At 37.7% G+C, this 288,358-nt stretch overlaps 1 protein-coding gene, 1 long non-coding RNA gene and 1 pseudogene across 5 annotated transcripts; 1 reads left to right on the forward strand and 2 right to left on the reverse strand.

Annotated features, from left to right (window-relative positions):
• The first annotated feature begins 67,083 nt into the window (after positions 1-67,083).
• On the forward strand, positions 67,084-102,520 carry LOC143650195 (uncharacterized). The gene is made up of 3 exons (XR_013159434.1): positions 67,084-68,651; positions 99,885-99,960; positions 101,895-102,520. It is a non-coding gene; the product is annotated as an uncharacterized LOC143650195 (long non-coding RNA).
• On the reverse strand, positions 85,423-92,687 carry LOC143650955 (small kinetochore-associated protein pseudogene; annotated as a pseudogene).
• Positions 97,569-226,199, reverse strand: LEPR (leptin receptor). Of its 4 annotated transcripts, none has more exons than XM_077120699.1 (19): positions 226,014-226,199; positions 183,455-183,530; positions 179,822-180,151; positions 174,967-175,087; positions 145,148-145,356; positions 141,114-141,259; positions 138,672-138,816; positions 133,260-133,550; positions 132,985-133,102; positions 130,581-130,780; positions 127,200-127,348; positions 125,081-125,240; positions 124,880-124,962; positions 118,091-118,307; positions 116,121-116,303; positions 114,719-114,814; positions 113,204-113,309; positions 112,326-112,401; positions 97,569-102,142 (listed from the first exon to the last, which is right to left on the reverse strand). In XM_077120699.1, exons 2-19 carry the CDS (start codon positions 183,492-183,494, stop codon positions 101,315-101,317), a joined length of 3,498 nt encoding a protein of 1,165 aa, XP_076976814.1. In that variant the 5' UTR covers positions 183,495-183,530; positions 226,014-226,199; the 3' UTR covers positions 97,569-101,314. The 4 variants fall into 4 exon arrangements, with proteins under 4 accessions (XP_076976814.1, XP_076976813.1, XP_076976811.1 ...); XM_077120698.1 differs by lacking the exon at positions 97,569-102,142 and adding an exon at positions 102,297-105,152 and having other exon boundaries at positions 226,014-226,189; XM_077120696.1 differs by lacking the exon at positions 97,569-102,142 and adding an exon at positions 106,501-107,717 and having other exon boundaries at positions 226,014-226,191.
• Positions 226,200-288,358: the final 62,159 nt, after the last annotated feature.

Here is a 288,358-nt window from a genome sequence, read left to right on the forward strand (position 1 = left end):
TATTCAAAGAAATGTACAACTGAAACCACTTGTACAAAAAAATAAAGATATTGGCATAGGCATCAGAGGCACAGACTGATATCCAGGCGTGGATTCCAAGAAAACATGACAAACGAGGAGATTCTATTTTATTACAACTAAGTAGGTGTCTGTGAATTTGTTTTTATCCCTGGATCTTCAGCTTTCAAAGGACTTCTTCAGTCTTTGCAAATATACAGGAATAGGAACCAGGAGTGACTGGCATCACAGACCTCATTATACCCTAAGGCCTTGTCTGTCCTGAGTCCTTGAGGTAAAAGATGACATGACTATAAGTTTTACTTCCTGCTTATACAAAAGGGCTTGTCGAGACTGAGTGTGATTGACAATCCCTTCAATTCACATTGAACAGATCTGGGGACATTGTCAAGCGACATAGCACTTTCCAGATTGAGTGCTGCTATGCATGTAGCAGGGTACGTGCCTGGTATACAAAACAGTGATGTCTTTGAGAAACAAACAAAGACATCATGTTTTTTCTTTGATCAAAAATACAAACTTCTACATAATAATGCCCCAAATCCCACTTCCTATAATGCATTTCTTTGCAGTAAATATAGTCCATTAATAGTCTGGCACCTAATCATATGTTGCAATGGACCCCACCACCATCTTCAGAAGACTTCTTGACATGTGCATGTTGAATGTTAAGTTTTTGGCCCTTTTTTCTCAGGTACTTTTGATGGTTCCTTACATTTTATGAAATTCTTCCAAGTAAGCGAGAGTGGAAATTGGCGTATCTGTGCATCTTATAATGAAGTACAGCAGGGTTGCTCCTAGAGACTGAAATTTAAGAATAAGTGACATTGATCTATCCCAAGGAGTGCAATCCGGTTTTTATTTTTTAATGTAAGTCAGTCAAATATAATGCCTTTCTTAGATACATAATTAAAATAAGAAGAAAAGTGAATTTTTGGTGTATAAATAACTTAGAGTTTCTCAGACTCAATAATCTGAAAATTTGCATCAAGATATAAAAATCTTATCACAAAGTTGAAATGTAAGTACTTGGAGTTGATAAATCATAAATCCCTGAAGTTTTCACGTGGATTATTATGGTAGACCTCTATTGTTCTTGATGCTGAGCACCTATGCTTTCTTCTCCTGGTAACGTATATTGATTTTCCAATCCCTCTCATCCTCTCCTCTCAGGCTCCAGAGCACGTGGTTCAATACTATACCAATCCGCATAAAATATTTGGCCACAGTGCTTGGCTCATGAAGACCTTGTGTCCAGTCAGAGCCAATGAGGTCCATTAAGATCTAGAAATTACTCTGATGCCCATCCTACCCACCTCTTGAATGAAGCTGAGAGGGTATGAGGTCTGAAATCTCTTGGCATCCTGTAGCCACGAGGGAAGAATTTGTCTGAAGTTGAATTCAACTCAGAAGAGTGGAACAGTATACAGGAAAAGAAAAACTGAACCCTTGTTACATTATCTCGCCACCCCTTTAGCCAAAGCTACTCTTGATTTTTCCAGTAAATTCTGGAATTTTCTTGCTTTTTTTTTTTTTTTGCTCTTCTTGCTCCACCCAATTTGATTGGGTCTTCTGAGACTTACTCAGAAAAGACTCTTAACTAATGCAATGAATGTGGATGTTCCTTTTCCTTTCAGTTGGACTCAGAAAATATTTATTAGGTTTTAAAAACATTTAGCACCTAATATTTTCTGAAATTATCTTAAGTTTGTACAGTATATAAAGATGCTCAAAATGTGACTCCTGTCTTCTAGGATTTCCTAAAGTAGTAAGGAAGATAGAGGTGAAAACAAATAACATATAATATGTAAAATTATAAATATCATAGTAGAGCTCAAAACAAGTGTTCTGGAAGCACAAAAAATTGAGAAATGACTTAGTTTGGAGATAGATTAGGAGAAAGCTCCTTAACATAATGCATTTTTGGTTGGAATTTTTTAAAGATAAAATTTTAATAGAGATATGAAGGATATCATTTTGGTTGAGGAGGCTGGATGAAAGCTGCTTTAAAATACAAAAACTGTAGCTGCATGTTATATTATTTTTATTACGAATAATAGATAAGTCAGATTTCTGGGGCTATGTTTAAATTACTTGAGAACTGTTCAAATTTCTGAAGTATGCATATATGAATAGCTAATTTGGTATTTATGAAATATTCTTATAATAATTAACACATAACCATGGACCACTATACATACATTGCAACATAATGGAATTATATGTACTACGTTTCACCATTGGTGTTTTACTTGATTATTCAATATAAAGTTAGGTTTTTTACATTAAATCTTTTCTTATTTCAATGTCAGATACCTTGAATACATTTTCCTAAATGTTATTCCCAAAGAAATAAAAGTTTCTTTTTCAACTGACTGAATTTGATAAATTAGTTTGATATTAACTTGGGAGATAAAACAAAAATATAATAAAAATACAGGGAAAAGACTTCTGAACATTTTGGGATGCAGTGTTTTCTTTGCATTATAATGTAAGTAAATAATGATGATTCCCTAAGATTCTGAGCAAGAGATCTCTTTTTTCTTTTTTTTTTTTTTTTGCTTCATGGCTTTGGAAAGTATGAAATATTACTTATATAATTTACAGAAATGTTATCCCTTTGACCCCCTTTCCAACCAGTAACTACAACTTATAATCTGCATTTTTCAAGGCATTTTTTGATGTGAAGGAAATATTTTTTACTATTAAACATACTTCAATTTGTTTCCATTTATAGGAATCTATCTAGGAATGTGAAACTATCCTGTTTACTATCTGTTTCTTAGGAACTCTAAGACTCCCCGCTCAATTTTTATTTCAGCAACACAGAGGTACTCAAGACCAGGTTTGATTGAGGAGGGCCTTCATAGCATGCGTCTTTTTCTTTTTCATGCATATGGCCCCGAAGAAGCAAAAATACGTGTGATGCTGAGAGCCATGTCTAATAAAAGAACAATGGAATCTCCTGCTTCTCCTCATTTAAATATAGCCATTACTGCAAGTAGGTAATTGAGAGGCTGAAATTGATGCACTCATGATGCTGAGATATTCAGAGGTGGTTGGGTCTTGAGGGCTGGAGATGAACCCCCAATGCAGGTCTCAAAGAAACAAGATATGTATACTTGTAACTGACTTGCAATACTCCCTTCCTGAAATTCAGGAATGTGGGGATAAGAGGTTCTATGTGAAACTGTCTTCTAGGAAGAGACCACTTCAGGAATGCAAATTATTTTATACCAAGTATTTTAACCATAGATAACAGAAAGTAATTTTCTCAATACTACTATACAGGACTTAAAAATGAATACATGAAAACTTAAAATGATGGGCACACTTTTATCTCCTTTTTGAAAAAAAAAATAGTTCAAACCATTGTTTGCTATTCTAAAAATTGCCACAGATTGTGATGTAAGCTCCAAGTTAAAGTAAGCCTGATCCTCTCACTGGAGTGGACTAGATCCAGAATCATTGCAGTGCATAAGTCTAAACAATCTAATATGAGTTTGGCATTAGAAAGACCAGTTGCCCTTGATTATTTGCCTGTTGATACTCTTAATATTGAACGGTGACAAACTAACCCAACTAAATTATCAATACATCTAGTATTCCATTCTCTAAGGAATCTTTTTTCTGTAAATATCTTGGGGGAAATTGGAAGCTGGAGAAATATTGGGCCATTTAAGAGGTATGATGGAGTTACTTCAGAAGCACCCCATATTCCTATGTATTTTTATAAACTTCCCTTATTGAAGGAAAGAACATTCTTCTTCCTTGCAACCATAAAGAGCCTACTCCACTACATAGTTTAGATTTTTTATTAATTCAAATTGATTTGGCATTTATTAGCCAGCTATTGCCACATGTTGTGAAACAAACCACCCGATAGCTCAGTGCCTTATTAGAAAAAGCACTTATTCTTGTGCTTAAGGGTTTTCAGATCAACTGCAATTTGAGTGATCTAAGTTGGATTCACTAGAGAGGACTTCCTTAGCCTCAAGTTGGTTGGACTTAGCTTTGAGCCATGGGTGGAGTTCAGTTTCAACTCCATATGTATTTTTCTGGGGTCCAGTCAGTGAGGTATTGGAGCTGGCTTGCACCAGCTCTTGAGAGCCAATTGCACACCTCTTCAACTCAATATTTAGCTATTTCATGTTGATAGCTTGAAATTGGTCATGGTTGTAAATTTACAGCATAGAAACTGGGAAGCTCTATATACCGGGACCTCCTCTCACCTTACCCACCTACCAAGAAATCATTCATTAATATTTGCACCAGTGGGTCCAGTTGAAAGGACAGCAGCAACCCTGAATATTCTCTTCTCATGGAAGGTGACTGGAGTGCAAGAGTAAAAAAACAGATTGTGCAAGCATTTTAAAGAGGCTTTGCATGCATCATGTCCACTAACACACCACTGGCCAAAGTAAATTACATGAGCCCAAAAACAATGGAGTAGGGAAATATACTTTGCCCCAACGGGGAGGGAATGAATATTTGCTGAACGATCACCTAACCTATCACAGACCTTGATGACAGACATTGGAAATGAGATAAAAGAAATTATTGAGACCTACAAGTATGAGCAGATCAGAGAGTCATGATTGTCATGGAAAGACCTGTGTGTTGGTTTGAAACTGTTATGTACCCCAGAAAAGCCATGTTCTTTTCATCTTAATTCAATCTTGTGGGGTAGACTTATTGTGTAGGGTGGGATCTTTTAATTTGCTTGTTTCCATGGAGATATGACACACCCAATTGTGGTGTGACCTTTTGATTAGGTGGAGGTGTGACCCTACTCATTTAAGTTGTGTCTTATTTAGTTTACTGAAGTCCTTAAAAGAGCCAAGACAGGGCAAGATTTTGGGAGAAAGCCCAGACACAGAGGCTTGAAGATGCTAGGAGAGCTGACATAGAAACCACTGGAATCAGAAGCTGTAAGTAATGCAATCTGGGAGCAAAAGAGCAGGAGATGCCAGCCACATGTCTTCCCATATGATGAACATTGGCCTTTCTTCAGAGTCGAGCTGTCTTTTCTGAATGCCTTAATTTGGATATATTTGTGGTCTTAGATCTGTAAACTTGTAACTTAATAAATCCCTTTTATAAAAGTCAATCCATTTCTGGGGTATTGCATTCCAGCAGCATTAGCAAACTGAAACAGCCTGTATCTTCTGTGCTGCTGCATTGTTCAATGTGGCTACTGTATTAGTTAGGGTTCTCTAGAGAAACAGAATCAACAGGAAACACTTACAAATATAAAATTTATAAAGGTGTCTCATGTGACCACGGGAATGCAGAGTCCAAAATCTGCAGGGCAGGTTGTGAAGCCAATGATTCCGATGGAGGGTCTGAACTAACTCCACAGGAGAGGCTCACCAGCCAAAACAGGAAGAGCCTGTCTCTTCTAAATCCTTCTTAAAAGGCTTCCAGTGATCAGATTAAGCATTACTCATTGCAGAAGACATTCCCCTTTGGCTGATTACAAATGGAATCAGCTGTGGATGTAGCTGTCGCGATCATGATTTAATTCTATGAAATATCCTCATTGCACAAGACAGGCCAGCACTTGCCCAACCAGACAAACAGGTACCACCACTTGGCCAAGTTGACACATGAACCTGACCATGACAGCTACTGTCCATGTAGTCAAGGTGGTCAGTAAGTCCAAAAGGATGGAACAAATGAAATCTCTGACTTGAGGTCTATATGGAGTTTTATAGTCCAATACATCCCAATCTTTTTATATCAAGACACACATATTATCATAATGTATCAATTGGCCAGATTTCTCCAGAAGAAACAGAAATCCATATCCTAATGATATACATCTATACAAATACAGATATATGTGCATATATATACACACACACACATACACACACACATATATATTTATGCACACACGCACACACACAAACATGCACAGATATTTAGTTTTTAGAAATTGGGAGGCTAGCAGTCTGGAAGAGTCCAGGCAAGAGTTGATGTTGCAGTCTTGAGGCAGAATTTCTTCTCCAGGAAACGTGTTTTTCTTCTTGAGGCCTTCAATGATTGAATGAAGCCCATCCACATTTTCAAGGATGGTCTCCTTTACTTAAAGTGAGCTGATTGTAAATGTTAACCACATCTACAAAATACCTTCACAGCAACACTTAGATTAGTGTTTCATTACATAATAGAGTACTTTAGCCTAGCCATGATGACACATAAGGCTAACCATCACACCTATGTTCAGATTTACTTTTATACAACTCCCACCTGTAACCCATTTCCAACACACCAGTGTTACCTAGCACTCTGGTTGAGAAATTCTGTATAGAACCCTTGGATTGTGATCCTGTAAATTCACTGTTATGTGTTCATCTGTGGCGTTGCATTGATTCTTCTTAAGTCATGTTCCCAAAGTTCCTCTTTAAAGGATTCCATTCAGATATGAAAAAGTACTCACTGTTTGTCAGAATTACTTGAATTTAGTTGAGCTGTACCAACATTTGGGTGTGTGGTTGCCCATCAAAGGAAGTATTGGATTGACTATTTCAGCACACCAGATATGCATGTATCTATTTCAAAATTGGTGTCCAAAGAGGAGCTGTGCCTGATTGGATTTGTCCCCACTAGCTGATACTCCTTCTGTGAGAAGGCTGGAGAAAAGGCCAACACAGCCAAAGCTGTTACAGGGAATGTCTCATAGGAAACCACAGAAGCTAGAATTTAGAGAATTGTTTTGCATGGAAAGTTGAGACTGGGACCATGCCAATGTTCAGAGTCTAAAGAATTCACAAAACATGGAATTCAACCAAGCATCACCAACTGGAATATGTATCTGAGAATCAGAAAGCCAAAAAATGAATTTCAGCAGAGACCAGAAAGAAAATTGTTGTCTACGATTAGCTGTTTCCTGCTTTATGCAGCATTAGGCTTAGGCAAGTCAGCTCCATTGAAATTCAAACTGCAGATACCCACATATCATACAATGATGCCTACATCACAAAATATCCATAAAGTTGAAATATACAATCACGAATCATAGTATATCTGATCATAATGCCCTCAGGTACTATAAATTTAAGCTTTATCTGCAACATGACAGGAGTTACAGAAGATAAAGGTATGAAGATTGAAAGGATTCCTGGAATGCATCTGTATGGTATCATTTCTAGACAGGATTCCAGGGAATCACAGTTCTGGTTTATGTTTCAGTGTCTTAGACATTCTGGGAAAAGTTTGGGAGGACTTAAAATGCTCTTCATTGTAATATCAAGACACTGTCTCTTGAACAGACCACACTCAGCTTCCCACCAGGCCAGAAGCAAAGCAGAGTAGCACTGAACCTCTCTTACTAGAGAATATAGAAAAGGCTACAGCTACAGAATCTTAGCTCTTCTGAATTTCCTCATCATTAAGATGCAATTTTAATGATCAGCGGCATAAAGGATGTCAGTTATTTAAGAGTCACTCCTCCTCTTCAGAACCCAGCTGCCAGGGACTGTAATTCCCAGCAGCATTTAACAGGTATCCCAGCAACAGTACCTTCCACTGACTAATTGCAGGCCAACAGGTCTTATCATTTCTTTCCTTTATCATCTTTCTTTTCACATCTGTCACTTTATTCCTTTGTCTCTTCAGAAACTCCTCCGATTGGGCCCCTATCTGTCTCTAAAACCTGAATTCTCTGTGTCCTGCCTCTTTTTCAGAGACCTTTTTCATGAAAACCTTAACCAGTTTTCACATCTTTGGTGCAAGTACTTTTGATGTGTCCATTGTTGTACAATGGATTCCCTTCTGTTTTGTCTTTTGATATTGTCCTTCTGTCATCCTTTTCTAACATCTTCTTTTCCCCTAGTATTTGGGCATTCCCTCATACCTCATCTTATTCTAATTTTAACAGGGTAATCTTGCTCAGAAGTTTCATTTCCTGGAAAATGGCTGATTACGTAATAGAGAGGTTGCAGCAGACACCATTTTTTACCTCCTGTGCTGATTTGAAACTGTTGTGTACCCCAGAAAACCCATGTTCTTTAATCCTGTGGGTTCTTTGTGATTGGATTATTTCCATGGAGATGTGTCGCACCCAGCTGTGGGTGGAACTTTTGATTGGAAAGTTACTTCTATGGAGATGTGATGTGCCCAATTATGGCACCTTTTGTGATTAGATGGAAATGTGACTCTGCCCATTCAAGATGGGTCTTGATTACTTTACTGAAGTGCTTTAAAAGGGGAAACATTTTGTATCTGACTCTAGTGCTCCCTTTAGTATTTCTTGCAGAGCTGGTCTCTTGGTCACAAATTCTCTCAGTGACTTTTTGTCTGAGAATGTTTTAATTTCTCCCTCATTTTTGAAGGATAATTTTGCTGGATATAGGAGTCTTGGTTGGCAGTTTTTCTCTTTTAGTAATTTAAATATATCATCCCACTGTATTCTAGCTTCCATGGTTTCTGCTGAGAAATCTACACATAGTCTTATTGGGTTTCCCTTGTATGTGATGGATTGTTTTTCTCTTGCTGTTTTCAAGATCCTCTCTTTCTCTTTGACCTTTGACATTCTAACTAGTAAGTGTCTTGGAGAACGCCTATTTGGGTCTAATCTCTTTGGGGTGCGCTGCACTTCTTGGATCTGTAATTTTAGGTCTTTCATAAGAGTTGGGAAATTTTCAGTGATAATTTCTTTCATTAGTTTTTCTCCTCCTTCTGGGACACCCATAACACGTATATTTGTGCGGTTCATATTGTCCTTGAGTTCCCTGATACCCTGTTCAAATTTTTCCATTCTTTTCCCGATAGATTCTGTTTCTTTTTGGAATTCAGATGTTCCATCCTCCAAATCACTAATTCTATCTTCTGTCTCTTTAAATCTATCATTGTAGGTATCCATTGTTTTTTCCATCTTTTCTACTTTATCCTTCACTTCCATAAGTTCTGTGATTTGTTTTTTCAGTTTTTCTATTTCTTCTTTATGTTCAGCCCATGTCCTCTTCATGTCCTCTCTCAATTTATCGATTTCACTTTTGAAGAGGTTTTCCATTTCTGTTCGTATATTCAGCATTAGTTGTCTCAGCTCTTGTATCTCATTTGAACTATTGGTTTGTTCCTTTGACTGGGCCATATTCTCAATCTTCTGAGCGTGGACAGTTATCTTCTGCTGCTGGCATCTGGGCATTTAGTCAGATTTCCCTGGGTGTCGGACCCAACAAGGTTGTAAGATTTTTCTGTGAAATCTCTGGGTTCTGTTTTTCTTATCCTGCCCAGTAGGTGGCGCTCGTGGCACATGTTTGTCTCAAGTGTTTGGAATGACTCCCCCCGGTCACCGATCTCCGCGGCCTGGGCATTTCCAATCCAATTCTCTCTGTTGGTTCAGGGGCCGCGCGTGGTGGGGGCGTCAGCTGCCGCGGCTTGAGGGGACCCTGTGGCTGGTCGCCGGCCACAGCGGGCCCGGGGAATTCGCCACTGGACCAGGAAGTCGCCCGCGGGGGAGGGGCGTCGGTCACCGGCCGCCGCGGCCTGGGGAATTCCCCACCGGACCAGGAAGCCGCCCGCGGGGGGGGGGGGGGCACCGCGGCTTGGATAGCCCTCTGATCCGAGACTCGTAGCCGCGGACTCAAAGCCGAGACTCGAAGCCACCCGCAAAAGAGGGGCGCCGGCCGCCTCGGCTTCAAAAGGGGAAACATTTTGGAGGAAGCTTAGACAGATGCTTGGAAGAGACCTTTGGAGATGTAAAGAAAACACCTCCAGGGAAACTGCTTGAAGAAGCAGGAGAGAGAGCTAGCAGACCCCACCATGTGCCTTCTCAGCTGAGAGAGAAACTCCGAACATCATCAGCCCTTTCTTGAGGCAGGGTATCTTTCCCTGGATGCTTTTAGTTTGAACATTAGAGGCCTTAGAACTGTAAACTAGTAACATAAAAAATTTCCTTTTTAAAAGCCATTCCATCTCTGGTATATTGTATTCTGGCAGTATTAAACAAACCAAAACACCTACCCATCCTCTGCTGTTCTCACCAACACAACCATCACAGATCAAGTAACCACAACTTCTCCACATAGCCATGTGCTTCAGGGGAAGCTGATTCTACTCCTAGCCCCAATGGGTGAATCCAAGTTAGTGTAAGCCAACCTCACGTGTCTCATTTCCTTTTCTCAGGATGGTAATGTGACCTTGATCAACCACTTTGAAGAGAACTAAACTGTAGCTCCACCCTAATATGACTTAGATAGTCAATTAGTTACTCTTATGCTTCATTGTCTTCATTAATATAACTAAAAGGTCTGAGTAAATTCAAATGAAGACATATCAATAAGTGTATCTTGAGGATTCTGACACACTCTTTTTTTTTTTATAATAAGTTGCCCAGCTCTGATCCTCAGTTTTCTAGACAGCCCTACAATAGGTTATACATATTCTTGAGTCAACCATAGTTTAGAACCCAGCTTCAGACCAACAGTTTCTTGTAGTTGTCTGTCCAAGTATCTTCACTTTATTTCTGCTGTTCAGGTATTAGTGGAACAAGATGTCTACAATAACTGGATACTAGTGGACCCAAAATACCACCCTGGCAACTTTACCAGGGTCTCTGTTGTCATTTCTGTCAAATAAGAAACAGAATGCTCCTTGTGTGCTTAGTTGTGGAGACCCCCACAAAGTTATTTGAGTCCCTAAAGGACTGTCTATTCTGATCATCTCACAGTAAAACTACTTAAGCACCAAGGTTTCATGCATCTAGAGACATAAATGTCAATGCACACATTTAGCCTTTAGCAGATGTTCCAGATTGTTTCACTGCACACTAGAGGCTAGAAAATGAAAAACACCATTTTTCAGACCCTTTCCAACTCAAATGCGTATATTATCTAGGTTTTTCCAATTGAATACACACGCATGAGATTTAGAAGAAAGGAGCAAGGTAGAGGTTACATTTCTGCAGCTTTTGTCATTTTGTACTTGAAGGCATGGATGACGAGGCATTAGAATTTCCTTCAGTGGTAATACAATGTTAGGTCCCTGGCATTATGATGTAAAGGATCAGGGAATGGGGCATGCATTTTTCTATATCATGGCTGAAGTGAAGCACAGCTGGAGCCAATAATGCTGGTGGCATCTTCTAGCATCTAAGCTTGTAGATGAGGTGGGGATACTCTACTTCCAAAGATTTACCGATCTTGGTGTAACAATGATACCCATGTCTGGGCAGTTCTATGGTGTTATTCAGGATGTCATTCCTGAAACCTCAGCCTAATACTGGGTCCTCTGGCCTTTCCAACACTTTCGTAAGCATTTTTCCTAAATAACTTTCTGCTAAAAGTAGTGTTTCAGTTTGCTAAAGCTACTGGAATGCAACCTACCAGAAATGGGTTGGCTTTTAAAATGGGTATTTATTAATTTACAAATTTACAGTTCTAAGGCCATGAAGATGTCTAAATTTAGGCATCAAGAGGAAAGTGCCATCTCTGGGGAAAGGCTGCTGGAGTCCAGGGATCCTCTGTCACATGGGGAGTGTAGCAGTTAGGTTCAGGTGTCAACATGGCCAGGTGATGGTGCCCAGTTGCTCTGTTGCTGTGAACTAAAATCATTAGGATGTGAATTTCATCTAAGGCTGATTACACCTGTGGTCAGCTAAGGGGTGTGCCTTCCACAATCAGACGTTTAAATTTAATTAGCTGGATTTAATTTAATTAGCTGGAGGCTTAAAAGGGAAGTCAGAAGAGTAAGAAGGATCTCAGCACAGCCCAGCACAGCTCAGCTTAGAGCTCAAGCCTACACAGACCCAGATATTTGGAGATGCAGAAAGGAAATGCCCCGGGGAAAGCCATTTGAACTCATAAGCTGGGAGAGAAGGCCAGCAGACCACACCACGTGCCTTCCCATATAACAGAGAAAGCCAGCTGCCTTTCCTGCAAGGTCTTGTACATTTCTAACTAATAAATCCCCTTTATAAAAGCCAATCTCTCTCTTGCTGGTGTACTACATTCTGGCAGCCTTGGCAAACTAAAACAGGGAGGCACATAGTGACATCTGCTGGTACTTCTCTCCTGAGTTCAGGTTTCAATGGCTCTGTTGGCTCCTCCAGGGACTTTTCTCTCTCAGTCCTCTCTCAGTATTTCTCTTTGAACTCTCTCTGAGTGTTTCTGTCTTTTATACTCATAAAGGACTCTAGTAAAGGTTTAGACCCACCTTGAATTGGATGGGTGACATCTTAACTGAGACAACCTAATCAAAAGGTCCCCCCACAATAGGCCTGCGCCCACAGGAGTGGATTGAAAGACCATGGTCTTTTCTGGGCACATGACAGGTTCACACCAGCACAGATAGTTTCTATGATCTACAACTGAAACCCTGACAAACAAACCAATAGAGTAGCTGAGTGAAAGCAAATCCCATTGCCAGGTACCACAATGATACCCAGAAGAACCCAACAATCCCCTCTGAAGCAAAGGCCATGTTGCTCTGTATAGCTTTTAATGGTGGACTCCTTCTTTTCTTCAGCAATTTTACTTTCAAAGGCTCCCATTTGCCTCTTAAATGCTGGCATCTGTCAGGGTTACTTGAACCTGTCAAGCATATCCATGTACACTAGAAATCCAGTAACCGACAGATTGAAGCCTTTTTCCCAGAATACTTCTCAACTCCTGTGCAGATCTTTGGACGTTAACGGACACAATGGGGTGTGGGTAGGGGTTCTGTATGCCTTGATCCTACTTGGACATGATAGGACTCCTCCCATTCTACTTCCTAGGAGTGTCTTTTCAGCCAAGATACCCTGTTGCACCTATAAACAAAAATGATTTCATTGTTATGAGGACCCAGTAAGATGACACATGTCATTATACTGAGCACAGTGCCTAGCCCATAAAAACTGGCAATAAACATTTTCTTTTTCTTATTAGTTTAGTTTTGGACAAAAAAGTAATGTGAGCAAATTTTGTAATATACTTTGTTATTTTCAGTATTGTCATGGAAGTGTTTATCGGGCCTGATTTAATTTTTAATTTTCTTGTTCATGTATTTTCAAATTCAAATGCTAGAAAAATCACTTCTTGCCATCCAAAATATTCTTGTCTCATAATCATACTTCACAGGATTTTCTAAATGAAGCTCATTGTTTATCAACTCATTCAATAAATATGTATTTAGTGCTTTGTGACAAGCCCTGTATTAGATATTGGAAATACAATTGCTTCACTCTGGTAAAAGTTTCATCTCTGAGGGAAGTTATAGACAATCATCAAGTAAGGATACAAGTAAAATGTTACTAAAAATCAAGCTATGGCCAAAATCGATTGATCTCTCTCTCTCTCTCTCTCTCTCTCTCTCTCTCTCTCTCTCTCTCTCTCTCTCTCCCCCCTCCCTCTTTCATCCAGCCGCAGTATTCCTCCTTCCTTCCCTCCATTACCCTCTTCCTTTCTTCCTTCCTTCCTTCTTTCCTTACTCCCCTCTTTCCAATAAATGATACCCAATAACAGCTTATTGCTAGATGCCACTCTTAGAAAGACATACAGCAGAAAACAAGGACAAGCATTCTGCAGTCTTAGAGCTTAGAATCTAATAAAAGTAGATAGACAATAAATAAACTAAAAGTAAATAAATAAGAAAATTAGCAGTTAGTGCAATGAAAGAAACTAGTTTATTTGTTAGAAAATAGAAGAGAGAAGGAAGTAACTTCAGATAGAGTGGTCTGGGGAACTGAGATCTGAAGGGTGAGAAAGGGCCAACCAGAAGAGCTATGAGAGAAAGTAATAAGTGCAAATACCAGGAGGCAAGAACAAGTTTGGCTCCTGAAGAAAGAAGAGCAGTGTGGCTGGAGTTCAGTGAGCAAAGGAAGAGTGGAAAGAGATGAGATCACAGGATGGGTAGGGGAAGCCATGTGGGAACCCCTAAAGCAAGGTCATAAATTTGGATTTTATTATAAGTGTATTAGAAGACATCAAAAGGAACTTGCTCTCATATACCTGTCTTCTCCATCTTCAGATCCCATGTGGTTCCCAGATGTTGAGATGCCATACTATTAAATATGTAGATAGGGCCAGGATATGTCGGAAGGCCCACATAAAATAGCTGACATTTTTGTCTAAGAAGAGCATTAAACAAACCTATTAACATCTACTGTCATTATTATTTCCATTAAAAAAAAACAATATATTAATGCCAACAAGTCCAAGAGGTAGGAAAGATAAAATCTCAGAATTTACCTATCATATTTTAAAAATTAACAAATTGAAAAAAACCACTGCTTTTTCTGACGCTTGTCCTTGAGCCACAGTTTTGTAAACACTTACCTATTTTCTTCAATTTCCTCCATTCCTTGCAATTGTTTACCAATTCTCAACTCTGTATCATCATTTTAAAACATCCATTCTTTCATTCTCTCAAAGTTTAAGACAATTATTTTTTAAGATGAAGAAACTATACTCCCAGTAATTAATCACTTCTAATTTCTAATTTGGACAGCCATTTCTTTGGTAATGGACTTATATATATTATATACATATAATATATGTGTGTGTGTACTATTTATTATACCTTCTTAAAACATACATGCTGTAGTATGAACAGCACTCCTTACTTTGCTGTTATGACATCACTACTCACTTTACGGGTAGGAGTCAAATCTTGATTTCTTTTTCAGTGAATTGGTAACTATTCAGTTATTCTCTCCCCCAGGAAAGATGTTCCATGCGATGTGGAATATGTATATTGGAGGCTCTCCAATTCATTAAATTCCAGAAAACTCTTTTTAAAACATTTATTTTATGAAGTGGATTGAGTTGGTAAAATGTTTTCATACTTAGCATGCAGATTTTTATTCTCAAAATTTTCTGTGATTATCTCCTCAAAAGACAACTGAGTCCATAATCATGAATAGAAAATAATTTCATCATTTGTAATGGGAGAAAAACCCCTAAAATAAGAGCATCTAAAGAAAGAATAGTTCAGAAAATAATATATTTCCTTTAATGTCTAATTAATTGAAAATATTCATATTTAGTTAAGTGTCATAAACTTCATTTTACTTCATTAATGCTTCAGATCCCAGACTAAAATATGGAATATTTTATATGAAAAGAAAAACTAGAGCCATTGAAATTGATGTGGCATCATTATTGATTGCAAGTCATTATACACACTTTACCATACTGTATAATTTTTTTATTTTAAAGCCACACAGCAATATAATTTTTGGCTTGATGATTCAAAGAAAACATGGGCAGTAATAAACCAAATCTATACATTCCTTTAAAAAACACTCAAGAATACTGTTTTACTTTGCTAGCTGCTGGAATGCAACACACCAGAGACAGATTGGCTTTTAATAAAAGAGGATTTATTTTGTTGGTTCTTCAGAGGAAAGGCAGCTAACTTTCCACTGAGATTCTTTCTTACATGGAAAGGCACAGGATGGTCTCTGCTGGCCTTCTCTCCAGGCCCCTGGGTTCCAACAACTTTCCCCGGGGTGACTTCTTTCTGCATCTCCAAAGGTCTGGGCTGAGCTGCGAGTGCTGAGATGAGGAATGCCGAGCTGCTTGGCTGTGCTACGTTGTGCTCTCTCATTTAAGCACCAGCCAATTAAGTCAAACGTCCTTCATTGCAGCAGGCATGCCTCCTAGCCGACTGCAGATGTAAATCAGTAACAGATGAGGTTCACGTACCATAGGTTCATGTCTGTAGCAACAAAACTAGGTACACTCACCTGGCCAAGTTGACAACTGAATCTAACTACCACAAATACTATATAAGAAAGTTTTTAAAAATGCATCTTTGAAAAAAATGTAGTCATTTGTAATGCTCTCCAACTTTATACAGTGTAGACAAAATCTGTTATCTAGTACACAGTCTTTAGATACAGAAGATTGGGTTTGTGTCCCAACTCTGCCACATCATATTTGTGTGGTCTTAGACAAGTCACTTAAACTGAGTCTTAGTTTCTTCTTCTTAAAGGAAAGATAATTTCTCAGCTTCTTCATAGCATTGTTTTAAGAACCCCACGATATGATTTATAAGAATGTGCTTTGTAACCTGTAAAGAAAAGTTAAAATATATCTATAGATTGTTCTAATTAGTTTATGAATAACAAGTTTTTATCTTCTTTATTGGCCTATAATATTAATTTTCCTTCCTTTCTGCTCCTCCTCATGAGATTCCCTGTTGGACAAAGTTATTCTATTCTCTTAAGCTAGTCTTCAAACTGGGTTGTGCATTTTCCTGAAAGTACATGTATATTCCACCTGATATGTAGTTATTGATAGCTGCCAAGGAATCAATTTCCAGGTCCTCTAGGTCTGCATGTTCTCTTTCTTTGTATCATGAAGGATCTTTTTTTCACAATAGCTTTTCTCTTATTTCCAAAAAAAAAAAAAAAAAAAATTAAAGGACGCTTCCTTCAATCATCAAGAATTTTTCTGATATATTGTCCCAGAGTTTAAAAGCTCCTGGGAACTAAATAAAGGATTATTTCAAAGTGCTATTTTGGGGGTGGACTTCTTTAATGTTTAATCAAGGAAACAGGTTTATAAGAAGAGGTGACATATGAAAAATGCCTGACAGGAATTTGGCCCTTAGTTGGCTATTTAATTGGCTATTTAATGGACATTATTTCTATTTTCTTAATTTAAACTTCAAAATCCTCTTCATTCAATGAAAACTTTTTAAATAAATGCTTTAGAGAAGTGAGGATTCAATATGTGACCAGATTTAACAACGCTTTGAAAATGTATGCTTTATATATTATTTAAAATAAAAGTTAGGTTTGTTGAGAACATAGTTTGTCTCAGCTCAGTGATTTATAAATGATCTCTAATCCTCCACAATTCTCTGAAGTACTTATTATAATCCCATAAGAATTAGAAGATATAAAGTCACACAGACAGCAAGTAACAAAAAAGAAAACCAGGATATTAACCCAGTTCTTTTTGACATTTGGTACATTTGTTTTCTTTCATTAGAAAATTTTTCTTCTTTAAATTTAAATTTTTTTAAATATGAACATAATTATTAATAACTGGTAGTCAACAGAAAGAATAATTTAAAAATATAATCCCAAATTAGGATCATTAATTTTCTACATCTACTATTGAATTACATTTTAATAGCATAAAAGGAACAATGTTTCTTATAACCCAAAAAGTAACTACTAACTATATTTTGGGTATGTGTTCTACCAGTAATTTTTTTTATTCAAGTCTATAAGATTTATAAATGCATTACAAAATTGGTATCATATTGCATATAATATTCTGTAGCTCATTAAATTTAGCAAGAGATGGTGAAAATTTTCCAATGCCAAAAATACTCCTCCGCAACACCATTTTAATAACCTTGTATGATATGCAAATATATCATATTTCCCTTAATTATCCTAGGCAATTGGACATTTGTTTACTTTTCAACATCTTGCTATCATAAATAATGCTATGATGAACATTCTTATACACATCTTTTTGCTCATTTCGCTGATTGGTTTTGTATCATGAATTCCTAGAATCAGAGGTGCCCAGCAGAGAGCACCTTTGTAATATATAGTGAAATTGCCCTCCAAAAAAGAGAGTATCATTCCATAGCCATTTGTATCATATGTGAGTTCTCCTCTTCCTTACACCTTTGCTCTTGGGACTTTTAAGAGAAAGAAGCAGATGAAGAACAATTGTTTACCCTTAAAAAATACTTGCTACCATGATAGAAAAAAAAAGTCACATTTTAATGCATTCTCTTGGTTAACTAGGAAGCTGAACTATTTTATTCTTTTTGTGAGCTGTGATCATGAATTTGACTATATTTATAATGGAGAGTCGTCTTTTGGTGCTGTTGATTTGTAATACTTAATACTGAAGGAAAATAATAAGGTGCTATTACAAAAAAATTCCAGTTTGCTATTTGCTTCTTTCATTTTAATAAAAACACCTTTTTTATTTAAAAACAATACACACCATTTTTAAAATCAGAAAATAAATAAAAAGTATATGAGTGTTGTATGATTTATGTCAAATATATATTCTTTTAATCAATGAATAAAGTATTAAAAAGTGAAAAAAGTTTATGAAAAATGGAAAATCATTAGTAATATCCCAATATGGAAATAACATCTGTAAAATGTTGTTGTATATCCATCCAGATTTGATTGATGGATAAGTAGATAGATGATTGGATGGAAATGCACATATAGAAACTATCACACATATTTTTTAAAGGTTTGATAACATTTGCTGTTTTGTTGTCCTCCACATTTGTATTTCTTTCCTTACACACTCATCTTTATGCATATGTCTAGTCATTTCCTTAGGACATATTGCTAGAATTTTTTTACATTTTTGCTGTAAAGAAACAAAATCATATTTACTATAGCTGAACAGTGTGTGCTTCTTACAATACACATAATTTCACTAAGGTGACAAAGATGAGTGATATTTTCTAGAGAAAGTTAATTTGCACAAGTAGAGGAAGTGATAACTGTGGCACAACTTATTCTGTCTTATGGGTGATCATTTTTTGACATCCATTGTCACATGCACATTTCTATCAAGACCTTAAAAATGTGAGGAGGCCACCCCAATTAAGATGGTAGAGTAAGAAGCTTCAGTAAGAAGCATCCTCCACAGATTCTTTGAACAAATAGCAAGAATTGGCAGAAACATCTTTCTCAAAGCCCCAGAAAATGGCCAAAGGATTGCAGTAGCAGGTCGAGTACTGAATCAAGAAAAGTCAACTTAAAAGCAGCCAGATCTGATGGCACCCTGTCTGGAGCATGCTGCATCCTCTTACTGGCTAGGCACACACTCCCAATGTGGCCACTGGTCCTCATCATGAAGACGCGAAGTAAGCCTCATGCACATACCAGAGCATGTGGGTCTGGTCCAGTCTGTCTGGTGGCAGACAGACTGAATGAGAACACTTGTCACAATCACACCCATCCTAGAACATGACCCGCAGGTAGAAAGTAGCTCACAGAGCTCTACTATGGAACATTGTGGAAGAGAATTGAGGCTGCCTGGAGTAAGGGGTTGTTGGCTGTAGGACATACAGTGAGTGCAGTGCCTGAGATTATGAGGAAATTGTTTCCTAAGGAAGAGGGGACATTCATATCTGTGTAAATGGGGGAATTCATAGTGTTACTGGAGTTCGGCTGCATCTGGATGGAGCTCCAATCCAGCCTTGGATTCTTGTTTCTTGAAAGAACTCAAAGACCAGCAAAGCAGATAGCAACCAAAGGCAGAGTTTATTCAGTGGACAGTGCAAGGTGGACATAGATCACCACAGGCATTTTCAAGGTAGAGACACACCCAAGTTGGGGTTTCATATGCTGGCTTGTTGCTATGCTGTTAAGCCAAAGCTAGGTGTGGAAAATTTCAAATCCCCCCTTCATGTTCAACCCCTCTTTTTTTCCTCTTTCTGTTTGGTTTGATTGTTTCTGAGAACTACAGCAAAAATCCCCCATACCTGGTGCATTTTCCTTGCAGTTAAGCAGTTTCCTACCATGTCTTACTTTTCTTCAGGCTGCAGTCTTAGATCTGATTTAATCCTTTTGCTCACTTCTAGGACCAACTGGTGGCCCTGGCCTGGAGTGACTTACTCTACCTGCCTCAACTCCCCCTGAAAGAACATAATACCCTTATCTTTAAGGGGAGGCTGAGGGTGAAGGTCTGGCTTCTGGAGCTGCTTCCAACTGATCCTGGGCATAGTCCCTGCCTGCCAAGATGTAAAACTATTTCTCTATTCCACCAGAAGCCGAAAGGGGTCCATCCAGGTCTGGCATAGCAATGTATCCATGGGTGACCAACAGTTTAGTTTGAAAAGTTTGCAGTCTGTTGAACACAAGTTTAACGAGAAGGTTAAACAAGCATTGGCCAAACATTTAGATAGCAATTTTGTAATGTTCTAAGGAATGGAAGGATTCAAGAGGTGAAGCTCGGGAGGGACAGATTAGGCACCAATGTGATCCAGCATTTTCCCAGGTGTTTTGAAACAGATTGCTAAATTTGCAAATGCTTTCTTGTATTTTTCCAGACTGGTTCACATAGAAGCGCATTCTTCTTGCAGGAAGAGGTATATTCCTCCTCGGGCTGCAGTGAGCACAACTAGAGCTCACCTATTTTGGAGGACTCCTGCAGCCAGGGATTCGACTTAATCATGTAAATAGTCTATGGCCCCAGCAGTGTGGTTGATGCTGCAAGTCAACTGAAGTGAGAGGTTATGGTGGAGGTGATTACTTGCTTTTATTCTGGCCACTACCAATGAGAGACAAGGTAAGGTGTGTTAGGATGCATATAGGTATTTTAGCGTGAAAGTGGAAGCCTCATGGATTTTTATAGGTGTTGAGCCATTTAGGAAAAAGAGTGAGGGAGAAACATAATCCAGGGTAACAAAGACCATTGCATGAAGGGGGAAGCGATAGATAGGAATTATTCCTACAGAGGAAGAAAATACCACCTTTAGGGTTAAGAAATATGTTGAAGGTCATGAGCCCCAAGGATCCATTTTCCCAGGATTTTTCTCCTACGAGTATGAAGCTGTCTAGAACAATGTTTATTTTCGGGGGTCAGTAGCTTTAAGAGTTATTGTGGAAAAAGACAGAAGGACAGTTGAGAGACTAGAGTGGCACGGTGCTGCGACAGAAGGCTGTTCATGGTAGAGGTATCTTACAGGATTCCAGGTCAGATGGATGGGGAAGGTCAGGGTTTTGTTTAATCTGAAGCATGTTTAGTCTAAATAGATTGCCATAGGAAGACTACAGTTTTTGGGTCATCCCGTGCAGAAGGGAGACCAGTGAACACAGTTTACTGTTACTTTAGCCTGGATGGAGATGGTTCCTTTGCTCAGCAGGACCTCTAGGTAGTAATTTTTTCATAGGAGGGTTTATTTTTTGCTGCTGCTATTCCCAGGGTATTTGGCATCCCCCTTGACTTTGGAAGAAGGAGGCCAGGGCAACATTGCTTTTTGGAAGAATGGTTTAAGGTCAGTGGCCTATCCTTCTTCTTGGGGTAAAGATATGATGGTGAGTTGACACTGAGATGGGGAATCTACCTACTAATTTCCTTATCCCTTCCACCCAGAGACAGATGTGAAAATTGGGATTTTCAGCCACTATTATCTTGGAGCAATTGAGCCCATAGATGGGAGTCACTAGCTTTTTAGTGGTTTGAGAAAAAGCAGTGGAGAAGGCAGGCATGATGTAGGAGGAAAATTCAGTAAGTACCTGTTCCTTGGGAATCCTGTGGTGTTGAGGTATAAATACATTGAGTGTTCCCTAGTTCTCCAGTAGGTCTTATGGGCTGGCCATGCTGGAGGAGAAGACAGCAGTCACAGGCATACCCAGTAGTTAGATGGGTTCAATTGCTGGGAGATAGACCTGACTAGATTTAGCATAGGGTGGATAGGAATGGCAGGACTAGAATGGAAGAGATAACTGCAGTACTCACACTTATCTTTACTTTTGAAACAAGAATTTCAGCCTTTCCAGAGGTTGGCACTCATAGGACTCTTCTTGCTTGAGAGGTTCACCTGATTTCTGGTAAGGGAGTTTGACTCTGGACAGGTGAATCCAACTAGAAATACTGCTGATACTGATTGCTGCAGGAGTAGCAAGAATTATAGAGTAGGGTTCCTTCTACTTCAGCTTCAGCTGGGACCTAGGCCTGCTTTTTTTGCCAAGTTTTGATAAAGACTGAGTCCCCGGGTTCAACCTTAAGAGGAGGTAAATCTGACTCTGGAGAAGGAAGAAATTGGATCCCTAAGTTTTGTATAAGTTTTTGTGTGAATCCCAGGGATGTGAAGTATCCATTGTTTTGTTTTGTCTTTAGCTAAAGTTAAGGAAAAGACTTAACTCCTTTAAAAGGGAAAAGACTTGATATTTTTCAATAGCCAAGAAGAAGATAAAGCCAGCATAAAGTACAAGAAGCTATTCTGAGAGACCACAGATTTCCTGCCTTTTATACTGACTAATTCAGAAAAAACTCTATAATCTCTTACAAAAAAACAGGTTAATAATCCAAGGAAACTTTGTTCCTTTAATAGGGAGAAAACTAAATGTAATTTGCATTAATATATATTATTTGATACTATGGCTTTAAATATTTTATAGATAGATTCATCAAATCCTACTCCACTTTGACTACAATAAATAAATTTCCTTTTCTGCAAACATTTTGCAACTTCCTCTATCTAGTTAGGTTCTTGTTTTACAATTTTCTTCTCTCTTATTCTTTACAACCAGTCATATAATACATGATTACTCTCTTTTTCCTTTTTAATAAAACACATTCTTTATATCTTTCATATTCAAGTTACCAAAATACTTTTGGAAGCTGTCTTCAAGCAAATATCTTACAACATACAATTACCATCCAAATTAAACTTGTCAGAATAATGTTAAATTCTTGGAATGCTTTAGTCAATGCATTTTGAAACAAAAGCATATAATCTTTAAGAAGAAGTAATGTAGGTATTAAACTGTCCCCTAAAGAAAAACAAAAACAAACAAACAAAAAAACAATGATTTCATCCATGAAGGTATTTTGTTTTTAGGGTTTTATTGAAACTTTTTCAGGGGTACATATGTCCCCCTGAAAAATATGTCCACTATTATAAGATGTCCACTATTATAAGATATAGAATGAGGGTGAAGCCAGGAACAAGCTTCATAGTCATGTATGATAGTTATTAAATCAAAGTATTCGAGAGGGATTCCTACGCTTTGCCATTTGCCACTTCACGGCTGCCCTCCCCCACCACCCATGCCCACTCCTCTTTTATGCCCTGGTCTGGGCTTACATCTCAGGGGGTGACCCTGAGAGTACGGATTGGATGCTTTCTGGTGATAAGAAGCACTCCCTGGGGGGCGAGAACAAATCCAAGGTAAAGGACTGCTTGTAAGGCAAAACTCAGAGCCCCTGTTCAGTTAAGAAGTTATGACAAGCAATGGAGTTCGTGGGGGAAGTTTCCCTAGCAGGGCTGCAAACTAACAAATCATCCACATGTTGAGGAAAGGACCTAGTTCTAAATGTGGGAGGTGAGGTCCTGTGCTAGTGCATTTCCCAAGAGATGAGGGCTGTTTCTAAACCCTGGGACAGGACTATCCAGGAGCTTTGTTGAAATAGTGTTGCCCAACCCCAACCACTCACAGGTAAATAGAAACTGAGAAGCTGAGTGCAAAGGTATCTATATTTCTCCTAGAAGCAGGATGGGGCACTTTGATTTTATTAAAGATGATGACTCAGAAGAATACTGCCAATTCAGCAGGGGAAAGGTAGAGTAAAGACTGGAGCCCGAGACTCCCCATCTACCCCTATCATGGGACGTGTTTTTGAGGAGAGAAAGCTGGACTAAAAGGTATATGTGGCTCCTACATCAATTTTATAAAGCAACGGTCTTACCTGCCACTTCAAGAGTCACCAGGGACCTGTGAGATTGATGTTCTTTGGCAATGTCCAGAGAGCCACTGGCCCGGACTTCTTTGGTTGGGGGCAGTCACAGGACCTTAGGAGAGGCCTTGCTCCCCCTTGGGAGCTTAGTGTACTCTCAGGCCCGATGTCCAGCCTTCCTGCATCTAAGGCAGGGCTTCTTTCATCCTTTCACCTCCAGTGCCCCGACTCTCCACACCAGTGCGAGGTTCCAAGCAGCTTCTGCCCAGGGTGGCTCTGAGGTGGCTGCTTACCATTCACATTTAGAACCATGAGCCCTGCCTTATTCTGGTCTCTCATTGCCCTCTCCTCCTCTGTTGTCCCATCCTGATTCTTGAAGAACAGTGGTATACCTTTTCATGGCTTCCACTAATATGTCCTGAAACAAAGCAGAATTCTCCTTATCTTCTTGTGTTCAGCTCTGCAGCATATTATATACCCACCTCATGGCCATGTTCTGATATAGAGCCATGAAAAGTTGGCCATATAGAATTTCAGACTGCTTCCCTTCTCTTTGCCAAAAGGTATTTACTTGGGGACTGTTAAAATCAAGAGTGCCATTTAGGCCATTGCTTCCCATACTCTAGCCTATATTGGGTCTAATCAACATTACAATAAGAATTTGATGTGTCCTTTTTAATTTGGTGGTTGGTAGGTCATTCAGTATGGGGTGCGGGGATGCCCCACCCATACTTCCGAAATGAGAGTGAAAAGCATATTCACACAATGTGGCCTGGTGTCCAGCATGTCCATCAGCTGAGGAGATCTCTATAAATACCTTCTCATCCCCAGGTGTCCCCATTGTGGAGAAAACCTGAGGCTTGGGAGACTAGTGGCCTGGGTGCACCCCAATAACTACTGAGCTGGACTCAGAGGGCTGGTCAGACTTCACACCCTGAGGACTCTGAACCAACCCTTTGCTCCTTTCCAACTCTCAAGATAAGGCATTTTTAGGAAACGCTTCACTAATAACTTGATCTAAGACCCACCATAAACAAAGAATTTGGAGGGACGGGGTCCATTGTTACTTAAGCCTTCCTTGGACTTGTGGAGAAGTAATTGGATGGTCAGCAGGCTGGCAGGTTTGCCTAATGCACCCTTCTCCTCTTCCTCCTCCTTTCCAACCTCCTCCTCCTCCTCCTTTTGTTAGCTCCTAGCACTCAAGGAAAGCTCTATCATAAACTAGCTGGATACAAGCTTAAGAAACAGATGCCTCAGAATATAAATTCCAGCAATAATATATTAAAATATGGAGATGTCCAGGTTATAAAACACAATTATGAAACTTACAAAGAAACAGGAAACCATGGCCCAGGCAAAGGATAAGATGAAAGCATTAGAAATTAGCAAAGAGAAGGACCAGACCAGGCACATACCAGACAAAGACTTTTTTAGAAATGGTACTAAATATTCTCAAAGAGCTAAAGGACAAAGAACTAAGGAAATCAGGAAAACAGATGAACACAAAGGGAATATCAATAGAAAGATGGAAATTATGAAAAGGAACCAAACAGAACTGAACTCCACAATAACAAGAATTTTAAAAGTTCCCAGAAGGATTTAATCTGCAGATTGGGGCTGGCAGAAAAGAAAACAATTGAAATCATCCAGTCTGAAAAGCAGAAAGAAAAAAAGAAAGAAGAAAAGTGAACAAAGCCTGAAAAATACATGGGACACCATCAAGAGTACCAATATGGGCATTGTGGAAGTCCCAGAAGAAGAAAGAGAGAAAGGAACAGAAGGATTATTAAAGAAATAATGGCTGAAAACTTCCAGAAATTAACAAAAGAAATGAATATGTACATCCAAGATGCTCAATGAACTCTAAACAGAATAAATCCAATTTGACCCTCACTGTGACATACAATCAAACTAACAAACGCCAAAGATAAAGAGAATTCTGAAAACTACAAAAGGGAACAAAGTGTCATATACAAGTGCCCCTCAATAAGATTAACTTCAGATTTCTCATCAGAAACCATGAAAGTAAGAAGGCAATGGGATGGCACATTTAAAAATACGTTCAAAAATGCCAAAAAGAAGTCTACATCTGTCAAGCCTGTTTTTCAAAAAGGAGGGAGAGAGATTAAGATATTCCAATATAAGCAAAAGCTGAAGGAGTTAATCAGCACTAAACTGGCCCTACAAGAGATAACACAGAGTATAATTCAGACTGAAAGGTAAGGACGATAAACAATAGATTGAAGCACATGAAAAAATAAAAATCTTCAGTAAAGGTAATGACATGGATAAACATAAATGCCCATAGTGTGGTTTGGTTTGTAACTCCACTTTTTATATCCTATGGGGGAGGGGCAAGATGGTGGCTTAGCAATGTGTGCATTTTAGTTCATCCTCCAGAACAACTACTAAATAACCAGAAACAGTACAGAACAGCTCCCGGAGCCACGACAGTGACCAAACACACGGCGTACTCCAGTCTGGACCAGCTGGACCGGCTGCGAGTCTCCAGAACCGTGAGTTCCCCAACCCGCGGTGGCCTGCGGCTGGCACCCCTCTCCCACAGGCGGCTTCCCAGAGGGAAGGGAAAGAGACTCTAACAGTAGCAGGGACTGAGTCCAACCAAACACCAATTGTGGCATTAATAAACAAATTCTGACTACTAAAAATAGGCCCCCAGCTCAGGCGAAACTGGTCAAGGTGGAGGTCGCCTATTGGGCTGGCCGAAGGGGAGGAAAGGGGACGAAACAGAGGCTTTTGTGGCTGTTTCTGCGGAGGCTTGACTGCCTCTGGATTCAGCGGTGGGACGGCTCGGGCTGCAACTGCCTCAGGAATAGGCAGGAACGGACTGCTTTCAGGGCTGTCTCCTGCCTGAGCCTTCCCCAGGGGAGGGGTGAAACGCAACTCAGGTGGAATCCCTCTCTCAAGGAATTCAGACCCCAGGGCTTCGTAATTTGAAGCCATTAAAACCAGCCTACAACCTCTCCTCTGTCTCCACCACGCCCCCAGCAGGGAGAGCCTTCCAAAGTTAAAGGAGCCAAAACATCTTTTGCTAGTAGGACCCGCAGACAGACAAGTGCCACATACTGGGCAGGATAAGAAAAACAGAGCCCAGAGACTTCACAGGAAAGTCTTTCAACCTGCTGGGTCGCACCCTCAGGGAAAACTGACGCAGGTGACTCCTTCCCCCGATAGGAGGCCAGTTTAGTCCGGGAAAACCTGGCTGGAGTCTGTAATACCTATGTAGAACCTCCTAAGGGTGGGGAGGGAAAAGGCACCTTACAAGCAGGACAAGAAACAAGAAAACAAGAACTGAAAAATTACCCTCTGTTAAACAAAACTTAAGCTAGAGGCCCAGAAAAAGCTGAACTGAAGGTCAAAGAACAGATAGACAACAAACTCATCTAGCAAGAAAACCCTAGGTAAGATAAGTGAAAGCAATCTCCAGAATAAACTAATTAAGGTAATTAAGTGTCTAGACGCCAGCAAAAAATAACAAATCACACCAGGAAAAGTGAAGATATGGCACAGTCAAAGGAACAAACCAATAGTTCAAATGAGATACAGGAGCTGAAACAACTAATTCAGAATATACGAACAGAAATGGAAAACCTCATCAAAAACCAAATCAATGAATTGAGGGAGGACTTGAAGAAGGCAAGGAATGAACAAAAAGAAGAAATAGAAAGTCTGAAAAAACAAATCACAGAACCTATGGGAATGAAAGATACAGTAGAAGAGATGAAAAAAACAATGGAAACCTACAATGGTAGATTTCAAGAGACAGAGGTTAGAATTAGTGAACTGGAGAATGGAACATCTGAAATCCAAAAAGAAACAGAAACTATAGGGAAAAGAATGGAAAAATATGAGTAGGGACTCAGGGAATTGAATGATAATATGAAGCACACAAATATACATGTTATGTGTGTCCCGAAAGGAGAAGAGAAGGGAAAAGGAGGAGAAAAACTAATGGAAGAAATTATCACTGAAAATTTCCCAACTCTTATGAAAGACCTAAAATTACAGATCCAAGAAGTGCAGTGCACCCCAAAGAGAATAGATCCAAATAGACGTTCTCCAAGACACTTACTAGTCAGAATGTCAGAGGTCAAAGAGAAAGAGAGGATCTTGAAAGCAGCAAGAGAAAAACAATCCATCACATACAAGGGAAACCCAATAAGACTATGTGTAGATTTCTCAGCAGAAACCATGGAGGTGAGAAGACAGTGGGATGATATATTTAAATTACTAAAAGAGAAAAACTGCCAACCAAGAATTCTATACCCAGCAAAATTGTCCTTCAAAAATGAGGGAGAAATTAAAACATTTTCAGACAGAAAGTCACTGAGAGAATTTGTGACCAAGAGACCAGCTCTGCAAGAAATACTAAAGGGAGCACTAGAGACAGATACGAAAAGACAGAAGAGAGAGGTGTGGAGAAGCGTGTAGAAAGAATGAAAATTAGATATGACATATAAAATACAAAAGGCAAAATGGTAGAGGAAAATACTACCCAAACAGTAATAACACTAAATGTTAATGGACTGAACTCCCCAATCAAAAGACACAGACTGGCAGAATGGATTAAAAAACAGGATCCTTCTATATGCTGTCTACAGGAAACACATCTTAGACCCAAAGATAAATATAGGTTGAAAGTGAAAGGTTGGGAAAAGATATTTCAGGCAAATAACAACCAGAAAAGAGCAGGAGTAGCTACACTAATATCCAACAAATTAGACTTCAATTGTAAAACAGTTAAAAGAGACAAGAAGGATACTATCTACTAATAAAAGGAACAATTCAACAAGATGACATAACAATCATAAATATTTATGCACCGAACCAGAATGCCCCAAAATATGTGAGGCATACACTGCAAATACTGAAAAGGGAAATAGACACATCTACCATAATAGTTGGAGACTTCAATTCCCCACTCTCATCAATGGACAGAACATCTAGAGGATCAATAAAGAAACATAGAATTTGAATATTACAATAAATGAGCTAGACTTAACAGACATTTATAGGACATTACACCCCACTACAGCAGGATACACCTTTTTCTCAAGTGCTCATGGATCATTCTCAAAGATAGACCATATGCTGGGTCACAAAGCAAGTCTCAACAAATTTAAAAAGATTGAAATCATACACAACACTTTCTCAGATCATAAAGGTATGAAGTTGGAAATCAATAATAGGCAGAGTGCCAGAAAATTCACAAATACGTGGAGGCTCAACAACACACTCTTAAACAACCACTGGGTCAAGGAAGAAATTACAAGAGAAATCAGTAAATATCTTGAGGAAAATGAAAATGAAAACACAACATATCAAAACTTATGGGATGCAGCAAAGGCAGTGCTAAGAGGGAAATTTATTGCCCTAAATGCCTATATCAAAAAAGAAGAAAGGGCAAAAATTCAGGAATTAACTGTTCACTTGGAAGAACTGGAGAAAGAACAGCAAACTAACCCCAAAGTAAGCAAAAGGACAGAAATAACAAAGATTAGAGCAGAAATAAATGAAATTGAGAACATAAAAACAATAGAGAAAATCAATAAGACCAGAAGTTGGTTCTATGAGAAAATCAATAAGATTGATGGGCCCTTAGCAAGACTGACAAAAAGAAGAAGAGAGAGGACGCAAATAAATAAGATCAGAAATGGAAGAGGAGACATAACCACTGACCTCACAGAAATAAAGGAGGTAATAACAGGATACTATGAACAACTTTATGCTAATAAATATATCCTATGGGACCTAAAAGGCAAATATATAAGATGTAATGGTAAATTAGTGGTTTTGGACTCATAATGTATAAACATGTAATTTGTGACAAGAACTACTTAAAGGTGGGGGGACAGAGAGTTACAGAAACATAGTTTGTTTATCTTATTGAAGTTAAGCTGTATCAAAGCATATGAGATTGTTAGAGATTTCAGATGTTAAATTTAAGCCCCACAGTACCTACAAAGATGGTATATAAGAATATACAAGCTCACAGAGGCAGAAATTAGGGTGCAGGTTTCCCAGAGAGGGAGTTAGGGAGAATGAGGAGTTAATGCATAATGGGTATAGGGCTTCTATTTGGGGAGATGGAAAAGTTTTAGTGATGTAAGGTGGTCAAGGTACCACAACATTGTAAATGTGATTAATCCCTCTGAATAATATTCTGGGCAGTGGTTAAGAAGGGAAAGTTTATGTTGTATATATGTTTCTACAATCAAAAAAAAGAAAGAGCAACTAAAGGGGCAACTAACGGGATCTAATAAATGAGGAGAAAAGGGCTCAAAAGGACATTATTGGGACCTATGAAAATTTGGAGAACAGGCTGTTAACTTCACATCTGTATTAAATTTCTTGAACTTGATAACTGCATTTAAGGTGATTACATAAGTGTATATCCTTGCTCTTTGGAAATGTAAATGGCACTATTATGTGTTCAAGGAGCATGGAATACACAGCCTACACTCAAGTGTTCAGAAAATGTATTAATAGATAAATAGCTGGACAGAGAGATGGATTGATACAGCTAGTTAGATGTAAGGACATGACAAACTTGGCAAAACGTTAAAATTGGTGGATTTGGGTTTCTGAGGAGGTAGGGGTATATTTGAGTGCACTGTATGAAGTTTGTATTATTTTTGTAACTGTTGCATAAGTATGAAAGTACTCCTAAATAAAAAGTTGAAAATGCAATTCAATTAAAAGCAACAGCAAAAAAGGCAAGAAAATATGTGTTTCTTGGAAACAAGGAACATTGGACATTGCAGCTATATTTTGTGAATTAAAATGTAGAAGCCCGTGACCCATTTCATTATTTTTCATTTCAATGGATGCTTTTCTCTTCTTGCTGGCCGACTTCTTCTGAAAAGCAAGAAACAGTATTTTAGACTTTACAGACCATAACGTTTCTGTCACAACGACTCAACTCTGCCATTGTAGATCAAAAGCAGCCACAGACAGTATATAAACAAATGGACACGGCTGTGTTCCAATAAAACTCTATTTATAAAAAAAAACAGGCAGCAGGCCAGATTTAACTCTCTGGGCCTCAGTTTGCAGACCCAAACAATCAAATCACTTGTTTGTTGGAATTTTTATTAAATTGCATCAAGTATTAAATTAATCTAGTGTTGAGATTTTTCACAATAACATAACTTCTCACCTAGGAGCAAGATACATCACTGAATGGATTTAAATTTCTTTTGTGTCCTTTAGCAAAATTTTGTATATTTTTTCAACTGGCCTATACTGCTTCTCAATGCCTTGCTTTTACACGACACATACCGTGTAAAATGGATCGATCTCTCCATTCTTCTGTTCTGCTCTCAGGATACACCACATTGTATAGAGCCCATTAGAAAGGGAAGTTTCTTTCCTCTTCCTACTTTACTTTTGTTGCAGGTGTGCAGGTGGCTAAAGGTGAGGTTAAGCTATTTCATAAGCGGAATTTCGGTATCCTTCACTGCTCTCTCTTACAGTGGGCTGGAGCGACAGAGCAGCTGGAGGATAAGGAAGCAGTTAAGGAGGTGGAAGGAGGAGGGTGATAAACTTGATAACCACGTTTTGAGAAGGCCGGTCTTAATGCATTGACTCTTGCCTTTCTCCTCCTAGCAGAAACTCACCAATTAGTTTCCATGTATTCCCACAAGCATTTTCTCCTGTTCAGACTTTTTTATAGCATACAGATAATGTGGGTGAGCACATTTCTCTCTTTAGCAAGCAAAACAGAGCTAAGGAGGCTCTTTTTATTATCAATCTCCATCCTGATCAGGGGCAGCCAAAGCTTATTTCTCTGTACCCTGGATGATTACGTTCGTTACTAATGGATAAGTAAATTCCTCCTTTGGATATCAGATGGTATATTTGGAGCTCTTCAACTTCCATAAACACTTGCAGAGACACTTGCACTTCAGATTAAAAAGTTCGTTATAAGCATCATTCTGGAAGGCCTAGCTGAGCTCAAATGAAATAAAACTACCATGTGCCACTTATTGATTATTCGCAACCCGTATCTCGTATTGGAGGAGGGAGATACACAAAAATAAAGGACCAATTTCCCTCAATTAAGAAAGAAATTAATAATATATAATTCACTATTGACATTAGTAAATGGTTTAAGGGCAGACATTAATTCCAAATCTAGGAAATTTTAAATTTCGTACAAAATATATAGTTTATTGTGCCCTTATCAAAACACAAAAAGGATCTACGTTTACCTAGCCCTCTTGACTTCGGTATCTTAGAGATTCTCTCCTTCAATTAACAAGTGATCAGTAAACATTTATTGAAAACAGGATCCTGGTTTGGGTATTCTGTTTTATTCCCCCCCCCCCCCCATTAACACGAAGCTATATTTTTTTCTACATACCCAATTGCAATTTTTCTTTTCTTGACATATGCCACACCCCCGCTTTACATAAAATTGATTCTAAAAGCATTCTTCTTTTTAAATGCAGTTAATTCATGTCTGTTTTTAAAAATCAGAAGATATAGGTAGGAAAAAGCAGATGAATCTTCAAAATTCCACTACTCCTTGCTAACCACTGTTAAAATGTTGAGTCTTCCTGACCTGTATTTTTTGTACATGAATAAATAAATGTTAAAACAAACATTGGATTCATTTCTACACATTATTCTGCACCTGCTTTATTTGAACATTTTCCATATTAATAAATATACTCATATCCTAATTTTAAAAGACTCCATAATTTCTCACCATACACATACATACACAATAATTAATTTAGTAAAACCTTTATTGTTGAGTTTTTAGATTGCTTCATGGAGAAAAACATCTCTGAAAAAATATCACTACATCTTTTTTTCCATTCCCTCAGGATAGATTCCCAGGAGAAAATTGCTGGATTTCAATGTTCAATATAAATGTTCAAATAAAGCAGGTGCAGAATAATGTGTAGAAATGAATCCAATGTTTGTTTTAACATTTATTTATTCATGTACAAAAAATACAGGTCAGGAAGACAACATTTTAACAGTGGTTAGCAAGGAGTAGTGGAATTTTGAATCCATCAGCCTTCTTGAATGAAGGAATCTTTCTCTGGATGCCTGAGATTGGACATTTCCATACACTTGTTTTAATAGGGATGTTGTCTCAGCCTTAGAACTGTAAACTAGCAACTTATTAAATTCCCCTTTTTAAAAGCCATTCTGTTTCTGGTAGATTGCATTCCAGCACCTAGCAAACTAGAACCCAGAGTGACTCAGTCTTCAGGGAGAAAGCATCACCTTGCAGGTGCCTCAATACTGGATTTTCCTAGCCTCAAAAACTGTGAGCCAATAAATCCCATTCTTTAAGCCAACCCCTTGTATGGTATTTGTTTCAGCAGCTATGAAACTAAAATACTGGGTTGCAGAGCATGTCATTTTTAAGATGGTCGATACATATTGCCAAATTATTCTTCAAATAGAATTGTAACAATTATACCTCCACCTGGGTCATACGGCAGCATCAGGTTATGCAAAGCCATCTCTTTTCCAATACCTCATCAATACCAAACGTTTACACACATATGCTGATTTCCTTCTCAGGGACAACTTTCTGTTTTCGGGTTCTTTCTATGGATTAAAGAAGGATAAAGGAAGGAAGGCTATCCATATTAGTGAATCCCTGAAGGATTATTGATTGTTCACTGAACCAGCATGGAGCAGCTCCTCAGACCTCTAACTCCTATTAATACAAATCTATATTCCTAATTATTCTGGTTGTTAAATTAAATGAATTAAGAATTGCTTGTTTTCAGTGAAAACCACTTTAAACCTCAGTGTTATTCATTACAAGATCCTGCGGCTATCAATCTAAAAAAAAAAAGCTTTTAACCAAGTTCCTGAGGCGGAATATTGGCTTCCTTCCCAGAGCTTTAATGAAATCAACACTGAAGAAAACAGGCTTAAAGGGAGCGGCCGGTTTAAGGCTTGGAACTTCTGCCATCTCCTAACTGAGATTTGATCCAGCTATATATATATTTTTTATTGCTAATTGCTTCATCTCCCAAATTCTTCAAAGTGGAGAGAAATTTTTTTTCAGCTGAATCCCCAGTTCCTCAATACTGTAAAAGAAACAGAGAAAGAAAATTCTATGGGCTTTCCTGTTTGCAGTCGTAATTTTCAGAAACATAACAGGTTGTTAAAATAAGTGTTTTTCTATCTTAATTTTGACTAGAGTCCTTGTCAATGTGATACATATCAGATATTAAATTACAGGTGTAGCCCTATGAAAGAGAGCGACTATGGAGACAGAAGGCTATTTAAAGAGATGTTTTCTGGAAAGGTCACGGTTTGCTCTGAGACCCTGTTCTAGTTTGCTAGCTGCCAGAATGCAATATACCTGAAATGGAATGGCTTTTAACCAGGGGAATTTAATGAGTTGTTAGTTTACAGTTCTAAGGCTGAAAAAATGTCCCAATTAAAACAAGTCTACAGAAGTGTCCAATCAAAGGCATCCATCCGGGGAAAGATACCTTGGTTCAAGAAGGCCGATGAGGTTCAGGGTTTCTCTCTCAGCTGAGAAGGCACATGGTGAACACAGTCAGGGCTTCTCTCTCAGCTGGAAGGGCACATGGCAAACACGGCATCATTTGCTAGCTTTCTCTCCTGGCTTCCAGTTTCACGAAGCTCCCCAGGAGGCGTTTTCCTTCCTCATCTCCAAAGGTCACTGGCTGGTGAACTCTGATTCTCGTGGCTATGTCGTTCTTCTCTGCTCTCTCTGAATCAGGTATTCTCCAAAATGTTTCCTCTTTTATAGGACTCCAATAAACCAATCAAGACCCATCCAAATGGGTGGAGACATGTCGTCACCTAATCCAGCTTGACAACCACTCTTGACTAAATCACATCATCCAGGGAGATTTTCTGATTACAGTCTCAAACATACAGTATTGAATAGGGATTATTCTACCTTTATGAAATGGGAGTTTGATTAAAACATGGCTTTTCTAGGGGGTATACTTCCTTTCAAACCAGCACAAACCCCTTCCTGTCCACCCAAATGAGAGGAAGGTTCATCTCTGTCATTTTAACCTACCGAGGTGGCACCCACTGGCCTCTCCCTGAGGTTTAAATTTGTTCCCTGAATTTAGAAAATGCTAAGGAATGCTGCCCTGACTGACCCCAAGGAAAGAAAGAGAATGTGCCCTGAGGCCACAGGATAAAAGTCCGTCAAGGTGAGCCCACACTCTCAGGGTTTGGAAAGGAAAGGAATGAGGACCTGGTCCCTGTGGTCCCAAATGAAACTGCACAGGAGATAAGGCAAGCCTGGAGCCAAGTCCAGCCAAGAGGAGTGTCTGGAGGTGGGAAGGGGTGTGTGTAAAGAGGATCTGGTGGGGAGAGGGCAGGAAAATAGGGCTGGGGGTGGCAAGCACAGGGGAGGGCAAACCAAGGATAAAGCAATACCTGCATCAAGGGGGCTGCCCAACAGGCCCCAAAAGCAGCTCTAAGAGTGAGTCCACTTGAAATACCAAAATCACCAAGCGCTGGTAGCAATAAGATATAGCAGCCATCCATTGGGGAGAAGGAGGGTAGGGCGCAGAAGTTCCCTTCCATCCCTGTAAGCTGCCAAGAAGCAACTAGGGAAGATATGCCCTACCTTGGAATAGATGATATTTAAGAGAAAATTGGTATCTTAGATTGGACATTTTTAACTTATGAATCTAGACTGATATGAAAATTAAAAAGATAGAGCTATCTATTCGGGCTTGGCAAAATTCATATACAGGAAAAGGACACATTTTTCCTTCTTGAAAAAACAGCATTTAAGACAATAAAGGCAGAGTTAATGAGAGCTAAAACATATATAAATTCCCTATGTGCAGCCACTATTCCAAATGCTTTAGCAATTGTAAATCTTAAACCTCATCACAATCTCACTACAATCCTAGGAGGCAGTCAATATATTTTTATTACAGAAGTTACAGGTTTACAGTAAACTCATACAGAAAATAAAGAATTCTCATATACTGCCCCCAACGCAGTTTTCCCTATTGTTAACAATTTGCATTAGTGTAATACCTTTATTACAGCTGATGAAACAATATTATAATTATAATTATACCATTAATTATAGTTCATAGTTTACACTAGAGTTCACTGTTTGTGTTGTACAGTCCTATGTCTTATGTTTGTTTCTTAATTTTTATTCTAATAACATACGTACACCCTAAGATTTCCCCTCTAACCATATCAAATACATAATTCAATAGTGTTAATTACATTCACAATGTTATGCTAACATCACCGCCATCCATTCCCAAAACATTTTCATCACACCATAAAGAAAATCAATACCAATCAAGAATTAACTCCCCATTCCCTAGCCGCCTACCCCCTTGGCCCCTGGAAACCTGTATTCCAGTTTCTGACTCTATAAATTTAGTTTAATTCTAATTATTCCATATAAATTATATCATGCAATAGTTGTCCTTTTATTCTGGTTTATTCATTCAACATGAAGTCTTCAAGGTTCATCCATGTTGTCACATGTACCAGAACTTAATTCCTTTTTATTGCTGAATAATATTCCATTACATATATATATATCACATTTTGTTTATCCATTCTTCTGTTGATGGACACTTGGGTTGCTTCCATCTTTTGAAAATTATGAATAATGTTGCTATGGATAACAGTGTACAACTATCTGTTCACGTCCCTGCTTTCAATTCTTTTCATTTCTACCTAGAAATTCGATTGCCAAGTCATATGGTAATGCTACATTTCACTGTCTGTGAACCACAAAACATTTTCCACAGCATCTGTAGCATTTTACATTCCCACTGAAACACTGCTGCATACCAGGGATTATACAAATTTGGTCATGGTGCATAATTCTAATTTGCTGTTGGATTTGGTTTTCTAATATTTTATTGAGGATTTTTGTATCTATACTCCATAAGGATATTTGTCTTTAATTTTTCTTTTCTTGTGTCTTTATCTGGCTTTGGTATTACAGTGGTATTGGCCTCATTGAATGAATTAGGAAAGGTTTCCTCCTTTTCAATTTTTTTGGAAGAGTTTGAGCAGGTTTGGTGTTAGTTCTGTTAATTTGGGGAATATTTGGTAAAGTTCACCATTTAAGTCATCTGGTCCTGTATTTTTCTTTGTTGGGAGATTTTTATTACTGCTTTAATTTCTTTACTTGTTATTCATCTGTTGAGATCTTCTATTTCTACTTAAGTTGTCTGTTTCTAGGATTTCATCTAGGATATTGTTTGTTGGCAAACAGTTGTTCATAGCATCCTTTAATAATCCTTTGATTTCTGTGGAGTCAGTTGTACTGTTCCACCTTTCATTTCTGATTTAGTTTTTTGTTTCCTTACTTTTTTCCTTGTCAGTCTACTTAAAGATTTGTCAATTTTATTGATCATTTTAAAGAAAGAACTTTTGGTTCTGTTGTTACTCTCTATTTCATTTATCGCTGCTTAAATCTTTGTCATTTCCTTCCTTCTGTGCACTTTGGGTTTAGACTGCTCTTCGTTTCTAGATCCTCCAGATATGAGGTTAGGTCTCTGATTCAAGATACTTGTTCGTTTTTTTTTTCTTTCTTTCTTTCTTTTTTTTTGACATGGGCAGGCTCCGGGAATCGAACCCAGGTCCAGTTTGACAGGAGACGTTAGATTATCTGTGGTTACCCACTGGTCAACCAATGCTTAAACAAAACCTCTGCCAGCTGGTTAAAGAGGGACATACTCCCAGACCCATGAATGTATGGGTGGGATGAGCCTCGTGAGGTCTAGGCACAGAGGCATCTTATTCTACAGGGCTCTGCAGTTCAAGCACTGCAGATGCTGAGATTAGAGCAACAAGATTTATTCCAGTATCCACCCACTGGTGAGGGTGTGAAACGTGGCCGAGTCTCCTAACACGAGCTCAGAGGCACAGGAGGTGCTGCATCTAACCAGGGACAGAGAACAAGGACTTTCCTGAATGCCCTACAAAATGTGGGTGCTCAAGAGGATAATGTTGATGATGATGATGATGATGATGATGTTGAATGAATCACTTTGCTACTCATTCTATCAAACATTTTATTGAGAGTTTACTATGACCTAGGCACTGTGCTACTCAACAGGAATTCTGGAGAGAACAGGACAAGCGTGGTATAGCATGTCCAGACTTAATTCTATGCTATGTTTCTAATATATCATCCTTGGAAACTAGTATTGAAAATGTAGAAAGTTAAATATTCTTTACTTTGCTAGGAATCTGCTGGCTTCTGTGGTTGGTGTCTTAGAAATCAGATGAGAAATATTTAAATTTTTAATTTCACAATCTGACCTCAAAGCTCCCTACTACAGGCAGCAGCTAACACTTGAAAATGTCTAAGTTCAAATCATGAGGACAACCTTTAAAAAATTATTTCTCCTTGAGAGTGCTAGTCCAGTAGGGTAGATGCAATGGGCAAAGTTTGAATAGAAATTTCTGTCTTGTCACATTTCATTTTTTTCCCCTTAGAAAGATAACTGCATTCTGAATATTTTCTTTTCTCTACAGTGAATATTGAAAGTTCTTAGAAAATAAACATGCTCTGTCCCAGTGGAGAAAAGCTTTGTTCTTCTCTTTGGATTCTCTTTGCCCATTTTTGGAGAGAAATCATATTTTATAATAATGTGATCTAGGAGGAAGACTATACTCCCTCTCTCTAAGTTCTAGCTTTTACAAAGGGAATCAGAGGAGTCAGGGACAAAGCAGACTAGGAGCTCCAGGGGTTCAGGCCAGAGGTAACTTGAGAGTCAGCAGGACATCGCTATTTCAATTTTATGAAATTGAATTTGCCCGCGGTGATAGAAGCTTTGGAAATAGAGGAGTTCAGATCTACACTGTTACACACACACACACATACACTTTTGTGCTTTTGTTCTTAACCCTTCCACTGGTCAGAGGTTAAAAGATATATGTTGAATTGAAAAAAATGTTCTTTTTCTTCCTCTGGGCTCCTAATGAGCTCATCACCATTTCTACTTAAAGAAGTAAATGCCATCACTCTTGCAGCATCAGGTAGAAAATGCTTCCCAGCAGGTGCGTTGTAGCTCAGCTTGAAACACAGCTGGCATTAGATTCAGAAAGATGAAACTGAGAAAATTTCCAAGTTTTATCTTCCGCCTTTAATCGGTGGCTCTCTGCAGCACCCAGGTCAGCAGACAGCCTGCTCTCTCTCTGCTTTTTCTCCCACTTGAGAGCAAACAGAAGGTGCTAATGAGAAAAGAGAGAAGGCAGCTGTCAGGTGGTCAGTGATTCAGCCATTCTAAGTCTTTTCCCTTTTATTATGCGCTCAGTACACTTGTGCTTGCTTCTTCTGATCCTACCTCTATAAGCTGCCCTAGAGTTGGGCCCTGGCAACAGATAGGCTAACAATTTAAAAATCTATTTTAAAAGCACAGTGCCCTGGGGAAAACCATTGCTCCTGAAATGTTAGATAATGATCATAAGGATGGAGCATAGGAACATGAGAAAACCCAGGCTCATAATATCCTAACCCTGTTTATACATTCAAATATTTAAATGTGTGAAATATATAAATATTTAAATATCTGCTATGGAGCAGACACTGTGATAATGCTGGGTATAAAAAAAGGTGAGGGAAAATAATCATAGCCCCCTGCCTCATGGGCCTCACATTTGAATGGGGGAGACAGAAAATAAATTAAATAATGCCAAAAATCAATGTGATATTACAACGACAAACCAGGAGAAGTTTAAAATAGCATAAAAGATCATTTTAGAAGAATTTGTTCTAGACTGAGAAGTCTAGAGGCATTTTCTGAGTAAGGACATGTTCTAGTTTGCTAGCTGCTGGAATGCAATATACCAGAAACAGAATGGCTTTTAACAAGGGGAATTTAATGAGTTGCTAGTTTACAGTTCTAAGGCTGAGAAAATGTCCAATTAAACAAGTCTATAGAAATGTCCAGTCAAAAGCATCCATCCAGGGAAAGATACCTTGGTTCTAGAAGGCCAATGAAGTTCAGGGTTTCTCTCTCAAGTGGAAGGGCACATGGCGAATACAGCATCATCTTCTAGCTTTCTCTCCTGGCTTCCGGTTTCATGAAGCCCCCAGGGAGATGTCTTCCTTCTTCATCTCCAAAGGCTGCTGGCTCGTCGACTCTCTGCTTCGTGGTGCTGCAGCATTCTCTGAATCTCTTATTCTCCAAAACGTTTCCTCTTTTATAGGACTCCAATAAACCAACCAAGACCCACCCAAATGGGTGGAGACATGTCATCCCTTAATCCAGTTTAACAACCACTCTTGACTAAATCACATCATCCAGGGAGATGATCTGATTACTGTTTCAAACAACAGTATTGAATAGAGATTATTCTACCTTTATGAAATGGGATTTATATTAAAACATGGCTTTTCTTAGGGGGCATGCTTCCTTTCAAACTAGCACAGGACAATTGACCTGAGATCTAAAGGATACAAGGGGGCCATGTATTGGATGAGGCTCAAAGGGCTTTGCCCTTCCACTTGAGAGAGAAACCCTGAACTTCATTGGCCTTCTAGAACCAAGGTATCTTTCCCTGGATGGATGCTTTGCAAACCATGCAAAGGATTTGGGATTCAATCCTAGATGCGATGAGGAAACATTGAAGAGGGTTTTATAAGGCTGAAGGAGAAGGTTTTGCATGTCAGAGAGCTCTTCCTAGTTGCTGCCATGAAAATAGTTTGGAGGGGGCCAAGAATACAGAGAATAGTTAAGAGGTTATTGCAGATCTCCAAAGTAAATGGATGGTGGTTTGGGCTAAAGCTAACATTATATGAGGAAAAGCCTAGATGTACTTAAGTTATAGTTGGTGTATTATTTTGGTATTCACTGTTCCTATCAGATTATCATTTTTCACTCATTCATTAAACATTTTTTAAAAATAGTTGCTATGTGTTAGATTGTGGAAGACTAATGATAATGTTACACATACAATTCCAACTGAAAACATCGCAGAGGTCCATTTAATAGAGCAGTCAACAACATGAGCTCTTGGATCAGATGGAGAAGCTGTAATTCCAGCCATGCCTTTTGAATCTGGCTCAGTGCCATCATTAAGCTTGCCAGATTGCTATGGCAAATACCCAACAATGGTATTTAAACAATGAGAATTTATTGGTTCTTGGTTTTTCAAGGCCAGAAGTCCCAAATCAAGGCATCAGCAAGGCTATGTTTTCTCCCAGGGTCAGAGGCATCTGGTGACGGAGTTCCTCCATCACATGATGATATCCTTGATCTCTTCCTATGGCTTTTCTCTGAAAAATACAATGTTCAGCATTCCTCTCTTAAAAAGGGCTAAGTATTACAGATCAAGGCCATGCTGATTGGGTTAGGCCAAAATTAACAGGATCTTAGAAGATACTATTCGCAAATGAGTCCATACCTTAATTGATCATGCAGGTAGAAGGCTGGAAAATTCACAAATACATGGAGGCTAAACAACATCCTCTTAAACAACTAGTGGGTCAAGAGAAAAATTACAGGAGAAATAAGTAGTTATCTCAAGGCAAATGAAAATGAGCACACAGCATAACAAAACTTATGGGGTGCAGCAAAGACAATACTGAGAGGGAAATTTATTGCCCTAAATGCCTATGCTTAAAAAGAAGAAAGAGCAAAAATTGAGAACTTAACTGCAGACTGCAGAAACTAAAGAAAGAGTAGCAAACTAACCCTAAATCAAACAGAAGGAAAGAAGTAAAAAAGATTGGAGCAGAAATAAATGAAATTGAGAACATGAAAACCATAGAGAAAATCAACAAAACCAGAAGCTGGTTCTTTGAGAAAATAAATAAGTTTGATGAACCCTCAGCTAAGCTGAGAAAGGAAAAAAGAGAGAGAATGAAAATAAAATAAAATTAGAAATGGGAGGGTAGACAAAACAACTGACCCTGAAGAAATAAAGGTGAAAATGAGACAATACCATGAACAACTATAAGTTAACAAACTAAACAACCCAGATGAAATGACAACTTCCTACAAAACCATAAACAACCAACACTGATTTGAGAAGAAATAGAACAAAAAAATCACAAGAGATTGAATCAGCCATCAACAACCTCCCAAAAAAAGAACAGTCTAGGACTAGATGACATCACATGTGAATGCTACCAAGCATTCAAGAAAGAATTAGTATCAATCCTGCTAAAACTCTTCAAAAAAAAATTGAAGAGTAGGGAAAGCTACCTAACTCATTCTATGAAACTAACATCACCCTAATACCAAAGCCAGACCAAGATATTATAAGAAAAGAAACTTACAGACCAACCTTTTTAATGAATATAGATGCAAACATCCTCAACAAAATACTTACAAGTTGAATCCAGCAACACATTAAAAGAATTATACATCATGACCAAGTTGGTTCTATTTTTGGTATACAAGGGTGGTTCAACACAAGAAAACCAATTCGTGTGGTAAACCACATCAATAAATTAAAGAGGAAAAACTGCATGATCATCTCAATCATTGCAGAAAAGTCATTTGACAAAATTCAGCATCTATTCTTGATAAAAACACATCAAAGGATAAGGACAGAAGGGAATATATGAAAAGCCAAAAACTAGCATCATACTCAATGGGGAAAGACTGAAAGCTTTTCCTCTAGGATCAGGAATAAGACATGAATGCTCAGTGTCATCATTGTTATTCAACATTGGCTGGAAGTCCTAGCTAGAGAAATTAGGCAAGAAAAAAAAAAGAAAAAAAAATCTGAGAAGGAAATCAAGGGAAAATCCATTTACAATAACAATCAAAAAGAAAGAATTTAACCAAGGACACAAAAGACCTATGCCCATAAAACTACAAAACATTGCTAAAAGAAATCAAGGAAGATCTAAATAAATGGACGGACATACCATGTTTATGAATAGAAGACTAAATATGGTTAAGACATCAACTCCACCCAAATTGATTTATAGATTAAATGCAATACCAATTAAAATTGCAACAATTTACTTTACAGAAATAGAAAAACCAATAATCAAATTTATTTGGAAGGTCAGTGTGTCCCAAATATCTTTAGAAAGAAAAATGAAATGGGAGGTCTCACATAACCTGACTTTACACGTTATTACGAAGCTACCGTGGTCAAAACAGCATGGTACTGGCATAAAGGTAGATCTTCTGACCAGTGGAATTGAATCCAGTGTTCAGAAGTGGACCTTCTCCTCTACAGACAATGTTCGATAAGGCAGTCAAGTCGACCCAACTGAGAAAGAACACACCCTTCCACAAATGGTGCTTGGAGAACTGGATATCCATATCCAAAAGAGTGAAAGAGGACCCCTGTCTCACTCCTTATACAAAAATTAACTCAAAATGGATCAGAGACTTAAACATTAGAGCTAAGACCATAAAACTTTTAGAATAAATGTTGGCCAATATCCTAAAGATCTTGTGATAGGCAGTATTTTCCTAGATGACCCAAATCATGAGCAATGAAAGAAGAAATAGATAAATGGGATCTCCCAAAATTGAATACTTTTCTGAGTTAAAGGACTCTGTCAGGAAAGTCAAAAGGCAGTCTGCACAATAGGAGACAATATTTGGAAACACATATCAGATAAGGGTTTAATTTCCAGAATATATAAAAAGATACTACAACTCAGAAAAAAAAAAAGAAAAAAAAAGAAAACCCACGTAAAAAGTGGGCAAAAGACATGAACAGACACTTTTCAGAACAGGAAATACAAATGGCCAAAAGACACATGAAAAGATGCTCAACTTCACTGGCTATTAGGGAAATGCAAATCAAAACCACAATGAGATATCATCTCACACCTCCAGAATGGCCATTATCAGAAAAACAGAAAACAATAAGTCCTGGAGAGGATGTGGAGAAAGAAGCACATGAATTCACTGCTAGTGGGAATGTAAAATGGTACAACTGCTCTGGAAGGCAGTTACACAACTGTAAGACTAAATAAGGTCATGACACATGTAACAATGTAGATGAGCCTGGAGGCCAGTGTGCTGAGCAAAGTAAGCCAGAAACAAAAGGACAAATACCGTATGGTCCCACTAATGCAAACTAACTGTAATGAGCAAACTGAAAGTTAAAGTTGAAAACACAGGTTATGAGGAGGTAGAAAGAGGGTAGAGATTGGGCAGTTGATGGTGAAGGAATATAGAACGTTCAACAAGATTGAGTGTAAAGAGCCAGAAATGGATAGCACAATACTATATAGTACAATATTGTAAATATAATGTACAAAGTTGAGTGTGAGTATGGTTGAAAGAATAAGGCTAAGGGCATGTATGCACCAGAAAAAAATGTAGAGGATAAAACTGGGACTATATAATGTAACAAAACTTGGAGTGGACAATGATGGTGAATAAATGTACAAATATAAGAAAGTTTTTACTTGAGGGGGAACAATTGAATATCACCATCACAGGGTGTTTAAAAAGGGATAGTATATGGAAAAACTACAATCAATGTGAACTAGGGTCTATGGTTAACAGTAACATTGTAGTGTTCTTTCATTAATTGTAACAAAGGCAATATGCCAAAGCTAAATGTCAATAAAAGGGGAACATAAGGGAGGGATATGGTACTCTTGTTGTTGTTGTTATTTCTCTTTTTTTCCTTTTCTTTTCTCTTCTTTCTTTGCAGCAGAAATAGAAATGTTCTCATATAGATAGTAGTGGTGAATGCACAACTATGATATTGTACTGGGGACCATAGGTTGTACACTTATGATGGATTTGGTGTGTGAATCAAACTGTTTAAAAAATAAACTGAAGGAAGCAAGTGCTGGCGAAGATGTGGAGAGAGAGGTATATCTATTCACTGTAGGTAGGGAAGTAGAATGATACAGCCCCTATAGAGGGCACTGTGGTGATTCCCCAGGAGGCGAAGTATAAGGTTCCACATGATCCTGCAACCCATTTATTAGACAAAGACTTGGAAGAACTGAAATCAGGGACATGAATAGGCATTTGCACAGTGGTGCTCATGGCAGCATTATTCATGATTTGCAATGGATGGAAGAGGCATAAGGGTACGATGATTGATGTACAGAAGGGCAAACCATGGTGTATATATATGACAGAATATTGAGTGGTTGCAGGAAGGAATGAAGTCATGTGGCATGCAACTAGGTGAATGAACCTTAAGGACTTTATGTTGAGTGAAATAAGCCAGAAACAAAAGGACAAATAATGTATTGTCTCATTAATGTAAACTATAATGAGAAAATTCTGAGAGTTGAATTTGAAAGCATAAGCTATTGGAGGATAGGAAGTGGGCAGAGACTGGACAATCAATGATTAAGCAATACAGAATGTTCCATAAAGCTCATTGTAAAGATTGCTGGATTGTAAGCTCTTACAGCAGTCACATCTATTCCTGAGTTTTAACTGTTATTTCTAAAGTCTTCAAGGCTGTGCTCTTTGTGTATTACCTGGTAGAGTCATGCGGCATCTAAGACAAAAGATTAGAGTTCTGCAACTCTGAAAGTCACCATTACTCCATACAGCAATGGTTAAAGAAGCTGAAAAAAGAAATCAGACTTCAATCAGAGTATGAATGAAATGGACCTGGTTAGGAGTAAGGTAAACCAGAATGCATGGTAAAGGATGATGTTGTCTGTATTTTAAAACTTCAACTTCAGTGTGAGATCAAAGGAAGAGATGTTTACTTTGTCCAAAATACAAATTTTCCATAGCACACTATCTTATTTAATATGTCTGGTCAGTTTATTTAAACAGCTTAATTACATGGAATATGAAATAGAGAATGAGACTTTATTAGTCTGTACAGGTTAATGTAATATCCAGATATATTCCAGAGTATTGCTGGCAGAAATTTTTTTTAATATCTGCAAAGTCCCCTTGAGGGATTGGCAGAAAATGTGAAACTATTAAACTTCCCTATCTAGGGAATTACTGATATTCTCTCAAGCATTAGAGACTACCAATTTAATAAGCCAAGCCCTCAATCTTGAGGCTTGCCCTTATGAAACCTGTTTCTGCAATTCTATACTCTTATTTAACCTACCTCTATTGTAAGTTTGAAAATTGGGTAGAGTACAATACTAGTGGTCAATAAGATGGGGGAGCGTAAGATATGTGGGATGTTTGGGGTTTTCTTTTTCCTTTTCCTTTCTATTTCTTATATAATGTAGTGCAAATGTTCTAAAAATGATCCTGATGATGAATACACACAACTAAGTGATGATACTCTGAAGCACTGATTGTATACTTTGAATGGATTGTACAGTGTGTGAAAATAACTCAATAAAATTACATTTATTTATGACGTTGCTTTATTTACAAATGCAATGGTTCATTCAAAGGATACATGTTTAGAAAGAGGGTGCTTTTTAGCTGGGTGACATGAACATACTGCAAACTAGGAGTTGTGAGATATATCACACATCCTCTGTTCCAGATGTGGAAATTGATAAAGAAAACATTTACAACACAATCTGTGTTACATAAATATCTTTCCACTTCCTCTGTAAATGCCATTCTCATAAGCACAGCCTCGCAGAATGCCATATGGCTGCAAATGTTATTACGTGGGTCACACAAGGTTGCAATGGACTAATATCTAGGTTAAAGTTAATGGAAGAAATTTGGCCTGAAAATCTTTGTTATTGCAATCCTATGTATCATAAATAAAACCCCATGGCAAAGATCATCACTTGTGTGTATGACTGCCTAATAACTGACCAACTCTATCACAGATGCTAATGCAGCAATAAGTAGATTAGCATCTATGCCTAGCTGCTGGGGTCAAATTCACTTAGATCACGGCTATGTTTGAGCTGAAGAAGATGTAGTCAACTTGGAAACTCTCCCTCCACCAATTCTTAACCCATTCAAAAGTTTTCACAGAAATTCATGTGTATGTAAGTGATCATAGAAAATTTCAAAGTAAATGACTCTAATTTTGAAAGCAGATTGAAAATCCTTAGAGCAATGATGACTGCTTATTCTTGCAGAAGGAATATTTATAAAGAAAAGAAGGCATCTATAATTCAAAAGTAAATAAACTCTTTAACCAGCAGAACCAGTTTGGAAAAATCTTCCAAAAGGAATTTTCTTTATGTAAATTTCATAGTAACTGTTTCATTTTCTTTCATGTCATTTTAGAAATTGATTTGGGGGTTGTATGGTTTGAAGTAGGATCTCAGGGACAGATCACAAATTTCAACAATGATCCTACAGGAGATAAAGAGTTCTACTTACGAAGATGTACTTGTGGCCTTCATCCAAAAGCAAACTAAGTCAGTGGATTTCAAACTGTTACAGAATCCTAAGAATTCTTCAAAAATGTCTCAAGGCTATACAGAGCAGTTACTGGCCTGTGAATAGTAAAAAAAAAATTCTGATCCCTCACCAGCTTAAACTGTTCTATATGTGGCCTTAGCATAAAAGCTCACTTGATGAAAATAAGTCTGCTACTCTAAAATAAAAGTTGAGTATCACTGAATTAGGACTTATGCAACACAGAGAGGTTCAGGAGCCAATTGAATGTTCTGAGAGCCTCATACCCTGTTTTTTATCCCCTGTTCTTCCTATTATTTTTCTTCATCATCTCATCCTCTTCTCTTTCTTCTTTCTCCTCCTTCCTTTCTACTTTCCTCTTCTCCATAATTAATGAAACATTCATTCAGTACTTAGTAGCACTAATAAGTATCACTGAAGATTTTATTTATTCAACAAACATATATCTCTGTAGATACTTGGTGCTAGGGATTTAGTCTCTGCACTCAAAAACTTCAAGGTGCAGGAGGGGTGAAGTGCATAGAAGCAATTACAGTATGCTGTGATAAGTCTACGTGACACATGAAAGTAGAGAGCAGGTTAGCAGTGGAGTTGAAAGCAGGCATTCTGGAATCAGAACGCCTGGGTTCATAAAATCCTCCCCCAGCCATTTGTTAGCTGTGTGTTAACCTGGGCAAGGTGCTTGATCTCTTAGCCTCAGTTACATAATCTGTAACACAGAGATGATATTATTCTCTGCTTCATTTGATTGCTGTGAAAAGTAAATGAATTAATCCATGCAAAAAGCTTAGAATAGTTCCAAAGACTGTAGTGAGTGTTCAATAAGTGTGTGTTTGTGTGTTTGTCTTAAACATGTTTGGTGCCCATGTTTTAACTGCAGGAAATCCTGGGCATAGTAAAGAATTCTGAGAAACAGTGATATCGAAGCTGAGATTTGAAACATGAACAAACAAGTGCCTTCAACAAAGAGGGGTAAGTGATCTTCCAGGGAGAGGGAGCAGAATTCCAAAGACTCCAGAGGGAAAGAAAGCATCAGTTAATGGGTGCTAATAAAAACAAGAATAACGATGTGCTCATTAGAAAACTTAAAAACCATAGAAAAACATAGAGATAAAACTAAAAATTTCATTTTGCTTCCTCATCCAGAGATAATCACTAAATAATTTGTCTTTTTTCTTCTAGGTTCTTTGAAAAGCCTAGATTTTAAAGCAATGGGTTCATTAAAAAAAAAAAACACAGTGTTTTATAGCTTACTTGCTCCTCTAGTTATAAATTATGAACATTCCTCCATGTCCTTCTCAACCACACAATTTTAATAGCTCCATAACATTCCATAATCTCCTTAGAACTTAAGGGTATTTCTAATTATAAATAACATGGTTGTCCATACATCTATGAGCATACTTTAATTATTTCCTTTGAATAATTTCCCAGAATTGGAATTGCTAAGATAAGGAATGTGCCCATTTCAGGGCTTTTGGCATGTATGGACAGGGAAGTCAGCCTTCAGAAAGACCACATTTTAATAGGGAACTCACTGATTGTCCTTTCTGGTATGATAACATGGGCACGTACCAGAAGATATGCAGCTGAGCAGGACTTCGGAAATTGTGTAGGTATGGTCTGAGAGCATACATAAATGGGATACCACAATTAATTCCACATCCAAAAGAAAAAATAAAATAATCACATCTGTAATCAGTTCAGGAAGTTTAAGATTATCATGGGGTTTTGTTTGGCACTCAGCATGGAGTCTAGGAGAATGAAACAGCTCTGTCCCCAGACACTTACTTGGTTTTGCTGCATTCCTAATAACATTTATTTCATAAGAAGGTGCTCCCTATGTGATAAATTAATTTACATCATACCCAATTCATTCCCATTAGTGACTATAGTACTATAACTGGAGATCTGCTGACACTAGAGCTGAGCTCCGCTCCAGGTTTGGAGTCTTGCTGTGAGAAAGAATTCAAGGACTAGAAAGCAAGTAGAATAAGCAGTGAGGTTAATTGAAAGGTTAGTAGATGCTAGAGAAATTGGCACTGGCACGCTCAGGAGAACGATGCTCCCAGAGTGGAGAGTAGTTGTTTTATAGGGAGGTTTTGTTAGCAGTGATTTTTCCATTTAGATCTTTGAAAGGCATCTTCTTTGTTTCAGGAAGAGATAACTATTGGTGCGTGTGGTTCCTTGTCATGGTCTAGAAGTTTGTTTGGGGGCACATAGTTTAACAATCCTTATGACCCCAGGCTTTCTTTTATTAACTAAGAGTTCTTTTCGGGTCCATGCTTTCTGGTTTTGGGGGTTTTCGGGCTTTATGGGAAATTCTTATTCTAGGGAGTTTGCTGTTGTACATTAACTCCCTCAGAGCTCTATAGGAAACCAGGAACCACAGCTTTGATGCCATATCCTATCCCACCTCAACTTCCCCTTGAGTTAGACACTGTTAATCTTAAGGGGAGGCTGGGGGGAAAAGGTCAGGCTTCCGGAAATTCTTTCTGCTGTTTTATGGGTGGTAGGCTCTGCCTGCCAAGGTGTAAAACTATTTCTCTGTTCTAGCAAGTGTTGGAGTAAACTTTTCCTGCTGCAGAAATAGCTTGATATACATGGGCGATCATAAGCTTAGTGTGGAATCCTTGCAGTCTGTTGGAAACAAGTTTAACAAGCAGATTAAATATACATGGGCCAAACATAAGAATGAGAAGAAAAGGAATTAAAGGGCCTAGAAAAGAGAAGATCCTAGTATTTACATTAGGTAGATGTGGAAAAGGATTCCAGCCGGTTCCAGCATTGTTTCGTTTTGTTTTGTTTTTTTGCATGGGCAGGCACCAGGAATTGAACCCGGGTCTCTGGCATGGCAGGCTAGAACTCTGCCTGCTGAGCCACCGTGGCCCGCCCCCAGCATTGTTTTTAATTCACTAGGATTGTTCCCAAAGGTCCCTATGTTTTCTTGAATTTCACCTCACCGGTTGACATAAAAGCAGCACTCTTCTTTTACAAAGAAGCAAGTTCCCACTTGGGCTGCAGAGAAGGCGTCCAAGGCTCACCTTTTTTGGAGTACCACCATTGCTAGGGATGTTATTTGGGTCTGGTGGAGGCCTAGAGTTCATGTGGAGGATTCTCCACTATGTGTGAACTCTAAGGAGAGACTGTGGTAGGACTGTGACAAGTCCTCTCACACTGGGTCCGCTGGCTATGAGCATGGTGCCCAGTAAAGGAGGGATTAGGAGAGGAAATGCATGCTGTGGTCAGGAGCAGCCTATAAAGGAGGAAAGAGGGACCGAGTTAGAATCTGATAAATAGGATACTTCTGGACTAGAAAAGGCTAAAGAGCAAGAGCCAGTCCAATTGCTGGGTAAAGTTAGGTAGGTATTATTTCCACAGAGGAAGAATAATTCTTCCTCAGCTTTGAGGGTGTCATAAAAGTATAGAGTAGCAAGATGCCAGAAGATTGAGGTAATACAGCCAGCTGGTCACCCATCTGGTCCTGAGGTGCCTTTACAGATGTCTTTTCCCTTGTCTGCCTCCAGGGTGTGAAGGCACATTTTGGAAAGACTTATTCGAATGGCAGTTATGGATGAAAGAGGGGGTTATGGTGCCTTAGGGTGCTCATAGGAAAGAATGCCAGGAGGCTTTTTATTTTGCCAGGTCATATCAACAAAGGAGATGTCACTCTTGGGTCTACCTCACAGAACTCTTCCTGCTAAGCAGTAGCATTTAGGATTTGGACTGTTTTATAGAATTGGGTATTGTTCTGACAATTAATTAAGGATCGGTATAAGCAAATAGCTGCTATTTCATCTACCTTGGCAGTGAGGAAATAGTTGTGATTGTTACAGAAAGTGGGGCCTCCTGCTCAGGGGTTTTCTTATATTCAGTTTCTGGGGCATGTAGCCACTACTTTGAGGTCCCAAGTTCATTCATTTGGGTGAACACGAACTACGGATTTGCACAAATTAGGTGGCATTTCTCCTAAGTAAAGGTCCTTAGTGGAGTTTGCATTAATGCAGACTCCATCAAGTGTTGGAGGCTATTGTTACTTTGGAGCATATAGCACCTGTAATAGGAGGTGTTTTAGGTTGATAAGGCTTTAAATTGGTTTAAAAGGTAGGACAGTGGCCTGAGGGAAGAGTCCAGAAGTCCCATGTATAATAAGACCAACATTCTGTGTGCTACAGAGTTGTAAAGCTGGAAAGGCTTGCAGTTCCCCAAAATGTATTGTTGGCTGGCCAAGCTACAGTGGCTCTAGAATCCTTAGGACACAGCCAACAATGGGACAGATTGAGGCAGTGGGCAGTACAGCTTAAGAGGCCTTTTAAGGGATGTTCAAATAAGATGTGCAGTGCAAAGAATAGTATAACACAAAAGAGAGAGCTAGAGCTCATTATATTTAGCTCTGCTTTTTTAGGAGGAGTTTTAATCCATCTAGTGGTTGACAGCTGTAAGATTCTTTCTGGTCAGGAGGGTCTGAACAGGAGAATTCAACTAGAGAGTCCGCTGACTTTAACTACTGGGGGAGTAACAAGACTTATAGAGTAAGGTCCCTTCAATTTGGGCTCTAACTGGGGGCAGGACCAGTTTTCTTGCCAGTAAACTAATCAGGGCTCTGCTCAGGTTTTGATGAAGACTGGGTCCCCAGGGTTTACCCTAGGAAGATATGCTGGTTTGAAACTGTTATAAACCCCAGAAAAGCAATGCTCTTCTAGCCTAATCTTGTGGGGGCAGACCTATTATTGGGTGGGACCTTTTGATTGGGTTCTTTCTATGGAGATGTGACCCACCCAATTGTGGAGGGGACATTTAAATAGGAGATGTGATCTCATCCATTCAAGGTGGGTCTTAATCCTTTTACTGGAGCTCTATGTGAAGACAATAAAAGGCAGAAAACAGAGGGAGCTATGATGAAGGGCAGAGAGATGAAATCAAGAGAGCTGAGAGGTAATACAAAGACACAAATGTCTGGAGATGCAAAAAGAGCTGAGAGAACCATTTGAACCCACGAGCCAAAAGAGAAGGATGGCACACATTACTATTTGCCTTCCCATGAGACAGGGAAACCCCACACCTGATCAGCCTTTCTTGAGAGAAGGTATCTTCTTTTTGGTGCCTTAATTTGAATACATTTCCGTCCTTAGAACTATAACTTGTACCTTAATAAATCACCTTAATAAAAGCTAATCCATTTCTGGTATAGTACATTCCAGCAACTTTAGCAAACTGAAACAGAGGGGGTGAATTTGGTTCTGAGGTAGGAAGAAATTGGGCCCCTAGGTCTGTTATAAGTTTTTGTGTGAAAGGAGATAAATTACTTGGTTAGATTATGGATTTCTGGATCCAACACTAAGTCCTGGGTTAAAAATGGTCTCCCATATATCATTTCAAAGGGCCTTAGCTGGAGGGGTTCTTTTGGTGCTAAGTGCATTCTGAGGAGTGCCAAGGGAAGATTTGGCACTCACAGCATATGGGCTTCTTGACATAACTTTGCTAACGGTTGTTTTAAGGTTTGCGTGCCAGTTTGAAAGTATTATGCACCTCAGAAGAGCCATGTTTTAATCCTGATACAATAAGGTATGTTGGAAAATTTTGATTAAATTATCTCATTGGAGATGAGGCATGCTCAATTGTGGGTATGACCTTGGATTAGATGGAGATGTGACTCCACCCAGTCCAGGTGAGCCCTGATTAGTTTACTGGAATCCTTTAAAAGAGGAAACATTTTAGAGTCAGAAACTACAGAACCGACAGAGAGAGCACTGACAAACTTCAAAGCAAAGCAGGCACAGATGCTGACACTTGGAGAACAGAGACTCAGATATTTTGGAGATGCATGGAGCCCAGCAGATATCACCATGAGATGTTACGCAAACCAGAACCTGCAGAGAGCCAAGGGAAGCAAGAGATGCAAGCCAGCCCTGGAGAAGCAAAGTGAGAAACCCCCACAGGAACAGAGGCTGAAAGCAACAAAACCCAGGAGCAAGGGACCAGCAGATGCCAACCATGTGACTACCCAGCTGACAGAAGTGCTCCTGACCCATCAACCTTCCTTGAATTAAGGACAATTTTATAGACTTAAAACTGTAAACTTGCAATTTATTAAATTCCTGTTTTTAAAGGCTGTTTCAGTTCTGCTATATTGCATGCTGGCAGCTTGCGAACTGAAACAGTTTGGATGTTGCTTCTACCTTCCTGGAGGGTTGTGGTCTCCAGGCACAATGGAGGTAATGTTTTATACTAAGAGCCATTGCTATCCCTTGAGTTGCGTGGTTAATGAAGGCCACCTCATTGTCACTTTGGATGGAAAAGGCAACCCAAATCTAAGGATAATTTCTTTAAGGCACAGTTTAAAGACTGTATCAGCTGTTTCTGTTCGAGTCAGAAAGGCTCCTATCCATCCTGTAAGGTATCTACAAGACTAGTCTGTATTTGAATCCTTGGCAGGGTGACATATGAGTGAAGTTGACCTGCTGGTCTCCTCCTGGGTATGTTCCTCACCACTGAGCTGGGCTGTTAGGGCTGACGTCTGGGTAAGGTTGCTAGAATTTAGGTCGTTAATGGTGTATGAAGCACAACTTCAAGCAACTTTTTTAATGGTTTTGGCCAAATTTTTCCCTTCAAGTACCTTTCGTGTTAAGGTGGTGAGAGCATCTGTGCCTAGATAGGTAGCTTGGTGGAGGCCTTGGAGGACTTTCCACCAAGCTTCACTAGGCAGGAAAATTTTTCCTTCTTTAATAAACCATCCATTTGCTTCACATGTATACCTTGATCCCTTTGCTAATTTTTCCAATTCCCAGGTATAAACAGGAGCAATAGGGGGAGAGAGATTTCAGGGACTAACCCTAGCACAGAGCTGGTCCTGGATGGCTGCCTTAGTGGCTCTGTCTGCTTTGTCATTTCCTTTGGCCACCACAGTTGGATTTTTGGTGCATATCCCCCACAACAAGATCAGCCAATCATTTTAAGGCTTTTAAGGAAGAAGAGAGACTCTCACTGCTTCTTTAGCCAGCGAGCCTTTCAAACTGGCACACCTTCCAAACAATAGGCTCCTGAAATATCAGGCCCAGCTCTTAAATACACCAAAGGTTCAAATCCAAGTCTGTATCACCCTAAACCCAGTTACCCTGTTGTCTGTAAGCCCAGATCAGGAAAATGCACCCCTCAAGCACTCTTGCACAGACGGTAGTTCACAATTATTCTAGCAGGCCAGACCTACAAGATGGGCCCTTAGATTACCCAGAGTTAGAATGGTTTATGGATGGAAGCAGTTTTGTGAAAGGAGTTAGGAAGGCAATATGCTATTGTTTCCTTGCAGGAAATTATATAAACAAAGCCTCTATCCCCTGGGACCTCAGCCCAAAGAGCTGAACTGGTGTCTCTCACTAGGGGGTTAACATTAGCAGCTGGGAAGCAAGTTAGTCTCTATGCTGACCCCATGTGTGCCTCTCTTGTGTTGCATGCTCATTCAGCAGTCTGGTGGGGAAGAGGGCTGCCCACTAATTATAAATTCCCTGTCAAGCACAGACAGGAAATTCTCAACCTGTTGGAAGCTTTATTGCTTCCCCAGGAGGTTGCAGTAATTCAATCGGCCACAGATGCAATCAACTGATTGATGATTTAATCAACCAAACATGAAATATCCTTGCAGGAATGGTCATGCCAGTGCTTGCCTAACCAGACAACTGGGCATCATCATTTAGCCAAGTTGACACCAGAATCCAACCATCACAGATGGCTCAGGGCTGTTTCCAGACTGTTGCTTTACTCTTTCCTTTTTCCATGATGCTACCAGCTTGCCACTCATTAGGATGACTAAAGAAACCAGAATATCCCAAGGGAACTGGGTTTCAGGTCCTGGCTTTCAGGTTTCTGGCTAGATCTCTATGTAGAATTTCAAAAATCTTGGCCAAGACAATTTGTTTCTTCTGGAAACCAGAACTAAGTGGATTTTGTATGTGGCTATGAGTGTGTGTACTGGTACGTGTGTGTGGACTGTAGGTTGGGGCTAGGATTAGGAAGTAACGGAGGTGCAATATATTTGAGTTGAATGCACATAAACGTGAACCCTCTCAGGGTCAACTTCAGGGCCCTCTCTACTTCCAACTAGGATTAGGTAGGTGGTGGGATGTGAGTGGGGGTAGGTGGGTGGACACTGCACTCCTACGGTCAAGGAGGCTGTAGTTGAATCTGAGGCTCAAAGCAGGATGAGGTTGAAGTTTCAACCTGGAGAAGCCTGGGCTTCTATTCAGTGTCCCCCTGTCCCATTCAGCAGGTAGTCCCTCTAAAGAATATTCAGGGATACTAAACTCCTTAGTCCAACTCCCAATCCCTAATTAGTTACCTTTTTCACTGTCTTCTCTGGCTTTGTACAAAGATTATGATTGAAATTTCCAAAGACAAACTTTCAACATCACTTGTACTTGAAAGAGCTATGCGCCTGGAATCAAAGGCAGGTCATCCATTATCTTCAACATGGGTGTTAAAAACTTAGGAGACAATAAAATTCACCAAAGGATGGATAAAGGGTGCTACAGATGGAGACTTTCCCTAATCTAAAAATGGCATATTACAACAGGAGACAGAATTTTAGAGTGCATGCAGGGAAGGGCAGTGGCAGATATTTCCCATGTATCAAACAAAGGGTTTATAGATTGCAAGCTCAAATGCCTTTAGGGACCAGGTCCTTAAGGCTAATGCACGAAGTGGCCAGTTGCAAATACTTGGAAGCATGCAGTGAACGTGTGAACTCCAGAGTCCATGTGCCTCAGGTCATGCAAATAAAAATATTTTTTCTAAATATCTTACTGTCCAAACAAAACAGCTCATTATGACACTTACTAGAGGCTTTTCTTCAGTTTTCTTGGATGGTTAAATGTTGGAAACCAGAAATGGATCAGAAAATCTGTGAAATTACTGACTATAATGTTCAAATGGAAAAAGAAAAAGAGGCCACAATTTTATTCCCTGAACTTCTCTCTGAGAGAAACAGAGGGGGAGTTCCTCCCTTATGGACATTCAGCAAACATACTTTAGCTCAGTAAAAAGAACAAAGAATTCTTAGAAGAAAACTGCAGTGAGTAGAACAAATATTTACCCAAAGTTTTAGATTTAGAAACGTGACTACATCAAGGGAAACTGAGAAAGTTGTGTCATTATAGAATTCAGCATCCCACTTTTTTCCATTTAGGTGAGTACACCTAAATAATAAATGAGCACTAGAAACTTTGGTATGACAGCACCTTCAACAGTGTCATTCAATGAAATTTATTTTTTAAACTCTTCATTATGGAATTTTATAAGCATTCATAAAAAGAGCGAGAATACTATAATGAACCAAGTTTAAACTAAAACCAACACTTTGCCGTTATTGTTTCATCAACACCCCCCCCACACACACACACACGTAGACACACACAAATTATTTTTTCCATTGCTGGATATTGCAAAACACATCCGTGGCTGGGCCACGTGGCTCAGCAGGCAGAGTTCTCGTCTGTCATGCTGAAGACCCGGGTTCGATTCCCGGTGCCTATCCATGCGAAAAAAAAAAAAGAAAAAAAAAAACATATCCCAAATATTGTATTATTTCACTACAAGTACCTCATTACTTTGTTACTGACAGTTGAGGCCTTTTAACCTAGTCATAATGCTATTACCACATTCAGCAGTTTTTAAAATTCCTTAACATCATGTAATTACCCACCCCATGTTTGATTTTCTCTGATAATCTAAAATACCTTTTACAATTAAAGGTACACATGTCTTATTTTATTAATATGCTTCCTAGGTCTCTTTTATTATATAGGAGTTTCTCCTCTTTTTTTTTTTATCATGCCACTTATGTCTTGACGAAAACAAGGCATTTATTCCATAGAGTTTCCCGCATTCTGGATTTAGTGATGGCATCCTCATGGTGACTTAAACATCTTCCGCTATCCTCTATAGTTCTTGCTTACTTGAAGTTAAATACAAAATGAAGGTCAGCAAACTGTGACTCTCTGGCAATCCAACCTGTTCTTATAACATTTTTTGACATAGCCATGCCCGTTTCCTTACGTATTGTCTACGACTATTTGCACACTACAACAGCAGGGTTGAGTAGTTGTGACTGAGACTGTATCACTCATAAAACCAAGCATATGTACTATCTGGTCCTTGAAGAAAAAGTTTCCTATCTCCTGATCTAGAGACTTGAATAAATTCAGTGAATTCCCTGTGCTCCTGACATATTCCCCCATGACCGCACCCCACTGTGTAGCAGCAATCCTAGCACTCCTGGTAATCAAGGTCAGTTAAGGCTACCAGTATAGCAACTCCATTCTTTGCTTGGTGGGTTATAGGCATAAGGATCTCAAAGTGGACAGGTGGCAGTCATAGCTTCCTGTTCAGAAAACTGTGTCCACTGGCAGAGGCACTCTCACCCTTATGGAACTAAAGATCTCTAACCCAGCAGAACATAAGGGTGAGGACAAAAAGCATAAATTTCTCAACTGTCTCATTAGGCGTTGTTCCAACCCAACTCTTGAGGAGCCTGGGTCAGTGCAACCCCAAGACCAAAGAACATATCTGGCACAAGGTTAGACATGACTTTCATTAGGACTTATGCACAGGAGAAGATCTTTCTGAGTGGCAGCCATCCAGTACATATGAAAGCAGCACTCCACAAAGGTGGGTGTGGTGGTGCAAGGGACAGCTTCTAAGAGTTTAAGACAAGGGTATTCCATAGGGTATAAAATCAAAGTTTCAGCAGGGTCTCATGACACAGGGGGTTGGAGATTTGTTATCAATTTATCAGAGGAGATTGAGTTTTAATGCCTTGCAAGATAAGTGGTTTACAATACCATCTGTACATTCTTTTCCTCCCTGATGAGGTCTATTGACCTTTAACTTCTATCCAGTTCACATAGATGGCTACGTGCAGTAACTTATTCTCAACATGGAGGGGGTGCCCAGGCCCTGGGTCTCCACAATCCACTCTCATGCATATAATTAAATCTTGCCTATGATTTAAGACTTGTGAAGCATTGCGTATGATTTAAAACTCATGAAACATTGTGTGAATGATCAGGAATATATACACAGCATTACACATTAATTAATGTTCAGTGCCACCTTCTGCTGCAGTGGAGATATCTAAGTCCACTCTATTTTGTAAAACTACTTTTCTAAGCTGTGTGGTCTCTTCTTTTAGCAAGGATATAGCTATTTTGGAATCATTAAGTGCTTTATCACTGTAATTGGCTAAAACTGCCATATGTTTTTCAGTAACTATTGCAGCTCTACTTGGTACAAAAATGGTTAAAGGATAATACCACCAGGGACTGCATTTTATTCTATATCTAGCTTTAACCATTTCCCAATTACTAGAAGTACAGGGTAAAGAGTCATATACAGTAGCAGGGACATAGAGCTGTCCCCACATAAAACAACCTGTTCAGTTATAGGGTAAATAGATCCAACCATGTTGCCCAAAGGTCCATAGCCATTCCTCAGGAGAAGGAGATGCCCCATGTTGGCTGGAGATATTTTGCCAGTGGAAAAGACTATTATTGTGTAGCTTAACAGTAAAATTACACAATTCTGGAGGTAGCCATCCATATCTTGAATTCCATCAAGTCATTTCATACAGACACGGGCAACATGGTCTACTGTTACAGCTTCTGCCATCAGCCACCCTAAATCATTATCTACAGCATAACCCAATCCAGGTTTGGATTCATGCAAAGTTCTGGTTTCATTATAGGATGGTAGGTGGATATCAATCTTAAACAAGAAGATTCTTTTCCAGGTTTTCTGAATCACTGAAGTCTGCCAGGCCAGCAGGGTATTCCATAGAGTCCAATTTGCAAGATTCACAGTTTAAGGAAGGCTGGTAGTGCCTGAAGATGGAAAGCCCATGCAAACCCAACATTGGGTTCAGTTGTGAGCATGAGTTACCACTGAAACCCACTGCAGGAAGGTATTGCTAGGGTGTTATGGACAAAAGGAAAGTTGTTTATGGGGAACAATAAAGGGTAACAATAAGGAATAATTCCTGCTGATCTAATAATGTACATGCTGGAGTTCCATTGGGTTGCAGTTTGCTAAAGCAGCTGGAATGCAATATACCAGAAATGGGTTGGCGTTTTCTATGGGGATTTATTAGGTCACAAATATACAGTCTTAAAGCCATGAAAATGTCTAAATGAAGGCATCAAGAGCAAGATAGCTTGTTGGAGAAAAGGCTGTTGGCATCCAAGGTTCCTCTGTCACATGGGAAGTCATGAGGTGTTGCCTGTTGGCCCTTCTCTCCTGGTTCTGGTTGCAATGGCTATCTCCAAATATCTCTGGGAATTTTCTTTCTCTCTTAGCCTCTCTTGTCTCTGAGCTCTCTCCAAAAAATGTCTCTCCCTTAAAGGACTCTAGCAAGCAGATTAAGACCCACCATAAATGAGCAGGGTCACATCTCCATGGAAACAACCTAATCAGAAGGTCCAACTCAGAATAGATCTACATCCACAGGATTGGATTAAAAGAACATGGCTTTTCTGGGGTACATAGTTTCAAATCAGCACAGTGTCCAATGTAATCACTCCACCAAGTTGCTGGCTGCTCAGGGTTGACCTCACAAGCATGTGACCTGTATAGTCACATAGAAGGACATGCTCAAATGAGCCCTGTACTTGGTTTAATGTTCTGATGTCGCCATCTTGAAATTCTTAATAATTTTTTACAGAAAGCCTGTATTTTTATTTAATTATACTAGGCCAGTTCTGTACAATTTCTCAGAGAAATGGAACATATCTAGGGGTCAATATCATTTACTGCTGATGGTACATTGGGCTTTCAGCAGTAGAAAGAGTTAGAACAGTCTTGGAGAGAGAAAGTCCAGGCTACTTGTCATGGTCAGGTACACGTGTCAACTTGGCCAAGTGGTGGTACCTGTTTATCTGGTTGGGCAAGTGCTGGCCTGTCTGTTGCAATGAGGACATTTTATAGAATTAAATCATGATCATGTCAGCTGCATCCACAGCTGATTCCATTTGTACTCAGCCAAAGGGGAGGGTCTTCTGCAATGAGTGATGCTTAATCTAATCACTGGAAGTCTTTTAAGGAGGATTCAGAAGAGACAGGCCCTTCCTGCTTTGGCTGGCGAGCTTCTCCTGTGGAGTTCATCCAGACCCTCCATCGGAATCGTCGGCTTCACAGCCTGCCCTGAGGATTTTAGACTCTGCGTTCCTGTGATCACATGAGACACGTTTATAAACTTATATTTGCAAGTGTTCCCTATTGATTCTGTTTCTCTAGAGAACCCTAACTAATGCACTACTGAACCCAAAGAATAGCATCCTTTCCTGCCAAAATGATCCTAATGCCCTTGATCCCACTGCACAAACACTGACATGCCTAAGATAGAGCTGGCTGACATCCACACGACAGGTCATTCCATCCACCTAATAGTTCAGGGCTTCCTGCGGTAGTTACTGGATTGGAGCCAGTTATGCCCCCAGGCTAGTAGAGGTTTTCCAGCACTTTGTCTTACCTTTCTCCTATGGTGATCTTTGTTGCCAGGAGAGATCAGCTGCGACTATATAAATTCACCAAAGGATTTATAACTTCAAAGACTCAAAAGGGAAAATGTCAATGTGTTCCCTTTCTTCCCAGGAAACACTATTGACCTCATCCCTGGAAACTAGTCATGTCTCTTCCCAGAGGTAGTCACTGTTAAGTTTCAAAAAGTCTTACTGTGCTTTCCCTCAAAGCAACAGGTATAGCCTTGCGTATTTTTCCGCAAATAAGAGGCACCACTTAAGTGTCTCTTCCTAAAGCAATATCTGCTTATCCCTAGACATATGAGAATTGAATGCCTTTAAATGGCAATTTTTCTTGCTTAAATAAAATAGCCCTCACCTGGAGGCATCCATCTAGAGATCATCAAGGGTATTAAAAGCCATGATGGGGAGTTTATACTTTATTCTAAAGATAGAATAAGAATGGAAGGATTTTATTTAGAGGAGAGACTGTAATTAGATTTCATTTGGAGAAAAAGTTACTCTAGAGGGATTGTGGGAAGGGAGCTACAGAACTCAGTACTTCTCCAGAACAACTATTAAACAGGCAGGAACTGTCTGAAAGAACTATTTTGAAGCTTCAGATGCCAGATGAACACTGTACAGCACTGAGGGAAGAGCTGTAAGAAGAGGCTGAAAAATTATGTTAAAGAACAGTAAATTGCTCTCCACAGTAGCTACCTGCACCCATGATACAATTTTACTACAGTCTCATCTGGGGCCCCTGGCTAGCTTGCAGGTAACAGAAAAGGACACAAAATCCTCTTCCCCAAGACTAGTGGTAGGCATGGTTGATCCCTGATCATGGTTTTTTTTTTTCTTTTTATCCTGGCTTTTGATTAGAGATTTTGGATCACAGAGGGCCTGGCTCTGAGTGCAGCCATTGTTTCAATCTGCTTCACACAAAGGCCGTGGCAGAGGAGACTTACAGACTTCCTCAGGGATACTGGGGACCGTTAGTTGAAAGGCTGCATTTGCTGGGCAGGCCAAGAAAGTTCAGCTTTGGTGAACCATGTCAGAAGCTTTTAGAGGCCTTCCCAATCCCCTCCCCAGGAGACTTTGGAGCCAGTCTCTTCTCCTTCATAGGTCCCTGGCTCTCATTCTGCGGGGAAAGGCTGAAGTAGATAGCCCTCTCTGGTGTGCCCCTCCTCCTAGAGGTTTCCCTCTAGTCAAAAGCAGTTTGAGACAATGAAAGGCATGTGTTTTCATTTGAAAAAGCTACCAGAGTACAATTTACCAGAAACGGAATGGCCTTTCAAAAAGGGAATTTATTAAGTTGCAAGTTTGCTGTTCTATGACCGTGAAAATGTCCAAATTAAGGCAAGGCTATAAAAATGTCTAAACTAAGGCATCCAGGGAAAGATACCTTGGTTCAAGAAGGCTGATGACTTTCAGGGCATCTCACTTGGCTGGAAAGGCACATGGTGAGGTCTACTAACACTCTCCAGGCTTCTTCAACTGCTCTCCCGGGGGCATTTTCTTTATGCATCTCCAAAGGTCTCTGGCTGTCTGGACTCTGTTAGTTCTGTTGGCACTTTCCAAAATGGTTCCCTCTTAAAGGGCTCCAGTAAGCAACCCCATCTTGAATGGGTGGAGACACATCTCCATGGAAACCATCTAATCAAAAGTTACCACCCATAATTGGGTGGGTCATATCTCCATGGAAACAATATAAAAGCTCCCACCCAACATTACTGGATGAGGATTAAAGGGCATGGCTTTTCTGGGGTACACAACGTATTCAAACCGGGACAATGTGTAAGAAAGTTGAGGCAGAAAGTCTGAGGTAAGGCTTACCTACTTCAAATGCCTGGGAGAAGGGGTCTATTTCCCGGGAAACAGAAGGGACAAAAAAAATTCCTGTAAACAGGGGAATTCCAAAACAATTGACAAGCAAAAGCCCAGGAAAAGACCTAGGCACAGAAATACAGAGGGCACACTGCCCTCACCTTGGCCAGATCTTCCTGATAGGGGGGCCAAAAATCACAGTCTGTCTTATCACCAGCTGGTTATAAAATCAAGAAACAGACCTATCTGAGTATAAATATCAGAGTTAACATTCTCAAATATTAAAATGTGTCATGTGCAACAAAAGAATACAAGACAAAAAAAGCAAGGATTGATGGCCTACCCAAAGGGCCAGAAAACACCAAAGAGGAAGACAAGACTGTGGACATACTGAGCACAGCTTTTAAAAAGTGATCTTAAAAGTGCTTAAGGAGATTGGTTTGGAGGCTTTATAGACCCCAGAAAAGTAGCTCTTTTACAGTTAACCCATTCCTGTAGATCGGACCTATTATAAGTGAGACCTTGGCGTGAGTAGGACTTAAAGTTAATATGTGGCCCACCTCATTCAGGGTCGGCCTTAATCCTTTTACTGAAGACTTTCAGAAGAGAATAAAATTCAAGTATAGTGAAAGCTACAGAAGCTGAGAGAAAAAGCCACAGAACCATGAAGCTAAAAGCAAAGAAACTTGGAAGAGAAAGCAGAGAGCGGCGGACACTGCCATGTGCCTTGCCGGGTGACAGGATCACTGGCAGCCAGCCTTCAGGAAGAAGGTGTAGTCTTATTTGGACATTCTTATGGCCTCAGAACTGTAAGCTTGTAAACTAATAAATTCGAAGAGTTAAAAGCCAGCCCATTTCTAGTATATTGCATTTCAGCAGCCTAGCAGACTAAAATAGAGATGAAGGGAAATACAGAGAAAAAACTAAAGGACATCAGGAAAACAATGAAGGAGTAATAGTATCATCTTAGTAAAGAGATAGAAAGGAACCAAGCAGAACTACAAGAGCTGAAGACCACAATAACCGAAATGAAAAATTTCCAGAAGGGTTTCAAGTGCTGATTGGATCTGGCAGAAAAAGCAATCAGTGAACTTAAAGACAAGATGCTTGAAGTGAGTCAGGCTGAGGAGCAGAAAGAGAAAAGAATTATTAAAAGTGAAAATAACCTAAGACATCTTTGGGACAATATCAAGCTGTACCAAGGTGTGCATTATGGGAATCACAGAAGGAGGAGAAAGTGAAAAAGAAGTAGAAGGAATAGTTAAATAAATAATGACAGAGAACTTACCAAACTCAGCAAAAGATGTGAATATGGATAGAGGTCAAATATGAAGAAAAATACAGCCCATCAAATATTGATCAAATTATTGAATGCAAAGAACAGAGTAGAGTTCTGAAAGTTACAAGAGAAAAACATGTTATATCCCAGGGAGCTCCAATTAGACTGAATGCCATTATTTAAAATATTAAGGTGATGAAAGAAGACAATAGCCAACTCTAGAGAATCTGCAGAGGTCAGGAAGAGGAAAACAGGTAGGAAGTCCATTTTTCCCCTCTTTCACCTTCCAGTCTATTTCCAGTGCCTCCCATGAGCAAAATCCAACAGGAAAGCAGCTGGCAAAGAAGTCTGGAAATACAATTTACAAAGTCCTAGGCCTAGCAATACAGATCTCAGGAATGGGCTTGGGGCTGAGAGATAACAGATATAGCAGATTTTTTAAAACCAGCACACATGGCATGTAAAGCCTTTAATAATCTTCCCCCAAAATATGGCATAGCTTGAGCTGTGAAATCCAGCTTTAGCTTATATCCTCTATATGAACATAAACAAACTACGTGCATCTAAGCTTCTATTCCTCTTCCATAAAATGAGCATTATAATAGCACACTTCTCCTATTACATGACACAAGCAATCCTGAAAAATCTTACATTCTACAAAAGCACACACGCACAATAAAATAACTAACGGAAAAAAATAGAGTTTGGCAGATCTCTCCAAAGCCGTGAAGCTTTCCAACCAGAACATTAACAAAAGCGAGAGTTAGAACGTTAGGAGATAACTTGGACAGCCCAGGCAGGCCATCCACGTTGGTTAAAGATTGCTCCAGGGGCTATTTTAAAAGTACAAAACTATGAAGTAGAGATGTTAGCACGTGGGAGTTAAGGAAATGCAGATAAAAGAGGATCTCTGAGCCAGGGGGCCTGAGTCAGTGTAGGCTGAGAAGGCCTTGCACCTGCCGTGAGCTAGGAGCCTGCGCAAGGACGGGGAGGGTCGCCCTGGACAGGGAGCCCTGGGCAAGTGCTCATACCTAATTTTCTTACAAGAGAGCAGTAGGGGATACTCCTAGGCCACAGTTGAGGTGAGGGCCTTCTCATTTCCTCCTAGAAGCCCTAATTTTACTCCTGCTGTTCTAATTCTCCTTGCCTAGGAAAAAGATGGTGTTTGAACTTAAACCATTTCCCGACCTTCCAATCATGTTTGAGCTAACTGGTATTATAAGAACACAAATTGTAGCAGGACAGACTATACTAATATGGCAGTGTTTTTGGTTTTGTTTTGTTTTGTTTTGTTTTTTGAGAAGTAAAAGGGAAAATCCATAAAAAGTAGAATCCAGGGCCCTAATGAAGCTACTAATAATGGTGCCATTGACCTCATGCCACCAGCTTCATCTTCAGCTTTCTCACGTGCAACCCTGGCTCTGGCCATTTTAAACCACTGGTGGTAGCCGTTGTCTACCAACCCCAGCCCTTGTTCCGACACCAAGTCTGCTGGCTAATCCCTATTCATTATCTGTCCTTAACCTCGGCAAGCCTTCTCTGATACTCCGACCTAGACCCCTAAAGTGCCTTGGGTGTCCCCTTAGAGCACTTCCTATACTGTTGTCTTATCTCCAACAAGACTGGGAGCTAGTGGAAAGCAGGGACTGTGCATCATTCATGTCTTCATGTGCCAGTTGTAGTACCTGGAATCTAACAGTCAAGATTGACTGCCAGCCAGGTTACAAGTTGGGGAGCAGTAGACAATAAACCTGAGATTATATAGTGGAAGGGTTTATAAGACCAGCTTGGGAATTTGTATTTTACTTGGTCAATAATGAGAAACTTGTGAATGCTTTGGCCAAGATAGCCAAAATGGGTGAAAGCTGCACTTCTGGGTTGAATGGACCAAACAGGGGCAGACTTGGAGCATGGAAAACTCTTAGGAAGCTGGTGCTATGTGGCAGAGTAGAGGTCATGAGAACTATTAGGGATTCAACTGTGTCCCCGTAAAAGACCTGTTCAGGTCCTAGGCCCTGGTCCTGAGATTGTGAACTCATCTCTAAATAGTATCTCTGAAGACATTAGTTAAGATGAGGCTAAATTGGATTAGGGTGGACTGTAATCCGATGAGATAGAGTCCTTAAAAGGAGAGGGGATTTGGGCAGAGATACAGATAGAATTGATTGAGAGAGAGAGACACGGCCGTGTGATGGAGGCAGAGTTTGAGGTGTGGGTTGCGAGTAAGCCACCACCAGAACCCTGCAGATGTCAGAGGAAGCCTGGCCCTGCCCAAACCCTGATTTCTGACTTGTAGCTTCCAGAGCCATGAGCCAATAAACTGCTGGGGTTCACGTCAACTAGACTGCTACGGCAGGACTAGAAAATTAAGACAAGGACAAAGCAGGAAAGTATGGTGGGAAGGAAAGAAGACAGAAGGGAGGGATCCGGGAAACAATCTTTGAAAAGATTGTTGGGAAGATGGGGAGAAAAGTTCAACCCCCACAGCTGATGCTCAGGTGTCTGGAATCATATAGCTCTGCTTTTCAGAAAGGAAAAAAGGGCGGGGGAAAATAATTTATTGGGTGTGGGGAGAAGTTGAGCTTTATTTCAAACACATGGTATTTCATTTGCTAATGGGAAGGACATAATTTTTTAGCTCCTATCATCCCTAGCTAAGCTTGAGGGTAATAAGGTTCAACTTTGAGGTCCACAAGCCTCTCCAGTGGCAAAAATAAGAGTTCTTGTGGCCCCTTCTTCTCTCCTTTTGAGTTAACAATGAACAAATAATGTCCCTCTGTAGCCACTTGCTCGTGATCATTTCACGTGGCAAAGAAGGGGGAAGTTGGGGTGGGGAAGAGACAATTATCATGAAGGTGAGAGGTAGGGACAGAACTAGTGGCAGGAGAGCATGAGTGAAAAACAGGAATAAGACCAGACAGGGACAAGAGGCCAGTGCCAGGTCTCTGGGCTCCAAATGCCAGCAGCATGCCATTCAACCAAGCTAGCAAAGACATCAGAGAAACCGAACACCTCTGCCCACTGTCTGCACCAAGAAAATTCTAATACAGACACATGCTTTCCTCTCCTGCCCTGGAGACCCTAACGCATCCCACTCACAGCACAACATCCCAGGTACACACAACCAGAGTTTCTGATTTAGAGACACTCCCACTTTTTGTAAAATTTAAAAAGATATATATATATATATATACACACACACACACACTATACCAGTAATATGTGTTCACTGTAGAAAAACTAGAAAATGCAGACAAAGGAAAACGAAACAGTAACCCTATCATCCTCAGAGAAATCTCCTTGATATTTGGTCTTTTATTAGAAATTTGTTATTCTATATATTATGTGAATATGTGTATATACTTTCATTATTTCTTAGTGTTTTTCCCAAATTTCGGGTGAAAAAAAAGGTCCTTCTAAAGTCATTAATGGACGGCTTCCAGGCTCATTGCACAATTGGGTGTGTGATTCTGCTTCTGGCCTCTGCAACCCACTTAGCTGCAACCCCGTCTGATGGGTCCCGCGCCTCCCCGGGCTTTGCTTGCAGACTCCGCAGTCGCGGGCACACTCCCAGCGAGCATGACCTTCTCTTCATTAGGTTCCTTGGCAGATTTTTTTTTAAGCCACGGGAGTTCTAAAATGCAAGTACGAAAGCCTCAAATCCTTGGGATTATTTTAGGCTCCAAAAGGGAGGACTCCAGGAGCCAGGTAGGGAGAAGGAGTAACTCTCGGCTGGAACCCCCCACCGTGAGCAGTCGGGCGCTGCAGGGACCTCCACAGGGATCAAAGCCACTTCTGACCAAAGCTCGGAGAACGCAGGGCACAGGCCCTGCAAACTCCTGCAGGGAGCTTAAAGGCTGGAACTTCAGACTCCGGACCAGAGATCGTTTCCCTCACAACTCTGCACAGGCCCTTAATGTAATATGGACAAGCCAGGGCACTCGAAACAAGCTCACCAAGAATAACTGCTTGTGACGCAGGAGTCCAGAACCACGGAGCCCCTGCGGGAGGTGGGAAGCTACCTCTTGCCTTACCCCGAGTGACCAGCAGGGGGCGGCAGAGTACAAGGCAAATCACAGGGACCGCGGGAAGGCGCTCGGGGAAAGACACGTTGAAACTACCGTAACCATTTTTAATACTTTTTTTTTTAATTTCATGGATAACTTAGTCCTACACTAACTGGACAGTCCATGATTCTGTCCTAACTCTGAGGTCTGTAGCCTAAGGGTCCCGTGTCCTAACCGTGCATGTCCATTCCAGCGTTTACAGCACACAGTCCCCAGCACAGCTGCGAAGAGGAGGAGCCCCATTTGACAAGCTGGTTTGATGCGTAAAGGCTGTAAGGCCTGGACCCCCTACCCTGACTGTGCCACTTCCGAGTTCTGAGTTTTTAGAAAAGTAACTGAGCCCTATTTTCTCACTTGGGCCTCAACCGCCGTGAGAATTGAAATGAGAAAATCGAGTTAAAGGGCCAGCACAACCCTAAACCCGCTGGCAGCCCTCAGTAAATGCCTGTCACCTTGCCCTGCCCAAAGCAACATAAAAGTGTGGTGACGAAGAAGAAGGCAGGGGTGTTTTTGCTTTGTTTTGTCTTTGGGTTTTCTTTTTGTTTTTGTTTTTTGGCACGGGCAAGCTCGGGGAATCGAACCCGGGTTCCTGGAATGGCGGTTGAGAACTCCGCCCATGAGGCACCGTTGCCCGCCCTGAAGGCGTCATTTTAAATAGTTTAAACCAGGAAGTTAAAATGAGTCTCAAACCAGGACTTTCCCTGTTAACTTACATTTAACAATTGAGTGGTACACAAGCAATACCAACAACTTCTTTGCCCTCAACATTTCACTCAAATGCATTTTGCTCTATTCCATTCAATAAAAATTTACCAAAGACCTACCACGTACCAGATATCCATAGACACTGGAGGCATAAATATAAGGAAGACAATACATGGTGCCAGCTCTACTGCAAAAAGGACAGCATAGCAGGAAAGCAACAGAAGAAATTTTTTTTTAATTGATCTGCTGAGAAAGCTCCACTCCCAACACCCAGGCGTGTAGCATCCCTCTAAGACTGAGGCTAAACTGGGACAAGTGAGAATATCCAGAGAATACCCTCTGCTAGACTCCAGGAACAAGCAAAAGCAATCTGTCACTGCGATTCCAGAGGAGAATTTTTGATTCTACATTGCGGCACAGGCCTGCAGGACTGGCTGACAGCTGAGGGTGGAGCACAAACACAGAAAAATCCTTTGGCACCTCAGTCCCCACCCTAAGTACAAGGAACAACAGCCGCTGGAGGACTTTGAAGGCTTTGGAGCACTGACAGTATTATAGCAACAATAAAACCAAACCCAGCGTTGCTCCTATTTATTGTGACACAAACTCTCCCATAGAGGGAGACACATGACATGAGAGAAGAAGAGATGTAGCCATTTCCGAATGTAAGTACCATATACCTCAATCTCTGTTGTTCTGAGTACATCTGTCATTTCCTTAAAAATTATGTGACATGAAGAAATGGAAAAATTTTCAAGGGATAAAGTAATCAACCCAACCAGACCCAGAGATGTCACAAATGTTGCAACCATCAAAAAAAGAGGTTTAAAATAACTGTGATCCATATATTAAAGGATCTAGTGAAGAAAATGGACCACTATTTACTTTATTTCAATCATAGTGACCCTACTGATGGAAAATTTCTAAATCTCAGCGTCCCTCTCATTTCTGAATTTTTGCACAAGCAATTCTCTCTACCTAGATGTTTTTCTCACCAATCTCCCCACTCTGTCACCACCAAACTTTACAATTCTCACTTCAGAATATAATTCAGATATTGTTTCCTTGGTGAGGTCCTCCCTGATGATGATCAAGAGTTGCTTTTTCCCAAATTAGTGGACCTTGGTTGTTTTTCTTGTAATGGGTCAGTCTTTGTGTGCATATATGATGTGAGCTTGTTTTCCATATGGATGCCCACTCCTTCGGGGAAGCTTTCCTTGTCCCATATACATGAGGCCAGTGTCCTCTTGATAAACTCTCCTCCTCCATGGGATTTAGTATCATTGTAATTCAATACTTAATTCAGTAAAATGTGGTCTGGTGTCTTTCTCCTCCACTAAAAGTTAATCATGAGGACAGGAACCTATCTGTCTTGTTTACCAGCTTTTTTATTGCATAGGATAATATTTATTTAATAAACTATCAATAAATATTGAATGAATAAACAACTTTTTCATAATTTACTTTAATAATGGCAGAAAATGCAATCCCAAAAGTAGTAATTGGTGCAGAAATCAACCTCACAAACATAATAATAATTACACCAAGAAGACTCAACCAGTAATAATTATTTCAAGAAGATCCAACCACTCCCCAACTCTTCTATATATGCTGGATAAAAATGGAACAGGAAGTCAAAGATGTAAGAACTGAGTCATGTTCTGGCACTACTCTGGGCAGACTCAGTAATAGACGAATTCTCACTCTTGTTAGCCTTGGAGAGGAACTACCTGAAAGAGGGTGGAGTGAATGCAAATTCCTGGACCTACTCCATAAGACCCATTACTGAACCTGCTCTATGGTTATTATTATAACCTCCTGATTTTACAGATAATATAAAAAGGTTTTTAAAAGTTTAAGAAACTTGTTCAGGGTCGCGTAGTAAATCACAGGACCTATGTACAAATGCGGGTCTATTTGAATCCAGATCTAGAGCTGTTATCTGCGGATTTTTACAGCCAAAAGAGTTTGGAGACATTCTTCCCTCAGATATTTCTGGAATCACTTTGAGTCAGAACATAGTTAAGTAGGACACACATAGAAGCCAACACCACTGACTTAAAACAAATGGACATTTGTAGCTTGGGTTTTATGAACAGGAAATTTAGAGATAACGTCATCAGGGACTCAGGATTTTCTAATACTGGCTTTCATCCTTAATCTTACTGTCTCATAGTCACAAAATGGCTGCCTCACCTCTAAGTAGCATGTCATCACAAAACGGTATCTCAAGCAGGAAAAAAGGAGACAGAAGACTCTTCGAGAGTTTTCTTTTTAAAAAGGAAATTGTACTTCAGAAGCCTCCTACAGCCTCTCCCTTTTATCTCATTGGCAATAACTGAATCTTACGCCCAATTTCCAGACTGATCACTTACCAAAGAGATACAGGGCTACCCATGATTGACTTAAACTGTTGAGAACATTGCCCTCTGAAGACAATAGGGGTTCAGTCATGACTGAAGAAAGGGGCTTCAGAAATTTTCCTGTTTGGCTAACCAAAATTTTATCCGGGTTCCTCTAGGTACTTAAAGAGGACTAATCTTTCTGAGAACAGCCAAGGGCCTTATACCTGGAGTTCTGGAACTGTTGATTTAGAGAGTGTGCACCCAATATGGTACCTCTGGGGCAGTCCAAAAAGTTTTCTTATCTCAGCTATATATACCTTCAGAATATTTTTTGACTTTAAGTTTTTGATAATTTTTTTCACAAGGCTCTTTTTTCTTAATTGGGAAATATAACATATGCAAAAAGTAATTGACTTCAAAGAACATTTTAACAAGTAGTTATAGGACAGATTTCAAAGTTTGGTGTGGGTTACAGTTCCACAGTTTCAAGTTTTTCCTTCTAGCTGCTCCAAGACACTTGAGACTAAAAGAAGGTATCAATATAATGATTCAGTAGTATATTCATTTGGTGAATCCTAACTTCTCTGTTATAACTCCTCCTTCAATGCATCTCCCAATCTTTCGGGATATTTGGTTATGCCTATTCTAACTTTTCTCATGTTGAAAAGGGGTCTCCACAATATGGGACAGGGGGATGGAACTGGTTGATGTTCATGGAGAAGCTGGCCCCTCTGGGTTTCAGGACTTATCTGGTCTAGGAACCATCTGAAGGTTCTAGGTTCTGAAAAGTAAATTTAGGGTGTGCAACTTCTGTAGGATTATTTTGAGATAATTTTATACTTTACAGAAGTATATTTATAAAAATAATACCAAGAGTTCCAGTATATCATTCACACATCTTATGTAATTAAAGAAAATTATTCAAACTGAGAAATTAACATCTGTATAATACTATTAGTTATAGGACTGAACTTATTCAAGTTTTACCAGTTTTTCTACTGATGTCCCTTACTGTTCCAGGATCCAATCTAGAGTTCCAATGTGCATTTAGTTGTTGAGTATCCTTTAGTCTCCTTCATTATGTGACAGTTGTACTGTTTTCCTTTGCCTTTCCTGGTCTTGACAGTTTTGAAGAGTTCTAGTCAGTTATCTTTCAGAATATCTCTCATCTGGATCCACCCTATGTTTTCTTGTGATTAGACTGAGGTTATGCATTCTTGAGAAGACTATTACAGAGTGATGAGTCTCTTTCAGTGCCTCGTATCACTGGATATATGATGTCAATATGTCAATATACAATACAGGTGATATTAATCTTGACCATTTGGCTAAAGCAGAGTTTGCCAGGATTCTCCAGTGAAAAGCCACAACTTTTCCTTTTGTAATTACTAAATATTTGGTGGGAGATATGTTGAGACTATGCGAATATCATGTTTCTGCTTAAACAGTCATCCACTAATTTTAGCATCCATTGGTGGAACTTGTCTATGACAATTATAACTGTGATAGTGGATGGTGATTTTTAATTTCTCACGTTCCTTCAACAATTATAAGGTAGAATTATTCTGTAAGGAAGACTGTCACTTCTTTCCCATTTATTTATTTATTCAGGTATTTGCTTTATCAGTATAGACCCATGGATATTTGTTTTATACTTCAGTATATAATCCAATATTATCATTATTTTATTTAGGTTCTTAAAATGGGGGAATTGGGAACTCTTTCAATTTGATTCCTGTGCCCTGCTGGTAAAGACCTTATGTATACACATATATATTTTTCACTGTTCAAATCACTCTGGGATTTATTGGGGCATCACTCTGGACAAACCTTAAAAATCTCATGCCCTACTCAAGGTTCCATGTCCTTATGGTGTTCACTTAAACTGTCCCCATAAGTTATATTAGGAAATGCACTAGTCAAATTATAAATTTTGTACAAAATAAACATTTTTTGCTTTAGTCTTACACATAAGTTAGAGTTTTAAAATATGAATTACCATCTGTTTTCAACACCCTGCAATATTGACATTCCTTTGTTCTTCCTCATGCAAAAACATTTTTTAATTTGTACATCTAGTCACTATCATTGTACAAGGGTGTGGGATAATGGTGGAAGGAACATAATGTTGGATCAAGCTGAATTTATTTATATGGGTCCACTAAGCAGAGATTCTGTGTTCAAAGATGTAGCTTGAAGGGTTAGAAAGGGCATTAACAGCTTGTTTGGGTGGTTGGCTGAAACATGGATCAAAGGGGGCCAAAATTACCTGAAGTCAAAATGTCAGAACTGTTCTGGTATAGTGTAGAAGAGAGGATCCAAAGGATTGAAATGTTAGAGTGGATTTGTCATAGAAGACCTGCTCACACACTCCAGGAATGTCCAGAGGACATACCTCTTACCAGAATGTTGAGGAATAAATTTGTAAAACTAGCTCCAGCATCCCTGAAGAGCTCTGTAGTAACCCTTCTCTACAGGTCAGATATTCCTGTGGGAACGGCAGGAACTGACCTGAATTCCTTAAACACAATGGTAATGATCAGATACTGAGTTGGCAGAAACCAAGACAACAGTTAATCACCACAGGCACAATAGGCATGGCCACCATAATGGACAGCAGTCAAAATAATCTGACTCACAGAGACTTATGGTATTGGCTAGTAGAGGATGGGGTACCTAGAAGTAAAATATATGGGCAATCTACTAAATCCTGCTTGAGCTGTATAAGCAGAAGAATTCTAGGTCAAGTGAACAGAAGACTAACTTGAATTATAAAAACAGTCATAGCCATTTAATCAATCCCCAGACTTGAGACCAATTACAGAGCCCCTTGAATGAGGGAAGGGCCTGGGTACCCTTGGGGAAGGACCCTGTTACACTGCCCAAAATGTACACTGTTCACCTTCTTCCCAGACTTCCCCAAGGAGACTTATGGCCTTTTACCAGGGTGGCTGCACATTAAGGAATAGAAAATGATCAGATATATCTGGAATTATTAGACACTGGGTCAGAAGTGACACTAATTCCAGGAGACCCAAATGTCACTATGGTCCAACAGTTAGAGTAGGGGCTTATGGAGGTCAGGTACTCAATGGAATTGTAGCTCAGCTCCATCTTACAGTGGGCCCAGTGGGTCCCCATACCCATCCTGTGGTTATTTCCCCTGTTCCAGAAAGCATACTTGGAATAGACATATTCAGCAACTGGCAGAATCCCCACATTGGTTTCCTGACTGGTGGTGTGAGAGGTATTATGGTAGGAAAGGCCAAGTGGAAGCCATTAGAACTGCTCCTACTTAGAAAAATAGTAAATCAGAAGCAATACTGCACTCCTGGAGAGATAGCAGAGATTAGTGCCACTCTTAAAGACCTGAAGGATGCAGGGATGTTGATTCCCACCACAACCCCATTCAACTCAACTCTCCTATTTGGGCTATGCAGAAAATAGATGGGTCTTAGAGGATGGCAGTGGATTATCATAAATTTAAGCAGGTAGTGTCTTCAACTATAGCTGCTCTTGCAGATGTGGTATCATTGCTTCAGCAAATCAACACATCTCCTGGTACCTGGTATGCATGTATTGATCTGGAAAATGCTTTTTCTCAATAGCTGTCAGTAAGGACCACCAGAAACAGTTTGCATTCAGCTGCCAAGACCAGCGGTATACCTTCACTGTCCTACTTCAAGGGTATATCAACTCTCCAGACCTATGTTAGCTTAGTTAGATTAGTTCAGTCATAATCTTGTCTGCAGAGATCTTCATTGTTTCTCCCTCCCCCAAGACTTCACACTGGTTATTATATTGATTATAGCATGTTTGATTGAACCTATTGAGCAAAAAGTAGCAACTACTCTAGACTTATTCATAAGACATTTGTGTGTCACGGGATGGGAGAAATATCCAACAAAAATACAAGGACCCTCCACCTCAGTGAAATTTCTAAGTGTCCAGTGGCATGGGGCATGTTGAGATATCACTTCTAAAGCGAAGGATAGGCTATTGCATCTGGGTTCTCCTAAGAATAAAAAGGAGGCACAATACCTAGTTGGCCTCTTTAGATTTTGAAGAGAGCATATTCCTCACTTGGGTGTGCTCCTCGAGCAGGTCCTGAAGGCACAGGTTACATGAGGAAGTGGCCCAAATGCCCATGGCCCCCACTCCTATCACATTACCTTCTCTTTCCTGGATCAGAGCTATGGCCTCTTGGCTCCTTACAGTGAGTTGACTGAGGAAGAGAAAACTCAGACTTGGTTTACAGATGGTTCTGCATGATATGCAGGCACCACCGAAAGTGGACAAGTGCAGCACTACAGCACCTTTCTGGATGTCCTTGAAGGACAGTGGTGAAGAGAGATTCTCCGAGTGGGCATAACTTCAAGCAGTGCGCCTGGTTGTTCATTTTGCTTGGAAGGAAAACTGGCCAGAGGTTCATTTGTATACTGATCCACAGGCTGTTGTTAATGGTTTGGTTGTATGGTGAGGGACTTGGAAGGAGCGCGATTGGAAAATTGGTGACACAGAGGTCTGGGGAAGAGGATAGACCTTTCTGAGTTGACAAAAAAAATGAAGATATTTGTGTCCCATGTGAATGCTCACCAGAGGTGACTTCAGCAGAGGAAGGTTTTAATAATCAAATGGATGAGATGACCCATGCTGTGGATATAAGTCATCCTCATTCCCCAGCCACTCCTGCCATTGCCCAATGGGCTCATGAACAAAGTGGTCAAGTGGTAGGGATGGAGGTTATGTATGGGTTTACCAACATGGACTTCCACTCACCAACGCCGACCTGGCTATTGCTGAGTGCCCAATCTCCAGCAGCAGAGACCCACACTCAGTCCCCGATATGGCACCATTCCTTGAGGTAATCAGCCTGCCACCCTGTGGCAGGTGGATTACTTTGGTCCACATCTATCATGGCAGGGACAGCAATTTGTTCTAACTGGGATAGATACATACTTAGGATAGGGGGTTGCTTTCCCTGTATGCAAAAACCACCATCCATGGACTTATGGAATGCCTTATCCACCATCATGGTATTCCACACATCATTGCTTCTATCAAGAAACCCACTTCACAACAAATGAAGTGTGGGAATGGGCATATGCTCATGGAATTCTCTAGTCTTACCATGTTCCCCATCATCCAGAGGCAGCTGAGTTAATAAAAAAGGAATGGCCTTTTGAAGACTCAATTATGGTGCCCACTAGGTGGAATGCCTTGCAGGGCTGTGGCAGTGTCTCCAGGAGGCTGTGTGTGCTCTGAATCAGCATTATGGTGCTATTTCTCCCATAGCTAGGACTCACGGTCCAGGAATCAAAGGGGGGAATGAGAGAGGCACCACTCATTGTTACCTCAAGTGATCCACTAGAAAAATTTGTGCTCCCTGTCCCTGGAACTTTAAGTTCTACTGGTTTACAGGTCTTAGTTCCAAAGAGAAGAGTGCTTGTGTCAAGAGGCACAACAACGATTCCACTGAACTGGAAGTTAAGACTGCCACCTGGCCACTGTGGGCTTCTCATGCCTTTGAATCAACAGGTAAGGAAGAGGATTACTGTACCAGCTTGGGTAGCTGATCCTGACTATCAAGGGGAAATAGGCCTGCAATTACACAGTTGAGGTAAAGAAAAGTTTTCCTGGAATACAGGAGATCCCCTAGGACATCTCTAAGTACTACCATATCCTGTGATTTTAAAAAATCAATGGAAAACTGGAAAAAAAAATCTAGGAAGGACTACCAATGGCCAAAAAACTTCAGGAATGAAAGTTTGGGTCACCCCACAAGGCAAAGAACCACGGCTAGCTAAAGTGCTTGCTGAGGTATAAAGGGAGCATGGAATGGGTAGAGTAAATAGGTAGTGATAAAAAGGGACTATAATCATGTGAACAGTAACAGAAATGAGGACTGTGATGGTATAAATATTTCCCCCTTGTTTTGTTATGAGTACGTTTGTATTTTGTACATAAAGCAAATATCATTTTCTTCTTATCTTATGACATAAGTTGTATTGTTCATGCTATAGTATTTAAGTTACAGGATATCAAATTTAAGAGTGAATCTTACTTAAGAGTTTGCACACTATTCTGGAGATATTTAGGGCATTTTCCATTGTACCAGGACAGTTGAGTATTGTTAGGTGAAACATATGTCTGTTATCATGTTCTATTTAGAAATGAAGCATGTTTCAAGGTGACGTATATAGCTGCCAAGCTGACAAGGGTTGGAAAGTAATGGTTAGGTTCTGATGTCAACATGGCAGGTGATGATGCCCATTTGTCTGGTCAGGCAAGTACTGGCCTAAACATTACTGCAAAGAGGTTTCATGGCTGGTTGGCAAACCAAACGCTGGATTATTAAATCATCAATCAGTTGACTGCAGCTGTAGCTGATGACATCTATGATCAATAAGGGCACATCTCCTGCAATAAGATAACCCAATCGGTTTGATTTGATGCAATCAGTTTAAGATTTTTAAGGGACAAGAGAAAACATTTACTACTTCTTCAGCCAGTGAGCTTCTCCTGTACAGTTCATTGAGACCCTTCAGAGTTGTCAACATTGCAGCCTCCCTATGGATTTGGGACTCTTGCATTCCCACAGTTGCATGAGAAACTTTTACAAATCTTACATTTGCAGATATCTCCTTTGGTGCTGTTTCTCTAGAGAACCCTAATGGAAACGCTAATCATTCTTCTTAAGCATTATTAACAGTCCATGGTGTAGAAGTGTCACCATTCATTCTATCATTCCTCTATTTATAGGCAAACTAGATTACAGTTTGACAAAGTTTGACAAAGATTATAGTTGACAAAGATTTGCAGCAAGACAGTTAAGGTGCAATTCTATCTCTGCCAGAAGAAATAAAAATGCTTCTTGTTTCCTTGTAAATCAGTATAAAGAAAAAAAACACTTTCTAAATTAATAATGGTGCTCTCTTTGCCAAGGACTATGAGGATTTGCTCCAGTATAATTACCACATTTGGAACAGAAATTGCAATTATAGTCATTTCTTTAAGTTTATAACAATTCATAGACATTCTCTAAAATTCAAGTATATCACCATACAAGCAATAGGTAAATTAAAGAGAATGTGACAGATAGCATCATATGCATCTTTCAAAAGGAAGCACTAATCTCTTTTACTCTTCTGGTACAGAGGGGAAGTTTCAGGAGTTTGCACTTGACCCTGGCTCCTATGCTTCAGGGAGCTAATGTAAGAATTCTGCCATTTGTCACTTATTCCACTTATTCATATTCCAAATATACCTTCAGACTTGAGGAAATAATAAGAAACTAGGTTTGTGGACCTACTAACTCCACTGTGATACAGACGCAAGCCAAAACTATATTAATCATCTGACCTCCACAAGGGTCCAGCTTCATCTACCAAGCCACAGTGGTTTTGAGTTCTCAAAGATAAGGACCAGTGCAAAGTTTATACCTTGTAATCCCTGAAGGCATGGGATTTTCATTTCTTCAGTGCCCAATTGCCTAGTAAATGGCTGTGGATACCTTTATATAAGGCTTGGGAGAAAGATTTAAGTCTAAAGATCATCCATACTTCTACTCTCTTTATGAACAATACATGGGCCTTAGAACACTTTAACTTAGATTATTATTGTTCCGTATCTAGTTTCACTTTATTTATATGCCCCCTAATTAGTCAGCATTTTATTATTGTTTAATAGTTAGTTTACCCACATGCTTATTTATTTGCTTAGGACTATATCATGTATCTCACTCCATCTTTATGGGTTCCATTTCTTTCTTCTTTAATGACATTACTTGACAAGTCTTCAGCAAACTTTATCATTGAAAGATTCTATGTGCACTGTTATTTTCTCTCATTATTTTACAGTTATTATGCCTACTCTCTTCTCCTTTCTATTGCTGCTTTTGAAAAGTCTATTTAGAGTCTAATTGTTCTCCCTTGGTAGCTTATTTGCCTTTTTCTCCAGTTGATTTTAAGTATTTTTTCCTCTTTAGAGTTTAGGAATTTTATTATGTGTCCAGGTATGGATTTATTTTTATTTACAAACAGGAGTCAAGATATCTGGGTCTTAAGATTAATGTCATTCATCATTTTGATAGTTCCTTTCTCCCATCTACTCTACTATATCATTCTAGAATTTCTATTAGACACACATTTACATTCTCTTTCTACTTCTATGTCTTTTAACCTCTCATATATTTGTTTTCTTTATCTCTATGATCAGTGTTCTGAGTAAATTCTTCTGGTTCACTAACTTTGTCTTAGCTTTGTTTATACTTCTGTTCAAACCTCCCATTAATTGTTTTTAATTGTAATGACTATTTACTTTCTAGAAGTTAAATTTTGTCCTTTTAAAACTGTCTAGTATTAAATTAATGTTTTTCCAAATCACTTTCAAAATATATACCTTTTCTGGTATCAACTTTTTGAACTTTGTTTCTCTTTCAACATTTTATTCTGAATACTTTCAAATACACAGAAGGCTTTAAAAATGACACAATGAACACCTACAAATTTACTACCTAGACTCAATAACTTATCACCTACAATTGGCCATATTTTAAATGATGTATATATTTAGGAATACATATGTATGCATAAGGTGAACTGTTTAAAAATAAGTTACATAGATTTAACACTTCATTTCTAAAATTTCAAGTACAGCACCTAAGAATGGGAACATTTTCGTATATAACCCTGGTATAATCACACTTAACAATGTTAACAATAGTTCCAAGTATCATCTAATTCCAAGACTTTCTGCAAATTTCCAGAAGTGTTTTTTATAGCTTCCTCCACCTTAACAGAGTTTTACATAAAGACAACACACTATTACTACTGGGTATCTTAGATATAGCCAAAGCTTTGGACGGAGGGGAAGGCTAGTTCATCATTTGACCATAAAAAGCCCATGAAACAGAAACATGTAACCTAAATAGATCTGCTGTGTTGTATTTTCCAATATTCTGGGAATATCGGAGTGGCAAAAGAGTCATTTAATCAACCATAATTGTTCAGACCTAATGTAAATCTCCCAAAATTCAGTAACTTTGTATCTGTTAGTTTCATTCCTGCATACTCCTTTAGTTGGTTATAACTGAGTGTCAATTATTTAATCGTTGAAGAACTGCTATTTTTACACAAGAGGAAGAGTTTATACTTTTCACTTAGGCTTTCAAAAACTACTTTCTGTAGTCACTTTCAGACTTGGAGTCTGGGCTTTAAGTCTTCCCCTCTTCATTTCCCAATGATGATACATGAACACCCACCTCTTTAGCCAACTCCCCAGGCAGCTCCACTCTGGTACAAGTGAGCTGGTCTATAAAGCTGATGGATACTCTAGTGATAAGTGAAACAAACATCACCAACACCACCTTGCCCTGGATGGCCCTGTCCTTCCTGATTTAAGTCATTCCATTCAAAGCTAAAAGTAGCTTCAGTAAATCTTTGGTCAATACTACAAAGCCAAGGCTACATTCTTCATTTTGTACATTCCATGGCGAAAGTCTCCCAATTGTTAAGATACTTCGCCTTCACTGGACAGGATTTTTCAAAAGTGATGATCGTGATTTACTAGCTATTTTAAACTGAATGAACATTACATGTCTCTAAGGGATTTTGATTTTAGAAAACTAATTTCCCCATTTTAATGTTTTAAAACCATATTTTTTCCTGCTTTAAGTGAATATATTTCTGGTGAAGTTAAGGGTGATAATGACTGACCTGCATCTCTTTTTACCTCTAGGTACTACTCAGCATGAATCTCTTCCTTATAGAGCTGATTATTTTTCTGATATTCTTCTACTCCACCTTCCCTTTCTCAGCTTTTTACGATGTCTTTATATTACAGTATCTCTCATCTTAAAATAACAAATTAAATCCTGTATGTTCCTCCAGCTCCTGTCCTTTCACAGCCAAACTTCTTGAAAGCATTATCTTGATTTGCTGTTTGTACTTTTCCATCTCCCATTTACGTCCCAACCTACACAATCTGTTTCCACCTCTTTCATTTCACTGAAACTTGCTCTTGCTTCTGTGTCTTTTCCATTATGATTTTTCCCTCAAGCAGTTTCCTCATTTTGCACCTGACCCTTTCAGTGTCCACACTGCCTGAAAATCCCCACAGGTCTTAAATCGTCCTGATGAATTAGATTAGCACGGAGACAATCATTGATTTGGCTGGCTTTGGGTCAGTTTCTATCCCTAGTCCAGTCAGCAATGCTAGGTATGGGATGTGGCCACAGTCCTACTCCTTCTAGGACCTGCAGGATGGTGCATTCTTTAAAAAGGATGACGGGCAGGGAAGACATTGAAAATTAAAATTTCTAATAGAGGATCTTTATTAGTTCACTAAAGCTATTAAAATGCCAGATATCAGAAATGGGCTAGCTTTTAACAATGGGGATTTATGTTTGCAAGCATACAGTTCTGAGACTGTAAAAATGCCCAAATCAAGGCATCAACAGATGATGCAGCAATGCTGGGCTCCTCTGTCATATGGCAAAGCACTTGGCAGCATCTCTCCTGGGTTTTGCTGCTTTCAGCTTCTGGCTGCTCCATCTGTGGCTTTCTTTCTGAGCTTCTGTGCATCCTTCTCTCTCAGCTTCGGTGTCTTTATCTCTGTAGTTCTTCCTCTTCTAAAGGATTCCAGTAAGAGGTTAAGATCCCCCTGAATGAGATGGGTCATGTCTCAACTTAAGTTATGATCCTACTTACCAAAAAAATCCTACTTACAATAGATCCACACCCACGGGAATGGATTAGCTTTAAGAGAACATTCTTTTCTGGGGTATATCCAGCTTCAAATGATCACAGGATCTTTGCCTTCATTTAAGTTAAATAGAAGCTAAAAGTTCTTCTTCATACATAGGAAATCCTAGAATCTGGTAGAAGAAAAATAAATTATTCTCTGACTAGGGCCCCTTATTCTAAGAAGTAGTTTCCTCACATTGAATGCTATAACATATATTTATTGAGTAAGCACAGGGTAGATGACCATGGTTCTAAAAATACTTTCCAATAAACAATATTGTTCCTTGGAAAAACTGTAATCTTACAGGCCTGATTCTGTTTTATGAAATGCTTCTCTTCTACCAGGCTACTATGTTCCCCACAGCCACGACAACATCTCTGTTCATTTCCTTATTCTCCAGTGCTCTTGGCCTGTTCATCCATCTGAGCTATTGAAAGCAGCTGTAAATTTCAACTGAGAGCAGTTTCTCTGTGTCTGCATAACCAGAGTGCGCATGGCAGACAGCGTTCTAGCAGACAATGCTGGGCACATATTTGCTGAAGTTGCTGAAAAGAGAATTTGGGGAATTCTATGCAGTTCGTTTGCCACAAGGAATCCAATGGGTCAGTTGCCCTGAAGAACGTATTTTTCCCCTTAGGTACTCTCTACAACAGGTTGAATCGACCTTCCAGCTCAGGAAAAATAACCACCTCTCCCGCACTTCTTACCCACTTTACCAAGATTTCATTTCCTTATAGCATTCTCCTATCACAATAACTTCATTTGTTCAATATGAGTCATCCCTCTCTCTGATGTTCTGACAGCGATTTTGTGAAGTGTATGGTATGCAATCCTGCTCTGTGTAGGTGACATGGGAGCCTCAGTGAAGCCCTTAAGAATTTGAGCATACACCTTTCAAGGTGCCCTTTCATCTTGACCCCAAGCCCCAGGGAAAAGGCCACAGGCACAGACAATTCCTTCCACACAGATACCGAGTTATTGTATCAGTGGTGGGCATTTTACCAAAGGTAACATGAGGCCAACCATAAAGGACTCCCCATGAGAAGAGTTCTAGGAATGAGAGAAACCAATCAAATTACCTCCCTCTGTTATTTGGACTATGGAATGCAGAAAAGATATTGAATCTACATGTGTTGGAGAGTAGAGATGGCATGACAGTGTGTTTAGGGCCTGGATCAGAAATAGTGAAATAAGCTCCCCCTTTCTTCCTCATTCTTAGGTTATGGCTATTGAAATTTTAGAGATGAAGTGTCAAAATGCATACGACTTTCTTTCAAATGTTTCAGTCTTTGTATGTACACCCTAATGGGTATATACATCATTAAAAAATATATGGCATAAGCCTCCGTCTGTGATGAAGTTTCATTTCTAGTTTCAATGTAAGTTGGAAGCAGTTGGTCAGATAGATGGGTGCTCATGGATCATCATTGGGAAATGAAGAGAAGGAGCACAGGGCCTCAGTACTAAACTGACGACAGAAGAAACTGTGAAAGTCTAAATGGAAAGTGTGACTATTCGTTTTTTGTAATAACATCCATTCTGCAATGATTGAAGAATTTACATTTGATTGGAACAAATGTAAGTGTAAAATTTAATCAAAGATTAAAGAATTTACATTTGATTCGAACAAACTAAAGTAGGAAGGATAGAGCCTAGCATGTAAAACTTTCTTGAGTTGGGACATTTATGTTATACCTGAAAAGTTCAGCTTGATAAAATTACTCTTCTGCAGCTTAATAATTGCAGAATATTAGGAAACATATTAAAAGAAAACCTACCTAGGTTATTTCCTTAAAATAAATAAAATTTCCTTAAATTGGCATAAATGATCCTTAAAATCAGAAGACCTTACTGTATTCAGTATACACACATCTTAAAATGATAGAAGGGAGTCCAAACCTGAATAAAGTATTAACTGAAGGTATCTGTATACTTCAAGCATAATGTGAGGATTCTGCATTAGCAGTAGGATGGGCTAGAATTTCTCAAACAAATAAATACCCCACTGTAAAACACCTACTGCTAGATAAATTACAATAAATAACGGCAAAAAGTTAATGAAATCCTCAAGGTCAAAAAAACTTGAGCAGGAATTAATTCACTAGTGAAGCCAGTTGGACCTGGAGATTTCTTTTGTATTCAGGTTTTAAACTACAAGTTAAATTTCTGTTAATAGATTAGGGATATTAGGTTATCTATTTCTACTTTAGTGAAATTTCATAGTTTGGGTCTTTCAAGAAATTTGTCCATATCATTTAAGTTTAGCATTTATTGGCATAAAATTGCTTATATAATTGTTTAAATTGTCCCTTATTTTCCATTTGATGTGTTTTGATTTGCTAAAGCTGCCGGAATGCAATATACCAGAAATGGGTTGGCTTTTTCTATGGGGATTTATTAAATTATATGTTACAATTCTAAGGCCATGAAAATGTCCAAATTAAGGCACCAACATGAGGATACCTTCTTGGAGGAAAGGCTGCTGACATCCGGGGCTCCTCTGTCACGTGGGAGGGCACATGGTGATGTCTTCTGCTCCTTCTCTCCAAAAAGTCTCTGTGGGCATTTTCTTTCCCACTAAGCTTTTATTGAATCTCTCCAAAATGTCTCTCCTTTAAAGGGCTCTAGCAAGCAGATTAAGACCCACTTTGAATGGGCAGGTAACATCTTCATGGAAACAACCTAATCAAAAGTTCCCAATGGTAGGTCTGCCCCAACAAGATGGGAATAAAAGAATATAGACTTTTCTGGGGTACATAACAGATTCAAACCAGCACATGGTGTCTGTTGAAAATGTTGTGAAATCACCTCTACAGTTTGTATTGATCTTCGCAAAGAACCAGCTTTGAGAAATTAAATTATTGATTTTTCTCTCTTGATTTTAGGTTTTCAATGTCATGGTTTTCACCTAGATCTTTACTAATTCTTATCCTCAACATACTTTAGATAGCATTTGCTCTTTTTTTCTGGTTTCTAATAGTCAAAGATGCCCGCTTTTTTCTTTTTTAATTAGACATTCAGCACTGTAAATTTCCTACTAAGTAATACTTTACATCTCACAGAATTTGACATGTTTTCATTTTAATTCAGTTAAAATACTTTCTATTGTCTCTTTTGTGTGCTATATTGTTTCTATATATTTGGGAAATTTCCAGATTGTTTGGTGGTTAGATTTTAGCTTAATTCCTTTGTAAAAAGAGTACATACTTTATACAATTTTCATCCTCTTAATTTATAGAGATTTCTTTTGTGATCTAGAATATGGTCTGCATTGGCGAATGTTTCATGTGCACTTGAAAGGAATGCTTGGACTCCTCTGCTGGGTAGCATGTTCTCTAAATATTCATTAGGAAAAGTTGTTTGATAGTGATATTCAAGTAATTTACTTATTTTCTGTATATGTTGTTCCATCAATTATTAAGAGTTTGATGTCTAAATTTCAACTATAATTATGGAGTTGTCTATTTTTCCTTGAAATTCTATCAGACTTTTCTTTCTGTGTGTTGAAGCTCTGTTTTTCAGGCACATGCACATTTAGGATTGTTATATCTTCTTGAAGGATTGATGCTTTTAAAACTATGAAAATTTTCTCTTTATTCCTGGTAATATTCTTCACCCTAAAATCTATTTTGTCTGATATTCTTATAGACACTTCAGCCTTCTTTTAATGAGCATTACCATATATAAGGTTTTCCTATTCTTTTATTTTTTATTTACAGAAATATTTATTTTAAAGCATCACTTTTAAAACCCAGAAGTGATTTAGATTAAAAGCTCCAGGGTGTATTGTAGGTGTTATTATCACTCATACCATCAATCCATTTATTAAGCCAAACCATTTCAAGCAGCTCCAAGTTTATTAGTTTACAATGAGGTATAGAAGCCCAGCAGGATGGGAGAGAATATGTTCCAAGTTAGAAGGGGACAGCATGGCTCCTCAGTGGTGTCTCCTGCGAACACCTGTGCTCTACTGTACAATTAAGGTTTTCTTCCAACAAATCTGCATGTGATCTTTTAGAGCCTCTGGCTGTGGATGGTTTAGCTCCTGACTGTAATTGTGTGCTGCTTTGATTTTTAGGAGGTTGATCCCAGCCTCCAGGTCCTTCTTTGCTAAGCTTCCATTATTTGTGAGCCTCAGGAGAGCTGACCAATCTGAAGATTGGGGACATTGCTGAAAGGAGGAGCCTCTATTTCATCACAAAGCTGTCCTTAATCTTATTGCAGAAGTTGTTTGCATAAGGAGATGGTGAGTCCTAGAAAATCACAGCCAAGAAAGAGATGTCTTAAGGGGCTTCCTCTGAGAATTTATCCCCAAGAGGGGACTATCTGGCCACTTCCTTTTCAATTACATTTCTACTAGCTGCTCCATTTCCTCAAGGGCTGTTATACAATCAGTTACTCGACTGCTACACATGGTCTGCTGTTCTAGGACCCAAATCCTTTCTTCATTTTTCATCTTATTTTTAAGGCCTGTAACTACTCCATTGCTTTTTTGGCTGTTGCATTAAAAAGTTTCAGCTCATCTTGCAAAGCTTCCAATAGCAACATAGAGTCCATGTGATCCGTAGTGGATTCTTGCTGTGATGCCAGGGTTTCGCTGCCTAAAACTGGGTTGGAGCCCTTGCTCTCCAAAACGGCCAACGCCGGCCTGAAACTTCTCCAGAAGTTCCACCTCCTGGGTCAGATCCTTCAGCTCTTCCTGACTTTCAAAGTCAATTTAAGGTGCAATTGTTTGTTGACCGCCTCTAAGAGCTGGTTCTAATCCTTGCATTCTTCCTCCTATTTCTGCTTATTCAATGGTTTGTAGCTTTTTCTAACATTCTTCCTGATGGCAGTGCCTGCAGCTTAGTCTGCCCATTCTCTCATCTGGGGTTGATGATTTTTGTAACATCATTCTCTGAACTTCCTGACTGAAGAAGTTTGGAAACATCTACTTCTTTGGACTTAGGTAAAAGACTCTTAGACATGGCTTGAGTTTGGGCGTTTGCAGGTAAGACGCCGCTCAGCACAGAGGGGTCTGCAGAGTGTAGCTTCATTATGCACAGGCGGCAGGCTGGACCCTGGAGGGGGCGAGGTTAACAGGCGCTGCGCCTTGCCAGCAGGCAGAGAACCCATGAAAGCAGAACCCGACATACTCCAGCTCTGGGGAGGGGTAGGGAAAGAGAAAATTTTCAATTTCCAGCCCACCCGGCCCACCTTCCACATCCAGTCTGGTCCCTGGCCTGGCCCCAAATTTAATGAAATTTACCAGTATGGTTGTATTTATATCTACTCTCTTGTTATTTGTTTTCTATTGGTCCCATCTCTTCTCCATTCCATTTTACCTCTTGCTCTGCCTTCTTTTGGATTGAGTTTTTTTTATATAATTATTACTATTCTAGTTTATTTCATTTGTTGGCTTACTAGCTATAACCCTTTTTCTAGTGGTTGCCTTTGGGTCATTAGTAGACGTTTTCAACTTACCATACTGTACCTTCAAGTGATACTGCTTCATGTAAATTATAACAACCTCGCAATAATGCATTTGCATTTCTCTCCTACTGGGAGTATATGGTTTTGTTTTCATAAAATTTTATTGTAAGTATGTTGTAACACCTATAGTACATTATTATTTTTAAAGTCAAGTATCTTTTAAAGAAATATAAGTCATAAGAAAATATTTTTTATTTACCCACATAATTACCGTTTCTAGTGCTTTGCATTTCCAATGTAGTTCCAGGTTTCTACCCGATATCACGTTCCTTCTGTCTGAGATATTTCCTGAAACACTTCTTATAGTCCAGGTCTGCTAATGATGAATTCTTACAGTTTTTGTATGTCTGAAAAAGCTTTTATTTGGCCTTTGTTAATGAATGCTATTTTTTGTTGTACACACACGTCTACACTGAAGTTTTTTTCCAACACTTCCAAGGCTTTGCTCCATGTCTTCTCACTTGCATTGCTTTTGACAGGAAAATAATTGGATGCTGTCACTCATATTTTTACTCCTATGCTCGTATCATTGTCTTCTCTCACTAGCTGCCTTTAGGATTTGCTTTGTCTCCTTTTGAGCAGTTTGACTATAACGTGCCTTGGTGTGTCTGTCTTCATGTTTCTTGTGTTTTGGATTTGTTGAGCTATTTGGAACTATGGTTTTTTACTTCCTCAAGTTTGGAAATTTTCAACCATTATTTCTTCTAATATTTTCTCATTTCCTTTCTTTTCCTTCTCCTTGGGGACTTCACTTAACAGATACTGTTTTTAGATAGTTAGAAACTATCCCACACCTCATAGATTTTCTATTCTTTTTCTTCAAGCATTTTTTTCTATATATTTCATTTTGGATAGTTTCTATTGCTATGTATTCATGTCACTAATAATGTCTTCTGCAATGTCTAAAATGCTCTTATTCCTATTTGGTATGCTTTTCATCTCAGGCATTGTGGTTTTAATTATTAGAAGTTCAATTGGGGTCTCCTTTATATCTTCCATGTCCCTACTTAATGTATTCTATTTTCTAACTTTTTTGAAGATAGGAGATGCAGTTATAATAACTGTTTTAATGTCTAATGACTCTATTTTGGATGGGTTAAGAAACCACCAAAGGGCTTTAAAGAGAAGCATAGCAGAAGCATAATTACATTTTAAAGTGTCAGATCAGTACCTATTTTGAGAATAAACTTCAGGAGGGTTTTGGTAAGGGCAGAAGGAGGAAATCAAGTCAGAGTTTATTGCAATAACACAGGCAAGACAGATTGGAGATTGGGCCAGAATGGAGATGGTGAGAAATGATGCTGGCAATATTTTTAAGTTGTAAAAGAATATTTGATAGCACATTGGAAATGTGTCTTAGAAAAATAAAATAGTCAAGGATGAATCCAGGATATTTGGCTCAAGGAATAGTCATGATGAAGATGACACTTACTGTGATATGAAAGACTGAGAGAAACAGAGCTGGGATGGGTGAGGAGAACTGGGGAGGGAAGGTGATCAAGTGTTTGGTTTTGGACCTGTTAAGTTTGAGATTCATTTTAGACACCCAAGTGAGGATGGTGCATATGCATTTATATCTACAAGTTTGCCCTATAAGAAAAACCAGAGGAATTACATCAGAGTGAAAGGAAATAATTTCAGATGAAATTACAGATTTGCAATAAGCAATGATGGTCACCAAAGAGTGTAAATAAATAAGTAAATATTAGAAATAATTGATTATTTAAAGCAACGACAACAATGGGATTCCTAACAACTGTAAAAATAGAATATATGACAAAAAGATCTTCAGAGATGCATAAAAAGCACTTGATAAAATATATCATAATTTTTTAAAAATCATGTAAACTAGAAAGAAGGGGACTTTGTTATCCTATACGAGAAACTTAAAAAATAATTTAAAAAACATATGTCAAACATCATAATTAATTATTAAGTTTTGAAATCTTTTCCCTGAGGTTGGGAATAAAATAAAGACACCTGCTCTCATTACTGCTATTCAACGTTATAATGGTGGACTAGCAAGTGCATTAAGAGAAAAAAAAGGCATTAAGAATTGTATCGGAGAAAATAAAATTGTCATTATTCACAAATGACATTATTGTATATGTAGAAAATCCAGAATTAGAATTAATTAGAATTAATTACTGAATTTAAAAAATGATACAGGTCAATATACAAAACAAATTGTACTTCAATACACCAATAATAAACTTATAGAAAATAATTTTAATTATATCATTTATAATAGCATCAAAGCCCTCAAATGCCTAGGAATGAATCTAATAAAATTTAAAAATTATAAATCAACCTCTATGCTAAAAATCCTAAAATTTTATTGTGCAATATTAAAGGAAATCTATAAATAAAGAGTATGCTTAAAAAAAAAAAAAAAGAGAATGCTTTGCGCATGGATTGGCTGTCCTGATATTGGCAAGAGGTAAATTCTCCCCAAATTGATCAAGGAAATTCCAAGCAAAATTCTGACAGGTTGATTTTGGAAAGTAGTGAATTAATTCATTCATAATTACATTATTAATTAATGGAAAGGGCCAAGAATAGTCAATGCAATACCAAAGCAGAATAAGCTGAGGGGCTTGCACTATCAGATATCAAGACTTACCCAGTAAAGCAACAGCCATTAACCAGCACGGTTTAGCGCACGAGCAGATGTTAGGGATTGAATCGTGAATCCTACAAAGGACATGTATAAATCTTAATCCACTTTTTTGAGAGTGTGACCCATTTGTTAATAGGACCTTTGGAAGATGTTATTAGTTAAGGTGAGTGGCTACCCTGAATCACGGTGGCCCTTAACCTATATGACAGAAGGACTTATAAGACGTGAAATTAGATGCAGTTGGTAGAAGCCAGAAACCAGAGGAAGCCAGAAGTCAGAGAAAGCCACAGAAGGGGACCCAGATTTTGCCATGTGATGGAAGCAGAGATGAAGTTAAAGAGCCCCAAGGATTGCAGCCAGTCAGCACCAGAACCCTACAAACTTCAGGAGAGGGCTTGACCTTGCTAACATCTTGCTTTTGGACTTCTAGCCTTCCAAACTGTGAGCCAATGAAAATGTTGTTGAAGCCAACCCATTGCACAACATTTGTTGTATCTGATCTGGTGAGCTAAGACAGCAGATAGAGACCACTGGACTAGAACAGAGTACAGATACATATGCACATTTGGTTATGACAATGTGACACTACACCTCAATCAGAAAATGATTGTCTCTTCAACAAATGGCTCTGGGTCAATTATATATATATGTATGGTAAGCAAAATGCTGAGGTGGTACCCCATGATTCCCATCCCTTGGTATTCATGCCTAAATTCCCCTCCCCTTCAAAGTGGGTGTGATATGTAACTTGCTTTTAACCTAGAAAATGTGGCAAAAGCGAAGGGATTTTGCAGATGTAATTGAGGTCTTGAATCAGTTGTTTTAAATGAACAGATATGAGATTATCCTGGGTGGGCCTCATCTAACCAAGAGCAAATTTACAATAGGATTTAGAGGTGAGAGACTCAAAGCAGAAGTATATTCCTTTCTCACTTGATGGCTTTGCAGAAACAAGCTGCCGTGAAATCTACAACTACAAAGAAATAAATTCTGCTGAAAGTCACAAGAGCTAGAAGAGGCGCCCAACCCTCAGATGAGACCCTAGCCCCAGCTAGCCCCTTAACTGTAGCCTTGTGAGCTCCTGAGTGGAGGACCCGCTAACCCACACCCAGAATCCCAACGAATGTAAACTATGAAACAGTAAATGTGTTGTTTTAAGCAGCTAAGTTCGTTGTGATTTGTTATATAACAAAAACAAAAAACTACTACAAATATCCTTAACTCATATCACACCAAAACAAACCCCACATAATTCCAGATGTACTGTTAAAAAATAGAATATATTTATAACCCTAAGGTAAGTTAAGATTTCTTAAACAGGACACAAAAAAATGCTAGCCATCGAGAAAAAAATTGAAAATTTTGCTATATCACAACTATACATTTTTGCTCATCAAAAGATTTCATTGATAGAGTAGAAAGGCAAACACCGAGGGTTAAATATGTTTGCAATGCATATTTATGCCAAAGAATTCACAGTCAGAACAGAAAAAGAACCTTTACAAATCAAGTGAAAACAAAAGCAAACTACCAAATGGAAATACAAATAGGCAAAAACCTAATCAGGTACATTTAAAAAGTGATATCTAAATGACCAAACATATCTGAGGAGATGCTCAATCTCATTTCTCATCAGAGAAATACAATATAATGTTAAATTGTACTCGGTATTACTATGCACTCAACCAAATTCCTTAAAAACAGATAACTGCCATTCTCTAGAGAGATATCATGGAAGCCTGGCCTAGAAGGTGATAGAGAGGATTGAAAACTGTGGGTAGGTTTAGGAGATAGAAGTACTGGTATATTGGATGTTATGAGAGATATGGTGGAATCCATTGCCCGGCCAGATGTGGCAACTTTAATACAAAGGGTTTAAAGGCCCAGCAATAGAGAGCTATGCTTCTGGCCTCCTGGAAACCCAAAAGAAGTCTGGTGCAATTTCATTAAAGAGTATCTATTGATTAAATAGTCAAAAAGTTTCTTTGACAGGCTTCCCTCAAAGTTACGATGCCTTGAAATACCAGTCTTTGAAGGTTTAATGGAATATTTACTAAAGAGATTTTTATAAAGTCAGGCCAACATCATTTTATGTAATCTTGTCTTGTTTATATGATATAATCTTATTTTCAAAATGTCTGTGCATATTTACACACACATAAGTATATATGTATGTATATATAAATATAAATAGTATTAATGTCAGCCATATCCCAGTGCATTATCAATATACTCCACGTGAAACTGAAAGCAATTTCACTTGTCAATAGCTTTCCCTCCACCTACATCAAACTGTTGACATTTTCCATCAGTTTTGTTCACATGAACTCCTTTCTTAATCTATTGTGGCTGCAGCACATTTGGTGCATGTATGCCTTAATTCAAATCCTGTTAAGTGCAGCTGCAGGAGAGCCCTGGAAATTAAAATCAACACAGCAGGAGAATTTCAGAGTGCTGCATCAAAAAGAAAAATACATCTGAGAGTGAAAAATGCCCCAAGGTCATCACTTATTTTGTCATTATTGTTAAAATTGGAAATCTCCATAGAGGAAGGAATGGGGTCATAGAAATTTAGAGACGAGGTAAGGCAACCTTCTCATTTAGCAATTAAGGAGACTGCAGCCCAGAAAGAAAAAAGATCTGCTAAAGTCACAAAATGAGGTAGGAGCAAAACCAGATTGTAAATCCAGAGTTGGTCTAGGACTCCTCAAAGCAGACTGTTGTGTCACTATGCTAAAGAGAAGACTTTCAGGGAAGTCTTAAAAGGTATTTCGGCAAAACAATTTCCAGTAGCATTCAACGAAACTATGCTTTTTGTAATGAGTCCTATTTTGTGAGAAGAACTGGAATCTTTCTTTCTGTAGCAAATATCCTGAATTTTCAGGGAGAATCTGAGTTTCACCAAGCTGGCTGGAACCTCTTGTATCCACTAAGTTTCCTTGATGTGTATTTTGTCTCAGGGTCAGTAACTGCTCAATGTCTTCACACTACTGCCTGAGGCATGTGTGCTGTGTTGGGAATTTCTGACTACGTAAATTGCATTCATTGCTGCTAAAAGAAAAAGAAATGTATATAGCATATAAGCTTAAGTTTTCCTGGGGTAGGGATTTGTGTTAGGCTATGAGATTCCCTCAACCTGATAATTAGTCTTTCGTTTTCAGTTTAGTAGGATGGTTTTCCAAAAACCAGAAACAGAATAGCCATCCATCCTCCTTCTGGGGATCAACCACACTGGGTTGGTATTTCGTGGCCACAGTCACATCATTCCCAAATCAGTCCCTTTTGCTCTGTATCAGCTGAGACGCTTTCAGCTATAAGTGGAAGGATACCCACTGAAAGTGGTTTAAATCACAGGAAAACAAGTGTCTCCCCTTATCGGAGTTCAGAGGCAGGCAGTTGCAGGATTGATTAAAAAGTTCACTTCCATGTGCGAGGACCGAGCCTTTCCCATTTATTCCCTCTGCCTTCCTAGCACCGGGGCTTGGTCTCTTCCGTCTTTGTGGTTCTGATACCTTCATGTTGTTCCTGCGGCCTCACTCACAGAGCCTGAGCCCTTGCATGCGAAATAGTTTTTCTGTTCTGTAGCTTTGAAGCAATGGAGACTGGGTTTAAGCTGCATTTACCTAGAGACCACTTACATTTGCCTCTGTGAGGTAGCTTAGAGGTTCAAACAATCTGAGCCCATTTAAACTAAATATTCTGCTGGTGATATTTTGGACCACATAGGTACTGTGAATTACGGCTGGAAATGCATGTGAATAAATATCTGAGGATAGAAATCTAAGTGGATGAAAATCTCAGGGTAGGTATTCTCAGGGAAGCTTTTCTTCTCCTTTTATGCTTTTCTACTTCGTCCAGATCAATGGCTATGATAGATACACAAGCCCCCCAGTCTTCGTAAGTGGCATACAAGTTTATCCTAATTTGCTTTTAAGGTCCTCAATTTATGGAAAGCCTCCCCACTCTTTGTCTCTTTTTTTCCCTTCCTTGCTGCACTCTCAAAAACTGGCTGTAAGTCACAGAGATCAGGTGGCCCAATATTTACATACTTCTCTGGAATTTCCTTACTTTCCCAATGCAGCCATACATTTTAAATGATTTTTTTAATTTAGCATTTATGTTAGGTATGCTATATTGGGAGAGAATTCACTGAACACTTATGTCACCATATTGCCAGATCCAGAAAACCTTTATATTTTTTCTTCCTCCTTCTTTCCTTCTTTTTTTAAAGAAGCTTATTCCTATATATAAATAATAACTGTCTGTTACTGAACAGTTGTTTCCAGGTGATATTATAGGACAATTAAATAAATATCTTGATGCGCTCTAGTGTACCATGATTTCCAAATGTTCTATCTTGAACAAATTTCAGAACTACTGTTGCATTGAAGTGATAGGATCAAGAATAGCAATTGTATGGCTAGTTTATTAACTTATTTTGTTGCTTAAACTGGGACACTTAGAAAAAGAGGAGAAAATCTCCAGTAATTAAAAGATTTAGTATTGGAGAAGAAATAGATCAAACAACCAATGGAAAAGAATACAGTCCAGAAGTAGATACAAATGTATCTGAGAATTAGTAAGTGGTAAATGTGACATTTTATGCCAGTAGGGAAAAGGATTATTTGCTTATTTTCCCAGAATCAAGTTGTGTGGGAGCAACTAAGTGGTAGATCATTATTCTGCTCCCTACATCAAAATAAATTCCAAATTTAAAAATGTAAGCATAAAAATTACAGGATAGAAATACCAGAAAATTATATATTAATAAAAGTATTGGAATTGAGAATATTTTCCTAAACATGATGCAAAACCCAGAAGCAACACAGAAGAATTCAATGATTTAAGAATGAAAAATGTATGAATGACAATAATACTACAAAGTCAAACTGGAAATAAAAACTGCAATAAGTGTTTAAATGGATGAAGAACATATTTTCAATATATAAAGAATTCTCAACACACTTCCAGTAATAACCATGGTAGAGTCACTTTATTGAAATTACTCTTCCATAATAAACTATAAAAGTTGAAAAAATATATATCACTAATGCTTTCTGGCATTACTCAAGAGATAGTACAGGGAGGTAAGGGAAGGAAGCACATGAAGTGAGACCCATATTTCCCATGGCTATCTCCCTGGAGTTATTCTGTTAGCACAGAAAAGTGGACCCCAAGAAGAGAGCATCTGGGCAGACAAGATAGAAGTCAGAGTTTGGGAATAGTAAGACAGTTTGGTTGGGGGGAAAGGATACCTCAGAGGAAAAGATAAAGAAAGGAATCTCCTAAAATCTATGTGGTTTCCTTTATGTCCTCGGCCACATCCTAAGTGATATATTCACTAGATGAAACTCTAAAAAAATCCTTAGTAGAAAAGAGCTGCTTGCAAGTTAAGATCTAATCAGCAGTAAGAGCACAGTGTTGAGAATTGGTTAAAGCTTGAGCCCAGTCACAATGAAAAGACCCTGGAGAACAATCCCACAACTTATGTGCAACCCTGAAAAGGTCATGTTTAAGACTAAGAACAATGCCCTATAGTAAAGACTATGCCCTAGGATGGTGCAAAAGCCACCTCAGACACGCTAAAATAAAGCCCGAGTAAGATCAAGATGATCCAAGAATAATTTAACTGCCAGGCAGAATGAAATTCAACATTCTTTGAGGGAAGATAACATAATCCAGAGTCTCTAAAATATATTAATCATAATATCCTACTTCATTGTGAAAGACTGAAAGCACCCACTCAGAGATCAGGAAGAAGACAAGAATGTCCATTGTCACCACTACACTACAATGTTATTCAACATTGTGCTGGATGTTTTTGCCAGAGCAATCTGCAAGAAAAAGAAATAAAAGGCATCCAGATTGGAAAGGAAGAAGTAAAACTTTCCCTATTTGCAGATGATATGATCCTATATTCAGAAAACCCTGAAAAATCCACAACAAAGCTCCAAGAGCTAATAAATGAATTCAGCAAAGGGCAGGGTACAAGATCAACACCCCAAAATCAGTAGTGCTTCTATACACAAGCAATGAACTATCAGAAGAAGAAATGAAGAAAATATTCCACTGACAATAGCAACTAAAAGAATCAAATATCTAGGAATAAATCTAACCAGGACTGTAAAGGACTTTGTACACAGTAAACTACAAAACATTGCTATAAGAAATTTAAGAAGAACTAAATAAATGGAGGGATATTCCATGCTAATGGACTGGACGACTAAATATCATTAAGATGTCAATACTACCTAGAGCAATTTATACATTCAATGCAATCCCAATCAAAATCCCACAACCTTCTTTGCAGAAATGGAAAAGACAATCATCAAGCATATATGGAAGAGTAAGGAACCCTGAATAGCAAAAGCCATCCTGAAAAAGAAGAACGAAGTTAGAGGACACACACTTCCTGCTCCTGAGACATATTACAAAGCCACAGAAATCAGAACAACATGGTATTGGCACAAGGACAGACAAATAGACCATTGGAACAGAAGTGAGTGCCCAGAAATCAACCCTCACATTTATGGCCAACTGATATTTCATAAGGGATCAAAGACTACCTAACAGGAAAAGAATAGTCTCTTCAACAAATGGTGCTGGGAAACCTGGATCTCCATTTGCAACAAAAAGGAAGAACCCTACCATACACCATATACAAAAATCAAATCAAAATAGACCAAAGACCTTAATATAAGGGCTAGAGCTATCAAATTCCTAGAAGAAAAATAGGGAAGAATCTTAAGGACCTCATCTTCGGTAGGTCTGTTGTCTTAGGCAATGGTTTCTTAGACTTTACACCCAATACCCAAGCAACAGAAGAAAAAATGGATAAATATAATATCACTGAAATTAAAAATGTTTGTTCCTCAAAGGACTGTATCATGAAAGTAAAATGACATCCTACAAAATGGGAGAAAGTATTTGGAAATAATATATCCAATAAAGAATTTATATCCAAAACATATAAACAAATCCTTTAACTTAATTAAAAAGACAAACAACTCAATTAAAAATGGGCACAATACTTCAACAGACATCCCTCCAAAAATACACAAATAGTCAAAAAGTACATCAAAAGATGCTCAACATCATTAGCCATCAGGGAAATGCAAATCAAAACCAAAATGAGATACATTTCACATCCACTAGATGGCTGCTATTAAAAAAAAAAGTGGAAAATAATTCTTGGAGAGGATGTGGTGTTATAGAAACACTTCCTGGTAGAAATGTAGAAATGTTAAATGGTGCAGCCCCTGCAGAAGGTAGCTCCTCAGAAAGCTAAGTTTATAACTACCATATGACCCAGCAGTTCCACTTCTAGATATATTCCCCAAGGAATCACGAGTAGGTACTCAAACAGATATTTGCACACCAACCTTCAGAGCAGAATTATTCACAGTTGTTTAAAGATGAAACAAACCAAATGTCCATCAACTGATGAATGAATAAACAGAAGCTGGTATATAAATGCAATGAAATATTATCAGCCATAAAAAGGAATGAATTCCTGATCACGTGACAACAGGGGTGACCCTTGAAGACGTCTGTTGAGTGAAATCAGCCCAACACAAACACACCATTATTGTATGACCTCACTGATCTGAAATAATTAGAATACTCGAACTCATAGTCAGAATCTCGAATATAGTTTCTAGTTGATAACGGGTGGTGGTGGTGGTGATAGTAGCACAACATTGTGAATGCAATGATCATATATCTGAATATGATTAAAAGGTAAAATGTTCTATTGTATATATGGTAACAGAACAAAGACTTAGAGAAAAGTTTATTGAACTACGCTACGTGGAAAGTGAAACCTAAGTGAAATTTAAATTTTTAAATTAAAAAGCAAGAGAGCATATCTGAATAGTATCTCAAATACTGTAAAAATTCAAATTGCTAGGAAATACCTAAGTGACAAAATGTATGTTCATAAATCACTATAAATTAAAGATTTCTTAAGGAACTAAAAAGTCAGTGTAAAGACTTTTGATGATTAAAATGAGTAATCTTTCATCACAAGTGGCTACAATGCCAGTAGGAATTTGTTGTGGGATGATTTCTTGAGAAGGGTAACAATTAAAGAAGGAATTTGAATGTAAATTCTTTTCAAACCCCTTCCAAATACAAAGTACTATGTTTGTAGGGATTTTGAAGACACAGTCAAGGGCTAACAATGGTGGAAATCTATCAACTACTTACATAAACTACAAGTATATTTCTTTATATTTTCAAATGCTTGCTGAAAGTGTTGATCGTACCATTTTAATTCTAAAATAACTTAAATTTATGATCATTCTATTTGGATTTATATTTCTCAAAATTCTGACATAGCTTATGAATAATAATGATTAAAAAGATGGAAATGTTCAGTCATAATATACACAGCTTTATCTATAACTTCGGGATATAAAGGAAAATTAGTATAATTAAATTATATAGAACAATCAGTGATACACATTTCAGCACTTATGTCTGTAACATTTATTAACAAACCCATTGTGACTAAAGAAAAAGTATTAACTGCATGCGAAAAACTTCATGACAGGTTTTAAAAGTACAATATCCACAATATAGATTTCATATTTCACTACAAAATTAAGTATCTTCCAAATTCTTTCTCAATACCAGGTATTTTGAATGAGCAGTTATTTAAAATATCCTGTCAAAGATCCACATAAATTTGAATTTGTTATATATCTTAAGTATAATTAATTTTGAAAAATAGGCATCTTCAAGCAGCTTTCTAAAATAAATATTGGTAGATCAACTTCATATAAAAATAATTCATTCAATATAAAAACTCATGGAAATCATTTCTTGAAGATCTTACAAATACATGTAACAATATGTCAATTCTAATACACACTTTTGTATTCTAAGTTGCTCTCCCCACCTTTTTGTTAGCTACAGGAGTGCTTTAACGATTTAAACCAGTCCAAGAAAGAGTAAAATTACTGAGTTTTCTGGTCTCCTTTTATAGATAGTTCTCATCATTTTTTTCTGATAGCTATGTTCAATTTTTTTCTCAAATGAAATTCATTTTAATGGCAGTTAAGTGGACAATTTTAATTTGGCATTTTGCAATTTGAGAATGTTTCCCAACAAATAATACTTTAGAAATTAAAGTAACTATCAGCATGACTCTTGGAAAATGGAACAATTATCTTTTAAAGACTTCAGGTAAGTTTATTTCAACCAAGCCTAGGTAACCCAGAATTTGTACTTGTGGCATGCCTGGATCCATTCAGCATGTTGACCAACTCCACATGTGAGTTCAGTATGCAGGACAATTCTCAACAACTCCCCCAGCCTAATCTGAATACTGTGACAACCAAAGTAGCTTCTTGGGGTTTTAAGCTAGGAAACTTAAACTCACACTAACCCTACCAAATGATTTAGCTTTAAACAGTCAGTTTAAACATAAATCCATAGTTCAAATTATTAATTACTGAGCTTCTTTTCATGAAGTTGAATTTTAAATAAACTGATTAATCACTTGCATTGTAATTTAAGTCCTTCAGATGTAAATTCAAAATGCCATTTTTATCATAAAAAAAACTTAAAGCCCATATATCAGCTCTTCCTTACTTCAAAAATTTTTACAGAAACACTGGGAAGAAACGGAGAGAATCTAACCATTTAAAATATAAAGCATTCTAAATTTTCCCTAAAATTTTATGAAAATGCCCACTATTTAATGACAAAGACGTTTCATAAGTACCTAATAACATATTAATATGTATGTGAAATGAACTTTCAAAGGTGAAAACCAGAACCCAAGCTACTGGCAATAAATATAATCAAAATCTATACATACTACAGGCCAAGTTCTGTCAACTCAGTCGCTCCATGAAAACCCCTAGAACTTTAATATGTTTGAAGTGGATTTTTTAAAAAAACTGGAGTTGTACTCGCACGATGTACTGAATTCCTCTATCCTAGACCTGCAGCACCACAGCGGTCCTGGGACTTCTCATTCACCCCAGGTGCACACACCATGGCATCTCATTGGGCTGACTGGTACACCCACTGGTTTCCATTTCCTACTGTTCTGGGTCCCGAACCATAGGAGAATGTTGGGTCTCACTGGGCATGCTCAGTGGCTAATTTCCAATTATATGCCAAGTGGGGCAAAATTTAATTTTCTATCTTGTCTTTATACTATACTCCTAATTAAACATTGATATACTATGAGCAAGTGTTACAATGGAAATGGTCAATTTTACTAAATCCATACATGTAACAATGTCTTTCATGTTACTGAACCTCTAAACCAGTCAAAATTTTCTCCATTTACCCTTGAATAGGACCAAGGGTTCCATACCACAATAATTATCAGTGAACTGGTTTAGGCTTACTACTGTTCTCTTTGAGAAATTCATCAGTTGAGTCTGAGATCCTGATACATCTCAACAATACTTAAAACATGAAACAGATTTATTGATTTCTTTGTTGCAAATGATCATAAAGTATGAAAAGATATCTATCAACTGGATCCTGAGATCCGTGCCATTGTTTACAACTATTCTATTCATATAGCTTCAAATGGAACAGAGAGGAAGTGTAAGGATTGTTTGGGGTAAGAGTTAAATCAGCAGAATCCTCTCTCAGTCTAAATATGAAACTCTGGTGATGTTTAAACCCATAGAATATTTTGAGCACTAAAGTATTTATTTTATTTATATATATTTTTTCTACATGGGCAGGCACCAGGAATTGAACCCAGGTCTCCGGCATGGCAGGTGAGAACTCCACCACTGAGCCACCGTTGCCCACCCTGAAGTATGTATTTTGATGATAGCTATGAATTTGAAATTCTTTCCTTTTGCCACAGAACATCTGTCTCTGCAAGATTCTTAATTTAGTTTCTTGCCCAAAATGCTGTTCTTGAATTTTCTTGCCACTTCAAAAGATGGGGGGAAAAAGCAAGAAGCTTTTGCATTAATTTCAAGTCTTTAAAAGCAAGGATGAGACCCAATTCTCACTTAATTTTTCATTCAGCATTATGTTTCTACTTCAAAAATTGTATTTCAATACAAAAAACATCTTTTTAAAAATTGATGCTACTGATTGCATTTCAATCTGGGTTTAAATCTGAACTCTGTTTCCCTCACCCACTAACTCTGTGACCTTGGGCAAGTTACGTAATATCCTACTCTTTAAAAAGGGGTATAGTAGTAGTATATATTTCATGCAATTCTTGCAGTGATTAAATGAGTTGACGGTTGTAAATTTTTAGCACAGGGGTTGGTGTAAATATAGAGAGAATGCTCAATAAATTAAAAAAGAGAGTCTAAGAAAGTGGGTAGGAGGAGAACAATAACTCCAGAACGATATACAGAGAAATCTGGCAATTCAAAAAGTGACCATTTGAACATCTTTCATAGACAAGCATAAGACAGTATCTTCTCAAAAGTACCTGTGTTGCCATCAAAATACTGGTTGTGGGTGCTGACATTTTAAGAGGTGGTTTAATTTTATGGTACATATCTTAGATTTGGTACATAATGATTGGTGTGTCACAGATATATCTTCCTTAGACCAGAGCTAAATCCTATATCTTCAACATTTAGTTTGAGTGCCGACCACTGAGAGTGTGCTCAAAAGTTTGCTGAATTGAAATAATTCCAAATCACACAGTCTGGTCACACAGATAAAACACATCACGTACGTTAAAAAAATGCACAAGGATATCTTTTAGTTATATAATGTTAGTGTGCACGTGTGTGTGTGTGTGTAAATTAGTGTAAAACAAAGATAACTCAAGGTAAATTCTGAAACATCAGTTACATCCCACAAGAGTTAGTTTGAAGTGTTCTGTAAGATAGAGGTGTAATTCAGATTAGCACTTTCTGCAAAACATCTAGTGTACAGAAAAGACAACTGGAGACCTTTCCAATAGTGCAAAACTCATCTCGATCATTAGAGAGTCAAACTACATTGCTAGGCTCTGAAGGTTTTCTCAGATTTTTCTCTATCCTACCAAGAGAGGACAAACATACCATTAATTTTGGAACAATCATTTTCAAATTCAACTCTGACAGTTTTCCTTCCCTCCCTTATCCACGACTATAAGGGAATATAGTACACTTCCTATGAGTCATTATACATAAAGCGGAAGGAGTGTTGAGTGAAATTAGGCAGTCAGGTCACACATCTTGTTTTCCATTATCTTCTGAGTCTGAGTGGAGCAAGTCTGAAATTGAGGCATATAGGATACAAAAGCCTTCTTAACAGAAGTTCCTAAGTTGAAGTTATTTTCTACAAAATGTGAGCAACTATCCTGCAGTATCCTGATGTCAGTGAATAAGTTGTGGGATGGGAATGGGCCTAACATGCTTGATTCTTCAGTCAAAAACACACCACTGTCTCTTTTTTTGATTGAGGTGACCCCTAAGTAATAGACAGACCTTTCATCGTTATCTTCTTCAGGGGAATTTCCCTCCAGTTTCAGATGCTCATGAAATCCCTCTGAGAACATAAGGTCTGGTGATCTTCTGCTGGGATGCTGATCGGCTAGTATAAAAAATGCCTGGGTTTCTATCTCCCAAGAGCTATTAGAGGAAGAACCTTTCGATAGAGAATTTTGGCTAGAGAAGCACTTGCTTACTGAACTATTTATAAATCCTGGCTCTTCATCAGTTTCACTTGATTTAGAGTTGCTGACAAGGGTGGCATATTTGACAGAAGGTTGTCTCTGGCTTTCATCCTCACAGGTAATCCAGGTGCTCTCAGCCTCAGAGAAGTTGCTACCGTTGGACTGGCCACTAGTACAAACAGAACCTTTCTCCAGATCTGGAATTGTCAAAAGTAGAGAGACTGAAGTTGTTGATGCCATCTCATCTTTATTTTTCCATGATGTATCAACACTGACATCTTCTGAAATGGTTTCAGGCTCCAAAAGAAGAGGACCAAATGTCACTGATTCTGTATGCTTGATAAAAAGATGCTCAAACGTTTCTGGCTAAAAGAAAAGACACATTTTAATGCTCAATTACATTAAAATTTTTGTTTTGCTATGGCCTGCTTGAAGAAATCAAAGTGTATAAAAGTTAATAAGGGAAATAAATCAACCACAAATAACTGGTTTGGGACCGAAATAGATATATCAAAAAAATCATAATAAAAAGGCAGTATGAGATCATGTTTAAAAAAGTGGAACAAGGGCTGACTTAAGTTTAAGTCCTTCAGATTTCTATGAGCATGAACAAATACATGAACCTCTCTGCCTCTCGGTTTTGCCATCTGTAAAAATGTGTTCACTGCCTAGGATTCAGTTTTACCAGTGTTTGAAAATCCTTAGTTCTCAATAAACAATAATACTGCAATTAGGAAGTGCTATCACCTGAAGAATTCCTAATATTTCATAGCAAATTAGACTTCCAGAAACTGAATCTTAAACCTCTAACTTAAAAAGTAGATTGAAACAAAATCAAATTAGTAAAACAACTTGTCAAAGATACTGAAAATAAATATTTCATTTCATAATGTGATACAAAGGTAAGATGACTGTTACTGGCTGTTAAGAACAAATCTGATTTACTTTACACTGAGAACCTGCTTGAGTCTATCTGAAAAATAGAACTAATACTTTATTGTTGAAAACACTTTTGTTGAAAGAGATGATCAAAGGCTTATAAATTACTCCCCTTCAAAATAATTTCATCAAAAACTCATATTGTGCGACATGTGGAATGAAGCAAATGAAGACAAATACACAAGACAAATGCACATTATATATATTTTTATAGTAACAGCGTTTACATTGCAACAAAAATCCTGCCAAGAAGCTACACACCAAGAATTTGTGTAGAAAGCTCAATTCATACACTATAAACACATTGAAAAGATAAATGCAAAATAAAAAACACTGTGGATACATTGCATTGAAAAATTAACACAACTAAATGAAGTGCTATAGAACATGTGCTCAATATTCATATCAATATATTTATATATAATTGAACTTTTGAATTTTACAGTTTTTGAGCTTATAGAATGAATTCAGAGTTATGGCTTGAAATAATGGTATAACCCACTATCCTTCATAACGGCAAATGTATTACATATAAGAACACAATGCATTGAGCACAGTTTTGAACTCTTAAATGAAATATGTTGGTGATTTGAACCATACAACAACAAATATAACAAACATTATAATAATGGAATCAATTTATATTGTTGTTTAAATACTGCATAATGACAAATACTGTGTTAATACAACTTTCTTGATTATTTTATGAACATAAATGGAGAGAAAACTGTCTCTTTGCCTGTTGTCTTTCTGACAGAAATCTATTTCAAAGATTTGTCCACTTATTTTGCTTCCCCTTAAGATTTCTACCGAATAGGCACTGAATTGTCTTAACATTTAAATGAACCTAGAAATTAAAATCACCAAATAAATGTATATGCTATCAACATGAAAACAAAAAGTACATACAAATAGTCCATAGCATGCAGTCAAGCGCACATATGTTCTTCAAGTGATATGTCTGACATATGTATGCACCCTAAAACTTCATAATTGGTAACTAATTGGTTGAAACCAAATATTGTACATGTCATCAAATGTACTAAGTGGACAATTTCACTAATAATTAATAATAAATCACATACCCATATTTGACAGAAATATATTTTGTCAGTGAGTCATAAATTTTTATTGAAGGTATGTTCATTTAAAAGATCATCAATTTTTTGAGGTTTTTAGAACAACCTTGGCATTCAGCCTGTAGAAATTAAAGAATATTCTTTCATGATTTCACACTTAGATTTTACATTCCAGTGACATCTGTTAATAGTCAATGAAAGGGGAAGGACATGTTCTTCAGGTTTTCTTTAGTTCTGTTTATGTTCAAATGAAACTATGAATAAGATCTAAGTGTAAGTGATCTATCTATCTATCTATCTATCTATATATTCTAAATTCAAATATAATTTGGGTTCATCAAACAGAAGCTTTGGTTTGGCTTGAATGTGAGAAATTGCATACTTGGCATACTAAATCCATAGGAAAAGTAGGTGGCCTTTTTCCAGGGAGAAAAGTTCTGTCTTCACCATGAACTATTTCTAAATGCTTCGAACAGTTTCCCCTGCTTGCATCACTGCCCACTTCTCTTACTGCCAAAAATCTTAGGTGGCTCAATGGAAATAATTTAGATCTAGGCAAGAGTTTCACAAGAAAAATGCCTTAGAGGTCGATGTTCTTTTCTATTCTGTCCAGTCTGACCTAGATATGCAGGGTCATCCTGATACAAACTAAATTCCACTGGCCTTTGACCAGCACAAACCACAACTTCTGGTTTTGAACTGAAACAGAAGTTGGCATGTTCAAGGCTATTAAAAATATAGATTTCCAGACTGATCAAAGTTAGATACAAATAGTTACAAGACAGTTCAAAGAATACACAAAAAAGTCCACTTGCAGGCTGAAGTGTCTCTAAAAGAATGTAAGATTTAAAATTTGGACATAAGCTTATAAACTGAATAGTCCCACTATAAAGTATCATCTGAAGTTTTTCTCTGGTGCAAGGCTACGTGTCAGCAGTTGCAGTTTTGGGGTTCACCTAGTAACAGTATTATCTACTACATACTTTATGATATCTAGCAACACATGATGACAGTAACAGTCATAATATTTTTCAATGTTTATGACCAAACAAATGTTAAATCCAAGCCACAAAGTTCTGAATGTTAATATTTCACTTAGGTTACCTGAAAAAGTACTTGAACATACAAACTGAATTGGACTCAAAAGTCCGTCTTGACCCCAAATTTACACAACTATTTTAAGTCTAAATCAACATGATCCCACCATATTTTAGTTCTCAATAGTTCAACCAAATGCTTTTAGATTTGCTCCCTTTCTTCAAATGTAAAAATCTTCTAACACTCTATGGATGTTGGGAAGTTGGTATATTGGATTCATCTGCAGGGATCATGATTAGACTTCAAAGAAAGTCCGTTCTCTGTTTAGATAAAATAAAGCAAAATAAGAAAGCAAAACAAAAAAATCACTCAGAAAACAAAAAAAAAATAAAAGATTTCAAAAACATTTTCTGTCAGGCATGGTTTCTGGACTATAAATCCTTGTATTATGTTACAATAATACACTGTTCTAGGCAAGGGTCAAAATTTGCAGCAGGTTGGCCACTTTCATTTTCATAATAAATACCTTCATATAACATTCTAAGAACAGTCTTAATTACCTTTATAAAAAGAAAAACTATAGAGGAATAGTAATATAAGTAAAAGGGGAGAAGAACAAAGAGCTGGAAAATTTAGGGGGGCAAGAAGTAAGAGCAATATTGGAGAGTCTGGAACAAGAAAAGTAGAAGAACAGAGAAATTGATGATGAAAATAAAAGAATAAAGAGAAAGAAGCTGAAATACTGAAGAATAAAAGCACAGAATAATTATCATGAATTTTTTAATCTTGAAAAATATCTAGGAAATCACTGGTGTTAACCTTTCACTTTTTTTGACAAAGTAGTTGAGGATGCTTAAATTACCTGCTCAAGTTTTCATAGTTACTTAGGGCAGAGTGAGGACACTAATTGGGTTTTCCTTATAGTCCAGTAATTTTTCTAATATACAATGGAAGATGAAAAGATATCCCAAACAGAACTAGGCAGAAGATTTTCTCTGTTTTATTTTCTATTTGCTGTGATAGAGTTTAGATGACAATCATACACTCTCTCCTGATTCCTTATAACCTGAAGACATATATATAAATATTAAGAATAAGAAAATAAATAAAACTGGAGGCATATTTTAAGGGAGTGAAATATATATACACTTCTGGGTCCAGTGATATGCATTTTGGGGCAGAGAAGAGATGGCTACTTCTGAATAGAGCTTCTAACTCAAAACTGGGCCAGCTCTTCCAACCCTTGTAAGGGCCACTATGGCAATTTCAAAAAGCTTGTGCCTTTCTTAGACCTGTGATGCTGCTGCTCTGGGATTGCTGTGCCTCTGATTTGGAAGCCTATAAAAGCTGGGCAGGCCACAGTGGCTCAGCAGGTAAGAATGCTTGCCTGCCAAGCCCAAGGACCCGGGTTTGATTCCCAGTGCCTGCCCATATAAAAAAGAAAAAAAAAAAAAGGCTAAGTAATCTAGGAGAGTCTTTAAATCTCAAAGGAAAATGCATTTTGTTTTGGCTTTACTATTCAAGTAATTTGCTAAGTGGAGGGCACTCGTGAAAACTGACACAAACATACATACAAAGGAACAAGTTTAGACACAAAAACATAGAAAAAAAAATCTATGTAAAATGTAAATAAAAATGAAAAGAAACAGGATGGTATGAAGGTGGATCAAGGAAACTTAAAATGTCTTTTAGGAGAAAAAAAAGTCAGATGATTTGGATGTAGATTAGTTAAACGCTATAGAAAAAGGTAGAAAATGAATTGAGAAAGGCATTTTTACACTGTGAAACTTGAATTAGAAAAAAAGGCAGGACTACTGAGTGAGTACATATATTTCCCTATAACAAATTTCAACCTCTTTTTTAGTTTCTGATTGTTTAGATATCAAGAGAAATGGTGGAGGGTTACGTTCTTGTGGTTCAAAGACGGCAGAATGAGCATGTACGTTTTTTTCTCTAGTCCCTCTAGCAACTGTTAGAATGAAAGTTGATGAATAATTTAAATACAGACCCAAAACAAAGAAGAGAATGTGAAGGGGCTAATGGGGAATGAGTAAGTTCAATTCATTTCTAAAAGACGGGAAGGCAACTGAAGAGTGCAGACCAAAGAATCTGAGCAAAGGAACCTATGGACCAGATTATACAGGGCAGGCTACCACGGGGGAAAAAGCCAATTTGCCCAGCTAAATACAGATGGTGGACGAAGAAAAGGCAGGTAAGAAACAGGAGGAAATGAAATGTGAGGCTGAAAACCGGGGCCTGCTAGAAGGTTTGCACCTGGAATGGTGCTTTTCCACTCTGCTGCACAGGAAGAGCGTTTGTATGTTCCTCCTAACCCCAGCCAAACTGAGTGTTTGTTCTCAAAAGCAACCAAAGGAACTGTCTAGAAAACAGCAGTGCAGTCGCGTGGATGTGAGTGTCACAGAGCACATCTTTCCTGTAAGACCAACCCCTGACTACTTCCCCTGAACAAGAATCCCTGCCTGTGTATATGCAATGGACTTCCATCCTTTCTACTGCCTATTCTTAAACATAAAAGGAGGACAAAGGATTACCAGATAAATGAGAAAAGCCTGAGATCAGAAGAAGAAAGGATAAGACAAACAAATGGAAAAACTGACCCCAGCAGAAACAGAGAATTCAGGGCGAGAAGAGAACTTTTTCAACAAACAAATATGTAAATGAAAATCCTCTACTTGGTATTTCTAGTAAGATTTGAGAAGACTTTGCATACAGAAAACCAGTCAGAATACTTTAGAGTTACCAAAAAGAACACTTGGAAATTTACAAATATGATAGTCAAAATAAAAGTTCAAGAGGCGGGCAACGGTGGCTCAGTGGCAGAGTTCTCACCTGCATGCTGGAGACCCAGGTTCGATTCTCAGTGCCTGCCCATATTAAAAAAAAAAAAAAAAAATTCAGTTTCAGACCCAATAAACCTTTCTTGGGTGGGCCACAGTGGCTCAGCAGACACAGTTCTCGCCTGCCATGCCAGAGATCTAGGTTCGTTTCCCAGTGCCTGCCCATGCTTAAAAAAAGAGTTCAAGAGACGCACTGAAAGAAGAGGATATAGCAAGGTCTCAGACTGTAAAACAAAAAGCAAAGAAACAGAAAATATTTTTTTAAAAAAAACAGAAGCTATAAGAAAAAAAGAACAGCTATGCAGAGTGCCCAATATACAAAAAATACAGATCTACAAAAAGAGAATTCAAGAAACAGGAGAATGGAAATTATGAAGGAAATAATGTAATATCCTAAGATTAAAAGGAGACATGAAACTGAAAATGTCTTCCAATGATGACCAGGTTAAACAAAAAAAGACCTACCCTAGACCCATCACTGAAATTTCAGAACATCAAAGATGGGGAGAAAATTTTAAAGCAAAATCAGAATGGTATCTGACTTTCAGAAGCAACACTGGATGCTAGATGATGAGGTAGGAATTGTTTCAAAGTTCAATTGGATAGGATTTTTCAACTTAGAAATCAATACGCCACCAAATTATCAATCAAGGATGACAGAATAAAAACAATTTCAGGCATACAGAGACTCAGACTTACCCCATGTACTTCTTAGGAGATTACTTAAGAATATAGTTAAAGAAGAGGAAGAAAAGGAGTCAAGGAAGCAGTATTGGTTGTAAGGCAATTAAAAGAAGGCCCAAAGGGATGGCTGGTAGCAATTCTAGGAAAGGTCCAGTACAGGTTGAAGTAGGTGGAGAGAGGGCTTCCTGGATAGAATTCAATGAAATTGGGGTCTCCAGTGAAAAGGGAATTGGATAAAATAGCTTATAGAATAGCCACACACATAAGGTAATTTTTTTTAAAAAGAAACAAATAGAAACTTTAGGAAAAGAAAAAGAATAAAAACTAAAAATGAAGCTAACTAAAATTTGGCACAGTTTTAATCAACAAGTAGAATATTCCTAACATGTTAAAAACATATTCTCCTTTGATATTGGAAATCACAGGAAAAAACGTAATCACATTATGTTACTTAGTTCTGCAAGAGACAATATCTACACAGTTGTAACAATGTAGATGCAGTATATTGGTTTTCTATTTTAAAAATGACAATTTTTAAATTGCCATGGGCAATTTATACCACAGAATATATTTCCATATATTTGAAGTGTTTTTAAAATGGGTCCATGGTTCATTTGCTTTGCAATACATTATTAATCTGGAATTGATGCCTAAAGTATCAATTTGAGTAAGACAGAAATCATGGAAGTCAGGATTTTACATGTACAAGCAAATTGACCAAGGCAAGCTACTGATCCACTCTGAGCATCTGTTTCATCATCAGAAAATATGGGGCTATAGTCCTATTTAATAAAATAATAAATTAAACCATAGGGCAGACAATAAATTTGCTTTTTCCTCTTTTTAGTAATTTAAAGTGAGTTACCTTGCATTTTCCTTCAAAAATAAATCTGACTATTTAAGATATTAAAACATAAGGCCAGATGGAGTATATATGAGACAGTGGGTTAGCACATAATTTGTAAGCATTTACTGGCTCAACCTACATTGACCGAGTGATTTCTCTGTATCACGCATTTTGCTGGAAAAGGGGAAAAATCATTTGGTGCAGGTTCAAACTACATTCTGCTCAGATGGAAGATAATTTCCCTGCCCTGGGAAAGACTTAGAAACCATTTTCATCGTGGTTTATTGGTGATATTTCAGAGCTTAACTTGCTGAAAAATTTCAGCTTCTTTTTAAGAGACAGTAAAATGGGTATTCCCTTCACTTATATGCTCCTATATAGTGAAGTTTTTAAAACTTTATTTAGATAGGTTTTTAGAATCTTTTTAACAAAAACTCTATTTAAAAAAAGAACTCCGTCTTTGTCTTCTCATCACTTTGCTTGCAGTTTCTGAATATGCTATGCTCCTCCTTACCACAAGGTTTGTATTTATAGGTCCTCCTGCCAGATATTGGCTCAACACCACTTCCTACCTTCACCCGCTCACCACTGTCCTGTGCTCTAAGCTAGGTCCCCACATTGTAAACAGGTAGTGCAATGGGGCCTTTTGTTCTTCATGACACATCGTTTACAATTGTATAGTTATTTCTGCATTACGTTTATTTATGATTATCTTCCTCACTGGACTGCACATTCCAGGAGATTCTGGTCTCATCATTATGACACACACGTCTATCAGAATGACTGATATGGAATAATTGTCATATTCTATGTTGGAGTGGCAAAAGAGACAAGACCTGTCTAGTCTACCTTCAATCCAATGACTCCTCCCTCATTCTAATGTCTTAATTCCTAGATAGTAAGAAGTAGTTTTTAAAAATCTGTTTCCCCAGAGCATAAATATTTACATAAAAGTATTTGCTATGTGCTTGTTGAACAAAATGAATGAAGCGCTAATAAAAAACTTGGCTGAAATATTATTAAAGCTGCAATGAATGTTACTTTATGCATTCATAATGGAAAGGGAAGGAAAAGAATAAACCTTTTATTCATTGAAAAAATCTGCACTGTTTTAATTAAAGGTGACTCCATAGGTGACAGTGAGCAAGGGCATAGCTGAGCAGTGCTGGGCACGTGGCTGGTTAGACTCAGGCAAAGTTACGTTTCTACTTTTTTTTTAAAAATGACTATATGAAAAACTACACCACTGTCTAGACCCAAGGCAGGGCAGTATTTTCTGCTGAAAGAACCTGAGATCACAATCGAATTAACTGAATTGCTGGTTATGTCGACAATATCTTATTTACTCATTTATTTGTTCATTGGTAAAGCAGTTGTACGGCAGTGTTTTCCTACTGCAAATCACAGGCTATTAAATGCTGAAATCAATTTAGTGAGTTGCAACCAGTATTTTTAAAAGAAGTAGAATTGTAAAAATATTAGAAGGTATTGCAAATAGCAAGACTAAATAGTAGTCTGTGCATCTTTTGTTTAGCTTTGCCTATCTGTGTCTATGTGTGTATTAGGTTGCAAGGTAATGTATTTCTTACAGTAGGTCATAGTCAAAAATCTTTGAAAACCCCTGCTGTAGAGGACAGCAAAAGTTCCAGGGTAAATGGATAAGCAAATTGTGGCTCTAACACAAGTTACCTAACCACTGAAAGCTTCCGCTTTGTCTTCTATAAATGAAGATAATAACACCAACCCCACAGGTTAACTGAAATGATAATAATAATAATAATAACTACTAATATTTATTGAGCCCTTGCTATATGATAATTACTACCTTCTTTAATACCACAATGATCCTATACAGTAAGTGTTTTCATTCTCATTTTACGGCAGAGGAAGCTGGGATACTAAAAAGTGAAGTAAAAATCATAATGAATGTAAAAGTACATTTATCAGTGATTTGCACATAAATAAATGGGCATGGTTATTATGAATAACCAGCAACTATTTAACAAGACCCTAGTTTAATACCTTAAGCAAAGCAGGACAATTTCAATAAATAGTTGTGATAGACAAAACACAGTCCCAGAACACAAGGTACTATCCTCAATAAATTCAACAATAAAATGTTCTAGGAAATAAGAGGGGAGTAATTGTTCTGAGCTTCATTGGTTAAGGAAAGGCTTTGGGAAAGATGGGCCAAAACCAGGGTCTTCATTATGAAGAAGGGTCTGTAGAGAAGGACATAGTAAAAGTCAGGGAAAGCAAAAATTAGGTAAGAAGTTTGATAACAGATTATAGAAAGAGTTTTTGAGTACTAATTTAAGAGGACCACACTTTATCTTGCTGCTAAAAGGAAACCATAGAAGACTTTTAACAAGCAACTTATGATAAATATGAAATCATTAAGGTTACATTATAATCTCTAAACGATAATAGTTTTAAAAATCACATGGATATTTTAGCATGAAAACTAAATTGGTTTTTCTAAATTTTACGGGAGCACACCTTGCTGCTAGGGAATTATACAAAACATTCATTAAACTCTGGAGCTTTTTGATAACTTCCGTTTATAGAAATAGGTACAAATTGTTTTATTATAGTTGACTAGCAGCTCATAAAGTGCTTTACTTTGAATGGAATTACTTGTACAAATGTGTTATCATGATCTGCATTTTTCAAATTGCAGTATGGAAGATTGGATTATTTATACAGTTTTAAATTGATTTAAATAATTATTAAGATAATTATAGGGTTTTAATATTGATTCCAAGCTTTTGTACAATAATAATGGATTTATAGCAAAAAAATATTGAAACATCCATTTCCCCATCATATCTGACCCCTGCTGTTCTAATATTTATTTTGTCACATGACACAGAGAAAAGATACATGCATTGTAAACTTTCATATGTAAACTAATGAGTTTCAGTAATGCTACTGAATTTTGTTTCTTGTTTTCAAACCCCAGCATCTTGCTATTCTTGAAAATCAATAATGTATCAAACAAATTCATATTAGAGTGAATTGAAATAACTTTTAAACTTTAGAAGTCATATGCCATCTAAAATGCAATCTTATGTATTTTGGGTTAAAAAATTCGAAAAAGGGACCTTCTGAAAATTAAGTCCTTGTGCCCAGGAACAATTCTTGGGGTTTGGAACATCTTCCCAAAACAGCTTCTTCATTCTACAAGGATAAACTAGGCATTAGAATTAGAGAAAAACAGTCATACAGAAAATGCTAACATTTAATGAATGTGAAAACTAGAAATTAACCTAACTAACCATTTATATCTCAGTAGGGTCTAATTTTCACAACCATACCATGAAAATTTCCATCGAAGTACTATATAGACCCAAATTAATCATCACTGTAATAATAAAAAATAGCCAACACTTATTATGTGCCAGGCACTGTGCTAAACACTTTACATAGGTTTCCTCAGAAACAAAGCAAAATATTAAAAAATGGCCATCCTGTTGGCTTCAGAAACAATTTCAACTTGATATGGCCCCATCTGCTTACTTAACTTCAAAATGAATTCAAACCCTAAAATCTCTTCTCCCTCTTTTTCACTAGAGGACAAAAGTTTCTACTGGGAGTTGGCATGCGTGAAATGACCTTGTTGATCTAAGCTCTCAGTTCAGAGGGACACGAAGCCCATAAAGCCATCCAGGAATTTCAAGTCCATTTTCCTGACAAACTGGATGGAGCCATCCAGTGCTCTCTAGAAAGCAGAATGCCTATTGATCATAAATGAACTGATGCCTCCAGCTTCACCACTAAAAGTCCCCAACCCAAATTTCAGAACTCTGAAAGACATTTTTGCCACTTCTTAGAACACACAGCCCATTATTCTCTCTGTATGTGTGTATATATATCTGTAAGAAATTAAATTATTCCATGAGGTTCTGATTTGGTTTTAAATTGAGCTTTAAATATGTTCAGGGGCTTTTGCCATAAAAACTCTTAACACCAAGTACAATACCTTTGGTGAGATATTAGCAATGTCCCAAGCAATAAGACTGAAGAAGAAATAATAACTGGCACAATTACATATAGACCTGCATCATTCCAGTGTCTTTCAATAATATCTGAAAAAGAGATACATTTCAGACAACTAAGAACTTAAGGAAATGTTGATATCTTTCTATTATAACATTATAGAAAACTCTTACATGATTTTATCATAAATCTGTAGAACCTTTAAAAATGTAAAAATAAAAAAAAGAGGACGGAAGGTCATGATCACATTAATAAAGTATTATTACTGTTCAATATTATACTTACTATAGTTTAGTAATGCATTTTTTCAAAATTATTTATTTACAATCTGATTGTTTTTAGGTTGTATGAATCAAAATGCCAATTAAAGTCATTATCACTTTATCTCAGCATATGCTTCTGGATAACCCAACCCACAACACCTGCCAATCTCTATCTTTCGCTCCAGACACACTGACCTCCTTACTGCTTCTTGAACCACCAAGTATCTTCCCTCCACAGGGCCTTTGCACATACTATCCCATTGTCTGGAATGTCCTTTCTCTTTGTAATTTCCAGGGTTCTACTCAAACATCACCTCCCCAGAGAGAGATCATTTCTGGCCATCCCTACTAAAACACCACACCTTAACTTTATCCCTTCATCTGGCTTTATTTCACTTCACAGCACTTATTTCTATCTGACATTATTGTAACATGATTTTTATTGTCTGTTGCTGATAGTAGAGCACTAGAGGTTAAGTACCGTAAGGACAAAGATTTACATGTATCGCTCCATCTCCAGTGCCTACAACAGAAATCAATAACATTTATTGAATAATGTTTTATTCCAATGTGAATGAATTTTTATGATTTTTAAAATTCTTCAGCCAGGTAAAACCTTTATCTCTCAAAACCTCATTATTGAGTTGCTTGGATTTTAAGACAATTTGAAAAGTAACAGCAATATCCAAATGTTGATTATGGGAAATGTACTCCAAGCAATGCAATATGAATCAGAAAGAAAAATTAAGAGGCCAATGAACTTATTTCTACAGCTAACTCTTCAGTTTAATTGTTGGTGGAAAAACATTTTCTCTAAAAGACTGATTAAAATTTAAAGGCTTATAAACATATGCCCCATGGGAATGAACTGTTTTAGGTTAGAGCATTTCTGTGAATTTTGCAGAAAATTAATACTTCTTCAATTGATCTTTAGGACGTTGTATTTTGCTTTATAGTTGTATTTTCCTTTGTTTCCATTCACTTTTTACCCACTTTGAGACCAGAAATTTTACTTATCAATATAAGAATTTATCACCACCATGCCCGGCCATTCTAACCATCAACATGGAACCTTGTTCTCTTACTGAAAATACCCCATGACATATCTGCTCAAGACTCTGGACTCTTCCAAGACTTGCGATTCCATCAGAAAGAGAATAATAAGATAGAAACATAACTTCCAACAAATTAGGAAATCACATCTGCTAAAAATAAACTACAAGTAAAAATGTTACCTTGGGTGAAACTATTAATGATCTTCGGTTTTCCCACTCCTTCCATAAATACTGGGTAAAGACCAAACTGATACTTCTCAATGGGGATGAAATGATCTGAGGATAAAATATATTGGATCTCATTAGTACTGAATTAAGATTAATCTATGTAAAAAATGTTTAAGTAACTCTCCCATATTTCCAAACACAGAAATTACTTGCTGTTAATGGGTTGAAACTGATGATTAAAGGGGTTTTCAAAAGCAACCAAAGCACTTTAAATTCTCCTAGTAATGAAAATAATTCTCCTAGCAGTAACAAAATTATTTCTAAATATGTTTTTAAAAATCTTTCCCAAAAATAGAAGACTGAAATTTTTCAAAGACATGATCCAGTGATGGCTAATTTGTTCAATTCAGGGTATATGAGTTATTTTCTTCCCTTACTCTCTTTCCAAGGCAATATGCTCTACTTTCTCTCCCTTATCCCTAAAGCCAAATATATTTCCTTTTCCCAGGAACTTGATTAACTTAGTTTCCCCATTCAAACTCTTATGTAATTTGTGCAAAGAAGGTGGAGGTGTGGGCCAGGAGCCCAGGAGTGTGGAATCCACAGAGGGTCCACACCTCCATAGCAAAGCTCAAAACTGATCTATCAGTGATTTTTACAAATGCTAATGATATATGAGTTTTACTCCACAAAAGATAGAGGTCTTTTAAGCCTAAATTCTATACCCCTCTGGTTTAAAACAAACCACCTGTGCAACAGTGGTAAAAAGCTGAATTCAGCTCTCCAACAATAATTTGTTTCTATTTACCCTGAGACTAAATTCTAGGTCTTCTGAAATAAAAGCATGAGTTGTTAGGATGCTACTGTATAATGAGGTCATGGCAATCCTCTCCTTCCCTCTTTAACCCTCACCCAGACTTGGACACTCCAGATTATGAGCTTATACTTTATTCTTGATTCACCCGGGGTAAAAAGTCTCCTTTGGGGGGACTATGCTAGCCTAGTGACCAAGGACTCGACCCTGAGACCTGGCTCCCCCACTCACTCCTAGTGACATTATAAGCTGATACATAGTTTGGGGGAACAATTTGGCAGGAGCTATCAAAAGCTGTAAATTTTTTTTTCAAAAGCCATAAAATTTTAAAACAAGATGCTCATTACTTATCTAAAGAATGAATCACCATAGTTGTTATGTGATATATTATTACAACTGTATAAAACATTCAAGTGAAAAAGGACTGAAAGGAAAAAGAATTAAATATTTGTGAAAAGAAGATGGGATAATCATATTAAATTGACAGTAATATCATCTACAGTTTTGAAGTTTTCATTAAATGACCACATTATTTGTCTTAAAAATCTGTAATATTACACTAGTCCATGAGAGAAGTTTACCAAAGTATAGTAAACTTACCATGGATATAATACTTCTTAACAGATGAGGGAATTCTGATCCATTTCATTTCATTGTCTTCATTAAGATTTTTCCACTCAATAATAAAATACATCAGATTGTAACCACTGGGTGATAGCATCCAGGAAAGAATCACACAACTGCTGTTTAAAGGATAAGCACTGAGTGACCTCACGATATTTACTGAGGGTGAGAAAAAGGAAATTCACTTTTAAATTCAAAATTAATGAAAATCTCCTTTTATTCTTGAGGAACTCCTAACCTACTGGAGGAGAAGGAAGGGAAAGCAGACATGGGATCAAATAAATAGAAAAATGGAAATTATTTCTGTAACACAAGAGCACAATAAGCAAAGAGATATGGGAATATATGTTATTCAGAAGACACACGATTTTAAAAGCTAAACAAGGAATTTTTAGATATGGTAGAAAAGGTGTTCTCAGGTGAAATATTGCACAAGTCTCTTAACTATCCTCCCTAATTCCCTCCAAACTCTTCTTTCCAATAGGTGGAGTGATGCTTTCAAAGCACATATCTGTCACTGAACCACCCTCTGGACAGAGTCTCATTTAAGGTTTTCAACGATTTTCCATATTCTAAGACAAAAACCAAAATCCCGTCTACATCTACAAGGCCATGGGGGCCATGACCCAGCTGACCTTTCCGTCCTTCAGGAGTCTCTGCACTGCAGCCATTGTGCTCTTCCACTTCCTCTCAAGGACACAGGACTTTCCTTCAGGCTGTTCCTCTGTTGGGGCCAATGCTCTTCCCCACCTTTTAGGGGAAGTTTAATTCCTACTCACACTTCAGATTGCAGTTCAATAACTTTTCCTCAGGGAATTTTCTCTGACCTCAAGGCAAGATCAAGGTCCTCTGTCATTTGCTCTTAGAAAACTGCATTCCTTCCTGGGGCACTTATCTCAGTTTGAAGTAGGCATTCACTTGTATGATCATTTGATTAATATTCATCTTACCTACCAGACTCTGTGAATGCTGAAGCCATTATACTTCTTCAAACAATGGAATCCCCACCACCTAGCATAGTGCAGTATTCAATAAATATTTATAATAGATATATATTTATATATATATATATCAAAAGTATCAATGTAAAATGTTGTGCTAGATGCTGTAGAGCTTATAAAGAATTTATACTTGAAATACAAAGATAATCATAAGGTAGAATATAAAATACCTTAAGAAAGGTAGAAACTACTCTGAAATTAAAAGGATAGGACATATCCAATGAAAGCAATACGGATAGATTTCATAACATAACTTTAGCACAGGCTTTGATACATTGGCATTGATACAGGAACTTGTATTTTCCATAAGAAAATTTTACTTTGAATATATATATTCAAATATATATATATATATATATATATATATATATATACCGAGATTAGAAACTCCTATTTAAAGTGGTTTCCAATTCTCTGATTAACCAAATATATGAAAATTATTTAAAGAGGGCTCACCACTTATATTAAGTGAAATCCAGGGTAATTTTCAAGTCTCAGCAACTACCTGAATTCCTATAACATTACATGGTATTAGATGTGTGTATGTTTGTTTATATGTTTATATGTATGTTCACAATTACATATTTATATATGAATGCTTTATTTTTGTATATAAGCTTTAATACCAAATTTTTTGTTTATATCTATACAAATTTTTCTCTATAACATACCCTGGTTGAAAGAGTTTCAGTACTAGATTATTAGAATATTCTCATTTATTATAATACACTTCAAGTGCCCTGTCTAGCACATGAAAACCCAAGTTATATATTACCTAATCAGGGTCCAATCTCTTTTGTTACTTTCATGACAAAGAAGGGTGAAAGAGAGGCTTTCAAATTCAGAGATTTGCAGGTTTCTTGGACGATAACTTAGAATGGAAGGAGTGTGCAAAGGTTAAACATTAAAAGGGGCACTGCCTTACTACACCGCACCTCTCCTTACCTTTGCTCATAGCCCACGAGAAGGTTAAATTAGAATTTACAGAAGAAGGACCAATTGAATTGAATGCCAGAATTGTAACAGTATGTGCTTGCTCTGTCCATAGGAAACTGAATTTAGTGTGATTTCCCACATCTTCTGACCATGTGCCATTGCGGGAAGTATGATGCTTCACCACATATCTTCTCACACTGCACAATGAGTCATGTTTCATCAGGGGCTGTAGTAAACATAAAAACTGATTAGCTTAAGAGCTACAACGCTATTTATACCAAGCAAGCTCATGGAACAGAACAACAGTGCTCACGGAACTCTTATGCATCTCCCATTTGGAGGTGAGGGTCAGAGCAGGGCAGGTACTGCCTCTTTTAAGATGGGGGTCCGGGGGTTGGAGGAAGCGCAACAGATGCTGCATCTGACCATGGTTTCCATAAAGTGTTTTAGTAGATACGGAGCATGGGAAACTTATTTCCCTCTTTGGGGGGTTTTCTTAGGTCCCAGAGAATAAATCACATGAAAATACACTCAGGATCCTTTTCTACCAAGAAGTTTCATTCTAATTCTAGGGAAAAGAAACACTGAGGAAGTCAAGAATTTCCCCATCTATAAAACAAATAAGAAATACCTTCTGATTGCATAACAACAACACAAAAGAGCTGAGGATATGTTAATCATGACTTACACTGACCCCAGTAAGATTTGTCATTCATTTTCCCTTCCCTGACAGGCTGTTACTCAAGTAAAAGAAAAATCTCTATTTAAGGACAACCCTATTTTAAACACATATAGTACTCTAGAATTTTTGTTGTATAGTTTAAAAAACAATAACACTAGGTAATCAAAGTCTCCAAAGCAAGATTTCAGCAGTCCATTGCAAATAAAAAAATGTCTCAGATGTAATACAAATTTTGCATTTTGTTCTTAAAAATCCATGTCAGTTTTAATATGGAAATAATTATTTTGGCAATCGAAAATGATTATTTCCTTATCTTCTGATACTGCAAGATGCAACAGATTCAACTTGGATATTTTGTATCTCAGCCCTCTAATCAGCCATTTCTCCAAGGAACCCTAGTTCTTCTACTGGAGAACTGTATTAGAAACAAAGATGTGCTGGTGGGTGTGCTCCTCACTACTGGGGTGCCATGGCTTCCAGACCCTCTAGACTGACAAATTAGAGACATATATACATATATATACATATACCAACCCCTGTGTCAGATATATATCATACACACTTCTAATTGTATCCATCTGTATCTATACTAATATAACATGAGTTCATCCTGACATCACCAACTCTAATCCATTACCACATGGATCATTCTAGCCTTCTCTCCTTGCTTGTCTGTTACTTCCTAGTCCAACAATGAGAAATCTGGAATCCACCATCTGCCATTCATTTTCTTAACTGTTCAATTCCAATGCCGATGTATACTGGTATTAGAAAACAACTTTAGCAATTTGAGTATGGCGCTCATACTTTTGTCTTAAGACTACTCATTTCCAAAGTTACTTAGGTCAGGACCTTTTCTTCCCAGACCCTTCAGTGAGGTTTTTTCATGCACTTATAATACAGTTAGGTTCTTTCATCATAGTCTGGGATCTCCTGACCTCCTTCGTAAAAGTTTGCATAATTAAGTTCACTCTTTGTGTAAAGTTCTATGGGTTTTGACAAATGCATATTATCATGTACCTACCATAACAGTACCCTACAGAATAGTTTCACTACTCTAAAAAAAATACTCTGTGCTTCATCTATTCAACCTCTCCCTGGTCCCTGAACTCTTAGAAACCACTGATTTTTTTTTCAATCATCTCTAGTGTTCCCTTCTCCATAACATTATATAAGTGGAATATTATAGTATGTAGCTTTCTTAGACTGGCTTTTTCACTCAGCAATATGCATTTAAGATCCATCCACACGTTTTTGTGACTTGATAGCTTATATCTTTTTAACACTGAATAATATTCCATTGTATGGGTATACCAGCATGTTTATCTGTTCATCTACTGAACAGCGTCTTGGCTGCTTCCAGAATTTGGTTATCAAGAATAAAATTGCTATGAACATGTATGTCCAAGTTTTTATATGGGCATAATTTCTCAAAACAGTTATTTAAATACCTAGGAGTACAAAGTTGGCTCAAATGGTAAGACTATGTTTAACTTGTAAGAAACTATCAAACTTTTCCAAAATGCCTGTGCCATGTTGCATTCCACTGGCATTGATGGTGAGTTCCTGTTTTTCACATACTTATCAGCAACTGGTACTGTCAAAAATTTTTTTATTTTAGCCATTAGAGAGGCGAGTAGTGGTTCTTATTATTGCTTTAATTTTCACTTTCCAAATGGCAAATGATGTGGAACACAGTTTCACTGGCTTATTTGACATCTTTATATGCCTTTGGTGAGGTACCTGTTCAGATCTTTGGCCTACTCTGTAATTGGGTTGTTTGCTTTCTCACCATTGAGTCTGTTTACTTCTTTCTGGGGGGATGCATGATCTGAGAATTGAATCCACGTGTTCCGCATGGAAGGTGAGCATTCTACCACTGAACCACCTGTGCAACCCTTATCGCTGAGTTTTAAGATGTCTTAGTACATTTTGGACACGAGTACTTAGATATGTGCTGCAAATATTTTCTCTCAGTCTATGGCTTATCTTTTCATCCTCTTGATGTATTTTGCAGAGCAGAGATTTTCAATTTAGTAAAGTCCAGCTAATCAGTGCATAAATAGAAAAACCCACAATAATCGGGCCATGTTAAAGGGACACAAGGACCAACTGATAGTTCCCAATGGCCAAAGCAAGAACAGTTTCTACAGCAAAAAATAAAATATTATTGCATTATGACCCAAAGTATAGAATAAATATCCATGAGTTCATATTGATATAAATAATGATTGAATAAATAAATGGGGGGACAGACAGAAGAATCCTATTTAACATATGTAGATCCTCCAACTTATGTTGGTTTGAAGCTATACCCCAGAAAAGAACATGTACCCCAGAAAAGCATGTTCTTAAGTCTAATCCATTCCTGTGAATGTAAACCCATTGTAAGTAGGAACTTTTGATGAGACTGCTTCAGTTAAGGTGTGTGTGGCCCAGACCAGTCAGAATGGGTCTTTGTGTTCTGTTTTGTTTTTGCTTTTTTCTTCCACGGGCAGGCACCGGGTATCGAACTCCGGTCTCAGGCATAGCAAGTGAGAACTCTGCCACGGCGCCACCACTGCCCACCCCAGAATGGGTCTTATTCCTACGACTGGAGTTCTTTCTAAAAGAATGAAATTCAAACACAGAGAAAGCCACAGAAGCAAGCAGCTGAAATCAACGAAACCCGAAAGCAAAGGTAGAGACCAGGAGAAGCTACTGTGTGCCTTGCCAAGTGACAGAGTAGCCAGGGATTGCTGGCACCCACGGAAAAAAGCAAAGCCATGATGATGTCCTAATCTGGACATTTTCCTGGCCTCAAAATCATGAGCAAATAAATTTGCATTATTTAACAATATGGTATTTGCTTTGAGCCGCCTAGGACACTACAACAGCTCTCAAGGCTGTGGAGCATAATTCCCCACTCCTTAAGCACTCTTACTGCAAAGAGTATGATACAGAAGGGCGAAAAGGAAACCAGACAGACCACCTCATCCAGGTGACCGAAGTCAACAACAACATGCTTGAGCCATGTGGACAGCACGTGCCCTTAATGTAATGGGGGAAAATGGCACTTTTCTTTCCTCTGGAGTCTTCCTCCCAGAAAGCTATAACCCAAATTTGATCATGACAGACACATCAGAAAAATATCAATTGAGGGGTATCCTATAAAATATCAGACCAGTGCTCTTCAAAGTGCAGTCAAGGTCTTCAAACACAGGGAAAGTCTGAGGAAGTATCACACCCAAGAGGAGTCTAAGGAGACGTGACTGCTAAATGTGTCATCCTAGATGGGATCCTACAACAGAAACAGGACATCAGGTAAAAACTAAGGAAATATGAGTAAGTTATGCACTTTAGTTAATAATAATGTATCAATATTAATTTTAACAAAAGTACCATACTAATGTAAGATAGAGAAAACGTGATGTGGAATACATAGGAACTCAAGATTACCTTTGCAACTTTCAGTAAATCTAAAACTATTTTAAAATAAAGTTTACTTCTTAAAATGCCAAAAAAAAAAAAGTGGTTAAAAAAGTGACATACTTATCCTGCAGCCTTGTTGTTAATCCATTACATAACTTTGGGCAACTCTTACCCAATTTGAGAAGCACAAGCTTAGGGTACCATAATCTTTGAACTATTACCTAAATTAAGGAAAGCAAAACAAAACAATACAAAGCAAAACACGAAGTTGATAAAGGTCAAAGATAGCCAATAAAAGACATTTAGATTCCTACAAAGGCAGTGGATTTGTAATGGTACTGTATCCCTTCAATTCAAACCTGAAGGGGGATGTAATAGTAGTTCGGTGGTAGAATTCCTGCCTGCCATGTAGGAGACCCAGGTTTGATTCCCAGCCCATGCACTTACCAAGAACAAACAAGCAAAACAAACCAACAAAAATTCAACAAATGGTGCTGCGATAATGGGATACTCACATGGAAAAAAATAATGAAATGTGACTCTGCCATATACCATACAGGAAAAAAAAAATGAAACCTGAAGACTCCATGGAGCTGTGCTGTCTAATAGATACCCATTAGTCACCTGAGGCCATTTAAACTTAAATCAATTAAAAATAAAATTCAAAAGTAGCTTCTTCAGTTGCCAATTTCACGTGCTCTACAATCTGGCAGCTATCATATCAGACAATGCAAACATAAAACATTTCCTTCACTGTAGAAAGTTTAACTGGACAGGCTGATGAAGAAATATGGAATTCAGGAGATAAAGAAAGCATTGGAGGGTGGGCCACAGTGGCTCAGCAGGCAGGAAGGCTTGCCTGCAATGCCAGAGGACCCGGGTTCGACTCCTGGTGCCTGCCCATGTAAAAAAAAATAAAAATAAAAATGAAAAAATTAAAAAATAAAGCATTGGAAAAGTCTAGGAAGCAAAAAAATTGTCTTGCTCTAGGGTATGTTGTGGTGGGGAAGAGAGATGGGAGAGTAGCTCCAGCCCGGCTGGGGCAGATGCCAGTTGGCTATTGCTATGAGAGGATAAATTAAAGACAAAGAAAAACTATTAAAATTCTATTCATGCCCCACCCACCACTACCTTAGTACCATCACTGCTTGCCCCTCACTGTAGAAACTCTCAGATCTCTGGAGGAGGGATCCATGAAAATCAAACAAAGGAACAGAAAACAAAAATTGTGTTGACCAAGATGGCTGGGTCTTATTCAGCAGTGCTGCCTTCCTCAGTGATCTCGACTCCCCACTCAATCTCTCAGAGTAGAGAAGGCTCCCCTGCAACCCTCAAGGCGGAGCCAGGGAGAAGTCCTTGGAATACAGTAGATGTTTAATAAATGTCTGTGTCCTTCCCTTACCATAGGCTAATTTCAGATGTTGCTTATTCGTATTTCATCTACTTTTTCTTCGGATATAAACTCTGTTTTTTTTCTTTCTCAGACAATTTATAGCTGATTTTATTTAAAATCTAACAATTAGGATTTTAAGATATAAGCTCTTAATGCTGATTTTAAATTAGAAATATTGAAATGTAAAGCAAAGTTGAGAAATTGCATTGATTATTAACCAAATGAAATTATACAGAAACTGAGCTATAACCCAAAAAGACATAAACTTTTATACACTCCAATTTTTATATAAAGATTTTCAAACAAGGGCTCATCCAATCCTGACAATCAAATTTAGATCTGACACTTAAATTTCACATTTCAAGTGATCAATATTATTTTTACTTCATGTTTTTTACTACCAAATCAATCTTAATTATGGTATCTACTGACCAAATAACCTAATGATTAAGAGAGAAATCATTTCAGTTGAACGAGAGAATGCTTTTAGAATGGCTAGGATGAAATTTCTGAATAGTGTATCCATTATTTGGATGCCATCATACACACAGAATAATCTTGTGTTCCAGGTGCCTTTGATAAACTAGGGAAGGCCATCTTTACTTTTTTCAGGAAAAAAATAAATATAAATAGAATTTTGGGAATCAAAGGCACATTATCAATCATCTGTCTAATCCTGCATTCATACATGTGGAATGTAGATGTGGAAACTAAGATCTAGAGAGTTTAAGTGATTCTGAAAATTGTACAGACACAACTAGAATAGGTTAAAGCTGAAAATAGAATTAATCTCCTATTTCCATGCCAGTGCTCCATCACTGTACAACTCATCTCTCTGCAATCACATCTCAAAAATATATGAAAATTGGGCCGTGCAACTGCTAAGTGGCAGAATTCTCGCCCACCATGCCAGAGGTCCAGGTTCCATTCCTGGAGCCTGCCCATGCCAAGAAAAATATATGAAAATATTTAGAATCACAGAGCCTTCTGGAGATTAATAGTGAAAGGATTATGGACAATGAAATAAGTCTTATCAAAATGAAAAGTAAGGGGCGGGCCGCGGTGGCTCAGCGGGCAAAGTGCTTGCCTGCTATGCCGGAGGACCTCGGTTCGATTCCCGGCCCCAGCCCATGTAACGAAAACGGAGAAACAAAATACAATAAAACAAGAAAATGTTTAAAAGATGTTTCCCTTTCTTCCTCTCTTCCTTCCTTCTATCCTTCCTTCCTTCTCTCTGTCTTTCCTTTAAAAAAAAAAAAAAAAAAAAAAAAAAAAAAAATGAAAAGTAAGAAAGCATAAAAAGCAGGAATACCTTCCAAAGTAAGGTGACATTTTTCTCTTTCTTGGGGGAATCTTCACTGATTATTCTCCAAAATTCAGGTCCCCTGATAGGAACTGCAAAACAACAAGGAGCCCAAGTTGTACATGTGCCCATGGGAGGAATATTTTTCAGTGATATCTGAAGCACACAATTAATCACTTCTCAAGACAAATTTACGAAAGCTCTGCAGACCTTTAATATCCATGACAACTGTGTGGCCAGGATGACTCCAATTACTCCAATATCCCAGCCCGTCCAGCCGCCTGCAGCGCACCTGAGCGGCATAGACCGAACACAGGTCTGACACCGCCAGACTGGAGGATTTTGATTTTGCGTCATAAATCTCATACATCTGTAAAATAAGACAAAGCATTAGCTTGATCATTACCAAATGGCAAGGATCTAAACAGCCCTGAAATGCAACTTAAGATTTCTTCCACAATTAAAAGAGAACTGACTTTGAGTTTTCCGGCTTTAGAAATATTCATACTGGGCTTGTATTGTGAGTGCTTTCAAATTAAAGATTCTCTTGGCTATCTTATGCTTCCCTGGCTGATGACAAAATTTGGGGCTTGAAAACAGTGCAAAAAAGCAGCACCTGTAACTTGATAATAATCCCCTACATCATTGAATTGTTGGTTCTATCAGTCTCACACAAAAAAATTCATTCTTCTTTATAATTTGTGCATTACCCAAGAAGTAGCATGTTGGATACCGTGAATAACATAATTAATTAGAGTAAATAAGAATTAAGTAGAGCTGAGACTACAGAGGGGAAGAGGGCACATTTAACTCAGAATTATTACAAGACTTGTGCAATGGGAATTTTGTTTTCAACTGGAATTCAAAGTAAGAACTGTATGTATGCTCAAGTGTTTACATTCTCCTTCTATCATCACATTTTGGCAAGAAAAATACAACCACCAAAGAGAAACTGAAAAGAGTAATCAGGTTTGAAGATGAACTACATAAATATTCAGTCTGCATTTCTGCTGAATATAAAGCAAGCCGCCAAAATTGGAAGGGGTTTACTGGAGGGAAGCAGAAACTTCTGAAATAAACCTATGATAAAAATGCATAACTAAAGACTTCACTCCAAGCTTAAAAGATGTACAGAAAATGCTTAAATGATTTGCTGTAACTCTCCCTATTGAGCAGTGTGAAAGACCTTCCACAAAATGACTTTCTTCAAGAGAGGTGAGAATATCTTCAGGAGAATTTAGACACTCAAATAGCCAATAAGCCTCTTGAGCCACATGCACACAATTATACCTTAAAATAATTATCTTAGAGAATTCTGGGTATATGGAGATTAATGAGCAGAAGGACATAAACAATCCAAAGACCTATCCTTCACAAGGACAATCCACCTCTTCAGAGTCCAAGATAAAAAGAAATTAGTTAGTATACCTATATAAAATATCATTAATATTTTTGTTTAATATTCTTTATGTTTTATGTTTAACAGCATTAAACATAAAATACTGCATTACTAATTGTAAACCGCTCATGGTTCATTTGCAATCTTGTTTCCCAAACACGCTCTTCCCTTACTACTAATTCTTGACCATTCATCTTCCTTCCACAAAGACTTTTAAGAATTTTAACCTAGTGGTTGAATAGGGTTGGCTATAGCGCACCTCTAATGTTCAATATATCTCAATAAGAAGGAAAACTTCCACATTCATCTCAGCCGAAACCATTATGATCTGCTGACATAATCAGTATTCCTGATTGCTAGATTTTCGCAGGATTCCCTAGAAAACTCGCGTGGAAAGCCATCATAGGCACCTTTCTATGTGTCATACACTTGCCACTATGGGTAAGACTGTGGTTATTTGATAAAAGCAGCTCCTTCCAAAATGTGTTCCAGGGAACACACTTGAACATATATATAGTGAAGAATATAATAGGTGTTAGAGGAAAAGGGTTTCCTTGTCAAAACAAGTTTAGGAAGCATGGGGTGAAATAAAGCGACACGTGTTTCTCTAATGTAGGACCTCTCCAAACCTTTAAGATGTAATATATTACAGTTCTGTGCCAGGAAGATACAGTGTTTACTCAACATATTTGTGCTTTTTTCAGGGATGATTTCATGAGTCCAATGTCCTATAAAGTACCCTTTGGGAAATGCTGAAACTCCTTAGAAGGGTTAGACTTAGATCAATCTATTTGTTTAAACAAAAATAGCCACAGAATCCAAGGAGGATATACTTTTATGCCAATAAAATAAATTTGATGTACTAAAGATCTTGTTAAACATTATAAGAAATAACATTTTGGGAGGCAAGCTAAAGAGATTTCTAGATACCTTCCACTGTACTTCCTTTCCACTTAAGCCATAACGAATCTGGAACTGAAGATTATTCTCTGGAAAGACTGGCTTTTCCCAAGATATTTTCAACAATCCGACATTTACAGTAATTTCTGCTTTCACACTGGAGGGAGGCAGTGGTTTCACTACAAATTTTTAAAACAGTATTATGTAACAGTTATTTAAACAGTAATAACGTTTTAAAATCTTATCTTTATAAAGCATCAATGTTTTTAATGCCCTATATTTAGAAATCAATACATTTTTTTTTTTCAAAACTTTCTTATTCATTATTTTATTTGATCCCCTATAACTTTATGTGATACATAAGAAAGGGAGTATCTCTAGTTTGCAAACAGAGAGATTGAAAAAAATCTGTACATTTTCCATGTCACTCTGCAATCTGTAAGATCTGATTGTGACTTCTTAAAAATAGATACACACACACATACAAATGCAAGGTATGTTCTAAGGCTTAAGGTTAAAACCACAGAAATGACACAGAGAAGTTTTTTTTTTCCCCTTATCACCTTTTTATGCTGCTGCTCTTAGAGGTCAAAGTCAAAGGTGCAGCTCATGCTTATATCAACTACATAAGTTTGCCCCAAGTTTCTATTTTTTACTTTGAGGGCCACTTTTCTTAATAATAAAAGATAATATGGAAACTCGAGTTATGTGTGAAACTGAAAGTCTCCAGGCCCAAGATCAACAGTGTGAGCAGCTGTACTCTCTGCTTCCTGACCCCAGTTTCACAGCGCAGAATTATACTCAGTCATTTTGGTTATCCTCAGGTAGAGTGGAGGATTCCAATGGAGTGGGAAGACATTCAGTTGGTACGGGCAAACCCGTTAAGATTTCTAAGTAGGTCCATACCAAATGGCAAAGAGCTGCTCTACCGAGAACACCCCTCCAGAACCCTCTCACATCAGAGCCCCCTACCTACCTGCTCATGATCCGGCAGCTACAAACTTAATGCCTGGAAGAGCAGAAGGATTCTAGGAGTGTGGCTTGAAAGGTCAGTAGTCCTGCCACCCTTACTGGTAACTATTTTAACCATCACCCCTGCCAGTGAACAACCCAAACTGAAGGATGGCCCTTGGCCAGGGGATGCAGGGAACAACTGACCCTGTAGTTTTTCCTTTTTGGAAAAGGAAAAGAAAAGCCTAAGGGCCAACTATAAGAAACAAACAATTTTAAAAAACACTAAATAATCCAAACCACAACTAACGTCAAATGTTGATGCTCAGTGTTGGGAAAATGGAGCGAGAATGGACTTTAAAGAATCAGTAGTCTGCCTCCTGGATCCATATACAATATAAATCTATTTATTTACCAAGCCTTATAAATCTTAACATTGTTATGATTCACAAGGAATAAATATTACCTTGATTGGCACAATATGGGTGTCTGTTATTATTTTCTCCCCCTACTTTCCCCTGGCCAAAACCACCACTGTGTAAATATGTGGTCTTCTCTTTGTACAGTAGTTAAAAAATTATTTTATAGTGTTGTATTATTATTGCTATGCACCCAACAATATTTTAGACTACTCATGCCAAAAAAAAAATAAGTTTTTTCATTATTATATAGTTTCTTATGATTGCTCAATTCTTCAGAGATCAAGAAGCCATCCACCGACCTACTAAGACAATACGTATTTCATCTCTTGGAAAGAGAATTCCTCTCAGGAAAGGAAGTATCAAAACTCTAGTGACCACAAGAGTTTAAATCTGTGATTATACCTGACTGAATTATATAAACATATTCAATGAACATATAGTTTCCAGAAACGATGCTCTGAAATACAACTGTCTATGTGAACCGCCAATAACCATTCTGGGATGGCAGAGGAACTATTCTCATTTTTGGGGTGATAAAACAATCTCAGAATGCTTATGTGGCCAGTGCACATTTACAACTCTGGCATTTGGATCCCAAGTTGAATTTTCACATTGCTTTCTACCACTGAATAGGCAACATAAGCCCAATTTAAACTTTTGGTTTTAGTTCTGAGCAGAGCAGCATTAAAGGTAATTCAGATGGCACACAGTACTGAATCCATGTTGCATTTGTCATATTTTTCGTGTGTGTACCTGTGTATGTTTGTGTGGGAGCATAAAAGGGTGTCTTGCTATCCTAGGACATTTAGTACAAGAAAAGTGATTTTAAATGGAAAAAAAATAAATAGTGGGGAAGTGGGGAAGTGAAATGACTGGGAATTTATACTGAAAAAGAAATCTCAATCTTTAACAAAATTTAGGATTTAATTCAGATGTGCATTAATTATCTGGGAAAAAAAACAAATTAAATATTGATTTTTGTCTCATTTTCCCCCAAAATAGTCTATAACACCAAAAGACATTCTTTCACTTCTGCTGCACGATCAAACAGGTCATTTCTCAAGGTCATTTCTTGAGAATGTGGTCATTTCTCCACAACAATACTGGAGAAGTATATCAAATTTTCCAAGTGCTCTTTTATTTCGATCGCTTTGATGTTAAAAGTTCTTATGGAAAGAATGTTTTAAATATCATGATACATCATCATCCTTGTCTATTTTCTCTTCTTCACCTCTCTTTAGTTGCTTTGAATGCCTCTGCTTTCCTATATGGCCTCATAAATTCAAAGCCTTGGGTTGTGGCTACTCAGATTACAAAGACCTCCAGGATGGAAGGGTGGATGGTAGCACAACATTGTGACTGTGATTAACAGCACCGAAACACACGCCTGAATCTGCTTAAAAGGAGAAATGTTAAGTTGTATATATGGTGACAGATGAAAATTAAAAGAAAAAAAAATCCATGGAACTGCACTACACAAACAGTGACCCCCGAGTTAAATCATGGACTACAGTTAATGGAACAAATGTGAAGACATGCTTTCATCAACTGTAACAAAAGTTCCACACCAATGTCAGGTGTTAATAATAGGGTGGTATACGGGAATCCTGAATTTCATGCATGATTGTTCTGTAAGCTCACAACTTCTCTCATAAAGATCTTAAAATCCAGGTGTTTTCATGTGTACTATGGAAGAAAGACTTACAAAGTAGTACATTAAAGAACTCGACTCAATTTCATTCACAGCAACCAACAGAATCCATCCATTATTTAGAACAACTTCACAGTGGCTGACAGAATTCATCGTATCAATAGAATACTGAAAATATTTCTATTGCTGGAAAAAAAGCGTGCTATAAGTAGTTTAAAATAAAATCAAGCTGGAAAACTTTCTGAGGCTGATTGTCATCTCAATTCCAGTGCAAACTGGAACAATACTTTTTCAAAACCCAATGTGATTAAATGGTAAAATACAACAGTAACTCTGAGTTAATATGAATCTTAATCTGCAATAAAATTGCAACAAAATTTGACATACCCACGGAATCAGGAATAACGCATGTCGGTGGAGAGTCAAGTGACCCTAAAGAGTGATTGATTCTAATCCACATTGTATAGCCGGATAAGAGAAAGATTGGCTGAAATATGCATTCATAAAAGCCATCCCTCTTCAAGTGGCAATCTTTGGGTTCAGAATTGGGATGAATAGATGGACTATCAGAACAGTAAAGGCTGCTCCTTAAAAGATATGAAAATATTCAATTAGTATACAGCATTGATAAAATAGACTTATTTGAGAATCTAGCCTTTGTCTTTAAATGAGAGAGAGGTTTTCTCCATCTAAAAATGATGTTATTGGAACAGGATTTTTTACCTCCCAACTATATAGCAGTGTTATGTCTTTCCACAAAAAGAGACAGTAAACAACCTTTATTAAATATGTCATTAGACACTAAATGGGGATGCAAATGAACAAAACATATTGCTCTAATAAGGAAATAATGATCCAGTTAGAGACAAAAACCTACAATACTTTGAAAAAGTGTTTGAAAGTATAGGTAACTTTATACCATAACTGATAGTACAGATCAAAAGTAGTAAAGGGGAATTCCCAAGATGGGGTGGGTCAATTCCTTATCCTTTAAAATAGAGGATTTTAAATTCCACCACAAATTATAATTGACAGTAAATGACAGCATAACTGATGGTAGCCTAATATTTTCTAATTCAATTAAAATAACACCAATTCTATGGTTTTGACTATATGAACCATATAGTTAAGTACATTACTCATTTTCTCCAGGAAAAAATTAAGAAAACATTTTCTACAAGTGAACCCACCAACACTGCAACCCAGAATATACAAAGCACTTCTCTTCTTTGAAATAACCGCTTCACCACTATTTACTCTTCATATGGTATTTAAATGACCAAAGCAGTCGTTACTGTTTCTATAAAGATGAGAGGGAGGAGGTCAGAAGGAAATGAAAAATCTATATTCTTCTGTCTCTCAATTTCCAGTTTTTTGTGCATGACAATTTTTTTCCTATTTCCTAAAAAATTACAGTCATCGATCTGTGTGTGTGTCTGTGTGTGTGAATGAGTGGTGGTGGGTAGAGGACAGTGATGATGAAAATAAGAAGCCAAGTACTAGTCCATTTGGAATCCAATGGTTTGCATCATCATCATCATGACAGCAACAACCATTTACTGAATATTTGCTGTGAGAAATTATATCATTAATTATAATTAAATGAATTCTGTCCCTTAATTCTCACAGAAACCCTGTAAGTCTTATAACTCTCTCCTTTTTACAAATAAGGAAACATCGGCTTAGGGTGACCAAGAAACTCACCCAACTAGTGGGTCTTCTGCAAATGTGAGCAAGATAAAGGGGGTGCAGAGCTAATGTAAGAGTCTTCCACAACACCTCTTTAGTGTCAGAAGGCCACAAAAAGAAAGTGCAGACAGATAGAAAAGTAAAATGGCACACCATGGACATTGGATCGATTTAAAAGTACTCCTGTAGGTTACGATGAAAGCAGCTATTATTGGCATTTGAGAAATGTAGAGATTGCTGCATTGTTTTCTAATACTATACAAGAGTGGACTGCTGGCTTTAGGAATAGAAGTCAGTCCACTGTGTTTGGGGGAAAGGATTTATTTTCCAACAGAAAATTTAGATTTTAAGAATAAATAAATACAAATTATACAAACTGGAAGTCTCTAACACAAACACAAATTAGGTCATAGCTTTTAAGAGCACGACACATATTTGAAAACCACTATAGGATAAATAAAAATGTTTCTCTCTTCTCCTCATCAAGAGTGATATTGCTTCAGATAAAAATATTTGTAGAGATAAGGAGGATGCTAGGAAGACAATGGCTTTGAATTATTTCCAAAACAGAGAAGCATCAACATAAACAAGCCCAAATTACTCCTTATTCACATTGGTCCTTGTTAATTATTAAGTGTTTCTTTCTTAAATTATTTCATAGAGTTCTAAAAAACACCCATAGTAGCTTTTACAGTTTTGGCATCTCTACCTCTAAGATATTAATTTTAAACCTAATGATATTATGCTTTTATATTCCTCTATGTTCTTCTCTAATCAAATCTGTAAATCAGATTAAAATATATATAAACTAACTTTTCTTGAATTTCATTCAAGAGTTAAAATCCAACTGTGGAGTATTAATTATCAGAAAAATAATCTGAGGTAAAAACAAATTACATATATACTTGTTTTTAATCTCAAGTATGAACCTTTTTCAAGAATCAACAATTCTTTCAATGCCTCAAAAATATACCAATTAAGTATGTCCTCTTGTCCTCTCAGGAAAAAAATTCTGTAACACTACTGTTACAGTAATATTTCTACCAAAACCCTTTGTCTCAATTTATTCCTAGAAAAGTAAAACAGCATAAATAATACGTACCTGTGATACCTCAGCTGCAAAGTACTTCCCACAAGTGACTGGACTGTATTGGATGACCATCTGCAAGTCATTTTAGTTAAGTACCCATCAGTTTCACATGATATATTGATATTGACATCTATTTAAAACACATTAAAATATTAATATAAAGCACAAACACCAAAAAAATTTTGAATGAAAAAAAATCTCCTTACATCTTAACTACGTCTCTGTCACAGGGACCATAAGGAAAACTTGTCTGGTGGAACAAATGAACAAAACCTCAATATTCTTACCAATGACGTACAACTCAGCGTAGCGATGGTGACACTCGAGTTGGTTGCAGCAGTACACGGCATTATACATGAACTTGCCTCGAGGTTGGGTTGCATTCACAGAGGGAAGCATAACTTTGCTAACATGGTCACCTATAACACTGTACTGGCTTTGAGGAATTTTCTCAGCTAAATTCATCCACCAAACAATCTTTTTTGAGGACACAATCTTGTTGTCATTTTTATAGATGCAGTGAAAAGAAACATTAGAACCAACGCTTGTCAGAATTTTAGGTGGAAAGTATACGACATCTGTAACGAGGAAAGAAAGGCAAGATGTCAGGTGAAGAAAGAGAACATCATGTAAGCAATTTCTACCATATAAAAAAGACTCACAACACATTCCAGGATTACTTTGCAAAAAAATAAAATGTGTGTACTAAGGGACTGAATAACTCTGTAATTGCCTGTTCATTTAGTGTCCTGGCACTCCCATTTTCGAGTGACTTGTCTCCTAAACAAAGAGGCTTATTCTTCATAAAATAAGTAACTTAAAAGAGTAACTGTCACTTGCTAACTGATACGTAAAAATTTATTTAGAAGACTATGTAGTCTGTAGGAAATGTAAAATGCATGGTACACCATTATAGGCAAAGCAGGAAAAACTGCAAAGACTGCCCCGTAATATTTTCAGTTATTCGATGTCAATATCCTGACCAATGTTTTTCTACAACATGGTGCACCTTTATGGTCCATGCCATTAGCCACTATTTATTTGGTACCCCATTGTTGCAAACTTACCTTGCCTATTATTGTCAGTAGAAAAATAAGCAGATTTTTTAGTAGGAAGAATTTATTTCTACCATGATGCATTACAAAAATGTCAGCATCTTTCAAGATTCTACAATTTAAGTTAAATAATTTCCTGCTGAGAGAGTATGAATATGTATTTACAAATATCTTCTGGATTATATCCACACACAAGCACAACTTCATTGGCCTTTATTGTTTTCAATCTCTCTACTTTGTGATGGTATGCTAAACTCCAAAGTGTTTATATTTGCAACTTTTCCAAAACCACTGTGCTTTTTATTTCTGTACTCAAACAGAAACAGGAAAAAAAAGCCTAGTAACATTAAATCACTGGACAGAAGCCAATCCATTAGACTTATGAGCATCACAGAGCATAATACTAATAGAGGATGGCACTCAAGCTTCATTTGTACATTACTTACTGCAGACAAGTACCTAGCACAGACCTGAAAGACTGTTGACCTACCTTTAATGTGTTCCGCACCTCATTATTGAACTGCCTCAAAAAGTCTCAGAATAATTCTTTTTTTTAAAAAAAGATAGTACAAATGAGTTTTCATGTATTAAGTAGAAGCTTTTGATTTTAAAGATTCAAAAAACACCAAGCATTATCACTTTGAAATCAGATGCATATAATAAGGTTAGTTGAGAAACATACTAAAGTTATGGTTTGAGGTATGACTAAATGTTAAATAATAGCTTAAAATTGCAAAAGTAAATTAATGAAAACCTGACTTTTTAAAATTTTATTTTGAACAAACTTACTGAAATTGATGATTTGAGGTAAATGTTGAATACTTAATTTGGAAACTAAGAAAAATATATATTTTATTCTCATGAGTAACTTTGCTATACATAATTTGTAAAATAAGAAAGCAATAATAATTTCCTTCTCATGACCACATAGTAATACTCTCTCATAATCGATATTAATGAACTTTATTAAAAGAAGAAATTGTATCGCTAATTAGTGATTATTCAAAAGAATATAAATCATGAATCAAAACATTTTAAAAAAAGCAATTTTAAAAGGTACAGTTTTTTCTTTATTATCACCCTATTTTCTATTTTTTATTCTTCAAGAAGATATAGCTATTTTTCTTTTCTTTTATTTGCTTTTCTTTTTTTTACTATTTTTCTTTAAGAGGAAAATAGTTTTTCTAACACATTGTAAGAACTTCCAAGTGTGAAAGCTAGAAATTGCCTAGCATTTGCTTCCCCTCTTCTTTTCACAATAAAAACACAGTTAGTAAAAGTATTACAAATATTCAGCACTAGATTTCAAAGTTATTTTCAGTATGTAGCATAAACTAATTGTAATATTCTTAGACTTCATAAGTACTGACAAAAGCCCTAGCTTTTCTCTAAAAACTCAAGACCTTCCAACAGCTATAGAGAAAGAAGGCAGACAATTCATTTTAAAGAATCCATTGATTAGGAACAGACAATGTTCCATAAACTTCATACTTGGTAGATAGAGCTTTAATGCATTAATGAGTAAAACACATCAGCTCTAAAATTCTGTTTGCTATGGCTGCAACCTACCAGGCAATATCTATTCAACAAAGTCTTTGGAAATAATAAAGCAAGATAATTCACTCTATATAAAGCAATGCCTCAATCTTACAGTGTTTCTACCTGATGATGACACTATCATGCTTGTTGGTGAACAATGAGACTAGAATTTAATAATGTAAAGTGTCTACACTTAAGAAAGAAGGACCCAAATCAGTTTGGAGGAACACAGCTTGCTGTTACACACCATTCAGAGGTCACACCTTGCGTGTAGTAAGTGCTGAGAAGTATGAAAATTGCTGCAAAGGTAATTCAGTAATCCTAAGCCTAAAAAACCTAAACGACATTAAAACCTCATTTACCCGGTATCATCCAGGAAGATAGGAGCTCCAAAAAGTGCTCTCCATAATGAATCTTACTGCTTACCTGCTTCGAGAGTCACAATTTTTAGTGCCACCACACATCTTGTATAATTATGCAATACGCACTGCTTTGCCTTGTTAGTAGTTAAAAATGTGGACTTTGGAATTAGACTGCCAGCTCCACACTACTTTCTAATTGTGTGAAGCTTTATAAGTTAGTTAACCTTTCTGTATCTTAATTTCCTTAGCTATAAAATTGGAGTAATAGCACCTATCTCATGGGTACTGAAAAGATACAGTGACAATCTATGTAAAATACTTAGTGCCTGAAACACAGGAAGTATTTTACAAATACCACATTATTATTATTATTTCACAGGGAATTTTGAATCCAATTATACTTACAGACATGATACTGTACTAGAGAAATGTGCTTAAGAACTCCGAGAGTGTGTAGGGGTTTTGTCTCTGCTCTTGGTTTCCCTACCTGTTTTCTACTTGGTCGGTTTCCGTCTCTCCCTCTAAGTCAACTGGAACACTCAGTGGCATTTAAACTATGCAAGTTTGTTAAATCAGTAACCTTAACTTCACACCCAATGTTAAGTCAACCAATTCTTTCCTTTGTGACAGCTAAGTGGCTCACTATCTAGATACGTTTTTCACTAATTTCCAGATTTTGCTGTCTGGGATGTCTCTCTTCTCTGGAGGGACATGAGTGGTGAACAAGTAAAAGGCTTGCTGTTGATGGTAATATTGTTAGATACTGTACAGGCAGATAAACTGGCAAATTTTCTTCTCTATAAAACACAGTATTACCTCTGTGTACAGAAAACATTAAATATTTGCATATTAAAGGGCATGCATATGTGTGCATGTGCTTTATAGTACATATTAATAAATTTAATTATATTATATATGAAAGCACAAAATATGATCTAATATAATAAGAAACCAAGCAAATATAATCCTACATCTGGTAAAAACTTTTATTAAGAAAGTAATAGACATATAAAAGATTTTTGTATAAAGTAAAACAGAACAAAAAATAAGCATATCTATCCAAAGTCCTGAAAGTCTAAATTGAACAATCTATAACATACTACTAGGTGAAATATAACAAAAATAACTATTACGTCATATTGGTTAACATATAACAATCCTATTGAGCACATAATATTGCAAGGATCATTATTCTAGAAAGATCTTAATATACAACTCTTAAATCCTAGCAAACGGAAAAAACATGTTGATTCTTTTAAATCTCTCTTCTTCATAAAAAGTCCATTTTCAAACCTAATTAGGAAGAAAACAGTAGAGAATGGAGTCATTTTGTTGTGGACAAGAAAGAAACATTTCACCAAAAGGTAAAAAAAGAAGGCAGGCCACGGGCCACTTAGTTGGAGTAGGGACTGTGCCTTCTACTTCCTTTGTAAAACTCCCTTCTTCCCAGGCCCAGCTTACCCTGTCTACTGATAAAATCCTTCAGACAGGCCATCCTTTGAAATTTGATGTTGTTAATTTACTCCCCATTGCATAATGCTCTGCTAGTCATTAAGACGTATTAATCAGTGATATCTAATTGAAGGGAAGATTTAACCTTCCTTAGAAAAAGAAAAATTCAAAACTAAATTTGCAGTATCATATTATACCCATTGAAGATATTCAGTAATTGCTTGAGGAATAGAGATGATAAGCTAATCATCTAAATCAGTTTACACAGAATAAATTGTTCCTGTTACTTAGCACTTTATTAAGCATTTCTCACAATTTTGCATGCGCTACGCAATGAGTTATGTATCACGTCAAGCTCTCACCCTCATTAGACTTTGATATTCTGAATATTGAGATTATGGATTCATAAACTATGATAATAGCTAATATTTACTGAGTGCTTACTAAGGGCCAGGCAATGGGGTAAGCATTTTATGTACATTATTTCATTCTGTCCTTACAAAAACATTCCCACTATACAGATGAGGAAATTGAGGCAAAAAAGGGTTAAATTTTCCAATAAGTAGTGGGAGCAGGACTATAAAATTCTGTCAGACTCCAGGTCATTTCTCTTAAACCACTAATGCTTTTTGCTTTTTGACTAACCAATGCATTTTAAGTAGTAACTGATAAATAAACTTGTTTAATTAAACGTACTGGATATTCGCTTAGTGTTTTACTATTTCATGACACTTGTGCTCTCTCTCTATTTGTACACTGTCAATACTTGATGACTCTTTGGCCAGCTGCCTGATCTGACTTCTTAATGAGGAAGGTGTGAACGAATTGTGGTAATTCTGATTTGAAAAACACCTTTAAAAATATGAAAATTGAACTTGAAAATTCTGAAATGCAAGCATCGGGAGTAAAAAGCACTTTTATTATGTAAAACATAGCATAAAAATTTAATATTTGAAAGTTATGTCAAATAAATACATTTGGTTTCCAAATGTAAAAAGTAAGGAGATATCGCTATAAATAATGTCCTGGTTGTTAAATTTTAACTTTTCACCTTTTTAATAAGAAAAAAAATAATTATACAAGATTCTCCTCTGGAAGCACGTAAACATAAGTTCTCTTACACCAGTATTTTTAACGAGTGTTCAGAATTTAAACAAATGTTAACACTGTCCCCCCTTTTGGTTTAGTGCTACAAAACGTAAGATGCTCATGAGATGCTAAAGGCAAATTCAGTTAATATCTCTCTCTCTCTCTCAACAGAAGCTACTATACTAAAAACCATAAAACCCACCTTGTGTGGTAAAGATATAAGGGGTGCTCCAGTCACTCCAGGCTCCCGAACCTCTCAGTCTCTTGCCTCGTACCTGAACCACATAGGAAGACCCGGGAAGCACACTGCCTACCAGCAGTGATGGAGAGAAGACGGTTTCAGCAACCTATTACATATTATTTTAAAACATCAGAGTATCAGATCAATGCAGTCTACAAAATTGACTAGAAGCAGGTCTCAACACATTTCAAACAATCAAAAGCTGATATTCCATTGGCCTCGCTTACTTCTTCCATTCACAACACTGAAGGTTCCCATCCTGCTCTTTGCATGAGTTAAGTGTTAAAAAAAAAAAATCAGCCCAGATCCAAAAAGACAGGTTTCCAAGTAGTGTATACTTTACCAGGAACAACTGCAAAGTATAACAGTTTTTTTCCCAATATGAAAATAAAAAAAAAACAACTTAGGTAAAAGAGTGACAGGTGGCTCAGTGGCAGAATTCTCGCCTGCCATGTCAAAGACCCAGGTTCAATTCCCAGAGTCTGCCCATGCCAAAAGCAAAAAAAAAAAATGCATTTATCTGGGCAGTGCAAAGGTGGCTCCGTGGCAAAATTCTCGCCTGCCATGCTGGAGATCCAGGTTCGTTTCCTGGAGCCCGAACGTGCCAAAAAAAAAAAAAAAAAGAGTGACATTATCCACACAACAAAACCAGAGGTATTTTTAATGAGGATTGAGAAAAACAAATGAGATCTGTGTGTTACAAGTTTTGGAGAGTATCCTTAAGTTTGCTGGGCTGAACCTTGTCCAAAGGTCTAAGGTGAACTTGAATATCAACCTAGAATAACTGTCACTCCTAAATCTTTCAACATTTTTTTCAAGAAAAGCACAAGATGCAGATAAACAGGCATGGCTATATAATTATATTTAATTGCGATTAAACACGTTTTGTGCGTGACGTAGTTAGTATCCTGCAAACTTAATCTCTTCATTTAAAGTAAAACATTTTCTGAAGCTCAACAATTTCAATCTAGCAAACTGATTATGGATAACACCGAGACTACGTCAGGAAATAAACCAATCGGTTATTTCTATAAACCACAAATACACCTAAGGATTCCAGTGGTTAAAAAAAATCAATATATATGAACGTTCCCACTGCATTTTATGCACATGATCCTAAAACTTAAATTCCTAAGAGAGCATGATCTATGTTTATCTATATTCGTTTATATTTACCTCATCTATATTCATTTATATTTACCTCTAACGCGTATAAATAATGTACAGCGCACAGTCCTTGCATGGCCCGTGAAATCCTCCTTGCCCTCCTCCTCCTCCTCCCCCACCCCTCTCTGACTTCACTACCACCTTCATCTTCAGTCACACTGGCCTCCGGCTGTCCCCAGTACAGGGCTCTGTACTGCTGTTCTCTCTGTCAGGTAGCCTCTTGCCTCAGATATCTACACCAACATCTCCATCAAATCCTTGTTCAAATGTAACAATGCCAATGCTTCCTCCATTCAATGTTACAAGCCACAGTCACCTACCAGCATTTCCCAGCTCTCTCATCCTATTCTACTACCCCATTGTAACCTGATGCAAGTGGAACAGTTCCTGGAAACTAGGTGGTGCTCGACAAATATCAAACGAGTGAAAAAAGGATTTGGCACCCTTTACAGTAAAAATGCATTCACTGCATGTGAACAAATATACTGAACAATAAAAATGAAGGGTAAAATGTAAAATCAGAAATAAGAGGACTACAGATGAAAAATTATAATTATGAAATCAAGTATTTCGTAACTAGATTCCTTGTACCCATGGAGCCATACGTGTGTGTGTCTCTGTGTGTAAAGAGATAGATTGATGGATATAGAAAGATGAGATATATAGATGATTAGATAGAAAGAAAAAAGAGAGAAAGAGAGAAAGAAGGAAAGAAAGAAAGAAAGAGAGAGAGAAAGAGAAAGAAAGAAAGAAAGAAAGAAAGAAAGAAAGAAAGAAAGAAAGAAAGAAAGAAAGAAAGAAAGAAAGAAAGAAAGAAAGAAAGAAAGAAAGAAAGAAAGAAAGAAAGAAGAAAAAGAAAGGACAGAAGGAAGGAAGGAAGAAACAGAAACAAAGGTCTAAATACATAAACATTTTTTTGGAAGAGAAACTTTTTCTGCCTAAAAGTTTCTAAAAGTTTCACTAAATTCTGGGAGGAATTTATTGTGCTCTTCAATAAACAAAATATATGGATCTCTATATAAAAGATATTCAGTAATATGAAACATTTTTCTCAAAGTGTTTCTCAAAAGATGCAAAATGTTATTCAAGAGGTCATTTCCTATGCTGAGCATCAGTGAAAGCCAGTGGCATAATATTAAATTATAACTTATTCTACTCTAGTTTATATACATTTTACATATGTCTGTTTTTTAGATACTTGTAAATTTTTCATTATACTTACTAAAATATACTCACTTCTTTTTTTTGTATTGTAGAATTCTCAGAATATTTCACTTGATATTGAAGTTGAAATGGTACCAGTGTTGGGCTGGACCAAGAAATCTTTAAATCACCATTGTCTGTGATTTCCATACGCAAACCTAATGGTGGATCAGGCTTCACTTAAGAAAAAAGAGAATACTTTAAGTCAAGCAATTTTCATGATAATCCTGTTCGAGTAAAATTATGTCAGAGTTTTCAGTATACCCTCTCCTTTCAATTACCTCAAAGGTGACCTTTATTCAAGGGCTAATTACAGAACCTAAACCAAGCCATAATACTGGATCTAACGTCCTATCATAGTGACCGATGCATCTTTATTTCATTCCTCTAAATGGTTAAAAACTATGAATCAGTAAATTAAAATGAGTTTTAATGAACGCGAATTCGTGCTATAAAAGCCTCCTTAACTTTGTTTAACCCAGCATTTCCCAAACTTATCTGAAGCCTGCCTCAGCTCCACCATACTTGTTTGGTGAGTAAGGAGAAAAGGCATTTTCCAAAACACTATTTGGAAAAAAACTAATAAAAATTCAGTAAATCTTTTAATTTTGAATTATAATAATCCAGACAGGCACACCTTCTCAACCCACAGCATGAATGTTTCCCAAACAATTATACGCACCATTAGCAGGTGATGGCTTGCCACTAGAAATGGGGATGTTGTTTCTTAGTTAAGGGGGAATTTAACTTGGTAAATGATTTCTGAGTTCATATGTGTGTGTTTACATATGTATTTGTGTATATAAGTATGTGGCTACATATGTGTATATATAGTTTTAAATATACAAGAAAATTTTTTAACTATTTATAGTCACAATTTAAATATTTACAATAAAGATTGATTTAATAAATTATGATTCATCCTTATAATGGAAATCTATATAGATTATTGAAATAATAATTTCAGAAGAATATTGAAAATTTTTAATATTAGTAAGTTTTTAAAAGTTTATTAAACAATGTCTATACTTGGATTCCAGGTTCATTAAATTAACAAATAAATAAGATAGGTTTAAATATGTATTAAAAATAAAAAGAATGCTAAAATGATAGAAAATAGATGATTCATGTTCTTCTTTGTGCCTTTCTATATCTGCAAGATTTTTTTACAATTAACAGAAGTTATTCAAGCAGGTAAAATTATTACACTGAAACATTTACAATTTGAATTTTATTTTCAAGAAATAAAATGGTACATATGTATTTTTTTTACATTCTGCATTTTCAGAAATTTAGACAGTTTTCCACCCTTTCCAATTAGTCAAAACTAGTGAGGTTTTACTTTTTGTCACAGATTACAAATATTAGTGACTTAAAAGTAGTAACACCTAAATACTAATGTCTGCAAAAAACAAGGTGAAATTTACTGTGTTCCCATGACCAAAACCAAGATGAAATGAAGACACCAAAATAAGTGAAATCAGGAAGTTACAGAATACTGTTCATTTGCTATCTGTTTAAAAATATGCCTTAATATTACTAAAAGTAATTTTCCCTGATCCCCACTGTACCTAATCCTAGGCATACCAACATATATCTGCTTCTTTTCAGAGCAACATTCCTGAGAACAGCTGGCATCACTTACTCTCTGCGTTTTGCATTCCATTCCCTACTAACTTACTCTGATCAGGTCTTCCTCATCAGTCCACTGAAACTGCTCTCATCAAGGTCACTCCCTTTTCCACACCCAATGTCAATTATTTGATTCATTTTGCTACATCTCTCAGAAACATTCCATACAGCTACATACTCCCCCTTTCAGGAAATATTTTCACTTGGCTTCTGGAACACCACAACCCTTTTAAACCTCCTTTCTCACTGAACATTCCTCATTCTTTCTATGCCTAAATGAGTGATCTCATAGGAATCCCTAAACATCTGTACACTCATGACTTTCACATATATGTCTCTCCTGAGCTCTAGATTCATATATACAACTGCATACTCTACAGCTCTTAACTTTCTAATTGGTATGTCAAACTCAATGTGTCCAAAATAGACCTCTTGATTTCTACACACACACACACACACACACACACACACACACACACACACACACACACACACAATCTTCTCTTGTTTCCCCATCTAACTAACTGGTATTAGAATTCACCCAGCTGCTCAGGTTCAAACCTAAGATTATCCTTGATTACTCTGCCTTTCCCACCCCACGTCCAACCCTTTAGAAAATCCAGTTCAACATCATCACCCAAATAGATCCCAAATCTAACCATTTCTTTACTTCTTTACTGCTACAACCCTAAGCCAACTGGACTACTCCAATAGCCTATCTGGATCCTCTGCTTCAAATCTTGCAATTGCCCTCTTCCCCTTTTCCCCATCAATTTCATTCTGCACAATACAGAGTAAATTTTAAACCACACACACACACACCTGGTCATACCACTCTCTTAGTTCAAAAGCTTCCACTGCAATTAGAATAAAATCTAGACTGTATAACCTAATCTTATACTATGATCCAGACCCTGTCTTACCCCCACCTCCTAAAGTTTTCACACTTCATTTACCCCAAGCACATGAGCCCTCACTTTGGTTCCTTAGTCTAGGAAGTTTACTCTATCTCAGAGATTTTGTGAGTAATATTCTTTTGCCTGGAGCACCTTTTGTTCTGGACTTTTACATGACTATCACTTCTTTATTCAGGTTCAATGCTATCTTCTGAAAAAGGCCTTCTTTGGCCTCCATAACCGAAGTAACAGCCCCTACCTGACAGTGTCCATCATGCCACCCTGAATTATTTCTTACGTGTCACCTACAATTTTTGCATATAATCCTATATGTCCAAATATAAGGAAAGATTTTCTCCCAAAATGATCACTCAAAAATGGCAAAATTCCTTTTCAAGTTCTTATTAAGAATATCATATATATAGCACTTTCTTTCAATTAGTTTGTGTACTGGTTCTAAATGGTTCTAACAAACACCTGATAGAACTGGTTTCAAAAAGAAAAGATACATTTAATATAGATTTTGCCTTTTTTTTCCTGTGATATAATTATGATTGAATTGCTTGGACATCCTTGTAATTACCTTGCAGATATCATAAATACAGTCCTAGAGGACAAATTATTTAAAAGTTCTAATACTAAAATGTGACGTCATATACAGATTCAAGAAATAATTGGGAATGAGGTGAAGGTAAAGCAGTATGAAAAACTGTGTCAGATACCTGAAAAAAAAATGGCTCTAGTGATGTCAAAACCAATGATGTAAAGATGCAGATAAAGAGTTTGTATATAATTGTTTCAAGAGATATAAGCAGAAAATAGTAACTGCTAAATTACACATCATATATTTACTGTAACATGTACATATAACTGAACTAATAAGTTAAATACTTTAACACTCACCAGCATTATTTACATTGTCTATAAATTTTATACACATTATAATTATATATTCAAGCTTACCAAAAGAAGTTTTGGAGATCTCTGCACTAAGAAAATGGGGCATTGCCTATTATTTGCATTTTTCCTATAATAAGGTTTTATAATAAATTACTTGCATTTGCCTCCTTATTGTTTGTCTTTGCCCACTATTGGATGCCCCTGCTCTATATGACAGGAACCTTGTCTCATTCATCCCTTTCCCAGCTCCTAGGACAGCACCTGGCATACATGAGTCTCTAAAAAATGTTTATAGAAGGAATAAAAATGAGGTAAGGAAAAAAAAACAAGCTTACAATTATGAGAAGTATTAGCTGAGATGTGAGAAAGTTATATCCAAACAATACATAGCAAATGGACAGATTCAGGATTTAAAGAAATCAAACTGTTCACAAAAAAGAATTTATGTTACAATTGCAGAATATCTACACTACTTTTAAATTATTTTAGAAGCTGCTATTAATACCCCCTCACTGTAGTTTTACCAACGTCACAGCATTGGCCAAAATGAGATTAACCAGTAAGAAAATTTGCAAGCAATTTTCAACCTGTTTGTATGGTGACTTGTAGATCTACTCTCTTTTTTTGTGTACAACTTACCCACATTTATGGGTTGAACTGACATTAGTGGTGACTTAAAAATTACTCTTCCAGATGCAATTTCCAAATACACAAGAAGAGTGTAGTTGAGTTTGGCTGTCGGCACAGGCATATGACATTCACAGCATCCATGAACAGTACAGTTGCACTCAACAATCTGAAAACTGCCTTTCTCAGGGACCAGAGGTGAGTCTTCTAAGCCTTCAGACCTGTATTTTAAAAATAAAAGCAAAATGTTAAACATGGGTGTTAAAAAAGTGGATAGGTTTAAAAGAAGGATGCTTAATCCAAATTGAGGTAAGCTATCCTGGAAACCCAGTTTAAGAGACATCCAGGGAAAAAAAAGATATATTACATAGAGGAAAATAAAGGTAAGGATTAACGTTAATTGCCAGAAATAATATAAGCAAGAAGAAAGTAAAGAAAAAACAAACACTTCAAACCTAATATCCTATACCCAGAAAAAATATCTTTCAAAGTGAAGATGAAATAAAGACTTTATTCAAATACACCGAAAAATGAAAGAATTAATAATCATCAGATCGACACTATAAAAGATATTAAAGGAAATCCTTCAGGCAAAAGCAAAATAATAGCAGATGGAAATCTGTTTCAACACAAAGAAATGAAAAGCACTAGAAATAGCAATGTGGAGGGTAAATATTTATTGACCATTTAAAATAAAAATAATAGCCATGTAATAGGGGATCTATCTATATATATATATATATATACATATATATATATATATATATACACACACACAAGTAAAATGTCTGAAGAGGAGGATTGTAAGTATACAGTTGTAATATTTTAAAATTCTACCTGAAGTGGTATAATATCACCTAGAGATAAATTATGACAGGTTAAAGATGAATACTATAAATCTTAAAGCAACTACTAAAACAGTAAAACGAGTTATGGCTAATAAGTCCACAAAAAAGATTAAATGAAGTCATAAAAATTATTCAATACAAAAAAGAGATGAAAAGAGGAAATGGGAAACAAAAAACAAATGGGATGAGGAAAGAAATGTTTTAAGTAGTAGACTTAAACCTAAATCTATTAATAATAACATTTAATACAAATGGTCTAAACACTCCATTTCAAAAGCAGCAATTATCAGATTGGACAAAAGTTAAGATCCAATTATAAACTGCCTACAATAAGCCATCATCAACTATAAAAACACAAATACACTGAAAGTAAATGAATGGAAAAAGAGATAACATTATGAGATTAGTCGAAAGACAGTTGCAATTTATCAGCTAAGTAAACCTCAGAGCAAAGAATGTTGTCAGGGACAAAGAAGATTATTTTTATTAAGACAAAGAGATGAATTCAAAAAATATAACAACTCAGAACATTTATGTGCCTGATAACAGAGCTTCAAAATACATGAAGCAAAGATTAATAGAACTGCAAGGAGAAATAGACTAACCCACAATTAAAGATGGAAATTTCAATACGTCTCTCTCAATAACAGATCTAACAAGTAGACAGAAAATCACTATGCATAAAGAAGTCTTGAACAAAATCCAAGAATACTCCAGCCAAAAATAACATAATATACATTGTCTTCAAGTGCACACTTAGCATTTACCGAGACAAATCCTATTCTGGGCCATAAAACAAGTTTCAATAAATTTAAAAGAATTAAATTCACACAAAGTATATTCTGTGACCAAAGTAGAACAGCAGAAATCAATAACAGGAAAATATCTAGAATATCTAGAAAGATATTCTCATGAAGATATGAAAACTGAATAATATAACTTCTAAGTAACCTAGATTCAAAGGAGAAATTTTTTAAAAAAGAAATTACAATGATTTTAAAATGAAAACAGTATATGGAAAATTGTGGGATGCTGCTAAAGCAATTTTTGCAGGGAAATTTTTAGCATAACACTAAATATAGGCACTAGATGCCCATGTCAGAAAAGGAGATGGTCTCAAATCAACTATCTCAGCTTCCACCATAAGAAACTAGAAAAAAAGATCAAATTAAACCTAAATAATCAAAGTATAGTAAATAATAAATAGAGTAGAAATCAATGACAGATATCAGAAAAATAAAAGACCAAAATTGATGAAGTCAAAAGCTGGTTATTTAAGATAAAAAAAATTCATGAATCTCTAGCTAGACTGATCAGGAAAAATTAGAGAAGGTAACAAATTAACAATATTAAATGAGACTGATAATATTATCATACAGTCTACAGATATTAAGAAGATAATAAATTATTATGAACAACTTTGTCAATAAATTTGATAATTTAGATGAAAAGGACACATTTCTTGAAAGACACAAACTACCAGAGCTCAATCAGTAAGAAACAGAAAGGATATCTACTAAATATGTCTATATCTACCTATTAGTATATATACCTACATCTACTAAAGATACTAATCTGTAGTTGAAAGCCTTCCCACAAAATACACTTCAGGCCTCGGTGTTCTTCCTTGGTGACATCTATGAAGCATTTAAGGAAGAAATAATTCCAAATCTACACACATTTTTCCAGAAAACTGCAGAGGAGGGAATCTTTAAAATGTATTCTTAGGAGGCAAAAAAAAAATCTCAATACCAGAACCAAAAAAAACACAAGAAAAAAAAACTATAGACAATTTTCCTCATGAACAGAAATGGAAACCATCTTTCAAAAATGTAGGAAACCATATCCAATGACATACAAAAAGGATAATAAATTACAGCCGAGTGGAATTCAGAGTTGGTTTAACATTTAAAATCCACCAATGAAACTCACCATCTAACAAACTAAAAATGAAAAATCAGATCTCTCAAAGACTAGGAAAGCAAAAACTTCCTCAACCTGATAAACCATCTTCAAAATTCAAAAGTTAACAGAATACTTAGTTGTGAAAAAGTAAATATTTTACCCCTAAGATTATCAACAAAGCAGGGGTGTCCCTTCTCATCACTCATTTACACTCAACATTACTGGGAGGTTCCAACCAGTACGAAAAGGTAATAAAAGGAATAAAAGGTATTCAGATCAGAAAAGAAATAGTAAAACTATCTTTATTTGCTGACAACATGATCATCTTTGTAGAAAATCCAACAGATCCACAAAAAAAGTTATCAGTATAAGAGAGATTAGGAAGGTTCAAGAATACAACACTGATATAAAAAATAAATTTTATTTATATAATCTAGCAAAAAAAATCCAAAATTGAAATTATTTTAAAATGTCATTTGCAATAGCATTAAGAATAGAAGTATTTCGACATATATTTGACAAAAAATGTTTAGTGTCTACACACTGCAAACTACAAAATATTGGTGATAGAAATTAGTCAGACAAAAAGAGAGGTATGCTTCCCATGAGATAGAAGATTCAATATTGTTAATATGTCAGTTTTCCTTAAATTGTTCTATAGACTCAATGAAATGTCAATCAAAGTTCCAGCAGCCTATTGTGAAGAAATTGACAGGACACATCTAAAATTCATATGGAAATACAAAGAACCTAGAATAACCAAAACACCTTTGAAAATGAAGAGCACATATTGAGGATTAATACTACCTGACTTAAGACTTATAAAGCTACAATACTCAACCCAATAAGGTACTGGTGTGAATCCAGAAAACTAGGTTAATGGAACAGAAGAGTCCAGAAATAGACCAATACTTGCATGAATGCTTAATTTCTACAAAGGCACAAAAGCCATTCTGTGGGAAAAAGACAATCTTCAATAAAATGTGCTGGAACAATAGGATATTTATATTTTAAAAAAATACATTTTGATCCATACCTCACACTAGATATAAAAATTAATTCAAATCGATTCTAGACTTAAATACAAAACCTAAAACTATAAAACTTCTAGTAGAAAACATAGCAAAAGTCTTGAAAAAAATTTCAGATACTACACCTAAAGCAGGATCCATAAAAAGAACAATTGATAAAGCGGACTTCAACAAAATAAAAAAGTCTGCTTTCCAAAGACACCATGAAGACAACAGAATGAAAAGTCATAGATTGAGAGAAATTATTTACCTATCAGATAAGTGATAAAGAAATTTAATCCAGAAGATATAAAGAACTCTCAAAACTCAATAAATAAACAACCCAATTTTTTAAATCGGCAAAAGATTTGAACATACCCTTTATTACAGAAAATATACAAATAACAAGTACATGGAAACAGTCCAACATCATTAGTCATTAAGGAAATGCAAATTAAAACCATAATGAGATAACACTATCCATGTGTTAGAATGACCAAAATTAAAAAGACTGACCATACGACGTGTGGGTGGAGGATACAGAGGAACTCGACTGTAAATCCCTGATAGTGGGAATGTAATATGGGACAACTTTGGAAAAGAGTGTGACAGTTTCTTAAATTGTTAAATGACCTACCCATGCCACTCCCAAGTATCTATCCAAAAGAAATGAAAGCATATGTCCTTACAAAGACTTCTACACAAAATTCACAGCAGCTTTATTCATAACAGCCCCAAACTGGAAATAGCCCAAACGCCCATCAAAAAGTAACAGAAAGCAGATCACTTATAGCCTGGGAGACAGCTGGGTGGGGGATGGCACAGGCGGGGAAAAGATGGGGGGATGACTTCATTTGTGAATGAAGTATAGATTTCTTTCCTTCATTGGGGTGATGGTTTCAGTGATTTCATCTTATGAACTTTGATGAAATTTTCATGTCAAATATGTACAGATCTTTATATGTTAATTATATTTCAATAAAGCTGATTTTAAAAAAAAAGAAAGAAAATCTAGAGTAATTTAGAGTAATTTTAGGAAGTAATATTTTGTCTATCACTGTAAACCTACAAAATGAATCGGCTAACCTTAAAAAAATAATTGTGGTTAGGTGGGTAGGATTACCTGACTGAAGGCATATGCACCCAAGACTCAGAGAGTGGTTTTTTACAATCTATTAGTTTTTTTTTTAATCTCCCTGGTCCCATGAAGAGCTTAAGTCTTGGTGTAAATAAGAGCGGGGGTAGTGAAGAAAGTAAGAATATCTTATATCCTCCAAGCTTGCTTGAGCTATCCCCCCCCCCAATTCTGTGCATAAAAATCTGCTGCTTTGTATCTAAAGCATTTTATACTTTTAAAAGAACCCGGGTGGGGGGGGAGTGCAAGGGTAGTTCAGTGGTAGAATTCTTACCTGCCAAGCAGGAGACCTGGGTTCGATTTCCGGCCCATGCACTCCCCAAACAAACAAACAAGCAAACAAAAACAAACAAAGTTTTCAACAAATGGTGTTGCAATAACAGGATACTCATATGGAAAAATAATGAAATGGGACCCCGCCACACAGCATACGGGAAAAAAAAAACAACTTGGGGGATAGTATGGAGTATTAATATTTAGGTACAAGCACTGTTTTCAGAATTCTTGTGGTCCTTTGAAAGGAAAAACTGTAACTGATAGAGTAATTAAAACTTCAGCGTGGAGAAAGCGTTGCTTTAGAAACTGTGTTCATCAGCATGTACATTAAAAAATCAGTAAGGCAGCAACATTTTCAGAGCTTTTAATGTGTGCAAAGCAGTCTACTGGGCACTGTATAAGGAATAACATAATTGTAAACAGCACACTAAATTAAGACAGAGACTTCAAGTCAATCCTTCTGTTTGTTAGAAGTCATAAATTCATAGACAAATAAGCAAATCTTTGTGAGCCTCAGTTTCTTTAATTGGTAAAGCCAAGAAAATCCTTGCACCCTTCATCTTGATAATATCGGTGTAAGGATCAAAGACAAATAATCATATATAAGTATTTTTGAAAACTTTAAAAGGCTTCACACATAAGATATTGTTTTGAACTGGAGGTGGAAAGATTTAGCATTTTCAGTTTTATCATTCTTAAACAAAGCCAATAAAATGAAATTTTTTAAAAATATCAAGCCAGGCCTTTCACATATTTTTTTCAAATATTAAAATTAAATGTTTTTAGTAAAAGGGTATGATTTAACTAGATAAATTGTGGTACTTTATGTCAGAAACATGTTTGCAGGGCATATGCTATGACTCAAGAACTTCCAAATTTTAAAGCAAAAATAGAAGTAAACACAATACAAGTCATACATTCCCACTAATATTTTTAAAGGATAGGAAATTTTTTAGTGTTAGTTTTCTATTTTCAATAAAAAGAAAATTTAGAATCACATTATCTTCCTTTAGATGGACTCGACAATACCATCCTTCTCTAAACACAGAGGATATTTAGGGAAGGGGCTGATTACAAATTGTATTAATTCTGTGTTTTCACTGCTACATCACTGCTGTCTCGTCTATGTAAATGATACCACTTTTATTTAATATACACAAAGAAAATGATATATTATGAATATATTATGATGGATGCAATAAAGAATACATGTTATATGTAACAAGTTTGGTGGATTCCAGGTTTCTCACAAATTTGGAAAAATTTCTGCTCTTATAAATGAAAAAAATGTAAAGTTTTCCCTCAAAGATATATAATCTTCATATATAATATATACTACTATACTATCTAGTCATTCATAAGAAGCATCTCCTTTCAGAAAGTCCCCCAACCATGTCAATAGATTGCCCATCATGAAACTCTAGGAATCATTCTAAAACTAATTTTGTAAAGTTCTAGGCCAGGAGTCAGCGAACTGTAGCTCACTGGACAGATCCATTCTGCTGAGTGTTTGTGCACAGTAGGTAAGCTAAGAAGTTTACATCTTCAAAGTTGTTTTACAAAGAGAGAGACGATTTCCTGACTCATAGAAATTATATGAATTCAAATTTCAGTATCTATAAGCACAGTCAACCTCATTTATTCACTGATAGTTATGGCTGCTTTTGCAATACAACAGCAGTGTTCAACAGTCAGATGGAGACAGTACAGCTCCATAGCCTAAAATATTTACTGTCTGTCCTTGAAGAAAAAATTTGCCAACACCTGTTCTAGGCCAAAACATTTTATACTCCCTACTGTGGGCACTCGTGAAAAAAATAAAAATAGAGATATCACAATTTAATATATCATCAGATTTCATTACATAGAATTTTATACAATTTCTGAGAAACAAGTTTAAATGTATTATCTAATCCAGTATTCAAGCCACTGCATGAGGAACTGTATAAGTCTTGTGCTTGTGTATTCAGAACTCATGTCATTACTAAAGATGCCTTATTATTACTAAATAAGTTTCACTGTTGCCATTGCCATTTGATATAGGGGATTAATAAGGACATTAGTGCCAGAGCTAAGAATAATTATAATCCAATTCATGTTTATATTTATATAAATCAGAATACTAGAGAAGAACAGAATTATTTCAACTATTTTTTCTTTGAGGGAAAACTTTACATTTTTTTCATTTATAAGAGCAGAAATTTTTCCAAATTTGTGAGAAATCTGGACTCCACCAAACTTGTTACATGCCAAATTCAGCCTGAGCTGTTTTTTCTTTCAAAGGCCTTTTAAAAAGCCTTATGTGAACATCAAACAATAATCTAAAATTTTGATATTCTTAAAGCATAAGAATTAAAATGACCATCAATTTTTTAGATAAGAGGAAAATATGCTTGGCTTAAAATAACTAAACCTTAAGAATTTTTGAAATTTTTAAAAACATTTTATGCCACAATTTATTTTATGCCTTGCCAAATACAAACACAAAACTCAGTGTGAATATTCATCTAGTCTCTCTACATGTAAATACATTTTACTTTGAAATAAAAACAGTACAAAAACAATTTTCAAATCAATTTTAAAATTTGCTTCATTGAAAATATGATTGATTTTTTTTACTCAAAAGTTAGATACGCAAGTGTTTAGTAATGAATTTCATTTTTGGTAACTACACATGGTTTTCAGAAAGTATATCAGTCCTTTGACCTTTGGTCTAATAATTTGCCCCCAAGAGATTTCTTTATGAATATACTAAAGTTTCTCTAGGCTGAATTATTATAGAAATAACCCCAAATGGATTGTTCCCAAATTCCAGATTGTAACAACGTAAACTATAAACCGACAGCAAAATATAGTGGGCAAAGCAATGAACAAGGATTTAAAAAAGCTAAATTCCCAAATAATTTCAAAGTAAATTTTAGCTGAATGTTCCAAACTAGCCTCATCATAAGAGTCACCTAGAACCTTTGTAAAAAACAGATTCCTGGGCCATCCAATATGAAATCGGCAGGTCTGAAGCCAGTGAATCTGTTTAAGGATCAGTGGTTCTGAAGGTGATGTCTCCAAACCAGCAGCATTAGAATCAGACCTTTTGAATCAAGCCTGGTGAGAACCACTTCCCTGGATGAATTTTATCAAAGAGACAAAGTTTAAGAAGTATTTTGTAAGCTCATATATTCTTCGTATATAAAACATTAACAAGCCAATAGAAAATCAAGAAGGATGAAGGGGGTGAGGAAAAAAGGAATGAAAACAGGAACACATAGACCTAAATGTGTACCAAATTAATAATATAACCGCTCTGAAGGGAATGGAGGATGAGACTATCCTAATTAATTCTAGAACATAGCATTTTGACTATGTAACTGTTAGCCTTAGTAAAGAGGAAATGAGTATAAACAAATATATTCTAATTAGTATGTTTTTCACAGCAATTACAGAACTACTTTGTTCTAGTTCGCTAGCTGCCAGAATGCAATATACCAGAAACAGAACGGCTTTTTAAGAACGGGAATTTAATCAGTTGCTAGTTTTACAGTTTCAAGGCCGAGAAAATGTCCCAGTTAAAGCAAGTCTACAGAAGTGTCCAATCTAAGGCATCCAGGGAAAGATACCTCGGTTTAGGAAGGCCGATGAAGTTTAGGGTTTCTCTCTCAAGTGAGAAGGCACATGGCAAACACAGTCATGGTTTCTCTCTCATCCGGAAGGGCACATGGTGAGCAAGGCGTCCTCTGTTAGCTTTCTCTCCTGGCTTCCTGTTTCATGAAGCTCCCCGGGAGGCATTTTCCTTCTTCAACTCCAAAGGTCACTGGCTTGTGTGCTCTCTGCTTCTCGTGGCTATGTCGTTCTGCTCTGCTCTCTCTGAAGTTCTCATTCTCCAAAATGTTTCCTCTTTTATAGGACTTCAAAAACTTATTAAGACCCCCCCCAAATGGGTGGAGACACGTCTCTACCTAATTCAGTTTAACAACCACTCTTGATTAAATCACATCGCCAGGGAGATGATCTAATTACAGTTTCAGGCATACAGTACTGAATAGGGATTAGAAGAAATGGCTGCCTTTACAAAATGGGATTAGGATTTAAACATGGCTTTTCTAGGGGACATGCATCATTTCAAACCAGCACATACTTTATATATTATTAGGACTGCGCAAGTAAGTAATATATTTTAGAAAAGGAAAATCAGGTTTCTTACTGCTGGAGAACGGAGTTACAAAATAAATATGTAAATAAATAAGAAAAAAGAGAGAAAGAGGGAGAGGCGAAGGCAGGCAGGCAGGATAGAGTGGATCCTATGGTTTTAGACTAGAACCGGCTAAATTAGAATGAAAACAGGTGCTGTTTTGTTTTATTTGTAGAATTTATTGAGATATATTCACATACCATATATTCCTTCCGAAGTACACAATGTCTCACAGTATCATCATTTAGTTGTGCAATCATCATCACACTCAATTTTAGACCATGTTCATTACTCCACGAAGAAAAATATCAGAGAGATACAAAAAAAGAAAATTCAAAACACCTCATAGCCCTATTTCCCCTTTATTGACCCCTAGTATTGGTGTGGTATACCTATTGCTGTTGATAAAAGAATATTAAAGTATTACTGTTAACTATATCCGTAGCTTGCAATAGGTAACTTTCCCCATAGAGCACTCTATTATTAACTCTTTGTTAATACGTCTTGTACCTTTGTACTAGTTCATGCAAGAATTTATTTATATTTGTAATGTTAATAGGTGACATACATAACTCTAAACAACCTCTTTCAACCAAATTCACCCCCAATACAGCACTCTTACTTACAATCCCAATAACAAGCTACCCTCATCTCTATCATTTCCACACATTTAAGCTCAACCTCATTAAATATTCTGTACATATTAGGTAACTGACCCCCTTCTCTAGCTTCTGTCTAGCTCTCGGTACCCTATATTCTAAGTTTTAAGACCCTAGGCTTATATATTCTAGTTAGTTCATATTAGTGAAATCTTAGAATATCTGTCCTTTTGTGTCTGATTTAACTCAGCATTATGTCCTCAATTCTTCCATATTAAAGTATTACTCTTAACTATAATCCATGCTGTCACAAGCTTCAGGACCTCATTCTTTCTTACTGACGCACAATATTCCATCATATATATATATATATATATGCGTGCAATATATATATATATATATATATACACACACACACCACATTTTGTTTATCCTCTCATCTGTTGATGAACCACTGGATTGTATCCACCTTTTGGCGACTGAACGATGCGTCTATGAACACTGGTGTGCAAAGCCTGTTCGTGTCCCTGCTTTTATATCTTCTGAGCATATACTGAATAGTGGAATTGTGAGGTACAGGGCAACTCTATATTTAGTTTTCTGAGAAATATTGTCTTCCACAGCAGCTGTAACATTTTATATTCCCACCAGCAGTGAGTAAGTGTTATGTTCTCTTCAACACTTGAAGCTTCCTGTTTTTAATAGCGCCCATTCTAATAGATGTGAGATATCTCATTGTGATTTCGACTTGCATTTCCCTAACAGCTAATGAAGATGAACATCTTTTCGTGTGCTTTTTATCCATTTGCATTTCCTCTTTGGAGACGTGTCTATTCATATCTTTTGTCCGCTTTATAATTAGGTTGTTTGTTCTTTTACTGTTGAGTTATAGGATTTCTTTAAATATACTGGATATCAAGTATTTATCAGATTTATGGTTACCAAATATTCCCTCCCACTGAGTTGGCTGCCTTTTCACCCTTTTGACAAAGTCTGTTGAAGCACAGAAGTGTTCAATGTTGAGGAAGTCCCATTTATCTTTTTTTTCTTTTTTTGCTTTGGGTGTAAGGTCTAAGAAGCTACCTCCTATCACTAGGTTTTGAAGATGTTTCCCTTTATTTTCTTCTAAGAGTTGTATGGTTCTGGCTCTTATATTTAGGTCTTTGATCCACTTGTATGGTTCTGGCTCTTATATTTAGGTCTTTGATCCACTTTGAGTTAATTTTGTACAGGGTGAAAGGTAGGAGTTCTCTTTCATTCCTTCGGATATGGATATCCATGAACATGTGTTTTTAATTAATGCACAAATCGACAGACATAGGAGCTTAGATGTGTGTGTGCCCTGTGTGCATAGTGTTCACTGTGTCTATAAATACGTACAAGTAGCTGTGCATGCTGAGAAGGTCTAGGAACAACAGCACCATAGTACTAACGAGCACTTAGCCCCCCGACACTGGTATCTGAATATCATTCTCAAAAGAAGGGAACTGGGACTCCTTGAAAAAATGGCTGATTCCAGCATTCCAGCTGGAAAAGTAGAGGATCAGCCTGGAACATCTTATAGTGCTAGAAATAAGGAAGTGCTAAGGAATGAATGAGCACAAAAGGACACAAGAACCAGCTTGAATAGGCTTCCACTGGCCATATCTGGGACAATTTGAGCAATAAAATAAATAATGATAGAAACTGACTATACCCTAAGAAATAAGAATCCATAAGTCCATATTGGTAGAAAGAAAAATGAAAATGAAGAAGGAAGGAAGGAAAGGAATACAATGGAAAGTTCTTTCTTACAATAGCATTCCAACTAAAAAACTAGAATAAAAATCACCATTTTATAATCATCGTAGTAGCAACTGTTTCATGCAAGAATTATTGATGAATGCTAAAATTAGTGGGCAAAAGATTTAGAGACAGAATATTAGGTAGTTTTAAGCTATAACCAAACCATGTCAAAGTTAATATGTCAGTATAAGCCCATCATGTGCCTTATGATATGATGCACTAAAAAGGACAAAACTCACTTCTTTGGTTTCCTGCCAAAATTGTATAACATTAATCTAATCAGGAAGGACCAACAGAGAACGCTGAATTGAGGAAAATTTTACAAAATAATTGATCTATATATTTTTAAAAGTTTCAAGACCTTAAAAGACAAAAAAGACTGAAGAACTGTTTCAAATTAAAATAGACTATAAAGTGATCCTGGATTGGATCCTGCACCAGAGAAAGCATATTGGGGAATAGACAGATTCTCTCCCAGAGCCTCCAGAAAGGAACGTGGACTTGCTGACAACTTGCTTTTAGGCCGCTGACCCATGTCAGACTTCTGACCTACGAAACTGAAAGAAAATAAATTTGTATTATTTTAAGCCATTAAACTTGTGGTGATTTTTTACAGTGGCAACAGAAATCTAATGTATATACACAAAGAGAAAGAAGAGGAATGATGCAGCAAGTGTAATAAAACTTAAATATTTGGGGAATCTAGGTGAAGGATTTGGGGAATGATTTGTACTATTTTTGCAACTTTTTTACCACGTAGTATAGAAGGGAGAATGATTAATGTGAAATCCATCACAGTGTAGAAGGGAGAATGAAAATAAGAGAATGTTTTTATCATCTGTGAAAGAAAACTTGACCATGCAGGAAAGAGAGGGGATAATATTCCTTGAGTAGACAACAAGGGATGGACTCTGAACACACGAAAAATGTTCTCATTGGACTAGAACACAGGGAGTTCTCAAAAAAGAAGGGAAGGAAATACACGGGCGATGACATGGGTAGACTGTTAGATTTTGGACAGCAAGACAATCATAAAAGAACCTCTGCCTGCTACTATTTTTTGGTAAAATAAAATGCAAGGGCATTCATAAAGCATAAAAAGGAGAAACTGGTGCCATGGAATTGAAGAGAGAGAGCAGTTATAAAACACCCATGAAGGAAAACAGATATACAGAGATTTGGTAGATTCCCAGGAGCAGTAATGGCCACTTGAGGTTCCAAGCCAAGAATTGAAAGTGAGACCACTCAGTGGACTATATACTTTTCCCAGGCATGTACTCACAGGTACAAAATTGGTAGAAAAGTGGACTTAATCAAGATTGAGCTTTTGCCAGGCAATCATATGAGAAATATATACAAATAATAATTTTTAAGAGTATATCATAGAACTTAAGCCAAGTAAAGAGATAAATGAGCATTTGATGATTGCAGTAGGTAGCATCTAAGATGGCTCCAAATAATCCCTGCCCTCAGGTACGGGCTAGACCTAACCTAACGAACAGAACACAAAAGTCATGGGCTGTCATTTCTGAGATTAGATTTAAAAAACTGATTTTCATTTCGCTCACCCTCTGCCTCTTTCATTGGCTTGCTCTAAAGGAAGCCAGCTGTGATGTTGCAAGCTCCCCTGTGGAGAACTCCACATGGCAAGGAGCTGAAGGAAGACGCTAGTTGATGAGGACCCAAGAAGCCCAGGGACTGAGCTTGAAAGCAAATCATCCTGGAGTTGAGCTTGAAAAGGACTGTAATTCTGCCTGACACCTTCAATACAACCTTGCGAGAGACCTTGGGACAGATGTACCAGCTAAGTGTACCTCGATTCCTGACCCACAGAAAATGTGAGAGAATAAATCACTGTGGTTTTAGGCCACTGAGTATGAAGGTTAGTCATTCAACAGAAATAGATAATGAATGCAGATATTGATATGTGGAAGAGGGGTGGTTCCAAGAAAAATCCTTTCAAAAATGTGGAAGTACTTTTGGGACCAGATGGTGAGCTGAGGATGGAATGATCTGGAGAAGAATGGTAGAGAAAGCCTAAATTGCCTTGAACAGATTAGTGGTAGAAATGTGGAATTTGAGGCTACTGCCAGTGGGGTACAAAAGGAAGTGAAGATCTGTTATTGGAAACTGGACCTTCGTTGTGCAGTGTTAAAAAACCTAGTAACACTATCATTTGCAGTTATGGGAAAAGCATAATATGTGACTACTGAACTGGGAAATACGCTTAAAGAGATTTCCAAGTAAGTGCTGAAGGTTCCTCTTGGTATCTTCTTGCTGCAAGAGAAAAAAGATACTTTGAGGAAAGGAAGAAGGGCTTGGCAGTTTTGAAATATCTAGCCTCTCCAGATGACAAATGATGCTGGAATTATGAAATAGTTCCTAAGCAAATATCAAAAAAAAGACAGAGAAGGGCTTATGCCTAAGAGATTTGTGTGGGCTTTTGCCTAATGGTGTGAACCCCATTGGGATTCATAGGTTTTGTGGGAGAATTATTATATTAGCAGAAACACTAGTAGCTTGGACTGACCAAAAGACAGAGACAGCACAAAATGAAAATAAGTCATTGATCCCCACAGTCTTCTAAAAATTATACTAGCAGGAAACAGGCTGAGAAAACTACTCAGCTGCAGACACATGCTATCTTTCAGGAAAAAGAGAGGATGACAGAGAATGAGCCAAGAACCATAAACAATTTTTCATGAAGTTGGGATAAGTGAAGGAATAAATTTAACATTGGGGGAGAGGTGACAGGAAGGTCAAAGAGTATGATCCTTGAAAAACCGGGATTACAGAAGGAGCACAGTTATTGACAGAAAGTCTAGCGTATGTCCATGGGAATGGGTGAGTTATGTGAGATGATAAAGAAAGGATATTGAAGGTAAAGCATTCAAGTTATGGAAGATCATACGCAAAGATGTTGAACTCAACATATATATATATATATATATATATATATAGGATTTCACATTCCTTATGTTTTAGTTTGCTACGTCTGCCAGAATGCAATACACTAGAAATAGACTGGCTTTTATAAAGGGGAATTATTTGATTTCAGATTAACAGCTCTTTGGAGGAAAAGCAGGTAGCTTTTATCTGAGTTCCTCAGTCACATAGGAAGGCACACAGAGACCTCTGCGTGCCTTCCTATCAGGTTTTGGGTTCAAACATCTTTCTCTGGGGTAATTCCTTCTGCATCTTCTAACACCTGGGTCTGAGATGTTCAGCACTCTTCTGATCTCTCTCTCTCTTAAGCTTCCAGCTAATTAAATTAAACCTCACTCATTGCAGAAGGCTCTCCCCTTAGCCAACAGCAGATGTAATCAGCCATAGACGAATTTCATATGCTGATGATTTAAGTCCACAGCAACAGAACAGCTGGGCACCATCACCTGGCCAAGCTGACACTTGAACCTAACTACTACAGTGTCAAATGGGAGTGGCACCACTCACTATTACCCCTAGTGAACCACTAGGGCAATTTTTGCTTCCTGTCCCTGAAACTTTGAGCTCTGCTGGTCTACAGGTCTTAGTTCCAGAAGGAGGAGCGCTTCCACCAGAAGATACAATAATGATTCCACTGAGCTGGAAGTGAAGACTGTCAGCTGGCCATTTTGGGCTTCTCATGCCTCTGAATCAACAGGCAAAGAGGGAAATTATTGTACTGGCTGTGGTTTGGAAAATAGGACTGCAACTACACAATGGAAGTAAAAACCTGGAATACAGGAGATTCCCTAGGGTATCTCTTAGTACCACCATGCCCTGTGATTAAAGTCGATGGAAAACTGCAACAATCCAATCTAGGCAGGACTACCAATAGTCCAGAAACTTCGAGAATGAAGGTTTGGATCACCCTCCAGGCAAAGAACCATGGTCAGCTGAAGTGCCTGCTGAGAGTAAAGGGAACATGGAATGGGTAGTGGAAGAAGGTAGTGATAAATATGAACTACGACCAACTGACCAGTTACAGAAACGAGGACCGTAGTGGTATGAATATTTCTTCCTTGTTTTTTTTAAGAATATGTTTGTATTTGTACATAAAGCAAATATCTTTGTTTTCCTCTCTATCTTATCCCCTTTTTTATGTGACATAAGTTGTATTGCTCAATTGTTATAATGGCCAGCTCTTCCTCTTCATTTGAAGAGGCTTATTTAAATTATTTGTAGATATGTCAGAGATATGTTGCCTGAACATACAGGCAAAAATAGAATTCAAGGTAGAAATAGCATGTTACCTTTGGTATAATGGACATATTAACCAAATAGTAAAGAGATGAGGACAATTACTGTGGCTGAAAAATGATAAGTTTTACTGCACAAATAATTTTATAAACCTGTATTCAAGATAAAAGCAGATCAAAATAATCTGCTAAAGTCATCATGTAAGAAAGTTGAAAAAATCTGCTTAATTTATCTTAATTATCTCACTTTTATGGGTCTTACAATTTAGATGAATAAGCCAAAGAATTTTCAGCTGACTAAACTGGAGTTAAAAATTTCATCTGATTCTAAAAAATAAGAAGAGTAACTGTATAAGTCCCCAAAAATAAATGGAAATGCAATGTGATGAATTTATACATGATGGGAAATATCCTTATTCAAAAAAAAAAGTTTCCGGTCCTAAATCAAAAGATTAGTACATAAATGTACAGTGCAAAGTGTTAAAATAAAAAGCTTAAAGTTATACATTTAAAATAAATTTTAAGAATCCCTGCTTTGAGTCCCCTTGGGGAAGTGGGGAGAAAGGAGGAAATATTAAACTTCCCCATCTGGGGAAATCCTGATATTTTTGCAAGCAGTGGAGACAACCCATTCAATAGGCCCCTATGAAACTTATTACTGCAAAGGAGAAGCTAGGCCTGCTTATGATTATGCCCAAGACCCACCCCCAGAGAACCTCTTTTGTTGCTCAGATGTGGCCTCTCTCTCTAAGCAACTTGGTAGGTGAACCAACTGCCCTCCGTACTACATGGAATATGACTTCCAGAGGTGTAAATCTCCCTAGCAATGTGGGACATGACCCCTGGGGATGAGCTGGGACCTGGCATCATGGGATTTAGAAAGCCTTCTTCACCAAAAGGAAGGAAGTGAGAAATGAGACCAAATGAAGTTTCAGTGGCTGAGAGACTTCAAATTGAGTCTCGAGGTTATCCTAGAGGTTATTCTTAGGCACTAGATATATATATATATCACTCTTTAGTTTATGGTGTATTGGAGTGGCTGGAGGGAAGTACCTGAAACTGCTGAACTGTATTCCAGTAGCCCTTTTTCTTGAAGATGACTTTATAAGGATAAAACGTTTACAACATGACTATGTGATTATGAAAACCTTTTGTCTGATGTCCCTTTTATCCAGGGTATGGCCAGATGAGTAAAAGAATATGGGTAAAAAAACAAATAAATAATAGGAGGGATAAGTGACTAAAAAAATTTGAGTAGATTGAAATACTAGTGGTCAGTGAGAGGGAGGGGTAAGGGGTATGGGACGTATGAGTTTTTTCTTTTTATATCTTTTTTATGGAGTGATGCAAATGTTCTAAAAATGATCATGGTGATGAGGGCACAACTGTGTGATGTTATTGTGAGGCACTAATTGTATGCTTTGAATGGACCGTATGTGTGTGAAGATATCACAGTAAAAATATTTTTAAAAATATCATCTGAAACTAAGTTAGTATTCAAAATTATAATGCTATGATGTTTATATATAATATTTTTCACAAAATGCAAACCTCAATACATAACTACAATCTTCTTATAAAAAATTTAAAGCCTTACATTTGGTCACAGAGCTTTAAAACTGAGCACATTGCCCTTGTCTGCTGACTAGATTTAAATTCTCTAAAACAGGAACCCCTGTGAGACTTTTTGATCATCAAAAAGCATTTAAGACACTGAGGGAGCACGCTAGTTTGCAAAGGAATATATGACACATTTGTGTTATATATATATTTATATATATAAACTCATTTCCTCTCAATATCCTCCTTCCCCTCATTATTTTATATAAGGATTCTTGGTGGTGTTAATGTTAGAATTTAGCTTACAGAATATTCATTCTGTAATGAATGAAACTGTGACAATGCAAATTGTTAATATTATCCAGAGACTGACACTGCAGGTGTTATCCAGAAATGGACAAAATGACAAATGGGATAAATCTTTCCATTTGGGAGAGAGGACATGAGGGTCTCCTCCCTTTCTTCAAAGTATACTTGAATCTTCTTAGATAAAAGGATAAAGTTGTATTTTGTTGTTGCAGAAAAATTCAAATATTCAAATTAAATAGCCAAAGGGGTGAATTATACTGTTTTTTATAGTCAAAGGGGTGAATTGTACTGGTTTTTAAGCTGCTGTCTCTCAGCTTCAAACTCACCCTCTATTCTGCTTTATAATTCTGAGCCTGGAACTCTGCAAACCACTTTTCTCTTTCACCACCTGCACTGCTGTTCAATTCTACCACGAGGCGGGAAGCAGAAAGGGACAGGCAGGCACAGGAGGAGGAACAAAGGACTTGGCCTCTCCTGTTTTGCCTGCCATCTTGTTGGCATCACCGCAGGAAAGATTCTTCGCCCACCCAACAGCGGTTGGTACCAGTAACCAGTTTTTTCCCCCACATTCTCAGACCCAGCCACAGAATGCTTTCTCAGAGCCCTCTCAACACCAGCCAGTTGGCATCCCCTGCTCAGCAACCTGAGTGTCAGCTCTACAAGGTCCCTTGATCAAGCATCTGAGGAACCAGAGCTGTTCTCAGAGCTCAGCTCTTCAGGGTCATTCCTCCAGGCCTCTAAACTCTAATGGTTCTAAGAACCCTAATTTTCCCTTTGTTCTGACTACCTCCCCTTCTAGTCCCCTGAAACAGCTCTGCTTGAAGTCCCATTACGTCCATGCTGGAAAATCAATGGATATTTTTCAGACCTTATCATACCTTTCTACTACATCTGACACAATTGACCACTTTCCCCACCATTAGACAATTTTATTTTCTCTTTAATAATTTTTTGGCTCATTAATATGTTTCTAGAGGGTAAAATAGCACGATTTTTTTGCTTGTTTGTTTTTTTAAATGTATTTATTAATTAAAAAAATTTAACAAACTAAAACATTAACATATATAATCAGTAATTCACAATATCATCACTTAGTTGCATATTCATCATTTCTTAGAACATTTGCATCAATTCAGAAAAAGAAATAAAAAGACAACAGAAAAAGAAATAAAACGAAAACAGAAAAAATAAAAGATTATACATACCATACACCTTACCCCCTGCTTTCATTAGCATTTCATATTAAATTTATTTTAACATTTGTTCCCCCATTATTTATTTTTATTCCATATGTTCTACTCGTCTGTTGACAAGGTAGATAAAAGGAGCATCAGACACCAGGTTTTCACAATCACACAATCACATTGTGAAAGCTGTATCATTATACAATCATCCTCAAGAAACATGGCTACAGGAATGTGTGCATTTTAGTTCATTCCCCAGAACAACTACTAAATAACCAGAAACAGTACAGAACAGCTCCTGGAGCCACATCAGTGACCAGACACACAGCGTACCCCAGTCTGGACCAGCTGGACCGGCTACAAGCCTCCCGAGAACTGCGAGTTCCCCAAGCCACCACGGCCGGCACCCCTCCCCCACAGGCTGCTTCCCAGAGGGAAGGGAAAGAGAATTTAACAGCAGCAGGGGCTGAATCCAACCAAACACCAATTGTGGCATTAATTAACAAATTCTGACTACTAAAAATAGGCCCCCAGCTCAGGTGACCCTGGTCAAAGCAGAGGTAGCTTATTGGGCCAATGGAAAAAGAAAAAAAAGGAAAGAAACAGAGGTTTTTGTGGCTGCGTTTCTACAAAGGCTTGACTGCCTCTGGATTCAGCGGCAGAACTTTTCAGGCTGCAACTGCCCCAGGCATAGGCAGAAACAAGCTGCTTTCAGGCAGGGCTTGTCTCGAGCCTGTGCCTTCCCCAGGGGAGGGGTGAAGCCCAACTCAAGTGGAATCCCTCCCTCAAGGAATTCAGACCCCAAGGCTTGGTAATTTGAAGCCATTAAAACCGCCTACAACCTCTCCTCTGACCCCACCACACCCCCAGCAGGGAGAGTCTGCCAAAGTTAAAGGTACTGCAACATCTTATGCTGGCAGGACCCGCAGGCAGACAAGCACCACATGCTGGGCAGGATAAGAAAAACAGAGTCCAGACACTTCACAGGAAAGGCTTTTAAACTGCTGGGCCTCACTCTCAGGGAAAACTGATGCAGGTGACTCCTTCCCCCTGATAGGAGGTCAGTTTAGCCTGGCAAAACCTGGCTGGAGTCTATAATACCTATGTAGACCCTTCTAAGGGGGGGGGGTCACCATGAAAGCAGGGCAGGAAACAAGAAAACAAGAACCAAAAAATTCTCCTCTGTTAAACAAAACCTAAGCTAGAGGTCCAGAAAAAGCTGAACTGAATGTCAAAGAACAGATAGACAACAAATTCATCCAGGAAGAAAACCCTAGGTAAGAGAAGGGAAAGCAATCTCCAGAAAACTAATTAAGGTAATTAAATGTCTAGACCCCAGCAAAAAACAACAAATCACACCAGGAAAACTGAAGATATGGCCCAGTCAAAGGAACAAACCAACAGTTCAAATGAGATACAAGAGCTGAAACAATTAATTCAGAATATACAAACAAACATGGAAAACCTCATCAAAAACCAAATCAATGAATTGAGGGAGGATATGAAGAAGGCAAGGAATGAACAAAAATAAGAAATGGAAAGTATGAAAAAACAAATCATAGAACTCATGGGAATGAAAGGCACAGCAGAAGATGTGAAAAAAAAAAACAATGGAAACCTACAATGGTAGATTTCGAGAGACAGAGGATAGGATTAGTGAACTGGAGGATGGAACATCTGAAATTCAACAAGAAACAGAAACTATAGGGAAAAAAATGGAAAAATATGAGCAGGGAATTGAGCGATAATATGAAGTACATGAATATATGTGTCGTGGGTGTCCCAGAAGGAGAAGAGAAGGGAAAAGGAGGAGAAAAACTGATGGAGGAAGTTATCACTGAAAATTTCCCAACTCTTATGAAAGACTCAAAATTACAGATCCAAGAAGTACAGCGTACCCCAAAGAGAATAGATCCAAATAGACGTACTCCAAGACACTTACCAATCAGAATGTCAGAGGCCAAAGAGAAAGAGAGGATCTTGAAAGCAGCAAAAGAAAAGCAATCCATCACGTACAAGGGAAACCCAATAAGACTATGCATAGCTTTCTCAGCAGAAACCATGGAGGCAAGAAGACAGCAGGATAATATATTTAAATTACTAAAAGAGAAAACCTGCCAACCAAGAATTCTATGCCCAGGAAAATTGTCCTTCAAAAATGAGGGAGAAATTAAAACATTTTCAGACAAAAAATCACTGAGAGAATTTGTGACCAAGAGACCAGCTCTGCAAGAAATACTAAAGGGAGCACTGGAGACAGATATGAAAACACAAAAGAAAGAGGTGTGGAGAAGAGTGTAGAAAGAAGGAAAATTAGATATGACATATAAATTCCAAAAGGCAAAATGGTAGAAGAAAGTACTACCCATACAGTAATAACACTAAATGTTAATGGATTGAACTCCCCAATCAAAAGACTTAGACTGGCAGAATGAATTAAAAAACAGGATCCTTCTATATGCCGTCTACAGGAAACACATCTTAGACCCAAAGATAAACATAGGTTGAAAGTGAAAGGTTGGGAAAAGATATTTAATGCAAATAACAACCAGAATAGAGCAGGAGTAGCTATACTAATATCCAACAAATTACTTCAAATGTAAAACAGTTAAAAGAGACAAAGAAGGACACTATGTACTAATAAAAGGAAAAATTCAACAAGAAGACCTAACAACCATAAATATTTATGCACCAAGCCAGAATGCTCCAAAATACATGAGGCAAACACTGAAAATACTGAAAAGAGAAATAAACACATACACCACAATAGTTGGAGACTTCAATTCCCCACTCTCATGAATGGACAGAACACCAAGACAGAGGATCAATAAAGAAACAGAGAATTTGAATATTACAATAAGTCAATTAGACTTAACAGACATTTATAGGATATTACACCCCACTACAGCAGGATACACCTTTTTCTCAAGTGCTCATGGATCATTCTCAAAGATAGACCATATGCTGGGTCACAAAGCAAGTCTCAATAAATTTAAAAAGATTGTAATCATACAAAACACTTTCTCAGATCATAAAGGTATGAAGTTGGAAATCAATAATAGGCAGAGTGCCAGAAAATTCACAAATATGTGAAGGCTCAACAACACACTCTTAAACAACCAGTGGGTCAAGGAAGAAATTACAAGAGAAATTAGTAGACATCTCGAGGCAAATGAAAATGAAACCACAACATATCAAAACTTATGGGATGCAGCAAAGGCAGTGCTAAGAGGGAAATTCATTGCCCTAAATGCCTATATTAAAAAAGAAAAAAGGGCAAAAATTCAGGAATTAACTGTCCACTTGGAAGAACTGGAGAAAGAACAGCAAACTAACCCCAAAGCAAGCAAAAGGAAAGAAATAACAAAGATTAGAGCAGAAATAAATGAAATTGAGAACATGAAAACAATTGAAAAAATCAATAAAACCAGAAGCTGGTTCTATGAGAAAATCAATAGGATTGATGGGCCCTTAGCAAGATTGACAGAAAAGATGAAGAGAGAGGATGCAAATAAATAAGATCAGAAATGGAAGAGGAGACATAACCACTGATCCCACAGAAATAAAGGAGGTAATAACAGGATACTATGAACAACTTTACGCTAATAAATACAACAATGTAGATGAAATGGACAACTTCCTAGAAAGGCAAGAACAACCAACTTTGACTCGAGAAGAAATACACGATCTCAACAAAGCAATCACTAGGAAAGAAATCGAATCAGTCATTAAAAAGCTTCCCAAAAAGAAAAGTCCAAGACCAGATGGCTTCACATGTGAATTCTATGAAACATTCCAGAAAGAATTAGTACCATTCCTGCTCAAACTCTTCAAAAAAATTGAAGAGGAGGGAAAGCTACCTAATTCATCCTATGAAGCCAACATTACCCGCATACCAAAGCCAGACAAAGATATTACAAAAAAAAGAAAACTACAGACCAATCTCTCTAATGAATATAGATGCAAAAATCCTCAACAAAATTCTAGCAAATCGAATCCAGCAATACATTAAAAGAATTATACATCATGACCAAGTAGGATTCCTCCCAGGTATGCAAGGATGCTTCAACATAAGAAAATCAATTAATGTAATACACCATATCAACAAATCAAAGCAGAAAAATCACATGATCATCTCAATTGATGCAGAGAAGGCATGTGACAAGATACAACATCCTTTCATGTTGAAAACACTTCAACAGATAGGAATACAAGGGAACTTCCTTAAAATGATAGAGGGAATATATGAAAAACCCACAGCTAATATCATTCTCAATGGGGAAAAATTGAAAACTTTCCCCCTAAGATCAGGAACAAGACAAGGATGTCCACTATCACCACTATTATTCAACATTGTGTTGGAGGTTCTAGCCAAAGCAATTAGACAAGAAAAAGAAATACAAGGCATCAAAATTGGAAGAAAGAAGTAAAACTATCACTGTTTGCAGACGATATGATACTATACGTCGAAAACCCAGAAAAATCCACAACAAAACTACTAGAGCTAATAAATGAGTACAGCAAAGTAGCAGGTTACAAGATCAACATTCAAAAATCTGTAGCATTTCTATACACTAGTAATGAACAAGCTGAGGGGAAAATCAAGAAACGAATCCCATTTACAATCGCAACTAAAAGAATAAAATACCTAGGAATAAATTTAACTAAAGAGACAAAAAACCTATATAAAGAAAACTACAAAAAACTGCTAAAAGAAATCACAGAAGACCTAAATAGATGGAAGGGCATACCGTGTTCATGGATTGGAAGACTAAATATAATTAAGATGTCAATCCTACCTAAATTGATTTACAGATTCAATGCAATACCAATCAAAATCCCAACAACTTATTTTTCAGAAATAGAAAAACCAATAAGCAAATTTATCTGGAAAGGCAGGGTGCCCCGAATTGCTAAAAACATCTTGAGGAAAAAAAAACGAAGCTGGAGGTCTCGCACTGCCGCACTTTAAGGCATATTATGAAGCCACAGTGGTCAAAACAGCATGGTATTGGCATAAAGATAGATATATCGACCAATGGAATCGAATAGAGTGCTCAGATATAGACCCTCTCATCTATGGACATTTGATCTTTGATAAGGCAGTCAAGCCAACTCATCTGGGACAGAACAGTCTCTTCAATAAATGGTGCCTAGAGAACTGGATATCCATATGCAAAAGAATGAAAGAAGACCTGTATCTCACACCTTATACAAAAGTTAACTCAAAATGGATCAAAGATCTAAACATTAGGTCTAAGACCATAAAACAGTTAGAGGAAAATGTAGGGAGATATCTTATGAAACTTACAATTGGAGGCAGTTTTATGGACCTTAAACCTAAAGCAAGAGCACTGAACAAGGAAATAAATAAATGGGAACTCCTCAAAATTAAACACTTTTGTGCATCAAAGAACTTCATCAAGAAAGTAGAAAGACAGCCTACACAATGGGAGACAATATTTGGAAATGACATATCAGATAAAGGTCTAGTATCCAGAATTTATAAAGAGATTGTTCAACTCAACAACAAAAAGACAGCCAACCCAATTACAAAATGGGAAAAAGACTTGAACAGACACCTACCAGAAGAGGAAATATGGATGGCCAAGAGGCACATGAAGAGACGCTCAATGTCCCTGGCCATTAGAGAAATGCAAATCAAAACCACAGTGAGATATCATCTCACACCCACCAGAATGGCCATTATCAACAAAACAGAAAATGACAAGTGCTGGAGAGGATGCGGAGAAAGAGGCACACTTATCCACTGTTGGTGGGAATGTCAAATGGTGCAACCACTGTGGAAGGCAGTTTGGCGGTTCCTCAAAAAGCTGAATATAGAATTGCCATACGACCCAGCAATACCATTGCTAGGTATCTACTCAAAGGACTTAAGGGCAAAGACACAAACAGACATTTGCACACCAATGTTTATAGCAGCATTATTTACAATTGCAAAGAGATGGAAACAGCCAAAATGTCCATGAACAGACGAGTGGCTAAACAAACTGTGGTATATACATACGATGGAATATTATGCAGCTTTAAGACAAGATAAACTTATGAAGAAAATCACAAGAATTGACAAAAATAAAACTAATAAGGGATTACAGCAAAGTTGCAGGATACTAGGTTATTGTTCAGAAGTCAATTGCTTTCATATACTCTAGCAGTGAAGAATGGAATTTGAAATAAAAAAAACAACAGCAATACCATTTACAATAGTACCAACAAAAATAATGTACTTAGTTATTACTCTTAAAAAAATGTGCAAGTTTTCTACAGCAGAAACTGAAAAATTACATGAAGCATGTAATAACATGGATGGACCTAGAGAACATTATGCTGAGTGAGTCCAGCCAAAAACTAAAGGACAAATACTGTATGGTCCCACTGATGTGAACCAACATTAGAGAATAAATTTGGAATATGTCATTGGTAACAGAGTCCAGCAGGAGTTAGAAACAGGGTAAGATAATGGGTAATTGGAGCTGAAGGGATACAGACTGTGCAACAGGACTAGATACAAAAACTCAAAAATGGACAGCACAATAATACCTAAGTGTAAAGTAATCATGTTAAAACACTGAATGAAGCTGCATCTGAGCTATAGGTTTTTTTTGTTTTGTTTATTTTTTGTTTGTTTTTTTACTATTATTATTACTTTTATTTCTTTTCTCTATATTAACATTCTATATCTTCTTCTGTTGTGTTGCTAGTTCCTCTAAACCGATGCAAATGTACTAAGAAACAATGATCATGCATCTATGTGATGATGTTAAGAATTACTGATTGCATATGTAGAATGGTATGATTTCTAACTGTTGGGTTAATTTCTTTTTTTTCCGTTAATTAATAAAAAAAAATTCAAATAAAGCAGGAATTTTCAGTGGGGCATAAAAAAAAAAAAAAGAAATCACAGAGGACCTAAATAGATGGAAGGGTACCTAAATAGATGGAAGGGTATACTGTGTTCATGGATTGGAAGACTAAATATAGTTAAGATGTCAATTCTACCTAAATTGATTTACAGATTCAATGCAATACCAATCAAAAATCCCAACAACATACTTTTCAGAAATAGAAAAACCAATAACCAAATTTATCTGGAAGGGCAGAGTGCCCCAAATAGCTAAAAGTATCTTGAGGAAAAAAAAAACGAAGCTGGAGGTCTCACGCTGCCTGACTTTAAGGCATATTATGAAGCTACAGTGGTCAAAATAGCATGGTACTGGCATAAAGATAGATATATTGACCAATGGAATTGAACAAAGTGTTCAGATATAGACCCTCTCATCTATGGACATCTGATCTTTGATAAGGCAGTCAAGCCAACTCACCTGGGACAGAACAGTCTCTTCAATAAATGGTGCCTAGAGAACTGGATATACATATACAAAAGGATGAAAGAGGACCCATATCTCACATCCTATACAAAAGTTAACTCAAAATGGATCAAAGATCTAAACATTAGGTCTAAGGCCATAAAACAGTTAGAAGAAAATATAGGGAAATATTTTATAAATCTTATAATTGGGGGCAGTTTTATAGACCTTACACCTAAAGCAAGAGCACTGAAGAAAGAAAGAAAGAAATGGGAACTCCTGAAAATTAAACACCTTTGTGCATCAAAGAACTTCATCAAGAAAGTAAAAAGACAGCCTACACAATGGGAGACAATATTTGGAAATGACATATCAGATAAAGGTCTAGTATCCAGAATTTATAAAGAGATTGTTCAACTCAACAACAAACAGACAGCCAATCCAATTACAAAATGGGAAAAAGACTTGAACAGACACTTCTTAGAAGGAAATACAAATGGCCAAAAGGCACATGAAGAGATGCTCAACTTTCCTCGCCATTAGAGAAATGCAAATCTAAACCACAATGAGATATCATCTCACACCCACCAGAATGGCCATTATCAACAAAACAGAAAATGACAAGGGCTGGAGAGGATGTGGAGAAAGAGGCACACTTACTCACTGTTGGTGGGAATGGTGCAACCACTGTGGAAGGCAGTTTGGCAGTTCCTCAAAAAGCTGAATATAGAATTGCCATATGACCCGGCAACACCATTGCTAGGTATCTACTCAAAGGACATAAGGGCAAAGACACAAATGGACGTTTGCACACCAATGTTTACAGCAGCATTATTTATAATTGCAAAGAGATGGAAACAGTCAAAATGTCCATTAACAGACAAGTGGCTAAACAAACTGTGGTATATACATACGATGAAATATTATGCAGCTTTTAGACAGAATAAAGTTATGAAGTATGTAACAACATGGATGGACCTTGAGAACATTATGCTGAGTGAGACTAGCCAAAAACTAAAGGACAAATATTGTATGGTCTCACTGATATGAACTGACATTAGTGAATAAATTTGGAATATTTTGTTGGTAACAGAGACCATCAGGAGATAGAAATAAGGTAAGATATTGGGTAACTGGAGCTGAAGGGATACAGACTGTGCATCAGGACTGAATACAAAAACTCAGAAATGGACAGCACGATACTACCTAACTGTAACACAATTATGTTAAAACACTGAATGAAGCTGCATGTGAGAATGATAGAGGGAGGAGGGATGGGGACATAAATGAAATCAGAAAGAAAGATAGATGTTAAAGGTCGAGATGGTATAATCTAGGAATGCCTAGAGTGTACAATAATAGTGACTAAATATACAAATTTTAAAAATGCTTTTGCATGAGGAAGAACAAAGGAATGTCATTATTGCAGGGTGCTGAAATTAGATGGTAATTAATATTTTAAAATGTCACCTTATGTGTGAGACTAAAGCAAAAATGTTTATGTGGTACAAAATTATATTTTGACTAGTGCATTTCCAAATATAACTTATGTAGATAGTTTGATTGAACACCATAAGTACTTGGAATCTCAGGTAGGACATGAGATTTTGTTGCTTTGTCCAGAGTGATGCCCTGATGAATACCAGAGTGATTCGATCAGTGAGTGGAAAAGTATTTGCAAAATCCCCTTTGGGCAATGGTGAGAACGGGGAGAAATTCAATTTCCCCAAGTTGAATTCTTGATATTCTCACAAGCAGTGTGGACAACCAAAGCTATAGGCTGAGCCCCCAGTCTTGGGGTTTGTTCATACGAAACTTAACCCCATAAAGGATAGGTCAAGTCTACTTAAAATTTAGACCTAAGAGTCACCCCCAAGAGAGCCTCTTTTGTTGCTCAGATATGGCCTCTCTCTCCAGCCAACATGACAAGCAATCTCACCACCCTCCCCCTGTCTACATGGGACCTGACTCCCAAGGTTGTGGACCTTCCTGGCAACGTGGGACTGAAATCCTAGAATGAGCTGAGACTCAGCATCAAGGGATTGAGAAAAACCCTAGAATGAGATGAGACTCAGCATCAAGGGACTAAGAAAACCTTCTTGACCAAAAGGGGGAAGAGTGAAATGAGACTAAAACCTCCTGGAAACCTCCAGGATAACCTCTTGACTCTGTTTGGAATCTCTCAGCCATTGCCACTTTGTCTCATTTCACTCTTGTGTGTTCAATCAAACTATTATATTAGGAAATGCACTAGTCAAAATTTAATTTTGTACCAAATAAACATTTTTTGCTTTAGTCTCACACATAAGGTGAGATTTTAAAATATTAATTACCATCTATTTTCAGCACCCTGCAGTAATGACATTCCTTTGTTCTTCCTCAATTAGCACGATTTTTTAGAAAGTATTTTGGCAAGATATATTCATTATGTCAAAAAATAATTTTTAAGCATTCGTGAGAAAATTATGCATGAATTAATTCCTAGAGTTAGAATGGTTGAATCAAAGGTTTGTCATACAAATGTACACCTAGCAAGTGGCACAGCCCAGATTTGAACACAGGCAGTGTGACTCAGATCATGTTAGCCTGAGACTCTCAAACTTTAGCTCCACCAAAATCACCTAAAAGGCTTTGTAAAATGTGGATGGATGAGTCCTAGGGTTGTTCTGGAGAATTCAAGTTCACAAATTATGCTATTCTACTTCTTGACATTACAGTACCCATACATTTTTCAACTCTTCACTCACAATAAGCCCCCACCACACCATGTCCTCTGACTGCACATGCTGGCCATCAGATATGTATTGGAAATCACAAAACCTGAAACTCTGTATGTATCTGTCCCAATCACAAGCCTGTGAGCAACTCAGGGGCAGAGATCACAATTACTTATGTTTATATGGGCAGTTTGTACACTGTCTCTCACTGCACAGAATTTCAATAACTGCAGAACTGAAGGAGATTGCTCTATCAGCACCAAATAAAAGGACAAATGAGAAAGAATTTTAAAAGAGTGAAAACTCCACATAGAAATCATCTGTATTATCAGAGGCATTAAAAACTGAATGATGTATTAACTGTTAGAATTACAAGTGTCCGACTGTTGGAAACCACCATCCTAGCTCTCTGTCTAGCTCAAACAGATGTTTAAGGCAGTTAAAAGATCATATATAAGGAAAAACTCTAACTGAAGAAGGAAACATAAAACAAGTTTTTGGTTTTCCTTTTCCACTCAAATATCTAGAGCCCCTGAAATGAGTTTGTAATTCTTTCAGAATGAAGGCACATCCATACCCATGCCTTGCTTTTTCAATCAACAGCAGAACAGAAGAAGGAACACTAATGGAGAAGAATGTCGACATTAAAACATACCCACAAACTTCTCCCTAGAGATGTACACAGAAATAAGCTGATATGTAGAAATGTGAAAGGTTTCATAATCCACTTCTATACATAGAAGCTCCTGCACTAAAAAAAAAAAAACTGTATAGTAGAAATACCCAAATAAATTTATTTGGTACTTACAGAATATATAAAAGATGGACCTTAAAGTCATAATTTTTTGAAGGATTCTTGAATGACTCCATGTGACAGATGAATAATTTCAAATCCCCTTTCATCCAGCACTGTATGTTCCAGTTTGCACCTAAATTAAAAACAAACTACATTTAAGCTGGAAAACATTTTGAACAACTCAGTGAAAGAGAGGAACTAAATTAAATCTACCAGTGTTCTGATACTACTTCCACTGCCCTTTTTGAGAGAAAAAGAGCAGGTTCTAACTAGTCATATGAGTTTGTCAAAGTCATTTAGTCCCTTGGCCCTCTGTTTCTTTTTTTGTAAAGCAAGGGAACTGAATTCTATTACTGGTTCTCAAACTTTATTTTTTTCTATCTTTACACAGGTAAGCAGGAACAAAAAAACTTCAAAGCTCACCTAGCCTACTTAATTCTCACTTTCTAAGACAAAAAAATAACAATAAATATTAAGGAATAAGCTAATCTGGAAGGATATTTATGCATCTGCTTTAGCTACAAAGGCATAATGATTCATATTTCAACTGTGATGCATGGCTAAAATTCTTGTTATTGTAATAATCTATACCCCAAATACAAGTATATTTCACTACATACTGAAACAGTGAACTGATAATGGCAAAGATAAACTATTGGTGATACATAACTTAAAAAACAAGAACAGCAGCAATTAAAAATCATGACTAATTTATGGCAACACAAAAAATACATACTTTCCCAAACCTGAAGGATTTTCAAGTAGCAGGGACTTTGAATATGGCTGAACCCTACGAAATGAGCAGTCTGCTTGGTGGTTTCAATGAATGGAATTTCTGTCAATAAACTGAAATCTTCAATAACCTCCACTTCACCTAGTAATTTTACCTACAAGACCTAAAACTCACTGAGAAATAACTATTTAGCAGTCTTTTGATGTAAAATTAAAATCTATAGCATCATAGTTCTTCTTGATAACTAAAGAAAAGGCTAATTTTTTAAATCATTTCAAGGTTCACTGCAAAGGACCTGATTTCTCAGGTTCACTCTTATTATATTTCTTTATTTCATAATCATTGAATTGGCTGTCTCTATACAAGTTAAAATAATATTTCAATTAAAGGGACTATGTACAGATTCAATAGGAGACACTGGGAATTGCAACTATCCACTTGCTTCAATGGTCTGATTTTATTGTAAATGTATGCTTTAGCCTTAATTCTAAACTTGCTTTCAACATACTGGAGTATCTTTTCTATCTAACCAGGGGGCTCAACCCAGGAGGACTTCACTTTCCAGGGGACGTCTGCCAATGTCTGGAGATGGTTTTTTTATTCCCCTGAGTGGGGAAAGAATGCTGCTGGCATCTAGTGGGCAGAGGCCACGGCTGCTGCTAAATATCCCACAATGCAGAGAAGAGACTCCCACCACCTAGAATTATCTACTCCAAAGTGTCAATGGTGCCAAAGTTGAGAATTCCGGATTAGTCCCATGTAGGAGTGCTATACTTATATACACCTTTATTTTCATACTGTATGTCTCTTCATATTGCTGAATCAATTAGCTTTGCCCAACTGAGCTTTCCAAAAGGCTTGAAAGTGCTTTTTGTTTAGATGTCCATATCCAGAATTATTAACTACACCAGCTACAATCAGTATATATATAACACAAAAAACCCTTGGTTTAAAATGGATATTGATTTACACAGATATTCCTCGCATGAACAGATATCATTATTCATAAATGCTTTAAATTGTAAGTAATTCAACAGTACTGTTTTCATTTGCTATTTTAACTATTTTTAAAAATAAGGTATGCTTTTCCTATTTAAAGCAAGTTTAGAGGATTACTAGGAATGTACTTAAAGGCAAAAAGAGTTCCTTTATTGCATTTTTATTTTATGAAATATAAAATAATGTTGGGCTCCTTTATCAGTTTGATCACATGAAGAACCCTAATTTCATTATTAATATAAAACGATGATACATGTTGAGAGTCACATCCATAATGCATCTATTTCATATAGGTTTTGGAGAATGAAAGCACTTTATTCAATAGAGTTAAAAATAACTAGCTCCCAACCAAGACTGTGGAGTGAGAAGTTTCAGCGCTCCATTTCCCCACTGAAGCTTTGAACAATAGCCAGAACCGGCAGGAACAGCTTTTCCAAAGCTCAAAAAAACTGTTAAAAGATTGCAATAATAGGGTGAATGCCGAATAAGAAAATGCAAGTTAAAAACTTGAAAATGGTGGGATCTTGAGGTATCCTGGCTCCCAACCCCCTGCCAGCTCTCTGCGGAGCTGGACTGTGTTCTCAATAGGGGCCCAGTTCCGAGGAACCCTCGTGCAGGTACCGGGAGTATGAACAGCTGCCCTAATCTGCCACGTGGCAGCTGGAGGGCCTCACCAGGATGTCTGCTGCAAGATCACCATCCCAGAACTCGTTTTGTGTGTAGAGACATCTAACATAGCTCTCTAACAAAATACTAGGGAGAACAGTGAAGCGGTGCTGCCTGGGACAAGGGATTGCTGGCTGCATGACATACAGTTCAGGGGCTGGGACTGTGAGGCAACTGTTCCCTAAGGGAAAGGGAACATCCGTATCTGTGTAAAGGGGGATTGCCTAGGGCCAAATGCACATGCCCAAGATGAGACACATGTGCAGAAAGGATCAGTGAGGCCCCTACACTTTGGCCTGGAGCTATTCTCTAAGCTCATGATGTAGATAAACCTAAAGGACAGCACTCCCAAGGGCACAATCTGCAAACACTGAGAAAGGTGTTCTCCTTTTTATTACACCTCAGAGTCTAAATTCCAGCAGTAACACATCAAAATACCAAAATGTCCAGGTTTCAACAAAAGGTTACACACATACAAAGAAACAGGAAGTGACTGCCTGGACAAAGGAGAAGATTAAAACATTAGAAACCATCAATGAAGACATGGAATATAAAAGACAAAGACTTTTTAAAATGGTCCTAAACATGCTCAGAAAACTAAAGGGAAACACGGACAGAGAAGTAGAGGAAATCAGGAAAATGACAGATAAACACAAAGATAAATCAATAGAGAGCTGGAAACTATGAAAAGGAGCCAAGCAGAACTGAAGACCTCAGTAACAGATATAAAAAAGTCCCTATAATAGATATAAAAATGTCCCCAGGCAGTTCAACAGCTGATTGGAGCCAGCAGAAGACAGTATCACTAATGTAAAGATAACACTATTGAAGGCATTCATTCAATCTAAGGAGCAGAAAGACAAAAGAATGAGGAAAAGTGAACAGAACTTGAGGAATTTGTGAAACATAATCAAGCATATCAATGTATACACTGTGGGAGTCCCAGAAGGAGGAGAGAGAGAAAGGGGTAGAGAATATATTTGAAGAAATAATGGCTGAAAATTCCCCAAATTTTATAAAAGACAAGAATATATCCACCCAAGAAGCTCCAAGACCTCCAAACAAAATAAATCCATGCCACAACATATTATAATCAAGCTGTCAAACGTCAACAATAAAGAGAATTCTGAAAGCCGCGAGAGTAATGTATACCATACAAGGCATCCTCAATAAGTCTAAGGGTAGATTTAATCAGAAACCATGAAAGTAAGAAGGCAGTGGAATGACATTTAGAATGCTGAAAGCAAAACAAGAAAACTGACAATCAGGAATTCTATATCCAGTAAAACTCAGGGAGAGATTAAGACATTACAATATAAACAAAAGCTAAAGGAGTTCATCGCTGTAGGTTCAGCCCCTGCAGTGCACTCTCTCACAGACTGGCCCTACAGGAGATGCTAAAGAAAGTTCTGAAGGTTGAAAGGAAAGGACAACAGACAGTAGATCAAAGTCATATGACGAAATAGAGACCTGTGGTAAGAGTAACAATATGGGTAAATATAAATGCCATTATTATTGTATTTTCAGCTTCTAACTCCATTGTTTACTTCCTACAAGATCTAAAAGGCAAATGTGTAAGATGCAAAGATAAATTAGTGGTTTGGGACTCAATGCCTAAACATGTAATTTGTGACAAGCACTACATAAGAGGTAGGGGGACAGAGAGGTACAGGAATGTAGTGTGTATATCTTACTGAAGTTAAGTCAGTATCCAAGTAAATGAGATTGCTAGAGATATAAGCGCCAAGGTAACTGCAAAGACCAAATCAGATAATATGCAAGCTAAAGAGACAGAAAGTTGCCAGAAGGAGAAAGAGAGAATGAGGAGAATGGTATGGGGTATCTGTTGGGGAGATGGGAAATGCTTAGTAATGGAAAATGGTGAGGGTCCTGCAACATTGTGAAGTGACGAACCCCTCTGAGTAGTATGTTTGTGAGTGATTGAGATGGGAAAGTTCATGTTTATATATGTTCCCACAATTAAAAAAGGAAAATAGCAACTAGAGACTATGACAATTAAATGCAATATGTGATCCTGGATGGGATTTAATAATGGAGGAGAAAAGACTCACAATGAAATTGAGATACACAAACTGTTGGAATATAAACTATAAGCTTTATCAATGCTATATTTCTTGAACTTCAAAACTGCACTTAAGGTGGTTACATAAGTGAATATCCTTGTTCTTAGGAAATTTACATGGCAGTATTAAGTGTTCAAGGAGCATGTGTGCAATGTGCTTTCAAATTTTCTCAGAAAATTAGATACATGTAATTTTTTATATTAGATAGATATAGATAGATAGGTAGATAAAGTAAATGTGACAAAAGGCTGAATGAAGCTGGTGGATCTGAGCTTTTGATCGGTATGGGGTTTATACCATTTTTGTAACCATCCTATGAGTTTAAAAGTATTTCAAAGTAAAAAGGTTATAAAAATGTCTAATGCCTTGAACATTAAATACTTACCTATTTGTTGAATAACTGAAGAATTTACTGTTGAAACAAATGTCTTCCCTTCAGCATTGTCTGCACGTATAGAACAGTTTTTATCTTGCTCGTTCCAAAAACAACAATGGCAACTTGTTTTTGATAGTAAGTTAGAAAAGTAGGTAATGCATGAATTAAATTTAGCTTCCACAACTGCCTCATAATGTCCATTCAAACTTGAACCGTTCTCTAAGATTCCAGCAGAAAAGAGAAAGTCATACGTTGTATTTGGTGGTAGGCAAGACAACTTAAATTTCCAAGGAGTAACTGGATACGCCACATTAAATGCAGTTGTCATATAAATAAACTCTGTCAAGACATTAATAAATACACATAGAAAAACAATCATTTTGATGAAGACACACAGGAAATGTATGAGATTAAACCATGCAGTTATAAGTAATTAACTTTCCAAATGCTCAATCAGCTCCTAATGCATAGCTCTGTGTTTCCATTATACAAGATGTTATACTTGACAGGGGATATTTTTTAATACAAATAACTTCACTCTGTGGCACCCCTTCTTGAAAATTCAGACTTTACTTATTCCCATCAGCCTAACATCTTACATTTATATTAAATGAAGATAAAATAGAGTTAAGTATTTCATTTTCCTTTCTTATAGAGTTATTCTAATTAACTTCCACCATAAGTGGGAAATATCTGTATGAATAATAATACAAACAAATATCAAAGTGCTGCTTTAGTATTTCTTAAAGACAGTAGCACCACAATGCAAACATTATGCTCACTGGTTGCTTTTAGGAAGGGTTTGTCTTCGATACCAGTACAACTAAAACAGCTCAACCTGTCTATGACCCCTCAGATATAAGCCACGCCCTCGAAGCACTCTCCAAAAATTGGTGTATACTGACAAATTCCTTAAAGGAAATGTCTATTGCTTACTAAAGGCAATTACCACTTTTTAAACATAAAAACTAAGAACACTTACACACTCCTGTACAGAAAAAATCATCAAATGATAAGTTTTTTTAAATGTATAAGTTATTGGAAATAAATAATTATCCATAATTCTTTTATTTTTGGAAGTGACCTAAATAATCCAATAACCAAAAAATCAGGTGACAAACACTTATAACCATCTTATAAAATGTTGAGTATTATAATTTACTATAAAATTCCTACACAGTGCTTAATTATTCCTAATGCCACCTCTTATAAACAGCTAATGCAAAACGAGAATTCTGGAGGATTGTAGTAAATGTAAGAAAATATAAATTTTAAACATCAATTCACAAATATAATTTTTAAATTACAAAAGAAATACTTGTTAAAATATCCAAACAAAACATTGGCCATGTTTCCAAACCCTTCTATAAACACAAATTAATGTAAATATAAATATCTACCAAATGCAAAAATTAAAGCAAAATGATTAACATAACTAATATTGTGTCCACACTGATGACAATTCGGTCCCATAACATCACCAAAAGCAAATCTGCATTGCAATTATGTTCCTTTGGATTTCAATCTTTCTAACATATGTTGTGAAAATCAAAATGCTCAGTGAAAGCAATAATTCACTTTTTGGTTTTGCAAAACCATGAATATGTAATGGTACTAATTAAACATTATATTTTCTAGCTGCACTTGGATGATTCAGTTGGCTGAACTGAAATTAGCCTAAACTCCTGAAAGAAGTATTTGAAATTCAAAATATAAAAATGAACTTCACAGACATAGCAACTGCTGAATCAGTTTAATTAAAAGATTATTCTATTTTGTTTACATCTTCCTTTGCAAATGATCTTTCCCTCCCAATGAATGCTAAATAGCAAGGGGTCCAGCATGTTTCTCTGAGTCATAGGTTATCATGGTAACAATATTCCAGGATCTCTTTTGATTCACAAAACTTGACCAAAACACAAACCTTTCAGAAAGTCAGTGTGAAACGATCAAGTAGTGTTTAACAAAAATTAGATGGAAAATACAAAAGAGAATGAATATACGGCTTCTCTTTTCTAGTTCCCTATAGCTTAATTTTTTGAAAATCTGCAACCATGGAACTATCCTAACCATGGAATCCTCTCCTAGGATTGTCTTTAAGTATAAAGATGGCTAAAATGAAAAAGAGTGGTAGGAAAAGCAGCGATTTGTAGGGAACTGCATTAGAGTGCTTTTACATTTGAGTAGCCATGGAGATACTGAGAACTAGCTGACACATTAGCAATGGCTTCCGGATAAACTAAGTCTTGTTCAAGAAAGCCCGATTTTAATTGTAAAAATTTGGAACCCAACTATATTGTGTGATTTGAGTTTTGGAAAAATCATAGTATCACCAAATTGCAGTAAGAAACAAGAGAGGCCAGTGTGTTCAAAAGTCATTGGCAACTTAGGACTAACTTCAAACAGAAGACAGCTATACTTTACACAGCAGCAAAACAAGCAAAACGCGATAAGTTCATCTGTAAGCTTTCTCATGAGGACCTACCTGCAGCAGGCAGGAAGAAGGACTAGCATACCTTTGATTTCTGAAAACATTCTTCTGGTGGAATTCAAGGGGGCAATTTCCAAGGGACATGCTATCCTTTGGTAATATTCCCTCCTAATATTATTCTCCACTTGAGAATGAACCCTCATGTTATAGTCATTTATCTTAAATATTGCAAGTAAACTGCTTCTTGATACAGAAAATTTAAAAGTTTTGACCATCATCTGATTTTATATATATATATATATTTGGAATTCAATAATGCTATATTTGCTAAATAAAATTAAAATATCTAAATGTCATATCTTGTTTCTAAATATGTTCAAGTTATTAGAATGTGTATATAAATTTTCCTTACTGGAAAAGAAAAAGTCAAAAACAAATGATGCTATGGGAGAAAGTATGTGAAAAACATAATAAACTGTTAGGGAAATCATCCACTATAATGTAGACATTTCTAAACATCAACAAAGACCAATAATCAAAGACCAATAAAGTACAACAATAAAATGTTCAAAGGATATAAACTAGGAATAAAAATGGTCAACAAGAAGTATTCAACTAATAAATAAATAAAATTAAAATGAGATGCCATATTTTCCTTATTTGACAGAGGAAAAACATAAAAGAATAGTATTACAGAAATATCTACCCAAATATACAAAGATATATGTAAATTGATTTTCCAATGCAGTGGTTTGTAACAGAAAAACAAACATCCATTGATGGGTAATTGGTCAAATAAATTGATAATTTAAGGTACCGTCATACAGTGTACTATCATACAACCATTAAAAACTAAGCACATCAGTAAACATTGATAATAAAAGCTGCTGTGATAAATGAAAACTGCTCAATGGAAAAAGAAACATATAGACCAATATAGAGAGACAAATGCAACTATATGTATGAATGTGTGTGTGTGACATACATCCAGGATGCACCGTATCAGGTTATTTAAGTTGTTCCCAGGACATAAGGAGGGTTTTTATTTTCACAATTATACTTTTTTTGGTTTGCACTTTTAATCATGAGTATGTATGAGAAGAACCCTTATCTGGAAGGAGGGGAAATTCTGTTAGACACTAAAGGATACTGCATGTCTCAGGGCAAAATTACAACCTTAGATATGGGCATTAAAACAGCAAATAACTTACCCAAATGTAACAAAGCCACAATGAATTTTTGATAAATCATCTTACTTCAGAGAAGCAGACCTGAAAAACAGCAAATCTAAAACAAAAACATGAAAAAAAATTCATTCCTACATAAACACAACATCACTATGGAAAACATAAAAGGAAAATGATCATAAATAATTATTCTTTGTATTTTAATCCTCTATAAAACTCTAACATCAACATCAGAGAGGTGTCTCACATTGCAGTATAACTGAGTTTCAGATTGATTCCTGTATACATGTTACCTTACACAGTTAAATATGTCACATTAAAAAAAATTCAATGTTTATGCCATAGCAAAATAGAGCAGCATCATAGGATGAGACTCAAGACTGAATTTTTAAACAAAAATGCTCACAATATTGATTAAACATGTTTAACAGCCAATCTAACATCATATAATAACAGTCTTCATATTTTTCTTGCTCAATTTAAAAATGGCTCTCATTTTCCGAAGGCGTTGTATTTACTGTGCTACCCAAAGCCAGTTATAGCACAGGTAATGACTGCATATGTATTTCCAATAATGGGATAAATTTTTCCAATCTGCTTTTGGAAGCCACTGTTCATATGCAGACGAGATAACATGCACACCGGAGAGTCATCAAGAGCAATTCAAGGAGTGTCTGATGGCTTCATACAGCCAGCGTGCCAGGGTTGGAGCTGACTTGAGACCAGCTTTCCCCTGGATTCCACCCAATTCAAAATATATCACAGGGCAGATGAACTGGTCCTACTATGCCAAGAATTAGAATGATAGTAACATTAACAATGACAGGCTTGGATTGGTAAGGAAACACTAAAGGCTTCTGATGTTCCAACTTTGTTGTGATCTCAAATCGGCAACTATGTGCTTGGGGGTTGCAGGGCTGGTCTAAACTCTTCTGCTAATCAGCTGGAAGACTCGGGGCTTCCCCAGACCCCTGAGTCCTCATCCACAAATCAAGCTGGGGGATGACTGCTATGATTCCTTTCAGAGCGGCCCACAGTTCGGAGGAACCTCATTTTAGTATAGAGCTTCACCACACAAAAAAATACATAATAAAATATTAAGTGAGAAACATGTTCCACAATTCGCATCTGAGAAGTAGTCCTAGATGATGAATAAATAGGAAAACATGCATATTCATTTTAAGCCTACATAACTCTTAGGAAGAAAATGGATGAGTAAAAATACTTCATAAGGCAGGTAAGTTTCTTTGTCAGACTTCAGTTTGTCATCAGCACTTTGGTTCTTTCTACACTAACATCACAATGTTCCTTTAAGATTTCCAGAAATTGGATCATAGTTTGAAATCTCATGATCTAACCATATTGAATGTGTCTCTGATCTAACGTTTTCTCATAAAATAAACCCAAGGGAAAATTTTCATAATCAATATGTCTTAGATACAACTATCACTAGATAATTGTTTTGAATGAATTAACTAGTGAATTAGAAACTGATTTGACTAATTTTTCCAAATTTCTATTATTTTACTTGTACACAATCCATATCCACCAAACCTATAGTCCCTATTTTCCCTTTCAATTTGACTCATTTTTAACTCAAGGATCTGCTGGGCTAAATGACCAAAATAGATCAGTTATTTTCCTTTCATAAAAGAACCATTCTTTTACATAATGTTCCATGCAAAACACAAACTATTCTAATGGTTTGAATTCTTGTAGCCACATTTTGCTCTCATATAACAGAAAAACAATCACAAGTGAGAAAAGGGTAGAGATGTAACCTTGAAGAGATTGTGAAAGGTGACACTGTACCTAGATTCAGACAAAAATATTCATATGCATTACACATTGTACTAAAAAGGAATTTAAGAGGGTTTACAAAAACACAAAAGAGAAAAAATGACGAATTTTAAAACCATGAGATAAAGATGAAACAGAGAAAATTAATGGTGGGGTAGGGTGACTAAAATAAATCTAATATATAAAACTTGCTTCCACAAGGATCACCCATTAAATTACTTTAAGATCTCTGATGGTCAGATTGTTCAACAATATATTCACAGTCTTTAAAATAAAATGAAACCGAGGTGCAAGGGTAGCTCAGTGGTAGAATTCTCGCCAGCCATGTGGGAGACCCAGGTTCGATTCCCGGCCCATGCACTTCTCACAAACAAACAAACAAAAATTCAAAAAATGGTGTTGCAAAAATGGAAAAAAGAATGAAATGTGACCCCACCATACAAGCATAGGAAAAAAAAAAAGAAAAGAAACTAACAGCTTGGGGAAAAGTATAAATAATCCTCACAATAGGTCCAAAAGAAAGTTTGACTGATTAACTTAAGACAATAGATAATATCCACTTAAAAATCCTGACAGTAAGAGTTTCAAGAGAATTTCAAAATTCAATCACTTCTTACCCCCTCCACTCCCAACAGCCCATTTCAAGCCACCATGGTCTCTTCCCGGGATTACCGGAAGAAGCTCCTAACCAGTCTCGCTCTCTACCCTTGCACCCCAATTCCATCTATTCTCAACACAGCAGCCGGAGTGATCCCATCAACCCACAGGGCAGATCACATCGCTCTTTTTCACAACACTATAGTATCTCCTCCCGTCACTCAGAGAAATCGCTAAATCCTTCACAGCACTGACTTGGTCCCCGTTGCTTCTCTGACTAGTCAGGTTACCTTCTTTGAGAAACCTTCCCTAACTATCCTATCAAAAGTTTCAAAATCTTCCCTTATCCCCAACATGTCATACCCCACCCCCCATTTACTGCTTAATTATTTCCCCTGAACACTTAACTCTAACATGAATAAGATTTATCTTTCTTGTTAACAATCTCCCCATCAGAATGTAAATTGCACTACCTTAAGGGCTTTTTTATGGTGTTTTTTTTTTTGTCATTATATCCTTTGCACATAAAAGTCTACCTCTCCCATCATAGGCATCCCATATATATTAATTGAATGAATAAATGAATGAATCACTGTTCCTTGATCCTTCAATATAGGCTTCTGTCACTATGCCAAGACAAAACTATTGAATAAAAGCAATCGTAAAAAGAAGCATTCTAATATCACCCAGATACAGCTCTCTGAGAATCTGGTTTAACACCAGGGAGAATTTCAGCATATATAGAACAGTGATTCTTAACCATTTTGGGTCACAGACTTTGATGAGAATTTGGTGAGAGCAAATAATTCCATTCAGGAGTAGGCACATATACCCCAAATCAGCACCATAATTTCAGGTTAACAAACCTCTGAAATTTATCCCAGGCTCCCAGATTAAGACTTCCTGATCTAGGTAAATAGATTGGAGTGCGCATTCCTCAGACAATCCTCCACATGTATAGTTTCATGAGCTGAGCCACTGACACACTCTGAACTATGAGAAGTTTGAGATATTTCCAGTCCTTGGAAGGCATTCACGGCTGCCACTTAAGAGGAGCAATATGTCTTAGAAGTTACTCAAACAGAAGGTGGGGTTGACATCCTCTTGGGAAAATTGAGATGTTTAATACGGAAACATGTCAAACAGAGTACCCTTCTCCACCATCACTACCATGAATTCTTAGAATTCAGGTTGGACAAAGATAGGGCTCAATTTTCATTAGAAAATAATTTTGGCTCTGATATCACAAAAAAGGCAATGAAAGTTGTCAAAGTTCTCCATTTGTCATGGCCTATATAAAGTTTAACCTGGAAACATTTTCAAGGAGAAATAAGCAAATGCCCACCACAGTCATACAAATTATTAGTAAGGCAACTATGGTTGTTTAGATTAGAGCCGTGCAGGGTCCATGTGTATTACTCCAAAGCAAACTAACTGAAAAATATACACCAAGGTAACTAAGTGAAGCATCTGAACTGGTAGATCAGATAAATAAAGGACATCTGTTAAAAAACACACTTTAATAATATTTGATCTGTTGCCCAAACTTCCAGAAGTAAAAGGAGGGCCAATCAATTGCCACTCCTAGCCTGCAATTATTCACTACAGCTCTTTCAAGTAACCATACCTATTAGTGAAATCTTTCCCTGAAAGAGATTCTTCAGGAGAACCAGCTCTTAGTGGGATCTCAAAATGACTCCTGAACATGGAGGAAAATCATAAGGAAAAAAACAACAAATGGTACAAACAATCAAAATATTCTTTACCGATTTCTCTGCAAGATTATTATTATGGGATGAAACAGAATGTTTTCCTAATATCTTTCCTGTTAATATTGTCAGTGCCTCATGTAACACCACAGTCTCTCAATGTATCAAGTAAACGTTGGGCAGGAATGTTCAAGTAACTAGTTAGACAGTAATCTGGAAGGAGCAAAATATTGTTCATTCAAAATTAAAGGAATAAATTAAGTATGGGTGAAACCCATAAAGTGAATGAGTTACCAGGGATGAGGACTCATAAAAGTCAATGAATCTACCTGAGGTGTTTTATTCAACATAAGTCTTGCCATCATCTAGACAACATATGACACACATTTCCAGAGACCCAATAAGAAAACATCCTGAGGCTTTAAAGAAATAATAGGCAATGAGGTTACAACAAGATACTAGAAAATATACAGTTGGATTGAAAAGAAAAAATTTCAGCTATTATTGCTTTTACAGTATTTTTTCTTGTTTTATGATTTTATTGATTTGACAATATAACATACCCTCTTGTTCTTTCACCTAAACTAGTTTCTTGCTTGTAACTCTTCTTCCCACTGGTCTTTCTGCCTAACTCTTTCATTTCCTTTACAATTTGGCTCACATGTAGTCTCCTCAGCGAAACCAGCCCGAGCCATCCTAAACTGTGAAGGCCCTCCCCTCCCCCCTCTCATTGCACTCTGAGTATCTCTCATTACACAGCTGTCCCACTCAACTGTGGTAATTTGCTTGCTAGTCTCCCAAGGAGACTATACTGCTTGACAGTAGGAATGATTCATTTCATCATTATTCATTTGTTTTACTTTTCAAACACTTAAAAGTATGTACTAGAAATTGTAAACTTATTAATATTGTTAAGACTCTGAAAGGCACGGATATGATTATTATTCCCACTTTACAGATGACAAAACTAAGGCACAGAGTTGCTGTACACCTTGTTCTAGCTAGTAAGTGCTAGACCTAGGATTCAAACCCAGGCAATTTGCTCCAAAGTCCAATATTTGCACACTACACTATGCTGCCTCTCATAATGTTAAAGCTAACATTTATTGGGTGCCTAATAAATGTACTTCTATTTTAACAGTGAAACCCATTTCAGACTTCTGACCTGCAGAACTGTTAAGATAATAAATGTTTGTTGTTTTAAGCCACTAAGTTTATGGATTTGTTACAGCAGTCAAATTAATAAATGACAGTAACGACATACAAAATTGTAAACTAAGCCTCACATCGCCAACTCTCAATAATTGATAATTCACTCTACCAGTCACTTCTGCTTTCCCAAAGACTGCATACTGGTTATTTTTCTACTCATTGGCATTACAGCCAGAAGTATACCAGAACCTAAGATGAATTATTTTTATTGTTAGTTAAATTTATTCCTGAATATTTTATTCTTTGGGTTGTTATTATAAGTGGAATTTCTTTCATGAATTCCTTCTCAGGTTAAGCTCACTACTAGTGTATAGAAACACTACTGATTTTGAGGTACTTACCTTGTACCCTGCCACTTTGCTGTACTCCTTTATTAGTTCTAGTAGCTTTGCTGTAGATTTTTCAGGATTTTCAACATATAGTATCATATCATCTGCAAACAGTGAGTTTTACTTCTTCCTTTTCAAGTTGGATGTCTTTTATTTCTTTTTCTTGTCTAATTGCTCCAGCTAGAACTTCCAGCACAATATTGAATAACAATGTTGACAGTGGGCATCCTTGTCTTGTTCCTGATCTTAGAGGGGAAACTTGCAGTCTTTCCCCATTGAGGAATGTTTTCTGTGGGTTTTTCATACATTCTCTTTACCATGTTGAAGGAAGTTCCTTTTATTTCTATCCTTTGAAGTGTTTTCATCAAAAAAGATGTTGAATTTCGTCAAATGCCTTTTCTGCATCAATTGAGATGATAATGTAGTTTTTCCGTTTTGATTTATTCATATGGTATATTACATTAATTGATTTTCTTGTGTTAAACCACCCTTGCATACCTGGAATAAATCCCTTTTGGTCATGTTATATTATTCTTCTAATGTGCTGCTGAATTCAATTTGCAAGTACTTTACTAAGGATTTTTTAATCTTTAGTCATTAAAGAAATTGGTCTTAATGTTCTTTTCTTGTAGCATCTTTATCTGGATTTGGTATTAGGGTGATGGCATCATAGAATGAGTAGGTAGCTTTCCCTCCTCTTCAATTTTTTTTGAAGAGTTTGAGCAGGATTGGTACTAATTCTTTCTTGAATGGTTGATATAATTCACATGTGAAGCCATCTGATCCTGGACTTTTCTTTTAGGGGGGCTTCTTGATGACTGATTCAACATCTTGTGATTGGTTTGTTCAGGTCATCTATTTCTTACTGTATCAATTTTGATTGTTCATGCCTTTATAGGAAGTTGTCCATTTCATCTACATTGTCTCATTTATTAATGTACAGTTCTTCATAATATCCTCTCATTGTCTCCTTTATTTTTGTGGGGTCAGTGGGTATGTCGACTCCTCCATTTCTGATTTTATTTATTTGCATCCTCTCTCGCTCTCTTTTTTTTGTCAGCCTAGCTAAGGGTCCATCCATTTTATTGCTTTTCTCAAAAAACCAACATTTGTTTGTTTTGTTGATTTCCCCTACTGTTTCCATATTCTCAATTTCATGTATTTCAGCTCTAATGTTCATTATTTCTCTCCTTTTGTAAACCTTGGAGTTAGTTTGCTATTCTTTCTCTAGTTCTTCCAAGTGAACAGCTAATTCCTCCATTTTTGTTCTTTCTTCTATTTTAATATAGGCATTAAGGGCAATAAATTTCCCTCTCAGCACTGCCTTTGCTGCATCCCATAAATTTTGATATGTTGGATTTTCATTTTCATTTGCCTCGAGATATTTACTGGTTTCTCATGTAATTTCCTCCTCGATTCATTTGGTTGTTTAAAAGTGTGTTGTTTAGCCTCCATATATTTGTGAATTTTCTGGCCCTCTGCCTGTTATTGACTGCCAACTTCTTTCCATTATGATCTAAGAATGTGTTTTGTATGAGTCCAATATTTTTTAATTTACTGAGACCTACTTTTTGACCCAGCATGTAGTCTATCCTTGAGAATGATCCATGAGCACCTGAGAAAATGTATATCTTGCTCTTGTGGGGTGTAATATTCTGTAAATGTTAAGTATAGTTCACTTATCATATTATTCCAAACCTCTGTTTCCATATTGATCCTCCATCTAGATGTTCTATCCATAGATGAGAGCAGGGAAGTCTCCAACTATTATGGAAGAGGTGTCTACTTCTCCTTTCAGTGTTGTCAGTGTTTGCTTCATGTATTTTGGAGCACTCTGGCTCGGTGCGTAAATATTTATTATTGTAAGGTCTTCTTGTTGAATTGTTCTTTTATTAATACATAGTGTCCTTCATCGTCTCTATGTTAGTTTATAAGATGCCAAAATGTTTCTAAGAATGGTTTTTTAAAGAGGATTTAATAAGTTGCAAGTTTACAGTTCTAGTACTGAGAAAACACCCAAGCTAACGCATCCAGGGAAAAATAGCTAATTCAAAGAAAGCTGATGGGTCAGGAACACCTCTGTCAGCTGAGAAGTTACATGGCTGGCATCTGCTGGTCCCTTGCTCCTGGGTTCCAATGCCATCAGCTTCTGATCCTGTAGGGGTTCCTCACTTTGCTTCTCTGGGGCTGGCTTTCATCTCTTGGCTTCCCTTAGCACTCTCCAGGTTCTGGCTAGCTTAACATCTCATGGTGATGTCTGTTGGGCTCCAAGCATCTCCAGATATCCGTAACTCTGTTCTCCAAGTGTCAGCATCTGTGTCATCTCTGTTCTGAAGTTTCTGCTGACTCTCCTTTTGTTGGCCTTGCTCTCTCCAAAATGTCTCCTCTTTTAAAGGACTGCAGTAAGCAAATTGAGACCCATCTGGAATGGGTGGGATCACATCTCCATGGAGATAATCTAATCAAAAGTTTCTGCCCTCCAGTATTGAATTAGGATTAAAAGAAACAGCTGCCCCCCACAAGATTGAATCAGGGTTAAAACATGGCTTTTCTAGGGTACATAATATTTTCAAACTAGCACATTCTTTTTTAATTGTTTTACATTTGAAGTCTAATTTGCCAATATTAGTATAGCCATCCCCACTTTTTCCTGGTTGTTGTTTGCATGAAATATCTTTTCCTAATCTTTTAATTTCAACTTATTTTTGTCCGTGGGTCTAAAGTGAATCTCCTGTGGATAGCATATAAATGTGTCCTCTTTTTTAATCCATTCTGCCAGTCAATGTCTTTTGATTGGGGAGTTTAATAACATTTAATGTTATTACTGTAAAGGCAGTACTTTCTTTCTACCATTTTGTCTTTTGGATTTTATATGTCCTAATTTTTTTCTCTTTTAACCTTTACTGATTGTCTTCATTTCTACACTCTTCTCCAGACCTCATTCTCTTGTCTTTTCCTATCTACCTGTAGTGCTCCTTTTAGTATTTCTTTAGAACCATTCTCACAGTCACAAATTCTCTCAGTGACTGTCTGCAAATATTTTAATCTTAATCTCCCCCTCAGTTTCTGAAGGACACTTTTGCTGGATATAGAATTCTTGGTTGGCAGTTTTTCTATTTCAAAATCTTAAATATATCATGTCACTGCCCTCTCGCATCCATGGTTTCTATTGAGAAATCCACAAATAATTTTATTGAGCTTCCCTTGTATGTGATTGGATTGCTTTTCTCTTGCTGCTTTCAAAATTCTCTCTTGTTTGACATCTGGCAATCTGATTAGTAACTGTCATAGAGTAGGTCTATTTGGATCTGTTCTGTTTGGGGTATGGCCCACTTCTTGGATCTGTAATTTTATGTGTTTATAAAAGATGGGAAGTTTTTAGTGATTATTTCTTCCATTAGTCTTTCCCTTCTCTTCTCCTTCTGAGATACCCATAACATGTATATTTGTGTGCTTCATGTTGTCATTCAATTCCCTGAGACCCTGCTCATAGTTTTCCTTCCTTTTCTCTGTATTTTCTTTTGTGTGTTGGATTTCAGATGTCCTGTTCTAGTTCACTAATCATTTCTCCTGCCTGTTCAAATCTATTCTTGTAGGTTTCCATTGGTTTTTTTTTTCCATCTCTTCTGTTGTACCTTTCATTCACGTAAGTTCTGCAATTTGTTTTCTCGAACTTTCATGTTCTTCTTTATGTTTTCCCAATGTCTTCTTTATATCCTCCATCAACTCAATTTGATTTTTGATGATATTTTGTGTGTCTGTTCAAACATCCTGATCAGTTGTTTCAACTCCTGTATCTCATTTGAAGTGTTGGTTTGTTCCTTGAGACTGAGGCATATCTTCCATTTTCCTAGAATGACTCGTTATTTCTTACTGGCATCTAGGCATTTGATTTCTTTAATTAGTTTATCCTGTAGGGTGTCTTCACTCTTTTACCTAGGGCTTTCTTGTTGGATGGTTTTGTTCTCTATCTGTCCTTTGACATTCAGTTCCACTTATTCCAGACCTCTTGCATAAGTTCTTTTTAACTGAGCAGAATTTTTCAGTTCTCATTTTTCTGTTTCTTGCCCTGCCTATATGGAGTCATTTTTTGAGAAAGGTCTCCTGAGGTATTATTGACCCCAATCAGATTTTCTCAGACCAGACAGGCCCACATCTCAGGAGGAGAGAGAAGTCAGTATCAGGTTTCCCTAGGGGTGAGACCTAGCAGGTTGTCAGACTTTCCTATGAAGCCTCTAGACTCTGTACTTTTCCTATCCTGCCCAGTAAGTGGTGTTTGTCAGCCCACAACTCCCAATCCTGCATAGAGTGATGTGGTGCCTTTAATTTCAGTAGGCTCTCCCTGCCAGCAGTGTGATTAAGATAAAGGCTGGATAGTAGGTGGGTTTTGATTGCTTATGTTTTCCAGCCCCTGGGGTCTGAAAATTCCTTGAAGGAGGGCCTCCACTTGGGCTGGGCCCCAACCGGCCTATTCTTGGAGAAGTTTTGCCCTTTAGGTAATTAACCCCTTTCACTGACTAGTTACATTGTCTCTCAGACATGCCTTAATTACACACTTGCCTGGGGCAGTGCTGGAGCCTGAGAGTGCTTGAAGTACTATCTAATGAGTTGTTAAGAAATTTTAAAAATTAAATAAAATAAAATTTCAGAGCCAGATCCTGCCCCAGGTTTGCCAATCAAGAGCTTTTCCAGTATTTTGTGATGTTCAACTCAAAAAGTCTCAGGTTTGTTTTTGTTTCTCCATCAACCCCACCCCCTGCCTGCCAGGGTAGAAACTCCTGGTTCCTTTAGTGCTTACTCCAGGTTTACTGGTGCTCAGGGTCTGTTTTCAGTAGTCAGAATTTGTTCATTAATTCTGCAATTGGAGCTGGGTCAAGCTAAGTCCTTGCTACTAGCAAAGTCTGTTTCTTTTCCCTTGGGGAAACAACATGCTGTGCCTGTGGGGGAGGGGCACCAGCCTTGGTGGTTTGGGAGACTTACAGTTCTGTGCGGGATCTCAGCTGTTCCATCCCTTCCAGACTGGTGTACACTGTGTGTCCAGCCACTGATGTCCCCCCAGTAGTTGTTCTGTACAGCTCCTGGCTACTTACTAGCTGTTCTGAAGGACGAGGTAAATTCCATGCCTCACTATGCCATCATCTTGCCCATCTCCCTATTTTTTATTCAATAAAAGGTTTTATGATAGAAATATAAAACAACTTCCACAACTCAAAAAACATTTACTTGTCACTACAGTAATAACTCTGAATGTTAATGGACTAAACTTATCAATTAAAAGATACAGATTGGCAGAGTGGATTAAGAAACATAATCCATCAATATGCTGCTTACAAGAGACTCCTTTTATGCATAAGGATGCAAATGGATTGAAAGTGGAAGGATGAGAAAAGATGTTCCATTCAAGCTAGTAACCAAAAGAAAGCGGGAGTAGCTAACTAATACCAGACAAAATAGACTTTAAATATAAAGACACCATAAGAGACAAAGAAGGACACTATATATTAGTAAAAGGGACAATTAACCAAGAAGAAATAATAATCATAAATGTCTATGTTCACAATCAAGGACCTCCAAAGTACATGAGACAGACACTGGCAAAACTGAAGGGAGAACTAACATTTCAATAATAGTAGAAGACTTCAATATACTACTCTCCTCTACAGACAGAACAACCTGACCGAAGATCAACAAAGAAATTGAGAACTTCAACAATTTGATAAATGAATTAGACCTAACAGACATATATAGGTTGCTACACCCCAAAATACCATGACACACATTCTTCTCTAGTGCTCATGGAACATTCACCAGGATAGAACATATGCTAGGGCACAAAACAGGTCTTTATAAATTTTAAAGTACTGAAGTCATTCAAAGCACTCTCTCTGATCACAATGGAGTGAAGGTGGAAATCAATAACCACCAAAGAACAACAACTCTTACAAATACACGGAGATTAAATAACACACTCTTCAACAACCAGTGGGTCAAAGAAGAAATTGCTAGAGAAATCAGTAGCTATCTGGAGATGAATGAAAATGAGAATATAACACATCAGAACTAATGAGATGCAGCAAAGGCTGTGCTGAGGGAGAAATTTATTGCCTTAAATGCCTATATTAAAAAAGAAGAAAGAGCAGAAATTGAGAACTTAACTGCCCACTTGGAAGAACTTGAGAAAGAGCAGCAAACTAATCCCAAAGCAAATAGAAGAAGAGCAGTAACAAAGATTAAATCAGTGTTAAATGAATGGGAAAACAAAAAAACAACAGAAAGAATCAATAAAACCAAAAGTTGGTTCTTCAAGAAAATAATGGGCCACTAGCAAGGCTAACAAAGAAAAAAAGAGAAAGGATGCAAATAAAAAAAAATCAGAAATGAGAGGGGGGTCGTTAGCACAGTCCCTGAAGAAATAAAAAGAAATCATAAGACAATATATGTACAACAATAAGCCAACAAACTAGACAACTTAGATGAAATGGACAAATTCTTAGAAACATACAAACAAGTACACTGACTCAAGAAGAAATAGTAGATCTCAATAAAACAATCACAAGTAAAGAGATTCAAAGTCATCAAAAATCTTTCTACGAAGAAAAGCTCAGGGCCAGATGGCTTCACAGGGGAATTTTATCAGACATTCCAAAAAGAACACCAATCCTGCTCAACCTTTTCAAAAAAATTGCAGAAAAAGGAATACTACCTAACTCATTTTTTGACACTAACTTCACTTTAATGCCAAAACTAGGTAAAGATGCTACAAGAATGAAAAACTGCAGATCCATCTCCCTAATAAACATAGATGTAAAAATTCTCAACAAAAAATACTGGCAAACTGAATCCAGCAGCACATTAAAAAGAATTATACACCATGACCAAGTGGGGGTTATACCAGGTATGTAAGGATGGTTCAACACAAGAAAATCAGTTAAGTAATACAGCACAATAACAAATCAAAAGGGAAAAATCATATAATCATCTCAATTGATGCTGAAAAAGCATTCAACAAAATTCAACATCCTTTTCTGATAAAACACTTCAAAAGGTAGGAATCAAAGGTAACTTCCTCAACATGATAAAAGGCATATAAGAAAAACTCATAACCAGCATTATACTCAATAGTGAGAGGCTGAAAGCTTTCCCCCTAAGATCAGGAACAAGATAAGGATGTCCTCTGTCACTACTGTTATTCAACATTGTACTAGAAGTTCTAGCAAGAGCAATCAGGTAGGGAAAAGAACTAAAAGGCATCCAAATTGGAAAGGAAGTAAAATTTTCATTATTTTCAGATGACATTATACTTGGAAAATCCTGAGAAATCGACAACAAACTTACTTGAGCTAATAAACAAATTCAGCAAGGTGGTAGCTTATAAAATTAATGTAATGTTTCTATACACAAGCAATGACTTAATCAAGGAGTGAATTAAGGAAAAAATTCCATTCAAAATAGCAACTAAAAGAATCAAGTATATAGGAATGAACTCAACTAGAGATGTAAAGGACTTGTACACAGAGAACTGCACAATATTGTTAACAGAAATCAAAGAAGATCTAAATAGGTGGAAAGACACTCCACACTCATGGATAGGAAGGTTAAATGTAGTTAAGATGTCAATTCTACCCAAATTGATCTATAGATTCAATACAGTACCAATAGAAATTCCATCAACCTACTTTGAAGACTTGGAAAAACTAGTTACCAAATTCATCTGGAAGGGAAAGAGAACCCAAATAGCTAAAAGTATCTGAAAAAAGAAGAATGAAGTGGGAGGATTAACACTATTTTAAAACTTGCTGTAAAGTCACAGTGCTCAAAACAGCATGGAACTGGCACAAAGACAGAAGCACTGCCCAAAGGAATCGAATCAAGAGTGCAGAAATAGACTGATCTTTGGCAAGGTCCCCAAATCCACTGATCTGGGGTAAAAGAGTCTTTTCAATAAATGGGCATAGAACTGGATATTAATAGCCAGAAGAATGACAGGGGACCCTCACCTTATACCCCATATAAAAATTAATTCAAGTTGGATCAAAGACCTAAACATAAGAACCAGTACCATAAAGCTCCTAGAAGAAAATGTAGGGAAATATCTTCAAGACCTAGTAATAGGAGGAAGCTTCCTAAACTTTACACCCAAAGTATAAGCAACAAAAGAAAAAATAAATAAACAGGAACTACTCAAAATCAAGTGCCTTTGCACCTCAAAACACTTTGTCAGCAGCCAACTCAATGAGAGAAAATATTTGGAAATCACACATTGGATAAAGATTTGATATCCTGTATACATAAAGAAATCATATAACTCAACAACAAAAGAACAAGCAACCCAATCATAAAGTGGGATGAAGATATAAATAGACATTTTTTTGAAGAGCAAATACAGATTGCTAAAAAGCACGTGAAGAGATGCTCATTCTCATTAGCTATAAGGGAAGTGTAAATCAAGACTACAATGAGATACCACCTCACACCTGTAAGAATAACTGCTACTAAACAAATAGGAAATTACAAATGTTGGAGATGATGTGGAGAAATTGGGACACTTATGCACTGCTGGTGGAAATGTATGATGGTGCAGCCACTATGGAAAACAGTCTGTTTGTTCCTCAGAAAACTAAATATCGAGCTGCTCTATGACCCGGCAATACCACTACTTGGTATATACCCAGAACAGCTGAAAGCGGTGATACAGAAGATTTGCACACGGATGTTCATAGCAGCACTATTCACAATCGCTAAAAGATGGAAACAATCTAAGTGTCCATCAACAGACGAGTGGATTAACAAAATGTGGTATATATACACGATAGAATATTATACAGCAGTAAGATGTCCTGAAGCACATGACAAGACAGACAAGCCTTGAGGATATAATGCTGAGTGAAAATAACCCAGAAACAAAAGGACAGATGCTGTATGATTCCACTTTTATGACCACGGCAAAGGTAAAATCGGAGGTGATGGAAATATTCTACAGCTTAATTGCGGTAATTCAGAATACAATGGTAAGGAAGACATTACCTGTATGTTAGAACTTCACCTACTCTTTGAGACTAAAGGAAGAAAGTTTTATTATGTCCAGAACCTAGGTTTTCTGTAGCACATAATCTAACACAACTTGTCTGGATAGATCATTTAAACAATCCAAATACAGGAGCCCAGAAAAAGAATGAAGAGCTTTTAATCCTGTAGAGCTTAATGTAACGCCTGGATACATCCCAGAGTATATTAAGGAGATAATCAAAAAGTACTGGCAGAGTCCCTTGAGGGATGGAAGAAAAATTATGGAACTATTAAACTTTACCCCCAGGGAAACCTGGGATACTGTGCCAAACATTAGGGACACCCAAATCAATAGGCCAAGCCCTTGATCTTGAGGCTTGCCCCTCTGAAGCTTATGTACGCAGCAAAAAAGCTTAGCCTACCTATGGGTATGCCTAAGAGTCATCTCCAGAGGACCTCTTTTGTTGCATAGATATGGCCTTTCTCTCTCTAAGCCCAACTGGGCAAGTGAAACCATTGTCCTTCCCTCTATATGGGACATGACAACCTGGGATAAAAGTCTCCCTGATGGCATGGGAAATGACCCCCAGGATGAGCCTGGCACTGGCACCATGGGATCAACAATGCCATCCTGACCAAAAGGGGGGAAAGAAGTGTAACAAAGAAGGTATCAAGGGCTTAGAGAGTTCAACTAGAGTCCAGAGGCTACTCTGGAGGTCACTCTTACATGAGCTTCAGTTAGACATTGCTATCATAATTTGCCAAACCCCAACCAAAACCATTCCTGCTTATCCTAAAGAATACCTAGGGCATATAAGATTCTACAAAGGTTCCATGCAGTAAGGTAACTTCAAAACCTACAATCTCCAGATGGGTCCCTGGACCAGATAAGTCCTGACGGCTAGAGGGCCCAGGCACTCCAGAACATCAGCTAGTTCCATCCTCCTATCCCATATTATCGAGAGTCCCCAATATGAAAAGTTAGAATAGGAATAACCCAAATACTACTTTCTACTGCCTAAAGAGCAGTAGAAAGATCAAAAGTGATGGTGGAGTTATACAGAGAAGATCAGGTTTAACAAATGAGTACAAATGCTGAATCACTACACTGATATTTCTTTATGCCTCCAGTACCTTAGAGCAGCTAGAAACAAAACCTAAAATTGAGAATCGTTACCCACATCAAACTATGAAATCTGTTCTACAACTAATTGTTGTAATGCACTTTAAAATGTATTGCTTTTACATATGTATGTTATTTAAAGAGCAGGAGTATAACAGAGAAAATAGGATTTAACAAATGAGTATGACTGCTAAATCATTATATTGATATTTCTCCTGGTCTCCAGTGTCTTGGAGCAGCTAGAAGAAAAAACAAAAATCATGGAACTGTACCATACCAAACTTTAAAATCGGTTCTATAACTACATTTTAATATACTTGGAAATTTATTGCTTTTTTGTATATACATATATATTTCATAATTAGAAAAAGTTAAAAAAAAATTTACTTAAGGCTCATAACCCTAAATTAGCTACTGTATTATGTCTGAGGATATAGATTAAAAAGAAACAATGCCTTAACTAGTCTACCAAAAGAAGAAAATCCCAGTACTGAAGTTAGGGAAGTAGAAGCCCAGTTGTTCTCTGTAATGATCAGACCATTTCCAGAGTACGCTGCTCCTTACTAGTTACCCTGATTTTATAGGACACCAACAACCGGAAGAGCATCCAAAAAGAGTTTGTTAAGATAAAGTGTGAGAACTCTAACAACTGGGCATATCAGTCTAGTAAAAACATGTTATCTTCAAATATTTGAAAGGCAGTCCGCAGAGGAACACTAGATTTCATTGTTTCACATATTAAGAAACTAAATTAAAATTTTAAATTAGTAGGATTCACTTTCCAAATGACATGTATGTAGCACATCAGCACATAAAACTGATAAAAGTGGTATGCTCTCAATATCAAGGGATTGAGAGAACCTTCTGGACCAAAGGGGGAAGAGTGAAATGAGACAAAGTGTCAATGGTTGAGAGATTCCAGAGTCGAGAGGTTATCCTGGAGGTTATTCTTATGCGTTCAGTAGATATCACCTTGTTGTTCAAGATGTAGTGGAGAGGCTGGAGGGAACTGCCTGAAAATGTAGAGCTGTGTTCCAGTAGCCATGTTTCTTGATGATGATTGAACAATGATAGAGCTTTCAAAATGAGACTCTGTGAATGTGAAGACCTTGTGTCTGATGCTCCTGTTAGCTACTATATCAACAGGAGAGTAGAACATATGGAATAAAAATAAATAATAGGGGGAACAAATGTTAAAATAAATTTAGTTTGAAATGCTAGTGGTAAATGAAAGTGAGGGGTAAGGGTTATGGTATGTATAATCTTTTTTTTTCTCTGTTATCATTTTATTTCTTTTTCTGTTGTCTTTTTATTTCTTTTTCTAAATCGATGCAAATGTTCTAAGAAATGATAAATATGCAACTATGTGATGATATTAAGAATTACTGATTGTATATGTAGAACGGAATGATATCTTAATGTTTTGTATGTTAACTTTTTTTTAATTAATAAAAAAAGTTAAAAAAAAAAAAAAAGTGGTATGCTCTCATTTCAGTTAAGGAGGGAACCAGAATAAGCCTACTGGCCAGATTCTCCTGGAGGCATTTCAGATAGAAACAGGTTGTGAAGCACAGTTCTAGTTGATTCTCATATGTAGATTCAAAGTTAGATTTTTAAGTTGACAAAATTATTTGTATATAACATAGCACATAAAACAATGCTGGATATATATTAGGAACTTCATTTATGACTTTTGGTCCTTTTGTGAGAATATAATGTTGCTATGTGTATTAGAATAAATTTAGCAAAAAGAATACAGAACAGAACAAAAGAAACATTCCTTTCTCATCAATACTAGACTTCTGAAGAGAGAGTAGTTTATCTGATTCTCGGAAGGTATTGCAAATACTTGTGGAATCAATTAATGTAGATAAAATTCACCCTATGCTTAAAAATATATATAGCACTGAGACTGCTGCTATTTAGGAATTTAGGAGCAGAAAAGCCTATGCTGAAAAACACAAATACTTGAAAAGCTCTTTTTACAGTATACAAAGCCTCACCAATAATCTGATCAGATATGTCATTATATTATCAAATAATATGCCCATGACACTTGGATGTGCAGACAATAATTAAACTTGCATAATACACCAAACAGGTGAGCATATTAAACAAATAAATAACTTCATTTATTGCTATAAGTAAGTAGCAACATCAAAATACATATTTTTTTATTGTACTATATTACAGGTTTTCAAATGAATATCAGACTATTTAGACTTAGAGGATTCTTGGAGTTATTTTTATCTATTAAATTCTACTTAAATATAAAATAGGACTGTCTCAATGAGTTCTTGAATGAGCAACTGTACAGAAAGGAAATTATTTACAACTTGTGCTCCAACGATCTCCAAATTTCTTTAAATTTTATGAGCAATAAAAACAATTCTGATAATTCTGTTGTGCTGAAGAATAACCTTAATGAGTTCCAAATGCCACTAATTTTTGCTTTGCCTTTCAGATAGAGATACATACATCTTTCAATTTAGTAACAACATTGAAGCATTTTGCTTAAGTATAAGTGAAAAACACTATTTCTTTAAGTGTAAAAAACTGAACAAAATAAATACAATGTGGTCTATTTCTACAAGCCTTGTCATTTTAAGTATGTTTACTTTCACTTAGAAGAGAAGTTGGTCATGTTACTCCCATTAAGTAGTTATTAAAAATGTGAATTATTCTTAGAATTCAAAGAAATATTCTTCCATCCTCTTGGCATAAAGCCACTTTGAAAACATAATTTCAAGAACCTTAACTCCTAATATGACTCTAATACTGTGGTCCAGTTGCAAACTTAATTTCTTTTTTAAAATTCAGGAGGTTAAGCTAGGATTCATAGACCTAGGAACATAAAGTCCACAGTGTTTATATTCCACAAAGTGCAAGGTACTACACAACATTCTAGGGATACAAACTTAATAAGAAATCATCACATTATTTAAATAAGAAATAAAATACTATTTTGTGATTTTTTTTCACATGTCAAAGTAATATAATACCAATATGAATAAAGTGAGATGGAACTTCAGGTTCAAGATGGTAAACTGGGAAAACAAATGGATCATCTCTTTCTTCTCAAGTGCCTTTAAAACTCTAACAAAGAATATATCTCCACAACAGAAAGAATGAGAGGGGGACAGCAGCAAAGAGCATTTAAACAGATATCTGGAAGATGGAGCAAAGACAAAGACAGTATAATGGAGGAAGTAATCATCTAGAATATTGGTGGAGAGGGATGAGCAACCTTACTTGGCAAAACCCTAAAGACGTTCTAAAAGTGAAGGGCAGGAGAGCAAAGCGGAGCTAAAAATGAGGACGTCTTGGATAACATATATATGATACCTGAATTCTTTATACCACATAAACAATTCATTGCAGCCAAACATCTAGCTCATTTCACTGTTGGAGATGTGACTGGCAAACAACTGAGACCAACTCTGGCAAGCTTAAGTAGAAAAGGAATTTTTTTGAAAGTTTTTTTTGGGAGCTCACAGAATCTGAGAGGAGCAGAAGACCAGCCTAGTCAAGCACACAACCAGGAACCAAAATCAACATCCCACAAAGACTGCTCCAAAGAAAACGGCTCTGCCATCATGCCAGGACACAGCACGCTATGACTGAAACTTCATCTCTGTTACTTACTTCTGAGTTCCTGAAGCTACTACTCTATTATGGTCTTAGCTTCTGATCTAAAATACAGTAGGAATGCCTCTAATTGGTAAAGTCTAATTCACAGGCTACATTCAGTCAGTCAGGAAGCTTGGGAAAGGAATAAATGACATTGAATTTCAGAAAACAGGGACTTACAAGGCAGGGAACTCTCCAAATATAGGCAAAGTATTCGAAGGCACCAAATGGCCAAAGAGAATTAAAAATTAAAAATTGCCCTAGATAATCCTATACATTAAAAAATACATACAAGTTATTTGAGGAGGACTTGGGCTTCTACTAAAGGCTTGGTATCAACAGAGTGAAGCCCTTACTGAATAATCAGAAGGAAAGAGCATTTGAAAATTAAATGCTTAGTTGCCAAAACACTTTAAATACAAAAGTTAGAGGATAAATTTGCATAATTAATGTTTTCTGCCCCTAAAGAATAAAAAGAGAGAACAGATGCTTTTTAAAAATGTAACCAGAAGAATAAACTGAAGAAATCCTAATCCAACATTAAAAGAGGACAGAGGGGAGGAAATGATCAAAGAAGTAATACAAGAAAATTCCTAGAGCTGAACAGAGACCCAAATCTTCAAACTGAAAAAAAAAAAGGTCTACCAAATTCCAAGGAGGATGAATGGGAAAAGATTCATACCTAGACATACCATTAATAATTTGCAGAACAGCAGAGATAAAGAGAAGATACAAAAAGTTTCCAGAGAAGAAAAATCAATGAAAGTTGGAGAAACAGCACGGAAACAAATGTTTCATCCCAAAACGCTGACTGCAATAAAACAAACCAGTAATTGCCTAATGGAAAATCATTTTCAGCTTAGAATTATGTATCCAGCCAAGCAAGTGTCACAGAAAAACAAATATGTTTTCAGTAATGCAACTTAGAAATTTCTATCCCATCAATCTTTCTTAGAAGTAATGTTATGAGGTATTCCAGAGAAATGAAGACTAAAACAAGAAAGAAGGAAACATGAATCCAAGAAAACATAACTACAACCTACTCTAACAGCTTTAAAGACTTGAGAATGACCAAACCAGATGTTAACTAGACTACAAATGGTCCCTAAAAGGAGATGGCAAAGAAAAAGACAGGGAGAGAAGGCAAATCAATAGATAATATGATTCAGAATCTGGAAAAATTTGAAAATACAGTAACACAGAATAACATGAGGAGAAAAAGGAAGTCATAGTTCAAAATCGAAGCCACTAGTCCAAACCAGAATAAGAAACAGTGGGAATCAAAAGGAAGAATGAAATGAGTTTCTAGAAAAGGTCCACATATCCTCTCCCAATAAGTAAAAAAAAAAAAAAATACTGGAAAAACCCATGCAGAAAGGCATGCTCTAACTATGAACCAACATTAAATGCAGCATAATCTAGTGCAGACTCTGTAATTCAACTTGATACCAGGAACATTCTCCTTTGAGTGGCACAGGAACCATACTGAATGAAGCATAATCCTAGCATGTTTTTTGGTTCTGCAATGAATATTTACAAAGCTACAATAACTTCAATGTTATTTATTGATTTTTCAACCTTTAGGCTCAACCAATAGATGAAAATGAAAGATTTAATTGTGAATATTAAACATAAAATATTACCAGTAACCTCAATGCATGAGTGTCAAATTTAGGTAACAGAATTATGTGAAGAGAGATGATGGGGAGGCAAGAAGTGAAATATCCCCACTCACAAAGTCAGGAGTCAAGAGAACCTGTCTGTAGTTAATGGAACAAGAAATAGGGGTGGTATTTACAAATTAATCAATTGAAGACTCAGAAAATTTGCATAATTATAGGAAGAAGAAGAAGAAAGGAAGGAAAACTAGAAAGCTAAATTTTTTTTCTACCATTTTATCTGTCAAAGTTGATAAAGGGAAAAAAAGCAATATGATCATATTATTTAGCCCTACAGAGGTAACCACCAAAAGACCAGAAACCAAAAGTGGTTCAAATTAGTTATCACTAGGGGCAGGACTGGCACAGTAAGTATAGCAGGTCAGGGGACTGCAGCTTTTATTACAACACTTTTTTTAAACCATGTGCATGGATTATTTTCATCCAACTATACAGTCCTTTAATTAAAGTGCTACAGGATTTCAGAGAAAATAACTCCTAACAAAGTCCTAGTGGCTAATGAAAGATGCACAAAAGTGAAATTGTAGTTGAACTCCAAAAAATTTAGAATACTGTCATACTATTGTCACAATATTTTCACACTGATGATATCTTACAATTACCAGTGTTATGGCAGCAGTTGTAATCTAGTTGGCACTGACTGCACACATACAAACCGAGGTATTTCCCTAATGAGAGACTGGACAATTTTAACCTACCAACGTTTTTTTCTGTTGTTTTTTTGGTTGTTTGGCATGGGCAGGCTTCAGGAATCAAACCCCGGTCTCTGGCTCGGCAGGCGAGAATTCCTGCCACTGAGCCACCATTGCACCTCCCCCTACCAACACTTTGGTCAACAAACTAAAGATCATTTGAGGAAGGAATATGAGCCTCAGTGTTATCTAAAACCTTTATGTTGAAACCTTATGGAAAGATGAATTTTAAAATTTGCAAAATGAAGCAGACAAAAATCCTGCAAACAACAGTAATGTACTTTTTACGAAATGCTATATCAAAAATATTCTTATAAGCCCAAAATATGATATTGTTTGGAAAAATATTGGCATCAACAGTTCCAAGTTGTTAGGCCAGATGACTTCACAAGTGAATTTTGTCAAACATTCCAAGAATCAACATCAATCCTGCTCAAACACTTCCAAAAAAATTTAAAGAATAGAGAAAACTCCAAATCATTCTTCTACGAAGCCAAAATCATCAGATAAAGACACCACAAAAAGAAAATTACATTCAAGAGCCCTTATGCATACAGACGCAAAAACCCTTATCCAAATAAGCAAACAGAATCCAGCAGCACAGTGAAAGAATTATACACCATGATCAAGTGGGATTTATCCCAGGCATGCATTCATAGTTCAACATAAGAAAATCAATGAACATAACACACCATATTAAGAGAATCTAGGAAAAATCCATGTAATCATCTCAATTGACACATTAAAGATATTTAACAAAATCCAGCACCCTGTATTGACAAAAACTCAGAAAACAAGGAAAAGAAGGAAATGTGTCCAACAAGATAAAGGACATATACAAAAAAAACACCACTAACATCATACTCAATGCTGAAAGACTGAAAGCTTTCCCCCTAAGATCAGGAACAAAACAAGGATGCCCACGTCACCCCTGTTTTTCAACATTGTTCCGGAAGTTCTAGCCAAGCAATTAGGCAAGAAAAATAAATAAAAGGCATTGAAATTGAAAAGGAAGAAATAAAACTTTCCCTATTTGCAGATGACATGATCCTATAAACAGAAAAACTTCAAATATCCACAACAAAGGCATTAAAACTAATAAACAAATTCGGCAAAGTGGTGGGATACAAGGTCAATGCCCCAAAATCAGTGGTGCTTCTGTACAGTAGGTAATGAACAATCTGAAGAGGAAATCAGTAAACAATTCTATTTGCAACAGTAACTAGATGAATCAAATATCTAAGAATAAATCAAGCCAAGGATGTAAAGGACTTGTACACAGAAAACAATAAAACATTGTTAAAAAGAAATCAAAGAATACTTAATAAATGGAAGAATTCAGTATTCATGGACTGGAAGACTAAATATTGTTCAGATGTGAATTCTACTGAAAGTGATATACAGATTCAATACAATCCCATCAAAATCCAACAGCTTTCTTTGCAGAAATGGAAAAGCCAATCATCAAACTGATATGGAAAGGTAACAGAACCTGAATAGCCAAAGCCACCTTAAAAAAGAAGAATGAAGCTGGAGGACTCACATTTCCCAATCTTAAAACTTATTACAAAGTCACAGTATTCAAACAGCATGGTACTGGCATAAGGACACGTGTACGATGAAATCAAACTAAGAATTCAGCAGCAAATCTTTACATATATGGCCAACTGATTTTCAACAACGGTGCAAAGTCCACTCAATTGAGAAAGAAGAGTCTCTTCAACAAATAATGTTGGGAAAATTGGATCCCCATATGCAGAAGAATGAAGGTGGACCTCTACCTCAAACCATATACAAAAAAATCAACTAAAAATGGATCAAAGGCCAAAATATAAGAAGTAGTGGTATAAAATTCCTAGGTGAAAACATGGAGAAGCATCTTCAAAATCTTATATAAAGTAATGATTTCTTAGACTTTATACCCAAAACATGAGCAACAAAAGAAAAAACAGATAAATGGGACCTCATCAAGATTAAAACTTTTGTGCATCAAAGTAATTCATCACAAAAGTAAAAAGATAACCTACAGAATGGGAGAAAATATTTGGAAACCACATATCCAATAAGGGCTGAAAATGCAGAATACATAGAGAAATTCTTCAATTCAACAATAGAAAGACAAACAACTCAATTTTTTTAAAGAGGCAAAAGACCTGAATAGATGTTTCTCTAAAGAAGATACACAAATGGTCAATAAATACATGAAAGGATGCTAAACATCATTAGCCATCAGGGAAATGCAAAGCAAAACCACAACAAGGGGCAGTGCAACAGTGGTTCAGTGGCAGAATTCTCCCCTGCCATGCCAGAGACCCGGGTTCAATTCCCAGTGCCTGCCCATGTTAAAAACACACACACACATACACAATGAGATACCATTTATCACCTATTAGAATGGCTACTATTTTAAAAATGGAAAATTACAAGTGTTGGAGGGGATGTAGAGAGAGAGGAACACTTGTTCACTGTTGGTATGAATCTAAAACTGTGCAAACACTGTGGAAGACATTTTGGTAGTCCCTCAGAAAGTTAAGTACAGAATTACCACACAACCTCATAATCCTACTCCTAGATATATACCAAAAGAATTGAGAGGAGGGATTTGAACAGATATTTTCACACCAATGTTCAGACTGATATTACTCATAACTGACAAAATATAAAAGGAACTGAAATGTCCATCAACCAATAAAGGATCAACAAAAAGGGGTATGTCTGTACATATATATATATATATAGCATGTGTGCGTATACACACACACACACACACACACACACACAGAGTGGAATATTATTCAGCTGAAAAGAGGAATGAAGTTCTGATACGTGCAACACAGGTGAACTTTGAAAACATTATGTCAAATGAAGTAAGACACACTCAGAAGACAAATATTGTATGATCCCACTTACATGAAATCATTAGAAAAAGCAAATACATGGATTCAGAAACTAGAAACTAGGTTACTAGAGGCTGGGGGGGAGTAGGGAATGGGGAGTTAATGCTTAAAATGCACTGAGCTTCTATTTGGAATGATGGGAAAGTTTTGTCAATGAATGGTGACGCTGGTACACAACATTGTGACTGTAATTAACAGCACTGAAGGACATTTTGAATGTAGTTAAAAAGGGAAAGTTTAGGTTTTATATATGTTATTAGACTAAAAATTTTTTAAACCATAGGACTGTACAACACAAATAGGGAACTCTAATGTAAACCACGGACTATAATTAATAATATAATTATATTATTTCATCAGTTGTAAGAAATACACCACACAGATTTTACTTAAAGGGGAGTAGTGCTAATGTATTGGAACTGTGCTTTCTGCATGATTTTTCTGTAAACCTACAACTTCTCTAATCAAAAAAAAAAAAAAGAATGCACATAAACACATAAATAAATGGAAAATATTCCTTTAAAAAAAAAAAAACACTTGCCAGGACAGAACTTTAAAAAAAACAGAGAGAGTTTTTCTTACATGCTGCTTGTTCTGTGACTATAACCTTTTCTTCCACCAAATCAGAACTTTGCTGCAAGCACTGCTGCAAGACAGCCAGGTCACTAAAGAAAAACCCAGCTACCTCCAGGACAGGTCCAATAATAATAAGTGTGTCATAATTTAAAAAGACTTAACATCTTAATAGGAACAGCAACCACAACTATTGGTGCTTATTATGTGTGTTCTAAGTACTGGTGTGTGCGCGCGTGTGCATGTTTGTGTATGCCTATCTATACAGAATGTGTGTTTATCTGTATGTGTATATAATTGATTTTCTCTTTCGTGTCCTAAACATTAACCAGAAATCTTCTCAGTGCATGCAGAAATCTAATTTTTTGATAATCTAATGTTTATAGCTCCTTAATTTTCAAAGGCTTAGACATCCAAATAACAGTTGCTGGTTAAAGTAAAATGAGAAAATGTAATTCTGAGGAAAACTTAGTTGTCCTTCGCCTTTGCAAATATTCCTAAACATGAGTTCACATTTTTATAGCCTATTATAATACTATTATAGAAGCTCCTGAGATCCATATTTGGCTTGAACCTTTTGTTGTTATCTAGTACAAACAAATTATATAAATATATATAATCTCTCTTTCTCTCTCTCTCTCTTCTCTCTCTCTCTCCTCTCTCTCTCTCTCTCTCTCTCTCTCTTCCTCCCTCCCTCTCTCTCTCTCTCTCTCTCTCTCTCTCTCTCTCTCTCTCTCTCTCTCTCTCTCTATATATATATATATATATATATATATATATATATCCCCACAAATTTGTAGAAATTATTGGCCCATGGGTATGGCATGCTCATTTACTCTTTCACTTGCATTGTAGCTCTCGTTATTTTGCTCATCCCCCTCCTCAAATCTCACTTGCTATTATACACATATGTATATATTTATAAGTTTATACTATCTGAATTTTTCCCAATAACTAGAAAAGACTAAAAAAAAAAAAGACTTTGCAATGTTACTTTGCCCCTTAGGAGTGTCTCCAATTTTACCATTTTTAGTTACTAGTTGCAGTACTCTAGTTTGATTCAGAAAGGCCCATAGGATATCCCCCAAAATTTTTTTGAGTAGTGCTCAAATGGACACATTATTCTCTCCTGCAGAAGCATCCACAGCCCATCAACTCTGTTCTCTCCTTGGCAAGGGTACCGGTTTGCATCTATTGTGTGCCCCAGAAAAGCCATGTCCTTTAATCCTCTTTCAATATTTCTGGGTGGGAGCTTTTTGGTTGTTTCTATGGAGATGTGACCCACCAAAATTGTGGGTGGTAACTTTTGATTAGATGGTTTCCATGGTGATGTGTCTCCACCAATTCAAGTGGGGTTGCTTACTCAAGCCCTCTAAGAGGGAACTATTTTGGAAAAAGTTTTCGAGCCACCAGAGCTGAGTCCCCACAGCCAGAAACCTTTGGAGATGCAGGAGGAAAATGCCCCCAGGGGAGCATCATGAAACAAGAAGCCGGGAGACTTCACCATGTGCTAAGAGAGAAACCCCAAACATCCTCGGCCTTTCGTAAGTGAGGGTAACCTCTTGTTGGTGCCTTAATTTGGACATTTTCACAGCCTTAGAACTGTAAACTTGCAACATAATAAATTCCCCTTTTAAAAGCCATTCCATTTCTGGTATATCACATTCGAGCAGCTTACCAACTAAAACAGCAAGCTTCCACGCTTCCACGATAAGCAAAACCACAACTTTAACCCATTTCTGGATTACCTAGAGACCTCAACGACTAAGGCAATGCCCTTCCAAACTAACAAAAGTGCACTATATTCACTTTGGAGGAGAATTTATTTGTTCTCATACAATTTTATAACCAGGAAGAGTTTGCACTCATCTAATCTAGCCTACTGATTTTATGGATAAATAAGTGACTTGCTAACTTTCCCTAAGTAAACATCAATATCAACAAGAATTTTGATAGCCTATCTTAAACAAATGGAGTATTCACAATTCTGAAAAAGATTCTGAACTTCCAAATTCATGGCACTTAAATCTCACAGGGATTTTATACTGAATATCCAGTATTTTGTGTGTCTAATATTTCTTATAAATACCAAAATTCACTTGAAAGTATTAAAATGTTTTTAATCACCTCTTTAAATTTGGCATGTCAGCAATGGAGATTCAAGGGTTACAAGAGTTTTCATGTTGGAGTTAACATAAAGTAATGAGGCTAGTCGTAAATCAGAACTATTTTTAAAAGGCTGCTAAATACCCAAATATGCATTTAAAAATAATATCCCCCAATTTCTATATGAAGAGAAATATAACTCATGAGTTTTAAGTTTTTCAATAAAAGAACAGTAGATACAACTCCAGACCAGTTGTAGCCAAATTTTTTATTACATACTCTATCAATAATAAAATATCAGGTATATATCCCAACTTATATTTAAACTATGTACATATACACATATATTCCCTACTAAAAACTAGAAATAAAAAATGAGATAAAGATAAAGTGAAAAAACACTGTTGGGTGCACGGGTAGTTCACTGGTTAGAATGCCTGCCTTCCATGCAGGAGACCCAGGTTCGATTCCCAGACCATGTACCCAAAAAAAAATGTTAAATGCTGTCAATCATTATAATTTTTCCATCGTGTTCTAGTTTGCTAGCTGCAGGAATGCCATATAACAGAAACAGAGAAGCTTTTAAAAAGGGGGAATTTATTAAATTGCAAGTTTACAGTTCTAAAGCCGTGAAAATGTCCACATTAAGACAAGGCTATGAAAATGTCCCAATTAAGGCACCAACAAGAGGCTACCTTCACTCAAGAAAGGCCAATGAAGTTCAGGGTTTCTCTCTCAGTTGGAAGGGCATGTGGTGATATCTGCTAGTTTCCCTCTCCGCTTCTTTTCAGAAATCTCCCCCAGGGGCGTTTTCCTTCTTCATCTCCAAAGGTCTCTGGCTATGTGGGCTCTCAGGGCTCTGTAGCTTTTTCCAAAATGGTTCCCTCTTAAAGAGCTCCAGTAAACAACCCCAAATGGAATGGGTGGAGACACATCTCCATGGAAACCATCTAGTCAAAAGTTACCACCCACAATTAGGTGGGTCACATCTCCATAGAAACAATCAAAAAGCTCCCACATGCAATATTAAATGAGGATTAAAGAATTTGGCTTTTCTGGGGTACACAACCAATTCAAACTGGGACACATCATTAGGAAATATAACTAAGTATTTTAGAGTCAGGTTGCTGTTAATCTTAATAACAACAGCTTTAGATCTCACTTCAAATGGTTTCCCTAATATATATATTATCTGGGAAATATATATATTATCTGTCACATCTGCTTAGAGCACAACCCTCTCTACTTTACAATGTGGTTTATTGTAGAAGTAAAAGTGACCTTCTGGCATTTTTATATACGTTCTCAATTTGCCGTTTCTCTGCAAGAATCTTTATGACACCTAATTAAAACTAGATAATAGAATCCCTAACTACAATTACAAGAGTAAATGAAAGGATACGCTCAAACTTTACAAGCAAATAGTTGTGTCACTATCAACACTTTCCTCAGGACAAGTGGTTATCTGACAAACAGACTGAATGAGGAGGCCAGCATCAATCAGAGTAAATATTAGTGGACCTTAATTTAATTCTTTTTTTTTATTAAAGAAGCCTATGGACAGCAATTTAAATAATTTATAAATATGAAAAAATGTCAGCGATGCCTTGTAAGAAACACTTTGAGCAGTAAGTGGGGTGCAGGTACACACAGCCACTCATTCTGGAAAGCTCTAGTCCAAAGCCTAATGTAAAAGCTGCCATGGCACTTAATCTTCTGGTGCCCAGCTTACTCTACTTACGATGTAAAAAACATGCTTATTTCTGTCAAGAAGCAAAGACACAACCAATCAAAGGCAATTATTATTACTATTTAGCTTTCTACTTAGCTTCATAACTAGGTTTTACTTATGCTAATACTAAGGTTAATATCAACCTCTTATGCACACAAATTTAGCACAAGATGATGACTAGAAGTGGTTTGCTCAGTATCAGAGGAAACTAAGTTTGGGATTAAAAACTGACCAAGGAAAATCTACATTTTGATAATAGAAAGTCTAGTATTGTTGCTGCTTTTTTTTCTTTAATGTTGTAGTTTCCACTTCTAGTCATGGAGGATTCGATTACCCAGATCAACCCTATTGTGGGATAGAACTAAAATTATTTAATGAAATATAATTAAATATATTTTTAAAATCCTATCTGAGGGTGGTGTGATGGTGGCTCAGTGGCAGAGTTCTCGCCTGCTATGATGGAGACCTGGGTTTGATTCCCAGTGCCTGCCCATGCCAAAAAAAAAAAAAATATCCTATTTGACACTTTATAGTCCTGAGATGACAAGACAGGAAGGATATATCAGGTCAAAATATAAGAAAAATTGAGAAGCAAAATTCTAAGCAGAGAGATGGGTTCTCCACTCTTCCAGATGTTCAGACCAAATGTCCGATCCATCTGCTTGGTTGTGTCCAGGATCTGACCACTTCTCAGGGCATCCATTGCTGCTGTCCTGGTCTGATTCACTGTCACCACCTGCCTGCATCAAAGGGTACCTCGCCATCTTAGTTCTCAGTATTTTCATTCTTGCTCTACAAACTCAGGATTTTAGTACATACAGATGACATTTTAAGATATCTCTTGATGTCCAAGCCCTCACTGGGCACGAAACCAAAATCAAGTACTAACCAAATTTGAAAAATGAGGTATCCCTCCTTATCCAAATTCATTATCCAAACTCTTCATATCTAAAATCAAAACCAAAAAGGTTCAGATAGTGAGGGATACTCATTCTACAGTAGGCTCCTAACATACTGGCTGGATCCTGCCCTTACTTTCCTATAGTTCATTTTCAATGTTACCAATGTGTTCCTTTTAAATGGAAGGAGATCATGGCACTCTTCTGCCCAAAATACTGTAATGCCTTCTTACTTCTTTCAAAGAAAAAGCAAAGTCATAACAATGTGCTACAGGCCCTTATATGATCCAGCACCCTCTGACGTCAACCACTATCAAACATCTCTCCACTCACTGACCGCCTGTGGTAGTCAGGGTTCTCTAGAGAAACAAAACCAACAGAGGAGCTCTGTAAATATGAGATTTATAAGGAGTCTCACACATCCATGAGCATGGAAGAGTTCAATATCCGTAGGATAGGCTCTAAAGCTGTCGGCTCCAATGAAGGGTCTGGACGACCGCCAGAGGAGAGACTTGCTGGCTGAAGAAGCAGTGAAAGGGTATCCTTCTTCCTTAAAAAGCCTTTAACTGATTGGATTATCTCACTGTGGGATGTGCACCTTAGTTGATCATTGATATAGTCAGCTACAGATGCAATCAACTGACCAATGATTAATACACCAGCCTTCCAGTCTATCATTCAGCCACAAAATACCCTTGCAGCAATGGTCAGGCCAGTGCTTGCTTGACTAGAAAACTGAGCATCATCATTTGGCCAAGTTGACACCAGATACCAACCATCACACCTCCTTTCTTAATTTAAACACTCCAGACCCACTACTACCCTCAGGGACTTCTCTCCAGCTGCTCACCTGCTTTACATGCTCTTCCCTCAGGTATCAACTCAGCTAACTCCCTTATGGTCTCCAAGTTCTGGTGAACTTAACTATCTCAATCCTGGCTATGCCAACCATGCACCTTAATGCAGCATCCTGCCCTCAACCCCACATAGCATTCCGAATCCATTTTCCACGTGCTATTATTTTCTTTTTTACATAACAACTTACCATCTTCTAACATATTATATCACTTACTTAATTTTATTGTTTATCTTTTCCCATCAAGTTCCACAATGGTAGGGCTGTTGAGAGTAAAAGAATAGAAAGGGTTGGTTATATGCAAACAGTAGTCAAAAACAGAGCTGAGATAACTATATTAATTTAAGACAAAATAGACTTTAAGTCAAAAACAACCACAAAAAAACCAAAAGGACACTATATATTGAAAAAATGGTCAGCCTATCAATAAACTATAAAAATTATATACACATATGAACCTAACAACAGAGCCCCAAAACAGCTGAAGAAAAACTGAAAGAACTAATGGGAGAAATGCACAGTTCTACAGTAATAATTGGAGACTTCAATATCCCATTTTCAGTAGTGCCAGAACAGCCAATAAGGAAACAGATAGCTTGAATAACACTACAAACCAACTAGACCTACCAGACATATACTGAACACTCCATTTCAAAACAGCACAGTTCTTCTCAAGCTATATGGAACATTCTTCAAGATAGACCATATGTTGGGCCACAAACAAGTCTCAGTAAATTTTGAAAAAATAAAATTATAAGTATTTTCTCTAAATGTAACAGAATGAAACTAGAAATCAAGAATAGAAAGAAAACTGGAAAATTCACAGACAGGGGAAAATTAAGCAACATATTCTTAAAAAAAAAACAGTGGGCCAAAGAAGAAGGAACAAAGGATGTTAGAAGAATACTCTGAGACAAATGCAAATGTGTATGAAATGCAGTGAAAGCAATACTAAATAGAAATTTAGAATAGTAAAACAGCTACTTTAAAAAAAAAAAGTAAATGTTTAAAATAAATAACCTAACTTTATATCTTAAGAAACAAGAAAAAGAGGAGCAGGCTAAATCAAAAGCTAGTAAGAAGGAAGTAAGTAACAGGTGGTAGTAGAGATAAACAAAATAGAGAATAGAAAAAAATCAATAAAAACAAAAGTTGGTCCTTTGAAAGGCCAACAAAATTAAAAACCGAAAGCTAGATTGACTAAGGAAAAAAGAAAGAAGACTAAAATTACTAAAATCAGAGATGAAGGAAGGAACATTACTTCTGAACCTTACAGAAATAAAAATGTAATAGGAAAATACTATGAACAATAGTATGTAAACAAATTAGAGACTCTAGATGAGATGAACAAATTCATAGAGAAATACAATTTACGAAAAATTCTCAAGAAGAAATAGAAAGTCTGAACAGACCTAAAACAAGTATCGACATTGAAACATTAATCAATAACTTCGCACAAAAAAAATCCCAGGACCAGAAGGCTTCAGTGGCACATTCTACCAATCATTTAAAGAACTACCACTAATCCTACTCAAACTCTTCCCAAAGAAAGACAAGGAGGAAACACTTCCTAATTCATTCTATGAAGTCAGCCTTACCCTGATACCACAGCCAGACAAAATTATCACAAGAAAAGAAAACTACAGACTAAGATCTCTTACAAGCGTTGAATCAAAAAAAACCTCAACAAAATACTAGGAAAACAAATCCATCAACAAATAAAAAGTATTATACACTCGTACAAATAGGATTTATCTCAGTAATGCAAGAGTAGTTCAACATATGAAAATCAATCACTGTAATTTACCACATTAATAGAAAAGGTGTAAAACATGATCATCTATCTCAATTGACGCAAAAAAAAAGTGCTTGACAAAATCCTAAACCAATTCATGATAACAGCACTTAAACTAGGAATAGAAGAAAACTTCCTCAACCTGATAAAGGCAACTTATAGAAAACCAAGAGCTAACATTATACTTAATGGTGAAAGGCTGGAATCTTTCCTCTGTAAAATCAAAAAAAAAAAAAAAAAAGATGTTTGCTTTTGCCACTTCTCTTCTTCATTGTACTGCAGTTTCTAGCCAAGGCAATTGGGCTACAAAACAAACAAAAGCATCAAGAGTAGACCAAAATAAGTAAAACTATCTCTATTCACAGATGACACAATCTTGAATGCAGAAAATCCTCAAGAATCCACAAAAACACTAATATAGCTAATAAGTGAGTTCAGCGAGAATGCAGAATACAAGATTAATATACAAAAATCAATTGACCATTCCAGCCAATCCTAAAGAACACTTAGGCAAAATATAAGATTCCACAAGGGTTCCATGCACTAAGGTAACTGTCCAGAAACCTACACCTCCAGATGAGTCCCTGGACCAGATAAATCCTGAAACTTAGAGGGCCCAGCCTCTCCAGAACATTAGACAGTTTCATCTCCCTACCCTATATTATTGGCAGACCCTTCCAACATGAAAAGTTAGAATGGCCATAGCCCAAACACCTCCAAAGAGAGGATTAGAAAGATCAAAGTTGATGGTGGAACTATTCAGAGAAGATAGGATTTAACAAATGAATACGATTGCTGAATCATTAAATTGACATCTTTAGTCCCCAGTATCTTGGAGTAGCTGGAAGTAAAATCCTATAATTGTGGAATTGTAACCCATGTCACACTCTGAAATATGTTCCACTACAAATTGTGGTGCTGTGCTTTGAAATTTATTGCTTTTTTGTATATATGTCATTTTTCACAAAAAAAAGAAAAAAAATCAATTGTGATGATAAAAAAATATTCATGCCTTCTAGCCTCCTATATTCTGGAGCAACCAAAAGGAAAAATCTGAGAGCATCGTATGGTAACCCATAACAAACTCTGGGATCTGTCCCGTAACTACGTGTTGAAGAGTGCTTTGAAAACTATTGCTTTTTTAGTTTTTTGTTTTGTGCATATGTTATATTACACAATAAGAAAGTTATTAAAAAATCAATTGAATGTCTGTACATTAGTAATTACCAATCCGAAAATAAAATTAAGAACATAATCCCTACAATAACATCAAATAGGATAAAGTTCTTAGGAGTTAATTTAGGAAAAGAGCTGCATTTTACTTTGAAGGAATCAAAAAATTCCTAAATATATGAAAAGACATCCCATGTTCATGAATTGAAAGGCTTAATATTGTTAAGATGATGATACTTCCTAAATTGATCTACAGATTCAATGCAATTCTTATCAAAATTCCAGCTGCCTTTTTTTGCAAAACTGTATAAGCTGATGCTAAAATTCATATGGATATGTAAGGGTCACAGAATAGCCAATACAGTACTGAAAACGTAAGTTGGAGGACTCACACTTTCCTAATTTCCAAATTACTTCAAAACTACAGTAACCAATCCAGTGTGGTGTTAGCAGAAGCTTACATACAGAGATTGATGGAGTCGAATTGAAAGTTGAGATATAATCCTTTGCATTTTTGATAAATTGATTCTCAATAAGGGTGTCAGGACTACTCAGTGGGGAAAAAATAGTCTCTTCAACAAATAGTGCTGGGAAAACTCGATAGAGGTACATGCGAATGAATGAATTTGGCTCCTTGCCTCACTCCAAATATTCAAAATAATCGAAGACCTAAACGGAAAAGCTAAAACTAAAAATCTTACAAGGAAACACCGGAGTAAATCTTCATAACCTTAGATTAATCAATAGATCCTTAGCTATAACCCCAAAAGCATAAGGATAAAATAAATAGATAAACTGTCCTTGGGCTTCAAAGCACACCATCAAAGAGGTGAGAAAAAAAACACAGAATGAGAGAAAATATTTGCAAATTGTATATCTGATAAAGGACTTGTAACAAAAATATGTAGAGACCATTTACAAATCAACAAAAGACAAGTAACCCAGTTTAAAAAATGGGCAACGGATTTCAACAGAAATTTTTCCAGAGATGATATACAAATGACTAATAAGCAAATGAAAAAAACGTTAAACATCATTAATCATTAGGAATATGCAAATCAAATCATAATGGTATAATGTGTCATACCCATTAAGGCGACAATAATGAAAAATAGACAAATGTTGACAAGGATGTTGAAAGTAAAACTCTCATTCATTGTTGGTAGGAATGTAAAATGGTTCATTTGCAATGGAAAACAGTTTGGAAGTTTTTCCAAATGTTAAATATAACGTTCCCATATAATCTAGCAATTCCATTCCTAGGTATATACCCAAAAGAAATGAAAACACATGTGCAAGCAATTGCTCATACACAAATGTTCATAACAGAATTGTTCATAATAGCCAAAAAAAAGTGGGAACAACTTTTTGTCCATCAATGGATAAATAAACGCAGCATATCCATACAATGGAATATTATTCAACAATAAAAAAGTACAAAGTAATGATACATGGCACAATATGGATGAACCTTCAAAACATTATGTTAAGTGAAAGAAGCAGACACAATAGGCCACATCCACATATTATATGATTCCATTTATATGAAATGTCCAGAACAGTTAAACCCATAGATTTCTAGATTAGTAGTTGCCAGGGACTTGAGGGAAGGAGAATGGGGAGGAGCTACTAATGGGTAAAGGGTTTTGTGGGGAGATGATGAAAATGTACTGAAATTAGATAGTAGGGATAGTTGCACAACTCTGTGAATATATTAAAAACACTTTGCATTGCACAGTATAAAGTGATGAATTATGTAAATTATGACTCAATAAAGCTGTCAATTAAAAACAAACTTCAAAAATCATGGATATTTCTATACATCAGCAAACAACAGAAATGAATTTTTAATAAAGATATCATTTTAAATAATTTTAAAAACCATAAAGTTCCTGAGAATAATCCTAGTAAAAATGCTCACAAACTACTAAGAAAAAAATTAGAAAACATTTTACATTAGAGAAGACGTAAATATACTGAAAGAAATACTGATGGCTCTAGGATATCATTTAACTCCTATTTAAGTTTTTGAAAGATATCAATTTCCTTTCATTGTTTTAGACTCAAATATGATTTCTATCAAATTCCTAACAAATATTTTAGAATTTGAGAACATAATAGCAGAATCAGTAGAAAAAAAAAAAGTGTTATAATCAGACAATGCAATATATTTACAATGCAATTCTAAAATGTATATGGAAAGGGAAAGAGCCAAGGAATGCTATAGAAAATACTGAAAAGGCTGTACAAAGTGGAAGGGTTTACTCTGCCAGAAAGCAAGATGAAATTAAAATCTCTAAAAATTAAGACAACGGGTTATTGGCAAAGAAGTAGAAAGAGACCAAAGTAACAAAAAGAGAATCCAGAAACAAATTTATAATAGCATCAATGTATGTATATATATATATTTCATTTATTACATACTTATAATATCAACTCTTGATATTTGAAATAGATGGCATTCTATATCACTGAAGAAAGACTAGACTTTCCGATAAAGTTGCTGAGACACTTGACTATCTGCATGGAAAAAAGAAAATGTATTTCTATCTTTTACTAGATAGAAAATTCAATTATTAACTGTGAATGGCCAAATGCTAAGGCTTCTAGAATACAGGAGAATATATTCATGACTTTAGTATAAACAAGGATTTCTTAATCAAGACAGAAAAAGCACTAATTCGTAATGGGGGAAAAAAGATAAATCTGACTACATTACAATTTAGAACTCCTTCTTACCAAAAGATATCATGAACAAAGTTTATAAAAAATCAATAATTAAGAAAATATTTATAATGCTTATAACAAAGGAGTAGTATCCAGACTATATTGAAAACACCAACTAGTAAAAAGAATTATAAATCTTTAAATGAGTCAAAGACAAGGTGCTTCACAAAGAGGAAATTAAGTGGCTAAAAACATATAAAAGGATACTTATAGAGGCAGCCTCTAAAATGGCTCCTGGTGCTCCCCACACTCTGGTATTCAAACCCTCTACTTGTGTGTAAGCTTGATGTAATGACTTGTTTCTAGGAAACCTAATACAGCAAAAGGAATAGAATGTCACTTCCTTGATTCAATAACAAAAACTGTGACTTCCACCTCATTTTCTCTCTTGTTCTCTTTTGCTGATTCCCTCCGAAGGAACCAGAGGCAATGCTATGATTCCCTACAGAAAGGCTGATGTGGTTTCTGGCCAATAAACAGCAGGAAACTGGATCATTCAGCCAACATCCCATGAGGAACTGAATCCTACAATAACCAAGTAAGACCTTGGAAGCAGACCCTCCATCAGTTGAGCCTTCAGATGAGACCACCTCCCTGACCGACATCTTGTTTTCACCCTGTGAGAGCCTTTGACACAGAGGATCAAGCTAAGCTTCCCTATGTCACAGAAACTGCAAAATAATAAATGTTTCTTGCTTTACGCCACTACATCTTAGAGTCATTTGTCACAGTAGATAACTAAATTACTCCTTTTCACCAGTATTTTCAGGTTTATTCTCCTTTTAGCATGGAGGAGGACTGAACTTTCTAAGTTAGGCGTGACCATACAACCTCTTTCACTTCTAAAATATGAGTGGAACTAACTGAGGTCACTTCCAAATGGAAGAATTTAAGGGTAGTACACGATGAACCATGCTCGCTCTTCCCTTACTACATCAGCTGAGAACGCCCTGTGCTCCAGATTTATACAAATACAGAATAATGGAGCATCACTGAATTTAGACTACTGAGTTACTAAATGGAGGACAACTGCCCTGGATAAGCCCCTGTATCCACAGGGCACTTTGCACAAATAAGAAATTGATCTTTACTACATTAAGTCAATGAGATTTAGTTACCACAGCATAATCTAACCTAGTCTTACAGATTCTGGGCTCAATCTCACCAGTAATTAGAAAAATTTATATTAATAAGATAATAGTACATATCCACCAAAATAAAACGACCTGACAATACTAAATTTTATCAGAGAAGTAGACAATGAAAGAAGGCACATAAAATGGCAGAACCATACTGGAACATGTGGCACTATCTAATATAACTGAAACCTGCAAGCTCTGTGACCCAGCAATTCCACTCCCAGGATTTTACTCTAAAGAAACTCCTGCACATGTGCTCCAGGATACTTGTAGAATAATGATCATAGCTGCTTTAATTAAAGTGGAAAAGAAAGAAAAGGAAACAAACCAAATATCCCTAAACAGGAGAATCATACAAACTGTGTTGTACTCAGACAATGCAATATATCCAATATACAATATAACCGGCAATGAAAATAAATAGCAGTGTCAACAGCTAACAACAGGGTTAAAGAACAGTATCACTGAGTACTTCTTATATGTTAGATACAATTGCAGGTAGTAGGCACACAATAGCAGGCAAAACAGGAAATAACCTGCCCTCCTGGAATTTACAATTCACTGGAGAATAGATAAGGAAAAAAAAACACAATAAATAATAAATCATACAGTATTTTAGAAGAAGAGAAGTGCTATGCAGAAAAGAAAAGCAAAGGAAGGGAGATAGAATGAGATGCGCAATTTTAAATACAATGACCAGGGAAGGCCTTAGTAAAAAAGACCTTTGAACAAAGGCTTAAAGGAAAGTGAGAGTAAGAGCAAGCTATGTGGATAACTGTGGGGAAAGCATTCCAGGCAGAGGAAGCTAAATCACAAAAGATCGTTTCTGAATTATTCAAGAATGAGCAAGTAGTCTAATGTGGGAAGAATGGAATACGAGGGAAAACAACAGGAAACGAGATCAGATAGACAAAGGAAAAAGGAGAATCAGACCTTGGAGGTCATCACAAGGACTCTGGTTTTCACTCCGGTTTTAGATAGCCATTGGAGAGTTTAGAACAGCAAAGTGACATATCTGACGCATGCCTTTAAAAGGACAGTTATCTGCTATTTTGAGAATGGGCTGTGGAGACCAAAGGATGAAATCAAAGAAAACTGTCAGAGGAGACCTTTGCAATAATCCATGCAGGAGATGATGGCAGCCTGGACAAGGTTGGAGCCATGTGTGCTGGTTTGAAAGGATGTATGTCCCCTAGAAAAGCCATGTTTTAATCTAAATCCCATTTCATAAAGGCAGAAAAATCCCTATTCAATACTGTATGTTTGAAACTGTAATCAAATCATCTCCCTGGAGATGCAGTTTAATCAAAAGTGGTTGTTAAGCTGTATTAGGTGATGATATATCTCCACCCATTTGGGTGGGTCTTGATAAGTTTCTGGAGTCCTATAAAAAAGGAAACATTTTGGAGAATGAAGGAGATTCACAGGGAGCAGGGCAGAACGACACAGCCACGAGAAGAAGTCCACTAGCCAGCGACCTTTGGAGATGAAGAAGGAAAATGCCTCCTGGGGAGCTTCATGAAACAGGAAGCCAGGAGAAGCTAGCAGATGATGCCGTGTTCACCATGTGCCCTTCCAGATGAGAGAGGAACCCTGACTGTGTTCGCCATGTGCCTTTCCAGATGAGAGAGAAACTCTGACTGTGTTCCCCATGTACCTTCTCACTTGAGAGAGAGACCCTGAACTTCATTGGCCTTCTTGAACCAAGGTATCTTTCCCTGGATGCCTTAGATTGGGCATTTCTATAGACTTAATTGGGACATTTTCTCGGCCTTGGAACTGTAAACTAGCATCTGATTAAATTCCCCTACTTAAAAATCATTCTGTTTCTGGTATATTGCATTCCAGCAGCTAGCAAACTAGAACACCATGGAAGCAATGAGAAGTAATCATTTTCTGGATTTAATTTATTTTAAAGGGATGCAAAGAAATGGCTTAATTTCATGAAGATAATGTTGAGCAAAAGAATCTCCTAAAGAATTCTTGCTTTATTCATCTAAAAAATTGTAATGGCAAGCTAAACTACACTGTTTAAGGACATAAACTGATGGCAAGACTATGAAGAAAACAAAACTGATGATCACAAAAGTCAGAAAAATAGTTACTTTAGGGCAGAAAGAAAATCTGTGATCAGGATGAAATAAGCAAAAGGTTTCTGGGTATTAGCAATGCTCTTTCACTTGGGTGGTAAGTAATGAGGCACTTCCTTTTTAATTATGTGTTATAATAATTAGTTATATAACCTATATATCTTTTTAGTTCAAAATGCTAAAAGCTTAAAGATTAATAAAATTATGTGTGTAAAAAGATGACAGATAATATCATTATTGAGTCACAAAAGTTTTAAAAAGTATTTCTTCTACCAGTGAGAAGAAATATTACAAATTCTAAGCAGATTAAATTTGACTAGAAACTCCAAAAGGTAGCATGCTCTAAGTATGGCCAGTAGGTGAACATTTGTGCTTTTCTCATTTAATTAAAAACTGAACAAAATCTTAAGAATTAGAGCAGACTATAAGCCCTTTTCTTCATTTTTAACTCCAAAGGACATGTTTTGTTTTGTTTTGTTTCAGTATTTGTATTTGGCTCTCAATATGAAAAACATAGTACAGCATCTGCCAAAAGAATTCATTTTCCTGGATATTTTTAGACCTCCCAGAGATACTGCACTTCACATAAACAAACCAATTAGTCCTATAACAGTGACCTAAGTGTGAAGAGATGACTGGGTTTTTTCTTGGTAAATTAATGGAAGAGTAAGACGGACAGAGTTTTGCCAATCATGATGACAACCCCAAGCCATGAATGCGTTGGCTGTAGATGGTGACTCTTGAATTCATCCACTATTTCATGTGTTTCCCAGCAAGCAACTAGAAGCCAAACTATTTGCGTCCTACTACTCCCTGTTCATTCAAAAAGCAGATTACTCAACTCTCTGAGCATCTGCTCCACCAACAACACAAAGGAAATGGTCCTCTGCTTCACTGCAGTCTATGAGGGAAGACAAATGACTGGACTAAACGATTACTAGCACCTCCAGGTCCAAGGTGGAAAAGCACTGAAGATGTGTTTAAACGTGTTCATAGAAGAATACTTCAAATCCATTCCACTCTCCCAAATTCCATACGAAGCACATGCTGGGAACAGATTATTGTATTATTTTAGGTCAAAGCCACCAAGAAGAACCAGAGACACTTCTAAACCTATCCTAACAACTGCTGACAAACTAGGTCTCAAATAATTTTGAAAATGTTATCGATAAAACAGTAGAAGTAGCAACAAAAGCTATTCTAACATTCTCTGTCTGTTTAAACAAACCAACTCTTTTTTAATCAAAAAGAAAATAAAGGTTTCACTGACACTTCATAGTACATATTTCTAGCATAACTTTTTTTTCGTCCAGTCCTAATTCATGGTTTATCTGTTTAGTTAACCTCTGCTATTTCCTGGGATTGGCTCCAAGATAACTAAACACATTACTAAAACTGGCATCTCTGCTCTTGAACTTTATTTCAGAAAGGCTCTAAAGAGGTCTGAAACATTTTGAAAACATTCTGCACAGAATCTTATGCTAAAAAGTAGCAAACACTGTTTCAAAGCAGAAATTGACAGAAAAGGTTAATTTTTTTTCTTCCAAAAACCGTTTTGATTTCCTTCAAAGACACAATACTGATAAGAGAATATATGCTATGCTAAGGCCATGTGCTTTTGTTGCAATGTTGCAAATATTGACTTAAAGATGAACATGATTCTTTAAGGTAGATAGGAGGTGGTCTAAACATACATATATAAACTATGTATTCCTGAACTCTTTTACAAATACTTTATTTTTCATTTTTGATAGGAAAATTCTAAAAACATAAGTCAAATGCATATAAACCCAATGCCAAAATCAAAACAGATTTTTTTCATTTTCATGAAATTATGAAACTAGCCATTTCTATCACATGTGAAAGAGAACTATAAATTTCTAAGTCGGAAACATAGCCAATATTATCAAAAGGTCCTCAGAAATCACCTTAATCAAACCCCGTGATTTGGCAGATGAGGAGGCTCACAGAGGTTAAGCAATTTATCCAGAGACACAGTTAATCCATGAAAAATCATACCAAACCCCAGTTTTCTGACTCCAAGTCCAGGGCACTGCAAATATTTGTTTCAGTATACTTCAGTCCTTACAGAAACAGTGTCACACCCTCCTGGCAACCACCTCAGCGTCAAGAGCCCTCTCGGCTCACAAGGACCCTTCTTTCTCATCTGTCTGCAAACACAAGTCCTAGAAATAACCCCGGCAATAATCTGTTACACGGCATCAGCCTGTCTGGGGTCTCCAAAATGACTCCTCACTTAGCTTTCCTTTTCTCACCTTTAGAAAGCCCTTTCCATAAGTGTTCCCAAACGCGTAGTTAAGGTTTTTGAATTTGCTTGTGGGGCAGATGCGCAGTGAGAAGGGCACAGAAGCTAAACCACCCCCCACAAGGCGACAATTTTTTTTTTTTTTTTTTTTTTTTTTTGACATCCGAATCAGCAATTCCTACCTCCAGGCCCCGGGCTTACCGGTTGGCGTCGCAGTCCCCTCAGCTTCCAAAGTAAGAAGAGGCTGGGAAGGAAGTTGGCCGGGCGACAGGTTCCCTCCGTGCGCCCGGCAGGTGCGCGCCAAGGCTCTGCGGGCTGCCCTCGCGGCCACGCGCCGGGGGCCTCCCACCCCTGCCCCAGCCCCGGGGGCGCCGAGAGCCCCGGGCAGCCCCTCCCTCCCCGCACCCGTCCCTCAGGTGGCGCCGCCGCGGGGTCGACCCGGGACTCCCGAGCCCTAAGTGGCAGGCGGGCTCCGAGCCTCCCACGCGCGTCCCCACGCCCCGCTGCTCTAGCGGCGGGAAAGGGTGGCAATGGGGAAGGAAGCCGGTCCAACCTCGATGCCGGGGTGCAGCCTCGATGCCGGGGTGCGCCCCCGACGGAGCGCAGAGATGGCGGCGGAGGCGCCGGAGCTCGGGCCCCCCGCGTGGTTGGTGCTCGTCGGGTCCGGGGCTCAGCGGAAGGGCCGCTCCAAACTCCTCGCCGAAGGGGCCGGCAAACTCCACCGAGAGCGGCGGGCTGCGGGGTGTGCGGGGAGGAGGGACTGAGGAGGAGCGAGGGTGATGGGAGGAGAAGGGAGGGCGGCGCCGGGTGGCCGCCCGTGCGTCCCCCGCGCCCTCGGCGTGGCCAGGGAGGGCGCGCAGATGACCCCGGGCGGGCGGCGGCCAATGCTGCGGCGCGCGGCGGCGGGCCTGGGGGAGCGCAGGGGAGTTTGGCTGGGAGGGGCCCTGCCCGCTGGGAGGCGGCCGGAGGAGGTACACCCGGCAGGACCGCGACGCTGGTCACTCACCCGGCAGCTGGTTCCCGCGCTCCCGCCCCAGGCCTGCGGTCCTCTGACTCTCTGCTAGGCGCTGGGTTTCTCTCTGTCCCTCTGCCCACCTCACTTCCAGGCCCCTACTGCATCAGGTGTGGAAAATGCTAGAATAAAGATTGCAGTAACGAGGACGAGTGGGAAAGGAAAGTGAAATGAAAAGACCAGGAGTAGTGAGGTGGTTTGAGTTTCCCGTCACCAAGGATATTTCAGGTAGTGTCTGGGTCTCCCATATCAGGAAGGCTGAAGAGAGCAGCGGTGCATCTAGCGGGGAAGTTGGGCTAAATGAACACCTATTTCTCTTTCAATCCTAAAATGCAGTGATATATAATGTAACGAATAAAAAAAATCTGTCCTTGAACAGTTCCGGTTCCAACTCCAAGAGAAATAGACAGTTGCCTGCTGTTCGCTCAAAATGCTCATTCCTTCATTTCTTTATTTAATGCGTTTTGGTTGAAGACCTATTGTGTGCCAGACGTATGCTACATGTGGAGAATATATTAGTGAATGAAACAGTTGGGAGGGGAGGGCAGATAGACCACAATCACATGTGTTTACCAATTGTGATGGGTGAAGGAAACCAACACAGGAAGGAAGAGAGAATAAAGGGAAGTGGATATACTTTAGGTTGAGTGGATGGCTAATTTTAAAAGGCCTCTAGAAATTTAACATGCCTAACACTTTCACAGGAAGAGGCATCAGGGCCACAGACAGTGACTCCCTAGAAGCTGCCCACCACACAGGGTGGGCAGCAAGCTCTCTTGGCTTCCCAGTCCAGCAGGCTCTGCTTTACTTGCCAGCCTGTGGCAAGCTTTCTCAATGGATCTTTTTCCCCATGGGAATAAATTTACAGAGACTGTAACATTTTGAAGAGCATTTGGATCTCCAACCACAGTTTGAGGCCGCTTTATTCTTTAGGCCACTTGCTGAGACCACTTTATTCAGCAAATTTTATATTGGTGAACTGAATGGACTTTCTAGTATAGATGTGATAAGCTAAAATGGTCCAGAAACTCTAACCTTTCACTTTTCAACAAACCTTAAAACCAGACAAATGCTGTGGGCCTCTGGATGGCGACAAGAATTGGAGGAGAGAGACTCACTTCCTCAGTTTATTACAAAACAAAACCACGCAGAAAGAATCCTTGCAGAGGTCATCTGCACGAACTAGTAAACTAATAGGGACCAAAATCACTGACTACCGTAGTATCAGGATATCATTCTAGCATCATTTAGTAATTCCCATTGATACCAAACCCAATTAAGTATTTCATAATGAACTGTTTGAAATAATTATCATTAAACATGGACATTGTGAAGGATGACTGCCATAGGGAAAAAAAATTACAAAAGCACATGCCTTCAACTCATATTGAATCACAAGAAATACTTGAAAACCAAGCCTGCTCCACCCCCACCTCATAACCGACCATCCTTGAATCAATATAGAAATACATCCCATATGTTTAGATTTCTGATTATGTGGTTCAATACTACATAATTAGAGTCAGAAGCCCCCTGGGCCTTCTAAGCTAGGGCACACCTTTTAATCTCATTTGCAACTGGCACAATGCCTGGTGCATTTCTGAGCCTCAAAAAAGGGCTATTGAATGAATAAAAATAAACAACTACCAACCAGCTAGGCAGTTTTTATCACTTCAAATAATGTCTTATAATAAGAAAATGGGATTTCCTAGAGTGGAATAGATTTAAACACTCTGACTCATTCAGAGTTTTCTTGAAGGAAAGAAAAATCCCTAAAAGGAAACCTTTGATTTTAAGAAGAAATTAATGAGATCACCTATCATTTTTTTAAAAAATCAATAATATGCCCATTTACACAGCTATAGCTCCTGCTGGGAAGAATCAATCATGGCTGTATTTATAGTTACTTAAAGTGAACAGAATATTTTGTCCAAGTATTTCACTTGTTAGTTTCAAAAACATAAGCATTGTTGAACTATTAATTTGATAATATTGATATATTACTTCTTGAAACGATGATTTCAATAACTCCACATTTTCCATGGTTGGGCTTTCCTCTTTTCGAACCTTCCTTCTTACACTTCCACTCATAATTTTGCATAACTAAAAAATATTTAAAGAACTACCAAACTGAACAGCTGTTCACTGACATATTTGGTCATGGCCCATCCCTGAACCAGTCATGGTACCCAGGGATTTGGACTATGATTGTCCAGGTATGAGTCTCATGTCACTCTTGGAAACACTATGGGAGAAGGAATAGTCTCACCTGAAACAATGCATGAGAATGGGGGGATAGTGGCACCCCAAAATAAAATTAGGGTGCTTTTACCTGAAGAGGAGGTGGGAAAAAAACATATAGCTATAATTATGATAGACACTCGAAAAGTATTTGCTGTTAAACTGATTGTACTTTTTTATACTACATGTAATAAAAATTTAAAAGAATTAGCACTATCTGTGGTACCCTAAATGTTTCCTAGGGAGCTTTTCAAAACAAAATGATAATTTTAAATATTGATCCTATATCTGATTATCACACAAACATTGAGATTCCTATCTGTAAGGACTCTATAAAATGCACTGATATGCACCAGACGCAGGATAGAGGGGTATTTGAGCATGTGGGGTCTGCAGTCTGATTGCCTGAGTCTTTATGCACACTTCTTGTGAGCCCTTGAACAAGGTTCTAACCCTCTTTCTGTCTCAGTTACTGTTCTGTTTTGTTTTGTTTTTCTGTAAAATGGAGATAATAATCACCCTACTGAATCGTCATTAAAAGTAATGAGATAATGACTGTCTATTTAGAACAGTTCTCGGCACCTAGTACTCTATTCTAATCATTTAATATCGTATCACTTAGTCTTCACACTATTGCTGGAAACGTTTTTAAGTAGTCATCCTTTGACAATTTGTTTTTCCCTTCCATGGCTGATCAATAGCTACTGCGTGTAAGTCACAATTATGGAGGTAAACAATATTGATCTTTCGCCCAGAAGAAGCCAGGTTAGGATTTCCAGAGTTCCAGCTGGCCAGCAAACAGCACTCCAGGCAGGGAAACAAGGTGTGGAAGGAAGAGCGCAGAGAAAAAGAAGCACGGAAGTAGTGGAGCTATAGGGTGGGATAAGAATAGTGAACCTGGAGGAGTTAACAGAGGCCTGATGGGAAGAACTTCCAAGGACACAAAGAGACCTTTGGTCTTTAGACTCTATGCATGGTGGAACACTGAAAACTTTCCGACTGAGGAATTACGCTTTCGGATTTGTAGGGAGGTAAGCATAGTCGAGCTGTGTGAAGTATGGTAGGGAAGGGGAAAGGTGAGCCTAGACCCAACAATAACAGTTAAAAGACTTAGGCAATCACAGTAGACCAGTGCTTTTCAGACTTAATTTGCAAATGTATCAATCTAGGGATCTTGTTAAAACACAGATACTGACTGATTCTGAACGGCTGGGGTAGCCCAGGAATGTGCAATTCTAACATATTCCCAGGTGAAGCCAATGCTGCTGCTTCTCAGTATTGAAATAGTACCAATACCATTGCCAGCAAAAAGAAATTTGTATCTAAATGTACATCAAACTTGTGAGTCCTCATAGAGAAACAATTACAGCCTGTAAAGTTGTTATCTGCTAATGGGAAAGTCAATGAGATTAAAATATTTCTCTCTTGATTCTTAAGCTATCCTTGATAATAAATCCTGAAAGTCCAAATGAAAATTATTAGGTTATATGTGGGAGGCAGCTACAGTTTAGCAGAAGAAGGATGCTACAGGACGCTGATAGTCTGTGTGATGTATCAGCCTATCCAGTTTTTAAAAGACACTAAGGCATTCACTGTTAGGAGACTGCTATAGAGAAAAAGCTAAGAGTGCAACTGGTGAGTCTTTTGCTAATATCTCAGGAAGATCTTAAGGTCAAAGTATTCAGTCACACAGAGGACTCTTGGGAGAGAGTAAGCATGAAACACACATGTCCCATCAGCCATCTCAGGAGAAGTCAAAGATAGAGATGGGATTATATAGGGAAAATCTGTGGATGAGTCTCTTTTCTTCTGGAGTGAATCCCTGTGACATACCTAGGAGCATTCTTGAGAACTTTATACCAGCAAAAAATCCTGCCAACTTAGAAATAGAGAGGTAAACAAGAAGATAAAAGAAGGCTGTTGGAGTCCCAAAATTCTACAGGCAGGAAACAAACTGATAAAACTATTCAGCTGAAAACATGGGCTATCTTTTATGAATAAAGAAGGATGGCCAGAGGGAAGAGCTACGAACCACAGAGGATTATGTCCAGGCCTTGAAAGCAAATAGAATTTTCCTGCCTGGATTTTGAAATTGCTTGGGACCAGGGACTCCTTCCATCTTCTCCTTGTGTGAACCACAGTATCTATAACTATCATCCTATGCCTATTCCACCATTCTATTTTGGAGCAAATAACTTATTTCTTGAATTACATAGGTTCACAAACAGAAGAATTGGGTCTCTGGATGGATTATATCTGGAGCCCAATAGATATCTGATTTATATTATTTATGAAATTGGGAATCTGTGGTTTATGCCATAATGAGTTGAAATTTGGGGGGCCCTAGGGATGGGCTGACTGCATTTTCTTATGAAGCAGATATATTATCTTTGGGAGACAGAAGGTACAATAATGGTCCCCAAAGATGTCCATGTCTGAATCCCTGGAATCTCTTAATATTACCTTACATGACAAAAGGGAATTAAATTTGCAGATGGAATTAAGGTTGCTAATAAACTGACCTTAAAATTAGGAATTGTCCTGTGTTATCCAAGTGGGCCTGATGCAACCATAAGAGTCCTTAAAAATGGAGGAGGAAGGCAGAAGGGGAGGTCAGAATGATGAAGGTGTGAAGGAGCCAAACCACCACCGTTGGCTTTGAAGGTGGGGGAACGGACTGTGAGCCAAGGAATGTGGGCAGCCACGAGAAGCTGGAAAAGGAAAGGATCCGGCTTCTCTGTAGCCTCCAGAAAGGGGCATGGCCCTGCCAACCCCTTAATTTTATTCCTGTGAGACTTCTGAGCTACAGAACTGTGATATAATGCGTGTGTGCTGTTTTAAACCACTAAATTTGTTGTAATTTGCTATAGGTAAAATATAACCCCTATACTAGGGTTCATGGGTGGTTCAGTGGTAGAATGCTTGCCTGCCTGCCATGTGGGAGACCTGGGTTCAATTCCTAGACCATGTGCCTCAAAAAAAACAAAAAAACAAAACAGAACAAAACAAAAAACAGGCCTAGATTGACAGACGTGTTTGAAATCCTTTTGTGACTGACTAGCTTTATGTCCTCTGGCAAATCGCGTTACCTTTCTGAATTTCAGTATTATAATATTCTCTTACAAACCTATTCTGATGCTTACATTTGCTAATATGGGTAGAATTCTTATAAAATATTATTAACTTGGTTATACTCAGAATTATAATTAGATGAAATGTATGAAATATTTTGAATTCACAAGTAAAAATTTCAAAAAAGATAACCATTCCCTGAGTCAGTTGCAAAATATACCTATTTCTAGCACTTTTGCAAATCAAGACTTGGTAATGGCATAAAAGAAATTATATTTGATGCCTCTCATCCTGCCTGACTTTGTCATAACTTTCTTTTTGAGCAACCACGCCAGTCACCCCTGCTTCGGACATAACTGCCACGAGCAGGGCCATAGGGTTTGGATGGTGAGAGGCGCCTTTCACTTCTCCAAGTGGCCCCTGCCACTTTTTCTCCAAATGGCCCCTTGCCCTTTCACACCACATAAAAGCAAGGCCTGGATATCCAAATAGCCTGGATGATAAATTTCTTTCAGCTTCTCCAAATGGCCCTTGCTGCTTCTGCTCTTCAAGCCGTGTACTTTGAAACTTGCAATCCCCAATATCTTGGGGGGAAAGCCCTGCCCCTCTCCTCTGGACCACAATAGAGACCAAGGCCTGGGACCCACACAGGTGCTTCTTCCCCCACCTTCCAGGGACCCTCACAGAAGCCCAGGTTAGGTAAGCCCCGGGCCCCTCTGGTGCCCTCATTCTCTCCCCTCTCACCTCCAAAATCAAAAGGGCCTTTGATTTAACAAACCTGTCGTTTCATGCATTCTCAGCTGACAGTCACTGCTTGCACCTCATCAGCCAAAGAACTTCCACATTAACTTGGAGATAATTGGCGCAGCGACCAGGGTGAACTGAGGCTGACCGGTAGGCCAGGTGGGAATGCCTTTATACTGGTCTTGGCTTACTAACCTGCTGTCCCAAGTGGCTAGCACCATTTGTGAAGGCTCCATCTTGCTGGTATTCATTGGCACAGCTTTGCACTGCCATCCTTTATGTCTACCAGGCATTGCTTAGGTTATCCACCATAAATTTGTGGGTCCATTAAAGGCCCAGGGACTTAGAGTGCCATGGGATGGCTCCCTGAAGACTGCTGAATTTGGCTACCTGATTTGGTATGCAAGAAGGGGTCAATGAGTTCCTACTGCTCCCCTAGAAAGGAGCACAGGATTGAGACCAGTGCAAATTTGGTATAAATTAATTGACTATTATCCTGGGAAAAAATAGAGACCCACATAAAATACGGAAGGGGCCACTCCCAGGTCTATGTGCCTTAGGCCACCCAGGGAGTAAGGACTCAGGAGCCTGCCTTTGGCCAAATTACCCAGAGGCCTGAGGGCAGCAGCAGAGCCTCTGTGGATGGTCCTGTCTGAACTGTGTCTGCCAGACCTTGTCCAAGAGTATTATGTGATCACTGGATTTAGGGAATATTTCCCATGCCAGAGCCCATAGGGAGAGGGAATACTCCAGGCAGGAAAACATGGCACCTTGCTGGCAAGGTTCTGCGACCCTTATGTCCCTGCTCTCTTCATTACTGTCTTTTTCCATCCCCCAACTCCATGGGTTATAGGGGATCCAATCCTTGGCTATGGGCCCTAACTCCTCTGAGGTTGATTGGGATACCCTGGAGAGAGAGAGAAAAAATATGAGACAAGGGAAGGGATCCCTTCCCCAAAATTTTTCCTTCAATAACAAACAAGTTCAAATGAACCCAAAGAGGAGGATACTGAAACTAGAAACTTTATAAAACTAAAAATTTAAATCATTCTTAAGGATTTGGTTCAGTAGGAAGAAGAAATGGCAGCTGGCTGGTTGCTAAGGGTACTCAACAGGGGGTCCAAATTGTTAATACCCCACCTCCCTCCAGGATATAAGATAATTATCAAGCATTGCCAGGAAACCCAAATTACATAATTAATTCCAGGACCCTCCCAGCCTCTGCAAAATTTATCAGTGACCACCAGGGTCCTGCTATATTTAAAGGAAGAGGAGCCATCCCCATATCCAGAGTACCAGGGCCTATGACATAGAGGAAGTAAGGGAACTCAGCATAAAATAAGAATGGTACACTGAGTAAATCAGCTTGATGCCCAGCCCGATAAAGCCTTCATTCAAGGGTTCAAGAAAAAGGGGGCAGATTAGTTGCAGAGAAATTTTAACATGGGGTATGGGTTGCCCATAGAGAACGAAAAATGAGGCAACTGACTGGTGTCACTAAGGACTTTAACCCCTTCCCTATTGACTTAGAAAAAAGGAGAAGACACACCCAGCCATAGCAGGTATTACTGTTAAGGCAGACACCTACTGATGAACAATGAGGCCCAATTTTTACTTTAAAAGACTGAGGTGATGCAACGGGCATGGCATTTCTTTGAGCATTTAGACAAAGGACATCCAGTTTGTCTCCAGCCCTAGAAGAGGGCCCCTTTGACACTGAATCATGGGAATTATTCTTACAGGGAACCCCCACTCTCTAAATTACAGGGCAGCCTTGATCAACCTCATCAGCAGGGTTCATACTCTCCAGAGGCTGGGATGGGTTGGAGCTATTGACAGGACATGAGGAGGACTCACAGGAGTGTCACAAGAAACCACTGCTTCCTCCTCCTACTTATCAAAGGCCCAGTGCATGACCATCCTAGGAGTTGTGATGATTGAAACAATTCTTATTAAACAACTATTCTGGGTGGTGGCACTTTTGTTCTTACTTTCCCACTGTGGGTATCGATGCTTTAACCATCACTTGGAATAATGTCAAGTCTTTGGCTCCCTTGTTGAGCCACACTGAATGGGGCCCCCGTGGAACTGCCCCTGCTAATCAAGGTGATAAATGCCACAATATTGTCTGAAACAAGATACTGAGGGGTTCCAGCCTATAATCCAAAATCTCCTCAAAGAGGGAGGCATTATATGTACTATTTCCCCATACAATAACCTTATTTGACCAGTTCTTAAAACCCACACCAATGAAGGGTGATTAGCCATCAGTTATACCAACCTTAATGCACAAGACCTGTCCATCAAAACTTCTATTCCCCTAACATCATTTAATTAATAAAAGGTGGGAAATTGTTTTGCTATGACTGACTTGACCAACACGTTTTACTCAGTGCCAATACTTAATGCAAAAAAGAATCTTAATAAATGTTCTTTTAAAAATTGCTTAATACTGGCACTATGTAGCTGACATCTGATTAAGGGGTGATTCTAAAGAGAGCTTCCAAGATGACCTAGCCATACTCACACATCATTTACAAAAACGAGGCTGGGCAAGGGTCCTCAAACTGTCAAATGCCTGAGCATCATCTGCTACTTTAGATCAGCCAGATTCTGACCACCATGAACATAAGCCCGCTTTAGACACTAAGACGTGCACAATCCTTATTAAGATTAGAATCAGTCATGCTCTGGAGGTAAAATGTCCCACATTTTATATTTTTACTGCAGCCCACAAAATCACACATACATGTGCTTTCTACTGGGGAGAGCCTCAACAATGGTACCTTAGAATTGGCACAATATGCCATTTCCCATGCCATACCCCTCCTTCCCACTGGGAATGGATTTCAAATTAGAGGCTTTGGCTACCTCCGAATATGCCACTTGGAGTCTGTTCTAGTTTGCTGAAGCTCGCAGAATGCAATATAGCAGAAACAGAACAACTTTTAAAAAGGAAACTTTAATATGTTGCAAGTTTACAGTTCTAAGGCCACGAAAATATCCAGATTAAGGCAAATCTATAGAAATGTCCAAATTAAGGCATCCAGGGAAAGATACCTTAGTTCAAGAAGGCTGATGATGCTCCGGGTTTCTCTCTCAGCCGGGAGGGCACATGGCAACAGCTGCTAGCTTTTTCTCCTCATTTCATAAGGCTTTCTTGGGGGATTTTCCTTCTTCATCTCCAAAGATCTCTGGCTGTGTGGGCTCTGGTGATTCTAAAGCTTTTTCCAAAATGATTCCCTCTAAAAGGGCTCTGGTAAGCAACCCCACCTGGAATGGATGGAGACTCATCTCCATGGAAATAATCTAATCAAAGATTACCACCCACAATTGGGTGGGTCGCATCTCCACGAAAACAATCAAAAATATCCCACCCAGCAATATTGAATGAAGAGTAAAGAATGTGGCTTTCTGGGGTACATAATAGCTTCAAACCAGCACAGAGTTCTTGGATGACACATTGCAAGCCCTGACTGCTTACTGAGCTCTTAAAAATGGAGGTGCTTACTGAGCCACAACCAGTAAACCTGTCCATGGAGATTTCATAATGCCATGGGTAAATGAGAATTCCCAGCAGGAACTCAACTGGCCACTGAAGACTCGTTGGTATAATAGAAATGGTACCCAAACCTGACAAATAGGGCCTTTCCAAATTACAAGATGATGTGGCTTCCCCTATGCTCAGCCCCTTGTCCACAGATCTTGAGACACTGGAGATGGCCCCTAAATGCTAGAGCCAAGTAGGGAGTCTCTTGGAACCAACTGTCTGACACGGAAAAGGGAGTCAATATATCTTGCTGTTGGCAACACTATCAATGTACTCAGCATAGCACACTGGAGGGCCACAGCATATTACCTGGCCTCAAACACTCCGCTTATCAAAGAGGGCTAACAACTGGCAGAGCTGAAAGTAATCCAGTTAGCCCTGATGTTCAGAGGTGCCAGCTGCCCTATATCAGACTCTTTACTGACTCTTGGGCTATGGTCAAAGAATTATCTGGGGTTCAGACCAATGGAAACAAAATAATTTCCTCATAAAGAAAGTCTCTCATGGAGTCCTCATTTGGAAACACCTTGTAGTCTCACCCATTTTCACACACACAATTGACTCACTGCACTGCAGTATACTACCAACAAATTAACTTAAATTCATTCCTACACTATAAATCTGCTGGGTCCCACAGGGACCACCCATTCAGTTCCCCTGTTCTAGTTTGCTAGCTGCCAGAATGCAATATACCAGCTTTTAAATAGGGGAATTTAATCAGATGCTAGTTTACAGTTCCAAGACCTAGAAAAATGTTCCAATTAAAACAAATCTATAGAAATGTCCAATCTAAGACATCCAGGAAAAGATATCTTGGTTCAAGAAGGCTGATGAAATTCAGGGTTTCTCTCTCAAGTGAAAGGCAAATGGCAAACACAGTCAGAGTTTCTCTCTCATCTGGAAAGACACATGGTGAAACCAGTCAGGGTTCCTCTCTCATCTGGAAGGGCACATGGTGAACACAGCATCATCTGCTAGCTTCTTCTCCTGGCTTCCTGTTTCATGAAGCTCCCCAGGAGGCATTTTCCTTCTTCATCTCCAAAGGTTGCTGGCTGGTGGACTTCTGCTTTTCGTGGCTATGTCGTTCTGCTCTGCTTTCTGTGAATCTCCTTCATACTCCAAAATGTTTCCTCTTTTATAGGACTCCAGAAACTAATCAAGACCCACCCAAATGGGCAGAGACATATCACCTAATCCAGTTTAACAACCACTTTTGATTAAATCACATCTCCAGGGAGATTATCTAGTTACAGATTCAAACATGCAGTATTGAATAGGGATTATTCTGCCTTTACTAAATGAGATTTTTATTAAAACACAGCTTTTCTAGGGGACATACATCCTTTCAAAGCAGCGCACCCTCTATGCTCCTCCTACCAGCTGGCCATCTGGACCCATAGCACTTCAGGTCTCAGCAGCTCCTTTGCACTGGAGGAGTAGGTACATAAGAAGGAATGGCCTTGGCCTTTTACCTCTCACCTCTCTTTACTTGCAAGAATGCCCACATATCCTCCCGCATGTGTTCTTAATAAACTTTCTACCTGCTTACTCTGTGCTGTGCTGTGCCCTTGAATTCCTTCTCATGGCATGGCCAAGAACCTAGAAAACCCAAATCCAATAACATATTTTGGTGAGCCAACCAGGAGATATTTCTCTCCAACCATCTGGACTGGTAAATCATGGCAGTTGACGGGGAGGCTTGGTCACATGCTTTTGCTTTTTTCTTCATGCTTGACTCATTGTTATCCTCTGCTGTGTCCTCATGGAACTCTGTATCTCTAAGAATCTGATGACCCTGATCTGACTCCCCCAGGACATAATCTTGCTCTACTCTGAGTCCTCTGGCTCCCTCCTCAGAGGGGGCAGAAGCCTATCTCCACACTATGCAGATCCAAGGAGACTCAGAGTGGTGAACGATGCTGCCCTTGAGACCTGATTGGGGGCTTTTCCCCATGTGAGTAGGAGTCCAATGAGAGCCAAATCAAGTCCCCTGTTTCTCTCTCTCCCTCTTGCCCCTTAGTTTTCTGAGACTTTGCCACACTCTCTCCTTTCTTCCCCTCTAGGGATCCAGACCTTGCCTCCTGATAGATATTCTTTTCTCCTCTTCAACAGAGGTCCTTTCTTCTACCTTTATGACAGTCTCCTTCTTTCTCCTCTGCCTGGCTTTCAATGTTTTCTGAGATGTTCCATCTTTTGCAATACAAGATTCCAGGATAAAGTTCTTATTCCAAACAAGTTATTTGCTTTAACATTCTAGGGAATCATCTTTGGTCTATGCTCATGGCAATTGAGTATTTTCCAATGGGAGAGTCTCCTCTCCAGGCTTTGATCATTTATTCTCCATAGAGACCCATCTTCTAGAGCAGGCTACTTTTTAGCACTCAGGAAATAGGAATCTAGAGGACAAAGGTATCCCTGGAGCACTGTCCTAGGTTTCTCTCAGTAGAGTTGTACCCTTATCTCAGGAATGTAGGTCCAGACATCTCCAGGGGAGGAATGTCCAGGGGATGCCCAGGGTACCCCGCATCTTAACTGCCCATGTTCACAAGGCACTGGGCTGGTGGAGGGGCTGTATAGGGTTTAAATCCCTGACTTATGGGGTTTGAGTCCCCAACTTCTCAAGGGTATTGTTTTGGAATTCTTGTGGGCAAGTTCAGGGTTTATCCCTGACCTGTGTTTGGGAACCTCCCAGATGTGTAGATCCAGGCATCTCCCAGGTAAAAGGCTGGATGGGATTTGAGTCCCTGACGCCTCAAGTGTGTTGTCCTGGAATCCTTCCAGGCAAGGACGGGGTTAAAGTCCCAGAACTGCATCTGTAAGTGCCTCTATTTCCTTTTACAGAGAAAATAGAAAATACCAACAGTCAATATAGGCTAAAAAAAAAAAAAATAGGGAAGCATAGCCCTCCAACCATAACCATCCTCCAGTCTGTAAAAGACAGGGAAGGTAGTCAGAAATTCCCTAGGTTCATGAGTAAAGTTGCCATATGATCTCGCAACCCCATTTGCTAGGTAGATCCTTGGAGGAACTGAAAGTGGAGACATGAATGGACATTTGCACGTTGGTGTGTATGGCGGCAGTGTTTGTGAATTGCAATTGAAGGAGATGGTCTAAAAGTATATCAGCTGAGGATTGAGAGGGACAATTGTAGTGTATATATTCAATTCTTGTGGCTGCAAGAAGGAGTGAAGTTGTGAAGCATGCAGCTAGGTGAATGAATCTTGAGGACAGTATGTTGAATGAAATGTCAGAAACAAAAAGACAATATCATGCCTCATTCATATGGACTGTCATATACAAACTCAGGGAATTAAGTCAAGAACATGGATTATCAGTTGGGGCCTATTATGAGCGTTCCTAGATTGTAAGCTCTTGCAGCAGTCACATATATTCAAGAGTTGTAGCTGTTATTTCTGAACCCTGAGATGCTGAGCTATTTGTGTATAACCTGGTTGTTCCCTGGAACTTCAGGTATTTGGGCGACACCTGAGACTCAGAGTTACAGCTCTGAGGCTATGAAATTTAGCATTACCCTATTCAGCAATTGTTTTAAAATTTGAAAAACTGATCAGACTTTAACTAGAACATGATAATTACATAGGACCTTAAAGAGGAAGTGAGATCTTGTTGGTTTGTGCAGGTTAGTGTGATGTCTGAATACATCCAGAGTAATGTGGGCAGAGAATAAAGAAATCTGCAAAAGCTTGCCATTGGCCCACAAATTCCCACTAATGACCTATTAAAAGCTGCCTTTTCTCAACAATGCCATCCCAACCAAAAGGGGGGAAAGAAGTGTAACAAATAAGGCATCAGTGGCTGAGAGAGTTCGAGTAGAGAAGCTACTCTGGAGGTCACTCTTACACAAGCTTCAGTTAGATACTGCTACTATTATAACTTGACAAAACAAAACCAAAACCATTCCTGTCAACCCTAAAGAATACCTAGGGCAGCATATAAGATGCTACAAAGGTTCCATGCACTAGGTAATCTCCAAAACCTACAACCTCCAGATGGGTCCCTGGACCAGATACGTCTTGAAATGTAGAGGAACCAGCCTCTCCGGAACATCAACTAGTTACATCCCCCATCCCATATAATCAATCCCATATTATCCCCCTTCCAACATGAAGAAGTTAGAATGAGACTAGCCCAAATACCCCTAAAGAGTGGGAAAAAGATCAAAAGTGATGGTGGAATTATACAGAGAAGTTTGGGTTTAGCAGATGAGTATGAGTGCTGAATCATTTTACTGATATTTCTTTTAGCCTTCAGTACCTTAGAGCAGCTAGAAATAAAAACCTAAAATTGTGGAATTGTAACCCATACCAAACTCTAAAATCTGTTCTACAACTAATTGTTGCAATGTACTTTGAAATCTATTGCTTTTATGTATGTATGTTAATTAAAGAGAAGGAGGCGTATAACAGAAAAGATAGGATTTAACAAATGAGTATGATTGCTGAATCATTATAGTGATATTTCTGTTGGTCTCCAGTATCTTGGAGCAGCTAGGAGAAAAAAACAAAAAATCGTGGAACTGTAACCCGTACCAAACTTTAAAATCTGTTCTATAACTACTTGTTAAAATGTACTTGGAAATTTATTGCTTTTTTTGTATATATATTTCACACACAAAAAAAAGCATTTTTAAAAAAGCTGTCCTTCTGTCTTTAACAATTGAGAGATGCCCAAGGAGAAGAAGGCAAAGAGATAAAAAGAAAAGACCAGAGAACAGGCTCAGCTTATTGCAGCCACTATTAAAAGTTCCCTATCCCCTTGAGGTCACCGAAACCATGGTTCCAGGCCTCAAGTGCCTTGCTTCAACTGTGGGTCAGAGGGCCACTAGCAGAGAGTGCCAGAAACTTCAAGACAATCCTCAACCTTGGGACCCATGGAGCTTTGCCCCAGCTGCCACCAACATGAGCATTGGACCCAGAGACTGTACTGTCTCCTGAAAGGAAGGCAGGATGGCCCCCAGAGCCCTGCTCATGGCAAGTGAAGAAAACCAAGGGTTCCTAAAGCTGCGTATGGCTCTACTGACTTCACATCTGACCATCAACCTAGAGGAACCTCAGGTGACCCTCAACATGTCAGGTAAGATTATTGATTTCTGGAGCCACTTACTCTGTCCTGAAATACCCTCTGGACTGACCTCCACTCGCACTTGCCTAGTTATGGGAATTGATGGTAAAGCCAAAACTAGAAGCTTTGCTAGTCCTCTCCTTTGTAGGCTAGAGGACATTCTGGTTTCCCATCAGTTTCTCATTGGCCCTGAATTTCCCAGGCCCCTTCTAGGGAGGGATCTTCTTCACTCCCTGGGAGCTACCTCAAGATTAGAAATCCAGCTAGTGTTTACCTCCCTGTTTATCCTGAGGCTCCTACAATAATATCAAAGACTCTTGACATCCCAAGGGAGATTCTTGAGCAAATAAACCCATCCCTGTGTGGTGAAAGCATCCTAGGGCTTTCATCTACAGAGCAGCCCTTGTCTGCATTCAGGTGTTCAGTCCTAGGTCATAAAGATGCAATTTTTGTATCCCTCTTCACCCTGACTCTCAATATCTATTTGCTCTTGAATGGCAGGGAGCTAACAATAAGATTCCTGGCCAGCCCTCTTAGGCAGTGCTGCCACAAGGGTTTCAAAATAGTCCCCATGTCTTTGAGAATGACTTAGCACTCACTGGACCTTATTGACCTCCAACTGCCTCAAAGCACAGTCCTGCAAAACGTTAATTTTGTGAACTAACATATTTCTAATATGAAAGCGAATTTTGTTTGTAGTCGTCACTGATTACAACTGCTGAATGGATAAGGAAAGTGGCGCTTTTAAGAAAGTTAATTGTGCTTGTTGTCATTGCTCACTGCAAGCCCTAGATAGATAGATAAAGTTGTGGAAGGTTTGAGAAAGTGAATTTTGTTAAAGTAATGTGAGGCAGGCTACTGTGGCTCAGTGGCAGAGTTCTCGCCTGCCATGCCCGAGACCCGGGTTCGATTCCTGGTGCCTGCCCAGGTAAAATAAATAAATAATAAATAATGTAGATTGTTGGTCTGCTCTTAACGAAAGGTTATAAAAAAGTTTTTCTTCACCATCTGAGTATTCTGTCTAGAAAACAAGGAATGTACACTATATCAGAATAATATTGTTGTTGATGTTTATGTTGACCTTCTCAACCTTTATTTCAAAAGTCTCCTCACTCTTAAAGGAAAATTGTTACAAAGAATTTGTTCTTTCACCTTGTAAGTAAGGTGCTAAAATAATTTAAATTACATAGAAAGTGTTTAGGAAGAATTACAATAATTAAGAGAGATTTTCTATCCTTCTGTTAGATAAATATGCATGTATGAAATATTATACATATATTTAGAGATTGTTTAAAATTCCTAAAAACTTGAAAATGTTCTCACTGTCCATGTTATATCCTGATACTGACCTGCATAATATTAGATGTTGTTAGACATGGTTTTAGTTATTCTTAAAAAATTACAGATAAAAAAACAACCACATTTACTTGTCAGTTATACTACTTTGCTCTAAAGTTTCCAAAATTCAAAGTTCTTGTAGCACACTATCTAATTTGATCTGTTTAGTCAGTTTATTCAAACAACCCAATTCAGCCTTATTTGACATGGAACCTAGAATGAAGAATAAAATCTTGATCAGAAAATGAAAATATTTGCAAACTTCCTTAAGAGACTAGAGAAAAACATAGAATTATCAAACTTCCCCGCTTGGAAATTCTTGATATTCTCTTAAGCAAGAGGGGCTTCCAATTTAACAAGTCAAGCCCTTGATCTTAAGGCTTGCCCTTAAAAAACTAATCTCTGTAATGGCAAAACTAAGCCCACCGCACCCCCAGAGAACTTCTTTTGTTGCTCTAAGCCAAACCCTACAAATAAACACACTACTTCCCCTCTTACGTGGGACCCCTTTCCAGGGGTGTACATCTCCCTAGCAATGTGAGATATGATTCCCAAAGATGAGCCTGGCCTTTAGAATTAATTGACCAAAAAAAGAGGGTGACATTTTAATTGGCCAAGAAGTTTCATATAGAGACAAGAAATCATTCTAGAACTTATTCTTATGCAAATTACAGCCACATATTACAAACTGCTACAGTATGCCAAGCCCCAACCAGCAGCATTCCTAAAAACTCTAAAGAACACCTGAGCTGAATCCTGTTTCTGCTTCTGTTTGGATCATGTATACAATTTCTCACCCAGCTTGTTTCTCCCAGATTAGAAGCATTTCACAACATACGTCTTCTTGCCACAGGCTACACTCTGCTCCCCACCTCAACCAGCCACCCTCAAAAGCATAGCCAGAGACTTCTATGTTCCCACAAACAAGGCCTGTGAGCCACTGCGCTTGCTACAGAAAATGGGCCATTGGTCCAAATTCCCTTTAGATTAAGGGAGCTAGAAATCTCTGAGGGGGAAATTGAAGTAGGGTTAATTGGGGTTGTGGCTGGCTGAGCAAAGAGCAAATTCTAGGACCTGGGGTCATGCCTCAAGGAGAAATATATCTCTGAAAAGAGTAGCAATAAACAGCACCTGGGGGGCAGTGAATCCCACCTATGGAGAAGAGTGAAGTCAACCAACCTACTTGTGTGAGCCATCTAAGATCAAGCATCAGCAAAAAAAAGGAAAGGGGGAGGGTGGTAAAATAGTTAATAAAAATTACAAAAGGAGCAAAAATCTATAAAAGCAGATTGCCCCACAATATCAGGCCCTCGCACCTCTCACATCCTTTATGTGCGAGAGTTCCCACATATCCTCTCACGTGTGTTCTTAAACTTTCTACCTGCTTACTCTAAAAAAAGAGGGGGTGGGGTGGGGGTGGGGGAAGAGACTGCCTCTAGGCACATCACTTGCAAAAACAATTATCATAGGCTGTGACTTGTGCTCCAGAACCAAACACTGGCATCTCATAGATGGAGTCACATTCCACTGGGCAGGGTTAAACCCTTCTCCCATTGCATATTAACTACACGGGATGACTTCCCATGACTGCTGGAGCCACTAGGAAGTGGAGATTGTAGTTCCAGACCAAGAAGTGAAATGGTCTTGGTCACCTTTAGAGGTGAAGAAAAGCCATGTCTGGTGGATGCCACTCACATTAAAACATTATTTTCTTTTATCCTGCCATGAGTGTCCATTAACCATATAGGGCACAACACCTAGGCTGGCAAACACCAGACGTAGATTAAGCCCTAAGAGAACATGTTAAGCAGTCTCTCAGCAAGGGAGAAACACTATCAGGTCTGGTTGTCATATGAGCAGCAGCCCCAGAAACTGGTATAAGGTCAGAGTTCACTGTGGCTCTAGGCTTTAGTAATTTTGCTGGCCACATGGGTCATAGGCTTATTTACTGACCCATAGGCCTCACCATGTAGGCCCATAAATGCTCAAACCATATTTGGCTAAGCCTAAAATTGCACTAAAGGATGGGACAGAGTAGATTGCTGATTGCTGCTTCTCAACCACCTGCACCTAGCATGGTACCAAGCATGGCTGACGGCCCAAATCCAACCCTTATATCAAACGATCCACAGCCCAGGCATACACTAAATAAGATTCTCATACAGCACCAATAGCTCACGAGTATAATTAAATCAAACCCTCATGGCTAATTGTCCTCTACCTCAGCCTGCTGGACATGCTATTCTAACATAGGAGCTTAGACTGAAACGAGGGCCCACAAAAGAAAAGTAACACCTAATTGGCATATGTGTGGACAAAACATAATCCTGTGGTCAGAAGTGCAAGGGAATGTGCCAGAACACATAACAAAAGCCTTTGCTAATGCACCCTAAATGACCTCTTAAAAGTCATGGAGTTCTGTGATGACAACCATTTTACAAAACCTACAGAGTTATCATGACTAGAGCTGTCCAGTGGCATTTAAAGCCCCATGACAAAATTTCCCATCCTTTATGGATTATAACTTGGGAGGGATATCCACTCCTGGGTTGGCCCCAACCCAGAGGAGTTCACCTCTGATCGAATCTACCACAGCAGTTAGAGTAGAAGATAAACAGCACTGCTTGCAGGCCTGGGACTCAGACTTGGAATTATACCCCTCAGAGAATGTCAACTGCCTGCCCACCTGGCCCATGCAGCACCTTCAAGCCTGCAAAACTCTAAGCCATGTCTCTACTGAAAAAAACAGATATCCTCCAGGCCAATCAACAGCTGTCAGCCACTGTGGCTCAGCAGGTACAACTCGTACCCCAGATCCTGAGACCTAATGCAACAATGGCATAGCTCTCTAGCTCAAATGGTCTTTGACAATAGACCATCATTGGACTAAGGAAGGGAGAGTCTATACTATGCCCAGCATAACCTATTGTGTGTATCCCAGTAACTCAGGGCAAGTCCAAAATAATTTATAAAAGAAGAAACAACAGATCACATCATTAATAACATCTCTAACACCTTTGTTAAAATGGATAACTACTCCAAAACCCTCCCTATCTTCAGGTCTGCATGGTACTGGGTCCTGGAGATATGTACTGAGCAAAAGAGACCCAGTCCTTACTATCAGGGAGAGCATGCATGGACCACTTAAAGACCTGGAAAACACAATCTAGAAAAAAGGAAATTTGGGATGAAAGCTCTTAGAGTATGTGCCAATTTGAAAAGATTTATGTATCCTGAAAAAGCCGTGTTTTAATCCTAATCAAGCTTGTGGGAGCAATGGCTTCTTCTAATCCCTATTCAGTCCTGTATGTTGGAAACTTTAATTAGCTTATCTCCATGGAGATGTGACTCAATCAATGTGAGTATTAAACTTGATAGGTAGAGACTTGTCTTGATTGGTCTTACTGGAATCTTTAAAAGAAGAAGCATTTTGGAAAAAGTTAAAGAAAATAAGAGAGAAAGCCACAAGATTCTAAAAAGAGCAGAACAACATAGCCACTAGAAGCAGAGAGTCTACCAGCCAGTGACCTTTGGAGATAAAGTAGGAAAATGCCTCCCAGGGAACGTCATGAAACAGGAAGCCAAGAGAGGAAGTTAGCAGATGACACCATATTCTCCATGTGCGTTTCCAGATGAGAGAAACCCTGACTGTGTTCGCCATGTGTCTCCTCACTTGAGAGAGAAGCCCTAAACTTCATCAGCCTTCTTGAATCAAAGTATCTTTCCCTGGATGCCTTAGATTGGACATTTCTATAGAAGTGTTTTAATTAGGACATTTTCTCGGCCTTCAAACTTTAAATTAGGAATTTATTAAATTCCCCTTTTTAAAAGCCATTCTGTTTCTGGGGTATTGCATTCTGGCAGCTAGCAAACTAGAACAGAGTATGACCCTGCATCAGAGTCACAAGAAGAGCTTATTTTTTTTAATACAGACCTGTTCTTTCATTCAGCAAATATTTGTCGAGCAACGTATTACTCTAGGCTCTAAGAATTCATACTCTAGGCTCTGAGAATTCATACTCTAGGCTCTGAGAATGCATCAGTTAACAAAACAGACATAAACCTTGGGTCCCAATAAAGACCTAATGAATAAAAATTTCTGGAGGTGTGAGAACAGAACTCAATGTCTTAATAGGCACCACAAATGAAATTGGAGAAAGTTAGCTTGGTAGGGAGGGCAAGCGTTATCATTCAATTCAAAACTTGAAAAGATGGTCATGAAGGAGATATGGTAGCCTGCTCTATGAAGCACCAGCAAACAGAGCTAAAATCAGTGAGTGGAAAGCATAGAGAGTCAGATTTAAAACTCAGATTTAATAACTTATTTTATAACTTTATAACTCTCAAGGCCACTATAGGTGGAATAGGTTATCTGGTGAGACAATGAGCTCCTCACACCAGGTATTTTTAAATAGATGCCAAAGGACTGCCCATCAGGAACGTTTTAGGAGGTTATTAGATGGGGAAGAGGTTAGATTAGAATGATGGTGGCTAAGACCCACACTACATCCAAGAATCTGATTTGGGGCTGCAACTTCAGAGCATTTATGAAGAGAGGATTTTGTGTATAAAGTCTGAGTTAAACACTGTGAAAACTTTCCATATTATCCATAATAGAGATGATGCTGCACTATGAGTAGAGCATGACTGATCTTTCCCCTAAAAGTAGTGATTCTTTTACTTTTCTCTCATCGGTTCTCCATTGGGAGGAGGAAAAAAGCTCATTTTTCGAGACAGTTCGGTAAATCTGTAAACCTGAAGCAGTGAACTGATGCAGATTATCACTGAAACACACATCCATAGAACTTGACTGCAGTAGTTCAGTTAGGCAGTCAAAGAACCACTAAGTAATTTGACTGCTTATTATGTGCCCACTGCTGTGACTCTCAAATTGATTATATGAGTCCTTTAAGTCTGAGCCCCCAAAACTCTGCAGGAACCACTAGTGTCAGTGGTTGTATAGGAATTTAGCAAAATTTCCTTGACTTTGACCAGCTTTAAGTTCCATATTCCATTAATAATATCAAAGAGATCTGGAATAACCTGGTACTTGTGAAAGAACATTGCTATTAGCATCTGCAAACTATGGGAGATTGCCCGTACATTACAATTTCATTAGAGTGGCTTGAGATTATTTGGTTATTATGGACCTAGGGAGCTTGGTTTTTATTTTCAGTGACTTCGTGTTGCTACAATTGCTCTGATTTATTGCAGTCTTTGGAAAAGAAAATGGCGATGGCATAGCAAAAATGAATTCTCAGAATATGTAAGAGGCTTTATGAAGTAGGTACAAAAACACTCAGAGCTAACAATAAAGAGCTGTATTTGCAAACTTAAAAGGTGTTATGGGGGAAACAAATTCATCAGTAAAGTTAATTACAATAAATGCGCTCATGTATTTTTGGATTTGAGTAAATGCTTTCTTTTTTTGCATGGGCAAGCACCAGGAATCGATCCTGGGTCTCTAGGATGGCAGGCAAGAACTCTGCCTGCTGAGCCATTGTGGCCCACCCAGTAAATGCTTTCTTATACTAAATTGTACTGCATTGCATTAGCTGGATAAATAATATAACTGTTTAATTAAATAACAGATTCTGAGGTCAAAATAAAGTTTACAAGAAAAAATCTTTTACGTAAAGTTGAATAAATAATTAGTAGGCCCAATTATTTGAGTCAATGGTAGCCAGAACCTCTACCAGGACCAGAAATAAAATTTAACAATGGGAAGTATAGAGCAGATCATGTAAAAGTTATCTTAATGAAAGTCTAATATCAATTTCCCACGTTGAACACAATAACCCTACTTCCAAAAGGTTTTATCAATTCAAAGTTAAATGAAATAAAGAGCAATGAAAGAAAAGCACTTTAAAAATGTATACAGCCAATAAGGAAAATCAAAGTTTCAAAATGTTTAATGAAACAGGATAATTAATATCAACAGATCAAGTTTGCCTGTTTTACTTGCTAGCAATTTGTTCCTTAAATGAATGATATTCAAAATTTGAATTACTTAAGAGTCCTCTCCAGACATAGAATTTAACTCAAATTATCCAGGACACATAGTTCCTATAATGCTATTTTAGAATACTATATTCTACTTATGTAGTTGCTTCATAAATGCTTTCTGAGAGAAGGAAGCATGTAATGAAAGAAAGACAAAAGCAACAAGAATATACAGTACAAACAAACATTTCATTTTCAAGCCACGAGTTGTGAAAAAAAAATACTAATGGCAAGGAGATTTAAACATTAAAATACTTCATAAAATTCTCATGTTCTTCTAAGAAGTTCTAAGAAGGTATTCGTGGGATGCAGGAAGCACAATTAAAACCTATCTACAATTTACATTTTTAAAAGACATTTAGAAGATCGCTAGTACATGAAGTTGTCACACAAATGATCATGTGATGAAAGACCCATTCCTTCTGCGAATTTTGGGTCCCACATAAGCTTTTTAAGGTACAGCCCTAATCATTTATGCCGTTCCTCAAAAGTATCTGTGGTCTGCATTGCCTGCAGAAAAATAAGTTTAAATTCGGCCAGGCATTCAAATTCATTCTCAGTGTATTGCCAACTTCTTTTACCACTGTCTTATTCCGCTACAGGGAACAACTCAGAGTCTCTCCCACACACCTTTGCATTTGGTTCACATTCTGCATCTGCTCATGTGGTCCATTCGGAACGTCCTTCCTCCTTTCAGGAGCAAACCTCAGCCACCACCACCACCACCTTCTGCTTGCTGAAACCCCAGCCGATGTGCCAGGAGCCAGCTAACTTGACCCTTCTTTGTAATCTCCCAGAACTATGCTACCTACGGTCTATTATCCACTGGAAAGTTATTTTGTCTCCATTTTTATCCTCCCAAACTTTCTAATTCATCCAATTGTTAGGTGTGCATATATATGTTTAAATGCCCTGAGGACAAGGGTTCTGTCTTATTAATGTTGTTTTTTTTAACCCCTAAAGTGTTTATCGCAGCAACTTGGAAGTAGAAGTTTCTCAATGAGTACGCATTGGACTGAGCTATAAAAGGCCAAACTTATCATTTTTCATGTGCATAATTAGAAAAATGACTTTATTTTAGGAATAACTTCTTCGCGAAGGTTAACTACCTGTGGTACCATTTCAAATTCCTAGGCTGGAGAGGGATTTTTTATTTGAAATTTCCGTCGAATATATATTACATGAATTATACATGGTGCATAATCTCAGTGAATTTTATATAAATGTATACACAGGCAAAAGTAATGATAAATATATCAAATGTTAACAATGCCTTTGGATTCTGAGCTAATGGATGAATTTGTTTTCCTGATTATTAATTTCACCTTTACAAGTTCTCTCCAATGATCATATGTTATTCTAATAGAAAAAAAGGTTCCAGGGAATTTTTTTAGTGAACTCACAGATTCTTTGGGGACTATTCCTGGGAACTTAGGCTATTCTGAGGTTTCTTCTGCCTGGAGCAGCCCCATCACTGCTGAATGCTGGTCACTGGGCAGCTGCCCCAATTCATAACTCTTTTAGGCTCCTAATCTGTTGAAATGTCTTTCCATACTCTTTGAAATGCTGCTGGCAGGAATTCGGGAGACTTGTATCACCTATACTGCCTAAAAAGCTAGGTAAAAGCAATGGAACCCTCAGCAGCTAGTGAAACAGTGATTAAAAGGCTGTTTCGAGTTGAGAGGCAAGTTAACCAGATTGCTTACAATTTCATATCAGGAACAGACATTAGTATCAGAACTTAGACCAAAATCTGACTTTTCCTCGAGGAATTTTTTTCTATATTTCTTGCTATATCATTTATTTATTATCTGTTGACCCATTTATCAGAACTGGGCAGCAGGCTGTAAGAAAAACAACAAAATTCTCCAAATTTCACACATAAGCTAAGCTTATTATAATTTCCTTACATCTGAAAGAATAAGATGAGAAGTAAAGTTAATTGAATGAGTATGGGGAAATTACTCCTAGAATATTGCCTGAAAAGGCTGCTATGAATAAACAATGGGCTAGAATAAAATCATTCCAGAATGATGCAACCAAATGGAGTTTTCATAGAAACGCATTTAAGATTTAAGTCCCTATGGACCTTAAAGGAAAGCAGCCAATATTTCTGATAATCTTGATGATCGGTACACACATACCATAAACCAATTTTCACATAGTACAAAGCACTCAGTTCTCTGAATGAGTACAATGGGATTTGAGAGTAAAAAGCACCAGGCCTATTCACTGAGTTACAAGCCAACTCTAGGAGTCAAGCTGTTGCAAAGTTTACAAATTCACAATGTGAAGGCTAGGTGTTGCTTTTCTTCAGAGCCCAGTTTCTAGTTCTAAATTAATGGGTAATAGAAGACATGGTCAGTATCTGTTTAATTCATTCAGATGCTTGCCCTCATAGCAATGTGAAATTAAGGAACCCTTTACTAGCATGACTACGAGAGACAGATACTCAGCTCAGACTGATTGCAGATGGCATGTATTGTTTTCATCAGTCAGTTCCTCTTCTCCCCTTCCTCTGTGCCCCCTTTGGATGGGAGAACTGTTATTCCCTTGACTTCAGGCACATGGAGCAATGGCACTGCCAGTTGCAGCATCCTGGCTTCAGAAGCCACAGAGTATGTGGCCAATTTGTACCTATCACAGTACTTTACACTCCTGACTCTATAATTGGTCAGTAGGGTGGGAACTTGACTACAGTAGGACCTATCAAGTTTGATCTTAGAGGCCTTTCAAACACTTGCTGGGATGGCAGAGTCAGAGCGGGGGTCAAAGGGGTGAAGAGCCTCCTCTTGCTATGGTGACTACATGTGGCTGGGAGCTTCGGCTGTCAGCAGTCATGTTCTCTGCTCTGTGGAAAGACATAGCCTGCAGTAGAAGGTAGAATTTGAATCCAAACCACAAAAACAGGTTTTCAGAAAGTGTAAACTCCTTTTGTGTGTGTGCGCACAACTGAAGTTAATTTTTTTATTAAGTCCCTCTTTCACCAACTCATAAAAACTAAAACACAGTGAATTCAGGACCATGTTTATTTTCCTTGAGGTCGTATCTAAATTCTAAACAAAGAGTGGTGGGAGGTTCAGGGAGGTAGAGTCCAGAAAAAGCAAAGAGTCTGATCCTTGATCTTCAGTTTCCTTTTGACCCTTCATCCCATCTGATTTTCAGGTGTTGATCTACATGGGTCCATGCCAGATCAATGACTCTCCTTGCTTGCCCCTACGTCTTTCTCACATGCACAGTAGCTCTTCTCCCACATCACCCAGGGCCATGGGCACCTCTGGAAGGTTGTCCAATGCCCATCACCATGTATATTCTACTGCACCTACACCTTACTGAGTAAGTTGGAACTCTGTGAGGCTACTTCAAATCCAAATACCGTCATCACACAGCCACTTCTACATACTTTCCCCTGCTGTTTTACGTTGCTGAGAACACCGAGGTCTGCTTTCCATACCCAGCTCTACCTAGGATAAGGGGCAATAGCTTTTCCTGCCCCATGATTCTCTCAGGCCTTGGATTCCCCCCAAACTCATCTGGAGTGTCTGTTGCTCCTCCCATATGAGGTTTAGCCCTAGGATAATGAATTTCAAAATGTACTTCAAAATTTTCTTTTGGCTATGGGTTGGATAGACTTGTTATTATGAAATTATTTAAAATATCAATAAAGACAAATGCCCACTGTGTGTTGTTCAGTGATAGAGTCATCTACTGGGTATAGGACCTCTCTCTAAAGGGCACACCAGCTTACCTCTCTTTGCTTCCCTCTTGGCTTTCCTCTTTACCCCCTATATGGGGAAGTTCTCCTAGTCTCCAGAGCCTATTCTTTCAGGGCCTTTATTTTTGAAGCTCAAGCCTTTTATCTGTTATAACACCTCTTTCAGTGGCAATGAATAGAAGAGGTTGCTGGGGTGTTTTAGTTCTCTAAGCTGCCAGTAAATACCATGAAATGGATTGGCTTGAACAATAAGAACTTATTGGCTCACAGTTTTGAGGCTAACTAAAAAATCCAGGGTCTTTCATGTGGGAGACCTGGGTTCGATTCCCGGACGATGCACCCAAAAAAAAGAAAAATCAAGGGTCGTAAAGATCAAGGTGATGCCTTCTCCGGTAAGACTGCAGTGTTCAGCAAACCTGGCTCGGCACATGGCAGCCTCTCCTGGCTTCTAGGTTCCATGGACTTCCGGTTTCTGGTTAATCCCTGTGCTTTCTCTCTTCCTCTGTGACCTTCCCTATAAGGCCTTCAATAGTGGGATTAAGACACATGCTGGTTCAGCTGGGCCACACCTTAACTGAAGTCACCCCATTAAAAGGTCCTATTACAAAAGTTCACATCCACAGGAATGGGTAAATTTAAGAACACGTTTTTTTCTTTCTGTGGTCCATAACTCCAAACCACCACACAGTATAAATCAAAGAAAATACTGGGGCAAAACAGAGGAGGTGCTGTATCAACTGTCATTCCTCCACGGAGGACATAAAGCTGGGTAGACAAGGGCAGAAGCCACAGGAGGGGAAAACTGAGTCCCGACAGCTTGGTACCCCCACCCCACCCCCCAGAGCTTAGTTGATCAACTCTTCCCTTAATTCTAGAAGCTGCCACAGCATCTTCCCTCAATTCCTCCTTTAGATTAAGCTAATTCAAGCTACATTTCCATCACCTACAACTTACAGAGTTCTGGCCAATATAAAGAGGAATTTCCATTTCATGGACTTTGAGGGAGATTTGAACAACTAAATAAGGAAGAACAGACAAGTTGCTGCTCTTCAGGAGCCCTGAAGCCACCAGTCACCCTGCCTATCTCTTACCTCTGCTTCTCTAGATGAGTGGGTTCCATGCTCTCTTCCTGCCTGGCTCTCCCTATTTAATGGAAAACATGATTGCTAAGCATTGCCAGGCTTTCCGTTAACTGGTTTCCACCACCATATAAAGGAAGAAATAAATCAAGGTTTAATGCCTGCATTAATTTGTTTCAGTAGTAGAAATGTAAAAAAGAAAGAAAATGAGTTTATCAAATCTTTTCCTATGCCATATGGACAATAGCTTATACTTGGATTATAATTGGGAAAAAAAAATTCCTCTCTATGACTAAATTAGTTAGTCCTTTTAAAAGAGTACAAAGAATGACTTTGGGGGGGTGCAAGGGGAGTTCAGTGGTAGAATTCTCACCTGCCATGTGGGAGACGCGGGTTTGATTTCCGGCCGATGCACTTCCCAAAAACAAACAAGCAAACAAAAGGAAGAAAAAGCAAACCAACAAAAATTCAACAAACGATGCTGCAATAAGTATTCACTTGGAAAAAGAATGAAATGTGACCCTGACTATACAGCATACAAAGGAAAAAAAAGAATGAATTTTAAAAGATCACTTTGTGCCTTTTCTTAAATCAAATGCAGAGACAAAAAGGTAATGAGAGTAAAAACAACAAAACATATTTTAAACAGATGTAAACTGAAAACCAATCATCATTAATGCCTTTGCAGTCAGAATTTAACGTGATATGGCACAAAAAAGGAAGGGTATTGCATTCCTTCTTCCATAGAAGAAGTTTACAGTCCAGGAGATTGGGCCGTGATATAATATATATGTCTATGGCCTATTCTCTTCTAGTCTGCCCTAGCATAGGGTGCTTCAGAAATTCTGTTTCAGTTATAAGTTGGCTGTACTCAACATTATGAAACACATTCAGTTTAAGTTATCGATAAACACAAATGCCCACTTGTTTCTTAGTGATGGAGTCATCTACAAATGATCTTTAGAAGTCTTTAGACTTAGAATAGCATAAACAAAGCAGTTTCTGGATCTATGCTAAGTCACTGTCATCAGAGAGCCAAACTTCATGGAAAAGTCCTTTCAAACTTCTGGCTGTAACTTGCAGATGCTCTTGATCTTTCCCTCCCCTCCCCCAACAGTTTCCAATGAAATGCAATGTTGAAAGATGCAGAAAATAACCACTTTAATTTTTATAGTTCCTCTTATTTTCCCCTGATACTTTTTTCCCTGTTTACCAGGAATGGGACAATAAGTTACACAAACAAGTGAACACGAGTGACTTGAGAGTCAGCCGTGACAGCCGTTGGCAACTTTCACCAGATTCATGAGATTTTTGTAGTAAGATGAATTACAGCTGGATTCCCCTTAGTGTTTTAAAGTCAAACACTCCATTTAGATCTGTGGTCCCCAGGCCCTTCAATTCCAAAAGTGAATTTCAAAAATATGTGGCGAACCAGCATGGGTTTGCCAGCTCTTTCTTTTGCCAAGTGAGGACTTAGAAGAAATAATGTTCTCTACTATCAGCATCATTTCACAAAATAAAAGGACATGTTAAGGGCCAAAGGAAAGCTGGACATTATCTTAGGTAAAAAAAAAAAAAAAAAAAAAAAAAAAAATTTTAATAAAAAAAAAAGTGGGGTGGAATATGGGATATTCATACCTAAGAATAGAGTGTTGACACCTACACCAATTGCATAAGTCAGAATCCAACAGGAAACAGGTGGCATCTCCAAGGGGTAAAACTAAAATATTTCAATGAAGAGATTATTTAGAGAGAATAGGCAAAGTGAAAAAAAAAAAAAAAAAGAAGAAGAACAGGAAGGAAGGAAGGAAGTAAAAAAAGAAAAAATCCAACAAGTGGTGGTGAATTACCTAGAGACTAACAACAGCAAGAAGTAATTATTTCCCTTTAGCCTAAAGGGGTGAGGAAAGGAAAGTGTGTTTCCAGAGCCAGCTGAGAGCTGGAATTGACAGAGCTGAGCAGTTGTCAGGACCCTGATAAGGCAGAGAAAGCTGGAGCTAAAGAAACATCTCTCTCTCCTCCCACCTGCTCGAACCCAAGTGGAAATCAGAGGACAAGGGGGCCTGAGCGTGTTGCAGTCCATGGAGTCAGCCTCCTGGACCACAGAATAGGTCTATAAAAGTTGAAAATGGCCCTGGATTGGGGTTCCACTAAAGCATATTGATAGATTCCTGGAGGAGGGTGGGGGGCCAGACAGAGGAAATAGTTGTGCATGTGTTTATCTTTTGTTATTTCAGTTGCAGGAAAATCACAAGAGATTTTATTTTAAGAGATAATATTGTTTGCAATTATATGCTTGGCACATTTTTCAATTAGTGGCTTGCTATGCAATAGTGTAGCATCAAGTAGTGCTCAAATGTCCAACTTGTTCTAGTACTTTATTTTCATCACACTCATTATTAAAAATTCAACTTCACATAGGTATAAAACAGAAGCAACACTCAAAGCTTTCATTTCACTCAGACCATTCTGTGTGAATTAAGGAATGCCAAAATAACAGCTCCCATGCCTCAGGGACTTCTACTGGAGAGGATCCCAAACTTTGCTGCACATTGAAATCACCTGGAGAGCTCTAAAAGCCATTAGTGCCTGGTTTGCACTCCCAGACACTGTGATTTAATTGGTATGGGCTGAAACCTAGACATAGAGTTTTTTTTAAATAAAATTGTTATTTAAGAATAGTTTCAGATATATGGAAAAGTTGTAAATATAGTACAAAGTTCCCATATACCTTACACACAATTTCCCCTATAATTAATATCTCGGATTAGTATAGTACATAGATCCTACCAAAGCTACATACTATCAGCATGGCTTATCTACTGCTGTTGAGCTTGACCACTTGGCTGAGGAAGTGTCCATCAGGTCTCTCCAGTGCAAAGCTGCCATCCTCGCTCTCTTTCCATACTTTACTCTCTAAAAGGAAGCCACCCACCCATATTTCAAGAGTAAGAGTTATCCCTTAAGGGCAGAGGCTCTACATAAACAAAATTCTGTGAGATTCTCGATTCTCCCATTCATTTGTATATTTTTATCAGTATGGACCCATGGATATTTATTTTGTACACTGGGTTATAACCCAATAGAATGTTACATATTTTGATGCTCAGATTGTCCCAGTTTTACCATTGGGAGCTCTTTCATTTGGCTTGTGGTTTCCTTTGACATACCCCTGACATATTCTAGGAGAATACATCAGAAGACTCTATTTTAAACATGCTGCTTGGATCCTTGTGTTATACCTGTTTTATCAGTCAACATACTTCGCATTGGCAAACGTCTTCTAGTTTTTGTCAGTATTTAAATGAATTACTGAGAGAAGGAAGACTAGGAAGTCACTCTGAAGAACACCAATATTTAAGAGAGAGTCAAACAAATCATTGGAGCCCCACCAAAAAGACGGAGAAGGTCAAGCGACACAGGTCATAAGAAAACCAGTGTTTCAAAAGCCAGAGGGAATAGTGAGTGAAGATAATTGTTTCTATTGTCAACTGCTCTAGATGGGTTAGATAATATCTAGATGATAAAGTGTCCATTGAATTTTGCATTATATGAATGCACAGGAGTTTATTATTATCTGCATTAGGAATTTCTAAGCAGTTTCAGAAATAGGAAACTTCTGTCTCAAGGATTAAGAAGCATTTCATGGCAGGCATGACAATGTAGCCGGAATTTAAAGGTTAAGTAAAACCGCAGTAAGCAGAAATGAAGAGGAAAGTATTGCAGTTAGGGGGAAAGGGTGAATGAAAGCGTGGAGAGAAAAAATCAGGATATGTTGAGGAAATAGCCGGTATGATCTAGGGTCATTTGGGGTCAGACCATGAATGTCCTTAAATGCTAGGACACGAAGTTTGAACTCTTCTCTAGGAAGTGGGAAATGACATAATTTTAAGTATAAGCTAGGAAGCTAATATAAAATACTAGACAAGGGTGGGCCACAGTGGCTCAGCAGGCAGAGTTCTTGCCTGACATGCCAGAGACCCGAGTTTGATTCCACGCAAAAAACAAACAAACAAACAAAAACCATACAAGTATTAGGGATTGAGAAAAATGGACATACATTAGGGGACTGCAGGGAAGGAAGCTCTTAGAATACCCAAAGAGATTCTGTAATTTGAATGAAAGTAACATTGAGAATGTAAGTGTAGTTATTATTTTTTAAACTATTCTATATATCTGACCCCACTACTGGATGCATTGCATATGTTACTGCACTAAACCTAACAACCCCTTTCCTGGCAGAATTTATTTTCCTAATTGTACACATGCAGAGACTTAGACACAGAAACATTATATATCCTGCCCAAATCCCATAGCTAATAAATGGTGAAGATGCTATTTGTACCAAGAAAGTTGATATATTCTTAGGAACCCATCTCATCAACTTACTCCAACTCATTCTACTGCTTAGGTTGTAAATTTTGGATCATTTGGAAAACTCATTAAATGAGGCTCTGCACACTTTTCAATTTTACACACACACACACACACGCACCCACCAAAAAGAATATTCTTAAAGGATAACAATTCTCTTGGGGAAACTTACTATATTCTTGACTTGCAGTCAGTTGCCATCTATTTACCCCATCTTTCCTAACTCCTAAAATAAAGAACAATGTTTATCTATTATAAGCATTTAATAGCTTTTCTGTTCCCGCTGCCTCCTGAAGACATCAGGGGCATTTTGACATAGTAAAGAATAGTACGTTTTTTTAACTACCTATGAAGTGAATGCTGCTACTAAAGTGCACATTGGCTTTCCTTTTAGACTAGAATCACTCACTGTTTCTCTGTCCGACAATGACAGATGACCATTTACCCTTGAGACATACATGAATGAATCAGACAATTTTCTAACAATATTGAATTGGATAGAAAAGTATACCTTGATTCCTGCTGGTGAGTTTATTGACTCAAAATCAAGATCCACACTTTTAAAGAGAGCACTCTTCTGTGCTTGACAAACAGAACTCAATCTGTTTTCCAATGAGCGTTTAAAGAAATCCTTGATTCACTCATTTTAAATAGTAATATTTAAATTGGAGTCATGATTATGCCTGCATATCTTGGGCATGTCAAGAAATGAACAATGCTATTGCAAGGTAGCCTGCTGCCATCTTTTGAGAATTTAAATCAAACTAGAAACAGTAGCACCTGAGGATGGGCAAGAAAAGCATGGAGACCAAGTAATTGCCTTTTCTTCTTCTGTTTATATAATAAATGCACTTTTTGTTGCCATGGCAAAAGAGCCAGTTCTGTTTTTCCCATTCCTCTGTCTCTACCCATTATTGTATTCAACACCAGAAAATGTCGTATTTCAGCAGCAACATTCTTGATCATTATGTTTTTCCATCTGCTCTGCATTTTCCACTCTTCCCACAGTCTTTTTTATAGTAATATTCACTTAATAAAAAGTGATTTTAGGTGAGAGACGTAGCTTCAGATGCACAAAGAGTACTGCAAAGATGTACAGAAAAATGTTTCAGATACAAAAAGAGGGAAGCAAAGAATGGTGGAAAGGATGTAAGGGAAAAAGACATCAGCAGTAACTTAGCAAAGGGTGCCCTCCTCGAAAGCCCCTCAGATACCAAAGGAAAAACTCTAAAAACTCCATCTAAAGCAAATCTCTCCTTATCGATAAACTAAATCAACTTGGTAGAGGCTCTCTTTTGGCTGTCTAAACAAAACCAAAACTATGGGTGTAATATTATTTTTTGCTCATTATTAGACTGAATTCACCAAAACATAAGTAAGTTAGGGGAATTAATAATACCACTATGCTTTAATAATTAGACTATATATGGAGTTTTCTGTCTAACTTATGGTGCCACATTTTATCAGGGGCAGTGGCAAACTAATGTGCCTTCAAAAGATGGCAACCAAGGCCCTGAAAACACATTCCTCCATTCATTAATTCATTTTTTTACTCAATAAACATTTATTAAGGACATCTTATGTACTAGACCCTGACCTAATGAGATAAAACCATCAGAAAGATTGTCCTGTACTTAAAAATTTTACATTCCAATTCTGTTATACAACAGATAGTTGAATGGCAGAGGACATGAGGGCAAGGACACAAATGGACATTTGCACATAAATGTTTATAGCAGTATTATTTACAATTGCCAAGAGACGAAAACAGCCCAAATGTCCATCAACCGTTGAGTGGCTATGAGCTGTGGTATATACATAGATGGAATATTACACAGCAGTAAGACAGAATAAAGTCATGATGCACGTACCAACATGGATGGATCTTGAGGACCTTATGCTGATTGAAACTAGCCAGAAACAAAAGGATGCAGAAACAAAAAATTCTCACTCATAGTTCATATCAGTTATATTAATGAGTGGACTTGGAGAATTTAAGTTAAGAACACAGGTTATCCAAAGATAGAAATACAGTAGAGATTGAGTAATTGGTGCTGAAAGAATACAGATTGTACAACAAAAACTGATTGTAAAAAATCAGAAATGGATAGCACAATACTACCTGATTGTAGCACAATAATGTAAGTACAGTGAATGAAGCTGAATGTGAGTATGACAGTGGGAGAAGGGCAGGGGGCACTTAGGAAACCAGAAGGAAAGATAGAGGATAAAGACTAAGATGGTGTAATTTAGGAATGCGTAGCATGTACAGTGATGGTGATTAAATATACAAATTAAGAAATGTTTTTTCATGAGGAAGAACAAAGGAATGCCAGTATTGCTGGGTGTTGAAAATAGATGGTATATGGGAAAAAAGTACAATCAATGCAAGCTAGGGTCTACAGCCAACAGTAACATTGTAATATGCTTCCAATGAATATAACAAAGGCATCACGCCAAAGTTAAATGTCAACAGGTGGGGGATTGGGAAAGGGGTATGGATTCTTTGTGGAAGAAAAGGAAATGTCTTCAGACAGGTAGCAAAAGCATGGATTGTATGAATTATGAATAAAACTATTTAAAAATGGACAGAGAGAAACAAGTGCTAGAGAAAATATGGAGAAAGAGACGTACCTATTCAGTGTAGAAGGGAAATGAGAGGTGCAGCCCCTTAGAGGGCAGTGTGGTGGTTCCACAGGAGGCTAGGGGTGGGGTTGCCATATGATCCTGAAACCCCGTTGCTCAGTATGAACCTGGAGGAGCTGAGTGTGGGGACACAAATGGACATTTACACACTGATGTCTCTGACTGCACAATGAATGGAGGTGGCCTAAGGGTACAACTGAGGAATGGAAGGGGGAGCTATAGTGTATACATACAATGGACTACTGGGTGCTGCAAGAAGGAATGAAGTTGTGAGGTATGCAACTAGATGAATGAAACTTAAGAGCTGTATGTTGAATGAAATGTCAGGAACAAAAAGATAAATACTATCATGCCTAATTCATATGAACTATATTTATTTATGTCCATATGGACTATATTTATTTACTATATTCATATTCAGTCCATATGAATTAGGCATGATAATATTTGGTGAACTAAAGTTGAAAGCATGGGATATGGGGCATATTGTAAAGGGCCCTAGATTATAAGCTCTTACAGCAGTTATATATATTCAGGAAGTGTAAACTGTTAATATTGAATTCTCAGATACTGAGCTGTTGGTATATAACATGGTCTTTCCCAGAGACTTCGGGTATTTATGTAACACCTGAGACTCAGAGTTGGAGCTCTGAAGCTATGAAAATCACCAGGGCCCCATACAGGAACTGTTTGAAAAATTGAAAAAGTGATCAGACATCAAATAGAGATATGAATGAAGCTGGTTTGGATAAGACTAAGGTATATCAGAAGAAAGGGTAAAGGATGATATCATCCATATTTTAAAACTTCAATTTCTGTATGAGACTAAAAGGAGAGATGTTTATTTGAGGCAAAATTTTTGTTTTGGTTAGTGCATTTGCTAATTTAACTTATATGGTCAGTTTAATTAAACACCATTACTACATAGAATCTTGAATAGGGCATGAGATTTTGTTGCTTTGTCCAGAGTGATTTGGACAGTGAATAAAGACGTATTTGCAAAGTCCCCTTGGGGGAATGGGAAGAAAGGGGGAAATATTCAAGGTCCCCATGTGGAGAATTTCTGATATCCTTGGAAGCAGTGGGGACAACCAAAGCAATAGGCTGAGTCCTTGATCTTGGAGTTCACCCCTATGAGACTCATCCCTACAGAGAATAGGCTAAGCCTGCCTAAAATTAGGCCTAAGAGTCACCCCCAGAGAACCTCTTTTGTTGCTCAGGTGTGGCCTCTCTCTCTTTAAGCTAACACGGCAAGTGAACTCACTGCCCTCCCCCACTACATGGGACATGACTCTCGGGGGTGTAAATCTCTCTGACAATGTGGGATAGATATCCCAGGATGAGCTGGGACCTAGCATCAAGGGATTGAGAAAAACTTCTCTACCAAATGAATGAGAAAAAATACAGTTTCAATGGCTGAGAGATTTCAAACAAAATCAAGAGGTTATCATGGAGGTTATTCTTACACATTATATAGATATTCCCTTTATAGTTTATGGTATATTGGAGTAGCTAGAGGGAAGAACCTGAAACTGTAGAGCTGTGTTCCAGTAGCCTTGCTTCTTGAAGATAATTGTATAATGATATAGCTTTTATAATGTGACTGTGTGATTGTGAAAACCTTGCATCAGATGCTCCTTTTATTTAGGGTATGGACAGATGACTAAAAAATATGGATAAAAAATGAATAAATAATAGGGGGACAAAAGTTAAAATAAATTGAGTAGATTGAAATACTAGTGGTCTATGAGAGGGAGGGTTAAGGGGGCAGTATGCATGAGTTCTTTTTTTTTCCTTTTTCTTTTTTCTTTATTTTGCTGAAGTGATGCAAATATTCAAAAAAAAATGATCATGGTGTTGAATACACAACTACATGATGATATTGTGAGCCACTGATTGTACACCATGTATGGAATATTTGTATGTTAAAAATGTATGTTTGTATGTTCAATTTTTACAATAAAAATATTAAAATAAAAAAGTTGGAAAAAAAGAGATAGTTGAATGGGCTGGGCATTTTTAGTTTAGAAAAGAGAAAACTAAAATTGAAGAGCTGCAAATTTAGGCAAATGCCGCAATCTGCAGGAAATATTTAGTAGGGGTGAGGAAAGTGATTTCCTATTTATTCATTCCGAGTCTTCAGTGTATAAACAATCAGCTCATAATGTTCTTTCCTGCTCATTCCCATTCTACCAATCATGAGAGCAAAATGAGGTACCTTTCATTTCATAAATCCTTCAGTTACTGGATCCTGATATTCAGGTTAAACCAAACCTGCAGGACAAACACACTATGGATAAGCTCAAGATGCAAAGGGTTACTAGCTTTGAATAATCTAGGGATCGTCCAACCAAGAAACAACCTGTAATTTTCCCTCAAACACTTGATGTGCTGTCATGTGGAATGAAGGACAAACCAGTTTTGTATATTACAAGAAATAAAATTGAGAATGAGTAGACATTAAAAAGAATAAGCTTTTAGGTCAATATGAGAAAAATAAGCTCTAGAACAATGCTTTTAGAACTTTAACATGTATATGAATCACTTGGGGATCATGTTAAATACAGATTCTGACACAGTAGGTCTGACATAAGGCTTGAGAGTCTTCATTTCCAAGTTCCCAGGTAGTACAGAAGCTCCTGGTACATCTTAAATAGCACTGTTTGAGAGTTATCTAACTATGCATCTTATTAGGATAGATTGAGTTGCTAGTCACAGGGAATATTTCAGAAAAAGCCGAATAACTATTTGTCTGTGAGAATGGACAGCATGCCTCTGGAGCTTTGATAGGCCAGCTTATCACCTTACTCCAAGGAAGTATGATATTTACAAGGATGAAATCATCCTAACTACTACAAACAAAATAGAAGCTGTGAAAATCCTGTCTACTCACTTCCCTCCCAGATGACCCCATGTTGTAGGATAGGACAGAAGACTTATCATTAGACTCTAGCATCCTTCATAGTTCAAAAACAGGCAGACACAAATATTAAGGGAAACTAAAAAGAAAAAAGACAATTCAGTCTGGTTAACACTGTGTGTTGGTTTTGGTGTAAAAATAACCCAGAAATTTCTTTCTTTCTTCAATTATCTGGTCTATTACAGTATCTCACTTTGTACTCTTCAATCCCCTCATTAATTTCCTGGTTGATTTTCATCATGTTTTATTTGGCTTTCTAAAACACAAGGTACTGTTAGGACCAGGATGCATTAATGTCCTCTGACTTCTGTCGCACTCTTACTACAAGTTCCAGTTGTTTACTCATTTCTCTATATCATCTATATCCTCTAACTTTCAGTCCACCATTCCTCCCACAAAACATCACTTAAGCCAATACATTATAGAAAAAAAATTAAGATAAACTGAAGTCTATATAGTCTCATATTCCCTCATTATCGGTGGTGGGTTAGGATTCCCAGGAAGTAGACTCTGAGATGGAGATTTGCATGCAAGGGGTTTATTGAGGAGAGATCTTTGAAACACGGCCTGTAATGGAAGTACACTTGGGCAGCAGGAAAAGAACAGCACTGTGCTAGCAATCCCATGGGGAGTTATAAAGTTGGAATGGCCTTCAGAGATATATCTAATTGACGTAAGAGGAGAGGGCCTTTGTACGGATTCAAAGTCATGCAGCCCTTGTACAGCTGCATTAATCACCTACATAAGATGTAGGTTGCCCAAGGTACAGACATAATCTTGGGTAAACACCCTCTTTCACCAAGGACAAGTCATAGGGCTGGACTTAGCTATGAGCTGTTAGCAGACAGAAGCCCTGGCAGCTAGGGAATTTGAGTCTGGGTCCTGAAGATGCAGTCTGAGCAGCACACAACAGCATCTGCTACAGTCCACCCCTTGTACTTCTTGGATCCACTGGCTTTATAGAATAAATTCACCTCATCTGAGAAGAGCTCTTCCAGGATTCCAGTTGGTCTCTTCTCTTGGAAAAACATACACGATGAAGGTTCAATAGGCAAAGCATAGCTTCTGATGCTGTAGCTAGTCTTGGAGCCTTAATTGATCTCATCATCTCCCTCCTCTACTTTCTATTTTTAAATCACCTTTATTCACAGCTAACATTTCTACTAGTCTAGGTAACTTGATTGGTGCATGACCCAGACTCTCATTCCTGATATGTATGAGCCCCTGTTACCATGCCTTTCTCAGACCATGTCTACTTCACTTGTACATTTACTTCCAACTTAGGCAAGAGAGTATCAAGAGACAACCCAGTGGATCACCTGGTTTCCAAATGTATTTTTCCTACCATCATAAGGTAATACCAACCCTACCACTTTCAGGGGTTAATTATCCCTGCTAGAATCGTATGTCTTTTTGCTTCTTGTCTCTTGCTAAAAGGGTGCCAAAGTGACTTGGTGTCAATGGGAGCATAAAATTTAATGGGACTCTTACTGTGAGTCTAGATCTACAAAAGTACAAATTTGCCAAATGGATCACTAGAAGTTATGGTGAACAGGGCAATTCCTACTTCTGCCCCTTGATTCCCATGCATTCTACCAGCTAGGGGCATAACATTATATAATGGTCATTGATTTAGTGTGTTTACTGTATCCTGGCACTCCATTCTCACAGAGACATCATCTTCCAGATTGCAACACATCGCCTTTCCATTGGGCATTCTATCACTCTGCAAAGCTAGCAGATTCTGGATATTACAATATGTGATAGAACCAATGGGTCCTATGGTCACATGCTCACAGCCTCGTCTTCTTTTCTGTAAAGTGTGTTGCTTAATCCAGTGTGATGTTTTGTCAAATGCTTTTTCAGTGGATCAAATGCTTTGTAAGCCCTCTATAAAGTGGCTGAGAACATGCAAGCAGGAAAGGCAAACTCATACCTTTCAACATAGGTATGAATCAATGTGAATTGTTGTATCAATATGAATTGTTCCCCTTACAGAACGGAAAAGCTCCAGTATAATCAACTTGCCTTCAGTTGACTGGCTGAACTCCTGAAGAAGTAGAGGCATATTGGAAGCTCAATGTTGGAAGTTATTGGAGACAGGTTGAACAATCAGCAGTGGCAGTAGCTAGATCATCCTTGGTTAGCAGGAGCCCTGTATTTGGGGACATTTCATAGCCTCCATCTGTGTCCCATGGCTACTTCATTTCTTTGACCAACAGAGGGATGACCCATGAGGCTTGCTGATGTCAACTGGATGGGTCTTTCTGTCTACTTGATTGTTTAGTCTCTTTCATGATCAGTGCTATAGAGCACTGGGGGTGGGGATTAGCTTTCAATACGAAGATCTTCACCTCCGCGCCTATTTCCATATACCCATCCACATGCCTATTCCCCACACCTCCTTATTTCCAATCTTCTGCCTTTCTCCTTCCAGGCCTTGACCAGCCAGCCAAGCCATTCACCACTGCCCACTAATTTGTATATATTCTTATCTCAGATCACATCTCTTTCCATTCAAAGTAGATGAACACATGCATACATCAGTGAAAGTTCTAACGGAAAGAAGAATTTTCACTCACTGCTATCTTTAATGACCACTGTTGAATAGGGCTATACTGCAGCAGCAATCCATTTTTTGGCTGGTTCTCATATACTTAGCCAATCTATTTGTGACCCAAGTTCAGACTTTTTATTCCTTCTTTGTTTTGTTATAAGAAACCCTTACTTAATATGATCATAAGTGTGAGCTTAGTGAGAGATGCTGGTGTGGCAGTGGTGAAATACATCTGAGTCTTGATCACCTGTTTGTGTAGCTTGTTTGTGACCTCTGACCCAAATCAAGCCCAATCCCAGATATAGATACACCTCTTCCATTGTATGATGGATGGCTTCTGGATCAACTGATTTTATGAATTTGTGGGTTCTGAACAGTCCAGCTCATGAGGAGAAGGTCTGGCCTCATGCTCAATTGATGGCATGGTCATATCTTTTATCTTTTGCAGAACCTAATAGCATGCCAGAAGCTGCATTTTCAATGGCTTATAATTCTCTTCTGCAAAGATGGCCTTGCTCCAGAAACTTAGAAGTATATATTGTGATTCACTCATCAGGCCTTGCCTTAAAATCCATGTACATCTTTTCCCACCATAGATACTTCTAGAATAGGAACCACTAGACCAAATGACCAGGAGACAGAGATGTTTGTCCCACAGCCTGGGCCTGATGAAAAGTCTCTTCCTCCTCAAAGCTGGCAACTTTTCATGTCACTTAGTTTATGAGTTAGAAATACATTCCCAAGAGTGGATTCTGCTGCCTCCAAAAGCCAAAAAAGCCTTCTCTTCTAATGATGGGAAGAACAAACTGCCATAGTTTTTCCCTTTCTTTGGAGGGACATAGGCTTCCAGACCTTAAAATTTCACTGACGTGGAAGGCTTCTGAATCATCAGAGTTATCTCCTGCCATCTGGAGCACATGTGTCTTTCCAAGCCTCCTTTGTACCTGCCACCTTTTGATCATCTGGCCCAATCATTTGACATTATTTATATCGCATACCAGCAGGAGGTTCAGTAGAATATCCAGACTTTCCAGCAATGTGAACATTAATACGCCTGGAAGAAGACTGTAAATGTATACTATTGTTCCTCACAAGTGAAACAAACTGCTTCTGGTCTTCCTTTGTGAGAGGGGTGAAAAGAAAGTACTAAGGCATGTTAATCTGAGCCACAAATACACATATCAAATAGCTGTATTTGAGCTCCTACTTCAATAATTATATAATTTACACTCTCTAATTCAAGATCTGACTGGATTTTTTTAGGTCCTAGATTGGCTTCCATTCAGACTTTGCTGCAAATGGGCATTATTTTGCTCCTAATAATTAAGTGCTACTACCTGGCATGTATTATTTTGGTATTCTATGAGGGATCCAGTTCTACAACACAATCTTCCACAGTTCTCCCTGAACTACAAAGAACAGCCACCAATGATCTCTCAACAAAAGTGATGACTTTTTTACCAGCGTATTCCTTCTTGTTTTGATAAATGGGATTTCCACCATGTCTTCCACTGGGCATAGACAACGGGTGGTTTTTTGGCTCTATGTAGTATCCATCTGCCATGGAGTTCTGACATTTCTACTTCATTTAGTGAGATTCATTACATTCTCCAAGTTCCCAAGAAGTCTCAAAAGAAATTTTAAAATACTTTAACTAAATGAAAATGAAAATACAACTCATCAAAATTTGTAGAGCACAGCAAACGCTGTGCTTAGAAGGAAATCTATAGCACTGAACACATAAATTAGAGAATAAGAAAGGTCTGAAGAATTGGTATTGGCATAATAATAGATAAATTGATCAATGGAACAAAACAGAAAATCCAGAAATAGACCGACACAGATGGAGTTGACCTATCTTTGACAAAGGAGCAAAGACAATTGAAAGAAGGAAGGCTGTCTTTTCAACAAAAAGTGCTGAAACAACTTGACACCCACCATACAAAAATATGAATCTGGGAACAGACTTTATACCTTTAACTCAAAATTGATTATAGACCTAAATGTAAAATACAAAGCTCTAAAACTAAATGATAATATAAGAAAAAAAAATCTTTAAGAGACCTTGTATGATAATGGCTGTTTAGGTAAAACACCAAAAGCACAAATCCACATATGCTGGTTTGAAACTGTTATGTACCCCCAGAAAAGCCATATTCTTCTAATCCATTTTTGTGGGTGCAGATCTATTATGGGCAGGACCTTTTAATTAGGTTGTTTCCAAGGAGATGTGATACACCCAATTCAAGGTGAGTCTTAATCTTCTTTAATGGAGTCCTTTGAGAAAGGATAAAAAGACAGTAAAAGCTGAGAGAGCCCAGAGACATTTAGAAAGAAATAAAAGAAATGCCCAGAGACTTTTTGGAGGGAGCAGATACAGAGCCCAGAGAAAGAGAAAGAGAAAAACGCTCCAGAGATGCTAAACGTGGACCCATAAGACACAGAGGGTTCAAGAGAGGTGTCCCTAGAGGAGTAAGCAAGGACCCACAGAAGCTTAGAGAAAAAGCCACTACAATCAGAAGCTGAAAGCAATACAACCCAGGAGTGAAAGGCCAGATGCCAGCTACATGCCTTCCTGTGTGACAGAGAAACCCCAGATACCATTGGCTTTTCTTCAAAGTCAAGGTATCTTTCTCTGGATGCCTTAATTTGGACATTTTCATGGCCTTAGAACTGTGAATTTTTAGCCTCATAAATCCCCTTAAATAGTCAACCTATTTCTGATATATTGCATTCCAGCAGCTTTAGCAAACTGAAACACCATAAAAGACTAAAACAATGAACTGGACCTGTGAAAAATTAAAACCTTTTGCTCTGTGAAAGATGCTAAGATAAATGAAAAGACAAGCTACATACTGGAGATAAAACATTTCCAAAAATATATACCTCATAAAGGACTTGGATCCAGGAGATTTGAAGAATTCTTAGATCTAAACTATAGGAGGAACAAACATTCAAATTACAAAAGAGGCAAAAGATCTCAACAGTCATCTCACCAAAGGAGATACACAGATGGGAAATAAGCATAAGAAAATATGTTCCGCGTCATATATCATTAGGGAATTGCAAATTTAAAATAACAACAAGATACCACCACATACCTATAACAACAGCTAAAATCCAAAACACAGACAACACCAAATGCTGGTAAAGCGGTGGAGTAACAGGAACTCTCATTCACTGCTGGCGAGAATGCAAAATGGACTTTAGCAGACAGCCTGGCAGTTTCTTACAAAGCTAAGCGTAGGCTTACCGTAACAATCCAGTGGTCACACTCCTAGGTATCTACCCAAATGAGCTGAAAACTTAGGAAGACACAAAAACCTGCAGATGAATGTTTACAGTAGCTTTATTCATAATTGCCAAAAATTAGAACAACCAAGAAACTCTTCAATGGGTAAATGGATAAACAAACTGTGAAACAATCACACGATGGCATATTATTCAATGATAAAAAGAAATGAGCTATCAAATATGAAGAGATGCAGAATCTTAAGTGAAAGAAGTCATCATACTTCATGAGTCCAACTATATGACATTCTGTGAAAGGCAAAACTACAGATTAAAAAAAAAAAGAGCAGTGATTTACAGGGATTTGGTGGGGGGGTGAATGAATAGGTAGAACATGGTATGTTTTTACAGCAGTGAAAGTATTCCATATGATACTGTAATGGTGGATCTATGACATTATGCATTTGTCAAAACCCATAGGACTATACAACACAAAAAGTGAACCCTAATGTAAATTGCAGACTTTAGTTAAAAATAATGCATCGATACTGGTTCATCAATTGTAATACATGCAACCACACTAACGTGAGATGCTAAAATGGGAGGGAGTATACAAGAAAACTCTCTGTACTTTCTGCACAATTTTTCTAAAACTTTTCTAAAATAAGGAGTTCCCATATATCCTTTTTGCCCTTCACCCTACACACACAGATACATTATGTAAAAATTAATGAAACCTAAGAAAAAATAAAAACATTAATGACATCTGAATAAAGTATGGACTTCAGGTGATAATAATATATCAATTATTATTGGTTCATTAATTTTAAAAGGTGTGCCACAGTAACATAAGATGCTAGAAATAGGTGAGACTGGGTATGGGGTATGGAGGAACTCTCTGTACTATCATAACAATTTTTTTATAGATCTAAAACTGTTTTTAAATAAAAAGCTTATTTTGAAAAATTCCTCTTAAGGAGGTATTTTTTTGAAAGAGTAGAAAACTATTTATTACGCCAAGGTCATGACTGAAGCATTCATTTAGAAACTTGTACCTTCAAAGCCATGTTTTGTCATGGTTTAATGAAATTTGGATTGCATTTACTTTTATCAAGTCTACAGCTTTTCCATTGGCTCTCTCACCAGATAACTACGTATGTAGCTATATTTTTCTGTGTTCAGCTTTTACTTTTTTTAAATTGTTTTTAAATAGATTATTCCAAAACAGTTTTAGGAGATAATTGCCTTTTTTTTTTTTTTTTTAGTTAAAGGAAAAAGAAAAAATGGTCATTATGATAATGCAAAGATTTGGCAGAATGAAACCAGGACAATATAAAGACAAGAATAAAATTGGACAGATCCTGAGATTCCAAGGACAGCCAGTTTAAACTTTTCTGCACCTTTATGTAACTCCTTTCTCCATTAAATATTCCTACAGGCAAAGGCCTTGGGGGAAGTGGTATTTTTTAGAAATACAAGAAAATAGAATGTTTTTACACAGATGTAGGGTGGAGGTTAGAGAACCGCCACAAGAGGCCAAAGGCAGGTGAGAAAAAGAATTCAGAAAAGCAGGAAATCAGAGCAAAAGGTGATTATAGGAAACACAAGCCTCTGGAAAAACTTGAGAGATAAAGGGGGAAGAGTGAGATAAGGGTCTTCCCAAAGTCAAAGGACTAGAGTGACAGGTAAGGTATAATTCTGTGAAGCTATTATGGAAAGGAATGCTTTGCTGAAGGCGTGTGAATTCATAGGCCTATTTTAAAGCAGGAATCATGAAAATATTTGCCCCATATGATTTTATGAGTATAAAATGTTAAAATCCAGTTCTTGTCAATCATCCCAAACAAAGGAAAGTTGTGATTTACTTGTTGCATCTTACTTGGAATAATAATATACCTTCACAAATACTTCCCTTCCAGTTATTCCCGGCTTGCTTTTTTTTTTAATTAAAATAATAATAATAAAGCATCACCGTCCCATATCCCAGAACAAAAACAGCACCCTGTAACAGTTAAGCCAAAAGAGCAAATCTTCCAAAGCAGTTGCAGTCAACTCCTTGAGCCAACTTCTGACTTTAGACTTTCATCTCCTTTGCTTACATAAGTGGAAATGTTTTCAAGATGTGCACTGTTTATTGATGGCAGATCCAGGTCTATGAGAAGGGGAGGTTTCCTGTGGAAAGCACATGAAATTAAAACATAGGGGAAACTAGGGTCAATTCAACTTCATCAAGCAATTATTAATTGATTCTCCCAGGCAGTTTGATAAGGGATACAAAAGTCAGTGAGATAGCCTCTACCCTCAGGAACCGTCAATCTGATAGCAAGGTGAAATAAGCATATAAATGGCAGCTTGAAATGTAAAGAAAGACAGCTGACCGACCAGCCCCTTGGGAGACTCAAGAAGGAAGGCTGGTGCTGCATCCCTCAACAAGATGGGATTTTAGGAAACCTGAGCAAGATAGGAAGGAGCTGGAGACAAAATTCTAAGGCTATGAGGAACAGGAAAGGGAATGGAGATGAGAAGAACCTTCAGGAAAAAGGTGGCAATTAAAGTGAATTTTAGAAGATGGATTAATTTTGACATATGGGATGGAGAAAAAGTTATTTTCATACCATAACAGAATGAACAAGACCACTGAAGGTGGAAGGCCAGGGATTGTGGCAAAATAGCCAGCAGATGCATTTATCTAAGATGTGGGAAATTATGAGAATAATGTGAGATAACCCTGAAAAGAAAATTAGAGCCTCACCCTTATGGTTTTACAAGAAAATTAATCTGGCAATGGTGTTTACTGGCGTAGGGAGAAGAAAATATTTTAAAAAGACCTACTTAAAAACTTTCACAGTGACAGTAAGAAGGCTGTACCCAACTTGAGGTTTCATCTTGATTATTGCTAGTATCTCCAGCTGCTAATTCCCAGTGTGTAATAGGTGAACACTAAGCATTAGTTGAATGAATAAATTAATGCCTAATACAGAAGCACTTAATGAGTGAAATAAAAGTGTCTGAACTAAGATAACGACAACGGTAATGGAGAATGAGGGAAGATAGAAAAAATATTATTAGGCAAAATCAGCATGATCTAACATCAGATTGGAAGTGGGGAAAGAATATATAATTTTGAAATTATATTATATTTGAAATTGTGGGGCATGAATGCTTTGGGTGGTGGGTAAAAACGAGTCTTCCATCCCCCCTATATTTAAAAGAAAATTTTCATTGTTAATCTTTCTCATTGCAGGTATAAGCCATGGTTTGGCTTGGTAAATACCCACAGTACAGGAGGGAGCAAAATAAGTAGATTATAATTGACATGAAATTGAATGTTCAAATTACTTCGCTGTACTTTTTGGAATAGATTTTAAAAACAGTGTTCTGAGCCAACCTGGAAGGATTCTAAGCAAACTGGATGCTTCAATGAATGGACAGCTTAAGTCCCACTCAGTTTTTCTCAGTAGAAAATGCAAAAGAAAAAAGCTAATTAAATAGAAATGCTGCTCTATAGCTCATCTAACAATTTTAAAGCAATCCATTTTACTTCAAGTACTCTGAACAGACCCCTTCTACAAGGCAAGGATACTGATAAAAGCAAAACTCAATGTTCCCAGCTCACAGTGTTTTTCCATCTCTGCCCCAATAGATGGTTAAATAATCAAAATAATCCACATACTCCCTACCAAAATATCTGGCTATTTGCTAAAGAGGATGTTTGCTTCTTATACCAGTGATGTCCTGAGATTCTCCTAGGCAGTCAGTTATAGGAGAAACAGTCTCTTCCAGCAGAGAAAATATCAAAGAGTGAATCACACTGATAAATCTGACCACACTTCTCTTTTAAATCTTAAAGTAAAGCATAGTAAAGGATGATATTTTATTTTAGTGAGATAGTTGCTAAGAAATCTCATTTCTTACATCAGAATAACAGGAACACTTGAGACTTTTTGAAGCTTTACATACAATCTAAGCACAAATAGACCCAGGCCTGTTAGCTGGAAATGGGGGCTTTTATCCTCTTAATACGTTCTGTATTTATAGGAAAATGGTTGCTTGGAACATTTACTCTATAGAGATTTTGCATATATGACAAATATTAACCACTTCACATGGGAACTAATTGCAGCAAATTTATCTTGCCACACAGACCTCCCTTGTTGCCAGCAAACAAGGATTTAGCTGGAATGTGGTAGGGAAATGGAAATGTGCTGTTCAATTCTCTATTTCTCAGCCACTGGTTTGTGTTTGGGAGTTCCTCTCCTGGAGTTATAACCCTAGTGGTCATTTGTTCTATCCAATTTCCTGCTTTTTGACCTAGTATCCTATCCTATTATTAAAACTCTACAGGCAGGAAAATAGCTGGCAGTTCCTTAGACAGTTATGTACAGAATGACAATATGACCTGGCAATCCCATTGTAAGTAGAAGAATTGAAAACAGAAATTCAAACAGATTTATACACCGATGTTCATAGACGCATTATTCACAATAACCAAAAGGCGGCAGCAGTCCAAGTGTCCAGCAACAGAGGAATGGATGAACAAAACGTGGTATATCCAAATAATGGAATATTATTCAGCTATAAAAAAAGATTAAAGTTCTGATTCATGCAACAACATGGATGGACCTTGAAGGCATTATGTTGGGTGAAATGAGACAGACAAAAAAGACAAACATTATAGATTTCGCTTATATGGAATGTCTAGAATAGGCAAATATATAGACAGACATAGATTACAGGTTAACAGGGTTTGGAGTGTAGGGCGTGGATGGGAAAGGGGAGTTATTGCTTAATGTATACAGAGTTTCTGCTTGGGGTGATGAAAAAGTTTGGGTGATGGACAGGTGATGGTAGCGCAATATTGTAAATGTAATTAATATCACTGAATTGTACATGTGAAAGCAGTTAAAATAGGAAATTTTGTGTTGTAATGTTACCACAACAACAATTTTTTAAAATAACCTACAAGCATCCAGAGTCCTCAGCCTCTACTCAAAAGGTGATCCAGTTTTCCGCCAACATGATGAATTATTTATACTTTTGCAAGTATCTGTATAGTCACAAGCCTCTCCTATTCTTAGTTTAATTCCAAGGACACTCAGGAAGGAAAGAGGTTGGAAGATACTTCCACAAGTCTTCTGAGAGGGTGGAGGTCAAAATACAAGGACTTTGACCTCCAAAGCCATTGCAGTTGGCTGGTGGAGACCTCTTCTTAGGTCCAAGGCTAAAAATAGGCCATTTTCCCCCAAAATGTCTAAGAAGATATGAAAAATTATGGTAGAATTGTTTGGAATGTTAAAACACACTATTTGTCTTGAAGACTGCCAACATTCATGCCTCTTTCCTCTAAATACCATTTCCACCGCAGCCCAGACTGAAATTACCAGGACTGAAAGGCGAATAGCTCAGAAGAAACCACAGTACATTGGGAGAAACAGACTCTATCAAGAAAACAGAAATTGGAGAAGCATGAGGAAATCTGCTCTCACAGAAATCAGAAACCTGGGATAACCCTCACAGCAAAATTTATGTTTTCCGCTGAACAGACCTCTAAATAATTTGTATTACCACTGATATATTTTTAAGACTTTTCAGCTGGATTACCAGAAAATGTATGAGGCTTTTATGAAATGCAATCCTCAAATGTCTCCCTTTCAATATTGCTTTCTCTCTTTCTCTCTGGGGATATAGACAGCAGGATCTCCAACAAAAATAATAATAATAATAGTTCTCATCTATTGAACACTTACTAGCTACCAGGCAATATGTTAAATATTTTATAGATGTTAAGTCTTTTAAGCCTTACAGAAACCCCTATAAATTGGTAGCATTAGCCCCATTTTAGAATTAAAGAAACTGAGGCTTAAAGAGAGTAAGAGAATAATTGCCCAAGCTACACACGTCATATTGCTCAGATGAAGGAAAGCCTGGATTCCAACCCCTGATCCTAGAACTACACTGTTTCTGCTGATGATGAGAAAGGAGGGTATACCAAGTATGTACTTGGTTTATGGCCTGGCATTTGGCTATGGAAAAAAAAGTGCCTTCTTCATCATGTCCCCTTCACCTCTAAAACTGAACCCCCAAGTGATGGGGGTGAGGTTGGGGGAATCCACAGAAATTGGATGTTTTAATACTGGTTAATTTGATTGAAATAAAGAGTGGGATGCAGATGAATTAAAAGCTCAATTCACGAATGTCCAAGTTCAGCCTTTTATTCAAGGTGTATAATGAAGGAGGAGAAATCTAGAGTGCATCCACCGGTCCGTAGTTATGCTCATGTTTATTTATTTAAATGTGATCAACTTTTACTCATTATTGGATTCTGGTAGAAACCTTGCTCAGTTTTTTCCTAGCTATGTATATATATTTTGATACAAATGTATATGGAATGTGTGCATATATACGCATGTATAAAAGCACACAAGAACACTTGGCTATCTAATATTTACTACATCATCAATAACCCAGAATATAAGAGGGAAATAGAAAGTAGGCAAAATGTTCCCTCTGCACCCAAAATAGATATGGTAAACATCATGTACTTTGAACATAGCATCATTCTGGTGCCCACATTCAGAGCTTTGGAACTTTATTTTATTCATTACAAGCTAGCTATTCCTTTTCATTCCACTGTTGATGAGAAATAAATAGAAAGGGAAGACCGTGAGAGACAGGGGTCCTTGCCAGCAGCAAAGGGTGCCAATTAACAGATAAACAGCAAAACCGTGCAAAGTACATTTATGTATAGTAGATGCTTAATATGTTATTGTTGAATGAACAGGTCAATGAGCAAACTGTCCCCCCCCCCCCCACTGTCCCCCCCCCCCAAAAAAAATCTATTTTGCAGCCGGTTTAAGAGCAGGTCATGTGAAAAGATGGGCGTTTTAGCTGTCTGTGCGCAAAACATGAGTCAATAGTTAACGTTATATCAGCTGACAGGCTGACTGCAGGGAACAGAACTGACCTCGGCAACCTGCAGTAGAGGCTCGTGTGTGTTCATGTGTGTTCGTGTGTGTGTGTGTGCCCATCAAAGTGGGACGGGGTGTGTGGTATGGATTCAGAAATCCCGCGGAAATAAGGCACAGCTGGCCCTCGTGGAAAGTGGGGCGGGGCGGGGCGGAGAGGCCGTCGGGGGAACTTCGGCAGCTCCTGGGTGCAGCCCCTCTTCCCTGCGGAGCCGCGCGTCTCTCCTCTGCGTTTCTCCCTGTGCAGCTGCTCTGCTGGCCGCGGCTCTGAGCGCCTTAACTCTGCCTTAAGAGTCATATCTCCAGCTCCAGGCTCAATACGCCAGAGACAGGTCTTAATTCCAAACCCCAAGAAAGGTATCTAATTGCCCAGATGACGTCAGATTTACCCTGAGTACAATCAGTTGTGGCCAAGTGTGGCAGGGTCAAAAGTTACGACCACAGCTGCATAGGGTGTCTTTTCGGTATTTATTCATTTAATCGCTTATCTATTTACACATAAAGCACTGAAATATCTATCACGGTTCCTGGTCACATGGTGTTCACATTTGAGAGGAGCTAATGGGTCACATTTTATGCTTCACTTATCAAAGATGTGGAATATTTTGTAATGGTCACTTCATGAAGGATATCAACAAACTAGACCTGTTTATAGATGGATGGCTAAATCCAGGAGAGATTACGAAGCTGCATCTCATGACCATGAAGCTCACTGAAACTGCTTGTGTAGAAAAAAGAAAACCCATTCAGTCATTCATCAAAAAATGTTTGCATACCTACAGCTTTTCCCACATCTAACTGTGTTAGATGCGGCAGTTACAATGGAAACCAAAATGCGACCCAATTCCTGCCATCATGAATGAAACCTGATTGCTATTATCAAATTTCAATGGCTTTTCATATAAAATATATATATTTACTCTATGCTGCCTTAAAAAGCAGAACTGAGATAAGACAGTAAAATTTATCGAAAGGGAGATAGTAAGATCGATTATCTAATCGAGAAATGAAATGAAAAGCCCCAGGAAATGTTGCCATCTTCTCCAGTGATGACAAAGTCCAGTGACTAACAGGAATATTGCAAAAGGAATGATTACATGGGGGTGTCATGGTTAGGGACAGGTGTCAACTTGGCCAAGTTGTGGTACCTGTTCATCTGATTGGGCAAGCGCTGGCCTGTCTGTTGCAATGAGGACATTTCATAGGATTAGGTCATAATCACGTCAGCTACATCCACAGCTGACTCCATTTGTAATCAGCCAAAGGGGAGTGTCTTCTGCAATTAGTGATGCTAAATACAATCATGGGAAGCCTTTTAAGGAGGACTCAGAGGAGACAGGTTCCATTCCTGCTTTGGCTGGTGAGCCTCTCTTGTGGAGTTCATCCAGGCCATCCATCGGAGTTCATCGGCTTCGCAGCCTGCCCTGTGGATTTTGGACTCTGCGTTCCTACGGTCACATGAGACGCTTTCATAAATTTTATATTTGCAAGTGTTCCCTGTTGATTCTGTTTCGCTAGAGAACCCTAACTAATGCATCTTGGTACCAGGAGTGGTTCTTAAGGAACAGAATCTTAAAAATGGGTTTTTATGAATGGTTTTCTACTCTGACTGGACTCAGAGAAACTAAGGACTCTGATTCCCATAATCAGAATGACACTCCCAATCCATGGACTGAGTTGGCAAAGGAGATAGTCAAAATATCATCATTCGATTCTCCTAATGCTTCACTTGTACGAAGCCAGACTCTGGGGGATAATGTTTTTGACACCTTTACAGAGTTTTGTAGAAATAAGAGTTATAGAGATGTTGGTTGGTTGCTGTTAGATACACTGTCTACATTAAAGGGTGAAAGGGATGGGCTTAAGGCTTCAAACAAGAAGCTAAAGCGCCGTCTGAAAGATGTAGAGGTTTCTATGAATATACTGAAGGAAAATCTTATTTCCTGTAGCCGTAGACTTGAGATCTCTGAAAATCAGACTCAGAATCTTATTGTTAGAGTAGCAACTTTACAATGTAAACTGAAATCTCAGTCTTGTATGGTGTCTGCCATTAAAGTGAGGGCATTGATTGGAAAGGAGTGGGACCCTGAAAAATGGGATGGTGACATATGGATTGATAATGATGTTGGGGGTGAGGTTGAAACCCTAGACCATGCTGAGCCTTCTTTAGATAACCCTGTAATAGTCTGCCCTGAGGACACAGCCGCCCCACCTCCAGCCTGCCTTGAGGAATTGACCACCCAACCTCCTCCTGAAGGGATTAGCCCTAGAGTTATTAATCCTTTTTCACCAGATGAAACTGCAAATGAAAGCCCTGAAGCAAATGGCTTGGAAGATATTTCTAATTCTTTTCATGACCCACCCCCATCACCCCTCATTTCTTCTAGACCTATAACTAGACTAAAGTCCCAGCAGGCCCCTAAAGGTGAGGTACAAAGTATCACACATGAGGAGGTGCGTTATACTCCAAAAGAACTGTGAGTTTTCCAACTTATATAGACAGAAATCAGGGGGATATGTGTGGCAATGGATTTTAAGAGTGTGGGATAATGGTGGGAGGAATATAAGGCTGGATCAGGCTGAATTTATTGATATGGGCCCACTAAGCAGAGATTCTGCATTCAGTGTTATAGCTCGAGCAGTTAGAAAAGGTGTTAACAGCTTGTTTGGGTGGTTGGTTGAAACATGGATCAAAAGGTGGCCAACATTACCTGAGGTTGAAATGCCAGAACTGCCCTGGTATAATGTAGATGAGGGGATCCAGAGGCTTAGAGAGATTGGGATGTTAGAGTGGATTTATCATGCAAAGCCTGGTCTTACACCCCAGGAATGTCCAGAGGATGCACGTTTTACCAGAACAGTGGGAAATAAGTTTGTGAGACTAGCACCATCATCCCTCAAGAGCTCTGTGGCTGCACTTCTCTGTAGGTCAGATATTACTGTAGGAACTGCTGTCACTGAGCTGGAATCCTTAAACACAATGGGGATGACAGGATCCCGAGTTGGCAGAAGCCAGGTGGCAGCACTTAATCACCAAAGACAGGGTAGACGCGGGTATTATAATAGACAACAAACTCAAAGGAGGCATCAAAATTATATGACACGCAGAGATTTGTGGCATTGGCTAGTAAATCATGGGGTGCCTAGAAATACAATAGAAGGGCAGTCTACTAAATTCTTGCTGGAGCTGTATAAACAAAAGAGTTCTAGGTCAAGGGAACAGAAGTCTAACCTGAATTACAAAAACACAGAGTCACGGCCCCTTAATCAATTTCCAGACTTGAAACAGTTTACAGACCCTGAGCCCCTTGAATGAAGGGGAGGCCAGGTCCCTATGGGGGAGAAACCTGTTACACTGCCACAAATTTATACTGTTAACCTTCCTCTAAGTCTTCCCCAAGGAGACCGACGGCCTTTTACCAGGGTAACTGTGCATTGGGGAAAAGGAAATGATCAGATATTTCGGGGATTATTAGACACTGGTTCAGAAGTGACATTAATTCCAGGGGACCCAACACGTCACTCTGGACCACCAGTCAGAGTGGGGGCTTATGGAGGCCAGGTGATCAATGGAGTTTTAGCTCAGGTCCATCTCACAGTGGGTCCAGTGGGCCCCCGGACCCATCCTGTAGTTATTTCCCCAGTTCTGGACTATGTAATTGGCATAGACATACTGAGCAACTGGCAGAATCCCCACGTTGGTTCTCTAACTCGTGCAGTGAGGACTATTATGGTGGGAAAGGCCAAGTGGAAGCCACTAGAACTGCCCCTACCAAGCAAAATAGTAAATCAAAAGCAATACCGTATTCCTGGAGGGATTGCAGAGATTACTGCCACTCTTAAGGACTTGAAAGATGCAGGGGTGGTGATTCCCACCACATCCCCGTTCAACTCTCCTATTTGGCCTGTGCAGAAAACAGATGGGTCTTGGAGAATGACAGTGGATTATCATAAACTCAACCAGGTGGTAACTCCAATTGCAGCTGCTGTTCCAGATGTAGTATCATTGCTTGAGCAAATCAATACATCCCCTGGTACCTGGTATGCAGCTATTGATCTGGTAAATGCTTTTTTCTCAATAGCTATTAGTAAGGACCACCAGAAACAGTTTGCTTTCAGCTGGCAAGGTCAGCAATATACTTTCACTGTCCTACCTCAGGGATATATCAACTCTCCAGCCCCATGTTATAATCTTGTTCACAGAGACCTTGATCGTTTCTCCCTCCCACAAGACATCACACTGGTCCATTATATTGATGATATCATGTTGATTGGACCTACTGAGCAAGAAGTAGCAACTACTCTAGATTTACCGGTAAGGCATTTGCGTGTCAGAGGATGGGAGATAAATCCAACAAAAATACAGGGGCCTTCCACCTCAGTAAAATTTCTAGGTATCCAGTGGTGTGGGGCATGTCGAGATATCCCTTCTAAGGTGAAGGATAAATTGCTGCATCTGGCCCCTCCCACAACCAAAACAGAGGCACAACGCCTAGTTGGTCTTTTTGGATTTTGGCGACAACATATTCCTCATTTGGGTGTGCTACTCCAGCCCATTTATCGAGTGACCAGAAAAGCTGCTAATTTTGAGTGGGGACCTGAACAAGAGGAGGCTCTGCGACAGGTCCAGGCTGCTGTGCAAGCTGCTCTGCCACTTGGGCCGTATGATCCAGCAGATCCAATGGTGCTGGAAGTGTCAGTGGCAAATAGAGATGCTGTCTGGAGCCTTTGGCAGGCCCCTATAGGAGAATCACAATGCAGACCCTTAGGATTTTGGAGCAAAGCCTTACCATCTGCTGCAGATAACTACTCTCCTTTTGAGAAACAACTTTTGGCCTGCTACTGGGCCTTAGTAGAGACTGAACGCTTAACCATGGGCCACCAAGTTACCATGAGACCTGAGTTGCCTATCATGAGTTGGGTGTTGTCTGACCCACCAAGCCATAAAGTCGGGCGTGCACAGCAGCACTCTATTGTAAAGTGGAAATGGTATATACGAGATAGAGCCAGAGCAGGTCCTGAAGGCACAAGTAAGTTACATGAAGAAGTGGCACAAATGCCCGTGTTTTCCACTCCTGCTGCCACATTACCTTCTCTTTCCCAGACCAGAGCTATGGCCTCTTGGGGAGTTCCTTACAGTGAATTGACTGAGGAAGAGAAAACTCGGGCCTGGTTTACAGATGGTTCAGCACGATATGCAGGTACCACCCGAAAGTGGACAGCTGCAGCATTACAACCCCTTTCTGGGTGTCCTTGAAGGACAGTGGTGAGGGGAAATCCTCCCAGTGGGCAGAACTTCGAGCAGTGCACTTGGTTGTTCATTTTGCTTGGAAGGAAAACTGGCCAGAGGTGCATTTGTATACTGACTCATGGGCTGTTGCTAATGGTTTGGCTGGATGATCAGGGACTTGGAAAGACCATAATTGGAAAATTGGTGACAAAGAGGTCTGGGGAAGAAGTATGTGGATAGACCTTTCTGAGTGGGCTAAAAACATGAAGATATTTGTGTCCCATGTGAATGCACACCAGAGGGTGACTTCAGCAGAGGAAGGTTTTAATAATCAAGTGGATAAGATGACCCATTCTATGGATACCAGTCAGCCTCTTTCCCCAGCAACTCTTGTTATTGCCCAATGGGCTCATGAACAAAGTGGTCATGGTGGTAGGGAGGGAGGTTATGCATGGGCTCAGCAACATGGACTTCCACTCACCAAGGCTGACCTGGCTACAGCCACTGCTGAGTGCCCAATCTGCCAGCAGCAGAGACCCACACTCAGCCCCCGATATGGCACCATTCCCCGAGGTGACCAGCCAGCTACATGGTGGCAGGTTGATTACATTGGACCACTCCCTTCATGGAAGGGGCAGCGATTTGTTCTAACTGGAATAGACCCATACTCTGGATATGGGTTTGCTTTCCCTGCACGCAATGCTTCTGCCAAAACTACTATCTGTGGGCTTTACAGAATGCCTTATCCATCATCATGGTATTCCACATAGCATTGCTTCAGATCAAGGAACACACTTCACAGCAAATGAAGTGCGGGAATGGGCACATGCTCATGGAATTCTCTGGTCTTACCATGTTCCCCATCATCCAGAAGCAGCTGGATTGATAGAACGGTGGAATGGCCTTTTGAAAACTCAATTACGGTGCCAACTAGGTGGCAAAAACTTGAAAGGCTGGGATAATGTTCTCCAGGAAGCTGTGTATGCTCTGAATCAGCGTCCGCTGTATGGTGCCGTTTCTCCCATAGCCAGGATCCATGGGTCCAGGAACCAAGGGGTGGAAATGGGTGTGGTGCCACTCACTATTACTCCTAGTGATCCACTAGGAAAATTTTTGCTTCCTGTCCCTGCTACCCTGAGTTCTGCTTGTCTACAGGTTTTAGTTCCAAAACGGGGTGTGCTTTCTCCAGGAGAAACAACAGTGATACCACTGAACTGGAAGTTAAGATTGCCACCTGGTCACTTTGGGTTACTTATGCCTCTGGATCAACACACCAAGAAGGGGATTACATTATTGTCTGGGGTAATTGACCCTGACTATCAGAAGGAAGAAGGACTGCAACTACATAATGGAGGTAAAGAAGAGTTTTCTTGGAATATGGGAGATCCCCTGGGGCGTCTATTAGTACTACCATGCCCTGTGATTAAAATCAATGGAAAACTGCAACAACACAATCCAGGCAGGACCACTAATGGCTCTGAGACTTCAGGAATGAAGGTTTGGGTCACCCCACCAGGCAAAGAACCATGGCCAGCTGAAGTGCTTGCTGAGGGGAAAGGGAACATGGAATGGGTAGTGGAAGAAGGTACTGATAAATATGAACTTCGACCACGTGATCAGTTACAGAAACGAGGACTGTAATGCTGTTTTGTTTGTGTTATACTATTTAAGTTGTAAGATATCAAGTTTAAGAATCAATGTTGCCCAAGGATTTGCACCCTATTCTGGAGAGATTTAATGTGTTTCCAGTTATATGCAGGACAGTTGAGTATTGTCAGGTAAAAGAAAAAATGTGTGCTTATTTGTTTTCATTTGGAAATTAAGTATGGTCTAAGGTGATATATATATATATATATATATATAGGTGCCAAGTTGAAAAGGGGTGGACTGTCATGGTTAGGGACAGGTGTCAACTTGGCCAAGTTGTGGTACCTGTTTATCTGATTGGGCGAGCGCTGGCCTGTCTGTTGCAATGAGAACATTTCATAGGATTAGGTCATGATCACGTCAGCTACGTCCACAGCTGACTCCATTTGTAATCAGCCAAAGGGGAGTGTCTTCTGCAATTAGTGATGCTAAATGCAATCATGGGAAGCCTTTTAAGGAGGACTCAGAGGAGACAGGTTCCATTCCTGCTTTGGCTGGTGAGCCTCTCCTATGGAGTTCATCCAGGCCATCCATCAGAGTCATCAGCTTCGCAGCCTGCCCTGTGGATTTTGGACTCTGCATTCCTACGGTCACATGAGACACTTTCATAAATTTTATATTTGCAAGTGTTCCCTGTTGATTCTGTTTCTCTAGAGAACCCTAACTAATACAGGGGGGAAAGTTGAACTTAGGTATTTGTTGATGTCCCTTTTAATTTTTAAGATTCCACAAATGGTGCTTCAGGGAAAAGACTTTAGAGACACAATAATCATAACTGAACCCCAGTTTACCTCAGAGAGATGGTTTACCAGCTGCTCTAATTGCATTATTCCCCATCATCGTTCTTCTCTGATGTACTCTCTGTGCAGATGACTTTTCAGAAATGTTCAGAGAGACCCAAAGTGGCTCCAAAAGAACATTTTTATAAGTGATGCTGCAGGCTGACTGTACAAACTGGTAATAGAAGCACTACAAGGTCTATTGTTACTAATCTACTTTTAGAACAATGCTGAAAAATGGTATAACTTCTAACCAACAGGGGAGATGGGCTGAGCTCTCTGAATGCGCGCATGTGGGTGTGTGTGACGATAAGGGATTTATGCTCACAACCTTGGAGGTCCCCAATATTCCATCCCTCCATCTGAGATATGAAGCTCCCTATGGCAACGGTGGGAAGCAATAAAGCTGAGAGCTAAATGGGCAGATTTTGGAAGCGGCCAGCCATGGGTTGAGTCCTGGCTCCTTCACCTCTACTCTATGACAATTTCCTCATTTGTAAAATTGATACAGCCACCAGGGCAGGCAACGGTGGCTCAGCAGGCAGAGTTTTCACCTGCCATGATGGAGACTTGGGTTCGATTCCCAATGCCTGCCCATGCAAAAAATCATCATAATAATAATAAAATAAAAATGATGTAGTCACCAGACCTACATCATGGAATGATTAAAAGAGAAGATATAAATAAATGCAGCACTCAGCCCAGCACTCAGTACACATGGGTTATAGAATTTCCATAATAATGAACACATGCAGAGTGCCAGGTCATGTGCTGATTGTGTTAAATGCATTTGCTCATTATTTTTCCTTCTTTTATAAATGAGGACATTGAAGATTAGAAGATTAAACCATTTTAAGTCAAACAGCAAATGGCAGAGTTGGAATTTGAACCCTGGGCTTCTAGACTCCAGTGTCTGAGTTCCTAAGTCACAAATCTGGCACCCCTTCAACTGCCTCCTCTCTGCCTGGCATCTTTAACATCAGGCTTTCTGTCTGCATTCTGGTCACATGGAATGAATGAGAATTTAGTTTTCTGAAAGATGGATCCTTTCATTGACCAGATCGAGGAATTCCTTATAAATATTTATTATGAGGAATTTCAAAGTAGAGGTTGTATAATCTGTTTGTTCTGAGATTGACCTAAACAAATCTGCTTGATCTCATTGGGTTGGGAAAAGAGTGTGATCTCTTCTTGTGGAACAGCCTTTGCTGTGAGTTATAATTGTAGCAAAGGGCTTTTCAGTTCGGCTCTTAGTTCTGCCATTACTACCTGTGTAACATTTGATAACCTATTTTTAACTCCTCTGAGTGTCATTTCCTCCTCTAATAAATTGGGAATAATTATAGTAACCCCAACATAGGACTGTTGACAGGGATTAGATGAGTTAATATAAATAAAACACTTAGTACAGTAAATACTAATTATTTTTTTTTGATATTTTGTTACTGTTAATATTGCCATGGTTATTATTCAAAGATCATCTTTGGGTATCATTAATTTTCTCTATTGTTTTCAATTATCTTGACTTTTTGTTTTTATCTACATTTATACTTCCTTGTCATTTGTTTTTGGGTTTTTGTTTTGTTTTTGTTTTTGAGCTTATTCTGGTTTTTTTCTGTGTTCATAAGCTAAAGTGTTTGCTTATTTTTCAGTATTTCTTTTTCCTGTTCAGAAATTCTACTCAAAACTATGAACTGCCTTTAAGTTGAGTGCTTTCTGTAAATTTGGTAGTCATGCTTTCATTATATTTTTCATTATTTATAAAAATAAAATACTTTATTTCTTTCTAAATTACTACTTATTGCAAGGTTTACTTGGTTCTCAGTGTTCTTTTATAGTTTTTTTTCCCAGAGATAAGGGATCTTTCATCATCCTTCCATTTTATTTTATCTTTATCACAGTCAGCCCTTGACACATCACTCTCTGTCCAGCTCACTGTACCTGTGGTTTTCTACTCCTGATTTACCGAGACCACATCTTCTTATATATTTCTAAGGTTTCCAAACTGCTGCTTAGAAATCCTTCTGGCTCCCAGAGTAACTCATTTTCAGATGTGTGATCTTCACTCAAATCTTCTCGATACCATTTCTTTTCTTCATTGTTTGGTATTTCTTCTACCATGGGACTATCAATCTATTTTTCCTTTTCCTTGAACAAGAAAACTCTGATTCTGGTTCCAGGTTTCTAGTATTTAGGTTGGGTGGCTTTTCCTTTGGTCCTGCTCATTGTCTATTATTTATTATGTTAGTTGACTACTTTTCTCAAATCTATAGCTGAAGGCACATTCATTGGCACACTTCCGTTCCAAACTTTACCTTTTGGTTAACTACCTTCTGGCTTACCATACTCCTTCTGCTCAAGTATACTGCTTTATTGTGAGCTGAACTGATTAACTATGCACTAAAATGAAATTTGTCCGCCTCACCTTAAGCCATCAAGATTGTATTCCTAGGAACCATCTTCTTAGAACACAATAAATGCTCCTGGTTGTTTCCTATTTTCTGCCCAGTTGTTCAGGGGGCATTTGTGGTTTAATATCTACCTGTCCTTAAGAAGATGATGGCTGAGTTTGATGATAGGTATGGTGGAGATCAGAAGATATGTACTCTATCTTACAAAGCAGTTTTTAAAGGCTATAAGGGGCTTCTGAAGTCCCTATTCTATATGCCTGAAGAAGTGAAGAAGTATGAAGTATGCTCCTACCTTTTGACAGGTGGGCTGTTTCTGGAAATGAAGGAAGCATATGCCAGTATTGCTTTGGGAATTTCTGCATGATATACCTTGTCTTTATCACTTCCTTGCATTGAAACTTGGGGACAATTTCATTAACCTTTCTGTGCCTCAGTTTCCTCATCTATAAAAGGAAATAATAATAGTACCTACCTCATTGGGTTATTGTAAAAATTAAAAGGGATAATCCATATAAAGTACATAGAATTATGCCTGGCTTTAACAAATGCTCCATAAATTATAGGTGCCATCATCATCACACACTGTTATTTTTTATTTATTGTCATTGTTGTGTGATGTCTCCTGTACTGAGAGCTGTAAGACTTAGGTGAGTAATCTCAAGCTTTATTTTCCTCTTTAAGCTTTAATTTTCTCATTCGTAAAAGTAGAGGGTTGAAATAGGTAATCTTCAAAATCCTGCCTGCTCTGACATACTGCAAACTGTCAAAGCTGTAGCAATGCTTTGTTTCATGCATCCTCTAGGAACAGAGATCCTTTATAGAAAGTCTGTATTAAACAAATATCATTTTTTCAAAACCCCACAAAGCAGAATTGGGCCTGGGCCAAGTATTTTTATGCACAGTTCTATTCATCCTCAGATGGTTCTGATCAAATGTATGATGTCTTTGCAGTTAGTCTTTGTTTCTTCTCTCTTGCCTCCTCTCTGAGGTTCTCTCCATCTATTTCAAATTCCTTGGGTCCTTTTCCTTATAATTACAGTTCTTATCCAAACTGAGCTGGATCCTATATCAATTGATCCATTAACTAATTGCACTTTATATGAATGAGTTTCATTCATATTATTAAACCAAAATTTGCAATTAATGACTTTTCTCTCTCACTATAGAATGTCAAGCTTTGTTTCCCTGGTAAAAGAATCCCAGACCTCATTAAATAAAAATATATGTGGGGAGGGAGAAGGGTGAAAATAATTCTACAGATCACATATTTATGGTTTGTCCTAACAGGATGTGGCTTTATCTTGTGCCACATAGATTCAAAAATGATTCCATGAAAACATGATATTTTTCACAAGATATGTACCAAATTTAGCATGAGAAACTTCAGCCAGACTCTGCCTTCCTGACCTACCAGAGCCTACTTTCTCCCTTACTGTGCTTAGTACAGGTTGCTCAACCATGTTCACCTTCCAGAATCATAACTCAACTCTACCACACCCTGCAGTCTACCCTCCAGATTTGGAGGTACTTGAAATCATTCCAGAGCCAGGATTCAAAGGAAGCTCTATCTGATTCATGAACCATTGCCCTTGATATTTAACTCCCTGTTTAGGAACAAATTTTACAAAAGTTTGTTCAGCAAAAGTCTAAATTCATGAAATATAAGTAGCCTTTGGAAGGTGAAGGCAAAAGATCTTAAGGTCACATAAATTTGTGAAACACTTTGCTAAACAAATCAAACGAGTTTATTTAGAACAGGATTCCTCAGAGCCTTTAATAGGCTATTACACATTGGAAATCTCCAAGAGACGCTTAAGCTCTTTTAACCATGATTGCCATTTTTCAAAGGACATCTGTGATAGTTTGGATTAATATTTAGAAAATGGTCACTCCCTTCACCTCCACTATAGGTGAAATATACTTCTCAATCCCAGTGATCTGGGCTTGACTACGAGACTTGCTTAAACGTTCTTACACAGATTGGTTTGACTCTCGTGCCCTGCCTTGGCCAGGAGAACATGTCTTGGTTAGCTGCTTGTCCCAGAGTGATGGCAGATATGTAGAGAAGACCTGAACTCAACCAGTAGCATGGAAACAAGCCTCGATAGTCCACAGTCTTGAAGAAGAGCCACCCAGTAGAACCTGGCCTAGATCAGCTGAACTGGAGTTGAAGTGCAGACGCATTACGTGGTGCAAGAATAAATGCCTACTCATTTCCTGGTGCCTGCCCATGCAAAAAAAAAAAAAAAAGAAGAAATGCCTATTGCTATAAGCCACCGAGATATTGAGATTGACATGTAGC

The sequence above is a fragment of the Tamandua tetradactyla genome, chromosome 11 (genome assembly GCF_023851605.1).
Source record: "Tamandua tetradactyla isolate mTamTet1 chromosome 11, mTamTet1.pri, whole genome shotgun sequence".
Classification (NCBI taxonomy): Eukaryota; Metazoa; Chordata; class Mammalia; order Pilosa; family Myrmecophagidae; genus Tamandua; species Tamandua tetradactyla.

What these genes read in the sequence shown, in the direction of transcription:
- LEPR (XM_077120699.1), bottom strand. Translation starts at nt 183,494, where the DNA reads ATGATTTATCAAAAATTCATTGTGGCTTTGTTACATTTGG. An exon ending in CGCTGAGTTGTACGTCATTG is followed by an intron (nt 133,103 to 133,259) that starts GTAAGAATATTG and finishes TGTTTTAAATAG; the next exon opens with ATGTCAATATCAATATATCA. An exon ending in ATGTCACCTTACTTTGGAAG is followed by an intron (nt 118,308 to 124,879) that starts GTATTCCTGCTT and finishes TGTTTACTACAG; the next exon opens with CCCCTGATGAAACATGACTC.